This window comes from Lepidochelys kempii, chromosome 2 (genome assembly GCF_965140285.1).
Source record: "Lepidochelys kempii isolate rLepKem1 chromosome 2, rLepKem1.hap1, whole genome shotgun sequence".
Taxonomy (NCBI): Eukaryota; Metazoa; Chordata; order Testudines; family Cheloniidae; genus Lepidochelys; species Lepidochelys kempii.
The window spans coordinates 56,575,115-56,814,287 of record NC_136381.1 but is presented as its reverse complement, the minus strand read 5'-3'; the positions used below and the strand labels follow the sequence as shown (position 1 = coordinate 56,814,287).

The 239,173-nt window shown below is 41.6% G+C and overlaps 3 protein-coding genes and 1 long non-coding RNA gene across 31 annotated transcripts; 2 read left to right on the top strand and 2 right to left on the bottom strand.

The window, feature by feature from the left end:
• Positions 1-395: 395 nt before the first annotated feature.
• Positions 396-116,114, bottom strand: JPH1 (junctophilin 1). Of its 21 annotated transcripts, none has more exons than XM_073330778.2 (6): positions 115,590-116,114; positions 108,355-109,111; positions 100,858-100,898; positions 45,274-45,392; positions 2,264-2,359; positions 396-2,094 (listed from the first exon to the last, which is right to left on the bottom strand). In XM_073330778.2, the coding sequence occupies exons 1-5, from the start codon at positions 115,966-115,968 to the stop codon at positions 2,279-2,281; spliced, it is 1,377 nt and encodes a 458-aa protein (XP_073186879.1). In that variant the 5' UTR covers positions 115,969-116,114; the 3' UTR covers positions 396-2,094; positions 2,264-2,278. The 21 variants fall into 21 exon arrangements, with proteins under 21 accessions (XP_073186879.1, XP_073186874.1, XP_073186876.1 ...); XM_073330773.1 differs by lacking the exon at positions 100,858-100,898 and adding an exon at positions 15,515-16,170 and having other exon boundaries at positions 115,590-116,108; XM_073330775.2 differs by lacking the exons at positions 100,858-100,898; positions 115,590-116,114 and adding exons at positions 15,515-16,170; positions 115,174-115,555.
• A 48-nt stretch (positions 116,115-116,162) lies between these two features.
• Positions 116,163-170,712, top strand: GDAP1 (ganglioside induced differentiation associated protein 1). Of its 7 annotated transcripts, none has more exons than XM_073330801.1 (6): positions 116,163-116,303; positions 153,069-153,261; positions 154,620-154,793; positions 161,097-161,191; positions 161,679-161,793; positions 165,457-170,712. In XM_073330801.1, exons 2-6 carry the CDS (start codon positions 153,156-153,158, stop codon positions 165,837-165,839), a joined length of 873 nt encoding a protein of 290 aa, XP_073186902.1. In that variant the 5' UTR covers positions 116,163-116,303; positions 153,069-153,155; the 3' UTR covers positions 165,840-170,712. The 7 variants fall into 7 exon arrangements, with proteins under 7 accessions (XP_073186902.1, XP_073186904.1, XP_073186900.1 ...); XM_073330803.1 differs by having other exon boundaries at positions 116,163-116,340; positions 153,069-153,116; XM_073330799.1 differs by having other exon boundaries at positions 116,163-116,340.
• LOC140906603 (uncharacterized) lies at positions 134,335-139,811 on the bottom strand. The gene is made up of 2 exons (XR_012157164.1): positions 138,450-139,811; positions 134,335-137,661 (listed from the first exon to the last, which is right to left on the bottom strand). It is a non-coding gene; the product is annotated as an uncharacterized LOC140906603 (long non-coding RNA).
• Positions 170,713-197,277: 26,565 nt separating the features above from the next.
• On the top strand, positions 197,278-204,691 carry LOC140906599 (uncharacterized). Of its 2 annotated transcripts, XM_073330804.1 has the most exons (4): positions 197,278-197,957; positions 199,535-200,996; positions 202,854-203,476; positions 204,058-204,691. In XM_073330804.1, exons 3-4 carry the CDS (start codon positions 202,900-202,902, stop codon positions 204,255-204,257), a joined length of 777 nt encoding a protein of 258 aa, XP_073186905.1. In that variant the 5' UTR covers positions 197,278-197,957; positions 199,535-200,996; positions 202,854-202,899; the 3' UTR covers positions 204,258-204,691. The 2 variants fall into 2 exon arrangements, with proteins under 2 accessions (XP_073186905.1, XP_073186906.1); XM_073330805.1 differs by lacking the exons at positions 197,278-197,957; positions 199,535-200,996 and having other exon boundaries at positions 201,471-203,476.
• Positions 204,692-239,173: the final 34,482 nt, after the last annotated feature.

The window sequence follows — 239,173 nt, the reverse complement described above, 5'->3', positions numbered from 1 at the left end:
GTGCACATTTTAGAAAAATACCAACAATTTTTGAGCTTTGTTTTAGAAAAGCTTATAAATCATACATATTTATAAATTGTAGTAACATGCTTAAATTTATAAACATTTTCAGAAGCTGATTGTTACCCCATTATTTGCAGAGCATAAAGTATTTTAAATAAACATTGAATAAGAATTAAATGTCAGTTACAAAATTAGTTCTCTTTGTAAGGAGACATGGGGTGGGCAGGAGCATTTATCCCTTACATCAAGGTTTATAGTAACTTTAAAATGTGTTCTCATTTAAAAATTACTTTCTTAAATTTAAAAGTAAAACATGATTTTACTTCTTTTTAAAAATAAATAAATATACCAGTTATTTTCATTTGCTCTCTTTCTGCTTTCTTCCACACTGGTCAAACCACAGGATTCTCAACATACTTTTGCATAAAACAGTGTTATTGTTCTGCACTGAGCTGTATCAGGCTACACAATATTCATTCCATACCTATGTTACTTTATGTGCTGCATCAAAAGATACCTAATGTAGCTTTTAAGAAACTTCTCCATTAAATCATGCAAACAATTACAAAGTTTACAAACATGTTCAAAAACTAAAAATTATGAAATCTTTTCTAATAGAGATAAAATAAACCATATTCCAAGCCCTTTTCTATTTTTGATTTGAAGGTAAATATTTTAATTTAAAATGATCACACCACATAAACTTCTGTAAGTAAAGAAGCATGCTTTTGAGTAATACAGGGTACAGTAATTACAGTGTAATGGCACATGAAAAAGCACTGATCACATCAGCATAACACAGGACTATAAAACAACTTAAGACAAATGTTCCAAATCAAAATTTCTGTGACTCTTTCTTGTTTTGTTTTGTTGAGGTAAAATTATCTACGGACTTTAAAGACATTAAAGCCATCAAATTGATTAAACAATTATTTCAATGGATCTAAACGCTCTACCTGAATGTATTCAACACAAAGCTAGTATTTTAAAATTAATAATATTTTTGTATGTAGTAACTAGCTTAGTTTCATTGGCATTAATGTCCACTTGGACAAGACTTGACTTTAACTGCTGGCAAAAATCCCAATATTAAAATATAATCATTCAAATAACCAATTACCACAAAACTGGTGCCGGAGAAAAACCACACAAAACTTCAATCCTATTTCTCAAAATATTCTGCCTCCTTTTTCTAACGTACTGGTACTCCCTGAAGACTCTCATGGTATTATAAATTGGCTTGCTATTGACACAAGCATTTGAGCATTTTTTGGAAGCTATAAAGGACAGCTTAAAACTTCGCCATTACTGTATATTACCTGCTAAACCTTAATAATTTAGGAAAACAAGTTTCAAGAATTGTACCTTCAGATAAAAAAATATATATACTGTATGTATAACAGAGTTTAGCTTCTCTGCTGCTAGATGCAACTAGTACATTTCTCCAGGTTGCTCTACATACTATATTATGGCTATACATCAGGTTTAAACAACAGCGAAAACAGAATCATGCACTAGCAAATGAAATTCAATCTCCCCGACCATTGCAGGAGATGTTAAAAGCAGCAGGTAATGGAATAAGACTGGTGAGTGATGCTGCTAACTATTTCTTCTAATGAGATAGGAGTGAACGCTGGAATCACTTCCACAGCAACTGAATCCTCTGACCACATTCCTCTGGCAGTCGTTTTCCGATCTCCCTACTAAAAACATCAGACGGTAAAATAATAAGGCAGCTGTTAGCTTTCATCAACAAAAAGTGCAGCTCCGTACATTTCCAGTTTAGTCACACACTGCTGGAACAGATGGAGTAGCCAATGCACTTCACTGGTTGGGCTGCTTCAGCAGATTTTTGTTGTTGTTTTCCAACATGGCTGCTTGCTTCAGCTTCCAGAGGACCCCAAAGCCACAAATCATCAGTAGAGAAACTGATCAGGCCCCTGGCTGAATTTTCCAAGTGTCATCTCTCTTGCGTCCCATCCTAATTCCAAGCCTCCTTCCCTGTGTCTGAGTACGACTGGTGCCATTTAAAAGGCTGATGAGACAACTGCAGAGAATTGTGGGCTAACACCACTAGTTGTCATGACTTCACTGAAGGGTCAAAACAATTATATCATTAAGTAACTATGTTGAATCACATTCAGGCATAGCTAAAATTAAAGTAGGGAACATTAAAAGTTTGTAAATCTTTATAATTTGAACTGGGGAATCAAACTGATTTGGATATGGTGTTCTTCTATAGAAACAAGACCTTTCTTACCTTCTCTAATTCCAGTCAAGTTAGAAAATGGACAAAAAGAATGGCTAAACCAATATTCAACAGCATTACCAGGGCAATCATGACTGAGTTAGGACCCTGAAAATACAATAAAATGGGTTTCGATTACATTTTTTTAAAATGGAAAAAATCATGCAAGCCTGAACATAATGCATGTTTCTAAATGAAGTCACAACAGGGAAATATATATCATGACCTTGTCTTGACCTTTTAAAACCTGCCTCTGAAAGATTAATCACCCCTAAAGGTACAGACTCTACTCCTGATAAACAAAACATTTAACCTCATTATTTCTGGCATTCAGCTGTGCTAAATATCATGTGTGTGAGAAATGCAATGGATGCTGTAAATGCAGGTGAAATTAAATGTGGTATCATATTGGTTTAATCAAGTTGGGATTAAGTTGTTTTTCTGGGAACTGTGATTGTCCAAAGAAAACAAAATAGTGCAAGACAAAATCGATGCCAGTTTTTTAAAACAAAACTTGAACTTCAGTAGTAGTAAAAAAAAGATGATAGTACAGCACCTCTTCCCTACTTCAGGCCTCTTCATAGACTCCAACCTCTTTTAAAGTAGAAAATATAACTGTGTTATGTAAAATAATACACCCTGGCCCTGGCAGTACTCTCACTGGAATTTCCTCTTTCCCTTCCCTCCGCAGGTAGTTTGGCTAATAAAAAAGAGATGATAGAGATCCCCCAGAAATCTTTTATAAATATTTAAACTGTAATTTTAACAGTTGCAGAATTACAGGCCTGTTCCTGCTCCTGTAGACACTGATGGCAAAATTCCCTTACTTTATAAATGGAAAGAGTCAATTTCATAAAGAAATGTAAAAGTCAAAACAACCCCTGCCTCCCAAGCGAAATCTAAATTTTGTTAAACAGCTGACTCTTAATCTTTGTATAATTTCTTCATTTTTACATGAAATAGATGACCAAAGATTCTGATTAGCCTTCTGATGTATACTGCTGCTTTTTAACAGTGCCCAGAAAGATATCATTTGTACAGATTCTCACTTATGAATAGTTTGGAATATATATTTAACAGATGAGATGCCTCTGTTCTTGGGTTCGCCTTTTAAAATTTTTGACATATTTACTCAGACTTACATGTGATTAACTTTTAAAAAAATGCATACTCCACTGCTAGTAAAAAAACAAAGAAAACCACACCCCTTATAAAATTCATTCCTATGGAAAACACAAATGATCCATGCGAAAAGGCAAGATCTGAGCAGGGCAAGATTGTTGGACCTGTTGATGGGACTATCACTTTTAAGATCACAAGAGGGATAACCAGATTTAATTAAATATTAAACAAGAATTTATTGACTTACTGCAAACGTCATCTATTGTAAAATTCCGCTAGATTTAATGGCTATGATTGACATCAGCCATACAATCCCTGGAATGATACAGGTTGAGAACTGTTTGCTAGAATACCATAATGGCAAAGCCTGTCTTAAATGAACAGTATTTGTGCTAATATCACATCAAATAGTATTAAAAATGGTTTAGAGATGATTACAGGCAAACACTTACTACCAGGCCTCGAGCTTACTACTGTGAGTAGTTTCATTCAAGACAATGAAAACAGTGTGTACAGTGATGAGCAGTAGGCCTGGTAATGAGTGTTTTCAAGGACTGGGCTCATAGTACTCTCACAATAGAATCCACTACAGATGGTAGCTGCAGGGGACTTTAGTCTTGGAGAAATGGAGTTAACAATTAACAGACACCAGGCTTGCCAACTGCCGTGAATTTATTGTGAGAGACATGATTTCTAAGTAAAATTAAGCCTCACTCATGACAGAACTCTCAAAGCTCAGGATTTTTTTTTTTCAGTCCCAGGTGGCAGCACTCCGGCTGTCAACCCTGGGTGGCTGCTTCCCTGCCAGCTTGGGAAGAGGGAGAGGTGACCCCACTGCAGGCCTCCTAGGCCTGGGGAGGGTGAAGAACCCGAAGAAGAGCACAGGTGAGGCTGGGAGAGCTGAATTATGGCATGGGGGCTGCAGAGCAGGGCTGATGGGGTAGGTGGGCTGTATTGATGATGGGTTTGGAGCAGATGGTGTGAGTGCTAGGAGGGTGAACTGAGACCGCTGGGGGTCGATGGGGTAGGGGGGCTGAACTAAGGGGGGTTGAGTGGGGAGAAAACTGAGGGCAGTGGGGTCGATGAGGGAGGGAGGGTTGGGTGGGGAGAGAACTGATGGAGGCCTGGAGGACAGGATTAATTACTGGCAGGAGAGGGGCAGATGTGGGGGTGAGAGCTCCTGCAGCAGGGGCCAAAATCACCTTATCCAATACATGTGGGAGAGTGGGCAACACTAATTGTCACATGCACACACCCTGGGGATGGGAAATTCAAAAATCAAGGGACTGACCTAAAAAAACGCAATACAATCTTTTTGTGTCTCATGATTTTTGATCTCTTGAAGTTGTCAATATGGAGACACTCCCATATCGATAGTGCCACTGCTTGCTGAGATGCAAAGAGGCTGTCAAACGAATGGAGAGGCCCTTGGAGAGGGGAGGAGGCGCATCACCTGTACTGGGCCTATCTGCACAATGGCACTGACAGATGTGAGATACCTGGTGTGATGGCCCAGCTTGTATAGTTAGCTTTTGAAAAGTGAGCTCACGGCCAGGAACAAGTGAAGGACTTTCTGCACAAATCACAGCTAACAAACAAATAAGACCAGGAGAAAAGAGACAAAACTAGCGTAAGATTGAAACTTTAAAGTTAATATCCGGAGGCAAGATTTTCAGAAGCGGCTAATGATTTTGAGTGCCTCAGTTTTGACACTTCTTAATGACCTAAGTTTGAGGGAGTGGTTACCTAGAACTTTCTGAAAATTAGACCCGTTAAGGCAGTGGTGGGCAATCTGTGGTCCTCAGGCCGCATGCAGCCCATCAGGGTAATCTGCCTGCAGGCCGTGAGACAGTTTGTTTACATTCACTGTCTGCAGGCACAGCTGCCTGCAGCTCCCATGGGCCAGGAATGGTGAACCGGGAGCTGCAGGCGCCCATGCCTGCAGATGGTCAATGTAAACAAACTGTCTCACGGCCTGCAGGCAGATTCCCTGATGGGCCACAGGTTACCCACCACTGCTTTAACATGTCTCAAATTGGTGCACACTAAGTATGTCTACACTGCAATTTAAGGCGACATTGCAGCTTATATAAGCATTCCCATGCTAGGTTTAACCACTACAGTACAGATATGGTGGCATGGGCTTCAGCCTGGGCTAGGAGCCCCTGTATAAGTCCCCTGGGGACCCTAGATACATACTTGTGTTTCTGTTCTGTGCTGGGGTACGTGCTGCTGTGTCTTCACTACTATCAAAAGCTAGTGTGGGTCTGGCTGCCTGTGTTACACATTCAACTGCAGTGCAGATGTACCCTAAATGAGCTAGAGTCTTCCTGCTTAAGCAGAATTACTGCCTTTTTATGATCCCATTAACTAGCAGTATTTCCGTTAAGTAGTACCAACGGGGCTAAATCTGGTCTCTGGGAGATGCCCCCATTTATGTAGTTTTGCCAGTTAAATGCAACCTGCATAAGTACAGTGCTCTGCATGACAACAAATTGTTAGAACAGTGGTTCTCAACCCAAGGTACGTGTATCTGTGGGGGTACTCAGAGGTCTTCCAGGTGGTAATCAACTCATCTAGGTATTTGCCTAGTTTTACAACAGGCTACATATAAAACATTAGCGAAGTCAGTACAAACTAAAATTTCATACAGACAAATGATTTGTTTATTCTGCTCTATTTACTGTACACTGAAATGTAAGTACAATATTGATATTCCAATCTATTTATTTTGTAATTATATGGTAAAAATGAGAAAGTAAGCACCTATTCAGTAATAGTGTGCTGTGACACTTCTGTATTTTTATGTCTGATTTTGTAAACAAACAGCTTTTAACTGAGGTGAAACTTGGGCTACGCAAGATAATCAGACTCCTAAATGGGGTACAGTATGGAAAGATGGAGAATCACTGAGCTAGAGGGCCACACCCTAGAGCCTTTGCTGAATTTTCACAAGTGTCTGGTGGAGTATGTCTTCATGGCAGTTAACCCCTACCTCGGTGTTGCCCCTAACCCCCACTTCTAGCCCCCGTCCACATACACAAATCTTTGACCCATCTGAGGCTGTATGATAAAGCCTGACGCTCAGGTCGGTAACCTGGCTGCTTTGCAGTGAGGATGCAGGCTAAACCACTGAATTGCTGATAGTCTCCAGTGCCTTCCTACAATTCAAGTCCCCACAAGGAGTACCAACAGGGCTAAATTACTAAATCATTATCTCACCATTTGCTGGCAAAGAATCAGAGTGGCCCAGCTTACTGCAGCATAAGGAACCATAGGAGATACCCCCAGAAGTCCTAGTGCCATGCATGGGTGAGTGCAGCAGCTGGTAACTCAGGTAGGACTTTGCAGTGTGGCTCCTCACACCCAGACTAGATTTACGTGGGTGCCAATCATCCAAGTTAACTCTGAAGTGAAGATATATCCTTCTGTAGCAGAGTGTGTGTTAAAAATGACTAAGGGTTTGCGATATTGTCTACTGAAAATTCCCCACAGGAAACAATGGGTCCCATGGATGTTTTTGAATCAGATTCACTTTCATTTCACTTCACAGAGATGGGGACTCATCCCTCCTGCCACAAACTGGCCTTTAGATTATCATAGGAGAGGCTGCTATTATAACTACTCTGGATGCTTACATCTGCATGGTTCAGTGCACCACAGCCCTACGGGGATCCCTTTCTACGGCAAACTTGTTTGAAACAAATACGACTTGCAAACTCAAAAAGGCCAAGGTTCATACACTTATGAGACCCTTCCTACTAATGCACTTTTCTGTTTGCAGAAGGACAGAGAACCATACGATACACTTCACTGTTAGGATACATTCCTCCAGCAAGGAAGGATGGTTATGGTTAAGGCACTGACTTGGACTCAGGAGAGGTGGGTTCACTTCCTGGCTTTACTGCAGACTTCCTGTGTGACCTTGGCCACATCACTCAGTCTCTCTGTGTTTCAGTTCCCCATCTGTAAAATGTGAACAATACCTCTATTCCCTTTGTCTATTTGGGCTGTAAGCTCTTTGGGTTTCAGACTAGCTCTTACTACATGTTCATTGGGTCTCTAGCATGCTGGAGCTTGTAGATGCTTCAGTAATATGGGCCTGGATTTTCAAAGGATTGAAATTCAGTTGGAGCTGGGTGCCAACTCCTTTGAAAATTCTAGCCATAAATAATAATATTGGTTTATGTGGACTAGTGAAAGCCTGGCCTTGTTAAATCAATGAGAGCTTTGTCACTAATTTCAGTGGAGCCAGGATTTCCTTCATTACCTATCATACATCCTGAACTGCATTCTACATGGTATGAGAGCTCCAAGACCGACAGTTTTTGGTTGAATAGCAAGTTGGGGCTGTAGTTCAAACAGCAACAGAATAAGATATCAGGTTCCAGAACCCTGCCTGGAGATGGAGGGCTATTCTATTGATGCATCTATCACCCAGATGAAGTGGGTATCATTAGCTCCTACTAAGGAGAATAAAAGGTAGAGAACCTCTAAAGTAAGAGAGGGGTAGGATATGAGACAAGGCATCCTTCCTAGAAAGAAGCAGCTGATGAGGAAGCGGAGGTTAAGGATTAGGTTTACTAATACTGAGTAAAGAATGAAGAGATGGTGATGTTGGGGCACCAACCCATGCTGAGTTGACACAAACAGGGACTCACCCCATTCACAGCAGTGAATTTATTTTGTTTTCTCTTTTGATAACAAGAATTGTGAAAGTGGAGTTTTTTGATGTTCCAAAAATGTTCAGTCTTAGAGTTTTGTTGTATGCAAAGCATGACCCCAGTTTTTAGACACATGCTATGAGTGTTAAATGCTTTAAGGTAAAGCACCAAAGATAAGTCCTTAATACCCTGCAGGAGCTTAAAATAGCAAAAGGCAAAATTAGTCTGTGCTGTGCAGGATTGACTAGAACAGGTGCAATAAAGAAGCTGCAACAGCAAAGTTTTAGTCCTGCATCAAACTGTCCTTTCATCTTTTCAGTAGCAGGAAAGAGAACATCTTTTCCCTTAGGTAAGAGAACCCTATGTAATTAATTTTGAGGTAGAAGATGGCACGACTGTTCAGGGAAATAACTAAGAGATATAAAGACTAGTCCTGCAATCCATTTGCATTAGGAATGGCCATTGACTTTGCTGGGAATTCTAGGCATAGAAGTTTACAGGATCAGTGCCAGAGCTCTGTATTTTCAACAGGGACATTAGATTGTATGATTGATGGATGTCAAGTGCACATTAAGAGGAGACTATACCCCATATCACTTGATATTCTGCACATTGTGATGCCCTTAGATTTAGGTAAAACGGAACTAAGTATTGTGGTTTAATACCAGTTACTCTCAAAATAGTCTTTTACGGTATAATAGAGCCATGCCCCTTCTTCCAATACTACCTTATTTAAGCCAATATGCAAACAATTTGGCAGAAGAACATGAGTGCATAGGATAAAACACCATCTGCTCATCTTTTTGATCACAATTCAAATCTCATCTGATTTATCTCCAGTGATTTTTCAGGTTTAGTTCAGTGGATGGGTAACTGTGACTTGCTGACAAATCTCTGTTCAGGAAAGACTCAGAGCAGAGGGAATCAGGGAAAATCACATCTGAGGTTGAAATGGGGATGGTGAAAACTTTGGAGAAAAATGCACAAGCAGCATTAAAAACAATTCTGTACCAACACACACCCTTGTTCTGGTAGACTGTTGGAGTACCTCTTGTTGCTTTACTCCTGTTAAAGTTTTAAAAAATGCAAATCGGTAGAGAATTTACCCTGTCTCTGACACACATCACCACATATCTTGGAAAAGTTTCAGAGTAGCAGCCGTGTTAGTCTGTATTCGCAAAAAGAAAAGGAGTACTTGTGGCACCTTAGAGACTAACCAATTTATTTGAGCATGAGCTTTCGTGAGCTACAGCTCACTTCATCGGATGCATACCGTGGAAACTGCAGCAGACATTGTATACACACAGAGATCATGAAACAATACCTCCTCCCACCCCACTGTCCTGCTGGTAATAGCTTATCAAACTTTTCCACGGTATGCATCCGATGAAGTGAGCTGTAGCTCACGAAAGCTCATGATCAAATAAATTGGTTAGTCTCTAAGGTGCCACAAGTCCTCCTTTTCTTTTTGCGGATATCTTGGAAAAGTCAGCTACACATACACACACACTTGTAGAAAATATAGTTTTAAAGACATACAGCAAAATGCCTTCACATGGGGAATAAACTCCCACACCCTAATTTCCTTTCTCTCATACACTCACCACACTGAGGTTATCAAGACTAATGCAATTAAGCTACCCCAGTAGAGGCAGAGGGACAGATCCCAGGCTATCACATCAATAAATAAATGTCTGCTGTGTGATATTCTCTTATTACCCTCTCCACCTTTTGGGCATGGCTACACTGCATGCTTTTTTCAGTAGTGTGTCGTGTAGGTACATATGGAGCCCCCACAACACAGGTATTAATAGCAATAGACTGTGAGGCATAGCTTAGGTTAGTAAAAACATGCCTGAAGGGTGTGGGTATGTATGTGCGTACTTTTCCAAGTCATGCCTCTCTCTCGACACTGCTAAAAACAGCAGTGTAGGGTCCCTGCTGCTGGAGCCTTTCCTCACCTTTTGCTGACATGTGTACTTAGAACCGGCAGTGTGTATGCTTTTCACTGCAGCATGTAGCTACACGTACACTGCATGCCACTGCCAGTTGCGTGTAGTGAAGACATAGCCTTCCTGATCATTGGCTAGTGGTGTGTTTGTGTCTGTGCCCTGGCCTGATTGTCAGAGAAGGTGGAGGGATACATTTCTGATCTAGAGAGACTCCAGCTAGTCAGTAAAGTTAGGAGCTCCCTCAGGTCCCAATAATGATTTGGTTTGGAAGGAATGGTGGAAAAGATGAGAAAAAATTGGCCTGATAGATGCTGCCTAAGCAGGTGCAACTTCACTTGCTTATATCAGGGCTGAACAGAAAACTCAAATTTCAGGCTGAGATTCTGTCCCTTCATCTTTGGACCCTCTTTCCCCTTCCCAGGCCTGACAACTTCATGGTAGTGTACGTCTGACCCATCCACATATGTCAGGCTCCCAGGGTCAAAGGCCAATATCAGCTGCAAAATAGATTAAAAGGCCAGAAGGAAACATTGTGATACTGTAGTCTGACCTCCTACATAACACATGCCACAGGACTTCTCTGAATTAATTCCTGTTTGAACTAGATCATATCCTTCAGAAAAATATCTAATCTTGATTAAAAATTTCCAGTGATGGAGAATCCATTACATCCCACAGTAATTTTGTTCCAATAGTTAATTGCCATCACTGTTAATTTTTTTTGCCTTACTTCTAGTCTGAATTTGTCTAGTTTCAAATTTCAGCCATTGGATCATGTTATACTTTTGTCTGCTAAACTGAAGAACCCTGTATTTCTGTCCCCTGTGTAGGTACTTAATCAAATCACCCCTTAGCCTTCTCTCTGTTAAGCTAAGTAGATTTAGCTCCTTGAGTCTCTCTCTATAATGCATGTTTTCTCATGGCTCTTCTCTGAGCCCTCTCCAAGTTTTTAACATCCTTCTTAGAGCGTGGACACCAGAACTAGACATAGCATTCCAGTGGCGGTTGCATCAGTGCCCTATTTATATATTCAAGGATTGCATTTGCCTCTTGGTCACAGCATTGCTCTTGGAGCGCATGTTCAGCTGATTATCCACTATGATGGACAAATCTCTTTCAGAGTTGCCGCTTCCCAGGACAGAGTCCCTCATCTGGTAAGTATGGATGGACTACCTTTTCCCCCAGATGTAGGGCTTGACGTTTGGCTGCATTGACACACGCATTGTTTGCTTCAGTCTAGCTTACCCAGCAACCCAGATTAATTTCTCAATGACGTGTCCTCTTCATTATCTACCAATCCACCAAACTTTATGATTTTATGTTTTCTGTCACGTCACTGATGACAACAGTAAATAAGTATAGGGCCAAGAATCAATTCTTGTGGGACCCTAGTAGAAACACACCCACTTGATGATTCCTTGTTCATCATTACATTTTTGAGACCAATAAATTAACCAGGTTTTAATCCATTTAACGTGTGCCATGTTTATTTTCTATCATTCTACTTTTAGTCAAAATGTTATGCAATACCAAGTCAAATGCCTTACAGAACTCTAAGTATATTAATTGCATCATCACTATTACCTTTATCAATCACATCTGTAATCCCCTCAAAAAAAATATCTAGTTAGTTTGACAGGATCTGTTTTCCATCCACCTATGTTGATTGGCATTTATTATATTACCCTCTTTTAATTCTTTATTAATCGAGTACTATATCAGCCAGACCATTATTTTGCCTCAGATTGATATTAAGATGATGGGCATATAATTATCCAGGTCATTCTGTTCACCCTTTCAAAATACTGGCACAACATTCGCTTTCTTCTAGGCCTCTGGAACTTCCCCAGTGTTCCAAGCCTTACTGAAAATCAATATTAATAGATCAGAGAGCTCTTTGGCCAGCTCTTTTAAAACTTGGATGCCAGTTATCTGTGTCTGCCGATTTTAAAAAGTATACTTTACTAGCTGCTGTTTAAAATCCTCCTGACATTCCGTTGGAATGGAAATTATTTTATCATGATATAATATGAATATATGTGTAGGGCTGTCAAGCAATAAAAAAAAATAATTGTGGTTAATCGTGCGATTAAAAAAGTTTATCGCCATTAATCACGCAATTAATCGCGCTGTTAAACAATAATAGAATACCACTTATTTAAATATTTCTGGATGTTTTCTACATTTTCAAATATATTGATTTCAATTACAACACAGGATACAAAGTGTACAGTGCTCATTTTATATTTATTTTTGATTACAAATATTTGCATGATAAACAAAATAAATAGTATTTTTCAACTCATCTAATACAAGTACTGTAGTGCAATCTCTTTATCATGAAAGTTGAACTTACAAGTGTAGAATTATGTACAAAAAACCCCTGCATTCAAAAATAAAACAATGTAACACTTTAGAGCCTAAGTCCAGTCAGTCCTACTTCTTCTTCAGCCAATTGCTCAGACAAACAAGTTTATTTACATTTGCAGAAGATGATGATGCTTGCTTCTTGTTTACAATGTCACCTGACAGTGAGAACAGGCGTTTGCATGGCACTATTGTAGCCGGCGTCGCAAGATATTTACATACCAGATGTGCTAAAGATTCATATGTCCCTTGATTCTTCAACCACCATTCCAAAGAACATGGCGTCCATGCCGATGATGGGTTCTGCTCGATAATGATCCAAAGCAGTGCAGACTGACGCATGTTCATTTTCATCATCTGAGTCAGATGTAACTAGCAGGTTTACTTGTGGCACCTTAGAGACTAACCAATTTATTTGAGCATGAGCTTTCGTGAGCTACAGCTCACTTCATCGGTGAAGCTCATGCTCAAATAAATTGGTTAGTCTCTAAGGTGCCACAAGTACTCCTTTTCTTTTTGCGAATACAGATTAACACGGCTGTTACTCTGAAACCTAGCAGAAGGTTGATTTCCATTTTTGGTGGTTCAGGTTCTGTAGTTTCCGCATCAGAGTATTGCTCTTTTAAGACTCCAGAAAGCATGCTCCACACCTCATCCCTCTCAGATTTTGGGAGGATCTTCAGATTCTTAAATCTTGGTTCGAGTGCTGTTGCTATCTTTAGAAATTTCACACTGGTATCTTCTTTGCATTTTGTCAGATTTGCAGTGAAAGTGTCTTAAAACGAACATGTGCTGGGTCATCATCCGAGACTGCTATAACATGAAATATATGGCAGAATACGGGTAAAACAGAGCAGGAGACATACAATTCTCCCCCAAGGAGTTCAATCACAAATTTAATTAACACACTGTTTTAACGAGCGTCATCAGCATGGAAGCATGTCCTCTGGAACGATGGCTGAATCATGAAGAGGCATTTGAATCTTTCGTTCATTTGGCATGTAAATGATGCCGGCTACAACAATGGCATGCGAACATCAGGTGACACTGTAATTAAGAAGTGCGTAGCATTATCTCTGTAAATGTAAACAAACTTGTTTCTCTTAGCGATTGGCTGAACAAGAAGGACTGAGTGGACTTGTAGGCTCTAAAGTTTTACATTGTTTTGTTTTTGAGTGCAGTTATGTAAAAAAACCCTACATTTGTAAGTTGCACTTTCATGATAAAGAGATTGCACTATGGTACTTGCATGAGGTGAATTGAAAAATACTATTTCTTTTATCATTTTTACAGAGCAAATATTTGCAATGTAAGATAATATAAAGTGAGCACTGTACACTTTGTATTCTGTGTCGTAACTGAAAGATATATTTTAAAATGTAGAAAAACATCCAAAAATATTTAATATTTTTAGTTAATTGCATGAGTTAACTGTGATTAATCGACAGCCCTAATCATCTGGCTTTTTTCAAATACAAAACAAATGTTTATTGAATGCTTTTTCTTTTTTGGCATTATTATTGACAGTTGTACCTTTCAACTGTCTAGTAATGGAATATCTAGGCACAATGGTCTAAAACCACAATTTCAGTCTTCACTTTCAATTTTATGAAATTAATCCAACTAGAATTTCTGTTAAAAAATAAAGAAGAAAATTAAATTTTCCATAGCAGTGTAAGAACTGAGCATTATAAAACTTTAAAGTACTTGTTTTGGGAGTTTATTTAGATCGTTTAGTGGACTTTAAGATCCCTCACTGACTTTGGATCAGGTTTTTAATATATTTATATATGAAATTTTAGAATTTTCTGTATTTACCGAGCTGAAAAACCTGAGGGACAGCTGGGGAACCATTGAAAGACTTGCCAGAAACAGACATGAGCGGAGTAGCTTCGTCAGTGCCCTAAACGCCAGAGGTGTAATAGGAACATGATGATGATAACTAAAAGTATATCTGCACAGCAACTAGTCACCTGTGGCTGGCCTGTGCTAGCCGACTAACTCATGGGGCTTGGGTTGCGGGACTGTTTCATTGCTGTGTAGATCTCTGGGCTCGGGCTAGAGCCCAGGCTCTGGAACTCCATGGAGTGGAAGGGTCCCAGATTCCAGGCTCCAGACTGAGCTCAGAAGTCTACACAACAAAGAAACAGCCCCGCAACGTTAGCCCCATAAGCCCGAGTCGGCTGGCATGGACCAGCTGCAGGTTTTTCTTTGCAGTGTAGACGTACCCTAAGAGGCTGAAATATCACCTCTGTAGCTGATATTTAATGAGAATCTGTAATCAGGACTTTATTAGAGTCTTATTGCATCACTGGGTATTTAAGGCCTGTTTGATACACTGACATTTTAGCCCCAAACATTCATATCAATCTAAAGGGTAACCCTTAGCTCTAGGGAGTTACATGGGTGATGAAGATGATCTGTTATGCTGATTCTGAAGCAGAAATGATAAACACACACGTGCCTGATGTGATACTATATATAATTTTTTTTAATGGTTGCGCAGTAATTAATTGTTAACTATTCAGCAGCAGCCATCTGAATTTGGAAATTACCTTTCTCAGGGCAAGCAAATAATCATCCCTGTGCTGATAATGTTTATATGCAGGTTTACAGCAAAGCTACATGGAAGTTATAAACTTTTCAATGACAGTCTTCAGTAAATCCCACTGGCACTTTAACAATTAATGGGGAAAAAATGTTTGTTACACTCATAAAATTGGATTTTTGGAAGATCCTGCATAATTTTTTGGGTAAACATTTAGAAATTGTTAGATTCTGGGATCAATCTAGCAGTGTAACCAAAATATCCAATAAGGGAAACATATTGGTTTGAGGTGAACACACGAAAAAACACCAAAACATTTGTGTGTGTAAGGATCTTGCTGTTACATAAATACACAAGAATTTATTCTATGAACTGCCACTATCGGTATTCTGGCTACTATCTGTCCCTTCCATATTTTTAAGAAAGGCAACAGTGAGGTAAAGAACTTCAGTTCCTTACTCCAGTTTTACTCATTGGGTGTTATCCAGCAGTCCATACAGAGATGAAACTGCTATGGAAGTCAGTGAGTTTTGCCTGGACTTAGACTGCAAAGCTGAAATGCAGCAGGCAGAGCAGCACTGAAGGGGAAGGGGCTGCCAGTAGTACTTACCGAATGGATTTCCACTTCTGCTGAAGAATGGGACTCATTATTAGCGGGATTCTTTGGTGCAGCAAGTTCAGGTTTCTTTACTTTTGTATCAGATTTGCTTTCTTTGGCATCTGGATTAGTCACAGATCTGGCAGGACTTGGCTTCTGTGGAGTTGGTATCCGTGTGAGTGCTGAAGGTGATGGGTTGACATCTTCATCCTCCTCCCTGAGCTCATGTGGAAGCAGCGTTGGATTCATTTTTACGTAGTAGCCATGGTAATGACCATGCAGCTCCCCATTCTCTGTGCTGATGGGATTGTGGTGGGCTGAAAACTTTGGCTGATGTTTCACCGCTATCTCCTCCTTTGCGGGTACTTTTGAATACAGAGGCTTGTTGACCACAGCTGTTACAGTCTCACTAGCTAAACTCTTTTTTTCTTGAGTGAGTCTTGCCTTTGAGCTGGAGTTTTGCCTTTTCAGTTGTTTGGTAGGGGAGGGCTCAGATGGAAGAGGAGAACTGTGCTTTGGGCTTGCTTCAGGTGTCCCAGGGGGTGTAGTGCCTTTTCGATAAAAATGAGGAGACTCTTTGGGGGAAGGTGTTTTTTCTTGAACCTTTTCTTCAGGGTTTTCTTTTACCTCCACGTTTTCTTGAAATCTTTGTTTGATATAATCAGGGCCTGAAAAATAGTATAACAAAATCTTATCTCATTAAAACAAGAATAGGGCCTGGTGGCAAATCTGCCACGCTGTGGGTATGGAGCTGGGCTGAAGCTGAAATAAAGAGGGAAAATAAAAACTCATTCAGTTTTGGACTTCATATTATAATGCATTTGCTAATTAAAGTTGCGGCACCTTTTCCTCTGTGCTTGGCAATAATTTGGGCTTTTCACTATTGGTTTGATCACGTTGCCTTCAACCTTGCAAAGGGACATAGAAAATACAGTAGATTGTCTCCAAATGAGACCATTGAAATCAATGGGAATTAAGTGCCTAAATACCTTTCTGAATCTCACCCCCAAGTGGCTAACTTTTTATTTGTCTCATGCATACACCTACCATTTTCTCCTCTAATAGCTGATTTTTGTCTGTCTACCATACATGGTCCTCATCACAATGATACCTGATTGTTATTTTGGTTGTTACATACTTAGGAGGCAATCTCTCTCCTTATGCCTTAATAGCCTGTAGAAGACTGAGCTTGAATCTTTTATAAGTTTTCTGGTTTGAATTTATGAGTGGGTATTTGTGTGAGGGATTGCACTGTCTCTGTCTTTGGGTATGTCTTCATGGCAGAGTAGACCTTGGCTCTTATTCAGAAATTTCACCTAGCTCCCCTTGCATTCCCTCCCTCCCCTTATCTGAGTTTAGTGGTGCTTTCTAATCCTTTACAATAATAACATCTTGTAAAGAATATTGTAACTTGTTGCTGCTGGAATCTGAGAATTAGTTTGCCACTAAAAGGCTGTGTCCCTGTGCAACAGAAACTCAGTGAAGGAAGGACTTCCTAACACACAAATACAAATTGATGGTCTCTCTTCCTCTTAAAGTTTTAATACTGATCTGTAGTAAGGTCTTATTAGTTTGTCATTATTTGTACAAAATATATTTCATTACATTTACAATATCGTCTTCAAGGGTTCAAAAATCATGACAATGTTTTAATAGTAATGAGATTTTTTAAAAAAAGCTAATTGTTTTCTTTGCCCTCTTGTTAGCCCTTAGGACATACTCTAGTCACATTTCCAAGCTTTTCTCCACAACCACGAAGTCTAGAAATATACTTTAAAAAACAAACAAAACAACAAAAAAAGAGCAGAGATTGTCACATAATTGCTTGATTCCAGAAGCTGACTTTAAGGAAACACCAACTATCACAAAAATCACAAGAGTTGGCAGTATTTCATTTAGCAATATTCTATGATGTATTATTCACAGCTAGTTAAAGCTGAAATGTAATTGAAAAACTAATAAAGTACACTCTGTAATGCTGGAGCTTGGTTTCTTTTTATTGCCTTTGTTCACTAAGAGCAACATTCTGCTTCGTCTTTTACACAGCTTTGAAGTAAAAGGGGAGAGTGTAAGGGGCTTAAAAAGGAGGGACTGGCAAAATTGTAGTCTCTGAACTCCAGGGAGCACAGGGACTTCTCCATCCCTATTCCCTTGGGATACAGAGAACCTTAAGGAGGCAGAGAGAAGATGGGGCCAAGGCCACGGCCCTGCTCCTGCCTCCTCATCAGCCTGGAAGAGGGGCTAAAGCTGGAGCAGGAGGGCAGGGTGCACCCCATACAGATATGTAGCCTGTCTTTGTGCATTAGGGTGGATAGGGATGAATTTAGTCTCCCTGAAGCATGATTCCTCCTGCTGTTTCCTAGGAGCAGCATGTCTCCTCAGTTCAGGGCTTTTATGCTTCACAGACAGGATCTGAACCCTTATCACTAAATATCCAAAATTCACCATCTGGCAGTGACTCTCCCAATCTCATTAGTGTAATTTAATAAGCATGTGTTGTATTTTTTTATATTTATTTCTATATCTTCAGAGGTATAATGAAAAATTAATCCTATTTTTTTTTGCCAGCTATAAAGGCAATTCCTCTCTTCAAAAAAGGTAATTAGTACAAATGACTCATTTTGGATGATAGAAAAATCCTGGCCTAATCAAGTCTCTGCCTGTCTCTCTCACTTGGAAAAAAGGAGTGTTTATTATGATACAGTGTTTTCACTGTGAACCAGTTCATCTTCTGGTCCAGCTGTGCATGCTAACACATAAACCAAGTAACAGTTTGATGGTTTAATAATTAAAATGGCATGACAATATATTATTTTTAAATTACTTATTCCGCTAGTGTAATAGTACACTTTCAGTTGCTCTTAAAATTGAATACACTACATCCTGATCTCTTGGGATTTTTACTTCTATTCCTGTGTGACCTTGGGTAAGTCACAACTTTTCTTTGCCTCAGTTTGTTCGCCTGTCAAAAGAGATAATTTAGTGGGCGCAACTGACTCACCTGCTTGAAAACATCTCTCTTGTTCTGGAGCTATTCCCTGTTTTAAAATGGGAAATCCTGTTAGCACCAGTAAAATCTTTCCAACTGGGCACCCTTAAATACGTCTATGAATGTGCTCCCTCTTAGGAGTTACTGCCTGAAGCTTAACTCATTAGGGCTAGGGATCATGGGTTCTCAATCTGGTGAATATGAACAGGTTTCCAGAAAAGAGGGTTTTTCTATATGATTAAATGGAGAGGTGGGTATCCCAGCATGCAAAATGTTGAGAGCCCCAGGCCAAACAGTGACAGTTGAGCTGGGTCATGCAGCATTTGGAGTCCAGATGACTAAGTCAGATGCCTATTAGGTCTGTAGGTAACAACATGCTGTATAAGAAGCTCTACCAACTTTTTGAAGGGTGAAATGTGCATCCTCCCCTATTAGACCAACTCCACTTGCTGGTGTTGAAGGAAGTGGGTCTGGGGCTCTGCTCTCAGCCCACCCCTTTTAGCTCCCCTCTGGAAGCTAGCCATACCGACAGGGCTAACGAACCCTCTACTCCTAACGTGGCTGGCTCCCTGCACAAGATAGGCTCCTTGTGTCCTTCTTCTCTACTTGCATTCCTACGCAGGCCCAGCCACAATCCTTAATATTTTGTAAGTGGTTTGGGTGGGAGGTCTACAAAACTACGAAATAGTATTATCATTACATACTGTATGCAGAAATGCTGGTTTGAGAGTCATCTGGCATTACCTAAGTGACTAATTGGATAATAATAATAATTGGAATAATGGTGATTAAAATATAAAGATCCATGTACAGTTTACTCTAGAGACTAGTTTTGAACTGTGTTTGCTCTTCGGTAGAGAAGGGAATCTAAAGCATGGCAAACAAAACACACCTGTATGTACAGTAAACATTGTTCAGTCTTTCCTTCTGTAAAGACTTATATTAAATTTAAAAAATATTTAAAGGTCTTGTTAAAAGAGAAGCACTTTACAAATAATTTTCTAGAAAAAAGGCACCACTTTAAAACCTGGAGAAACCTAGCGTGGAAAAATTAAAATGGTGCAATTTTATGTAAGCAGGGTTTTGTAGACAAAGAAAAGATGGCAACTCTCTATACAGAATCTAATGTCATTCAAAGTATAGTACACGATGACAGTACATAATTCGATTTCAGAGTATTTCAGTGGTAATTATCAAGCATACACGTATTCCTTTCTTTTAAACTGGAGTGCATAATTATGTAACATCCCCTAACCTATTTTATTTCCATATAACTGATTTACTACTAATAATGATAGTTGCTTTTGGACTCAGTAGATTTAATTCCTAGGTAATGAATGACATTTCTGTTCATTTTAATGATAGTAAGTGTAGTTATATTGTGTTAAGGCTAAATTCTTCCCTGAGATTTCTACGCAATGCTCCCAGAATTTGGTTCCAATCCTCACCCCAAACTGCCAGAGGTGTAATGATGACATTATCAGATCCACTGCTCACTGAAGTCAGTGCAGTGCCTAAGTGAAGGATTTATTGCTAATATTTGTATTACATCCATGTTTTAAGTGCACAACCAAGATTGGTGCCCCACTGTGCTAAGCAGTGGACGTATCCATAGTAAGAGAGAGACTGAAGAGCTTACAATCCTATTAGATAAGACAGAAAAAGGGCAGCAAAAGGAAATATCAAATCCCCATTTTACAAATGAGGAACTGAGGCACAAAGAGATTGTGGCCCCAGTTTAGCAAAGCACTTAAGCACATGCTGAACTGAATAGTCCCACGGAACTCAATAGTTAGTTGTCAGTTGAACTGTGCATGTGCTTAAGAGCTTTGTTGTATCATGGGATAAGTGATAGCCCAAGGTCACAAAGAGTGTCTTGGGCAGAACAGGAATTGAACTCGCATCTCCTGAATCCCAGTCCAATGTCTGAATAATTGCAAGCCCATTCTCCAACTTGGCCCTCAGAAACAACACATAGATACATTGATACGTCATACCACTGTGGATTAGTTGAGAATTACATTTAGTAATTAAAAAGTAATTACTATATTCATTCTGATCTGGAAGACAGAAATACAAAATAATGATTAGGTAAATACACAGGTCTTTACTGTGTTGTAACCTGGAACAAAGCAAGAGCACACTGGTTGTAGCGAAAGCTGAAGCTCTAGTTGTTTAAACAACTGAATGATCTTTTTTGAACAGTGTATTACAACTATTGATTGATGTTCACAGTTTTGAGGAATAAATTAGTGAAAATCCTGTGACTTTGTTATCCTGTGTGGGGATCAATGTTTTTCTGTAACACTACAGCTGCCAACAATATCTGTGCTGTCAGTGAGAATTATTTTTTACGCTACTGAATATTTATGACTTAAGTCTGACTTAAACCTGAGCTCAAAATTGTATTATTAGAAGGTCCCTATCCTGCAGGTCCCGAACATGGAGAATGCTCACAGACTTCAGCAAGACTTTCTCACGTTAGAGACTTGCAGGGTAGGACCTTTATAGGTAAGCAGTTCTCAGAAGTCAAGATGACAACTGTGGGGGAAGGAAATAAAAATAATCCTTCATCAGTCTCTTAAACTAAGTATTTCAGTGAGTCAGCACTAGGGTGAAAATAACTGTATTCAGTAAACTTTAGAAAGACAGGATTTTTTATTATTACTTCATTGTGGATGTGAGTATGTGGCGGGAGGAAGAGCTATAATTAATGTTTTATTTTAATATTTCTAAAGGTTAAATTACACGAAAAAAGAGCTTTTTCACTGCTAGGCAGCACATGTCAATGGATGGCTGTTTAGAGGTACATGTAAAATGAGTTGCTGGGGTCAGTGGACAGTTTTGTCCACATTACCACCTCCTATGGTTGTGGATTTATTTATGTTTGGTGAGATTTGCTAGCAGTATCTGTACAGGGACCAAGGACTGAATGGAACTGGAGACTAATGACTCAATCCCTCAAGGTGCTGATCTCCTTCAAGTAGTATACACCTTGCAGGATCCAGCACTCAAGTATTCTTCTCACTCCTAAAGATGGTTTCCCATTCCTGGGCATATCTGAGGGGTTTTGGTGGGGAACACTGTTGATCTAGCACCTTTCGGTGAACTCAATTGTACCAAAAAATTATTGGCAAAGTAACACAACATACTCAGTAGCATGTTCCATCTTGTTCATATAATATAAACAAACAGACTAAGTTTGCACAAGCTCTGAGCAAGTTTTGAGTAACACAGTCAAATCAGGGGTTACAGAAACAGTACTTCACTTGTACAGCATCTTTCATAATAACTGAACCTGAGAACACGGTTCATACAATTGTGTAGTTTAAAAATGAATAATAGCAGAAGGAGGGAGAAATGCATGGTCTAGGCAAAGGCTTAGAATACAATTTCAGCTGGGATTTGAAAGGAAAGGGATAGTTGATGACAGCATTCAGTGCTGTTTACAAGGAACTTGAGGTCAGAAGCTGATTTGCATTTTCAGCCTCTGACTGGTTAGTCAGTATACCCAGGATTTTTAAGTGCCAGTCAGCAGTGTGCTCAGGAAGTCATTAAACTTTACTTCTCTGGATTGGATTTTAAAATTGTCCTGGCCTGCCTGGCAAGAATATATTTTCCCTACTTGCTAGCTCTAGCATTGAGATGTCTCAGGGTCAATAGATTTGCCCAGATAGGCAAATTACAAGACAAAAAGCCACGTTATGCTACAAAGTTTGGTCAAGGCAAGTTACCTTGGTGTACAGCCAATGACCTTTGTATATTGCTTGAGTCCATGCATACCTAGGTGCGTGCTTTGGCGCTGCATTACTCATCACAAGTGCTTGTATCCATGTAAAATGTGGTGCACCCCGGGTAAGTATCCGAGCTCGTCCTGTGCTGCCATCTGACACAATGCCTTGTGGGACATTTTTGCCGTGCTTTGTGAAATACCAGTGATTCACCCAAAGATTTCTGGGAGCTGGGGTCAAATTCCTACCATGCCACTTTCTCCATTCCATAATGTTTTCCACAGCTCACAACTTTCATGCTGGTTGCAAAACTCCCACAGTCCTCCATGCCGCTTTTCAGTCTCTTTGGCAGAAGCATGGACTCTGAACAGCTCAGCACAATTCTCATGAACATTGCTAATACAGCATGCACAAGTCTCCGGTATTAGAAGAACCTGAGCAAATACTATTATAACTGGGATTGTAAAGAGGAAGACGTGGAGATGTTCAAGTGCAGAAACTGGAGGCTGACAGACTCAATGGGAAAAAATGCCAGGCTGTTGCTGGTGTTCAAGGAGCAGCTCCACACAGTGGATTTCTGCTTCTGGTCTCAAGAAATGAGCACCGATTGGTAGAATTGCAGCATAAGGTACATTTGGGATGATGAGTAGTGGCTGCAGAACTTTTGGTTGTAAAATAGCACATTTCTGGATCTGTGTGCTAAGCTCACCCAGACCTCCAGTAGGAACACCAAAATGACAGCTGCATTGTCAGTGAGAAGCAAGTGGCAATCATGCGAAGCTTGCAACGCTGGACTGGGCAATTAGCTTAGAGTTGGAAAATCCACAATGAGGGCTGTTGTCATTCTTGTGCGTAAGGCCATTAAGCATCTCCTGCTACACAGGACTGTGACCCTGGGTAATGCGAAGGACATATGGATGGATTGACAACACTGTGGTTCCTGAATTGCGGTGGGTTGGTAGATGCACCCATATCACTATTCTGGCACCAGTCTACTTTGCCACTGAATACATCAACTTCAATACCCAAGTGCTAGTGGATCACTGTGGGTGCTTCATTAATATCAATGTGGGCTGGTCAGGGGAAGGTGCATGATGCTTTCTTCTTTAAGAACACAGGACTTTTCAAAAAGCTGAAAGCAGGGACACTGATGATACTGAAATAGCAATAGCTATTCTGAGGGGCCCAGACTACCTCTTGCTCCCATGGCTCATGAAGGTTTACAGTGGTCACTTGCCCAGCACCAAAGAAAGTTTCAACTACTGGCTCAGCAGGTACAGAATGACAGTTGAATGTACTTTTGATACATTGAAGAGATACCAGTGCTGTTTACTTAGTACTTAATAAGGCAAACATGCCCCTTGTTATAGCTGCACATTGTGTACTGCAGAATATCTGTGAGGTGAAGGGGGAAAAGCTACTGCCACAGTGAAGGGGTGAGGTGGTCAGGCTGTTTGCTGAATTTCAACAGCCAAAACCCAAGGCTATTAGAAGACAACTGTGGAGCTGTGTGGGTGAGGGAGGCCTTAAAAGAACCTTTAACAGTCAGTCACGGTAATGTTGTTTGATGCTTTTATGAAATAGGGTCTCTCTTGTGTATGAGGCGGAGTCAAAGAAGGGGACAGACCGCAACAAGGCAGAGATGGCTGTCAACAGGACAGCCTAGGGAGGACCAACCACGGAGTTCTCCAATGATTGGAAAGGCTGCTGAATCCTGGATCTCTGGGGATGTAGGTCAGTAATGCTTTGCAGCATCTGAGTTTATTGCCTGAGCAAACCCATTATACCCCCGTGCACTTCCTGATGTGCCTCTGGGTCCTTTTCTCTCTCCTGCAGCAACCACTCTCTCCATTCTTGGTCCTTGTCCATGGTCATGGCCATATGTCCCCTCCAAGACCCGAGTTCATGACCTGAGGCTGTACAGGATTGGAGGATCTCGGAGAACATATCCTCTCTAGTCCTCTTCTTTCTTCTCCTGATCAGGGTCAGACATTCAAACAACATACAGAGGGCACCTCTCAAGGCCACCATGCCAGAAGTTGTTCATTGAAATAGACAGCCACACCACTAGATTTACAGTCACGAGGGAAAGCGAAAGAGAAGTCTCAAACTCCCTTCAATTACTCCCATACCCACCTTTAATGAGAAATGCTAACTGTCACTTTAACTTTGGAGCACCTTGTTACAGCACTGCTCTGCAGCTCAAACGCTAGTGAGCACGTCCTAGCTTAGTGGGGAGGGTGGGAAGGTGTTCTGTTCCTGAAGCTTTAAATACTGGAGGCCCTGCCCCGGGTTTAGGGAAAGGACAATGAATACTGGCAATATTTTCACAAGCAGTAGTGATTTTGGCTGATATCTCACTCCCAAGAGAGACAAAGGAATAGAAAACGCAGCTCTTACTGGCGTCCTGAAGCTGCCCAGGCTCATATGCTACTAGCTTGTTTATTACAATGGTGCCTGCTGAACTCATGGCAGAATAGTCCCGTAGGAAAGTCCCCAGTTGTGGTGGAAGAAACAAGGCTGTCGTCCCTAGAATCTTCAGGAGAGGACTGCAGAGTATCTCCATGAAAATTTTGTCAAGATCTCTCAAGAGGATAAAAGGAACATTTCTATCCATATAAGCAAAGTACTCTGCAAGGCCCCCTCTGCTTAGCCCAACAAGCCAAAGAATTGAAAAGCAGATGCTGAGTCTACCTCTATTTGTCTACCTGAGGAAAGGACACTGATCTGATATGGATTGTGTAATTGGACTTCCATACTAATCTTTTTGAATTTATTCCCTAACATTCTATTTTTTAATATTATACAGGTAAAGTAAGCAATCAAAAGTCAATGACTGTTTGCTAAACTTGCAGATGGGATGGGCACCATTTTTAAATGGGGAAGAATAGTGGAGAGGGAGGAGAAAAAGGGAGGGAAGGAGACGAGATTTTGGACAATGTAAAGCAAAAAACTGATAAGGAATAATACATATGCACACTTACCCAAGCTCCCTTCTCCTTCATCAGTGGGGTCATTTGTGCTTGCCTGTTGGGACTGGCTTGACTCCAGTGGAGTTACAAACAGCTCCTGGCTCACAGTAGGATTTGAGTTTCCTGCCGTGTTGCCCTCCTCCTTGCCTTTCCCAGGAAGGGTCTCTGCCTTGGGCTCCTGCGAAGTGTCCACGTTGAATGCAGGGTGCTGGTGTGGTCACTGCCAAGTATGGCAAGCAGTTTGTTGTAAAAACATGTCTGTGGGGCAGCACCAGATTTCTTGTTGCCCTCCCTCATCTTTTGGTATCCCTGGTGAAGTTCCTTTGTTTTCACACAGCACGGCTGCTCATGCCTATCGTGCCCCCATTGAAGCGTCCCCTCTGCAATCTGCAGGTCCATGTTGATATTTCTGTGGCTGCCGCATAGCTGTGCTTGCCCAGCCTCTTCTCCCCACAGTCCAAGTAGATCAAAGACTTCTTGCCTGCTCCAGGCAGAAGCACATCTAATAGCGCTCAGTGTGCATGGAGTTGGCATGGTTTTAGGTACATAACAAAGGTGAGCAGGTAGGTGTGCTTACCCAGGTGGGCAATCAGGAAAAGGCATTTCAAAACCATGTGTGTGATTTTAAAACAGGGGAGGGGAGGGGTTGGAGTGGCTGTTTTTTGTGACCGCTGGGCAGCGGAGTTCAAAATTGTGACTGGAGCGGCCACTGTTGCAAGGACAGGGGTAATGTGGGATGGCTGCCGCAGGACTGTTTGGATCAGTGCAAGTAATCAGTGTGTACACTCGCACTGTGTAGACCTAAGTAGGTAAGTCATGGCTTTGTGTTACTTGGGGAGGTGCTCTTATTGCATCAGTAATGTGGTGCTTACATTGGAGGGATACAAATTTTGGTGTAAACAAATGCACAACTAGGTTGACGCAAGTCTATGTAGATCAATCTAAATTTGTATTGCACACCAGGCCAAAGAAAAGACAGGATATGGCAAATTTTGTATAATATAAAAATGCCCAGATAATATCTAAATTTCAGAAATTATCTGGGATCCTTCCCAACCTTCTCAGATTCTCCACCAACCACCCCTGCGCCCCCACAGAACACAACTTCTCCAGCCTGAAACTACTTTCCCCCTTGATTTGGGATTCAAAGTCTCTGGGTAATTGTGCTGCTTCTTTTATCATTACTCTTCCTCCCCCTTCCACATCGGAGGCAACAGTGATGCCAGTGCCTGCCAATAGCTCTGCTCTTGCCTTTGAACATTCTTTAGGGTATCCTCCAGATCTGATTTTTGTATGTGGAATTGTTGTGACTGGACAGGGCAGCCCCTTGGCATGCAACTTCAGAGGTGAGCCAAAATATCTTTTGAGGTCAGTAATGACATAACATGATGTTGTGCCACGGCAGATTGTGCTATAATCCAACAATGCCATGTCATCATGCTGTGATGTAAATGTCATGATGCACAAATATGTCTGAGGACAAACTTTAAAAGGTGGCATCCCAAAATCCCCATTTGGCTCTAAAGTAGTCTCAAATTCACCTCTCCCTCTCTCATAAAGTAAGAGAGGCTACTTTAATTTTTAACTGCTGCAGGCCTTCAGTTTACTGTGTACCCCATGTGTAGAAACCCATGTATTCATTAGGCTTACAAAATATTGTACATCAAGTTTGCCTTCTGAAATGCTTGCTTTATTTCTTTTCAGAGACCAATATCATAGTGCACCACAAACAACTTCCAAGTAATTTTGCTACAATGCCTCATTCTTTCAAAACCTCTACTGGTGCTTAACTCTCCTGTTACACCCATGAACAAGATAGGGCCTCTTCCAAGCCTACAATCAAACACACACTTTGACCTGCTTCTAGCCAAACTCCAAAAGTGCTTAGTCACTTAAGTTACAGGCCATGTACAGGCCTGGCCAAGGTCAGTTCCCAAGTCTGTCATTTATTCTGCTCTGCTGTTGACATGCTGGGGATAAACTATTGACATGGCTTGGAGATTGGTTGCTGTACTTCTAAACCTCCTGCCTTTTAGAGATAAATGCATTATAAAACTGAAGTGACTTTGTTAGCATAACATAACGTGATCCTTAACTCACAAACCATAAGAACGTATTACAAAGGCTAAAACTCCACCCAAACATTACCCGACTTGCTAGAGAAAGTATAAGAGTGTCAGAAATGTAGGCGAACTTGCAAAATGGTCCAGGTTGTGTACAACATCATGAACTTGCAACTCAAACAGCATGGTAAACAAGTTTATCTAACAGGGAAAACTTTGAAAGGTAACATGTCTCAATCGTTCAATGCAATATCAAATCCTCCCATCAATTCCTGCAAAGCTACGTTAAGCACTATCATTCACTTAATTGAGTACAGTATTTAGGCAGGATTTTTGCATGTAATATCCATAGCTGTTTTCAAATTAGTAAAAAAAAAGACACCAATTTCTCATTATTCAAAATAAACCTTAAAAGCAACATTTTCAAAAAATTTCCAAATACAAATTTACAAGATGGACAATATGTATAAAGGGACTTGATCGGATAGTGTAAATAGTAGAATAGTGAATCTCTCAAATGGCTATCAGTAAACACTTAAGTGACAATAGTGTTTGTGCCCCTTCTGTGTTCTTTTTGGGTACGTCTACACTGTAATTAGACACCTGCAGCTGGACCGTGCCAGCTGACTCAGGCTCACAGGGCTTAGGCTAAGGAGCTGCTTAACTGCAGTGTAGACATTCAGGCTCGGGATGGAACCTGACCTTGGGGACCCTCCTGTTTTTGGGTTCCTAGAGCCCGGGCTCCAGTCTACACTGCAATTAAACAGCCCCTTAGCCCAAGTCAGCGGGCATGGGCCAGCCACAGGTTTATAACTGGCATGCAGCCATACCCTCTCTGAATATCCTAGCAAACGTCTAGAGGAGAGGAGGAGGAATGTTTGTGTAAACAGCACATTTTGAACTCATGTGAGTATCTGCACTGTAAATTAGGGCCTAATCCTTCAATGGTAGGCCCCTACACATCTAATGAGCCCCATCTGGAAATACTGTACCTGGATTTGGATCTGATATGAAGGATAGCACTGCGAATAGTACATTTCTCTACAACACCACGCTGGGACATGAGTTCATTGTCTCAGAGGAAAGAATGGAACTTATTGAATCACCAACACTGCTTCCTGAAGGCACTTTGTTTTCCTAAGTATCCCTTTACTAACCAGGACTGATTGTACTTAGTTTATATTTGACAAGATCATATTCCAATGAGATATGGCTGCCAGGGCAGGACAGGCTTAATTTTTCCTGGCTGAATAACTTACATATGCTGTAATCTACATGAGTGCCACTGACTTTTAAAGGCTCACTTAGCCACTGAGCTGCTCCCCCGTAGGCAGACACCTTGATATGGTACAACTGCCAAGATAAATAAAGTTTTAGGCTTTGCAAATATAAGAGCAATCCTTTTCAAAATATTTAATTTCATTGGGCTTCTTGGAAGTACAGTGCAGTTATTAGAACCTCTGGTCATTTATTCATTTTACAATTGCTCTGAAGAGTAACCCTTGATCATATTTTGTAAAATCTGAATAAATACATCAAAAAGTTTTAACCAATATTAACTAAAGCAGCCAAATGGTATTCTGTTCTAAAAATGGTTTTGTATCAAACAGAAAATCTAATGCATGCTCTCCATGATGTGCTGATTCTGCAGGGCTGACATTAGTGAAAATAATTAAATATGTATTTGTCACTAAAATAAGCAGATATGACTGAATATATGCAGATATGTGGCATAAACAGATGTTTTTACAGTCAGTTGTCACAGTAGAATGACACACTGATTTTTGTAACATTTCTTTGAATATCTTCCAGCTTGTCCACATCTTTCTAGTATTGAAGTGCCCCCAAATAACCTTAGTATTCCAGGTGCAGTGTCACCAGTCACGTGGAGAAGGGACTAATACCTTCCTTCTCCATGACATGCTGCCTTTGCGTATACAGCTTAAAATAGCATTAGCTATTTTGCTGCCATATCACATTTCAAGTGCATGGGTCTGATTCTGCTCCCAGGAGAGTTTGGCAACTGACTTCAGTGGGCGTACCATCACGTCTTATATCTAATATGCTGACTCCTATCACTCCTATGTTTCTTTGATATTATTACTGGTGGTCAAGTTTCTTCCTTTCATTTTAAACATTTAGGTTGATGATTTCAGCCCTGTGTGTCAGCTTGGCTTTGTCTCAGATACAGATTATTTAGAGTCAAATTGTGAATCCCTTACTTGCACTGGTGAGCAGTTACTCATATGAGAGTGGCAACACTGATTTCTGTCCCCCAGTAATTATTTCCAGTCCATATTTGTAACTTCAACTAACTACTTTGTTTTTCTCTGTCATCACTTGCTCTTGCATCACCTCATTTCACCATCACCGGCTGATTTAAATATACTGTGTGCCTCTTCTACATTTAATTAATGGACATGGATCTACCACTACTTCCTACGTCATCTCATTAGATGCCTCCTCCCTGAGCTCTCTGAGGACAAAAAAAAGGGTGATGGTAAAATGAGACACAGTTTTCTGTCCATGTGCCAATGCTCATGTCTACACCAATTTGAATGCTATTTTTAAAAAAGAGGTTTACAAAATTAGTAGGCAAGGAAATGCAGTAACTGTAATGTTTTGTTTTAGCAAAGCATGGTGTGGAAGTAGATGTTTTTCTCCCACAATGGTTTTAATGGTTTTACAGTAGTCTCTCGTGAAGTTATATTTGAAAATTTCAATAGAATTGGTCTGGTATGTTTTGTTCTTAAAAAAGCCAAGCTGTTTATTGCTCATGGTTCTGTTAACCTAGAGAAGTTCCCCCCTCCCTCCCTTAACATGTGCATAACTCCATCAAAGATCTAGTTGAACTTGGGCACTCCAGACTGCTGTGAGGGGATTCACACACTGATCTTTAAGCCTCTGGAGTGTGAACAAAATCCAGGCACTGCCCTGGCTTCAGGTAGGCACACTCGAAGTGCAAATTCTTTGTCTAGCACCCTCCCCCGCGAGCTGAGACCCCCATGCTCTTGACTTAATCTCATGAGAAACACATGCAACTCAATACAAAAATAATAACCCTTACACACATTTCCCTGCCTTAGTTTCCTCATCACTCTAGAACATTCTCTGCTGTGTCCAGGATCCTTCTGTTGAAGCTCATGTCTTGACTTCTGAACCATGGAGCCTCTTTCCTTAGGTCAGCTTGTGTTCTCTGAGCTTGGTTGGTTCTGCAGCGAAATCTAGTCCTCCTGCTTTGAAAGCATGCCTATCTCTTCACATCTCCTGCCCAACTTCCCATGTCTCTCTCCAAGGCCTTCCCCTTAAGAGTCCTTTTAAAAACTCTTGCTTTGTTACATCTGTCCCTTTGTCCAGTTGGAGGATTTTCCACTTGTTCCATTTCTTCCTCCCTGCAGACAAGTTGGAGGAAGTAGCTTTTTCCAGCCTCATCAGCCAACCTGTCATTCAGGTGTTTCATAGGAACAACTTCATAATATGGACCAGAATTCATAATTTGCATAGACAGATCCCCCAAACTGTCACAAACTCTACCAGAGATTTTTGTGTGTTCCCCCCATTCCATTGTGATGTTGAGCTAATGGATTTGCATAGCTGTCCTGGCTCCACTGCCTGTTGGGCCAGAAGTCACCACAAAGGAGGGAGAAGAATTTGCCTCACTGCATCTGAATGCATGTAGAAAATTTATAATTATAAGCCAAGTAGCAAGTTTCCCCCCGCACATATTTGGACTTGGGGGTAGGGGGAGGGGAGAGGGGTTGTTTAGTTAACATGCACTGAACGAAACCTGGACTTCTGGATTGCTACTGGGGATTAATATTTACTACTCAAAGCAGAGATTATTGAGTAAATTAAATGGAGTAGTTCTCTACAAAATAAGAGCAGCTGTTCAGCCCTCACAATCTCTACCAGGCCATGTAGGCTCCATAGCAGTCTGACCAAGTTAGAGGAAATATGAACATGAACCAGAAGCGCCAAAGAAAATAAAAATCTCCAGCACAATGAGATTTAGAGCTGTATGCTGGGAGTTGAGATCTGTAAATACACAAACCAAGCCTTGGGCATCTCAGGTCCATCCATCCACCTAACACAGCCAACAGCAATTATTGCAACCTTAGTAATACTCCAGGTATATAGACTGACCAATCTTAGGCCAAAACTACAATCAACTGTGCGTAAGAAACGTTAAACAAGAACAAAATATGCAGTGTCGGGGTGGGAGAGAAATGATATCTTTCACTGCTGTGGGATGCTCTCGTCTCTCAGCCCAGCTCTCACTGCATCGTTGTGCTTCTAGTGCTGATGGCTGGGTGGAATCGCTCATGGGGAAAGCCTGATAAGTTCTGGCTCTTAAAATTCTAACCTGGGGAAGCATTCAAGTTGAGTAGCATCAAAACAATCCCTCCCCACCCCCACTGAGGTTTAGTGTTCCCAGAAGATAAGGGATACTCCCCTCATGGACTATAGGAAGGTTGGAGATAGGATGTTTAACAAGATTGTAATAGTAGCCTTTTTTCCCCCTAGGCATCAAAACAGCTTCCTTAAAGACAGATGGCAACCCACTCCCCGAAAGGGAAACCTCTGATAATCTGAAGCAACACCAGATCCAGGACACTGATCTAAATCATAGGTTGTAGCTCAGAGCACTCCTTATGCCTTTAGAACTTCAGTGAGCAATATCAGCTTGAAATTCAAAACAAAGAAGATAAAGTGTTGTTCCCTCAAGATTCTGCTGTGTCACCATGGAGGCACACAATATAGTTCAGATATGAGTGGTTTTATGGGCAAAATAGTCACTGTTTTAGACTCATTATGCCAGATGCTGATCTCAGTTACATCAGTTTTCTATAAGTGTAACTTCAATAACAACTCCCTGACTTCAATAACAACTCCTGGTTCTCACTAGTGTAAGATCAGAATCACACAATCATCTCCGACTACAGTATAACAGAATTCATGCCCCCTTTCCATTAAAAGATGCATTGTTTCTCCCCAAATCATGTGATTATGTGAGACTCTCAGTTTTCATTTTCCAAAAAGTAAATTTCTAACCCTCACAGAACCACCACCCCCTAGATCCCTAGCCGTACCCCTTTGCTGTCTGCAGTGCTAGAAATCAGATTATGCAGGGTCCTAGCATGAGTAGGCTAAGATGCAGGGCTCCCTGTACCTTCTTGTTCACCACACCACATTATTTATCTTTGCAATCACACTTGTGGTGCTGTATTTCCAATATGCAAATACTACGGTAACTAATTACAGAAAAGGTAAATGTCAGGACTTTAATGGTATTTCAGTATTCACGTTTCAGACTGACATCTCACTTTTACAATATGCTAGTTTGTTTTATTGCTTTACTCCCTTTTCATTCTCCCTCTAAACTACAGTATAACAGCTAGAATGTTTTGACACCTGCTGGTGTCTGTGTAAAATGAGTGCAATATTTAAATGTGAAAATAGGTACATCTAATGTTCAGTTGGAATGTAAGAGGCATCATGCTAGGGGGCAAGTTAAAATTGTTTCATTTCATAATTGTAAATTGCACCCCACATTGTCCCGGTATGTACTGAGTAGGAGGCAAGAGTTTGAGGACTAAAAATTTAAGAGCCTGATTCAAAGACTCACAGAGATTTCAATGGGCTTAGGCCTCAGGAGAATCAGATAGGATCTGGCTAAACGAGAAAAGACACAATGATCAGTTGTTTAAGGAGAAACATTTCAGACGGGAGACTTTAGCCTTCACTCTGTTTCTCTTTCTTAAAGAAAATTGTTGATATCCCAAGTGCAGTCATGCATATCTTGCTGACAGACTGCTTGCTTATCACACATACAGTTCTAGCCAAGAAGAGGGTAAAATTACATTTTCCCACAATATCTTCTTTTCCCCAAGACAATTCAATGCAATGAAAGGCTGTGTCTTAACTAGAGTCATGGAGATTGAAACTATCTCATGCTTCATTATCTTTCAGTAATACCTAATAGGACTCTATGGAGATGCTGGAAACCGAATAGGCTTGGGCAACTGAGAAATTGCTATAATGGAGACAACAATGTTGAGTTTGTTTTCTTTTAAACAGGCATAAACCCAGTATTATTTTGAATAATGGCTCTTGGAGAGGGATATATAAATATTATTATGGGCATGCCTTGTTTATTACTGTTAATGACACATGATAATAAGAAATGGTGCTCTATCAGTCATAGCTATGATATACTGGAAATATTTAAATGTAACACTGCCGCGTACTGTGAGGTTCAGAACTGGATGATACCAGACAGAAGTGATCTATTTGAGCAACATTCAGAACTTTCAGCCTGAAACTGGATATGTTAAAATTCATGCACCTTTGAGGAGATTCACGGGTGCACAATTCAACATAATACCCTCTGCAGATCCTATGCTGTATTGCGGCTGATGTGGGATACTTAAAATTTGGTCAAAATCTTTGAATATTACAGTCCCTTAAAACAAAGCTTTTTAAGAAAAGGAACAGAAATTAAAATATACATCTCACATGTCTGGAAATGTTTATAATGGATTAGGAAACTTAAAATCAAGATTCATAAAACCTGCTCTTTCTATCTCTAACTACACAGGTTGTAAATGTTCCCACACAAGAGACTGACTCAGCAAAAACTTTCTAAAAAACTATTATGTGACCTACCTGCCTATGAACTTTCCTCTTCTGTTCTCTTGCTGGCTGTAATCCTGCCTGCAGAATTGAGCATGAATGACATAGCCTTGCATCACGAATGTCACAAGGACTAGGGGAGGAATCCTTCCACCAAGATCATAGATGGGCAGTAAACTGCTCTACTGTTGCACTTCATCCAAATGACTGAAGTAGCCACCATATTCTGGCAAACACACCTTTGTAGGAGGTTTGACAGAAGGATACATATAGTTGAGATCCCCTGAAGAACTGAGTGCTAAGATGTACAAGGGGCATGCACCCCCTGCAGACTCAATCATAGAATATCAGGGTTGGAAGGGACCTCAGGAGGTCATCTAGTCCAACCCCCTGCTCAAAGCAGGACCGATCCCTGACTAAATCATCCCAGCCAGGGCTTTGTCAAGCCTGACCTTAAAAACTTCTAGGGAAGGAGATTCCATCACCTCCTTAGGTAACGCATTCCAGTGTTTCACCACCCTCCTAGTGAAAAAGTTTTTCCTAATACCCAACCTAAATCTCCCCCACTGCAACTTGAGACCATTACTCCTTGTTCTGTCATCTGCTACCACTGAGAACAGTCTAGAGCCATCCTCTTTGGAACCCCCTTTCAGGTAGTTGAAAGCAGCTATCAAATCCTCCCTCATTCTTCTCCTCTGAAGACTAAACATCCCCAGTTCCCTCAGCCTCTCCTCATAACTCATGTGTTCCAGTCCCCTACTCATTTTTGTTGCCCTCCGCTGGACTCTTTCCAATTTTTCCACATCCTTCTTGTAGTGTGGGGCCCAAAACTGGACACAGTACTCCAGATGAGGCCTCACCAATGTCGAATAGAGGGGGACGATCACGTCCCTTGATCTGCTCGCTATGCCCCTACTTATACATCCCAAAATGCCATTGGCCTTCTTGGCAACAAGGGCACACTGTTGACTCATATCCAACTTCTTGTCCACTGTAACCCCTAGGTCCTTTTCTGCAGAACTGCTGCCGAGCCATTCGGTCCCTAGTCTGTAGCTGTGCATTGGATTCTTCCGTCCTAAGTGCAGGACTCTGCACTTGTCCTTGTTGAACCTCATCAGATTTCTTTTGGCCCAATCCTCCAATTTGTCTAGGTCCCTCTGTATCCTATCCCTACCCTCCAGCATATCTACCACTCCTCCCAGTTTAGTGTCACACTGTCCTTCCTTCTCTTATACAGTAAGGTGAAAGAGTTCTTTTGCAGAGGGTCTCTACACCTGTGGAGTAGGGGGTCAAGATTTGCCCCACACAACTGGAACAAAACAGTTGTAAAATGGAAATTCTTCTTGATGAGAAATGGATCCTTTTACACCCCCTTTACACCAAAATCAAGCCATGTTAAATAACATTACTTTTGATCTCCAGGTATGCAATGAAAAAGAACAGAATGGGGAGTAATGGTCTCAAGTTGCAGTGGGGGAGGTTTAGGTTGGATATTAGGAAAAACTTTTTCACTAGGAGGGTGGTGAAACACTGGAATGCGTTATTTAGGGAGGTGGTGGAATCTCCTTCCTTAGAAGCTTTTAAGGTCAGGCTTGACAAAGCCCTGGCTGAGATAATTTAGTGGGAGATTGGTCTTGCTTTGAGCAGGGGGTTGGACTAGATGACCTCCTGAGGTCCCTTTCAAACCTGATATTCTATGATTCTATGATCTCAGGCTGATAGAATCCTTGTCCAGGGGACCAGGATTCACACTGACACACGTTAGCATTTACTGTTTGGCTATGAGGGCCCCTTCTGTCTCCCAATCTTGGGAGCTTCTAGCACTGCTCTTTCTGTAGGCTTCCATACTCCCTATTATCCTCCTCTAACCTATTTAATTTTGACAAAGTCCCTGTTTCCAAGTTCTTACCTTACTCACTCATGGAGAGGTATTAACTGGGCCTATTCAAAAATATTACTGTTATGATTATTGGATGTGACCAAACAGCTTGAGCAAATGAAAGCCTACTAAAAATTTAAAGCACGTATATATATTCAAAGAAATGCAGTCCTTTCAAGAGATTTGGTTCTCTGACTTTATTCTGAACCCATGATGTGTGATTGTGTTCAAAATTTAGATTACTTTTTCTCTGTCCATACGCCTTTCTACACTTTTTTGCTTTACATATACCAGTATATAATCCAAAATTAACAATTATAAAAGAAACTTAGAAAATCAAATTTAAATCATTATTTGACCTTTCATTGATTTTGAAGTCCGAAAGCTAATAAATAGTTACATAACAGTTAAATTAATGTCACTTTGTACTTTAAAGAGACAAAACTGCTTACCTAAATTGTTCATGTGAAAGACTGTACTGTGTTTAAATCAGTGATTCTCCTAGATCAGTGGTCAGCAACCCACTGACCGCGATCGACTGCTTGATCCTGGGGACTCTCCCAGTTGATTGCAATCTCCGGTGGTGTAGCGGGGTTGCTGCTAAGGCCAGCTCCCTGCCTGCTGCAGCCCCACGCCACTTCTAGAAGCGGCCAGCACATCCCTGTGGCCGTGGGGTGAGGAGGGGTCTCTGCATGCTGCTCCTGCCTGCAAGCACTGCCCCTGGAGCTCCCATTGGCTAGGAATGGGGAACTGTGGCCAATGGGAGCTTTGGGGCCGTGCCTGCAGAGAGGGGCAAGCGTGCAGATCCATGTGCCCCACGCCCCCTCTCAGGGGCTGCAGAGGCATGTTGGCCCTTTCTGGGAGTGGTGCGGGGCCGGGGTAGGCAGGGATGTTGTGGTACAGGAGAGAGTGCGGGGTGCTGGCTCTGGGAGGGGGGGGTCAGGGCTGGGGTAGGCAGTTGGGGTGCGGGGTATGGGGTGCTGGCTCCAGGAGGGGGCTCAGGGCTAGGGGTTGGGGTGCGGCCTCCCGCTGGGTGGCACTTACCACGGGCAGCTCCCAGGCGGCGCTGCAGCCTTCTCCTGCACCCGAACACCCTCCCAGAGCTTGCACCCCTGACCCCCTCCTGCACCAAGCCCCTACCCCAGCCCTGACCCTCCTCTCGAGCCAGCACCCCAAACCCTCTGCCCCAGCCCTGACCCTCCCCCCAAGCCAGCACCCCAATCCCCCTGCCCCAGCCCTGACCCTCCTCCCAGAGACAGCACCCCATACCCCCTCCTGCACCCCAAGCCCCTGCCAAAGCCCTGACCCCCACCTCAGAGTCAGCACCCTGTACCTGCTCCTGCACCACAAACCCCTGCCCCAGCTCTGACCCCCCTCCCAGAGCCAGCATCCTGCCCCTCCCTGCACCCCAATCCCCTGCCCCAGGCTCAGCCCAGAGCCTCCTCCCACACTGCAAACCCCTTGGCCCCATCCCAGAGCCGCACCCCTTCCCGAACCCCAACCCCATCACAGCCCAGTGAAAGTGAGTGAGGGTGGGAAAGAGTAAGGGACGGAGAGAGGGGGGATGGAATGAGCGGGGCAAGGCTTTGGGGAAAGGGTGGGGTAGATCCTGGGTTGCCCTTAAATTCAAAAAGTGATCTTAGACATAAAAAGGTTGGAGACCACTGTCCTAGATACACGCCTTTACTGCAACATTTGAAATCATTGGGAGCACTTCCAGGATGTGACCATATACCGATCTTGGGAAAATACACACACAAGTAGGGTAGAAATAGGGATAGTGCATCCTGTATTTATATTATATATAAACGTAAACTAGAAAGGTTTTGTCAAAACAAAACTGCTCATTATAATCATGAGGATGTACTGTAGTTTGAGATGTAATAATGAATTTCTTTGCTTTGGCTCAGGCTGCAAAAAAAAAAAAAAAAAGTTACGTTCCAAGACTATAAGAATAAAGCATGCTGAGACAAAAAAATAAACTCATTTTAAAATAAAATTTCAGAAGATCATGAAATGTGTGGTTTCCCATGTATTGTCTCAGCACATATATCCCAGAAATTGTTCTGAGCTTATGGTCTGGAAATGAGTGTAGTTGCAGGTACTGGAAGGCACACACAACTATGGAGCCAGGATGCTAAGCTGCCTTATTTCCAGTGGTTGGTGACTTTTGGTAAGGAAAGAGGGAATACGTTGATGGTAAGAAAAGGTCACAGGGTGAGGGCGCTGGGAGATTGTGGGAAGGCACTGGAGAACTCGTGGCTTTCAACTGCAGGGTTACAACACACTAAATGATACCTTGAATGGGAAGCTCACTTGAGGTCTGCCTTACTCCCTGAACCATGTTAGCTAACTCATGTGATTTCAACCATATCCCATAAATGAGAGAGGAGGGTTTTTTGTCTTGATAGCAGGACAAGTTAGTAGGAAAATTGAGCTATAATTTGTGTTAACCTGCGAGTGAAGACAAGCCCTAGAACAGAGGTCCCCAAACTGTGGGGCATGGAGGAACATTCGGGGGGGGCGCGGCTGAGGCTTGGCCTCGTGCCTGCCGTGGCCCCAGCCTCAGCCTCTTTACCCCTGTCTGTGTCACAGCCTTCCGGAGCCGAGGCTCTGCTCCCGGCTCTGCCAGGAGGGAAGCAAGGGGGAGGGGAAGGGCGGACAGGAGTAAGGTGGGGCATGAGGTTAAAATTTTTGGGACTTCTGCCCTAGAAAGATAATCGAAGAGCTGTAACTCTTGACTAAGGGGGAATATGATAGAGGTCTATAAAATCATTAATAGTAAGGAGAAAGTGAATAGGGAAGTATTATTTACCACTTCACATAACACAAGAATTAGGGGGTCACCCGATGAAATTAACAGGCAGCAGGTTTAAAACAAACAAAAGGAAGTACTTCACACAACACACAGTCAACCTACGGAACCTGTGTCAGGGGGACGTTGTGAAGGCCAAATGTATGACTGGATTCACAAAGAATAAGTTCATGGAGGATAGGTACATCAATGACTTTTAGCCTAGATGGGCAGGGACATGACCCCATGCTCCAAGTGTCCCTAAACCTCCAACTGAAGTCTTTAAACCATGATTTGAGGACTTCAATAGCTCAGACATAGGTGAGAGGTTTTTTTTGCAGGAGTGGGTGGATGAGATTCTGTGGCCTGCGTTGTGCAGGAGGTCAGACTAGATGATCATAATGGTCCCTTCTGACCTTAGTATCTATGAATCTATGAACTGCCAGAAACTGGGATTGAAAGACAGGGGGCGGATCACATGAAATTGCTTTGTTCTGTACATTCCCTCTGAATCATCTGGCACTGGCTGCTGTCAGAGACAGGATACTGGGCTAGATGGACCACTGATCTGACTGAGTATGGCTGTAATGTTCTTATTGGACAGGTAAGAGACCAGATAATATTCTGAAAATACATATTAACACTAAATAAAAATCTGTTACCCACCTTTTCGTATCTGTTGTTCTTCACGATGTGCTGCTCATGTTCATTCCATTCTAGGTGTGCATGTGCCCACGTGCGTGGTTGTCGGAGATTTTTGCCTTAGCGGTATCCATAGGATCGGCTGTGATGCCCCCTTGAGTGCCGCGCTCATGCTAGGGACATAAATAATGTGTAAAAACAATAACCGTGTATCTGATTAAAATTCTATCGGTTACACGGTTAAACGTTTAACCCGGGAAGTAGGAATGTGGGGCAGCGGAGGTGTTGCAGCACTTCAACGTTTTACACGGAGCTCCGCTGCTGGCCCCACACCCGGGATCTTGGCTGCCGACCCGCGCCCAAGGTCCTGGCTGCCAGGACCTCTGGTGCACCAGGATGCATGGCACAGGCAGCAGCAGACAACCAGGTGCACGGGGTTGGCAGCCAGGATCCCGGCAGAATTTAATCGTTAACAGAAAAGCTTAATGCTTATCGGTTATCCGGTTAAACTTTTACATCCCAGGCTCACGTGTCAGTATATCTGGCGCTGCTGGCCCTACGACCTCTCAGTTCCTTCTTGCCGGTAACTCCAATAGAGGGCAAGGGAGCGGGTAATGGAATGGACATGAGCAACACATCTTAAAGAACAGTTACGAAAAGGTAGGTAAGTGGTTTTTCTTCTTTGAGTGCTTGCTCATGTCGATTCCGTTCTAGGTGACTCACAAGCAGTGTCCATGGAGGTGAGCTCAGAGTTCATCATCAGGCAGCTTGCAGCACTGCTCTGTCAAAGCCAGTGTTGTCTTGAGTTTGCTGGGTAAGTGCATAATGAGACATGAACGTGTGGACAGACGACCAGCTAGTGGTCCTACAGATCTCTTGGATTGGCAACTGGCCCAGCAAGGCCGCTGACAACACTTGTGCCCTAGTCGAGTGTGCCGTCATGATTGCTGGCGGAGGAACTTTTGCCAGCTCACAGCAGATGCAGGCCGTGATCCAGGACGAAATCCTTTGAGCAGACATTGGGCGACTTTTCATTTTGTCTGCCACAAACAACTGCTTTGACTTACGGAACGGCTTCGTTCTATCTTTGTAGAAGGCCTACTTCTGACGTTCAGGGAGTGCAGCCTGCGTTCCTCATCTGACATATGAGGCTTTGGAAAGCGGATGAGTAAGTATATGTCCTGTCCTGTGTCGTATGAAACAGGGAAACTATTTTAGGCAGAAACACCGGGTGCGGTCGCACCTGGATCTTATCCTTGTAGAAGACCATATAGGGTGATTCTGAACCACCCTGATCTCAGACACCCTGTGGGCCAACGTTATTGCAACCAGGAATAAAACCTTCCAGGAGAGAGGAGAAAGCCAAAAGCTCAAAGGGAGGCCCCAGGAGCCTCAACAGCACAAGATTCAGGTCCCAGGGAAGGACGGGATCCCGGACGCGTGGGTACAGATGTTCCAGACCTTTCAAAAACTGGCCCATAATGTCATGAGCAAAGATCGACCTGACTTGGAACAGAAAGTGGAAAGCTGAGATAGTGTCTAGGTGGACCTTGATCAATGTCAGGGACAAACCTTGGAGTTTGAGATGCTGCAGATAGTCTAGGATCTCCTGCAGCGAGGCCCGGACATGCCGTTCCGAGGCCCAGCCATGAATCTTTTCCACTTGGCGAGGCAAGTCGTGCTGGTGGAGGGGTGTTCCACTACCCAACAAGACCTGCTGAACCCAGGCCGAGTATTCCCATTCGTCCGCATTCAGCCATGCAGTAGCCATGCGGTCATGTGCAGTGCCGCCAAGTTTGGGTGCAGCCACGTGGCCCAACAACTGCAGCAGATGAGAGCGGTGGTGAGCGGGTGGTTCTTCACATGGGAGATCAGGTCCGACATGACTTGAAAACGCGCTACTGGAAGGAACTGCCCCAATGAGCTGTATTCGTTGCATTGGCCTTCAGGTGGATTTTTTCTTGTTTATTAACAGGCCAAGGTTGCAGCAGGTGGAATGCACCAGATCGAGGCTCCTCTGCACTTGTTCCTGAGATCTGCCCTTGATAAGCCAGTTGTTGAGATATGGGAAGACCTGGACCCCTTGCCATCTCAGGTAAGCAGCCACTAGCGCCATACATTTTGTGAACACCCTTTGGGCCAATGAGAGGCCAAAGGGCCGTGCCATGAATTGAAAATGGCATCTGTCCACTATGAAACAGAGGAAACGTCTGTGACCTTGGAATATGGAAATAAGTGTCCTTCAAGTTGAGGGCGGTGTACTAGTCTCTCCGATCCAGGGAAGGCATGATGGAGGCCAGGGAGACCACGTGAAACTTCAATTTCCTGAGAGACTTGTTGAGGTGATGCAGGTACAGAATGGGTCTGAGGCCCCCTTTTGCTTTTGGGATTAGGAAGTACTGGGAATAGAACCCCTTTCCTTTCATGTCCCGAGGGACCTCCTCCTCCACCCCCCCCCAAAACGCAGGAAGTTTCTGACCTCTTGAACGAGGAATTCCTTGTGAGAAGGGTCCCTGAAGAGGGATGGGGGTGGGAGGGAGGTGCAGCCAAGAATTTCAGGGTATAGCCCCGAGATGCTATGTCCAGCACTCAGCGGTCTGAGGTGACCTGCAACCTGGCCAAATGGTAGGGACAAAGATGTTTGAAGAAAGAACAAGGTGGATCTGGGGAGCTGACTGGGGCGTTGCTCTCGAGCACACCTTTAAAATGAGCACTTCTGGCCCCCAGGATACTTTGCCGGGCTGGGCTGTGCGGGTGAGTGGGAGGAGAAAGGGTGGCAACAACTCAAGTTCATGTCTCTATCCTTTCTCTTTGCAGACCCCTGATAAGACTGCCAAGGCCTTGGTGGTGGGGGCGCTGGAACTGTTTCCTTGCAGACTGTGGCATATGCATACCCAGCGAGTGAAGGGTGGCCCAAATGTCCTTTAACACAGTGGTCTCCAAACTTTTTGGCTTGCGCACCCCCAGGGCAAAGACCGGAAGACCTGCCGCAGATGCGCTGCTGACAGAAAAAGACCGGAAGACCTGCCGCAGACGTGCCGCCAACGGAACAGGACCGGAAGACCTGCCGCAGACGCGCCACCAGAGGGGAACACCAGCTGTGGACGTGCAAAGCTGCTACCAAAGAAAAAAGCAGTGGAGTGCCGTCCAGTGGTGCTCCTGCTGCTGTGCACCCCCTGGGATCATCTTGCGCACCCCAGTTTGGAGACCACTGCTTTAACACATGCAGCCTCGCATCTGTTTACTCCGCAGAGACCTTTCCCATCGAATGGGAGATCCTGGATTGAGGTCTGCATTTCTTGGGACAGGCCAGTGGTCTGAAGCCAGGAGTCCCATAAGTTAAAACTGTACCTGCCCAAGAGGCCTGGTGGTTCACTACCTGGAATTGCAGGCTGGCTGTTGAATAAATTTTCCTCTTGAAAAGGTCCAGTCTTTTGACCTCTTTATTTCTGGGAACTGAACTGGTGTGTCCCTGCTTGTCCTTTTTGTTGGCAGCAGAGATGACCAGTAAGCCCGGAGGTGGGTGCGTATATAGGTACTCAAATCCTTGGGCCAGGATTAAGTACTTCTTTTTGGCCCTTTTGGAGGTGGGAGGGATGGACGATGGGGTTTGCCAGAGGGCAATTTTCAGGACTCTGTCATGCACTGGTAGTGTCACACCGGCAGGGGTAGAGACCGAGAGCACACTGAACAAGGTGTCTGCTTGCTCAGCCATCTCCTCCACCTCTAGGCCCAAGTTCTTGGCCACCTGTCGAAGCAGGGCCTGGTGTTCCTTAAAATCGTCCAGCAGGCTGGCCCTTGAGGATCCCCTGTCCACCTTGTCCGGGGACAAAGACGATGATTGTACAGCTGGGGAGGCCACGGGACATTATCCCCCGTGGGGTTTTGGGGTGGGTACTGTCTCCGCTACCCCAACCTCCGAGTGCATTTCATGCACTGATACTGGTGCTGTCAACTGTTGCTCTGAGGTGGTGGCAGATAAGCACTGCGAAGCGGGCATCGGCATCACCGGCATGCCCCATGCACTCCAATACGGCCACTGGCCGTGCTGCCAAGGTGGAGTGGCCTCTGGTGCCCAGTTGTGCCAGTGGAGTCTCGCCAGTGCCGGGGGAACTGGTATCGCAGTGCTCCCATGGGGCAGGCTACAGAGATCTGCACCAGGAGGACACTGGCGGCAGGGCAAACGGTGCCTGTAGTATGGTGACTGGCGCCTCCCCCTAGGTGATCCGTGTCAAGATGGCGGGGACCGTGAACGCACTGCCGGTGACCAAGGGTGAGCCCCAGAGGATCTGGGCTGCGACACTGGAGATCTGCGGCTCAGAGATGGAGAGTGCTATCTTGGCTCAGGGGGATCAGCGGCCCTCCATTGTCCTCTGGGGCGTCTTGGAGGCTGGCTTGCCCTCGTAGGGAGCCTTTGCTGCGTCCTGTGGCACACGCGGTGCCGACAGCATGGGCAGAGGCCTCTGCTCTCTTGGCGCCAGGGGGAGCTTGGGAAGGTGTCGATGTTGCCACAAATTTGGGTCCCCTACTACTCCTGGGAGTCGGTGGTGGATCCTTTAAGGAGCTAAGGGCCCTGACTGGGGAGGCACGTCCACATGGCTCCAGAGTGGCCAGGCTGCCTGAACTGGGTCTTTTGCCCCATGCTGCATGGCCTTTTTTGCCTGGCGCTGGGGAGCCGTGCTTCTTAGTTTTCTTTTTGGGCACCGGCAACGGGGAGTGGTGCTGGGGGTGTGCTGTGCACCGAGGGTGTGCTGTGCACTGAGGCTGAGGTACCAGGGATCGAGTCTGGCTGGGATGGCTCAGAAGCCAGTCGGAGGGCAGCCTCTATGAAGAGAGCCCACAAACAAATAGCATGCTCTTTCTGAGTCCTGAGTCGAAAGGTTTTACAAACACAACACTTGTGATTCACATGTGATTCCCTCAAGCACTTGAGGCAGCTGCCGTGGGGAGCACTCACAGGCATAGGCCTGTTACAGTCTGTGCAGGGCTTAAACCCCAGAGACCGGGGCATGCCCAGTCTGGGGTGAAGTCCCCAATGGGACTCTGACTTCTAACTACACTTAACAACTACTTACCACTAACTACTATGAACAACTATTTACACGGCCCTAAGGCTCGGTGTCAGAAGAGATGAAACTGCTAGCCCTTGCTATACAAGCAAAGGTGTTCCAATTAACCACCACGGCGGTAAGAAGGAACTGAGAGGGCGTGGCGCCTGATACTTCGACGCATGAGCGCAGCACTCAAGGGGGGGGTGCCACAGCTGACCCTACGGATACCGCTACGGCAAAAATCTCCAATGACTGTGCACATGGAATTGACATGAACGAGCACTCGAAGAAGAACTGAAGTTCTTTTTGGTCTACATGTTTTTGAATTGTTTTTATTTTCATCAATTACTTTTTAAATAACCGTTGAAGGACACCTAATATATGGTAAACATTCCAGTGCTTCTTGCTATCCCCTCTCCACCAAATGGCCAATGAATATGTGCTGTGAACGGGCAGATCTACAGGTGGGAAATTGAGGTGGAGCAATTTCTGTGATACTTTGAGTACAGGGACTAACACATTTGTGTAAGGGTCAGGCACAATCTAGCCCTCTGTTTTTACTTAGTTCTTAGTTCAGGCAAAGCTGTCATTGACGTCCCAAGATTCAGTAATGATTTCAGGATTTGGCCTGTAATGAACATGGCATAGAAATAACTCTGAAAATTCAGTTGTATTATGTTCTCTAAAGACAGAGTAAGACTTACTCTAACTTCAAACTTAAGGGAGATGCTCAGACACAGCATACTCCTATAAAATCTTGACACTGACACTTCAATAATGAAAGGTTTTATAGGAAGCACTATTTGTTACCAAATGATAATACAGTAAAAACAAAACCCTCTTGAACAATAAGTGCTCTTCATTGCCTACACACAACTATGGTTTCTGAGTAAGTGATTAAATTAAAAATGGGATGAACTTTTTAATTTAACAAAGAACTCTTTTCTTTAAAAAAATATAACAAGGAAAATATCCCCCAAACAAAATAAAACAAAACAAAACCAATCAAAATTTTACCTGGTTGGTAGAAACTTGGTGAAAGTTCTCTGGCAACTGCTCTTGCAATATCACTTTCCTGGCGAGCAGCCTGAGCAGCCTGATCCGCAGCATCAGCTTTAGCTCTTGCATGTGCAGTTCTATACAGAGCAGAAAAGGGTTTATATGCACAGATGCCGTTTCATTAGTTACATTAATACACCCGAGAGCAAAGTATTATTGTCTTTGGAAAAGAAATGTTGAAGCATAGCCAGAAAATTATGCCTGTTGATTGTGAATAACTGCAAAACAGCAAACCTTCATACAAGTTACCATGACCCATGAAGTCTACACAAAATAATATTGGGACAATTATTGGTCTGCTATAATCAGTCTAGTTTGGAAGTGAATGGAAAATATCTTTGTTTGATGCTTTGGGGGATTTTTCTTCAGTCTGCTGAGCTGAAATTTGTATAAAGGTGGTTTTAATGAAGTACAGTCAGTAGGAAATATGGCCCAGCCTTAAAAGGTGGCATCATGCGAAGACAAAGCTGATCAGTTGCAGGGTTTTCTTGCCAGTGAACTCAAACAAGCAAATTTGTATTCATTTATTAAGAAAGATGGCAATACAAGCAAATACAATATAATGATTGCATACATTTACTTTTGATGAAAATATCATGCAAATTTATAAATAGATGCCAGTTTAAGCCTTGGTGTTGCAAAGTTTAGAGATCTAAAATAAACTGTTCCTAATAGATGCTAAAGGGCTTTTTACAGTACATCCACATTCTTCACTTTGAAAAAATAAAAAAATGTAACTGGCTTTGACAGAGGACATAACTGATCATACAGGTACAAAAGTACCATAATGGAAAAGAGATCGAGAAAAAATCATTAATGCAGTCAGAGAATCCTGATAAAACTTCCCCCAACATTTCAGCCACCACAAACAGCTTTACAAACCAAAATTATTAGAACTAGAAAAATATCCACCTCCAAGTACATGGGATGTCATCCAGATTATACCAACTATAATTGTACAGAATGTAATTTTCTTTTATATAACTCCTTTTACATTTAAGATATCTTGAAGTGCTTTGCAAAATAATGAATTATATTCAGCTAGTGTAATCACTATGTAGGCTGGGGTGGCCACATGCAGCTCTTCAGAAGTTAAAATGCAGCGACTCCGGGGCTCGAGCTATAGGCACCAACTTTTCAATGTGCTGGGGGGTGCTCCCTTCTCAACCCCTAGCTCTGCCACAGGCCCTGCCCCAACTCCACCCCTTCTCACGCCCTCCCCTGAGCCTGCCACGCCCTTGCTTCTCCCTCCCCGCCCCCCCAGACTCCTGCATGCCACAAAACAGCTGATTGGGAGGTGCGGGGAGGGAGGGGGAGGCGCTGGGAGCAGGGTAGGGGAGCTAATGGGGGGCTGTTGACGAGTTACTGTGGCTCTTTGGCAATGTACTTTGGTAAATTCTGGCACCTTCTCAGGCTCAGGTTGGTCACCCCTGATGTAGGCAAATGAAGACAACATCCTGAACTCAACCTCCCCCCTCCCGCAGGTAACAGAAGAGTTTAGTAGTGCCCATGATAAAAAAAAATGTTGCTTATTTACTACAAAAATGTAATTATAGTATAAATATATAAACAAGCTAGATAAATGAGTAACCATGGTATTTTTGTGTCTAATATGGCAATATGTATGAATAAAAATACCTTCTGAAAAGAATTAAAGACACTACCACTGTTGGTATGGAAGTTCATAGAAACTAGTGGCATCGATTTTAAGACCACGGTGACCATTATGATCATCTACTTTGACCTTCTGTGTAACGCCATTCATAGACATTCACTTGGCAATTCCTGTATCAAGCCTGTTATTTCTGGATCAGCTAGAGTGTACTCTTTAGAAAGGCACCCACATTTGATTTAAACACTTGAAGTGATGGAATATCTAACACATCCCTAGGTAAATTGTTCTAATTGTTAATTATCCTCACTGTTAAAAATGTGTGGCTTATATATAGTCTGGTTTCCAGATGCTGGATCTTGCTCATGCCTTTGCCTATTAGTACAGGGCTCTTTTGTCTATCAGAAAGCTGTTCTTTTAAACATCTGAGGCCAAAATGTTTCCTAAAACACAATAATTAAAGACGATCAATTAAGCTATTCCAGTGGCAGTCGAACTACAGTCCTCTTGTACAATAAATATAGATCTATAGAAATGAGCATATATTATATACTCTGTGACTGTTCCTAGACCTGAGGCCCCCTAAATATCTACAGTTTGCATATTGGGGAAGTCAAGGAAATCACAGAAATGTAGGGCTGGAAGGAACTTCAAAGGCCATCTAGTCTAGCCCCCTGCACTGAGGCAGGACCTGAGAATCCCTGACAGGTGTTTGTCTAACCTGTTCTTAAAACCCCACAATGATAGAGATTCTACAACCTCCCTTGGAAGCCTATTCCAGTGTTTAACTATCCTTATAGTTAGAAAGGTTTTCCTAATATATAAAGTAAATCTCTGTTGCTGCAGTTGACATGGAGAACGACTGATCATCATTCTCTTTATAATATCAATAGTTCAGTTTTACTGTATTTGCTTTTATTACAAATTATATTTGGATTTAAATCAAAGGGTTTCAGTTTGAAAGAAGCCTTGGCTTTCTAAACTGTGGGTGCAACTAATGCCATTAGATGTATTCTTGCTTTTTTGATTCACTAGGGTAGTTAAATATCTAAATGACATCAGTTACACCCACAGAACTGTGGGCACAAAATCAGAGGCTTTTCAAAATCAGTTCCATTGATACAATCCTACAGATGTCCATCTGCTTATACCTGAAAAGTGACTTAAACGAGGTGTACTGTGGGCTGAAAAGCTTAAGCAAAATTAATTGGCATTCTGCACTAATCCTAAATGTGCTTTACATGTAGTGCCATATGTCTTCCATGCATCAGCTATTAGGGATCCAAAGCATACTGTATAACATTTATCTCAATTTAAATTCCATTTAAAACTCTCCATTATTTTATTTCTCCACAATATCCTCCTGTATGTTTACAATACCTGCCAGTTGAGGGTCATCTATAAATGTGATCAATGTACAATTTACTGTACTTCTCCAGCACATTATTAAAGATACTGATCTCAAAACAAACCTTTCTAGTAATCAGCTTTCTCCCCAGTATAAGACAAACCATTAATTATTCTGTTTTCCATCTATCAGAAATTTTTGAATAAACACTATAATATTCTTAGTAACCAGATAGCACAAGGGTGGGCAACATTTTTGGCTTAAGAGCCACATTGGGGTTCCGAACCTGTATGGAGGGCTGCTGCCCGGCAGGAGCTCACAGCCCCGCAGCCCAGAGTGCTGGTGACATGGCGAGCTGAGGCTGCGGGGGAGGGGGGCAGGGGCTAGCCTCCCCAGCCAGGAGCTCAAGGGCCAGGCAGGATGGTCCCGTGCGCCGGATGTGGCCCAGGGACTGTAGTTTGCCACCTCTGATCTCGTATGTCTGACTTAATCAGTTCTTAATGAACCTGTGCTCTTTATCAATCATGTGGCTCCTCCTAATTGCTTTCAAGCTGTTTCTTGATTCTCCTAAATAATGAGTAACATCACTTTCTTGAAGGTTATTATTCTCTTTCTAATTACAATCTTTGGAAAAACAAATGCCAAGCTTAGAGCTCAGAGTTCTGTGTCGTCAATAACAGTAGGTCCTGCTCTCACTAATTTCCTCTTTTCATGGAAGAACCTTTTTAACATTTGCTTTTTTCCTTTTACCCATTTAGTGCCGAATGCTGCAAAGCTCTGTGTAAACAAAACTCCCGTAGAAAGCAACAGTACATCCACAAATTGCAAGGTGTGAGGGTCATGATGAATGATGAAATGAAATGTTAAGGGAATCAATCACTTACATTTTATTTTACATATTTTTTTCTGACGTTACAACACACTTATAGAATCATAGAATATCAGGGTTGGAAGGGACCCCAGAAGGTCATCTAGTCCAACCCCCTGCTCCAAGCAGGACCAATTCCCAGTTAAATCATCCCAGCCAGGGCTTTGTCAAGCCTGACCTTAAAAACCTTTAAGGAAGGAGATTCTACCACCTCCCTAGGTAACGCATTCCAGTGTTTCACCACCCTCATAGTGAAAAAGTTTTTCCTAATATCCAATCTAAACCTCCCCCACTGCAACTTGAGACCATTACTCCTCGTTCTGTCATCTGCTACTATTGAGAACAGTCTAGAGCCATCCTCTTTGGAACCCTCTTTCAGGTAGTTGAAAGCAGCTATCAAATCCCCCCTCATTCTTCTCTTCTGCAGGCTAAACAATCCCAGCTCCCTCAGCCTCTCCTCATAACTCATGTGTTCCAGTCCCCTAATCATTTTTGTTGCCCTTCGCTGGACTCTCTCCAATTTATCCACATCCTTCTTGAAGTGTGGGGCCCAAAACTGGACACAGTACTCCAGATGAGGCCTCACCAATGTCGAATAGAGGGGAACGATCACGTCCCTTGATCTGCTCGCTATGCCCCTACTTATACATCCCAAAATGCCATTGGCCTTCTTGGCAACAAGGGCACACTGCTGACTCATATCCAGCTTCTCGTCCACTGTCACCCCTAGGTCCTTTTCCGCAGAACTGCTGCCTAGCCATTCGGTCCCTAGTCTGTAGCTGTGCATTGGGTTCTTCCGTCCTAAGTGCAGGACCCTGCACTTATCCTTATTGAACCTCATCAGATTTCTTTTGGCCCAATCCTCCAATTTGTCTAGGTCTTTCTGTATCCTATCCCTCCCCTCCAGCGTATCTACCACTCCTCCCAGTTTAGTATCATCCACAAATTTGCTGAGAGTGCAATCCACACCATCCTCCAGATCATTTATGAAGATATTGAACAAAACTGGCCCCAGGACCGACCCTTGGGGTACTCCACTTGATACCGGCTGCCAACTAGACATGGAGCCATTGATCACTACCCGTTGAGCCCGACAATCTAGCCAGCTTTCTACCCACCTTGTAGTGCATTCATCCAGCCCATACTTCCTTAACTTGCTGACAAGAATACTGTGGGAGACCGTGTCAAAAGCTTTGCTAAAGTCAAGAAACAATACATCCACTGCTTTCCCTTCATCCACAGAACCAGTAATCTCATCATAAAAGGCGATTAGATTAGTCAGGCATGACCTTCCCTTGGTGAATCCATGCTGGCTGTTCCTGATCACTTTCCTCTCATGCAAGTGCTTCAGGATTGATTCTTTGAGGACCTGCTCCATGATTTTTCCAGGGACTGAAGTGAGGCTGACTGGCCTGTAGTTCCCAGGATCCTCCTTCTTCCCTTTTTTAAAGATTGGCGCTACATTAGCCTTTTTCCAGTCATCCGGGACTTCCCCGGTTCGCCACGAGTTTTCAAAGATAATGGCCAATGGCTCTGCAATCACAGCCGCCAATTCCTTCCGCACTCTTGGATGCAACTCGTCCGGCCCCATGGACTTGTGCACGTCCAGCTTTTCTAAATAGTCCCTAACCACCTCTATCTCCACAGAGGGCTGGCCATCTCTTCCCCATTTTGTGATGCCCAGCGCAGCAGTCTGGGAGCTGACCTTGTTAGAGAAAACAGAGGCAAAAAAAGCATTGAGTACATTAGCTTTTTCCACATCCTCTGTCACTAGGTTGCCTCCCTCATTCAGTAAGGGGCCCACACATTCCTTGGCTTTCTTCTTGTTGCCAACATACCTGAAGAAACCCTTCTTGTTACTCTTGACATCTCTGGCTAGCTGCAGCTCCAGGTGCGATTTGGCCCTCCTGATAACATTCCTACATGCCCGAGCAATATTTTTATACTCTTCCCTGGTCATATGTCCAACCTTCCACTTCTTGTAAGCTTCTTGTAAACTTAAGCTATTCTACACAGGTTGTCATACTAACCTCATTACCACAGTATCTGAGTACCTTCCAATAGAGCATTAAGTGACGTGATTAACATCTATCATGCATGATTTGTTCTCTCCCCAATGGGAAAAAAGTGCAGGCAGAGCAGTGTTTTGTTATGGTAGGATTTTTTTTTTAAAAAAAAAAAATGCATATTCTGCTATATGGAGTTACCAAAGGGTTGATGGCTCCATGCCCAGGTAGACCGAATAACTTTAATCCAGACAGGAAGTGACAAAGGTGTGTATAACTGATGACCGAACACTGTCTGCCAAGATGAGAGAGACTCTCCTAAGCAACTGGAAATGAAAGAAAGTATCACTCATGGAGTCTGATATGTAAGAGCTTTGCATCAGTGAGGAAGTTCAATATTTTTTCAAAATGTTATCAAAATGATCATTGAAATGTATCATTTGAGAACTTGTTTTTGTATTTCAAAAAACAATTGTAAAACAAAAAAATGGCAATTCCAGGGGGGGAAGGGGAAGGGGGAATACTCCCTTCCCCCAGCTTTTAGTTAGAAAACCTTCAACTAGATCTGCCCATGGATGGATTCATTCAGACAAATCACTTAAGAAAAGTACCTAAGAAGGGTCCATACCTCCCATCTCCTCTATGGTGGAATCTGGTCCACTAGAATAATCCATTTAACTTTTAGGGCATAAAAGTCTGCAGTGTTACACATGCCTGTGAAGTGAACTATTCTCATATGATGTTACAGTCAAATAGACAGTGTACATGTTGTATATTTGTGCTCCCTTCACCTGAGGCTGATTATTAGAACTAATTAAATTTTACACTAATAACTTGACCAGTTAGAGCACATTTCAGATGCCAAGGATTTAGGCCAATTGTGTGAAAAATAAATCTGCATTATTTGTGTAATGTGCAAATATACAAGGGTGGATTGATTTAATCACCAATTTTGATAATGATTTAAAGAAGAAAACGTCTTCTTTAAAAATTGTAACTGTTTATTAAAAAAACCAAAAACCTGTATTTAATTTAAATCAAAATAATCGGATTTTAAAAAAACTAATTTTTTTTAAATTGATTTTTATCCACCTGAAATATATCAGAAATATTTTGCTATTTTTATTAGTTTTGCAGTATGAGATGTCTAAATGCAGTATTCAAAAATACTGTTAAGAGTATGTCGTGGATTTTTAACAGGAGACTTTGATACTCATCATGGTCTCATTTGATTACACTTCTGATATAATTGAATAGTCTGAATTCCATAGATGTACATGATGTAAGCAAAAATATCAATATACAAAGGCTTACTTTAAAGAAAAAACTACAGTTGGATTACATGGAGGCATCATGCTCATTTGCCACCTTTCGCTTCACATAGCTATAGAACGTAAATATATTCCAGCACTGGTTGTTGCTCAGAATAAAAATAGCATGCAGTGAAATCCTAATAGCAAATGTTGATAGATAGGACACACTGCAAAACAACACAGCACATGAGCTGAGATAGTTGTGGGGTGGACGTTAAGGAATAGAGTGTACAATAGAGGCAGACCGATTGTGAGACCCAAAACAACCCATTGGGAGACATAATTAGAGAATTTATAGGACTAATATGGATGTTCAGAGCCCTGGAAAGGAAAGAGTAGCTAACATTTGTTTAAATAATGGACACATTGACATTATGAATTCATATTATTCAAAAGGCTAAAATCTATAGAGATCTTAGTACCGCTGAAGTCTTTTCAAAAGTTCTTCAGTATCTCTCTGTTTAAAATCTTAAGGACTTCAATAGATTTTTTTTTTAAAGAAATCATCTTTTTGCAGTTCATGTCCCTTATTGAGTTGTCTTAAATTCCACACTAATTTGATTGTGAATTACTCTTAATTTACCCTTTCCTTTTCTGCACTCATTCATGTTCCTTAGTCAGGTACAAAATGCCTAGAAAGAGGTTAATAAAACACCACCCCCCATTTGTTTTTCTGTACTTTACAGTTACCATATCAGTTTTTTTTAGTTCAAATGTATCTTACTCAATACATCTAGTGAGAGCAATGCTTGAAATGTGCAAGTCAATTTGGTAAGTTAGATACTAGTAGTATTTGAACAGCTGAGGTTTGAGTCTCTCAAAGGTAGCAAAGGGTCTAAGCTCTCCCATGGGGGTAGGTCCTCAGGTGCAGGGGTGACAGAATGCACATGGCATATACCCAGGCACAGATGAATCAAGCTGCTCACATTATGATATGTTAAAGATCATGAGACTGAACACTGGAAACAAGCAAAAATAATAGGCTTTGATGGCGCTTTCATTTGCAAATATCTAATTTACCTGATAGAATACAGGAAACTGGCATTTGGGTATAATGCCAGAGTGTTTCAGACACAAAGCAGGTGAAGTTAACTACACCAAAAACTAGCTAACATGAAACAAATGCAAAAATTGGATTTGTGACGAAATTCAGTTGGCTGTTCTAAATTGAACCTACATTGTTGTATGCAGTGTTGTTGTAGCCCTGATGGTCACAGGATATGAGAGAAACAAGGCGGCTGAAGTAATATCTTTTATTGGACCATCTTATGTTAGTGAGAGAGGCACAGAGGTTTTCCTCAGATCAGTTGTGAAGGTGTGAAGTTTGAAAGCTTGTTTTGTTTAAGCCAGCTTTAAGGGGGCTTTGTTTTGCTAGTGATGCAAACCCGCCCCAATGGGAAAATGGTGCTGTCCCTGTCTATGCTGTAATACAATCACTGCTAAATTAGTAGGAGTTTCATTTATTGCAGATTGCACTGTATTTTATTATTTTTGCAATGTATTTGGCATTGGTGCTAGTGAAGACATCAGCGTTGGATCTTTCCTTGGCACCATCTTCTCCACTAGTCTTAGGCATCACCTGTCTGCTTGATAGGGCGCTGGCTTGTCCACTAGCAGGATTCTGAAACTCGTGTCCTTGGGGTCTGACACAACCTCTGACAATTTCAGCCTTGTGACGTGAATGCTTCTAGCAGAGAACAACAAGTTGCTTGGAATATGTGATTTCCCCAGAAGTAATACCTACTGTGTGCCGCCTTTAGGGGGGATTAGTCCATTGCTGGATAATCAGGGCTTGAAGCTCCCAGGTTTCAAGTCTGCCATACTAAAGAGCCCTGTAAGGGGAGGTCTGACCAGAAGAGTTCAGTCCAGAGATGACAGATTAGTTAACAGTGGTTGAATGTAGGAGATCAAAAGTAGTTCTAGAGACTTTGGAAGGTTTTGAAGTTCAGCCTGAAACTAAGAGCTAAGAACTAGTGTGTTGGATGCTTGTCAGGTTCTGTCTGACTGCCACAGACTGTAAAAGGGAACTGAGGAAGAGTTGCCCTGCCCTTTATGTCCTCATGTGAGAGTAGGACGCAGCACAGGGCATACTGATATTAAAAAATAACACCACCTCAGGTGTGCCTCATGTGCACACCTTCAGTGGGATCCACAATGCTGCATATGCAATGAAGAACTGGCACCTATTTGGCATTCACTGGTGGTGCAAAAAGAGTATAATTTATTGTAGTTTGGCATTTTGCAAGGACCAAATTCAGCTCCTCCTGCAAGGAAATAAAGCACCGGAGGAAAGGCGATCTGTGCTTGTGTACACCAGGGCTGAATTTAGCCCTGTTGGAGCCAACACAGGGTAATTAAATTAGGTAGGGCCATCTTTATCTAATATCCTCCTGATAATTTCTTTTCCTCTTCTGCCACATCACATGTGAATTATACATCACTTTATGCATCTATCAAGAACTCGCAGTTAGCCACTTCAATAAGTGGTCTGATTTTCAGAAGTGCTGAGCATCCACAGCTTTCTTTCTTCACACAGGTTTTGTTCAATATCTTCATAAATGATCTGGAGGATGGGATGCACTCTCAGCAAATTTGCGGATGATACTAAACTGGGAGGAGTGGTAGATACGCTGGAGGGGAGGGATAGGATACAGAAGGACCTAGACAAATTGGAGGATTGGGCCAAAAGAAATCTGATGAGGTTCAATAAGGATAAGTGCAGGGTCCTGCACTTAGGACGGAAGAACCCAATGCACCGCTACAGACTAGGGACCGAATGGCTAGGCAGCAGTTCTGCGGAAAAGGACCTAGGGGTGACAGTGGACGAGAAGCTGGATATGAGTCAGCAGTGTGCCCTTGTTGCCAAGAAGGCCAATGGCATTTTGGGATGTATAAGTAGGGGCATAGCGAGCAGATCGAGGGACGTGATCGTTCTCCTCTATTCGACATTGGTGAGGCCTCATCTGGAGTACTGTGTCCAGTTTTGGGCCCCACACTACAAGAAGGATGTGGATAAATTGGAGAGAGTCCAGCGAAGGGCAACAAAAATGATTGGGGGTCTAGAACACATGAGTTATGAGGAGAGGCTGAGGGAGCTGGGATTGTTTAGCCTGCAGAAGAGAAGAATGAGGGGGGATTTGATAGCTGCTTTCAACTACCTGAAAGGGGGTTCCAAAGAGGATGGCTCTAGACTGTTCTCAATGGTAGCAGATGACAGAACGAGGAGTAATGGTCTCAAGTTGCAGTGGGGGAGGTTTAGATTGGATATTCGGAAAAACTTTTTCACTAAGAGGGTGGTGAAACACTGGAATGCGTTACCTAGGGAGGTGGTAGAATCTCCTTCCTTAGAGGTTTTTAAGGTTTGGCTTGACAAAGCCCTGGCTGGGATGATTTAACTGGGAATTGGTCCTGCTTCGAGCAGGGGGTTGGACTAGATGACCTTCAGGGGTCCCTTCCAACCCTGATATTCTATGATTCTATGATTCTTTTGAGTAAGTATGAAAATCAGACTGCTTATTTGGGTGTCTCAATATGGAATATTATTGGGTGCCTTAATATGGAATATGGTGCTCAATTTTAAGCACCCAGGTTTGAATAATCTGGCCCTTTTAATGCTAACACAGTACATGTTGCCCTACTTCGCTCCTTACACTGGCATGCCGGTCATTCTCAGTTTAAGAATTTATCCTGAAGACTTCTGTTGAAGTTACACCCACTTTCTCCTGATGGTCTTTGGATGAAATTGACCCAATAACTCTACAAAGGACACTTGTCTGTATCACTTGGTAATGTTCAGAGCTAATGCTATCTCTTTACTCTCTACAGCTATTTCTGGTCATTTCAGCTCTAATGAATGATTCTAGTTATATATTAAGTGACTGGGTTTGTAATTTATTGTAATAAGCCGCAATAGGACTATTCCACTCTCTCCACATCCTTTACTCCAATGATGCATATTAATTTATGTACTACTCACCAAAATATGTTGTTTTGATCAATCCCCCCGCTTGCTTGCTTGCTCTCTGTTGTTACAATACCTTTTGGAAGAAAGGCATTATGTTTCCTAGCTGTAATTTTGGTTTCTGTACTTTCCAGGATGAAAGGTTACAGGTCAGACAAGCAGTGCTACTAATCACAGCAGAAAATATCCATGAAAGGCCTACCACTTTTTCTCTCTGATTCCTTATATGACATTTCCATAGTATGTGTGCAAGTGGAACAAAGCACATGTTGTTTAAGCAAGTTTCCAGAACAATGGTATTGCCTCTTAACAGTGGTAGGCTTATGTCAGAGAACAGAAGTTTTAAGGGGCAAGGAGCCAAACAGGTTAATAGGAAATATTATATGCTTTCAGCAATTAAGATACAAAAGCAGCTAGTCTACAACATGAAAAGGCATAGAAAATAAGGCAAGTATAACCAAACTGGGAATGTCTATGAAGTGGTGTAGCCAAAATAAAGAAAATTAAAATTACGAGTGGGGAAAAATAACTCTTTTCTTACAGTTTCAGCCACAGGTGCTGGAACTAGGTGTGGGCGGGTGTGTGTGTGTGATGCTGCATCACCTGGCTTGAAGTGGTTCCCATTATATATAGGGTTTGCAGTTTGGTTCAATTACTCTCAGCACCCCCATTATTCAGATTGTTCCAGAACCCCTGATTTCACCAGGCAGGAAAGAAGGAATGTAACTAGAAGTTGTCTAAGTCTTTTCACTTATGAATTGCAAAGTAGAGGAAGGTATAATGTGGTCTTACACAGGAGATAGTTCCTAGAACTAATTTCTAGCAAAATGCAAAGTGACAACTAGGTTCTTCCATCAGTGAATGTTGTAGACATTTTCGATCAAAATTTCTAGGTAGAAGATCACCTTTTTTGTGTATTTCTAAAAAGGTGGAGAGTATTTCCACCTCAGAAGAGAACTCAAAGAGGATAGCATTCTTATGAGGGAATTTGAGCATTCTTCTATGAATAACAAGGTGTAAAAAGGGTGAACTCTTAACAGGTTAAGATGCTTTGTCTCAAAGTGTTGACTCATCTAGGAAGTCACCCAGGTGTAGTACTTACTGAGACTCTTCACAGATACACTGTCAAAACTTTGAAGACCCTAAAGACCACTGCACATCTAAATGAGGGGATTTTGTGTTGACCATGGAGCACAGTCTTGAACTACAAATACCTCTGATGGCAGTGTAGAGGTAAGAATACAAATCTATTGAGGAAGGTCCTTAATTGATGGAAATTGTGAACCATCAAATTCTGAATGGGAACCATCTCTAGGACACAACCTCATTTAACCATTTTAGGTCTGTTCCCCATCCTGGCCATATTGAGTGAGCAAAGAAAGATTTCTCACTGGCTCTGCTACTGCTCCTTGCCCTACTGACTCCAGTGAAAGCACCTTTCCTCCATCCTCATTTGTCCAGCCCACCCTATGCCTTTTGTAGAAATGATGAGGTCCATGGCTTCACTCCAGGAAGTTGATATCCAATTTGCCCTGCCTGACAATGTTCAGTGTATGCTCCTCTCTGTTTAAAGTGTCTGGCTTTGGCAGTGATTCCAGCCTAGGGCTGTCGTAATGTTCAGGGAGTGCAAAGTCTGTGCATATGACTGTTCCTGATGGTGGGCCAGAGATGTACACAGGTCCAGTTGGAAGCCAGAGGAGCAGGAGAACTTGTTTTCATCAAGATAAGCTTACCACTACTAGATTAAAACTATATTTGAAACTGCACATTTAAATTTGGGAGAGCAGCCATTCTACTAGCAGGCACCAATGGTTTGTTTGTCTGTTTCTTTCTATATGATTGGCCAACAAAGTAGTAGTAAAGCTTCATGGCAGCAGGTTAATATATATTGGATGACAAACAAAACTGCATTTCAAAGTTACAGTATTTTCTTATGTAAGCAATAAAGAACACCCACAGACATGAAAGACGTTAAATTGCTCTGAATGTATTTCTTTTAATATCAAACTTGTCTGCTTTAACACTCCTGAGGAATTGAGCCAGATCTGAAAACTGTCAGGAAAAATTATATCAGCCAAGTCACAAAATCTATTTGTCTCCCCTTTACCCCTTTACTCATTTAAAAAAACCTGAAATATTACTTGATAGTGTCCTCCCGTTTGTGTGTGTGCGCGTGTGTGTGTAATGGCCAAGACAAACTTTTGCATGAGCAGCTTGAGAGAGGTAACGTTTATATTCTGATCCTATGTGGGGAAATCATCTTTTTACAGTTTTTAGTTACATCAATCTTGTAAGGGATAAATTTGTACCTGGTCCCCAGAGGCAACAGAAATGGGCATTGTTAAAAAAATAAATTAGAAAGTCTTTACACAACATAAGAACCCTCCAGATACAAATACTATGTCACATGTGGGCAGCTTAACTGTTTAACTTATTTTCTTCTCTGGCTGCCATTCTGCTTGAGTGATTTCCTCCCCTCCACCCAGGTCTTCAAGTTCCCAACTATATCCATACACCAACGGAGTACATTTTATCCCTTCCAAAGGGCTGAACAGTAAAAAAATATCCCAGACCTGGAGTTGAAGGCAAGTAAGTCAGCAAGGCCCAGTTAAGGAACATATGTGCCTTTCTAAGGCTGGATATTCCTACAATTCCAGAGTAGTACATTCAGTGTCCTTTACCTTTTCTAGAACATGAAGGATTCATAGGACTTCCTGCTCCAGTATTTCATCTTGTTGCTGGACCAGGTATTCAGCTCTTCATCGAGTATGTGGGGAAGAAGACCAGGAGTTAACTATCCTGATGTTAGCATTTTTCAGATAAGGGAAGAGAGGTAATGATGAGGCTGAGTCAAAACACTGTTTTCAAGCTCTGTGGAAAGACTTCTGCACTGATTTTTTCTTTGACACTGTTGTCTATTGGCATTAAACAACTTGAGACTTTTGACAATATTTCCTTACTGAGCAAGAGTAACTAGTTGCCTATCCGGCTCTTGTGCAGGCATAGCAAATACTGGAAATCACCCAAAGAGCAGGAAAACAGGAGTAAAGGGGACAGACTGACCTTCACCATTCCAAACCGTGGTAGCTATAGAGCAGCAAAACATAGCCCAGATTCCAAGACTGCAAACACAGGGTTTCAGTCTGTGGATCTGGAAGTTGAAATTCTTTGAAGATTCACACTTCAAAAACACATGGATAGGGTCAGATCCTGACCTGCCACTTGCAGGCATGTAGGACACAATAGGTATCTGCTGTACAGGTGAACAAGTCACAGAAAGGCTCCATGGGAAGGTTGTGTGCCTTATGAGCTTTGGTGCATGTTTCTGCAGGGGTTCATTATTCTCCACCATACAGGTTGTTTATGATGGGCATTGAGCAGAGATGTGGCAGAGTTCACAGACACTCTGACAGTTCTTTGTCAGCTCTTTTGGCTGTGGAGCTATGCCACACACTTTGTCAGGAAATTCCTTCATGTGCTCTGCAGCCAATAGCTAGCCCCAAAAGATTTAAGCATTTTAGTAATTCAAGGTGACTTATTCTAACCTCACAGCACACAGAGATCCCCTTCTTACTTGAAAGAACACCAGTAATAATTCTAAAATTGGCTCTATCTGAAATACATTTGTATTTGTGCTAAAAGATGAATGTCTTAATATATCATCTGAAATATTGTTACTTGAGAGATTACCTTTGACGGTATTTAGCAAAATGTCGTATCACAAATATGGGTCAAGAACACGTAATGGGAAGAGTGCCTATGGCAGCATAATATTAGAGACATCACAATGTTGTATGTATACAGGGTTGAAAAAGTTTAGTATGCTACTAGACAGTAGTCAAGATCTCCCTCAATATTTTCACAGCAGATAATTTTGAATGCTTCCAAATGTTGAATCACAGAATATCAGGGTTGGAAGGGACCTCAGGAGGTCATCAGGTCCAACCCCCTGCTTAAAGCAGGACCAATCCCCAACTACATCATCCCAGTCAGGGCTTGTCAAGTCTGAGCTTAAAAACCTCTAAGGAAGGAGATTCCACCACCTCCCTAGGTAACACATTCCAGTGCTTCACCACCCTCCTAGTGAAAAAGTTTTTTCCACTATCCAACCTAAACCTCCCCCACTGCAACTTGAGACCATTACTCCTTGTTCTATCATCTGGTACCACTAAGCCCTGGTTTACATTACAGGGTTAGGTCAAATTTAGCCTAAATTTAACCTAAATTTAGTTAGGTCGATTTTAAAATGAATGCATCTACACAACCAACCCTGTTCCGTCGACCTAAAGGGCTCTTAAAATCGACTTCTATACTCCTCCCCAGTGAGTGGAGTAGCGCTAAAATCGACCTTGCTGGGTCAAATTTGGGGTAGTGCAGATGCAATTTGACGGTATTGGCCTCCGGGAGCTATCCTGGAGTGCTGCACCGTGACTCCTCTGGACAGCACTTAACTCCGATGCACTAGCCAGGTACACAGGAAAAGCCCTGGGAAATTTTGAATTTCATTTCCTGTTTGAATGAGCTCAGCAGCACAGGTGACCATGCAGTCCCTCCAGAATTGCAAACGAGCTCCAGCATGGAGTGAAAGGGAGATACTGGATCTAATTGCTGTATGGGGAGAAGAATCTGTGCAGGCTGAACTCCGATCAAAAAGAAGAAATGCTAATATATATGCTGTGACGGGGCAAGGCCAGATGGCTATAGAAAAGTAGTGGGAAATAGATATATTAGCTCCAGGCTAAACAAATCCCTAGTACCAGGATAAGTGAAATGGCAGCTGCTCCAGGTCAATTAAGACACCTGAGGCTAATTAAGAACTTTCCAGAAGGCAGGGAGAAGGCTAGGTTGATTGGGACACCTGAAGCCAATCAGGGGCTGGCTGAAACTAGTTAAAAGCCTCCCAGTTAGTCAGGTGGGTGTGCATGTCAGGAGCTGTGGGAGGAAGCTGCGCTGTGGGAGAGGCTGAGTAGTACACACCATATCAGGCACAAGGAAGGAGGCCCTGAGGTAAGGGTGAAGTGGAGCTTGAGGAAGTGAGGACTGCTGTGGGGGAAGTAGCCCAGGAAATTGTACATGTGATGTTTTTAAAAGGTCAGCTACCATAGCTGATACTATTAGGGTCCCTGGGCTGGAGCCCGGAGTAGAGGGTGGGCCCGGACTCCCCTGCCCCCCACCTTTGCCCCCTGATTAACCACTGAGACTGGGAGACAACAGAGACTATGCAAGGAAGGATAACTTTTCCTCACCTCCCTCGCTGGCTTATAATGAAAATGGCTCAGTAGACTGTGACCCTTGTCTCCAGAGAGAGGAGGAGGTGCAGGGCCTTCTACGTGCAGGGTCACAGTGAGCCCCGGAGGCTAGCGAAATCCGCCAGGAAACGCGGGACCCACGGAGGCAAGGACAGAGCTTTATCACAATGCCAAAATTGCACAGGGCATGGTGGAGAAAGGCTGCAACAGGGACACACAGCAGTGCTGCGTGACAGTTAAGGAGCTCAGGCAAGCCTACCAAAAGGCAAAGGAGGCAAATGGTTGCTCAAGGGTCAGAGCCGCATACATGCTGCTTCTATGATCAGATGCATGGCATTCTAGGGGTGGGCCCTTCCACTACCCCACCACTGTCCTTGGACACCTGCAAGGGGGGAGTCTCACGCAACCGGGAGGAGGATTTTGTGGATGAGGAAGAGGAGAAGGAGCAGGAGGAGAATGTGCAGCAGGCAAGCGGTGAATCCGTTCTCCTTGGCAGCCAGGACCTTTTCATCACCCTGTAGACAATACCCTCCCAAGGCAGGATCCCCGACCCTGAAGGCAGAGAAGGCAGCTCTGATGAGTGCACATTTGTAACTACAGTACAGGGTTTAAAAGCAATAGCGTTTAATGTTTGATTTGCCCTGAAGACTTGGGATGCATTCGCGGACAGTACAACTACTGGAAAAATCTGTCAACATGTCTGGGGATGGAGCAGGAATCCTCCAGGGACATCTCCATGAAGCTCTCCTGGAGGTACTCTGAAAGCCTTTGCAGAAGGTTTCTGGGGAGGGCTGCCTTATTTCGTCCTCCCCAGAAACACTTTACCACGCCAAGCCAGTAGCAAGTAGTCTGGAATCATTGCAGTACAAAGCATGGCAGCGAATGGTCCTGGGTTTTGGTCACATTCAAGCAACATTTGGTCTTTATCTTTCTGTGTTAGCCTCAGGAGAGTGATATCATTCAAGGTCACCTGGTTGAAATAGGGGAATTTTTGTAAGGGAACAGTAAAAGGACCCCATTCATGTTGGGTTGTTTGCGCTTGGCTAAAAGGGATCATTCCAGAGAATAGCTACGCGGCGGGGGGAGGGGTGAAGGGATCATCCCAGAGAAGAGCCAGGCGGTGAGGTGAGAAGAGATGTGTGCTGCACATCCACCCGAAAACCGCAGCCCCCCCTTTTAAATGTGAAACCCAACTGGCATTGCTTGCTATGGGAAAGGATGGCGCTGCAGTTTGAAACCATTCCCACATGTTATGAAGACGGAAGAAGCCAACCTCGCGTACCAAAAGGCTTACCATGGCTGCCTGGAAACTGAATTCTGTTGCCCAGCCTTGCGTGATGTCACATACCGGCAGGCGCTCAATATAAAAGGCAAAATGCAACCTTGTACCTAAAGTACGTGTGCTGTCTGCTGTGAATTGCTTGATTCACTGTGAAAGAGTCTCCCTTTTGTTCTCAGAAATGTATCAACTTAAATTTCACTCTCCCTTTTTATCTCCCCCCAGGTGCAAATGTTTCTATGCTCCCCCTATCATCTCCATCCCTGAGGTTATTGCAGATTGGAAGGTGAAAAAAAAAAACGCACTCGCGACGACATGTTTTCCGAGTTCATGCAGTCCTCCCGCACTGATAGGGAACAGCTTAATGCATGGAGGCATTCAGTGGCAGAGGCCAGGAAAGCATTAAGTGAGCACGAAGAGCAGAGGCAGGAGGCAATGCTGAGCCTAATGGGGGAGCAAACAGACATGATGAAGCGTCTGTTGAAGCTGTAGGAAAGCCAACAAGAGCACAGACCTCCGCTGCATCCATTGTATAACCGCCTGCCTTCCTCCTCAAGTTCTATATCCTCCTCACTCAGATGCCCAAGAACGCGGAGGCGGGAGGCTCCGGGCACCCAGCCACTCCATTCCAAAGGATGGCCCAAGCAACAGAAGGCTGTCATTCAAACAGTTTTGATTTGTAGTGTGGCAACAATAAGCAATGTGGCCTTGTTCTTCACTCCTCCCGCACCCCACCCCACCCAGGCTACCTTGTCCGTTATTTCATTTTTTTAATTAATAAAGAAAGAATGCATGTTTTCAAAACAATAGTTACTTTATTTCAAAGGGGGGAGGGTGGTTGGCTTACAGGGAATTAAAATCAACAAAGGGGGAGGGTTTGCATCAAGGAGAAACACACACAGCTGTCAGACCGTAGCCTGGCCAGTCATGAAACTGGTTTTCAAAGCTTCTCTGATGTGCAGCACACCTAGCTGTGCTCTTCTAATCACCCTGGTGTCTGGCTGCTCAAAATCAGCCACCAGGCGATTGCCTCAACCTCCCACCCCGCCATAAATGTCTCCCCCTTACTCTCACAGATATTATGGAGCACACAGCAAGCAGCAATAACAATGGGTATGTTGGTTGCGCTGAGGTCTAACCTAGTCAGCAAACAGCGGATGTGAGCTTTTAAATGTCCAAAGGCACATTCTACCACCATTCTGCACTTGCTCAGCCTATAGTTGAACTGCTCCTTACTATTGTCCAGGCTGCCTGTGTACGGCTTCATGAGCCATGGGAGCAAGGGGGTAGCCTGGGTCCCCAAGGATAACTATTGGCATTTCAACATCCCCAACGGTAATTTTCTGGTCTGGGAAGTAAGCCCCTTCTTGCAACTGCTCGAACAGCCCTGAGTTCCTAAAGATGCGAACGTCATGCACCTTTCCCGGCCATCCCACGTTGATGTTGGTGAAACGTCTCTTGTGATCCACCAGTGCTTGCAGCACCATTGAGAAGTACCCCTTGTGGTTTATATACTCGTTGTCAAAGTGGTCCAGTGCCAAGATAGGGATATGTGTTCCATCTATCGCCCCACCACACTTAGGGAACCCCATTGCAGCAAAGCCACCCAGTAGGACCTGCACATTTCCCAGAGTCACTACCCTTGATAGCAGAACGTCAGTCACTACTCTTGATAGCCAAGTAGCATTGGCTACTTGGATCACAGGAGTCCCCACAGTAGACTTGCCCACTCCAAATTGATTTCCGACTGACCGGTAGCAGTCAGGTGTTACAAGCTTCTACAAGGCTATCGCCACTTGCTTCTCAACAGCCAGGGCAGCTCTCATCTTGGTATTCCTGTGCTTCAGGGCAGGGGAAAGCAACTCACAAAGTTCAAGGAAAGTGGCCTTATGCATGCAAAAGTTTTGCAGCCACTGTGAATCATCCCATATCTGCAACACTAAGCGGTCCCACCAGTCTGTGCTTGTTTGCCGGGCCCAGAATTGGCATTCCACTATATCAACCAGTCCCACTGCCACCATGATGTCCCAATTGCCACAGCCCGTGCTTTCAGGAACGTCTGTGTCCATGTCCTCATCACATTCGTCTTTGTGCTGACGTCTCTTAGCCCAGTCCTGCACATACTTCAGGATAATGTGTGAGGTGTTCACAATGCTCACAACAGCAGCGATGAGATGAGTGGGCTCCATGCTTGCCATCATATGGTGTCTGCACAGGTAACCCAGAAAAAAAGGCGCGAAACAATTGTCTGCTATTGCTTTCGTGGAGGGAGGGAGGGGAGACTGATGACATGTACCCAAAACCACCCTCGACAATGTTTTTGACCCATCAGGCATTGGGAGCTTAACCCAGAATTCCAATGGACAGTGGAGACTGCGGGAACTGTGGGATAGCTACCCACAGTGCACCGCTCTGAAAGTCTATGCTAGCCACGGTATTGAGGACACACTCCACCGACTTAATGCGCTTAGTGGGGACATACGCAATCGACTGTATAAAATAGATTTCTAAAAATCGACTTTTAAAAAATCGACCTGATTTCGTAGTGTAGATATACATGAGGCCTCACCGATGCTGAAGAGAGGGGAATGATCACGTCCCTTGATCTGCTGGCAATGCTCCTACTTATACAGCCCAAAATGCCATTAGCCTTCTTGGCAACAAGGGCACACTGTTGACTCATATCCAACTTCTCATCCACCGTAACCCCTAGGTCTTTTTCTGCAGAACTGCTGCCTAGCCACTTGGTCCCTCATCTGTAGCAGTGCATGGGATTCTTCCTTCCTAAGTGCAGGACTCTGCACTTGTCCTTGTTGAACCTCATCAGACTTCTTTTGGCCCAATCCTCCAATTTGTCTAGGTCCCTCTGTATCCTATCCCTACCCTCCAGTGAATCTACCACTCCTCCCACTTTAGTGTCATCTGCAAACTTGCTGAGGGTGCAATCCACGCCATCCTCCAGATCATTAATGAAGATATTGAACAAAACCGACCCCAGGACCGACCCTTGGGGCACTCCGCTTGATACCGGCTGCCAACTAGACATGGAGCCACTGATCACCACCCGTTGAGCCCAACGACCTAGCCAGCTTTCTATCCACCTTATAGTCCATTCATCCAGCCCATACTACTTTAACTTGCTGGCAAAAATACTGTGGGAGACCATATCAAAAGCTTTGCTAAAGTCAAGGAACAACACATCCACTGCTTTCCCCTCATCCAGAGAGCAAGTTATCTCATCATAGAAGGCAATTAGGTTAGTCAGGCATGCCTTCCTCTTGGTGAATCCATGCTGACTGTTCCGGATTACTTTCCTCTCCTTGAAGTGCTTCAAAATGGATTCCTTGAGGACCTGCTCCATGATTTTTCCAGGGACTGAGGTGAGGCTGACTGGCCTGTAGTTCCCCGGATCCTCCTCCTTCCCTTTTTTTTTAAAAGATGGGCACAACACATTAGCCTTTTTCCAGTCATCCAGGACCTCACCCGATCGCCATGAGTTTTCAAAGATAATGGCCAATGGCTCTGCAATCACATCTGCAATCACAACTCCTTTAGCACCCTCAGATGCAGCGCATCCGGCCCCATAGGCTTGTGCTCATCCAGCTTTTCTAAATAGTCATGAATCACTTATTTTTCCACAGAGGGCTGGTCACTTCCTCCCCATGCTGTGCTGCCCAGTGCAGTAGTCTGGGAGCTGATCTTGTTCGTGAATTACAGATCTAAATGCTGTAGGAGGCCTTGAGGAACACTGGAGCTTTGTAATACTCTCCAGTGGACTTGCAGTCTATAAAGCAGATAATGGACTACATGCTGACAAAAGTTATTCTGTGGTAGATATGATCTTGCTCTAATATTGTTCCTGATGTGTAAATGAAGAGTATCCAGATTCTTCAGAAAAAATGGGAAAAGAAACTCTTCAAAGAAAATTTTCAAAAACCTTCCCCCATATACATTGATGCTTGCATAAAATAGGAAATAGATAAAGCCATTAATCTGTCATCTAGCAATACAGCTTTAAACAGTTTTTATTGCATCCTTGTGCACTATGGGTGTTAGCATTCTGTGGTATGTGTAACGCAGGTCAATAAAATGAAGAGTCTGTTATACACATGCTTTATGGCTGTAATCACATAGGTTGTGTTGCAATATTGTGACCTTATGGTATGCGCTGGTGGCCTTTGTAAGGCCTTGTGTATCACAAACTCCACATAAAGTTTCACCTTCTGTAGAAATCTCTACAACATACCTAGAAGAAGTACGTCCCATGATAAACTACATAGTCCCCATTTTGGGATGCTTCTAGTATAATGTGATATAACAACAATGGTAAAGTAGGGCTTGGTCCACACTTAAAATGTAGGTTGACATAGCTACGGTGCGCAGAAGTCTCAAAGAGCCACACCCCTGATGCTATGCTGACCTATACCTCACTGTAGACACAGCTAGGTCAACAGAAGAATGCTTCTGTTGAACTACCTACTGTTGTGTTCCTACATCATCATCATGATGTTCCCATTATGCCTCTGGCGTTTAGGGCAACGACGCAGCTCCTCCACTCCTGTCTGTTCTGGCAAATCTTTCAATGGTTCACCGAACCACTGAAAGACTCTACAACAAGAGAGGTTTCAGAGTAACAGCCGTGTTAGTCTGTCTTTGCAAAAAGAAAAGGAGTACTTTGGCACCTTAGAGACTAACCAATTTATTTGAGGATGAGCTTTCGTGAGCTACAGCTCACTTCATCGGATGCATACCGTGGAAACTGCAGTAGACATTATATACACACAGAGACCAGGAAACAATACCCCCTCCCACTGTCCTGCTGGTAATAGCTTATCTAAAGTGATCATTAAGTTGGGCCATTTCCAGCACAAATCCAGGTTTTCTCATGCCCCCCCCCCCCCCCTTGCTGGTAATAGCCCATCCAAAGTGACCACTCTCTTCACAATGTGTATGATAATCAAGGTGGGCCATTTCCTGCACAAATCCAGGTTCTCTCACCCCCTCACCCCCCTCCAAAAACCACACACACAAACTCAATCTCCTGCTGGTAATAGCTTATCCAAAGTGACCACTCTCCCTACAATGTGCATGATAATCAAGGTGGGCCATTTCCAGCATAGATCCAGGTTTTCTCACCTCCCTACCCCCATACACACACAAACTCACTCTCCTGCTGGTAACAGCTCATCCAAAGTGACCACTCTCCCAAGAGAAAAACCCTTCCTTTGCTGTAGGTTGTGTCTACACTATGGGGTTATACTGAGATAGATACGGCGCTGTAGTTATGTTGTAGACATGGCCTAAGAGTAATTTACAGCACAGGGAAACAGAAATGCTGACTGAGGATAGTGGTCTATAGTTTAAACAGGAATTTCAGAACTTTTCAACCCTAAACCCTATAAGTATTATTGAAGTTTGAGAATTTTTAAAAAAAATAATTATATCATATTCTTAACTGTGCTGTCCTAACAGAATATGGTTGCATTAAAAGGGAATGAAACTGTTGAAGTGGGGTGTTACTATTACTAATATAAAAATCCTGTTTTCACTGTATTAGCTAACAAACAACAAATCACTTAATTGATAAATTAATCAAGGGATTGCTAACTTTTTCACGTATATATTACTGGTTCTTATCTTACATTCTTCTAAAAGACAACAGATGATCAAATCAATCTCCTGTACCCAAACAAGAATAAACTATCTCAAAAAATTTCCACTTAACAGTTAAAGGATTTAAAATTAAATTTATTTTAATGAGTGCACAAATACCGATTTATATACAACAGAATTAGGACCATCTTGTATACATTCACTTCATCTCGGTGTTATAAGTCCCATTCAATAACTAAGTAGTAAAACAATATTAACCCATTTTAGAAAAATATAATAAATATCATGCTTTGCTTGCAGCTATTCAGATGATGTGGAAAACCAGGTTATGGCTGATGAGATGGAAAGAGTGATCACCATAGCAACAATCTACCACTTAACAATGAAGGGGGAAGGGCAGATCATCCTTTCCTAATTGCCCATGTAAACAACTTAGTTCAAAATCCTCAAGTGTTAACTTCTTTATTTAATACTCTTTCACCTGAGGAAGACATTTAATGAAAAATGCACATGGTACTCCTAATACTAAGAGGACATATGTTGATCTTATCCACAATGGAACCCATTTCATGGCAACAGATCCAGTACTTAGAGAAAAATTATAATTTTCATTAAACACACACACTTGTATTTTTGAATAGTTGAACTTTCCCCCCAGGAATGCTAGTCTGACTTAGGGCTCCTCCACACTTAAAACGCTGCAGCGGTGCAGTTGCAGCAGTGTAGTGAACACTCTACATACGCCAACGGCTGGGGTTCTCCCATCGCTATAGGTAATCCACCGCCTCGAGAGGTGGTGGCTAGGTGGATGGGAGAATTATCCCGTGCTGTCTACACTGAGGATAAGTCAGTTTAACTGCATCGCTCAGGGGTGTGCTTTTTTCACACCCCAGTGGGACATAGTTATATCGACCTAATTTCCTAGGCTTTGTCTGTACTGGCACTTCGTCAGCAAAACTTCTGTCGTTCAGGGGTGTTAAAAAAACACCCCTCTGAATGACAAAAGTTTTAGCAACGAAGAGTGCCGGTGTGAACAGCGCTTTGTCGGCAGGAGCACTCTTCTGCCGACAAAGCCGCTGTCGCTCGTGAGGGGTGGAAGTTTTTTCTCGTCAGGAAAACTCTCTCCTGCCAACAAACAGCAGCTACATTGCATGTCTTTTAGCAGCATGGCAGTGTAGCCATAGCCCTAGCGTAGGCCAGGCCTGAGAGAGAGAAAAAATTGCTCTGGTCAGGTAGAAAAAGCCCTGTAGGTTTAATTAACAATGTACAACTTATTCATTTTCAAGTTTCTAATACAGTGGCTCTCAAACTTTTGTACTGCTAACCCCTTTCACACAGCAAGTATCTGAGTGAGACCCCCCCCTTATAAATATATAAAAAAGCGTTTTTAATTTAACGCCATTATAAATGCTGGAGGTGAAGTGGGGTTTGGGGTGGAGGCTAACAGCTTGCAACCCCCCACATAATAATCTTGTGAACCCCCAGAAGGGTCACGATCCCGTTTGAGAACAGCTGGTCTAATATATGTGTTTATTGCTATTGAAAACTGTATGGTTAAGAAGTTCCAGCTTATATCACACAGCTTTTGTTGTACACAAAGTTATTTTAAAATCTTTAAAACAAAAGGAATATAGATTCCTTTTTTTTCTAGTGACAGATATGTATACGCCCTCACAACAGTAATTGTCTGACATTACCCTGATTACTTTTAGAAGTTCTGATTAGGAAACTGATTTTCTCTAAACTCTTGCAAGTTAGTTTGTATCTTAAACATTTACTGTTTTTATACTAGTTTCCCTCCCCTCACCCGTAACATCTTGGAAACCTTAAACCTAAATTGTTTTAAATCTAATTGGTCTTTCTTTGTTCTGTAAGTGTTATTCAGGTGCATCAGCATGCTGACGCCATCATATTCATGCATTGCTCAGAAGCCTATTGTGCTCAACTCCAATCACTCTCTAAATGCCTAATCCAAGGTACTTTGAAGTCAATGGGAAAACTCACCCTGCCTTCAGTGGGAGATATAGGTGCTCAGCACTTCTGAAAAATCAGACCACATATTTAAAGGCCTAACTTTTGGCACTCATGTTTGAAAATTTTGGCCTAAATAACTTGGCAAATATCAAAACGCGAAGTGGCAGAGATGGGGATGGACCCAGATATTCCAACTTAGTTTTGTGCCTTAACAACAAGATCACTTTTCCTCAGTTCCTATCCTGTAGTCACATACTTCCTACCATTCAAATATCAGAGCTCAATTCTGCCCTCTGCAATTTTCAATGAAGAAAATCATGCTACTATGGTCAGAATTGGGACCTACGATTCCTGAGCAATTTCCATTCTTTCATCTCATACATGTCCTGACACACTGTTTATCCCAAGGTATTTCCCATATAGTGCCCTTCTGCAATTCTCTGCCACTGCATCAAAACGCCTTATCCAAATTTTCCTTTGCAGCAACATCCACCCATCAGCTAGCAATTTCTCTTTGCCATCTCCAATGAACTAAATGTCCAGATCAAATCGCCTCCACCAGCAACAAAACCTAACACTTGAATCAATCCCCATCACAGAACAACCTCCACTCCAGCCCAATTTATTTTCTTATTCCAAACAAACACCAGGAGAACAGATTCCTCTCCTTAGACCTTCATGGGTAGAGGGGAAGCCATTACTCGTTCTCCTGTGGGGAAGGGAGGAGAGAAGGGAAAGAAGGAGTGGGGCTTCTTACTGCAGTACATTCTTCATAGAGAACAGTTCTCCCCACAAATATTTCAGGTAACTGCCCATATTGCCTGACAACCCTCCCTTATAACCCACTGATGGGAAAAAACCTGTAGGGCGGGCCTTATGGTGCTAACCACTTCAAGGCGGCACTGGCCAGTAATTTACATATGCAGGATGATGGTCTATACTATAAATACCAGCAATAATTTTTCTTGCCACACTTTCCTCACCCGAAACAACAAGAAAGAAAAAAAAATTTCAAATGAATAAAAAGGAGGAAAATCAAAGTATATTCTGATTTACACTGTTACATTTGGAATAATTCCATTGTCCTTTGTAAGGTACCTCCAGATTTATATCTGTGAAAAAAGAACAGAATTTGGCTTTTGTTTTGCATATGAAATATGTAAATGGAATAACTTATGATATTTAAATGTTAAGCCTAAACTCTCAGACAATGTCCCTTTGTATTTACTATGGCAGACTAACAATGTGCAGCGTATAGAACAGGATATTCCAGTTTAACAGAGTTCAGTTTTTGAGTTTAGTTACCTGTGCTAAAGCAAACTGGCAGGTGTGTGCCTAAAATAGGCAGGATCTGTACACTATATATCAGGCAAAGTCAGAAAATTGTGTTCCAGATGTTTAAAAGTGCATATGCCCACTGTACAAGATTGGATCTTGCACAGAATCTTGAATAGATTAAATAAATAAAATGACAAAATGGATATTTCTCTGTTGGATCTCATTCAATAATTTAAGTACTGTGCAGGGAGAGAACAGAATTGATATAGCAGTTTTGGAAAACCAAAAGTAGAAAATCCTAACATACTCAATCTATTTTCATAGATGATAGAAGGAAAATCATTAAAATCTGATAATTTTAAGAACATGAAAGCAAACATGAGCATGACAAACACAGTACTTTTTACTGCCGGAGATGCAGTATTCACAACTGAGAAAAAATGCCTTTAACATAAGCCATGACAGAGAAGATATATGTGTGCTTTGTTGGTATACAGATGATGAATAAACTGCCCAATACATAATATACTTTAAGATATTAGTATACAGTATGGTACAAAAGATAAATTATAGATGATAATGTCTCTATTCATTAATCAAGCAGGGCTTGAAGTCAGAGGTGGCAAGGAACATTTACAATTCACAAGTATTGTATGTAGTCTAATGAGCCAGTGAAAATATAGTTTTGATTGTGGCAAAATTATGTGCTTCAATCTTGGCAGAAAAATATCTTGATTAGTAGGTGCCCATTTTTTTTTTTTTTTTTTTTTTGCTGGGCTGGGATCATACTTCTGCTTGTAACTGCCCAGTTCTAACCCTATCTATTCTTAGCAGAGGAAATGAAGGGTTTTTAAAAAAATTAAAAATAAGTTCAAAACGTATTTTTTAATAGTCAAAGGAAATGTTCAGCCCAAATTCTTCCTTTTATATATTAGAAAATGATTATTACAAAGAAAGCACGGTAGAAAGAATAGTTTAGAAAAAAATCAGGTCAGACACATCCACTTAAAACAAAAATTGGTGGTCAAGTATTTTTTCTAAGTACATTTTAGTATAAAACTATAGTGATTATGTCCTTAAAATACATTGGTGTCCAAAGATAGGAGCTCTATATCTATCTTGACTGCTTCCTAATTGGAAATCTGCTAAAAAAGTATTCCAAGCTAAAACCTGACACACATGATGAAAATCTTGTAATTTAGTTACTCAGGGAAACATGAGATTTCTGTGAGATAGAAAATGATAAGAACTAAATAATTAGTTCACTGTGAAGATGAAAGAGATTATTATGCAAGATTGACTCACTAAGAATATACATACAAAAGTTTGAGAACCAATGCACTGATGTTTCAGGATAGTTTCAGTATAATAAATTGAACTTTCATAAAAACCAATCTCACTGCCAAACTGCAGTCATTAATCCCTTGCTTTATGAAACTTCTGTCAATAGTAAAAATCTGATGAACAGAATCACTCACCTTTAAAGTTCAAATACTAAATGTTTAAATTAGATTGCTAATTTCTAACAGTACCTAGCTTTTCCACTTATTGATATTTTATATAGAGTTAGAACCAGCCTTGATAAAATGAAAAGGAGGACTTGTGGCACCTTAGAGACTAACAAATTTATCTGAGCTCAAATAAATTTGTTAGTCTCTAAGGTACCACAAGTCCTCCTTTTCTTTTGTGGATACAGACTAACACGGCTGCTACTCTGAAACCTTGATAAAATGTTAATATAATTCAACAATTACAATAAAAGGATATTTTAAAATGTAAATCTATTCTTTAATCTGCAACCATCTTGATACACAACAGTGGACTGGACATTAAAAAAAGATACTCAAGACACTAGTGCAAATTGTTTGTGATTTTAGGTTTGATATACAATGTACTACGATTACAGAACAGATTGCATGCTCACATGATTTTTCCATTTAAAGAGAGCTATATTCAAACAGACAAGATACTGAAACATGTAAATATCCTTTAAAAAAAAAAGAAAAGAAAAGAAAAGAAGGATTTTGTCATTCCTAATTGTAGAAAGGAAGCGTTAGTCTAGTTTAAAACAAATCTGTAATATGGATGCATGCTGACTATACGTTAACTGATATTTGAGGTTAATTTTTTCAAAGAAATTCTCATATAAGACTACATATTTGGAAACAATGATATAAGAATTCCATTATATATGGGCTTTTCTTTTTAAAACTGCTTCAGTATAATCAATTCAATTTTTATCTCAGAGAATCTCCCCTGACCCTTTCAGTCTGGAAGAGGTGATTTAGGGGAGACTATTTGTAAGATTTATCTAATTAATGGGCATTAATTAAACTGATAGCTGAAAGACCTCTAAAATTAAGACTGTACAGTAAGGCTCCGATCTTGCAATTGTTGCCACATGGGCAGACCCCTGCAGCAGTGCAGAGTTCCTTTGGTTCGGTATGGACATAAAAGAGTCCACCTACATGGATCTGCAAGCAGGCTCAGGGCCTAACATTAAACAATTGACCCCTCTCTCCTGTTCTTCTCTATGTTTTCTACTAACCTCCTCTCCTTTTGAGATGCCACAGATTTTCTCTCATCACCACTTCATCCACCAATATCTTTATTTCACCTGTTATCCACTATCATAATTTCCATTTGTCAATCTTTTATCTTTTTTCTGTGCATTTTTCCATATCCTTTGCAAGATGTGGTGGATTATTCATCGTTGAAGTCTTTAAATAAAAAATGGATGTCTTTCTAAAAGATAAAGTCTAGCTCAACCAGTGGTTATGGACTCAATGCAGGAAATATTGGGTGAGTATCTATGGTTTGTGTTATGCAGGAGCTCAGACAGATGATCATAACAGTCCCTCTGGCCTTAAAATCTATAAATCTGTTAAACAAAGGTCTCTGTTGCCTTTCTTTAATGGTCTTCCACATGCAAATTAAACATTATCTGACATCCTTCGGAGGGGATAAACTTGGTGTCCTGGCTGATATTCCCACCTTAAAAATATTTCTAATATTCAGGGCTATTTGAAGTATTGCAGAATAGATAACATCTCTGCCTACATGCCTTCACAGCCACTGGACTACCATTCATTATGGTAAAGGTGCTTTAGTATATCCCTTTATTATGAAAGGAGTTAGATTAAAAAAAACAAACACAAAACCCTCTCCCATGGGTGAGAGATATTGCGCACTTTGCAATAATTTGCACAACCATGACTCTGTATTGTGAGCCCTCTATAGAATCTGTACAGTGAGCTGACTCCAGTGAGCTCCCCACTCAGTGATATCGAATTCTGTTACCAGCCGGATTCAGAGGTCAGAAAGTTACTCTTTTCATGTATATTCTCAACACTAGGCTACTGAATGACAAAGTCCCTGAAGTACAGACACCTTTGTTTCCAGGTCAGTAAACTGAGGAAAATAAATTTTTCAGCTGAAACTGCAGCGGTTTTATTCTGAGTCTTGCAATGGGTCTGATGAAAGATGTATGACACCATGAAAGCTAGCAGCTTTAGGAAAAGGCAAACAATGCCCTATCAGTGAGTCTGGGCTTCGGATCACACAAACTGGCTCTGCATCAGATTTTGGCTCCTTTTTGTTCCCTTTGCACTCCTCAGGTGGTGCACAGGGAGGAAAATCTCCCCCCTCCTGCAAAATTCCCTGCTAGGGCTTGTACTGGTAATAACCCTCCCCAATACAGAAACACAGGCGCCTGATCATTAGGTGATAGTACACTTTCTTATGGACCTAGGGAAGGGATAATAGAGGCGAAGAATGTCATTCTGGACTAAAACTTTGAAATGAATTTGTCCTCTTTTCTCAGGTCTAGAATGATTTTAAGTTATTGTGTGTAAAGACCTTTCCCTCAGGAATGTGGATTATGGAATTTCAGGCCTCTCTTTGTCTGCTTCATCCTACCTGTCATAAATATAAAGGGAAGGGTAAACCCCTTTGAAATCCCTCCTGGCCAGGGGAAAGCTCCTCTCACCTGTAAAGGGTTAAGAAGCTAAAGGTAACCTCGCTGGCACCTGACCAAAATGACCAATGAGGAGACAAGATACTTTCAAAAGCTGGGAGGAGGGAGAGAAACAAAGGGTCTGTGTGTCTGTCTATATGCTGGTCTTTACCGGGGATAGACCAGGAATGGAGTCTTAGAACTTTTAGTAAGTAATCTAGCTAGGTATGTGTTAGATTATGATTTCTTTAAATGGCTGAGAAAAGAATTGTGCTGAATAGAATAACTATTTCTGTCTGTTTATCTTTTTTGTAACTTAAGGTTTTGCCTAGAGGGGTTCTCTATGTTTTTGAATCTAATTACCCTGTAAGATATCTACCATCCTGATTTTACAGGGGGGATTTCTTTATTTCTATTACTCCTATTTTTATTAAAAGTCTTCTTGGAAGAAAACTGAATGCTTTTTCATTGTTCTCAGATCCAAGGGTTTGGGTCTGTGGTCACCTATGCAAATTGGTGAGGCTTTTTATCCAACATTTCCCAGGAAGTGGGGTGCAAGGTTTTGGGAAGTATTTTGGGGGGAAAGACGTGTCCAAACAGCTCTTACCCAGTAACCAGTATTAGTTTGGTGGTGGTAGCGGCCAATCCAAGGACAACGGGTGGAATATTTTGTACCTTGGGGAAGTTTTGACCTAAGCTGGTAAAGATAAGCTTAGGAGGTTTTTCATGCAGGTCCCCACATCTGTACCCTAGAGTTCAGAGTGGGGGAGGAACCTTGACACTACCCATTTTAGACATTATACATTAAACTACTTTTACAAGATCTGGGGTTCTTACATAGTGACCTGGATCATCCTGGTAGGACTCCAAGCTCCTAATCATCTGCTGACAGAGAATTTAGCTTTTCACTTGGATGTTGACCACTGTTGTTAGACCACTGGGTCTTTGCATAATAGTTTAGTCCTCTGGCAACTATTTCAAATCCTTTGGACAAGGGTGAGTGAATGGGTGAATGAATGGGTACATGGATATGGGAGCAGGAGGAGGCGGAGGAAGATATTGATGGGTTACAGAAGAGAAAAGTGGGGGTAGTGAAAGGGCAAGAGGAATTTTTTGTGAGGGGGAAGGAAGTACATAAAATAGGGGAAGAGGTAAAGAGCACAGTGGACCTGATTTTTCATTATTTTGCATAGCAATTTACACCTGATGAAAGTCAATGCAAAGCAGGTATAACTCACTACCAAGCCAGAACTCTCTACTCATCCACATAATTTTTCACCTACTTTGCACAGATGTAAATGATAAAACAAGGTGCAAGGCAGTGGAGAATCAGACCCAGTAAAGGGAAAGAAAGATGTGAGAAGCTAGAATGTGAAAAGAAAAAACAACAAATGAAAAGATACACCATTATTAAATACAGGAAAGAAATGAGAAGAAAAGTGGAATGAAGCAAGAGAGAAAAAGATCAATCAAAAAGACACAAAGTGAAAGATGAACAAGTGAGATGGGGATGGGATTTCTATTCACTGCCCTAAACTTTAGTTTCTTCTAATGCATATTTAACTTCAAAGACTAATGAACACTTTGGATAAAGGCATATTTTCTTAAAGATTCATCACCTCTGTTCCTTCAATTGGATGTTATAGCTCAAAATAAACAGGCTGTGAGCTCTCGCAAGAGGTCCCCCTGCATAACCCAGGATTACTAGAGACTTGCCACTCCTGATATTTTTAAGGTACAAAAAACTTAAGTAGAAAACCTTTCAGGCCTCCTTTAAGCAGCATAAACAAAACACACACACACGCACACACACACGTCACCTTTGAATTTCAGGAGACATGGCCTTAGGTTGTGTGGCACCACAGGTGTTTTATAACCTGACTAGGATGTTTAGTCCTCAGTTTAGTAGCTGTTGGGTAACATTTCCAAACTGGGTTAAAATTCCTACCCCTGTACACTTAGCTCAACACATAATTGGGATCTAAAAGTGTAATTTAAATATGAAACCCAATATGAAAATAACATTAAGGGTATTTTAATGCGTATATTATTTTTTAAAAATCAACCCATTAAGGGCCTGATTATGTTCCTATAGAAATCAATGGCAATTTTGCCACTGATGTCAATGGACATAAAAATCACACCCTGATGTGAGGTCAGGCTATCAGACCAACTAGGACTTGTTTTTGGAGTATTCATAAAACATATCCATGATAATTTTTCAGCACAGTGTATTAGCCAGGTGACACCCATCGGCACTGAAATACACACTATTAATTCATATTAATCACACTTAATATCCTCCCACCCTTTTTTCTTTAAAACATTTAAAAAAAGAAATACATTTCTTCAGTGAGCTCTGAAATGTCCAGCGATCTTTGGCAGAACACCTGTGCATTTGTTGGAAAAGAAACATTCAAATTAGATTTGTATTTCTGGACACTAGATCTGTCTTTCAATCTAGTTTTCCCTGGGGAATTCAGACCCTGAAGTTTTCTGGGAGCTACAGATCATTCATAACTTCTGGGATTAAGTTAAAAAAATGCAGATGAATAAATTTTGAGCACAGTCAGCAACACAACAGATGATAAACATACATCTGTGTGCAACGCAGAGAGCTGATGATAGCACAGAAAAGATGGGCTACAGTTTCAGCTGTTAGCGGGCTATATTCCTGTCAAATGCTGATAAGTTCAACTCCGGCATTGCCTTATTTAGTCAGACTTCTCTGCTGACACACTTAAACACAGTAACAAATGCATATGCTGTTTCCAGTCTGGACAGGCTCTTGCTCCTCCTTTTAGTAATACTATGACAAATATTAAGATGCTTAAAACTTTTTATTTAGGTTTATGGAAAGATCTTTATTAGCTTGTTTTTTTAAATATACTACCAGTTATTTATCTGTCCCACTAACAACTGTCTAAAGTGTGCACCTATGTTAAGAAAGAAAACTAATCATAAAAACATTACAGCTATTTCTATAAAGGGGATTTTTACCCTATACTTCAAATAAGTCTTTTAGTCTGGAAGACAATGAGAAGACATTCAAATAAACATGTATGTAGTGCCTCTGAATTATATGTTTTGTTTTTTAAACATTGGACAAAGGTTAGGAATTTAGTTCTCTAAATAGATATAATGTATCATTTTCAACTGTTTACATTCCCTCAGAATATTCCTAAACCAGTCAGAATAGTTCTTTTCTTTGACGTTATATGACAAAAGAGAATAATTTTGAAATATGATGTTTTCCATCTAAAGAACCACTTCGCCAATTCTCACTTTGCTAATCTGATAACTCACACAATGTACTCACCCCACTTCTTAGAGACGATTTCATAGCAGACTGCTGTACTAAGGTTCCTCTGTAAAGCTCCATTATTTTTATCAACTACGCTCCAGTGCATTTACCAACATATTATGAAGTATAAATACTTAAAACAAAACTGTACTTGTCAAGGTAAATTAGCAAAGTACATTCTGTGACGCAGTATCCCTAAAGTTTTGTCGTCATGTTTCTCTTACTTGCTAATTGGTAAAATACAGTAATCCACATTGGATCTGCCAGTCATTAGCAAGAATTGGTGAGATTCTGCTGTATTATATTTCACATCTATCGCCAAATGCAGAACTTTTGAGAAAAGATCCATTGAGAATCACATATTTAGGCACCTTTGGAACTATTATGATATATTCTGTTATTTGTTTAATATGTCACATTACAAATTGGCACATCGTGAATGAGGATTAATCTATTGAATACTAGCTGTTTTTTAAACATGAAGGACTTGCCCATTTTAAATAGGGCCCCTAAGAACCAGACACATTATGGCTGCATAATTGTTAAGCTGTGAGTTAGGCTTTGTCTACACTGGCAACTGAACAAAAAAAACTTTTGTCTTTTAGAGGTGTTAAAAAAAACAAACCCTGAAAGACAAAAGTTTTGCCATGACAAGTGCCAGTGTGAACAGCAGGTTGTCAGTAGCAGCACCCTCCTGCTGACAACGCAAACGCTGTTCTTTGGAGGTGGAAGTTTTTGTCTGCGGGAGAGCTGACAAACAGTAGCTACACTGCATAACTTTTAGTGGCATGGCTGTGGCGACACAGGCATGTTACTAAAAGCTGTGTAGTGTAGACAAAGCCTTAGTGTTGTTAAGAGAGAGCCACTAAGAGTTCACTGTCACATATTTTTCCCTTTCAGCTCACTCTAACACCTTCCAATGTAAAACAAGCTTGACTCTCAATGGGCTTTTGTGTCCAAGTAAAATCAACTATAGCTCATTGACTCTTTATCAGTTGGCCCATAGATGCAGCATTTAAGCAAGTCAATAGCAGAGTATTTGACTGGCTTGATCTGGTGTGACTATATGAATTTAGGGTCTTAACAATAGCAATGTCTGACCCAGTGTTTGCGTTCCCTGCACAGTTCTGAAACATGGACCTGGACAGGGTAGATTAAGTGACTTGCCCAAGGTCACACAGGATGTCTGTGGCAGAGCTGGAAATTAAACCCAGATTTGAGTAATTGCCCAACCTTTTAGTCCATCCTTCATAACCATAAATCCACGCTTAACTCAAATTTCACTTTAGGTTTCAAGTTAACTGGCAAAACTAAGTTAATAATCATGTTTAATAGATGTCTTTTCAGATTTTCTTGTATTTTCTGGGCCTCAGATTCAAAAGCTGCTTGTTAGTGCCAAAAATTAAACTGCAGCAGTCTATATAACCAGTTATTTCTACTGTAAAGGTATATTACCTATTAATTGTCTAGTCTCAATTACACCTAAATGAAGATTCTCTAGTGAAGAGATCCAATCTACTTGTCAAAGTATGAAACAGTGTTCTTAATTATGCTCATCAAATAAAGCAAAGAGAATCAGATTTCCAGAAATATAACTCTAAGAGACCAAACTGAATTTTCTTTATGGTATACATTCTGTCACCCTTACCGATGCTGAGTAATAAAGTAGAACCTCAGACTTACATACACGAGAGTTACGAACTGACCCGTCAACCACACACCACATTTGGAGCTGGAAGCACGCAATCAGGCAGCGGCAGCAGAGAGACACACAAAAAAAGGGATGGGGCCAAATACGATACAGTGCTGTGTTAAACTACTGAAAACATAAAAGGAAAGTTTAAAAAAAGATTTGAGAAGGTAAGAAAACTGTTTCTGTGCTTGTTTCATTTAAATGAAGATGGCTAAAAGCATCATTTTATTACTGCATAGTAAAGTTTCAAAGCTGAATCAATGTTCAGTTGTAAACTTTTACAAGAACAACCATAATGTTTTGTTCAGAGTTACGAACAACCTCCATTCCCAAAGCATTCATAACTCTGAGGTTCTATTGTACCTTACTCTGTAATGATTCCATGGGACTACTTGCCGAGTAAGATAACACTCGGCTTCAGTAAGGGTGGCAAAATATGAACCGGTATGTTTGGGTTTTAAGAGAAGTTTCTTTTTATGGAAGGGGAATGACAAAAACTGGCAAGAGAATTTCCTTGATGGAAGTCAGAACGTCATGCTATTTTAAACATCATTATGGCCTTCCGAAAAAAGAAAGTGAGGAATGCAATTTCCCTCCCCTCCTCATTTGACATAGGAAAATAAATACCACAAGAAAAACCATGTTCAGAGACAGATGCATCAGAAACTATGGAGTCCATAGACTGAGATGGGGAATAAAAAGAATTAAATTAAGATGCTGTAATATGCATATTACTGTATCTTGGGGGCTATTAAACCAGAGGATAAACCTGTATGCTGCTCCCTTTGAGTACTAAGAGAACTCAGCTCAAGACCTTTCTGTAAGTACTTTAGGCTGTTTTGAATAGCAAGGGAAGCGAGAGGAGTCTGGCCCTCCTTCCAACAACAAGAAGTGGCTCAAGATTTGCAATAAATATTGGCAAAAAGGCTCTCTGGGTTTTAGTAAAATGCATACATTTGTCTGGCTTTCTTAATCTCCTTTTAATTTTCACTCACAAGTCAGGTCTAGAATTTAAGAGGTTCATCGGAAAGGATGATAAGTTGACACTTAATGCAGCAAGCTGAGAATCTGAGGAAGTTTTCCTCCCATGAGCAGCTGAACTGTCTCTACTTAGTTAATCGTTATGGTCCATCTGAGACCTACAGATGTCTTGTTTTAGCCTTTTTTAAATCCCCGCCTCCCACCCCCAAAGTATGTAAATTATTGAAATACTTTTCCTTGGATGAAATCCTGACACCACTGAAGTCAATGGGAGTTTTGCCACTGACATGTGTGGGACCAGAATTTCAATTGCACGAGTGTTGGACTTTACAGTGAATAGATTCAAACTAGACAGGTTTGGTCAGCCTCTCATCCGGCATGGATAAATGGAGAATAGTTCACTATGTGGATGGGGTGCTCCTTTTGGTGAAGACCTTAAAAACAGAAGTTTTGTCTGCTGTATATGGATACTAATATCCCAGGCATTTCTAAGAGTAGCCAATTTTCTTAGTGTTCTTGGCCAAATTTCCCCCTCATCTACTGTTGGGCAGCATTCATTGGTTGGCTGTTGATCTCCACCCCAGATATAGCTGAATAACAATGGATATGACTGCTGTACAGAGTTTGTGAAGTTTTTTGGGATCCTTCAGAATGAAAGGCACAGTATACAGGAGTAAAACAATTAGCTGATATCATTACAGCCCACCTAGCATGTTGTGCTGAAAGCAATAGTAAAGACAACTGCAGCAGTTTCACGTAGTCAGTCATCTCAAATGTGACGTGCTGTTAAAGGAGGGCACATTTCAATTTAGCTAATCAAACAGGACATGGACTTGAATTAGAAGACGAGGACACTTCAAGCACATGGGTTTTTTCACATACATTTTCAGAACAAAGAGCTCTTTGTAGGAAGCGTGTTTCTTTTTTTATTCTACATAACTGATTCAATCAGAAAGTAAAACACCCACTCTTTAGAACATTAATACACTTCCTTTTCTCCTGTAAGGACAAAGGCCTACTTCCACTAAAAGAAGTCTCATGTTTTCACATGTAGACATTCCTGCTAGCTACTGCAATCTTCCAGGTCCTCTGCTATAAAGTGAAAACCCAGTACCAGTTTTTAAAATACTCTGCTTGAAGTTGTTACTTTAGCCATGTGGTCCAATATAGCCTCTTGCCCCCTATATATTTATTAAAATAGCAAGAATTCATGATCACATCCCTCTGTATAAGGATATAATTGAAAGGTCCCATCTATAACTACAATAGAGCCCAAAAGTAGAGAGAGGGATGGCCACCTTGCATAGGCCTGCTCACATTCTCTCATGCAGTTGGCAGCCATTCTGCAAATGTGTATCGGGGGGATTTGTGGAAGTGGTAGGGCACAGTTTTCTTTTAAACCCTTGCCCATTGCTCACAAGATGTGGATAGGTTTCAGAGTAGCAGCCGTGTTAGTCTGTATCTGCAAAAACAAAAAGGAGAACTTGTGGTACCTTAGAGACTAACAAATTTATTTGAGCATAAGCTTTCGTGAGCTACAGCTCACTTCATCGGATGCATGCAGTGGAAAATACAGTAGGGGGATTTTATATACACAGAGAACATGAAACAATGGATTTTGTTCAGGGATTCCATGATAGGGCTCTGAAGAACTACTGAGAAGATCGTGCAGCTGTATCAAAATGGTTGCTTAAGTAAGGATTGCGAGATTGGGTTCTATGTGAATTTAACAAGACAAGTGAGCCTGTTCCCTAAGGACATAGTGTCACTTCCAACTGTAGTTGCATCCATTCCTGCTCTTTACTTTTCCATTGTGTAGCTCGAATGCTTAGACTGCATAGACTGTCAGTCCTTCATCAGTTGAGACTGAGCCGATCGCAACACCTCTTCCAATCTTCTCTCGCTCTGGCCATCCTTCGCCATGCTTGTCCGTATCTTCTTGTTAGGAAATCATCCCACCTCCTTGGAGGCCGACCACATGGCTGTTTTTGTTCTCGCGGATACCACTCGGATATAGCTGCAGTCCATCTGTTGTCACTGAGTTGGGCCACATGTCCCGCCGACTGCATTTTGCTGAGCCTGCTTTTAACAACAACGTCTCACACTCCAGACTGCTGCCTAATTATTTCATTGGGGATGTGATCGCGGAGTGAAATGCCCAAAAATGTTTGTTCCATTGCCCTCTATGTGACAGACAGTTGATGTTCTTCAATCTTTGTCAGCGAGCATGTTTCGCTGCCATATAACATTGCTGGAAGCACGGTCGAGTTAAAAACATTCGCATGAGTTATTTTGCTGATCTTTTTTTGGAGAATGTCCTTGATGTCACTGAATGCGCACCATCCAGCTTTTTTTCTGCATGACAGTTTGCCTTTCTGATCGTGGCGCATGTTGACTTCCTGGCACAAATAAACCTATTTATCAACCTCTTGGATCTGCTCTCCTCCAAGAGTTATTTGTGTTCTTGGCAGAACATCTGATCTCATGTATTTCGTTTTCAACCGGTTCATTTTTAATCCGACTTGACTACTTTTCATGTTCAGTCCTTTAAGCATTCTCTCAAGCTGTGCTGTATTTTCAGCTACCAGCACTATATCATCTGCGACCCTGAGATGGTTTAGCCGCTTGCTGTTGATATTAATCCCGCCTTTCAAGTCTGCTAGTCGAAAAACCAATTCAAAACAGGCTGTGAATAATTTTGGTGAAACTGTGTCTCCTTGTTTCACACCTTTCTTGATGGGGATTCGGAGGGGAGTATCGAACAGCGATATGTCCATGCTGCAGCCAGAGTTTACTTCCTTTAGTAATGTGATACATTTCACGCTGATGTCCTGTTCTGAAAGAGCTTCAAGAGCAGCGTTAGTCTCTATGCTGTCGAACGCCTTCTCGTAGTCCATGAAGGCAATGCACAAAGGGAGCTTGTATTCCCTTAAACCAACTACTAGAGCGTTCAGAGTGAAGATGTGGTCTATTGTGCTGTAATTCCTTCGAAAGCCGGCCTGCTCTCTAGGTTGCTGTTCATCCAGGTTTGGCGACTGTCTATTTGTTATTATTTTAGTGAACAACTTATAGATATGTGAAAGCAGGTATATCGAGCGATAGTTCTTTAGATTTTCTTGATCACCTTTCTTATGCAGCAAGATGGTATTGGACTCTTTCCAACTGGACGGTATCTTCTGGATTTCCAGGTAGCGGCTGAAACTTTGGGCGAGAGCTCTCCAAAGTTCCTGACCGCCTGCCTTAAGCACTTCTGCTGTCAGACCATCCTTGCCTAGAGCCTTCCCCTCTTTCATTTGATGGACTGCATGACGGACTTCGCTGATGAGAAGCGGGAGTATGTGTTCATCAGTTTGTTGAAGTGATGGCATTGGGATGACTATATGGGACGCAAACAGCTGGGTATAGAAATCCCTGCAGATTGCCTCCATCTCTGTTTGGTTACTGATTCTCCTTCCTTGTTCTTCAAAGCTGATAATGATGACCTGTAAAACACCAGTTCCCGTTTGCATTTTTTGAGACTTTTACGATCTGCAGCAGCCCAAAAATGAGAAAAAGGAAGTAACAGCCTCAGGACAATACCTTTACAACCAAAAGGAAAGACTACCTACGGACAGCTGGCCAAAGGGCATGGAAAAAACCCTGAAAGATATCAGGCACCTCTTGTTGAAATACAGTGGAATAACCTATTAACTTGTTTGGTGGAAGTTGTTGCCTGTTCCCTGGAATCAAGCCAAGAAATAAGCACAAACAAAGATTGAACTAAAGTATTCCTGATGATTGATGTATTGCTTGCTTCCCTTCTTTGTGTTATTATACTCTCACACACATTCCATTCATACAGGTGATAAGATTGAAAGCAACACCCGCGTCTACAGCCTAAGTGACTGAGACTGGCCAGGTTCCAGCTTCCCAGAGATCGAACCTCTAGGCAATGAGAGTCCCCGAAGTCCCTTTGGGTCTGCAGGAGGGCTCTACTACTCTGGTCCAGTCCTGAGTTCTTGCTGTTGCAGGTTACATCTCTCACTGGCCGCTACTGCCGTGGGTTTATATATAGTCCCATATACACCTTGATTATCCTTACATGGTAATATTTCAGTTCAAGCCTTGTGTTTGGTTTGTTACACTCATACTATCTCACTCATTCCTTACATATTGATTACATATTCATAAGCATGCATACAATTGGTAATATAGCTTTAAGCAAGCCTCTCACATCAGCGAGGACTTCTGCTAATGTTTGTGGTTCAGACAGGAACAAGGTATCTGGCATAACAGGAAACCCACATAGATAGAGAGAGACTGCTTGAAAGGCAGATGTCAGGGGGCCATAGGCTGCCCCTCCTCCCCATGGAGCAGGATGTGCTCCTGCCTGGCAGAGGGCAAGCCATGGACAGGGCTGTGTCCCGCTACAGCGCTCATATATAATGGCTAGAATCCAAGAAAAGAATAGCAGCCCTTCTTCTTCTCTTTTCTCTCTCTCTTTCTTCAGTGCAAAAAAAGATGCTTTTGAGTTACAGCATCAACTTAACGCTAGTACTATTTACATAGTGCATCATGTTTTAGAAGAGCTTAGAGTCTAAGAGCTCAAACCTGCAAACATGTAGATGAGTACTCATGCCAATTTACATATATAGCACACAAAATTTAATCTAACTTAATAACTCATTGTTTAATACATAAAAATATATTTGCCACTTGAAAAAAACAAAGTAAAAAAAACCCACCCCCATGTTGTGAAAAGATCTGTACTATGCAGAAAAGCCAAGATTTTCAAAAGTGACTAGTGACTGAGTATGCGCTAAAGAGCCCTGATTTTTCAGAGAGCAGTGAGTACTCAACCTCTGAAAAATCAGCCCCCTTTACAGTGTCTCAAGTTGGGAAACGCTGGTCACTTTGGGAAACCCTGGACACAGAGTTTATGACTAGTATGACTGACTATGACTGAAAATGACTAGTATAAATTAGCAAAGGATCCCTATTAGCTTAAGTTTCTGGAAATAGTTCCTTAAAACCAATCATCTATTTAAATGAGCAACTGGAGGGGAAAGGAGTCTTAGTTCCAGAAACGGGTCATTGTGACCCAAATGCCCCTGGTATATGGAAAGCTTCTTTGAAAAACGAAACCCCCATTTTATTTCAGATTTGCATTCTACTCAACAGTGGTTCTAATAGGAATGATTGGAGTCTGTTTTGTAAATATATATTTTAAATCCTTAGCAGAGCTGGGTCTGAAATAAGACTTTCATGCTTTGATATCCCTAGGTCATTCTTCTCAACCACAATGTCACTAATTGTATGAACCACAGAACCACAAATCACATTAGAGAAAAATTTTAGTTGCAAATTGGGTCTTTTTTCTACCATTAATTCTAGAAAATTTAGAAATATATCCAGCAGAGTTAGACACTACCAAGTCTTTGAGGTTTATAGTCATAGAGATAAAATAAAAGTACTCATATAGTGAAGTTATATTTGGTGATACATAAGCCAGGGTGGATTGATTTTAATCATGTTTTAAATCAGCAAGCAGAAAACCTTGATTTAAATCACAGATTTTAATTGTTTTGAATTTGTACCTTTTAGTTTTCTTAAAGAAAGGTTAATTCTCATCGGTAATTATTATAGCACAATGATTTGCAACTAAATATAGCTTTTGCACTAAATTTGGTGATTTTTACTAGCCAGAATACTGTAACTATACACATTTATTTAAGCAATTATGTAGCTTAACATACATGTATTCAGAATCTTAGTTTCTACATTTCTTATAAAGTTGGAAAATGTTGAATGATCCATTTCTTATATATTAGATTATTAATTTTTTACTTGTTATTTGGGCGAATATTATTTCTATTTGGATGAAAATTCAAAATACACAATTTTAATTTTATTAAACACTACCAATTTCAACGTGCTGGATACATAAAGGTTGATCAAAACATGCTTTACATTTAAAATGAATATGTTAAACAAAGGAAGTATGATTTATTAACAAAGGAAGCTGTGACTGAGAGACCTGAGCACTGTAGTAACCCCTAGCAGTCTATCACAGAAGTGCAGCTATCTCTGCCTCAGTTTCCATTAGTTGGTTCAGTGATGTCACCTATATGTTTGCCTGTCTTTGTCTGTAACTCCAGCCTTCTGGTTGGATTACTTGTCTCTCCTCTTTTGGGACTGAAAGGAGTCAGGCTCCACCCAAAGTTCTATGGGCCACTTCAGTGGATCTTTGTCACAAGCTCTCTCTTAATCCATTTTCCGGCACAGCCCCCTTTATTTCTGCTCTGAAGAAAGAAGGGAAGAAATCTATAAAGTAAGTTAAGCAGGAACACAAAGACACAGTCCCATATTCTGTTATTGCTGCCACCCCTGGTCAGGGTTCTTGGCAGTCTCTACCGCATCTGTGCACAGATGGTAAGGGGACTCAGGCCCAGGGACCCTGGTTGGTGTTTAACTCTCTTACTGCTCCCCTGGGCTGATTCCCACCTCAGGGCCTTGCAGGAACTTCCTACCTGGCAATCTTCTCTGATCCCTTCTGGCAGAACTGGTATCTCTGGGCAGCTTCCTCCAGTCTGACCTCATAGAGTCCCTTCACTGCGGCTCTGACTCCAGCAGCTGCCCATTTGGCTGGGCTGCAGCCTTTTATCCCGGCTGTTAGCCTTCCCATAGACTACTACTGGGGAGATAACTGCTCCCTTTTTTAAACCCTTTGGTGTCTGTTGCCTTGTAGGATCTACACAACCGATCACAGAAGTATTCACTGTAGTTAGTGAACTGAACTAATTGTTTCTGGTCACCATATCCTTCAAGATTATATAACTAGTAGATTACACCCTGTCACACCTAGCTTTTATTCACAGATTGGAAAAGCAAAACAAGCTTTCCTGCTTTTTCTACTCTCAATTGGTTTCTTAACTTTGAACAAACAAGTCATTGAACTGAACTAGCTTAAGAAACAACTGGAAAAAAAGAGAGCAAATGAAGAAAATATTCTCTTCTCTACATCAGCAGAAAAAGCTGGTTTAGCATTTCAGCAAACTGTGGTAGCAGGTGCATAGCCAGACTTTCTTTAAAATTTTGGCAATAAATGTACCACTTAACGTTATTCTTTGTATTTAATTTAAATTATTTTCTTAGAAAAGTAAGTTCAGGCTTTAAACAAATTGTCATATTCAAATGTAATTTTAAATAGGTCTAGTTTTTGAAAATAAACAAAAATACAACCCTAGCATAGGTTTAACCATTTTAAGTGTACTATAGGCTGGACTCTCTTTGCCCATTTTGGAATAGTGAAACAATAGGCATATCAAAAGATCCTTTTCTGGGCAAAATAATTCTAGCCTGATCACAAACAAATCTGACATCTGTGACTGTAGAGATGACTTCAGTGGATTGGAGAACAGTTGAAGACAGAATATACCTAGAACTAGTAGACAAGTTTGGAATTCAGGAATGCCTTCCCGAAAAGCAGTTGCTGTATCCCCAGAGCTGGACTGAGGGTTTGGGAGTATATATCTAGTAAGAAAATATCTTGCTCAGGAGTTAAAGTAAGGAAGAAAACCAGCTCCCTTTCCTCTGCTAAACACACAAGGGCGCTGCTCCTCATCTCTCTGGCTTGGTAAGCAGTGCTCCCATTCCCCTTTAGCTGGCATGGTGAGAACTTTACCCTACCCTCTTTTCAAACTACTTTAAGTAATGGTCTTGCTATGGCCATGTGATGATTAGAAGAAGATTTGTCTCTGAAGATTTAGAAGAGATGGGGAGATTTCCTGGAAGATGAAATTCCGGTATTGTCCCAGTAAAAGAATAAAAAGGACTCTGACTAAAATGGATCTCAGAAGTTACCTTTCAGATATATCCATGGTTACGATCTTGTACTGCCAGATGGTACATTTTGCACCTCTGAATTGTACGGTGAATTTTGGCCTGACGCTGCTCCCAATGAAATCAGTGGAAGTTTTACTATTGACCTTCAACAGCAGCAAAAGGTTAGATCAATGCCCAGCACTTTTTAAAATCCCATCTGTATTGTATTATGAACTGCTGAGGCAGGATGCATATGCTATATACAGGACCAAGTGTGCACACTGCTCACAGGAAAGGTCCAAGGCAAATCCTCTAAAAAAAGTCATCTAATTTATTATGCCATCATCAGGCGGCTATATTTCACAGCTGTTACACAGCCACAAAATAACTATCATGTTAAATTCAAGATCACTTTACAGCATTTTAATGAACATGAGACTGCAGAATGCAAATGAACTAACATCAAATACCATGTCTCAAAACCATAATTCAACAGTAAATGGTTCATAAGCGGCTTAATATCAAAGTTGAAAAGCCATTACAATTTTGCTTCTGCCATCTCTATGTTTCCTTAAATAGAATCTTGCAAAACAATGTGGAGGAGTTTATGCATTAACTAAAACTGTTTTTCATATTCAAGTTTTTTGGAACTTTAGGAAAGACCCAGTAAATTTTTACAGAGCTGTCATTCTGAATAACCAAACCACATATTCCATTGTCAGGATACTGTACTCAATGCTGGAAGCACAATGCTGTCAATTTTTCTAATCTGTCTGCTACCAAAGGTTGTTCCCAGGAGTGCCACTCAGCAGTTGTTCATTTGAAATGCTGTATATTATTACAGAGAACATTGGTGCATATCAGAGATTCAGGTTTCTACCAAAGGTTGCTGAGCAATTTTTCTTAATAAATTATCTTAATCTTCTTCTATTTTTTATTAAATTATAAACATCTATATAATTATTAAAGATAGAATCTCACTTCCAAGACACAGAAGTAATTCTAACGACAGCTCTGATATACTCCTCATATCCAAATATTCTGCTGCAAGACTCCTTGCTGAAACTGATGATGAAAACAACATTAGAAAAAAAGAAGCCCAACTACAGGGGAGTGATATATACCTATGAATATGTACTTAAATAACAGATAGCCAATATGATTTTTTCTAATAGTGCAATTGTAACTGGAGGATATAAACAGGAAGAATTAATTTATATTTGTACACTTCACTTTTCAGTAACTCACCAAGTATCTGGAAACTTAACACATATATAGAGTAATTAAATTTACATGAATCTAGCCATCAATAAATAAATGAATGTGCTTCTTTATCCCAAAGCAACCTCCCACTACTTGAACAGATTAGTACAACTTAAAATATTACCGAACATTATAGGAGCGCAAAAAAGCCACCATGGCATTCTTCAATCAATATTTCTAAATATATGATTTGGTGAGTGTCAGACATTATTTTCTAGTCCAATGCTTCCAGAAATAATTTGCTTTTGATTCATAAAATAATAGTTAGAAAGGCATTAGATGTATGGATAAAATGTGTACTTTAGTCTAGATTTTGCGTACATCTGGAATTAATCCCAATAGTGAAACTGCCCCACAGAAGTAAGGATATGATTTCAGATACATGTTTAGCACAAAGCCCCTCATTTTGTTTAGGCAAAGGATTTTAACTGACATGTGCTATAACATTAACTTGGACTCATCGCACATTATCTTACATTTTACTCACCTTACTATTCCTTGTTTTACAGCTTGCAATTACAAAACATTCAACACCACCTTTGAGCTCTTTTGAAGATGTTTCTGAAACTGACACAATGAACTATTATTAACAGGACTTGAAAATTCCACTTGTGCTGCTAGGTAAGTAGGAATATTTCCTGGGCATATGCCTTTACCTTCCGTAGAAACTAGCTTTCATTAAGTTAATCAAAAATTAAGTTTCTAGCCATTATAGTTGTGGAAACAGCTTTCCAAATGTGATCCAAGGATGAATGAATGCAATGATGTTTACCCAAATCTGAAGACTGACAAGAATCAGATGAGGCAGTCTATTTTCATTGCTATTTTTCAGATCTGTTTGAGTAGCAGTGGAAAATGACCAAACAAACAAACAAAAACAAAACAAAAAAAACCCCACACCACACACAACTGTTTAATTTCATTCAGATGGGGTCTGGAAAATTCTGAGCAACAACAGATGCATGTCCTAAAGCTATTTACTGGGAAGAGGAACTCCAAAAATGAAGGCTGGAGAAGAGTAGAGCAGCAGAAATGTGCCTTCCTCATCTCTCTGCAGCAGCCAGTAAACTGGGGGTAGGTGGGTACAGTGGAGGAGACACATCATCATAACAAGAAAACTAGGGAAAGTTAAAGTGGCAACCTGGAGGCTCTGGAATGGGAAGAGAGAAGAGAGAAAATAATCCCGCCCTTTCTGAGCGCTGGAAGGGAGAAGTGTGGGATGGCTTCAAATTCATCAGATGCATACTAGCCAGAAACTAATATAAAAAAATATGGCTCCCTGAGCAGTGTCCAGGGTAGCACACTGATAGGAAACTTAGTGCCTTCTCTTTCATAGCAGCTAGAGGAGAGCAGGGATTGGCTTCTTACTTAGCCTTTGTTCCTGCACTTTGGACCTCCTGCACCCCATCTTTCATAACCATTGTAGCTGTAGGTTTAGTCACCTGGCTATTGGGTATCTGGTAAAATTCCAAGTCCTCTGAGGGCAGTGAACGTTTAACAACCTGCATGGAATTTGGAAGAAAGAGCCCAGATGGCAAGAGGGAAGAGCTTGGAGGAGGCACAAGGAAATCAGTCTGTTTGAACATGGCTTCAATGTTAGCTGCAACATCTCTGTAAATGGTTCTCTTGATAAAGAGCCAGTTTCATTTTAGAAATATGGAGTCCTCTCTTGTTATTACCAAGCATGCAGTACATGAAGCAACAGGAGAAACTGATTAGATAAACTGGGGTGGGGGAAGAGAGAGAAAAATACCCTAGACTACAGAGAATTCTGGGAGGGGGAGCAGGGGAAGGGAGTTTGAGAAGAAAAGACAGAAAACATACAATAGTAGAACACCACAATATGGGGGAGAACAAAGAGAAACAGAGCGGAAACAGACACGGACGTCAACTCAGAAAAAGATAGGAATAAAATAGGAAAAGTGAGTAAACACAAGAAAGGAAAAAAATCTAACAAAAATAAAAGTAGTAACTAAGTAGGGTTGCTCAAATAGTATTCAGAAAATATATTATTCAGTTAATTTTACAGCATTTGTGGAATAAATAATTCAATTAATACTTTTTGTGGTATATGCACAGCTCAAAACTATTCCGCAAATATATTAGTTTAATACAGAAGGAATTAATCAAATAAGTTAAATGAATTGGTATAGTAAGTTACATTTAAAAAAATTAAATAGAAAATTGAAAACATTGCACTTAAATACACTACAAATAAACAACACATGACTTTTATTCCTGTAAGGGAAGAAGCTTGGGGGAAGGGAAGGGTTGTACAGGCAGAGGTATTTTTCTTACTAACAGGCTTAGTTTTCAAACTAGTCAGTGCCATGTACATTTCTCAAGTTCTGATTACTAGTAAAATATTCATAGTTAGCAAACACTGAAGATGATGTTACTGTGATGCTGGCAGACCAGGTGCCAGCTCATGCTGAAGCCCCAGGCCAATTCACTTGTGTATTAGTATAGATCAAAGTGATTATTAAATGTATAAAAGAGTGTATTTGGTGTTTAAACTTCATGAAAACTAATAGATATTACTTACATTGTCTTCACTTATCAGTATCCTGTTTAAATGTAGTAGCAAACATTTACATTGTGTAAATAAATAACCAAATGAGAAAGAAGCTTTGTGAAATGCAAATGAAGAACTTTAACAGAAAAGTGCTAATTTCAAAGCAAGTGGTCACTTGATGATCGGAGGTCAAAGACTCCAAATACATTCCTCATTCTCAGTCATCAAAGGAAAAGCCCAAGCGGGTAGTGACCCTGTCAGAAGAAACTGAGAAGAAACTATAAGAATGGATTCAGGGAAAGATCCTTCATCTCTGGACTGTTTGGACTCTTAAAGGGAAGTGTACCAGATGCAAAGTGGAGAGCCCCAGAGACAATCTGCGTACCCTGAAAAGACTTTTGGGAAAGTGTCAGTTTAGTACATCACTGCCACCAATTTGAATTACAAACTCCGACTCACCTTTACATATATTTTACCTGCTTTAACCTCTCAATAAATCATTTCCTTTTTTTATCTAATGAACATTTAGTTAGTTTACTATAGAATTTGCTACCAGTGTTATCTTTGGTGTAAGATCTAGAGTGCCAATTGATCTGAGGCAAGTGACTGGTCTCTTGGGACAGGGAGCAACCTGATGTGATGTGATTTTTTTGGTTTAAATGACCTTTTATCACAAAGTCCACTTTGTTTGGGTGGAAAGATAGACTGGAGAGTCTATGGCAGTGGCGGGCAACCTGCGGCCCATCAGGCCCGTCATGGTAATCCACTGGCGGCAGGCCACGAGACAGTTTGTTTACATTGACCGTCCACAGGCACGGCTGCTCACAGCTCCCAGTGGTCGCAGTTCTCCGTTCCCAGCCAATGCGAGCTGTAGGAATGGGTGCAGGCCACAGGGATGTGCTGGTTGCTGCTTCCCGCAGCTCCCATTGGCTGGGAATGGCAAACTGCGGCCACTGGGCGCTGTGGGTGCGGCCGTGCCTGCGGACGGTCAATGTAAACAAACTGTCTTGTGGCCCACCAGCGGATTACCCTGACGGGCCACAGGTTGCCCACCACTGGTCCAAGGGGACTGTCTGTGACTCCATGGTAAGACTGATAAAATGATCCAGGAGTTCACATTTGTTATTGGCTTGGTGAAATCTAATTACAGAACACATGACCAGCGTGGGGTGTCTGCCCTGTTTTCTGACAGTCTGCCCTGAGGTAGGCACTCAGTTGTGAGCCACTCCAGACAGCATGACAGTTACCACAGAACATTTTGATAGGAAACAGTAGGTTAATTCATTAACCTTTTACTTTCACCTTGGTTCAAAGCTGTACCTCAGATTACAAGTGAAAATGCATCTGGTGATCTCTTCATTCTAAACAGACATTTCTCCATCACAAAAACTCTACTCCAAGTAGGAAGAATTGGCAGACACTGCCCAAAGCCTTAGCTTTTGGAATGATTGGGGTATTATACATCAGAAGTGAGATGTATTGGAATAGCTAAAGGGGAAGTGTGCATAACGTCTTCTCTCACAATCTGGCCCTAACAAGAGATGTTGGTCCTACACTTATATGATCTAAGACCCACAAAAAATGTTGTTTTTTTTTAAAACAATATACCTACTGGGCTGCCTTTTTAAAGGTTCTTTCAGCTCCTAAATTAATTAGTCTGCAAATCAACCATCAAAAATATCTATGTAATAATCTGTCCTGTACAGAGAAACATTCCAAAAGTCTTGCTTATTGGAAAGGTTTTCCTTATATGGGTCTTTCGAAAGGCCTGGTGCACAGAGCTTCTGTTTAACTAAAACATATATATAGTCAGCAGAATTTACATTTTATCTTAAGTCAGAAATTTCCTATACATCTACGTTCTCAAATCTCTCAATTTTTAAGAGAATTTTTAATCTCCCCAGTTTAAGAGAACAACTCTGTTGTACCAATTTCTGGATCTAATATGCTGAAATCAGTAGGAGCTACACAAGTAAACTTGACGGCACAATTATTTTTATTTCTGTATCATAATGTTTTTAGTTTGGGGCTGCTTGTGAAAGCGATCTAGCATTAATACCTACAGTCAAGAGTTAGTCCACAATAATATTCTGGAGGGCCCGTTGTCTATTTTCAGATCCCCTTCTCTAAATCTTAAGAATCTATAGCTGATGAGAAAGAAATCTGAGGAGGTTCAACAAGGACAAGTGCAGAGTCCTGAATTTAGGACAGAAGCATCCCATGCACGGCTACAGGCTGGGGACCGTCTGGCTAAGCAGCAGTTCTGCAGAAAAGGACCTTGGGATTACAGTGGACGAGAAGCTGGATGTGTGTCAACAGTGTGCCCTTGTCGCCAAGAAGGCTAATGGCATATTGGGCTGCATTAGTAGCACCATTGCCAGCAGATCAAGGGAAGTGATTATTCCCCTCTATTCAGCAGTTGTGATGCCAAAACTGGAGTATTGTGTCCAGTTTTGGGGCCCCCACTACAGTAAGGATGTGGACAAATTGAAGGGAGTGCAGCTGAGGGCAACGAAAATGATTAGGGGGCTGGGGCACATGACTTATGAGGAGAGGCTGAGGGACCTGGGATTATTTAGTCTGCAGAAGAGAAGAGTGAGGGGGGATTTGACAGCAGCCTTCAACTACCTGAAGGGGGGTTCCAAAGAGGATGGAGCTTGGCTGTTCTCAATGGTGGCAGATGACAGAACAAGGAGCAATGGTCTCACGCTGCAATGGGGGAGGTCTAGGTTGGATATTAGGAAAAACTGAAGCACTGGAATGCTTTACCTAGGGAAGTGGTGGAATCTCTATCCTTAGAGGTTTTTAAGGCCCGGTTTGACAAAGCCCTGGCTGGGATGATTTAGTTGGGGTTGGTCCTGCTTTGAGTAGGGGGTTGGACTAGATGACCTCCTGAGGTTTCTTCCAACCCTAATCTTCTATTATTCTATGATTTGATTGAAAAATTAAATACTTGGGATTTTTTTTATTTTACAGCTTAATTGAAAGCTAACATAGAAGTACTTTGGCCCTTTTCAGCTGTTAACTCATTCAGCTATTAACGCTTTTGGTCAAAAGTCAAATCAGTGAAGTAGCCAGTGACAGTTTTGTAATTTCTACACTTGAAACAGATATATTATATATACACACACCAACACACACTACAGGGACTGTTACAAATCAGACTTTTCAACGTCCAAACTTGCATTCCTTTTTCCAGTGAAATAATTGTATAATGAGTAAAATCCTGGCCTCACTGACTTCAACAGAGCCAGGCTTTCACACACAGAATGTAGAGTTAGTTTAAGACTATCCACATGACGCATTATACAGCAGCTTGATTTTATCCATAGAACTTGACTTAAATTTTACCATGGCAAAATTTTATTTTTGATCATGAATCGGACTGAACAGTAAAATGAATATAACTGATTTTGTTCTAAACCCAAATTATCTTTGTACTAATGCAAGCAGACTCATATAAATACCTTTGGTATTAGTTGGATCCTATTTCTAAACACAATGTTCATATTTCATCTATAATAAGTAAAGCATCTCAAAGATTTGCAAGGCACTAGTTTTGCAAGTGTCCAGTTTAGTGCCTCGAGTAAAGTGAGATTGGTAGAGTCAGCTTAATCCACAGTGGAAAGTTTGTGCGCTGCACATATTTCAACACAGTTTGGCATGATTGGCAGTTGCTGTTCAGTGGGGACACAAACTATACATATGCAATACACACTAAATTCTCTCTCCCCCTTGAAATCAGTTTTTTCCAGGTCAAAACTGAGGACATGAGTGAGAGGGGGTAAGGGACACTGCACTGTAATTATCTACAGGAGGCTTCAGTTTTAATTCCTGTTTGTTCTGTTCACAGCATCCTAATATATGTTCACAGCATCCAGTTTAAATTGTGTTGAAACACTTAAATTGAGGCAAAATATTGTCCTGAGTTTTTAAAGTGCTTTACTGCAGAGATTTGGACTCTGTGGCAGTTGTACAGCTGCTATAGCGAATAAAAAGGTTAATGAGCAACATCTATTTATATTCTGTTTTATCCACCTCAAAGATCAGTGAATGTTACATAATTATACATATTAAAGCTTGTTAGACTCAGCATTTTGAGTGTGGTGTAAGTCTGATTTAGGTGGTAGTATGGATTTGGTAAAAAATATTTTGTGGGGTATGAGGACAGGAAAGGATAAGCAGGGAAGCCCTCCATTTCCTTTGATTTCTTCTCCCCATCCCTTCTCTTCCATTCCATCTCTCCTCTCTCCTACTAATCCTCTCTCTCATTCATTGCCATTCCCACTTTCTCCCCCTATGCGTTTTCAAAGTTTACTCTCTCTCTTGCAATGTCAACCCAATGCTAAAAGTAGCATTTCTTGTGATTAACTTGGAGAGAGAGGGGAAAGCACAATTTCATAATTTGAGCAAATGACTGAGCTCCAGGAACTCATGCCACAGCTCCTGATACAAACTCTCTTTCTGGCCTCAGGGTAGTCACTAGGGGTATGTCTACAGTGGAATAAAACACCCCCGGCTGGCCGATGTCAGCTGACTAAGGCTTTCAGGGCTATAAAATTGCGGTGTAGATGTTGGTGCTTAAGCTTGAGCCCAGGCTCTTCAACCCCACGATGGGGGAGGGTCCCAGAGCCTGGGCTCCAGCTAGAGCCTGATTGTCTACACTGCAATTTTATAGCCCTGCAGCCAGTGTGGATAAAAATCAATGATTTTTTTTAAATTAAAAAATCATCTTTATTTAAATTGGATTTTTTTGATAAAATGCTTTTTGAGGAAAAAACTTATCTAAAGATGTATCTTAATTAAAACTATTATAGCTCAAAGATATCTCATCATGCAATAGGGATTATAAATTCTAATTCTGTAGTATGAGACAATATATTCATGTAATGTTTAAGAAAATTTTTGTAAATTTCCAATAGTTCATGGATTAGGGACCCAATTTTATGGGGTTCCACAGACTTCTGTATAGAATATTTAGGCTAACCTTTCTATCTACCCAATGGGACTCAGTGCTCACTCTAGAAGATACCATCAGAGATGCTTAGTTTTGCAGTTCTCAAACTGTGGATTTGTGTCTCCAGAGGTAACATGCTTGTTAAGAGCAAAAACGTTTTTAAATAAGTAAATAATATAGAGAGGTGAGAAATAACAGACCTCAACTCTATTGCCCCTCTGCAAATTTGTGTACACAGTCAATTCCTTACCGCTCTCTAAAAGTGCAAAGTTTCAAAAAGTTCAGTGAATAGAAGATTATTGGGGGCAGAATAGATCTGGACAAGGAGAAGAAGTCTGGAGATAAATGTAAGAAGCGAGGGACATATGCTTGTTTTGTTAAAATACTATGTTTGCTGTTGAAGAAAAAAATCCAGAATACTTAATGTTGCTGTTTTAGTTAAATAAAACAATTTAAATGTCTGTCTGGTGATGTCCTCCTCCTAATACAGCACGGCAAGAAAATCCTCCAAATATTAATGATTAACCTGTTGAATTGGAGATAGTTCACCTTCCAATGACTTCATAAATATCTGCTTCAATTACCTTTGGGAAATGAAATAACCAAACAATCATTGTTTTCTGATATAGCTGTAAAACTAATCTGAAACATTTTCAAAATAAACCACTGTTTAAAAATTTATAGTGTATACCTTCTAAAAATAAAACCTACATCTATCTTTGAGCTGTGAAGAATACGTGTTAAGATTATTATAACTGCCAACAAGAATGCACTTTTATGTAGAAATCCATGATTAAATCAAGTCTCCTTGACTAGTAATTTAAATCAAATCCACCCTGCCTGCAGCCAGAGCCCAAGTCAGCTGACACGGGCTGGTGGCAGAAGTTGTATTGCAGGGTAGAAATTAATCTCCCTGCCTTGATCCCCCTATTTGTAAAATACCTACCTACAACACAGATGTGAGGAGTAATGAATGCAAAGATTCTGAAGATGAAAAGAGTGATGTAAGTGATAAGTATCATTATGCTTGTTTCTAACATTGTATAGTCACACCTAGAGCTAGAAAACTACTAGAAGTGTTTATCTTAGTAAGAAAATCTGAAGAACTCAGTAATATAGAGTATCAGAAAGTATAGGGCACGTGCTTATTATTATTCTTAAGAATAAACTGTATCCTTTTAGAATTATATCTCATCCATATAGTAGTTACAAAAACACACACCAAGGAAAGAAGGGAATTCCAAACCAAAGACAAGTATCTTGGCTCCCAGTGCATACATTTACTGGAGGGTGAGAGTGGGGGGGAAGAGAGAAGGATATATTCCAGAGACCCTTTATACCCCTCTCTATCACGGACAGGGAAAGCTTCCCATTCACCACTGGTGGGAATGCAAGTGGTTTTTTCAAGACTAGTTGTATTTATTTTGAATCTGCTGGGATCCTATATTTACCCATAACATGCACCCTATGGATGTTAATAAGGTTGTATAAAGAAGAATATAGTCGAAACTCTTATCCAACTCCCCTTCTCTACTCATCTACTTCTTGAAAAAAAACACATAGTACTGCAATTATGTCAAGAAAATCAAATTTTATGACCAAAATGGTTGTCAGAATGTTATGATACGCATGCAGAGAACTTTTCATAATAATAAATGGTTACTATGGACAATATTTAGCACACAGTAAGGACAAAAAGCTGACAAAGCTTAGTTTGGTGATCCTATAACAAAGCTCTGATTTCTTGAATATGTGAAATGAGTAAGCATTGATTGGTTTATACTTATATTACTTGAAAACAGTCATATATAGAGTGGCAAACTGCATGGATCGCATCCTCTATGTAAGACCTAGAGATAGGTTGTCTTAATTGTGAGCTGTTTCCTGGACACATTGCTGTCCTGATTATTCATGTTACCAATTCTGGTTTAATTAATTAAGGCTATGACAGAACCTGTGACTTCCACCTATTTCTAAATGGGGGGAGGAGAAGAGTCAGCATGGGGCCAAGTGTAGAGTTCAGGAAAGATGCTTAGAGGACACAAGAGATCTCTAAAACCATGTAATTTAGACAGTCACAACATGCTTTTGAAACAAACAGTAGCTGGTGTTTTTTTTTTTTTTTTAATATTTCAGGCCCAGATGTTTAGCGTGAGTAAGCTAATGCAAGGTACTGGGCTCAATACAGAGGTAGCTGAGTGAAATGTAATGACCTGTGATTAATGCCTTTCATTTTCAGTTTTTACAGAAAAATTCCTGGGTTTTTACAATATTTATTATTCAGGTTTTACCAATTTTCATTTGACTTTTGGACCCCTAAAGTACATGAAAATACTGATTATGTTAAGAAAATCCAATGCATTACATTAGGTAGATGTATTTGTTCATAATAAATTAGTCTAATTGCAAATACGAGGCTGTCTGTTAAAGTAAGGTAATGTAGTAGAAGATAATAATATGTATGTAATGTGGGTAATATACAGCTGATGAAATAAACCACAGCATTAAACTACTTTTACTTCCAGTATTCTTACTTTTCTTTAGTTGATGCTTTAAACCCTGATATTTACCCAGAATCCTGAGAAGTTCATTTTTTACACTGATTTTCATCCTTAAAAAAATTATAACAAACATTGAAATTCCCATGAAATTTTAAATAAAATCAAAACCAAAAGCAAATCATACTTTGTCTGTGATATAGAGGAAATCAGGTTAGATGATCTAAAGGTCCCTTCTTATACCAGCTAAGTATCTGGCCCCTAGAGTTGTGTGAATTTTCTTAACTTTACAAACTTGTGAAGTATGACTGAATCTGTTCCTAATTTTGCAAAAACTTAATAAACCTAAATTATTCACTTCAGCAAAGGATAACACTTAAGTGTTTTTAGGACTGGGGCCTTTATCACCTCAAAGTACTGTAACAAATTTGTGATTAAAAATATAGTTTTACTGAAATATAGTGCTCAATGACTTAATGCAATTTCTGTTTCAAAATTATGACCATTGACATTTTAACTGTGACAAACTCAGAGTAATGAAGATAAGCACATGTGTAAATGTTAACAAGATCAAAGACTAAATTATTAACATTCATCTCCATACTATTTCACTTCTAAGATGACAGCCCACACTGCAGACTTAGACCTGATCCTGCAGAGTCTCACAAACATGCTTAACTGTAATAGTGAAACTGCCTATGTGCCCACAGTAAATATTTCAGATGAGGTGTACACTCCTGAAAACAGGAGTTTAAAATCTGGACAAAATCTTAGCTAATGGCAAAAAACTGAACTACTATATGTTCAAATTGTTTTAAGCGACTCCATCACAATAAAAAGTTTTTGTAAAGAAAAATAAACTAATCTTATTTATTTCCTCCATCTCCTTCTTTTCTAACACCATCAAGATGTGAGGGGGCAGTATTCTTATCTCATATAACCCTAGTTAGCCAGAATAAAACCTTTACACTAGAAATACTTGGACGTTACAACACTAGAAATGTATAACTTCCTTTAAAAAAAAAAGTTTAAAATACTTACAATGAAAAAATGAAGTCTTTGGAGTCTCCTGGTGCAACCTTCTGATTGACTACTGCTTCAACAGGTGTTGAAGCATCCTTAGGATATCAGAGTAGGCAATCAGCATTCACCAGGATTGGACCCATACTTTGTATGTCCTTAGAATACACACACAGGAGAAATTCCCCCGATCAATATTCTTGAGGACTGGCAAGTAGCCATTTTTCCTTCCAAATACAGGAAGCTGGAGAAGTAGGCTAGATTTATCCCCAGTATAACATTTTTGTAGGCAATAAATGAATGGATTTGTCTCAATGACTTTAAAATAGTTTTAAGATTTTCTCCACAGAGACTATTAAAGTGATAAAATGGGGGAAGCACCCCTATATTTCTGAAATTTTAATACATGCGCTCCAGTGTTTTCTCTTTGTTTAATATGTTCTGAGAGATTTTTGCTTTTACTGTAATATGCCACGATCCCCAAGTTATACCGGTGTTTGTTAAAACAATTTTATTATTAATTATTATTAATTGATAATGAATATTCACTTTTTAGATGTGTATCTTGTCTTTCTGTGACTTTTGTTGTAGCAGGGATTGGTTTACAATTCTTAACTGTTGAGCAGCTTTGTATGTATATGATGATTTTGTAATGCTGTCCATTTATTTTTTGATTAATTGCTATGACAGTAATTATGTCAAAAAGACACCAATAAAAATAAATAGGAAAGCACATTCTGAGTCAGGATAGAATTTAGGTTGATGGAGGTCATGCTTAACTAACTTGCTCGATTACTTTATAGATCCTACATTCATGATAAAAGAAAAGCAGAACACATAAAACAGATTTTCAGAAAGCTTTTGACATCTTCCATATAGCAAGAGATTAATGGCAACAAAGAGTCTGAGAACAGGAAGCAAAACAGTGCACTAGATAAAAGGAAACAAAAAGATAGCTACAAATGGAAGTTTTACAAGTTGAAAAAGGGTCATGAATCCAGGCTCAGTCTTAAAATTTCAGTAACAGTTATTAAACAACTAAATTATTTGGCCAATATACTGAAAATAAAAATTTCCAAATCTGTAGAGAATACTGAAATTAGAATCGGAGTAAAAAATAATTTGCAATACAACTAGAATAAAAGGGAAAGGCATCATCTGAGTCATTAAGTACACTGAAAATGGTGAAAACGGTAAAGTAATTAGTTTGGGAACAACGAATGAAGAAGCTAGGGAATCTGTGCTAAATAGAACAGCCATTCTGCACATTCATTCATAGAGTCGTAGATTATAAAGCCAGAAGGGACCATTGTGATGATCCGGCTTGACCTCCTGTATAACACAGGCCATAGAACTTCTCGGAACTAATTTCTTTTGGAACTAGAGCATATCTTTTTGAAAAACATCTGGAGATGAATGGATCAGGAAATGAATTTCAGAGTTACTAAAGAAAAATTGCTGAAACTCTCAGCCAGGAATACAGCTGCAATAAAAGAAGGCAAGCAGAAACTTATTGTATTACCTGAAGAATGATCAATAAGAAAAAGAATGGTTCCTGTTTTATTGGATAAACCCTTGTTAGACCCCCAAATAGAACTGTGTGTATATAATTGTTTACGGTTTCATACAAATTGTTCTTTTGAGAGGGTGCATCACAGATTCTTTTAATGCCAGAAGGTACCATTATTATAATTTAGTCTGGTATCGTTCATAATACAAGCCACAGAATTTCACCTACTAATTCCTGCATAAAACTCCAATCTTGTTAAGTCAGAGCATCTCTCTTATCACAGTCTCAAGAAAATCAGTTATGGAAAGGCTTAATGAGTTTGAATGATTTCCATTTGAAAAGACAAGAGAAACTATTCACACTATTGAACAGCATCAAAAATTAGGATACAGCCCAAGAGCTAGGATTAAAAAGGGAATTATTCTTATGCTACCAGTATTTAAAGCTGAGGATACTAACAAACACAGAACAAGTTTCCAAAATGACTAAAGGTAATTTAAGCAAAAGTTATAGAATAGAATTTGGTTGACTTATGGAGGAGACTGAGGCAAGGTGATGGTGAATAAAAAGGAAAGTTGAATGGAGATCAACCCAAAATGGGTGGTCTTGCTAAGCCAGACTGCCTCTCTTTTTTGTTAAAGGATTATATTTTTCTGACATGGAACATTCCCTGATATTCCCGTAAACATTAATTTATAAAACTATATGCCCGTACATATCATGGATTCCTCTACCCTACCTCTCAAAATGTTTATCAACCACATCCTCAAGCCTTTTAATCCTTTATAATCATCTCTCCATCCTATCTCCACTGTCCTAAACAATTAGGACAGCAGAGGGTCAATATAATGTGTGCCTTCCCTATATGAATGTCCTTCAAGACAAGTCTCTACTGGTCTTTAATCCTACCTTAGAACTTCGTTGTTGTTTAGTTACGATTGACACTCAAGTATGTTCTGATGCTCTGCTATGTGTTTGCTCTTGTATGCACTTGATTGCTTCAGGATGACAAAAGCTGATTACAAAAAGCAGAGGTGGAGAATACATTTCAAGGGCTACCAAGGAGTACTTGTATATCAATCTAGGTACATATCCAGCTCTCATTACCAATTTATTTTTCTTAATTTCATCCTGTAACTTCAATTACACATGGTACCAGCCTCAATAATCTTTCTCAAATCACATTTAGGGTTTGTCTACACTTACAGTGCTGCAATGGTGAAACTGCGGTGCTTAGTGAAAACGCTACCTATGCCGACAGGAGAGCTTCTCCCATCGGCCTAGGTACTCCACCTTCCTGAGAGGTGGTAGCTATGATGATGGGAGCAGCTCTCCCATCAACATAGTGCTGCCTACACCAGGAGTTTGGTGAGTATAACTGTGTCGCCCTGGGTGCAGATTTTCCCCTACCCCTGAATGACATACTTATACTGACATAAGTTTGTAGTGTAGACCAGGGCTCGGCTATTGCTCAGCAAAACTATAGATAATTTTATTCTTTAAATTCCTTGTAACAACCAATTCTTCTACCCTTTTATCTACCCTTTATTTATTGCGCTCCTTTACATTCCACCTTATTTGTCTACATTTTTAGGAAGAAGGTGTTCAGAAATGAATACACTATTACAAATAGTTTCCGTAGTCATACTTGGGGGGACCCTTACCTCCACCTCCTTAAAATGGTGTTTCTGCATATCCAGCCTTTACTAATTTACATCTTTTGAAGACCTTATGTACATCTGTAGTGGGGCAGCTGCCCCACTCTTGCATGGAAGGGGTTAAAGCAAGCCAGAGAGGCTGCGCAGAGCCCAGACAATCCTGGGAGGGCTTATTGGGAGCCAATCAAGTGGAGGCTTGAAAGTAGCCTCTCAGGGCCGTGCTGGGCAATATAAGAAGGCTGCAGGGCAGAGAGGAGTGGAGTCTCTCCCTGGAAGGCAAAGGGAGAAGAACTGGCTGGGAGAGGGAGGGGGGAAAAAAGCACCTAAGACAGGGCTGGGCAGGGTCAGCAGAGGCTGGGAGAGCTCTAGGCTGATGATTGCCAGACTGGGGCCCTGACACAAAGGGGCAGAGAAGGTGCTGGGGCTAGGGTGAAGTGGCCACGGGAAACAGGCAGTAGAGGAGAGTTGGAAGAGGGCAGTAAGTGGCTGCAGGTAGAGGGTCCTTTCTTTCCCCCCCACTTGCTAGTGATGAGAGTGACTAAGCCCAGACTGCAGTTTGCCCTTGGAGGAAGGCGCAAGACTGAGGACTGCAGTGAGCCACTGAGGCAAGTGATAGAACCAGAAACTGCTGGTCCCCTGGAAAGGGGGTGGGGGAGAGCCAGTGGAGCAGGCACAGCTGGAGGACAGTGTCCAGAAGCGGATGCTGCTGTCCGGGAGAGACATGGGTCCAACTGTAAGGACGGTGGAGACCGACAAAGTAATGGAGAGCGAGACACCACTAACGAAGGTGCACTGCTGAAAGAGTTAATTCCCAAACCAACCAGCAGGAGGCACCGCTGTGGTGAGTCTGCACCCTGTTACAACATCATTTACAAACTCTTAAAGATTCTTTAAAATATTACTCTAATGATTTTTATTAGGAAGCAGTACACTGGTTAAAAAATAAATCTTTATTTTTCTTTAGATCCATTTTTTTTAACTTCATAATATACTATGATCTGCTTTATTATCAAAATGTGTACAGTATGATGCATTTCTTTACTCAACCTACTTTTAAATCTTCTGATAAAACTTAAATTCTCATTCTGGATTTTTTATGTTGTTGTTTTAAAATTAGTTATTGCTTCAACTCTTTGCTAAATGGTTATGCTGCCAAAGGCCTCCCTGACTTCTTTGCAAAATCCAATTACCAACACTCATTGAGGGCAAACTGTGTTACCAAGCAGATTTACGTCTAATTGGATAGTGCTCCTCAGGGTTCGTTAGTAGCCTAATAACTTCTTTATGTGTTTGCCACTTAACTGCTTTTCAGTACAAATCATCCAAAAATTCAACTTCTTCCATGTATTTGGGGCTCGCTCTTTGAATTATTTATTAGTATTACTTATGTGCAGCGAATATACCTTTTTAATTCTATGCACTAGTGGCTGTACAGTTCAAGCAAAAGTTGGTGTCAGCAGTGGAAGGTCATCTTTAACAAGTGTAATATGGCATATTCTCTTTCTAACACTCCAGTCAATATTTCCTCACAGCATCTTTTTTTTAAAAGCTGTTTTTATGGTGACAGTAAATTGCAAGTAGAGTCTGATTGAGAAAAGTAATTTGAAATGTGGAAAGTTGCTAGAAAGCTTTATTTTATTTATTTACATTTATAAACAATAAAAAGAGTGCCTATGCATTTGCTTTAAGCGCCCTTGACAAAACACTTAAAAATCATAAACTGCCTATATTACCATATAATTTAAACTGCAGCAATTCCATCTCGGATAGTCCCCAACCAACAAAACAAGAAAATTAGAAGTTGAAACAGCCTTCCTTCTTTCTCTGTTAACCACCCTCATAATTCTCTCTCATTTTCAAACACTTGGGGAAAAAAGTTTGCAACATGCCCTGAATGTCATCAGGTTCTGGTTATTTCAGATCCAATGGGGGAAGCAAGTTCCAAAACTGAGTCCCCTCAGAGAACACCCTGCCAAGTGGGTCCCTATCCCCATCTAGAGTAAGGGGATTCCAGCTGAAATGAGTGAAAAGAGGCTCTCTCTCAAATAAGTAGGTAGGTCATGATTCACAAAGAAATTTAGGTATGGTGACACTCAACATCACCATGTATAACTTTTAGGTACTTAAAAAATCACTTTGATTCCCCAAACTTGAGTTGGGCACCTAGATCCCTATACAGAGAGATAGGTGCCTCCAAAACAGGATTCATGAAAGCCAGCATTCTAGACGGTGCCTCATGTAAACTAGCCAATGGGAGGTGCCAAGCTCAGAGGTATGCTAAGACCTGCCCCTCTCTTTTGGATAGGTGCCTAAGCCTGGGCTGCAGGGAGGCTCCTCCCTCTGCATGGGATTCTCAGCTGCAAACCCTCTCCTGGCATTAGGGAGACTTGAACTGTGTGGGAGGGGTGTTGCTAATAGATAGATGTTTTGAGCACAACTGTGCAAATGTGTCTTCTGCATTCCAGATGAGTTCTCTAACGACTGGCCTGAAAGTTATGAAGGAGCTCCTCCTCCTCACCCTGGAATTTTGTGTAAGCTTCCCCAGAAAGGCTCAATCTGGTAGGTGAGCTCTGAGCATGCTTACCAGATCGGGTCCTGCAGGGGAGTTTGGCAATGGAAAGCCTGTCCTCCCCAGGTTCATGCATTCTCCGGGGCTCAGGCCTCCAGATGCCTGGCATGGGACTGCAGCATGCATGCTCAGAGGCAGACACATAGGCACTCAGGGAGCTTTTATTGCAAAAATTTAGAAGCCAATCTATTTTAGGCGCCTGCAGGGTTCAGGGGCAACTGAGCAGGGGTTCTGTGAATCCCAGTGGGGCATGATTCTGGGATTAACGCACCTAAAGTGCTAGTTAGGCACTTAAGTTCTTTTGTGAATCGAGTCTTTAGGGTGTTACAAGTCAAAACGAACACCTTACATTTTATTTGGAAACCTACAGTAAAGAAGAACAAATCACTAAGCAAAAGTGTAACATGCTTATGGCAAGATATTCCACTTTATAAGCAAGCCACCACATTCTTCACCAGTTTAATTTTCAAGATGGCGTATAAAGGTGAAACCCCATGTGTACAATGGAATGATCTAATTTAGTAGTAGTTCTATATTTTAGGTGCAAGTGTGCAAGACTGACAGTATATTTCTGAAGTATGCAAGTAATACTTCTCTCAAGTTATGGGGGCAACTTCTACTCTCAGGTTCACGTATACAACTTCATTAAAGTCAGTTAAAATGCACATATGAAACAGAGCTGAATATTGCCCATTGAAGACAACAATTTGTACTCAAACTTTTAAGAGTCTCTGTCAATATAACTTACTGTAGACAATACATTTTTTGTTGCTACACCAAGTGGCAAAAGTATGCATTTTGCAATTACATACCTTGAAGATGCGATTTCCACTTTGGTTCTTGCCATAGCAGCTGCCCTTTGTGCACCCTCTAGGGCTCTGTCCACTTTTTCTTTAGTTTTGGTGTTTCTTATTGGTATAAGTTGCTTCCTTATTCCACGGACCAAAACATTGTTTTTATATTTTCCCTCTTCCTTTGTGCCATCTGGAAATACGGTGCATCCATATCCATGCCTTTTATTATTTAGCCATTCTCCTTCATATTTCATACCATTTGAACGCTCACTAATACCAAAACCATTGCGCTTGTCATTCTTCCACTCTCCCATGTATGTTTCTGTTGTGGTGGCATCAACATGGTCTTCCATAGGGCAATAATCACAGTCACCATCTCCAAAACTAATCGTAGAATTGGCATCACTAGAACTAATTCTGCTCATAGCAGCATCACTCCTGACAGAGCTACGTTTGCTAGATATTGATGATTTAGATTCAGATTTTCTAAGTTTTATACTACCAAGAAGGGATCCTCTTCTGAACAAGCCGCCTCTTTTCTTACTACTCATGGCTTCCGGGTCACTGTGAAAATTCAAAACAAACCCACCTCTTGTTCCAGCTGGGCTGTCTGAAGTAATGTCATGCAGAACAGTGCCATTGCTCTGCTCACTACGAAGTGAGGCTAGAGATGTTCGGAGGGGTGACCGGATCACAGTTGCCATGCCATAAGGTACACTTTGACGTACGCCATATCCGTGCCGCATCCCTCCTGTCCACTGTCCCTGGTATGTACCTTTTAAAAGAATAACCAATGGAAACAACATTTAAGAAGCAATTCAGTTACAGAGGAACTGATGCCATCACTATAATAGTATACCTACTGTCAACTATTTTATCAACCATATTTTTGGCAAAATTTCATCAGAAAAGGCAACACATTTTACATGATAAAAAGAAAACTAGAATAGAAAAATATTTTTCTAACTTTTTAAAAATTATTCTGCCGTTTAATAAAAACTTAACATTTCAAATGAACCCAGTACTCAGACAGCTAAAAATCCATTTGTGTCCAGTCTGGTTTTAATCTGGGTCTCTCAACAAAAAGGCACTCCTAATGGTTTATTGCACAATGATTCCTTGCACACTAGTTTCAAAATATATTTTAACAAAGAAAAAAAAAACATCTAATTTTTCTGAGATGCCAGGAATGAAATGGTAGTATATTACCTTTGCCTCTTCTTACTCCTTGTGAAATTTTGGCATTTACATTTTTTGCTGCCAACAGATATTTCGCTATCATGAATAATGAATAGCTGTGTTCTCTATAAAATCAATAACTTCCCTGTAGGTTGTATTTCATTTCAGACTTTCATTCTATTTGTAGCAACAGAAATACAGTCTTATGAGACAAAGAACCCAGGAAAATAGTATACATCTTATCCTGCAGTCTGATCATAAGCAAAAGTCCCACTGAAATCAGTGGGAGATCTGCTTAAGAAACAAATGAGTTCAGGTCCAAAGACAACATGTTCAAGGCCTTGATCAGCCATAATGAAATTTAGAACAATGATGACTGAGACATGGAAAATAGTTTTGCTTGTAAATTTTGTTTTTATATTTAATTAAATAACTAAATCAGAACTAAGGCAGAAACTTCAAGTTTCTCTCACTATTCACTTAAATATGATAAGAATTTGAAGTAAGCTTTCATTTGTGCTCATTTGTATGTAGTTAGGACAAGCCAATGGCAGAATAACAGAGAATTAAGGGATACCATTTTAGCTGTACCTAAATATGTTATGTCACAGTCTTAACACTGAATTTTTTTTTAAAATGGAAACAGAAGAGGGAGGGAGGGAGTTGCATAACATTTGAAAAGAGGCAATCACAGATATCTGTTTCAGAGTAGCAGCCGTGTTAGTCTGTATCTGTAAAAAGAAAAGGAGTACTTGTGGCACCTGAGGGACTAACAAATTTATTTGAGCATAAGCTTTTGCAAAAGCTTATGCTCAAATAAATTTGTTAGTCTCTAAGGTGCCACAAGTACTCCTTTTCTTTTTACAGATATCTGTGTGATTGAAGTTGTATTTTCTGGGTTTAAAAAAGTGAATTCAGGTTACGCCCTGGTACATGGTTGTCTCCTTAAGAACATAGGAACTACCATACTGGATCAGTGGTTCACCTAGTTCAATATCCTGCATCTGATGATACCCAATACCAGATGTGTTAGAGGAAAGTGCGAGAAACCCTACAATAGGCAGATTTGTCCCCTGAGAAGTTCTTGTCCTAATCCTTAAAAGTTAGAAATTGATTTAATCTCCCTCTCTCCTCCCCACAACCCACTGCCCAAAACACTAACACACATAACTCTGAATATTCTTAGAAAAGTACTAATAAGCAATTTTTAAAATATCCTTGTTTGGTTTTACTCTGTTAGCTGCATAACACATTAAATTGCTCTTTAGAGAAATATATTTGACATTTTGAAGTCAGTGATTTTCTGTAAATGTTTGCATTTGTCAAAAGCTTCAAATTTTATCATCATTTAAAGCTTAATTTGAGTAATTTGTTTGAAATTAAATCTCAGTTTTATGTACATAGCCCAGCTTGGTTATGCATCTGTGTGACAATTAATCAATATACAATATTATCACCATTTACCACTTATCATATCTGTCTGAACATACTAATTTAAAAGCATCAGTTTATAAGCTTTGTCACAAAGATTTTTTTTAACCAATTTATACTTCATATAATGTTAAATAAGCTCAACAATGTAACTATTTAGTGTTAAAATATTCTAGCAAGTGGAAGGTTTTCCTTTCTAACAGATGGCGGCTGACATCAACAGTAAGCAACTTTCTTAGATTCTCTCTCCCTCTCTGTATCCTAGATACCTGCTGAAGCACTGGTGTTTAAGGCTGCTGAATCTAGAAATGTGGTTATTTAGAAATACTCAACAGATGGAGCAGAGCAAATAAAAAACGTAAGCATAATACATGGATGTGGTCTGTAAATAGTTTTAAAAGTACAGTCTTTTTCTTGACATTGGTTACTTTAATAAATATTTTCCTGGAAATAAATGTATAAATATTCTAGCATAGCTGAAGCTATATTTTGCCCCCACTTCCATCCATGTGATTACAAAAGGTATACTGAGGTGAGAATCCGGCTACACATGTTTTGCTGCTACATATATCAACTGTCTAATTTGTTATGCCAGTAATAACTGTTCTGTTACTTGACTCTCATTTAGACTAAGCCCTATTACACCATGTTGGCATCCCACCCCATGGCCTCTTTACATTGCCAGAACAGTATAGATCTGGATTAGGTCCACTCTATTTAAATAAAAAAAGTTATCATAAATATCAAAGCTAGGATGGTCTTCAATTTTTCTTGATCATCAATTTTTTATTTTGAAAAGTGAACACATAGATCAAAAATATATAAGCCAATTATGATGTATGTTTTTCACTGTTTTCTAGGAGAAAATGGAAATGGTTATGATTTTCCCTGGAGAGCATTAAAACCAGGACAATTAATTTACACTTATGTGCTTATCAGACTCTTCTTTCTACTGGGACAATGAAATCAAGGCCAGCTCCTTTTTAAAAAAAAAGAAAAGAAAAATTAGCTAACGAGGAAGTGGAATATTCTATAAATCAAACATATGGGGGGTGGGGGAGAGGGAAACAAACAAATACCATGCCATGGATATTTCATCTGATGTGTGTGAAGTTCTGCAGTGCAACAATTCTCAAGAACTCACACATTTGGTTGTAATTAGGCATTAATCAAAAAGGTATCCCTCTCTTTATTACTACTAGGCGGTATCATGGTGAAAAGTGTCCACTCTTGCATTAAGTTTTCCAGTTACATTCAAAATATTTTCCCTTTAAAAAGTATGCTGAAAGCATACATATACATAAATGTGGAAACAATAGTTTTACATAAATTATAGTTGCATCTATTATTTCCAAAGTGAACATTTAAGAAGTTGTTATAGGGATATGATTATCCAAAATAATACTGTAATATAATGAAAGGCTTACATATTCAATAGACAACATGATCTACAAAAAAATCTAATGGAAAGCTTGTGGTTCCTGTGCAACGCATACTCATTCATGCAAGAAACAACATGCTTTTTTTCACGTTCATTTTAACTATAACTGATAGTTCTAATTAGTGCCATTGATAGTGGCTTTAAGGCTACCACTGTCATTACCAAGTGATTTAAAAACTCCATGTGCTCCTCAAAGAAACGAGCTACAACAGGGCCACACAGCGAAATAGTTGAATTCAGTACAGTTAAATTCGCTAATCGTTTTGGATGGCCCAAAATTGCGTTTGTCAGCAAATAACTATTGATCTAAAAAGTTTACCTAGCTCTAATTAAGACCTAAATTTATAACCTTTTCCATGTAGATTTAGTTGAACGTCAGTTTCAAAAGCACATACACACAATGGACTGTATTACTCTGGTGTTGCAGATGAAAATCAAAGGAAATTTTGTATGCAGACAGAAAGCAGAAGTTTGCTTGTTGCCAGTGTTTGTTATTTCTACACTTATATGTACATCCCTCCCACACTAACACACTTTAGAGAAAACTATTGTGGAAACTTTGTTTAGATTCTTTTTTTAAATCATTAAAATCTAAGTCTCAGTACATAAATAAAGTTATTTCATTATGCTAGTGTTCTCCAGGACAAAAAACAATGGCCTGTAATTACAAGCTACTTTAAAAATGAAACAAGCACGAAAAACTAGCCAACACGCAACGCACTAGCCGACTCAGCATAAAACAAGCCCAATTTCTGCTTATTTTGAGCACCTTTGGTATATGCTCAATTTGTTTGCAGTAACAATTCAGATATTTTTCTACAGGTAAAAATACTGCAGTTTCCCATTTGCTGCTGTATTGTTTGCAGTGCCTCAAAACTAAGGACCTGACTCTGTAGACACCTAAACCTACGTGTAACTTAATTCACATGAGTAGTTCCATTAAAATCAATGGGAATGCACATGCTCAAATATACTGACATGCTCTTAAGTGTTTGCAGAATTGGGGCCTTAGTAATAGATTTAGATTTACGAGAACAAAAATTCTTAAGATAGGATAGTGTGAATTTTTTATAAAGCTACTGACTTCCAAACTATCTATGAAGACATTGACCTCTGAATTACATTCTGCTTCATTGAGAAGAGGAAAAAAACCTAAAAACCACGGATTCCCACAATTACACTGTTCTTTTTTAGGGTATGTTAATTAAGAAACCTATTTCTAACAATAATGAACATGCTAATTTACTTTAAAAATATGGTAAACTAATTATACTTGTCGTCTGCCCTTCTTAAGCTTCTAATCCACCAGAAAAAAAAATCCAACAGTGTAGTGAAAGTAAACTAAAACTCTGACCATGTTTTAGAATGAAATAAATAAAAAACCTGCATGTATCCTCTAGGCAGAGACCAAGCATAAAAACTTTCAGCCCCAAGAGATCACTATGAGCATGTGAAAACACTTTAAAAAAAATCCCAATACAAAATTAACTATAAAATTAATGTATTTTAACTTTATTATACAATTAATTGTATGGTCTCTCTAAATTTTGGAATAAAAAGCTTCCTTTGGAAGCATGCGGCTCTACTTCCCCTTAGCACATGGGCATCCATTCTTTGCTGCATCTCTTCCGGGTCTGACCACAAGTCGCTAATCAAACTTCATGTAGAAACTGATACACAGCATTACTTAAGAGGCCTGAACCAAAGATTTGTTTTTAAGTCACAAGGAAGGCAGATTTTATATATTATCGTTTTGCTAAATTACACTTCTTGTACAGCACTCACACACTTTCACACAAATTTAAACTTGCAAAATGTACATGACAAATGTTAAACTAAGTAACATTTCTAAAAGATTTCAGCTCTAAAAAATTAGGCCAGATTCTCCCCTTACATTGGGATAGATCAAGTAATTCCATTAGTCACTGCTCTCACTTACACTGATTTTACACTGCTGTAACGCCAAAAGCTACAGCCATGTAAAATCAGCGTGAGAGCAGAAACAGGCCCATCTGTCTTTTGCGTGGCACTTGAAACGACACATGTACATTATGATTAAATGAAACTGTGCAACTGCGTAAGCTTTACTCATGCGTCATCTTGCTGAACCTCAACTTGACACCCCTTGATACATTAAATATGATGTCAGAAGTCACTAAGACATACTCATCCCAAAATATGGGAGAGTTTTAGGAGGGTTGGTTTTTTAGGGGGGAGGGGCAGGGGGTTGTAAGGGAGAGAAACAGCAGCTGGCCTGCTTATTTCAAAACATGATTTATTTGTATTTAGAATCACATGTGGGGTTTTTTTAAGTTACAATATTTCTATATTAATTAAATAACCTCATTTAATAAAAATGTGGGTGGGGCTAAGATTCATTAATTCTAATAATGTGTAATCTATTTGGCCACTGTTTAGCTTTCTCCTGAATTTATCAATATTGTTTCCCTGCACAAACTCTCAAAAGCAAGTGATTGGATTTGTTGGACCGTTTTCTTTATGACAGAATATGTAAGTGTTGCTAAATCAACTAACACCACCTGTGAAACCTCCAGCAGTTGTACAAAGAACAGGCAAAAACCAATGTTTGCAAGCAATCGCAATTTCTTTCTAAAGTTTAGGAATCTGCACACATTTCTACCCGCTGGGGAAGGAAAAACGATAGCCCTGGGAATGTGGGCTTTTAAAAGGGAAACCATGAAACAGCTCATAAGTTTCATCTCCTCAGCATATATTACTCAAATGCAGCGTTTCTAACAGGATAATTAATATTAACCTTAGGTCACCTTGCAACAGTGTAACCGACACTTTGTTTTCATTGCCCTGAGTGTAAAGCAACGGTAGCTTCCTCTGTGAACCTTCCTCCATTCCGCTCCGCGTCACATTAGTACTAGCGGTCCAGCTCCAGGATCGAGGCCTCACCGAACTCTCGGTCAGTTGGCGCGAAACTTTGTCAAGAGTTGAGTCGAGACTCCTCCTCCTTCCCCTGACCCCTGGCGGCGGGGGGCCTGGGCGGGGGCTGAGCAGCTCCTGCGAGAGCCAAGGCGCCCGGGGCTGCGCGCGTGGGGCGCGCCAGGTGGCAGCGGCACACGTGTGTGTGTGTGTGTGTGTGTGTGCGCGCGCGCGCGCGGCCCGCCAGGCGTGTTGCACCCAGCCCCGCGCGCTCCCCTCCCTCCCTCCCTCCCTCCGGCGGGGCGCTCACCTCCATCCCCGTAGGTCTCCACGCCGTAGCCGTCCTGCAGCCCGTTGCTCCAGGTGCCCTCGTAGCGGGCCGGGGTGCTGAGGCTCTGCCGCACCCCGTAGCGCCCCTTGAAGCCGTGCGACCACTCGCCCCGGTACATCCACCTGCCCTTGGTCTCCACGCCCAGCCCGTGGCGCTTGCCCTGCGCCCAGTAGCCCTGGTAGGTGTTGCCGCTGGGCCAGGTGTAGCCGCCCACCACCTCGAAGCCGTGGGACCAGGAGCCCGCGTACTCGCCCTGCCCCTTGGGCCCGGTGCAGATGCCGTGCCCGTGGGCTTTGCCCTCCTCCCAGCCGCCGCAGTAGGTGCCGCCATCGTCGAAGTCGAACCTGCCGCCCGTCATTCAGGGGAGCGCGGGGCGAGCTCGGCTCCTTCGGTCCGCTGCTGCTGCCGCCGCCGGGCTCCGGGCGCTGCGCTGCGCTCCCCGCGGCCCCTCCGCTTCCAGCGCCCCGCGCGGCAGGACTGCCAGGGCTCCTCCGCCGGCGCCCCGGAGCTCGGCGCCAGCGCCGCCCCCCGCCCCTCCCCCGCAGCCCGCCCCTCCCCCGGCTCGCACACCCGGAGGCGGCGGCGGCGGCGGCCGGAGCCCGGCACCCCCACCAGAGGGGTCGGCGCGCCCGCTCCTGCCCGCCGCGGGTGCCGGGGTGAGCCGAGCGTGTGGGCGCCGGAGGCGCGTGTAGGGTGAGCTCTGCTTCGGTGCCAGCGTTCCCGTGTGCAGGTGCGCTGGGGGCAGCGCTCGCGGTGCGGGACGGGTGCTGGTGGGTGAGTGTCTGTGCGCGAGCATCGGGCTATGCAGGGGTGTGTGCTGGCTGCAAGCATGTACCGGATGTGGGAGAATACAGCTCTGGCTCTGCGAAGATTTGTAGGTACCTGTTAATCTAGCTTGGTAGTTACTTTTATAGTGTCTGTAGCTGTCTGCGGAAAGGACACAATGTTGGAAAGTGTGTGTGTGTGGGGGGGGGGGGAGGAGGCGGGTGCATATGTGACCGTAAATATTTATACATGTGTGTTTTTATAGATAATGTACTAAGAGGATTCTGGGGGCAGCCTCTCTGCCTTGAAGGTGGTAGCAATGCCTCCCGTTAGAGGATGGTTTAACTTTACCAACATGCTCAAACATATTCCAAGTTTATAATTCTTCTTTGCACTTCTCAGAGCTTTAGGTTTGGTCCCAGGAGCTAATGTTTTCTGAGTAAAGCTGAGCTGAGTTGTGGTACTTTATCTCATCTTAAACAGCATGGAAGACCCACCCTCACTGCAGTGCTAAGAAATACTGTGCCAAACTGACAATAGTTTCAGGAAGTGAGGTCTAGGAGTATGGGGCACAGGATACTGTAGTTGTATTTTTGATTTTTCAAAGACATAATGATGTCACCTTTTAAAAAGTCTCACATTATGCCTTTAATTTGATGGCCTTTGGATGACTGGTTAGCTTCAAGTACTGCCAAGCACTCTTCACCAGACATTTGGTAATCAGATAAAAATATAAGGGAAGTGACAGGAGGTGGCACAAAAGCACTGGACAAGATTTAGTGGAGAAGGAACTGGAAATTGTGGTTGGTCATATCTCAGAACTGTGGGGATTGATGTTTCCTGAAACCTTAGTTTCACATTCTTTTAAAGTTACAGACAGGTTGAAAGAACATTTTAAAGCAAACTTTTCACTGCAAAGGGTGTTTGAGGAAGTTATGAGATGTATATGTATACTCCCACGTCCCAGTTTCATCTCCTGTGATATGTGACCTCCTATTCTGATAGAGCAGAATTAAAGAAAAAAAAAGAGTGGTTTGATTGGGGGGCTTGGATCAGTGTTCACGTCACAGTCCCCTCCCATCAGTACCCGGCCCATGCTGGGGAAGCTAATGATCCAACCAGCAGACCAAATTTGGTGATGAGTCCTGGTCACATGCCACCTGAGGCATGTTGCACATACTCTAAGAAGAGTGTTTTGGTTAAGCAATGTCTAAAATAAATTATTAATAGAAACTACAGATTATTATAAGCAAAAACCTTAATGCCAGGTGAAAAAATTGAAAAAAAAAATCAGGAACTGAAAGAGTAACAGCCAGGACACACCCATTAAGCTAAATTAAGCCCAAGAGTAAGCCAGTGTAGCTCCATTTTCTTAAATCTACACTAACTGAAAATATTGCACCTATATAATGTTGCTGAGTTAACACTACTGTTCAGGCTTTCTTTCACAAATTTAAAACCTTATGGTTGTATTGAGTTGCATGACTGTAATGAATTTCACAAGTAATTATGAATTAATATAATTGTTTCTAACTATATTAAATATTTTTGTCTAAGTTATCAGAGGTCTGTTTCTTACTGAGGACTAGATACCTGTGACATTTCAAGCTGTGAAATTCAGCTATGGTTTTAATTGTGAACAACAAAAAGTGGTGGGTTTTTTTTTGTCATTCATGTACTGGGGACTATAATTATTACATAGTACCATAAGAGTACACTTGGCTCTTGAGTCACAGAAGAAAAGGTCCCTTTTGCAAGGAGATTACAGACTACTATAGAGTGATAATATAGTAAGTAAAGACCTTAAACTATGGAATCTGGAGAACAGTGGTGACCAATTTACAAGCGACAATAGTCTGATTGAAATGCTAGTAAATAAATACAACTATGATATAGTTGGCATCACAGAGACTTGGTGGGGTAATACGCATTACTGGAATATTGGTATAGAAGGGTACAGCTTCCTCAGGAAGGACAGGCAGGGGAAAAAGAGGAGGTGTTGCCTTATATATTAAAAATGTATACTCCTGGACTGAGATTGACATGGAAATAGGAGACAGACTTGTTGAAAGTCTCTGGATAAGGATAAAAGAGGTAAAAAACAAAGGTGATGTCATGACAGGGGCCTACTACAGACCACCTAACCAGGAAGAAGAGGTGGATGAGGCTTTTTTAAAACAACTAACAAAATCATCCAAAGCACAGGACTTGGTGGTGATGGGGGACTTCAACTACTCAGATATCTGTTTGGAAAATAACACAGCAGGGCACAGATTATCCAAGAAGTTCTTGGAATGTAGTGGAAATATTTTTTTATTTCAGAAGGCAGAGAAAGCTACTAGGGGAGAGGCTGTTCTAGATTTGATTTTGACAAATAAGGAGGAACTGGTTGAGAATTTGAAAGTGGAAGGCAGCTTGGGTGAAAGTGATCATGAAATGGTAGAGTTCATGATTCTAAAGAATGGTAGGAAGGAGAACAGCAAAATAAAGAGAATAGATTTCAAGAAGGCAGACTTTAGCAAACTCAGAAAGTTGGTAGGTCAGATCCCATGGGAAGCAAGTCGAAGGGGAAAACAGTTGGCAGTTTTTCAGAGAGACATTATTAAGGGCACAAGAGCAAACTATCCCACTGCGTAGGAAAGATAGGAAGTATGGCAAGAGACCACACTGGTTTAACCAGGAGATTTTCAATGATCTAAAAATCAAGAGTGCTACAAAAAGTGGAAACTGGGTCAAATGACAAAGTATGAATATAAACAAACACAATTATATGGGGACAAAATTAGAAAGGTTGAGGCACAAAACGAGATGAAACCAGCTAGAGACATAAAGGGTAACAAGAAAACATTCGACATATACATTAGAAGCAAGAGGAAGACCAAGGACAAGGTAGGCCCATTACTCAATGAAAGGGAAAAAACAATAACAGAAAATGTGGAAATGGCAGAGGTGCTTAATGATTTATTTGTTTCAGTTTTCACCAAGAAGATTGGGGGTGATTAGACATCTAACATAGTGAATGCTGGTGAAAATAAGGTAGGATCAGAGGCTAAAATAGGGACAGAACAAGGTAAAAATTACTTAGACAAGTCTTCAGGTCACCAGGGCCTGATGAAATTCATCCTAAAATACTCAAGGAGCTGACTGAGGAGATGTCTGAGCCATTATCTTTAAAAAGTCATGGAAGATGGGAGAGATTCCAGAAGACTGGAAAAGGGCAAGTATAGTGCCCATCTACAAAAAGAAAATAAAGACAACATGGAGAATTACAGACCAGTCAGCTTAACTTCTGTACTCGGAAAGATAATGGAGCAAATAATTAAGCAATCAATTTGCAAACAGCTAGAAGATAATAAGGTGATAAATAACAGTCAGCATGGATTTGTCAAGAACAAATTGTGTCAAACCAATCTGGTAGCTTTCTTTGACAGGTTAACAAGCCTTGTGGATAGTGGGGAAGTGGTAGATGTGGTATATCTTGACTTTAGTAAAGCTTTTGGTACTGTCTTGCATGACCTTCTCATAAACAAACTAGGGAAATGCAATCTAGATGGAGCTACTATATGGTGGGTGCATAACTAGTTGGAAAACTGTGCCCAGAGAGTAGTTATCCGTGGTTCACAGTCATGCTGGAAGGGCATAATGAGTGAGGTCCCACAGGGGTCAGTTCTGGGTCCAGTTGTGTTCAATATCTTCATTAATGATTTAAATAATGGCATAGAGTGTACACTTATAATGTTTGCAGATGATACCAAGCTGGGAGGGGTTGCAAGTGCTTTGAAGGATAGAATTATAGTTCAAAATGATCTGGGCAAACTGGAGAAATGGTCTGAAATAAACCAGATGAAATTCAATAAGGACAAATGCAAAGTACTCCATTTAGGAAGGAACAATCAGTTGCACACAGACAACATGGGAAATGACTGCCTATGAAGGAGTACTGCGGAAAGGGATCTGGGGGTGTCATAAATATAAAGGGAAGGGTAAACACCTTTGAAATCCCTCCTGGCTTGAGGAAAAACCCTTTCACCTGTAAAGGGTTAAGAAGCTAGGATAACCTCACTGGCACCTGACCAGAATGACCAATGAGGAGACAAGATACTTTCAAAGCTGGAGGGTGGGGGAGAAACAAAGGGTCTGTGTCTCTCTGTGTGATGCTTTGGCCGGGGACAGAACAGGAATGGAGTCTTAGAACTTAGTTAGTAATCTAGCTAGATATGCGTTAGACTCTGTTTTCTTTAAATGGCTGAGAAAATAAGCTGTGCTGAATGGAATGGATATTCCTGTTTTTGTGTCTTTTTGTAACTTAAAGTTTTGCCTAGAGGGATTCTCTATGTTTTGAATCTAATCACCCTGTAAGGTATTTACCATCCTGATTTTACAGAGGTGATTCTTTTTACTTTTTCTTCTATTAAAATTCTTCTTTTAAGAAACTGAATGTTTTTTCATTGTTCTTAAGATCCAAAGGTTTGGGTCTCTGGTCACCTATGCAAATTAGTGAGGATTTTTATCAAACCTTCCCCAGAAAAAAAAAGGGGGGGGGAGATTTGGGAGGATTCTGGGGAGAAAGATGTTTCCAAACTAACTCTTTCTCAGTAACCGGTGTTAGACATTTGGTGGTGGCAGCGAAAGTCCAAGGGCAAAAGGTAAAATAGTTTGTACCTTGGGGAAGTTTTAACCTAAGCTGATAAAAGTAAGCTTTGGAGGTTTTCGTGCAGGTCCCCACATCTGTACCCTAGCGTTCAGAACGGGGAAGGAACCTTGACAGGGGATCATAGTGGACCACAAGCTAAATATGAGTCAACCATGTAACACTGGTGGGGGAAAAAAGTGAACATCATTCTGGGACATATTAACAGGAATGTTGTAAGCAAGGCACAAGAAGTAATTCTTCCGCTCTACTCCATGGTAATTCAGCCTCAACTGGATTATTGTGTCCAGTTCTGGGCGCCAGATTTCAGGAAAGATGTGGACAAATTGGAGAAAGTCCAGAGAAGAGCAACAAAAATGATTAAAGGTCTAGAAAACATGGCCTATGAGGGAAAATTGAAAAAATTGGGTTTGTTTAATCTGGAAAAGAGAAGACTGAGAGGGGACACAATAACAGTTTTCAAGTTCATAAAAAGTTGTTACAAGGAAGAGGGAGAAAAATTGTTCTTCTTAACCGCTGAGGATAGGACAAGAAGCAATGGGCTTAAATTGCAGCAAGGGAGGTTTAGGTTGCACATTAGGAAAAATTTCCTGTCAGGGTGGTTAAGCACTGGAATAAATTGCCTAGGGAGGTTGTGGAATCTCCATCATTAGAGATTTTTAAGAGCAGGAGTGGTCTAGATCAGGAGTGGTCAAACCCTTCAGGGCTTTGGATCTGGCCTGCGGGATTGTCACCCCTGTGGTGTCCCGGGGTTAAGGCGGGGGGGGGGGGGAAGGCAGAGGGCTCTGTGCGTTGCCCTCACCTGCAGGCACTGCCCCCTGCAGTTCCCATTGGCCAGGAACAGGGAACCACGGCAGGGACGTGGTGCTGGGAGTGGCACGGGGCTAGGGCAGGCAGGGAGCCTGCCTTAGCCCTGTTGCGCACCACAGCCACCCTGGAGCTGTTCCAGGTAAGTGGCGCCAGGCCAGAGCCTGCACCCCAAACCCCTCCTGAACCCAGCACCCCAACCCCCTGCCTTGATCCCCCTGCTGCACCCTGCACTCTTCCTGCTTCCCAACCCCTTGCCCTGAGCCCCCTCCCACACGTTGCACCCCGCCCTGCACCCCACTCCCTATCCTGAGCCCCCCCGCACTTTGCACCCCCTCTTGCACCCCAACCCCCTGCCCTGAGCACCCTCATATGCCCTGCACCCCTACCCCTTGCCCTGAGCCCCTTCCTGCACACTGCACTCCCTCCCATACCCCTGCCCCAGCCCTACATTCACGGCTCTGCTTGTAATTTCCCCACCCAGATGTGGCCCTTGGCCCAAAAAGTTTGCCCACCCTTTGTCTAGATAATACTTAGTCCTGCCATGAGTGCCCTTCCAGTCCTATGATTCTGTGATTTGGAGCACATCAGCAATACCAGGAGAGAGGAGCTGGAGTGTCATTGAGAATCAAAGTCGGGAAAGTAACTAAATTACTTCTCTGTTGGATTGTATTTACTGAGGGACAACCTATCCTAAATTCTCAATTACTGAGGGAAAATCTACACTCATTGCTATATTTGCTTTCCATAAGCCACTGTTAGCATAACTTTTTATGAGTGATGTACTCAAATATTTGGATACTAATATTTGTAACTATCATTACATTTATTAGTATAAATATGGGATATTGCAAATAATATACTATATGTATTTTTTGACTTTTAAAAGAAAACTTTGAGATAATTTAAGCATTATACCCAGATATATAGATACTCTTTCCTTAATCTATGTATTAAATAATATTAACATTAGCTTTAATAAAAAAAATTTAAATATGTCAGTCCCTTCTTTGTCCTGAATGATCTTAATAGTGTAGTAACACAGACTTTTCTAACTTTCCATGTAAATAAAAAGCATTGGATTCTTGTGTCTGGGCTACATTAAAAGAAATTAGGTTTCCCTGCAGTGACATCATGCAATAATCTTTTCATTTTGATTAAGGCATATTATTGTTTGTGGTCCTAGGTTAGATTAAACTGATTTTTAAAGACACATTAGATTTTGTTTAGTTTTTCCTTCTTCATGCTGCCACTGCAGGGCAGATTTAAGGTTGTTTGTAAGTGCCTTTTGAGGCCAGGCAAGGTACTAACAAACTTCAACAGGATTTTATTTTTTAAAGTGGAAACCCCTTTTCCAAGCTGCTGTTGCATCCTCAGTAGCACTCCCTCAGCCTCTTCAACTCCTCCCCCCTCCTTCCTGTTTCCTGTCCTTTCAGACTCCCAACAGCCAGTGCTCCCAATTCTAATAATTACAGGCAACATCTAAACACCACATTCCCTCCTCTCTTAAGAAACTCTCCCAATTACAATAAACATTGTTCTAACCACAGGAACAAATAGGAAACAAGGCACTGCACTGTTGACAGAAATATTACACTAAAAACACTATAGATAATACATAACATAGTCTTTAGTCCAGACAGGTGGTCGTCTGGGTCTGACAGGCCGTCTCTCAAGCCCCGGTTCCAGTGCAATGTCTTGTTGTGTTGATACTACGGTGAAATCATCCAATGCAGACTGGGTGTTGGCATAATCTCCTCTTGGTGCATAGGCAGGTGCAGGATAAGAAGCATTCCATACCCGCCCATCAGAAAGTAGCTGTAAGGTCCCTTCTTCTCTATGATTTTAAGAGGAGCTGTGAATTTATGGTCCCCTTTGTGTAAAATTCCAGGTTTTCGTATTCTTACGAAGGAAACACACTGAAACTTTGGTTCCTTAGCACCCCGCCACCTGTCTGTGAAAGCCTTATACTTTGCTTGGTTCTGTTCAACTGTTTTTCTCACATCATCCTCGGTTGGGGCCTCAGGTCGTGCCTTTAAAAATCCAGTAATGTTCAGTTTAGTATTCATCTGTTTCCCATGCAGTAACTCTGCGGGTGATCGTTGCATTGTGGCATGTGATGTAGCCCGGCATGCTTGCACGAAATCAGTAGTGAAGGTTATCCACAATCGCCCATCCAGTTTAGCTGTTTGCAAACTCTTTCAAACTTCCGTTAAATCATTCGATTTCCCCATTGGCTTGAGGGTAGTATAGGGATAACCTTCTGTGTAAAATGTTCCTCTCTGCTAGAAAAGTTTCAAACTCCAGGGAAGTAGATTGACTACCATTATCTGAAACCAGTTCTTTGGGGTTACCTTCCCTCCTAAAAACTGAAGAGAGGAACTTGATTACTGTAGCAGAAGAGATTTGCAATGTAAACGCTACCTCAGGCCATTTACTGAAATAGTCTATTAAGGTGATGGCATAACGGCAGTCAATTGGAGCAGTATCAAAGGGTCCTACAACGTCAATCGCCACTTTTTCCCATGCAGATTCAGAAAGAGGAACAGGCTGTAATGGAGGGGTACATGTCACTGCTGTCTTATCATGCATTTGGGAAATGACACAGGATTTTATGAGTGCTTCAGTTTGAGAGTCCACTGCTGGCCACCAATACAGATCCTGTAGTCGTCGTTTGGTTCTGACAATTCCTTGATGAGTATCGTGTGCCAGGTATATGAGTTTTGACTGTAATTCTTCTGGCACAAGTAGCCGGTGTGTACCTCGTAGCACACAGCCATCCAGCAAAGAAAGTTCATCCCGAACTCTAAAATAAAGCAGCAAAACTGGGTCAAGGTTTTTAGGGTTACTGGGCCATCTCTTTATCAGAAATTCCCATAGTTTTTGTTGAATTGGACACGCTGAACAAGCAGCTTGAAATTGTCTCTTGTAACTGCAGTGAGAGTGCTTGTAATAAGCACAACTACTACATCCTCATCCTTCGGTGGACCATCTGGTGAAGGCAAAGGCTGGTGAGAAAGGCAATCAGCTACCACATTTTGGTTTCCAGGCTTATATTCCAGTTCATAATTGAAAGAGAGTAGTCGTGCAGACCATCTAGCAATACGATATCCTGCTCTTCCCAGTTCTTTCATGGTGAGCAATGTCATCAAAGGGCTGTGGTCTGTGCGCAACTTGAACGTGCGGCCCCACAGGTAAGTTCTCCATTTTTCAGTAGCCCAGACACAAGCAAGTGCTTCTTTTTTGACTGTAGAATATTTTCTCTCAGCATTACTTAGTGTCCTTGAAGCAAATGCAATAGTCCTCTCTGTGTTGTCCTCATGAAGTTGTGTGAGGACAGCCCCAAGTCCATAATCAGAAGCATCAGTAGTTACAATTGTGGGCAATGCAGGACTGAATAGTGCAAGTACTGGACTATGTACAATCAAGTCTTTCACCGTTTCGAAACTAGCTTGTGCATCCGTTGTCCACACTAAGATTGAACTTCGCTGTAGTAATTCTTGTAACAGTTCAATGACAGATACATAATTGGGAATGAATTTTGCATACCAGGAGGTAAGACCCGAGAAGGAACGTAACGTTTGCAAATCTGTTGGAGGAGGAGCATTTGCAATTGCCAGGATATGAGCCGGATCAGGTTTTAGTCCAGCCTGTGAAATTGTATGCCCCAGAAAGGAGAGTTCAGTTTGTCTAAATTTGCAGTTGGACCTATTGAGCTTGAGGCCTGCTTTGCTGATGCAGTTTAGTACAGACTGCAGGTTATTGTCATGCTCCTCCGAAGTATTTCCAAACACGATAATATTATCCAAATAGCACTGAACTCCATGTTGATTCTTCAAAATCAATGACGTCATTGTTTGGAAGGCACTTGGGTCTGATGCGAGACTGTATGGAACACGTTTAAAATGGAATAGTCCCTCATGTGTAATAAAAATGCTGTGAGGTCTCTGCTATCTTCATGCAATATAATCTGGTGGTATGCGCTCTGCAGCTCAAGAGTAGAAAATATCTTTTCTCCATGGAGTTCTGCAAATACTACTTCTGTGTGAGGAAGAGGATGGCTGTCAATCACAATAGCTTTATTTGGCTCCCTTAAGTCTACACAAGATGAATGCCTCTACCCTTCTTCTGCGTCACTACTATAGATGAAACCCATTCTGAGGAGTTAACCTCTTCAATAATGTCTTCTTGAACAAGTTTTCTAAGTTCCTCTGAAACAGCTTCCCTGACTGAAAATGGTAAGCACTGTAATTTTTGTCGTACAGGCATCACATTATTCCGCATTTTAACTTTATGCGGAAACCCATAAGTACAGCCGAGTTTCTGCTCAACCTGGTGTTGGGTCTCAGCTGAAACTGGTGTGTGTACCGCAAGAGTGCTTTGCTGAGGAAGATCAATTCATCCATTAACTACCCTGAGATTTAAAGCAGCCAGTAAATCTCTGCCAAGGATAGGAGTGCACCTTTGTGGACAATGTAGAACTCTGCAGTTACACAACAATCACCAAAAGTAACTATTGCTGGCAGGCAGCCACGTACTGGAATGTGTTTTTTTCAAATAGCACACCAAGTGAAGCTTGGGTTCAGTAAGAGGCACATCTTCAAAGTAATGCAAATAGATGGAATCAGGTAGTATAGATACTGCTGAGCCAGTGTCCAACATTAGCTGAATAGAGAGCCTGACGGTATGGTGGAAACATTTACCGTGCACTTTATCTGTTCTGGAATATGTGCAGTAGTGATTTTGTCCACGCTCAGCACAGTAACATCTGGTATTGTAACTGCATGCACCTGTTGACTGAACTGGATGCTGCGACATACTTCAGCAAAATGCCCAATCTTTTTACAGTGATTGCACTGAGCTACTTTTGCCGGACATCCTGTGTAGCTTGGGAGGTTTTGTGGGGATCCACAGTGAAAGCATGCTTTTACTGTATTTTGAATTTGCTGATTTGGTGGTTTTTCATTAGTTTTCCTCTTGTAATTGTTTGTCTGCAGCGATAGTGAATTTTTCTGCAAAGAAGTCACAGCTTGGACTGTGCCTTCTGTATCCATGCTCGTTATTTTGGCTTCAGCTGTAGCTGATGCAATCTGGGTAGCAATGGTTATTGCTTTTTCTAGTGTAAGTTGTGGTTCTAGAAGTAAACGTTGTCTTACAAGAAGCATGGTTGTTTTCTCAATGAACTGGTCTCTAATCATCTCATCTGCCATATTCCCAAAGGCACAAGTTACAATCAGACTCCTCAGGGAAGCAATATACTGCATTATAGTCTCCCCTGGTTTCTGCTCACGCTGGTGAAATCTGTAGCGATTAGCTACTACATTCACTTTTGGTACAAAAAAGTTCTTTAATGCACTGAGTGCAGTCTCATATTTATTGTCTGCAAGGGGAAAAGTGTAAAATATACGCTGCCCTTCTGCTCTAAGGCAGTGGATTAGCAGAGCACGCTTTCTTACTTCAGAAATCTCTGTAGCACTGATTGCAAGCAGATAAGTCTCAAACATATGGATCCAGGCAGTAAAAGCAATTGGAGACTCACCTGGACTTTGTAGAAAGGGTGCAGGTGGGTTCAGAGGCAGAAGATACATCCTCGTCCCCAAAATGTTGTTGTAGCCAGGCAAGGTACTAACAAACTTCAACAGGACTTTATTTTTAAAGTGGAAACCTCTTTTCCAAGTTGGTGTTGCACCCTCAGTAGCTCTCCCTCAGCATCTTCAACTCCTCCCCCTCCTTCCTGTTTCCTGTCCTTTCAGACTCCCAACAGCCAGTGTTCCCAATTCTAATAATTACAAGCGACATCTTAACACCACACCTTTCCATACCTTAACGTGGATTTCTGGTAAATTTAACCTTAACTCTGAATTTCTTTGGCTTATAATGCTTGGTATTGGGATAATTGTAACATCTCTGCACTGTATTTTACTCTAACTTATTAATATATGCACTCAACCTTAACACTGTTAATTAAAAATTCCTAGATTAAAAACTATTTCATGCATGAACAGTAAACAAGAAACCAAAAGAGAATGTTACCATATGATATTTCTAAAGATTTGAAAATATGAGGTATCACTTAAATATTTTTTTAAAATTTCTTTTATGGCCATATTTACCAGTATGCACTGGCTGCTTTCAAGCCACGCTGGAGCAATGCAAAGCAGCCGTTGCATTCTAGCCAATCAACTGTATTTACAGCTGTCTTGCATCATCAAATTAGCTGTTTTCAACCATGAAGTATGTCCTGTATCTGTATTTTTGTCTTCATATAAAACACAATCCTTTGCTTGTGAATGTGTCTACTTATGGAAACTGAGTGATTGGAAATTAGCTAACCCTTTGTGACCTGGGACAGATTTCCAATTAGGCACAGTAGGTAATTCCTTGGGATGCCAGCGTTCTAGGGGCGCCTAAAATCTCACAGTTTACCGCTCCTGGGTTTTGGCAGGGGGCGTGGCTGGCTGAGGGGAGACTGCCCCATGCAGCTCTGCTGGAACCTGCCAGCAGGGAACAGTGTTGTCATACTGCTTGCTCGCTTAGCCAGGCAGACACAGTCACTTCCTAGAGGGGCTGGTAAGTGCAGGTGGGGTGCAGGGTGCAGGAGAGTGGGTCTCTGGGTGGGCTTGGGGAGGGGTTCTGGGCAGAGAGGGGGTAGGCGGCACTGGGCAGTGAGGGAGGTCTGTGTGTGTTGGGGCGCTAGGCAGTGAGGGGTCTGTGTGGGGCACTTGGCAGTTGTGGTGGTAGGGCTGGACGCCTAAAAGTTTAGTGGCGGGGTACCCCAGCCACCGTGGCAGTTCGGAGCTCTGAGCTCCTGTGGGCAGTGAGGGTACTCTGCAGCTCCCGGCTGCCGCTGGGCAGCGAGAGCCCCCAGAGCTCCAAGCCACCACGGGCAGTGGGGCACCCCACAGCTACTGGCCACTGCTGGGAGGTGAAGGGCTCCACAGTTCTGTGCTGCCACGGATGGCGGGAGGGGGCCCTGCAGCTCCTGGGGGGCCCCTGCAGCTCCGAGCCACAGGTGGCAGGGGACCTTACCTGCTACATATGTGATTGTTTTAATTACATGTATTTTTGTTGTTGTGTTAAATTTTTAAATTATTGTTCATATTTTCCATAAAAAATGAAAAGAAAATATAAAGGTCAGCTGTAGGCGGGGGGCAGGGCAGTGCTGAAGGTGCTGTGCCTAGGAGCGTGCAAGGTGTAAATCCAGCCCTGTTTATCACTGATTTTAGAAAAAGAGCACAAACAGATTATCCACAACAAGAGAGTGAGTGAGTGAAGTACAGGCGAATTAGGGTTATCACAATATCACTACAAAGTGCTAATATTGGTAGAATTTTAATGGTAGGTATAACAGGAATTTAGAAAAAAAGATCTCCACATATATGTAGTTACCTCTTTCCTGGAGTTTGGTACTACTAATAAAGAAATGATCAATCAGATAGTAATAGTCAGCTCAGGAGCTGCTGGGGTTCCTATCTCAGGACAGCTCAGCCCCTATTATAGATTCTCTTACCAGAAAGCCATTGCTATCTTTTCAGACAGTCTAAATAGAAGCAGGTAGATGAAATCCCTTTGTGGCACTCTCTTAACTGCATTTTGTTATCTGATCCATCTTGACTGTTTGCTATATTTGACTTTGCAATTGCGCACTGCTGTTTTGCTTTCTATGCTTATTTAGAAACAGAAATTGTTGGTAATTCCTTTTTTAAAATGAAATATGTGCTCCAAAGATGTACTAGATTGTTAGCCCTAGAAACTGAAGCCTTTAAATTAAACAGAAAATTTCTAGCAAGCACTGCCATATTACATGCTTCTCTACATTGCTTCACCAATAAAAACCAAAACTCTGTTTTGGATGAGAGGGTAGTTCTGTATCTATTTTGCCTCTGTCCTTGGCTGTTCTCTTAAGATTAGCAGTTACTGTCTGTGTTGATAGTTTGTGTGATGAGGACATGTATTCACTAGGCAGTGGCTTGGAACCACCAACCCCTTTTACAAATATATAAACTGTCATTCACAGATAATACAATTAAACAATTTTGTAGAGCTGTGCAACAGTTTTGTATGTATCCTTTGAAATTTCAGGTTAAGTCTTAGATTCTGCCCTTTTCAAGAAAAAAAGCACTGAAGCCGAATGTTGGTAGAACTCTCTGTGCTTTAAGAGCAATGGAATTTAGATTGTATGACTTAACAGAGAGACTTTGAATCTGTGTTTCATGCTCTAACTGTGAACAGGCTGTGCTTCTAGCATATGCTATTTGCATTTTTGTCTGTACAATGTGCCTTGTTCAGGCTGTCCAATCCACAACATGATTCCTAATAATTTATTTATCAAATCATTAGGGCTGTCAATTAATTGCCGTTAACTCAAGCGATTAACTCAAAACAAATTAACTTGATAAATTAATTGCAATTAATGGCAGTTTTAATTGCACTGTTAAATAATAGAATACCAATTTAAATTTATTATAATATTTTTTGTTGTTTTTCTACATTTTCAAATATATTGATTTCAGTTACCACACAGAATACAAAGTGTACAGGGCTCACTTTATTATTTTTTATTACAAATATTTGCACTGTAAAAAAGATACACAAAAGAAATAGTATTTTCCAGTTCACCTCATGCAAGTACTGTAGTACAATCTCTTTATTGTGAAAGTAACTTACAAATGTAGATTTGTTTGTTATGTGACTGTACTGAAAAACAAAACAATGTAAAACTTTACAGCCTACAAGTCCACTCAGTCCTGCTTCTTGTTCAGCCAATTCATAGATATTAAGGTCAGAAGGGACCATTATGGTCATCTCAGACAAAGAAGTTGGTTTATATTTATGGGAGATAATGCTGCCCACTACTTATTTATAATGTCACCTGAAAGGGAGAGCAGGTGTTCACATGGCACTGTTGTAGCCGGCATTGCAAGGAATTTTCGTGCCAGATATGCTAAACATTCACATGCCTCTTCATGCTTCAACTACCATTCCAGAGGACATGCTTCCATGATGATGACAGGTTCTGCCCAATAACTATCCAAAGCAGTGCAGTCTGATGCATGTTCATTTTCATCATCTGAGTCAGATGCCACTAACAGAAGGTTGATTTTCTTTTTTGGTGGTTCGGGTTTTGTGGTTTCCGAATTGGAGTGTTGCTCTTTTAAGACTTCTGATAGCATGTTCAATATCTCATCACTCTCAGATTTTGGAAGGCATTTCAGATTCTGAGCAGGAGACATACAATTTGGCCCCAGGGTGTTCAGTCACAAACTTAATTAATGCATTATATTTTTAATGAGCGTAATCAGCATTGAAGCAGATCTCTGGAATGGTGACTGAAGCATTAAGGGGCATACAAATGTTTAGCATATATAGCATGTAAATACCTTGCAATGCTGGCTACAGAAGTGCCAAGTGAACTCCTGTTCTCACTTCCAAGTGACATTGTAAATAACTAGTGGGCAGCATTATCTCCCGTAAATGCAAACTAACTTGTTTGTCTTAGCAATTGGCTGAACAAGAAGTAGGACTGAGTGGACTTGTAGGCTCTAAAGTTTTACTTGTTTTGTTTTTGTGTGCAGTTATGTAAACTATAATTCTACATTTGTAAATTGCACTTTCACGATAAAGAGATTGCACTACAGTACTTGTACGAGGTGAATTGTATTATTACGAGGTGAATTGTATTGTATTGTACTATTTCTTTTGTTTTTTACAGTGCAAATATTTGTAATAAAAATAATAATATAAAGTGAGCACTTTACACTTTGTATTCTGTGTGGTAATTGAAATCAATATATTTGAAAATGTAGAAAATCATCCAAAAATACTTATAATAAATTTAAATGGGTTTTCTAATATTAACAGTGCGATCTAAACTGCCATTAATCATGATTTTTTAAATCCCGTGATTAATCATGATTCATTTTTTTAAAATCGTTTGACAGCCCTACAAATCATCCTGTAGTGAGTGTGGTTGGCATTATGGACCTAGTCCTGCCATGAGTGAAATATTGAATTAGGCCAAGTCTTATTAACCTCAGCTGGTAATGAGGATTTCTGCATCTTGCAGGATTGGGCCCCTTGTGAGAAATACAGTCTTTTTCTGAAATATCATAGTCCAACTATCTTATTCAATACATAACCAAGAAATATAATACATGCTGCATCCATAATAAATGTTCTTGTCCTACTGATGATTGTTACAATCACAAAATATGTATAAACTGCATCACTTGTTGCATAAAGAGGCTTCATTCTGTTATGTTTTGAAATATCTAACAATGTGAGTAATATGTAATTTATATGAGTAACTTGCTTTAAATTAGACATGTGGCCACACATCCTCCCCTTGTGCCCCCTTATGGTAGGGCACAGTGCAGCACAGACCTGCCTGTTTCACTCCTGGTCTTCCACTGCTCAGCCTCCAGCATTTTCCACAGTGAGGTAACTTTGCCCTTCCAGGGCATGAAAAGTCCAGAATAAACACACAGAAATGTAATCCTTCTTTCAGGAAGGCCCCAATAAGCAGCAGTCATCCCCACTTCTTAGTCCCAGCCTGTCTTCTCTCCTAGAATGAAAACTCAAAGTCTGCTCTTCTTCCCTGGCAACTGAGATAGGCACTTGTTTTTTAAGCTCCTCTCTTGAAGCCTGACAACCACATCAGGACTCACAGGTGAGAGTGGTTGGGCCCCCAGTAGGTATGATAATAAACATATCTTTAGAAGTTGCTGTAAAAGAGAGAAATCTGTTACATATAGAATAAGGATCAGTTTTATCTAGTCTTTGGTTTATGAACTTCAAATTTTCCACTGTCATTAAGCCACATGATGTCTCTGTATACTAGCTTTGATGTTGGGAGCCCTCATTTAGATGAAAGATGTGTAAAGCCTCATATAAGGACGCTCAACTGTCAGTTATTTCACTGAAAGTCAGCAGTAAATTTTGATTGGCAGTTTGGTTCCATAGTCACTTGTTTTATATGATAGCATTAGAAATATTTTGCTAAATCTGCCCAATTTTGACCAAGCAATATGATTTTTATTTGGCAGGCGATGCTCCATCCAAACCAGAAAGACTGGCAGATCTGAGAGGCTGACATTTTCCACAGAATGTCAGAAGGGTACCAACAGTTAAATATAGAGGCTAAAGTAGTGATTTTGGATGCTTCAATTTTTGGCTGTTTAACTTGAAAGACTTGAATAGGGCCTGATTTTCAAAGTGTGGGAGTTCAACACTTCTTGAAGATCGGGTACCTATAAAGTGTCTCTGGTTGGGCACCTAAAATACTAGCCACTTTAGAAAATGTTGACAGTCCCTAATAATATACCCTATTCCAAATTCTCTTAATCTGCAGTATGAGGATACAATTAGACCTTACATAAATTTGCCTTTCCAAATTCCTGCTTAAAATGATATTTTGATAGGCCTAAAACAAACAATCATTCCTGAATATAATGTTCCATGTGGCTGTAGCTGTATGTTTAGTGTTAAAACATATTACAAATGTAAAAGCAGTAACATTAATGTGTGAAAAACTTACTTGTGACATTTCATCTAAAACTTTTTGGGATTATGAAATAAGAGATGATTTTTTTACTGGTTTTTGCTGCCTCCCAAATTATATAGTTGAGGTTGATTTATATATCCTTCTGTTAGGAGTAATGTAGTTAGTGCTTATGAATGAGTGAAACTGAAGAGAATTAGGATTTATATTTTGTCATTAGGTGTTGGTGGTATAAATAAATTGGGGTATAACTTCACTGGGCCTTTAAAGATGGAGGTGTGCCTTCATACTGGTTTCAGAAGTTACCCTTTCATTCCTATTTGATGAAGGCAGCTGTGTTTTCATGATTGCTTTTATTTTAGAGACGTTAGCACATATAAAAGCTGTGATTGCTTGAAAGCTCTGGAGGATGAAATCCTCAATTTAAGCACAGAAAAGATTCAGAGCTAGCAGTTATAGTGTGAATTTTCTCAAATCTTTCTACAGATGTGACTTGGCCTCTAAGGGAGAGAGGGCATTTTAGATTCATCATCTGGCCTCTGAATTCTGTTATATAAGGGTGCCAGTTATAGTTGTGGGGGGTTTATTTCAATGTTTTTCATTTGTCTGTCTTGCCATATTACCTTAATATTTGAGTTCCTTAGAAATTAACATAAATTCCAACACTCTACCCCTGGACCCAGAATTCTTCTTTGTCTTGATCCCACTGAATTATTAAGCTTCCATTTATAAATAGCTTATAAAGGGGTTAATAAATAAATTATAAATTTTAATAAATGGTTAGTCAACTGTTAGACTCCAATAGGTCCATAGGTAGCTTATAACCATCTGTGACATCCTGTCCTGGTTTGCTTATAACCATCTATAACGCTTACTAATCATGTCTCTCTCATGCTTATAATAGCTATTAATCATTTATAAACCTTTTATAAACTGTTTATAAATGGAACTTAATAATAAAGTGTGACTGCCTTCTCTCATCTCTTCCCATGAGGAGCGGATTTTTAAAAAAATCCTTATTATACTAGCAAAATTATTGCAGAGAGATGGATCTTGCGTTATGTCTATTGGCAACTAGACAGAGACTCACTTCACAGAGGAGAGCAGGCTTTGAGAGCCGTCGGGTGATGGTGGTAGCAACAAATTGTTGCCAATCTGTCTTAGATTTGAACTCATAAAACAGAGGAGCAAAGCAGCCTGTTACCAATCTGTTGAACAATTTAGTTGTGGTTTTCTAGAAAGATTAGGTCAATAGTGTTTGATGTAACCCAGGTGGATCCAAAAACATTCTAAAACACTGTCCAATCAGATTAGTTTAGTGTCTATTACTGAGGGAAATACTTTATAGAAAGATATTTAAAAATAAGTTTAGACTTGCAAGTAACTTTCTCACCAGTAAATTTTTTTATTTTTTAATTTTTATTTCATCCTATTGTGCTTAGAGTGAGTGGTGAAAGATGAGTGGTCAGCCAGAGGGAGAAGAGCGTCATACAGCCCCCAGAATAGCAACAGCAGTAAATATGGTCATGCTGTTCCTCCACTCAGATAGACCCAGATCACATTTACAGCACCCATTGGGTCCATTGGCTACCAGACATTCAGGAGCTTTGATGAAACGTTTACAAATGTAACTGCAGTTAAGAAGACCTTATTCCAGCATCAAACAAGCTGACATCAACCAAAAGGAGGAGACATGATAATGGGCCACAGTGTGCAGGCATCATACAGTCTATGGGGAGAAAAAAATTAAATCACCAGCTGGTTCAATGCTTCAGGATATTAATTGTGTTCTTGTTCCACTCACATCTACATAGGAACTTGCTGTTATTTGTAGCTGACTCATGGCCACTGAAGCACACAGGTTTTGCATAATGGGAAAGGTGGACTGCAAAATGATTCTCCCTGTGACTGTCTTATGTTTTATATAATGCCTATCACAGTGGTATCAAAGTGCCTCACATAATGAAGGAGCAGAAAAGCCCAGACTGAAAAGGTGTTTTTTTTTCCACTGTTCTCTCATATATTTAAAAATATCTCATGACAGAAGACATAATATTCTGCATTATCAGTGGCACACACGCTGTCTGAGAAGGGGTGCTCATGCTAGTCCAACTGTCTGGGAAAACCCTGTTTACTTCTCAGATTTAGAAAAAAGGGGATCTTTTTCAAGGATCCAAAAGTGACGTCTTACTTCTGTATACAAAACTCTGCTCATCATTTTCATGTGATTCCCCCAAACTGACTCTGCTGTTAACTAATTTCCATGCTTTGCTTACCTGAGACTATAATGTGTAAGTCAAATTCTGCCCTCATTTACACACTATCTAGCTCCTCTGAACTGTAGACTATTGCACGTAGTAAATCTGGGCATTTTTTGCCCTGTAGCTCTATGCCTGTCTTCATAATTTGAAAAGCTGGTTTCAGTTCTTTTGCAGCGTCTCTGCTTTGTTGGTTTCTTCTTCCCACCCACTATGTCACTTGGAGTGTTACTGGAGTAGGTTTGTTATTTCAGACACATACCAACGCCTGCTGCACTCATTTCTCCCCTACAGTCTTGCACAGGGCACAGAGTCAACTTCATACTTTCATTTGTATCAGTTACACACATAGGATCTAAATTCATCCCTTCCTCTATATAGCCTAATATTTTCTGTCAGATGATAACTCAATATATACTAAATAGTAATTCTGTTTGCTTTTTCACTATAATTTTCAATTTGTTTTGGTGGAATCAATATATTTCTCTCCTTATGGAAACCTTGCTGAGACACACATGATAAAGGAACTGTGTTTTCAGAGTAGCAGTCCAATGACGCTATTTAGTTAAGAAAAAATCATGCCATCATGTTGCAGTTCGTGCCAAAAGAACATAGACAACTATTCAGTGCCCAGTATCCACTGCTGCCCAAAACCTTATCTTGTCCTATTTATACTTTCACAACTGAGAACTTGTTTAAGAGCTGGGTGAATATTGTATTTGCATTTTTAAAACAAACAAATTTGCTCCAGCGTTGACTATGTTCCTATTGTGTTTATTCGCAGAAAACACATTTTAAATTCAGATGTGAATTGACTTCTGCTGGAAGTACGTGTGTGCACTCATCCAATCAGGACTAAGCAACACAGCTCAAATTTCAAATGTTGACTCCTAAATGCTTGCAGAGAACTACTTATGATCAATAAATATACTCAAAAAAGATTAATATACAATAGAATCATTTTGAATAAGGGACCACACTGAGGATATGTCTACACTACGAAATTAGGTCGATTTTATAGAAGATGATTTTTAGAAGTCGATTTTATACAGTTGATTGTGTATGTCCCCACTAAGTGCATTAAGTCGGCGGAGTGCGTCCTCAGTACCATGGCTAGGATCGACTTACGAAGCGGTGCACTGTGGGTAGCTATCCAACAGTTCTCACAGTCTCCGCTGCCCATTGGTATTCTGGGTTAAGCTCCCAGTGCCTGATGGGGCAAAAGCATTGTCGAGGGTGGTTTTGGATACATGTCGTCAGTCGCCACTCCCTCCCTCTGTGAAATCAAAGGCAGACAATCTTTTCGCGCCTTTTTTCTTGGGTTACTCATGCAGACGCCGTAACACAGCAAGCACGGAGCCCGCTCAGCTCACCGCTGCTGTTGTGAGCATTGTAAACACCTCGCACATTGTCCTGGAGTATGTGCAGAACCGGGCTAAGAGACACCAGCACAAGGACGATTGTGATGAGGACATGGATACAGACGTTCCTGAAAGCACGGGCTGTGGCAATTGGAACATCATGGCGGCACTGGGGCTGGTTGATACAGTGGAACACCAATTCTGGGCCCGGCAAACAAGCACAGACTGGTGAGACCGCATAGTGTTGCAGGTATAGGATGATTCACAGTGGCTGCGAAACTTTCACATGTGTAAGGCCACTTTCCTTGAACTTTGTGAGTTGCTTTCCCCTGCCCTGAAGCGCAGGAATACCAAGATGAGAAGTGAGTGGCAATAGCCCTGTGGAAGCTTGCAACGCCTGATTGCTACCGGTCAGTCGGGAATCAATTTGGAGTGGGCAAGTCTACTGTGGGGACTGCTATGATCCAAGTAGCCAATGCAATCACTGACGTTCTGTTATCAAGGGGAGTGACTTCATGCCAGAGCGTTCACTTTCTGCTTTCCTGTACTCTGACATTGTTTGCCTCCACGCATTCTGCTGAGGTCTTTCAGTGCGGGAGGACTGTATGAGCTCTGAGAACATTTCGTCGTGAGTGCGGTTTTTTTCGCCTTCTTATCTGCGCTAGCCTCTGGGACGGAGATGATAGGGGGAGCGGTGGAACATTTGCAGCTGCGGGAGGGAAAAAGAAGGAGAGTAGTATTTAAAAAGACACATTTTAGAGAACAATGGGTAGAATCTTTCATGGTGAACCAAGCTGTTAACATTACATAGCACATGTACTTTCGGTACAAGATCGCATTTTGCCTCTTATATTGAGGGCCTGCTGGTTTGGTGTGAGAGATCACACATGCAGGGCTGGGCAACAGAATTCAGCTTGCAGGCAGCCATGGTAAGCCACAGTCTTTCGGCTTCTTCAACCGTCGTAACATGTGGGAATGGTTTCAAACAGCAGCACCCTCCTTTCCCATACCAAGCACCCGTTGGGTTGGCCATTTAAAAGGAGGGGCTGCAGTTTTTGGGTTAATGTGCAGCACAAACCCAACTAACACCCCCCCCACCCGCAATTCTCTGGGATGATCACTTTCCTGAGGATGAAACAGAGAGATAAAGAACAGATATTGCTTGAATGCCAGCAAACACCAGGACCATACACTGCCATGCTTTGTTATGCAATGATTCCAGACTATGTGCTACTGGCCTGGCGTGGTGAAGTGTCCTACCTTAGAGGACGGAATAAGGCTGCCCTCCCCAGAAACCTTTTGCAAAGGCTTTGGGAGTACTTCCAGGAGAACTTCATGGAGATGTCCCTGGAGGAGTTCTGCTCCATCCCCAAACACATTAACAGACTTTTCTGGTAGCTGTACTGGCCGCGAATGCATCCCAAGTCTTCAGTGCAAATTAATCATTAAACATGCTTGCTTTTAAACCATGTATTATATTTACAAAGGTACACTCACCAGAGGTGCCTTCTCCAGCTTCATGGTCCAGGAGCCCACCTTGGGAGGGTTGTGAGGGTATCGGCTCCAGGGTGATAAACAGTTCCTGGCTGTCGGGGAGAACGGTTTCTCTGCTTGCCTGCTGTTTGCTATCCTCTTCCTCATCCCCCAAATCCTCACCTCTGTTGCATGAGACTCCCCCCTTGCAGGTGTTCATGGACAGGGGTGGGGTAGTGGTAAGGGCCCCCCCTTAGAATTGCATGCAGCTCATGATAGAAGCGGCATGTCTGGGGCTCTGATCAGGAGTGGCCGTTTGCCTCTTTGGTTTTTTGGTAGGCTTGCCTGAGCTCCTTAATTTTCACGTGGCACTGCTGTAGGTCCCTGTTGTAGCCTCTGTCCATCGTGCCCTTGGAGATTTTTGCAAATATTTTGGCATTTCATCTTTTGGAACAGAGTTCTGATAGCATGGATTCGTCTCCCCATACAGCGATCAGATCCAGTACCTCCCTTTCAGTCCATGCTGGAGCTCTTTTGCGATGGATTCGTCTCCCCATACAGCGATCAGATCCAGTACCTCCTGTTCAGTCCATGCTGGAGCTCTTTTGCGATTCTGGAACTGCATAGTCACCTGTGCTGATGAGCTCACCACGCTGGCCAAACAGGAAATGAAATTCAAAAGTTCCTGGTGCTTTTCCTGTGTACCTTGCTAGTGCATCTGAATTGAAGGCGCTGTCCAGAGCGGTCACAATGGAGCATTCTGGGATAGCTTCCTGAGGCGAATAATGTCGAATTGCATCTACACTACCCCAAAATTCAACCCTGCGATGTTGATTTCAGCACTAATCCCTTCGTCGGGGAGGAGTACAGAAATCGATTTTAAGAGCCCTTTAAGTCGACAAAAATGGCTTTGTCGTGTGGGCAGGTGTAGGGTTAAATCGATCTAACGCTGCTAAATTCGACCTAAACTCGTAGTGTAGACCAGGGCTGAGTGAGTGGGGTACACCGTCTCTCCCAAGGGTGAGCACTGCTACTTTTCCACATCTTCATGAGGCACCAATCCTTTTGCATCTCTCCTTGCTCCTCTGGTTGTTCCTCAAATGCTTGGTTTGTGTTTGTACCTAGCCCTTGTGTGGTGGGAGGCAGAAACCTCCTGGTAACTTTTCTTCTGCACCTTGCCCCCTCCAGTCGCACAAAAAGAAGGGATATTATGGTCCTATATGTGATAAGAGAACCAGAAAGGAGAAGAGGGAGGGGGAAGGCACAGCAAAGGGAGAGGGACAAAGCTAAGGGATGGAACAAACAATGGAGGCATAAGAGAGGACAGAGGTGGAGAACATGATTGAGATGAGAAGAAAGCATGGGGAGTGTGTGGAAAAGATGAGATGAGGAGGTTAGTGGGAACAAAAAGCGAGGTAGTGTGGCGTGGTGGAGAGTCTGCATTAGACCACGATTCAAGAGACCTGGATTTTAATCCCAGTTCTGCCACTTGTGTGCGGCATAACTTTGGGCAAACTTTTGTTTGTCTCATCTATTTCGATTGTAAATGAGCTCTCATTATGTGTTTGTACCGTGCATAACACAATGGGGCCTGTAGTGCTATTTTAATGTTCATAATAATAAGAGACCAGATTAAAAAACAGGAAGAACACAAGACAGGGAGTAGGGACAGAAGAAATTAAGAGTTGGGAAAAATTCATCCTGTCATAAGGATAGAAAAGCCTGTCTAATGAGGAGTTGATTTGACATCATGTAATTCAGGAATAATAGGGAAGGATAAACTCTTCAGAACTATTTTTGTTTCTAGCTAGTCGTGACATCTGAGTTTCTTAGTTTTATTTGACATTGATCTACTACATTTTTAAATGCTATTTTTAACAAGTGCCAGATTCACTTTTTAGTGAAATCAATGGGTTTTTTCCCACTGACTTCAACTGGAATTAAGACAGGCCTTAAGGATCTCATCTAAATCGGAGTCCTCCCACTGACTTCAGTGGGCTTTGGGTCAAACACTAAAGGAGTTTCTCTATTAGTACTCAGTAGCAAGCTCTTATTCCAACTGCAAGCCAAGAAGGAAACATGGTCCCTTGCACACTTACTGTTATTTTTACTATGGCAGTGCCCTAGTGGGGCCAGGCAGTGTGCAAATGTAATAAGACATTCCTTATCCCAAAGAGCTTACACATGAAGTATAAGATGAGAGGCAACAGGTAGATACAACAAAAAAAAAAAAGTGGGGAGCACAGAGTAACTAAGATGATTGTATAATAAGTATAATAAGCGATAGTCAAATTCACTTGAAATTCACCTGAAAACACTTAAGCACACATTTAGTTTTCCTCATGTGAGTTGTCCCATTGAAATTAATGTGAGTAAATTTAAATAGGGGCATCAGTGTTTGCAAAACTGAGCCTTAGGTCTCAGTACATTTTTTTTCCTTCTTGTTCTTCACTAAAAGAAGGATCAAGCCCCCTAGCTAGTGTATTACATATGCACACTGAAGCAATGTGATAGGTGCATTTTTAAAAACAAACAAACGAAAATCGTTATGTTCTGAAGTGAGACATGGATTAAGATTCCAACTAGTTAGCTTTGGGTTTGATCGCATGTGTTGGTTGCAACAGTCTGGAGGCATAGTTGGGATAAAAGATTATTTGCGGAGATAAGAGTGGTAGATCACATAAAGTCTGAATAATAATGCCTGAATTTTAAGATTTGTAGTAGAGCCCTTGGACCTCAGTCAGCTGATCTATTTTACATGTGATTTGAAATCTGAAATTTGATTGATAACATTAGGACAGTTGAATGTTTCATTTTTAATAAGCATCAGAAAAGTAGGGAAGTTTGGGGCTCCTAGTAATTTTTTAAATAAAATGTTGTTTAGATTTTTATTAGTAGTATCTTCATAGTCGCAGAGGAGAAATTCAATTTTTAAAGAATTGTTGAAAATATTGACATTAGAAATTCCTTTGTGTAGGAAAGGGGAGGGATTGTGCATTTGGAGAATGTAGGACAGAGTTCTGAACAGTAACTGTCTGAGGGGAATTGAATATGATACTGTAAGTAACTCAGTAAGTAAGAGAGATAGTTCAGTTTAGTGAAACACATGCATGTATGTATTGGGTTGGGTGCAAAATAGTAATTCAGTACTCTACACTTTTATACAAGATTTCTTCCAAGTATTTTCCAAAGGCGATACAAGGGTCATGTAGTTTAGCCTGCCTACACTGTTTTACACATGGGTAAACTGAAGCACAGATAGGCTGAATTGTAGTTATACTTTGATGTGTGACTGTTAAAATGTTATATGCAGTGTTGTTATACCCATATTGGTAATGTAAGGGTCCATGTTTCTTGTCTCTCACTAGTTTTCAGTATGAATTCGTTAAGTTTACAGTCAAAGGATATCTATTCTGTCAACACTGCAATCTCTCCCTGGGATCTGAAAGTCATGCTGTGTTCTCTCTGGCTCATGCGTCATCACCAGTAATACAGACTCTGCAACTGGAACTTAGTCAATAGGTGTTGATGATGAGTGATCCAGAATAGAATCCAGCTTGTTTTCCTATAGCTGTATTAGCTACTGCATCATTAGTAATTCAGATTCTGCAACTGGAACTGAATCAACAATTCAGCTAATGATGTATGAGTCAGAATAGAATCCAGCTAATTTTCCTGTACCTGTATTGGCTCGGCAGTTCTGTCTGGTGTGAAAAAGTAGCTAAAGCTTATTTTTATCTGTAAAATAATCATATCTGACTCTGAATACACATGGGAACTGATCTGCTGAGTAAGAAATTGCTATTTTTACATAGAGTGATCACTCTTCTGACTATACGTATTCTGGCCAAATCACAAAGCAAGTGGCAGAATTGGAGGGGGGGGATATTGATTTCCAGCCTCTGATCTTAATTTCTACAGAATATTACTCCCTTGTTAATTTAGTTTTGACTTTACTTACACTGCTTATACTGTGTATGTATTGTGACAGGGTCAGGCCAGATGGCTACAGGAGACTGATAGAAGGCAGATATATTAGCCCCAGGTTAAGTAGGTCCCTTTTCTCTGGGTAAGGTAACAGGGAAGGTTCCAGAACAATCAGGAACTTTCTGGAAACAATTAAGGCAGACATGCTGATTAGAACACCTGCAGCCAATCAAGAAGCTGCTAGACTCAATTAAGGCAGGCTAATCAGGGCACCTGGGTTTAAAAAGGAGCTCACTTCAGTTTGTGGTGCATGTGAGGAGCTGGGAGCAAGAGGCGTGAGGAGCCGAGAGTGAGAAGGCGTACTACTGGAAGACTGGGAAGTACATGCGTTATCAGACATCAGGAGGAAGGTCCTGTGGTGAGAATAAAGAAGGTGTTGGGAGGAGTCCATGGGGAAGTAGCCCAGGGAGTTGTAGCTGTCACGCAGCTGTTACAGGAGCCACTGTAGACAGCTGCAATCCACAGGGCCCTGGGCTGGAACCCGGAGTAGAGGGCGGTCCCGGGTTCCTCCCATCCCTCCATCCCCTCAACTCCCTACTTGATACCGGAGGAGTTGACCTGGACGGTAGGTTCCACCAGAGAGGAACGTCTCTGGCCTGTTCCCCGATCCACTAGGTGGATCAGCAGAGACTGCAAGGATTGTTCTTCTTTCTTTTCCCCATGCTGGCCAGTGATGAGGCTAACTGAGTGAACGGCAGGTTTGAGCCATGAAAGTGGCCAAACTGAGGGCTGCCGTGAACCTCTGAGCGAGCAAATCTGCCAATAAGCGCAGGACCCACCAGGGCAGAGGAGGAACTTTGTCACAGTATATGTATAAAAATTAATATTATTTTCACTACAGATTTTATGTAAAAACTACTAATAAAGAATTTTGTTTAGACATTAATTTTTATAATTCTCACAAACAATTCAATTGTGGAGCCAGTAGGGCACCTTCATGATGTAAAAGTTTATGCAGTAAAACCAATATATTTTGTTTTCAGAATGAAAAACAAGATATTTCTGTACAACACAGGAAGATCAAAACACACCACATCAAGGTTCTTTAAGTGAGGCCATATAGAAAGAAAAGGCAAAAATGCTAGAGAAATAAGAAAAATAATTAGTTAAGAGGCAAGATTTAATGATAAAGTGGCCACCTATATCTTATCTGAAAAGTGGCTGGGTGGCAACTCAGTTTGCTGTTGTTTGTTTCGTGATCTGGATATGTGCCCAGCTCCTCCTTTATGTACTTAGGTACATATCCAGTGTATACAAAAGTATCTGCAATGAATTATGAATAATAATTTTCTGATCAACCATGTGAGCTTTCTGAAAATGTCTCTTGGCAAATAAACTTGGATTAAAGGGGCTGTAGCAGGATGCCTGTCTTAGAGAAGAGGGCTTTCCAAGATGTTCTGAATGTCTTTCTGCTTTTGGTTCTCTTGATGGAACATGCTTGTGCATTTGAAGAATTTTTAAGAAAAGCTGGAGAGGAAAAAGCACATATGAATAATACCTTATTCTTTTTGCACTTTTCTGAAGAAATAAATAAGTCCAGCATTTTGTCACATTTTTAGATAAAAGGGGACCTCTTGTGGTTATTCAGAGAAACATCTTTATACAAAGCTCATGGAAAATAATTTCAGTACAACCACAGCTCACCTAACCTGGGTATGTTCCCAGGGTTCTGAGCTCAGTATTCCTGTGCAATAGTTTTGAGTTGGAAAACTGTCCTGGTTATTGATATGCAAATCAGCAGGCCAACCACCCCACCAAGTTTTAGAATCCCTATCTCTTGTGTTCCCCCATAAAAAAAACTTTTGAACTTGAGTACTGTTTATGCAGGCCAAGTGTGGAAATACAGATATGTTGGTCCTAAGTTGCTGTCAGAAAAAAAAAATTGTGGGTGTTCACCAGCCAATCAGCTGTTTGGTGGCCTCGCTGATCAGCTATTCTGCAGGCCCCACCGATCAGCTCCTCCCTCAACCCCCCAGTGCCTCCTGCCCACGGCTGATCAGCTGTTCGGCAGTGGGCAGGAGGCACTGGGGGTGGGGAGGAACAGGGGTGGGAAGAGGCAGAGTGAGAGTGGGGCACGCTTGGAGGAGGGGGAGGAGCAGGGGTTGGAAAAAGTGGGGTGGGGAGCCTTAGGGAGGGGGCGTAGTGGGTGCGGGAAGAGGCGGAGAGAGGGTGGGGCCTTGGGGTAAGGAATGGAGTCTGGGCGGGGCCTCAGGGTGGAGCGGGGATGGAGCACGCCCTGGGGAAAGTTGGCACCTGTGGCTGGTGTCTTAAATCTAGAAAAAAATTGAAAGGTTTGGATGTGCTTGTGGATACATTGAGATAGTTAAGAAAGCCAGAAGTGGTGGGGATTAATTTCCTCACTTTGCCTCCTGTCTTTTATTGTACTTGGGTGTGGGCGTGTGACTATAGGATGAAACAGGAATTTCCTAGAATACATTTCTGCTGCCCAAACATATAAAAATGGCAAACAGATTGGATTTTTCAGATAATAATATAATAGTTTCTGTAAGAAGATCTAAAATCACTTCATAAACATAAGTGAATTAAGTTTAGGTAGGAAAGTATTATCATCACCCTTTTACAGATGGGGAAATGGAGGCACAGACAAATTAAGTATGTTACTCAAGGACACACAAGAAGTTTATGGCAAAGTTAGGAATAGAACCAAGATTACTAGACTCCGAGGTTTGTGTGTTAGCCCTAAGATCATGCAAGATCATCATACATGTCATGCATATCTTTAATTCTCTTAACACAGGAATATCTATTACTCATCGACTTTAAGGCCAGAAGAGACTATCATGATCATTTAGTCTGACCTCCTACACATTGCAGATCACAGAACATCACCCACCCACTCCCATAACCTCTTTTTGTGTTACTGAAATACTAAAATCTTGATTTAAAGACACCAAGTTACAGAGAATCCCCAATTTACTCTAGTTCAAACCAGCAAGTGACCAGGCCTCATGATGCAGAGGAAGGTGAAACCCCTCCAGATCCTCCCAATCTGACTTGGAAAGAATTTTTTCCCGATCCCAAATATGGCACTCTGAGCACATGGGCCACCAGCCAGACACCAGGAAAAGAATTCTCTGTAGTAACTCAGAGCCCTCTTTCTCTAGTGTCCCATCTCCGGCCATTGGACATATTTACTAATGGCAGTCGTGGCCATATGCCACTGCAGCAATCCCATCCACTCCATAAACTGATCAAGCTCAGTCTTAAAACAAGTTAAGTTTTTTGCCTCCACTACTTCCCTTGGAAGGCTGTTCATGACTTCACTTCTCTGAAGTCTAGACCTTACTTTAATTTCAAGCGTAAACTTACTGATGGCTAGTTTATATCCATTTTTTCTTGTGCCAGCATTTTTCCCTTAATTTAAACAACTTCTCTCCCTCTCTGGTGTTTATCCCTCTAATACAGTGGTTCCCAAACTTGCCCTGCCGCTTGTGCAGGGAAAGCCCCACGCGGACCAGTTTGTTTACCTGCCACATCCACAGGTTTGGCCAGTCGCGGCTCCCAGTGGCCGCGGTTCACTGCTCCAGGTCAATGGAAGCTGCTGGAAGTGGCGCGGGCCGAGGGACGTACTGGCCACTGCTTCCAGCAGCTCCCATTGGCCTGGAGCAGTGAATCGCGGCTACTGGGAGCCGCGATCGGCTGAACCTGCGGATGCGGCAGGTAAACAAACCGGCCTGGCCCAGCAGAGGCTTTTCCCGCATAAGTGGCGGAACAAATTTGGGAACCACTGCTCTAATATATTTATAGAGAGCAAACACCTCTTCCGTCAGCTGTCGTTTTGTTAGGTTAAACAAGCCAAGCTCCTTAAGTCTCTTCTCGTAAGGGAGTCTCCGTTGCTCTGGTCATCCTAGTAGCCCTTCTCTGCACCTGTGCCAGTTTGAATTCATCTTTTTTGAACATGGGAGACCAGGATTGCACAGAGTATTCCAGGTGAGGTCTTACCAGTGCCTTGGACAATGGTCATAACACTTCCCTATCTCTACTGGAAATCCCTCATTTGATTCATCCTAGGATTGCATTAGTCTTTTTCACAGCTGCATCAACTAATACACCCAAGTTGATGTGGATTAACCAATTGTGATCAACCAATATACCCAGATCTTTCTCCTCCTCTGTCACTGCCAACTGATATGTCCCCATCTTGTAGCAAAGGTTCTTGTTGTTAGTCCTTAAGCATATGACCTTGCATTTCACACTGTTAAATTTAGTCCCATTGCTATTACTTGTTTTCAAGGTCCTCCAAATATTCTTTTATGATACTCTGGTCCTCCTCTACACTGACAACACCTCCCACATTTGTGTCATCTGCAAATTTTACTCCACTTTATGTACCAAGGTCATTAATGAAAATGTTAAATGCAATTGGATCCAAGACCAGTTCTTGAGGAATTCCACTAGTAACCTCCCTCCAGCTTGACAGTTCACTTTCAACATGATATGTTGTAGTCTATCCTTTAACCAGTTCCTTACTCACCTTTCAATTCTCATATTAATGCCCACCTTCTCCAATTTAACTAATAATTTCCCATGAGGACTTGTATCAAATGCTTTACTGAAATCCAGGTAGATTAGATCTACTGCATTTCCTTTGTCTGGAAAATTGGTTATCTTCTCAAAGAAAGAGACCATGTTGGTCTGGCATGATCTACCTTTTGTAAAACCATTTTATGTGTTATCGCAATTACGTTTTACCTCTGTCTTTAACAACTCTCTCTTTTAAAATTTATTCTAAGACCTTGCATACAGTTGAGGTCAAAGTAACAGGCCTGTAGTTTCACAGAATTTTTTCCCCTTTCTTAAACATAGGTATTGAATTTGCAGTTCTCCAGTCATAGCGTACCACCCCTGATTTTATGGATTCAATAAAAATCCTTGCTATTGGGCTTGCAATTTTATATGCCAGTTCCTTTAATATTTTTGGATGGAGACTATCCAGGCCTTCTGATTTGGTCCCATTAAACTGTTTAAGATTGGCTTCCACCTCTGATGTGGTAATTTCTACTTCCATATCCTTGTTTCCATTATCCACCCTGCCACTACCCCCAAGCTCCTCATTACCATTATTAAAAACCAAGGCAAAGTATTCATTTAGGCATTGGGCCATAACTAGATTATCTTTAATCTCCACTCCATCCTCAGTGTTTAGCAGTCCCACTTCTTTCCTGGTTTTCTTTTTATTTATATGGCTAAAGAACCTTTTACTGTTGGTTTTAATTTCTTTTGCAAGGTCCAGCTTTGCTTGGCTTTTGGCAGTTCTCACTTTTACCCTACACTTTCTGACCTCCAAGAGGTAGCTTTCCTTGCCGATTCATCCCTTGGTCCATTCCTTGTAGGCTCTCTCCTATCTCTTAATAACCTGTTTGAGATACTTATTCATCCAATTTGGTCTGACACTCTTCCCTACAATTTTTCCCCTTGCTTGAGATGCATGCTTCAGATAGTTTCTGCAACTTTGACTTAAAGTAATTCCAAGCCTTCTCCACATTCAGATACTTAGGGAAGTGGAGTGGACAGTGGAACTCAAGGAAGTCCCTTCATTTTTTTTTTCAGGTTTGCCCTTTTGAAATCACAAACCGTAGCTGCAGACCTATTTTAGTTTATCCTGCCATTTACCTGAAACTGAATTAACTCATGATCATTCAAACCATTACTACAGTGGAAGACATGTTAGACATATCCAGATAAAAAACCTTTGCTTTTCTAAACATGTTTCTTATAATTTCATCGGCATTTCTTTGTTTGAAATGCTATTCATGTAAGGAAACAATTTTTGTGCTTTACTAGAATTAATATTATTCATTAATTTCTAAACATTAATGTATTCAAATTAGTAAATGCTTGTTGTTTGGATGGTACATCCTTTAGTTATATTATTCCTCCAGAGCTGCACTCAGGGATGTGAGAAAAATACATCAAGGGAGGAAGGAAGAATTTTCTGTTTCCCAAGGTAACAGCTCACCCGAAATACAACAAAAATTCATTTTTATTAGTTAATAATAAATAATCTGCGCTTAATTACACAGTGTTTGCTTCAAGTCAATGAGAGTACTCGTGATTAAAGTTAATCATAGGCATACGTATTTACAGATTCAAGCACTAGACATTTGCACAGCCAGACATTGTAACAAAACACTGAATAAAATATATAAGCCACAGTGTTTAGGCAGGGCCTGATCTCCATTCTTTGCACACTCAAAATTATCATTAGAGTGAATGGTTGTTTAATGGGAGTTTGAGGTATACAAACAATAGAGAACAGGGCCATCTGTTTGGGATGATCTTCAATAGATCAAAAAATCTCTGATATTTTGTATTTGAATAAACAAATGATCCCTCATTTCCCCATAAATTCCAGAATTAACTGGACAACAGACCGAGTACTGCAGACAATGAATTTCTCAGTGAGCTGATATGCTTCTTATTTTTCATGTTAAAGGGAAAATTTATAACAGTGAAGGCATCAGAAACAAGGCTACTTAAACACTGCTATAAATACTAAGTCAAAGAACTACTGGGCTATGAAGATTTGTTATCATGTACAAATAATTACTTTCACTTCTCTCAGACAACATACTATGGAAAATTTAATATTGGATTCCCCATATTTTAATGTACAAAATCTGAAGGAATGTTCATAATTCTTAGGCATTACTATACATTTATATGACTTGTCTGAGTAGTAGTTCTGGGGGCTGATCCAACTCTCAGTGAAGTCAACAGAAAGACACCATTGTAGTTTAGAAAGAGAAATGTTCTTAAGTGCCCCAGTGTGTCTTCTTATTCTCTTAGCTCCTCACAAACTGCAGAGCAGACATTCAAATATTCTCATCTAGGAAAGCTTTCCTGAGCCATGCCAATTACACTCTCCTGTTCTGCAGAGTTCAAGTCTGAGATGATGCCCTCCTAACAGGAGGACTAATTTCTTTTCTGCAGTGGCTTTTCCAGGCTTTTAAAGCAAGGTCACAGATGGTAGCATTGATTATAATTGTCTTGTACTAGCTCTAATTAGAATTCAAATCCATGAGCAATATAACATAAGCCTGATTTTCTAAGATAGTATCCTAAACTATGAAGGTTTATATCCTTTCTATATTTTGTACTATCTGATGTAACTATGAGGACATTTAGCTATATAGATAGATATTTATATAACCCCAATTAACTCTTGATCTCAATTATGTCTTGTAGCAATGAATGCCGCAGTTTAATTTGGATTGTATAAAGAAGAATTTCCTTTTATCAGTTTAAAATGTATTGTCTTTCAGTTTCATCAAATGTCCCTTTGTACTTGTGTTATGAGAGTGTATATAGGAACACCCATTCTAACTTCTCTATACCCTTCATTATTTTGTATGCCTCTGTCATGTCCACACTTCCCAATGTGAGCTTTGGGAGGCATTGTGCCTGGAGTTTGCAGAAGAATCATAACTTCCCCTTGATCACTTTGTTGCAGGGCACAAAATGTACCCCCAGAACTGTATTGAGCAGTACCCAAAGGGGAGGGGCTGTGTAGGGTCACTCCCCTGAAATACTGCTTACCTCCTCTGAGGAAGTTTGTGCTGTTTGTGATGCTGGCCTTGCCATAGTCCTTAGGTTCAGGGGAATCTAAAGACTGTAATTGTGCCTCACTCTTGTGAGTATTACAGGGGTGGGAGCTGACTCTTTGTTCCCCCTTTCCCTCCTTATTTAAATGCCTTGGTCACAATTACATTACAGAGGTAAGTGGCTATGAATAGTGGGTGAAATCCTGGCTCTGTTGACACCAATGGCTCAACTTCCATTGACTTCAGTAGAATGAGGATTTTACCCACTATGTTTAAAATGAAATGAAACACACTTAGTATCAACAGGGCCTAGAACTCACAACATCCTAGATTCTGGTTTGGCTTGCCCTGCCCTAGCTGTGGGGAGTATTTAGTGTGAAACAGGGTCGTCCTAGAAAAGGCTTTCCTATCCGATTTCCTACTAGCTGCAAGATCTAAGCTATGTACCATCTTTACTCATCCACAAAAAATGCTTTCTGCATTTTCCTGGCCTAGGGGACATAATTTCTGATACATGGTGGTGACACTGTCAGAAATTGCTTCCCCTCACTTTTCCTCATATCCTGGAATGGAGGGAGAAATTTCTGATATGTATGGCTGAATCCTACCATCATATGTTTTTATTCCTCGTAGATAACAAAAAGGAGGCAAAATCTTTTTATTTCCTCTGTATGTCACCCTTAAAAATTCAAGAGCATTGACTCCCTGGCTGAAGGAAAGCAAATATGAAGATGTAATAATAACAATACAAGAAACACGGGTGGGTAAGGTAATGTAACACAGTCTGATTAATGTTCTTGCTGGATGATGACGTCCATCATGGTTTTGCTCTGCAGCAAAACGTATTTTCCTTGAGCGTCATTGTGTAATCATGTGATTGTTAAAACATCCATTTATTCATCAAGCATAAATGAACTTTCTTGAAGTGTGGACTTTTTCCATGTATATATATTTATGCCTGTATAAGGAACATTCTGTTTAATTTAGCTCAACATGCTGGACATGGGATACACATTGAAGGGCTGGGTCCTCAATGTTTTGGGCTAACCTTAGCAAATTGGCCATTCTTGGCTGAGGGCTATAAACACATGTAAAGATGGGACACAGACACACACAGCCATGGTTGTTGGTTATGGAGGGACTTTATGTTCTTTATGCCAGATTCTGCCCTGCAGTTTGTACCTTACCAGAATTACAGTTTCTTACCCATGTATTATTTTAAACACCCAAATCATGTCTGCCAATATTGGGGGGGGGGGCAGTCAGTGCATCAGCTCTCTAGGCGGCAGCTGCTTTGGGTTTTCCACGCAGAGGTTACCTAGGCATTGGGCTAGATTGGGGCTTTCACGCCAGAGCCCTGTGTAGGGGGTGGCAGATGCACTGTCCATGGGTGCAGCACAAGCCCCCACAATCTGATCCCACTTTTTTTTTTTTTTGCCCCCCTCCACCCCTTCTCTTCCTAGTCCTGCATCTCTGCCCCTCCCCCGCCCGCCCCTGCGTTTCCTCCCCGGTGCGGCCAGGGCGCAGGTACCGATGCCGTGCGAGGGCAGCGGCTGTCACGGAGCATGCTCCGAGCGCCGGCGCACGCTCCGTAGCAGCCGGGGAGCCCGGTCCGCTGGGGAGCCGGTTCTGAGTCCGCTCAGCCCCTGGGAGCGATGGCGCGGCAGGAGGATGGCGCGGCAGCGGGCAGCGCGCTGCTGGCTGACTGCAAGGCAGAGGCTAAGTTAATACTGTACCACTGGACCCACTCGTTCTGCTCCCAAAAGGTGAGTGCCTGGTTGCTTTCGGGGGTGCCAGCAGGGATCAGCACCTGGACAGATCCCTCGCGTCTTTGCTGGTCCCAATCTGGATGGTTAGGCGTGGGCAGAGGGAAGTAGCGCTGTTGCCTAGATCTGGAGAGGGAGGAGGAAGGGATGGTGAGGGGCAAGGCCACAAAGCTTTCTTTTTAGGCCCTGAAAGGCTTGCAAGGCCTCCAGGGGACTGTGATCATTTCGAAATGCAGAATCCCCAAATCCAGCACTGGAGGCAGCGAGGAGGAGGCCTAGGAGGAAGGATGACTAGGGGCTTTAAAACAGAAATATAACACTCCTTGAGTTGTTAAAATGTAACAGATAATTTTGAATGGCACTTCCATAGTCTGTAAATATAACAAGACGACATGAGCATATACATCTATTTTGTGTTCTAATTCAGCAGACGTTTTGATACTTTTTAGCAAAGGGCTGTTTCTCACCTTTATTGCAAATGGTTCAGTTGCCAAAGCAAACAATTATGGTATAATAAAATATGGATTATTCTTGTAATGGAGAAGCTTTCACACCAAGTACATACACAAGAGAAGCACCAAAAAGAGGACAGGTATTTAGAAATTTGGCCACCCTTTTTACATTTATTCAAAGGGGGAGAGATCTCCAGCCAGCAGATCTTTTGCCAGGTTTTTTGAATATTAACCTGATCCTTAATAAGTCATGTCCAATGTAGTATGTTAATATTTTATTGTAACTTTGTCTTAATAAAAAATTCCAAAAAAGTATGCCTCAGTTCCAGTTATGTATACAGAACATATTCGAGAGTATATGGGAAAGGAATTTAGACATCACCAAAACTATAGCACCAGGTTTTAAGATATTTAAAAAAAAAATTTGTGTTGTTAATTCACTTACATTTTATCAACTGTTTCTAGGAATACCTGTCATTCAGGTAATAGCCACCAACTATTTTATGCTAATGATAAATGTGTTGAAAGAAGAGTTTTAGGCAATTACAATTATTCTTTGTTGTTTGTTTATTTATTTATTTATTTGTATTACAGTAGCACTTAAGGATCCCAACTGAGATTAGGACTCAGTTGCATTAGGAACTGTACATAGTCCATACCTACAGAGAATACAATTTAAATAGACAAAGGATGTGAAAGAAGACAGAGAGGTGAAGAGATTTGCTAAGGTCACACAGCAGATCAGTGGCACAGCTGGGAATAGACCCCAGTACTCCTGACTCCCACTGAAACACATTGCCCCTCTAATTGAACAGTGTATCAGTTTATCCCTGGCAAATAGCTTAATCAAGTAATACTTGCAATATTTTTCAGGTGCGCTTAGTGATTGCTGAAAAAGCACTGAAGTGTGAAGAACATGATGTAAGTTTACCCCTGAGTGAACACAATGAACCTTGGTTTATGCGTTTAAACTCATCTGGAGAAGTGCCTGTCCTTATCCATGGGGAAAACATTATTTGTGAGGCCACACAGATTACTGATTATCTTGAAGAGACATTCGTGGATGGTAATGAAATTTTTTTTTAGATTATGTGATTTTTAATGCAATACTTATGTGTCGCTGTATAGAGTTTTGTTCATTTCCATAAAAAGTTTCGCATTCTCCAAGCAAACGGATTGCATTGAAAATACTTTAACATCTATTTGGCAAGATAATGGATATCTGATCACTTATCCTGCTAGCCCATACAGGTCAGAAATATGATAATACTTTGCTGTACTAATTGTGTAGCAAGGACTAATATAAAATAATAGTCTCACAGAGGGATGCAAAACATTTTCAATTTTTGGAAAAAACCTCTCACACAAAAATGGTGTAGTTTCCTGGATAATTCCAGAATAATCTTTTTTTTAATTATACCCTGTAAAGGAGAGAGAATAGTGAGTGTGTGTGCGTGCATGTGTGCACACGAATAAATGGAATAAGGAGATAGAAGTGGGAAGAGTAAATCTATGGTAATAAGAAAGGAATAGTGGCATACCTTGACATTTCACAACACTTGTCATTACTAGGAAATAGGCAGGATCAATTTTTAAAGAAAACTTTTTTTTTTTTTGGCTTATACACAGAAACTGTATTTCTTGGAGTGAGGAGAAGACGCAACCTTTTGTATTGGTGCTCTCTAGTTAGGGTTCTGATACGCTATGTCCCTAACTGGCAAATGTAATTTCAAGGATAAAATTCTGCAGTGGACTTTAGAGATTCCCATAGCAGTAAGAACATGTCACTATTAGCAGTTCAACACCTGCTGAATTAATTGCTAGCTGCTTGCCTTTTGGTCAGATAATAATTGGAGGAAATAGAGAGCTGGGTAAAGCTGAGGGTGGCTACAGTCTATGAATACAGTTATAAATGAACTGTTAATGCTGCTGTAAAACTCTTTAAAAACATATTTAAAATAATTAAAGTATCATTTTATAATAGAGTTCTTGAATCACTGCAATATTTTCTTTTTAATGGGCCATAAGAGCTGTCTATTGTACTTCACTATGTAGTGACATTGCTTGAAATGTAAAAAATTGATTCTGCTGAAACTGCTTGACTATAATATGCTATGGAGCAGATTCTCTGCTCTGCTAAGGTCTCTTTAATCACGTGGTTAAGTACATTGCTGAAGAAGGATGGGATTACATGCTGAAAACTAAGCACACGGTTAAGTGTTTTGTTGAACTGGGCTCATGGTTGGGGAGGAGGGGGCGGGAATCATCCAGTAGTGAGGATTTCACTTGATAACCATGTCATCTGTGCTACACAGGGACAACTGAAGTACCATTAAGAACACTACTTTTATCATAATATCATTATATATATTATATAGCTCTTCTGATTTATTTTTAAAAATCTTCTAAATAAATGTATTTCAGAGAGGACACCAAGATTAATGCCAGAAGAAGGAAGCATGTATTACCCAAGGGTGCAACACTATAGAGAGCTCTTGGACTCCTTGCCTATGGATGCCTACACTCATGGCTGCATTTTACACCCAGAATTAACAGTGGATTCCATGATTCCAGCTTATGCGACAACTAGAATTCGCAGTATGTAGCCTGAACATAAACCCCAAAATATTGCCATTTAACAGATCTTTCTTACTTGGTTCTAAATATATTTTATATTTAAAGATCCCTGAGACCTGAATAAGAATGTAGTTTTAAAATTTGCTTAACACATAAACAACTCATACTCAGACATTGTTGATGGCAAATACGTTTGATAAACTGATGTCCTACAGTTAGGCACTTAAATAACTGGGAGCAACTGGGTGCTCAGCAGTTTTGAAAATCAGCTCACTTAATAAAGTAACATGATATGGATTTATTGGCCTAGTTTTAGGCACTCATTTTTTTAAAATATTGGCCTTTTTAAATGAACAGTAAAATTTTCAAAAATATGTAAGTTGCTTATGAGGGCCTAGGCTTCTAAGTAATGTAGGCACGTCTGAAAATTTTATCCAGTAACTCAAAACCAGGGATTTAGGAAACTTCAGTTCAATTCTCCCAATGTTGAGCATTCAGTCATAATGACAGGAAATACTGCTATCTAAAATAGTTTTGTGGGCTGAAAGACGAGTACATTCATCAAGGTCTTTGTTTTAGAATGAACATGTCCTTTTCCATATTAGGCTGCTAACAACCCTTCCTCGCCCCCACACCCACAAAGTGCACTTTCTTTCTAGTCTGAATTTGTTCAGCTTCAACTGCCAACCAGATAAAATATCTGAGCCATAGCTAGTATCTCTTGTGATCACAGCCCCATTGGACATCAGTAGAGCTATGAGCATACTACTGAGGGAAGAATCTAGCCCTATATGTGTCATTTTAACTTTAAAATCTTGATAATTTTAAAAGATATTTTGCTTAAAATTTTGAAAGATTTGAAAATGTGGAAAAATACTCCTTTTGGGAATATCTGTGGAGTTAATTCTGCTAACAACAGGAAAGGATAGCAATTCGATTTGTGCTTAAAATGCACAGACAGTAATAGCATTTGCAAAATTTTAATTTTTTTATCTCGCTGTTTTAGGTTATAAAACAATGTACATATTTTCCTGTAGGCTGCACGAATAGTGCCTGCACCAAACCATTGCAGTGAAGAAAATATATTCTTTGTAAATGTAGAAATGTACAATGGCAGCAGAACTTCTATTAAAATAATGAACCCGACTGTCCTCTTTCTGAAACTAGTGTAATGAAGAGTAGCCTTACAAAGAGTGGAGTTTCACTGATCTAAAACTTGCATGAGAGGAGAATTTGGCCCCATTTTTTGTAGGAGAAATACCTTTATATTCACACCTGGGGGCAAAAAAGGATAAGCAGCATGGGTTCATCTGACAAATTAAATTAATTTTTAAAGATCAATTTGTCCCAAAATCCTGAATCTGCACAATCCCACATTTTGGGAATCTTCAAAGCAGGATATGGGATGAAATCCTGGCCCCATTGAAGTCAATGGCAAAACTCTTATTGTCTTCAGTGGGGCCTGGATTTCACCTATTGATTTTTCCATTTAGACCAATTTCTGACTCCTAACATGTAGATTGTAAGGGTAGAGGGAACCATAGTAGTCATTTAGTCTGACTTCTGCATAACACAGGCCATAGGACTTCATTGACTTAAATTCTGCTTCGAGTCCAATACTGTGGTTGGACTAGAGCATATCTACCAGAAAAACATATAATGTTGATTTAAAAAATTCCAGTGATTGGAGAATCTACCACAGTCCTTGATTATTCCAGTGGTTAATTACACTCTCTGTTAAAAATTGCACCTTATTTCTGGTTTGAATATGTCAAGCTTCAAGTTCCAGCCTCTGAATTTTGTTATAACTTTGCCTGCTAGATTAAAGAGCCTTTTGTTATCAAATTTGTGTTTCCCATGTAGGGTGCTTGTAGACTGTGATGAAATCACCCCATTTTCTTCTTTGATAAGCCAAATAGATTGAGCTCATTGTGTCCTTCACAACAAAGCATGTTTTCTAATCCTTTAATCATTCCTGTGGCTCTTTTCTGAACCCTCTTCAATTTTTCAACATCCATCTTGAAATATGGACACCAGAACTGGACACAGTATTCCAATGGCAATCTCACAAGTGCCAAATACAGATGTAATATAGGTTAGTCTGTATTCGCAAAAAGAAAAGGAGTACTTGTGGCACCTTAGAGACTAACCAATTTATTTGAGCATAAGCTTCCGTGAGCTACAGCTCACTTCATCAGATGCATACTGTGGAAACTGCAGAAGACATTATATACACAGAGACCATGAAACAATACCTCCTCCCACTCCACTCTCCTGGTAATAGCTTATCTAAAGTGATCACTCTCCTTACAATGTGTATGATAATCAAGTTGGGCCATTTCTAGCACAAATCCAGGTTTTCTCACCCCCCCCTTTTTTTTTCCAAAAACCACACACACAAACTCACTCTCCTGCTGTAATAGCTTATCCAAAGTGACCACTCTCCCTACAATGTGCATGAAAATCAAGGTGGGCCATTTCCAGCACAAATCCAGGTTTTCTCACCCCCCCCCCCAAAAAAAAATAACCCACACACACAAAGTCACTCTCCTGCTGGTAATAGCTCATCCAAACTGACCACTCTCCTTACAATGTGTATGATAATCAAGGTGGGCCATTTCCAGCATAAATCCTAGTTTAACCAGAATGTCTGAAGGGGGGGGGGTAGGAAAAAACAAGGGGGAATAGGCTACCTTGCATAATGATTTAACCACTCCCAGTCTCTATTTAAGCCTAAATTAATAGTATCCAATTTGCAAATGAATTCCAATTCAGCAGTTTCTCGCTGGAGTCTGGATTTGAAGTTTTTTTGTTGTAAGATAGCGACCTTCATGTCTGTAATTGCGTGACCAGAGAGATTGAAGTGTTTTCCGACGGGTTTATGAATGTTATAATTCTTGACATCTGATTTGTGTCCATTTATTCTTTTACGTAGAGACTGTCCAGTTTGACCAATGTACATGGCAGAGGGGCATTGCTGGCACATGATGGCATATATCACATTGGTGGATGTGCAGGTGAACGAGCCTCTGATAGTGTGGCTGATGTTATTAGGCCCTGTGATGGTGTCCCCTGAATAGATATGTGGGCTCAGTTGGCAACGGGCTTTGTTGCAAGGATAGGTTCCTGGGTTAGTGGTTCTGTTGTGTGGTATGTGGTTGTTGGTGAGTATTCAAGTTGCAGTGGGGGAGGTTTAGATTGGATATTAGGAAAAACTTTTTCACTAAGAGGGTGGTGAAACACTGGAATGCGTTACCTAGGGAGGTGGTAGAATCTCCTTCCTTAGAGGTTTTTAAGGTCAGGCTTGACAAAGCCCTGGCTGGGATGATTTAACTGGGAATTGGTCCTGCTTTGAGCAGGGGGTTGGACTAGATGACCTTCTGGGGTCCCTTCCAACCCTGATATTCTATGATTCTATGATTTGCTTCAGGTTGGGGGGCTGTCTGTAGGCAAGGACTGGCCTGTCTCCTAAGATTTGTGAGAGTGTTGGGTCATCCTTCAGGATAGGTTGTAGATCCTTAATAATGCGTTGGAGGGGTTTTAGTTGGGGGCTGAAGGTGACGGCTAGTGGCGTTCTGTTATTTTCTTTGTTAGGCCTGTCCTGTAGTAGGTGACTTCTGGGAACTCTTCTGGCTCTATCAATCTGTTTCTTCATTTCCGCAGGTGGGTATTGTAGTTGTAAGAATGCTTGATAGAGATCTTGTAGGTGTTTGTCTCTGTCTGAGGGGTTGGAGCAAATGCGGTTGTATCGCAGAGCTTGGCTGTAGACGATGGAACATGTGGTGTGGTCAGGGTGAAAGCTGGAGGCATATAGGTAGGAATAGTGGTCAGTAGGTTTCCGGTATAGGGTGGTGTTTATGTGACCATTGTTTATTAGCACTGTAGTGTCCAGGAAGTGGATCTCTTGTGTGGACTGGACCAGGCTGAGGTTGATGGTGGGAAAACCTGGATTTGTGCTGGAAATGACACAACTTGATTATCATACACATTGTAAAGAGAGTGGTCACTTTGGATGGGCTATTACCAGCAGGAGAGTGAGTTTGTGGACGGGGGTGGGGGTGGGCGGAGGGTGAGAAAACCTGGATTTGTGCTGGAAATGGCCCAACTTGATTATCATACACATTGTAAGGAGAGTGATCACTTTAGATAAGCTATTACCAGCAGGAGAGTGGGGTGGGAGGAGGTATTGTTTCATGGTCTCTGTGTATAAGATGTAATATAGACTTTCTACTCAAGAGTTCCCCATTTATACATTCAAGGATTGCATTAGCTCTTATAGCTACAGCATTGCACTGTGAGCTCATGGTCAGTTGATTATCCACCATAACCACCGACTCTTTTTCAGCGTCAGTGCTTCCCAGGATAGAATCCCTCATCCAGTAAGTAGGGCCTCCAGTCTTTGTTTCTAGATGTTGGACTTTACATTTGGCCATATTGAAATGCATATTGTTTGCTTCATTGCTTGCCCCCAGTTTAGCAAATGACTCAGATCACTGTATATCACTTCTTCGTTATTTACAATTCTTCCAATCTTTGTGTCATGTGCAAACTTTATCAGTAATGCTTCTGTTTTCTTCCCGGTCATTGATACAAATATAAATTGCATAGGGCCAAGAAGCAGATCTTGGGACCTCACTAGTAACACAGACACGTAATGATAATTCCTCCTCTAAATTAAATTTGGAGACCTACAATTAGCCAGTTTTTAAGACATTTAATGTGTGCCATGTTCTCATTCAGAAACCACTTCTCATTTCTTCAGGCTGGTTAAAATGACATGTTTCTTTGCAATTTTGCACACCACTTACTTAATTTTTGTGGACTAAAACATGAATGTAGTGGGTGATTTTATATAATTCCTGTTTCTGTTTTATCAGGCCAAGTAGGTAACTTGTTGAAATAAGACTTTCACGGCTATTCAAAGTTGAAACAAAGAACATATAAAATAATGGGCCTTATTCTTCTCTTACAGCAATTTTACTTCAATTTAACTCCACAGATTTAGGCTTCATCTACTCTACAAAGTTTTGATGGCATAGCTGTTGGCTAGCAGTGTGAGAGAATCACACCTCCTAGTTGATACAGCTGTGCAGCAAAATTCCTGGTATAGATGCAGCTAAGCTGACTATGTTAGCATATCTAATGTTGTTCAGAGAGGTGGCTTAGCTGTGTTGGCAGAACTCCTTCTGCTGGGTTATACTACATCTCCACTAGGGGACTCTGTTGGCACAGCTCTACCAGCAAAACATTTGGATTGTAGACAAGGCCTCTAAAAGAGTTACACCTAATTTCCACTAGTGAATTTGAGAGGAGGCTCAGGCCCTATAAGTATTCTTCTGTGTTCAGTTTTTTATTACTGGAGATATGTGTTTAATAAAAACTTGCTTACTCTGAGCCTAACTTTTGACATCATGGGTTTGTGAGCTGGTGGAGTCTCTTCCAAGGTCCAAACAAACTACACACTTGTTTAAAAATGAAAAAGTTATCCCCTCTGTAATACAAATAAATAATGATAATGTCACTATAGGGTCTTCACTCACACTTCTTCTTCGCATTACACAAGCAGAACCTTTTGCTAGCCTATAGCAAATATACACCCTGCCCAACATTTTCAAAAGGGGCTGCTGATTTTAGGTGTCTCAAATTTTGACCAACTCGGAACACTTTGGGCCAGATTTTCAAAAGGTGCAGATAGACAAAGAACTTTAGATGCATAAATACCTGTAAAAATTTGGCCCTTTGTGCCTTGATTTTTTTAAGAACTGCTCAGTACTCAGAACACCAATCAAACTTAAAGGGAGCTGTGGGTGCTCCAGTCCCAGGTGTCCAAACTTGGGCACCCAGAAACTGCTCACACAAAATTAGAGACCACCTTTGAAAACTTGGTGGCAAATATTTTTCAGGAACAAAGTATAAGCATTTGCTGCGAAGATACAGCTGTTTACTACATTTGTTGCCATGTGCCATTTTCCTTCCCTCTTTGGTAATGAGTAACAAAGAAGTTGGGTTTACTGAAAGAACAAATGAATAGCTTCCCCAGTCCTTCATTCTTTCTCCCTGGAAGCAAGTGCCTGGTTTATAGAATTAATCACAAAATAGGGAGTAGAAAATGTTTTGGGGCCGCTTGTTAATTCATCATACCACTACTCCAAACTGTGATATCTCTGAGCCACTTGACATGGAAACTTCATTCAGAAACCACTTCTCATTTAAAATGACATATGTTTTGTAGCATTTTTTAACTCTACTTACTCATTAATTTTTGTGGATGAAAACATGAATATAGTGGGTGATTTTATATAATTCCTGTTTGTGTTTTATTAGGCCAGATAGGTAACACAGAATCGGAACTAAAGAAGCTTGCTAAAGAAAATCCAGACCTCCAAGATGCTTATATAGCAAAACAGAAGCGCCTTAAGGTGAGTAAATTAATGGTATCCCACCGCTAAACTAATTGGTTGGTAATATTGGACTTCTCCTGGAATGATTCACCTGTCATTATCAGTGTGCTCATTCAGGGAGACAGCCCTGCAAAACGTTTAGCACTTCGTCTCCCATCCAGCAGAACACTTCAATACATGCTTAATTTAAAGAACCTTAATATGCCACTGACTTCAAAGTTAAGCCTGTACGTGAGTGCTTTGCTGGACTGAAGTGAGAGCACTCACCCCATTGCAAGATTAAGCACTCAGAGTATCTCCATGCTGGAAATAATTTTTTTCTGTTCTTAGAGTCGTTACTAATATGTGTATTGCCAATAGCTTCCACTTGGCTTTTAACTGTGATGGGAAAATGTGCACATTTTATGAATATGTACTATAATCCCAAAATGAATCTTCTTCCGAAAACGCTAACTATAATATATATGTATGATTGTTTAAAACTATAACTTATGTATATTTGCAGTCTAAGCTGCTGGACCATGATAATATAAAGTACCTGAAGAAAATACTTGATGAATTGGAAAAAGTTTTGGATCAGGTGGAGACTGAGTTACAAAGGAGAAATGAAGAAACACCAGGTAAGGGATTATTCCTATTTAATTCTATTGACAGTTATGTTTAACACAATTGATTCATCCAGATAGCAGCATTTGTTCTGTATGATACTTCTTGATGTATCCGTTTTAATTTATAGCCATCTAACTGCACTGAGCCTGTCAAATATGGCTTTCAATACTAATTTAGTCTAATGCAAGCTACTGTCATTAGGAGCATATATGAGCACTTCTAAGTGTGCTTTTGAGACCTTGATCACACATTTTCAGCATGATTAGCCACAACATTCCATACTGCTTTTAAAAAAACATTTCATAAATTGCTTGAGGTCCCAATTCAACATAACAAGTTCGTGCCTAACTTTAAACACGTCAGTAGGCCTCATGTGCTTCAAGTTAGGCATATGCTTAAATACCATGCTGAATTTAAACCGTTGTGATGGAGATAGGTACATAACTGACAGTCCTGGAGATTAAAGGCCTCTAGTCACAGAACAAAAACACTGCAGAACAGCGGCAGTGCAAGTTCCCTCACGCTTTTGTGCCACTATGTCCTAACCTTAGCCGATCCTTTTTAAAGAAAGCTCATTCTTTGTGGTAATCCAGATTCTGATCCAGCTCCCACAGAAATCAATGGGAGCCTCTCCTCTCACTTTACTGGGAGCTGGATCAAGCTCTCAATCCTTCACCCTTCTACTGAGACTACCAATAAGGATGCTAGTTGGTATTAACCGTGTTATGTAAGTGAACTCCTACTCACTGAGAACAGAACTCAGACAACTAGCTCACTTCACATAGATAGCAAATCAGAAGTCAGATGGTAACAGCTTTTAGTCTCTATCAATACAGGCCGGATTAAAACCAATGAATGGTACAATAGTGAATAAATCTTTTGGCCAAATTCTGTACTGCCACAATGCCAGTGGAGTTACACGAGCAAAGAATTTCATTCCATTACCAAACCCTTGAGGATTCATCTATACCCTCTGGAATTTCATCCAGATGCTCTAGAGTTTCTTGCATTTGTAAACCATAATCAAGCCTAGAACTTTCTGGACTCCTTGTTGAAGAGTTACCCAAATTGATTAAAAAACTGAATTCAGAAATCTTAATATCATTCTAGTGCTGAGAATGAGCTGTTTAACCAAATACAAACATTTTTATGACGGTTTCTCGTGGTTTTTCTTTCTTGAGATTCACTTCCAATTTCCTCTGTCTCCAAACTCCCCCCACCCCCCACATCATGAAGAGCAGCTCTAGTGATCAGATGATAACATTCCAGTGAACAAATGAGATGTACCAACACTACTTCGTGAGGTACTTTGTTTTCTCATAGAGATCTTTCATCCAAACAGTGACCTGGCATGACATCACTTAGCTTGAGATTTGACAAGAGTATAGCAGGGGAAGGGAGGTGGCATTTGGCTGCATGTCAGACTTCTGACAAATCAGATGCTTCTCTGAACTTCATCTAAGCTATCTAAACCTCTTGAGTCTGCAAATAGACCAGAAAAATCTCATGATTACAGGCTTTCTTGTGAGATGTCTGGTTCTTGCTTTGGTTAGGCCATAGATACCATAAAAACATGTTTTCTCAATTCTCACAGTTCTTTCATTTTCATGCTCTTTCTCACACCCTGGCTCCAGCTGGGTTTGGAAGGGGTCATTCGGAAATTGAGTTAGAAGGCTGGTTCTAAGTATTTCCCAGTCCAAACCTCAAGCAGGTAAAACCACAGCACACATGGGAAAGTGTGTTCTCATGAGACTTCCAGTGCAGTTTTATGAGTCGTCTTTACTGAAGTAATTAGTTCATTTCCATTTCACAATGTATGTTACTTTCAGCAAGATAAGAATAAGCTTAAATGGGTGGGTGCTCATCTGAACCAAACCTCCAGACAGTTCGGATTTCACTTCTCACTGTTGGTCAGAATTCTAAACAAAAATAAAGATTAATGTGCAGAATTGTAAAGCCCATTTTTAATATACAGTAAAAGCTTTGTTATCTGGCGTGTTGGGGGAATGAGGGTTCTGGCTAGTCAAATATTCCGGTCAACTAAGAGTTATACTTACCAATGCGAGTTGTGGAGCCAGCACTCGGGTAGGGGCAGTGCACAGAGCTGTCTGACTGCACCTCTGCCTAGGAGTAACAGGGACATGTCGCCGCTTGTGGGGAGCTGCCTGAGGTGAGCACCACCTGGATCTGGACACCTGGCTGCAACCCTATCAGAATTGATGGTTTTTAGAGCTTTCCAGTTGGGAAAGTGCCAGATAACACAGCTTTGACTGTATTGTTTTTCGTTTTTCTTCCTGTTCTAATCCCTTTCATATTTTTGATCTCCTTTTCTACCTGTTTATTCTATCTCTCTGACTTTCCAGCTACAGATTCGTAGATTTTAAGGCCAGAAGGGACCATTAGATCAGCTAGTCAGAATTCCTGTGTAACACAAGCTATAGAATTTCATGCAGTTACCCTGTATGGAGCCCAATGAACTTGTGTTTAAATAAAGCATATCTTCCAGACAGGCATCCAGTTTTGATCGGAAGACTTCAAGAGACAGAGAATCACCACTTCCTTTGGTAGTTCCAATAGTTAATCATCCTCACTGCTTTAAAAAAAAAAAAGAGTGCCTTATTTCTATTTTGAATTTGTCTGTCTTTAACTTCTAGTCACTGGTTCTTGTTATTCCTTTTACTACTAGATTAAAGAGCCCTGTAGAACTGGGTATTTTCTCCCTCTGAATGTACTTGTATACCACAATGAAGTCACCTCTCAATCTGTCTCTGACCTTCTATTCCTTCCTTTTACTACTCCAATCTCTCCCTCCCTCCTAGTCTTCTTCCTCACACAAGTCTCCTGCTCACACAGTTAGCTGCTTAGATCTTCCCTTTTATTCTCCTTTTGTAAGGATTAACTTCCACATTTCTCTTCAGCTGCACAGAACTGATCCCTCCCAGCACAGGTCTCTCTCCCCAGCCTTCTAGATATAACCACAGATCTCCCTGGCTCAGAGAGCATATACTTATTTTGATTTAAAAAATACGGCAGAGAGCACTGTATTTCACTTGAGCATTTCCACTTGAGATCTAAGCAGAATGTAACTTGCTGACTGGGTCCTAGGAGGGCAATTAGGGGACTTGTAGTTAAATTGGCAATCCTGAAAAAATTACTGTCAGATCTTAAAAGTTCTGGGTAGGCCATGGGTCAATGCAGAGCTCCTTTAATGGCCAGATCAACAGGTTAATTTTCTTTTGCTTGGAAAATTTTCATCAGATGTAAGCAGCTCCTATTTGAGTTTTTTTAAATAGTGTCATCCTGTTTGTGTCATTCTATCACGCCTTTGCCAGCGGGACCTGCAGCCCTTGTAGTTCCCTTGTTTCCCTTCACCTCTATTGAGTTAATTTAGTCCTGAGAAAATTTAATTGGGAGCAAAAAAATGAGTCTCAAAGTACCAAACTGAAGTGTGGATCTTACTGGGCAACTGGGAGGTAGACTTTGCAGCATTGTATAGACTATGGAAGGGGTTGGAGAAGGAAGTTAGCTATTAAATCAGATTTTTAAAAGTACTATTGTTGTTTATGAATCTGTTTATGTACTAGCAGTAAACATACATGTAATAGACCAGGCAACCTTCCACATACCTTGTACTTCGTTAGCTCCTAATTCTTTGTGTGTTTATCTCTGATTAGAAGATGGACAGCAGCCTTGGCTGTGTGGCGAATTCTTTAGTTTGGCAGATGTATCGCTTGCTGTTACATTACATCGCCTGAAGTTTCTGGGGTTTGCAAGAAGAAACTGGGGAAATGGAAAACGACCCAACTTGGAAGCCTATTATGAACGTGTCTTGAAGAGAAAAACATTTAACAAAGTTTTAGGACATGTCAACAACATATTAATCTCAGCAGTTCTGCCAACTGCGTTCCGGGTGGCCAAGAAAAGGGCACCAAGAGTTCTTGGTACGACCATGTTGGTTGGCTTGCTAGCGGGAATGGGTTATTTTGCTTTCACGTGTCTTCGGAAGAGATTTGTCAACATGATGTTGTCAATTAGAACAAGACAACCTTATTTTTAAACTCTAATTTGCCTGGTTGTGGGTGGGGAACACCTCTAACCCCCAGGAAAATCTCCAAGATAAACATATATGAAAGATTCATGGAGCAGAACATTGTCACAGAATAATAGTCTCCTACAATGACATACATGTATTGGAAAAGCTGAAATACTTGTAGATAATAAATGTTGTGGGGACAATAAAGAAAATAAAATATGTTCTTTTCAGATGAGGAGCTGTAGATCCTGTGGCAATGTTTTCTTAGAAGAATCCTTGTTTCTGTCTCTTTTACCAAATGACTGATGTAATTTTAGAACTTCTATTGAATTGGTATTCATGCAGCAATGCGACAGGTGCTCATTGTGGGTGAAATTCTTCAGTGTGCAGAAGACCAGCACCAGGGCTCCGCTTGAGCCCTGAAAACAGGATTTAAGTGGGACTTAAGTGGCCCATAGTCCTTGTGCCTGTCCTTTGCATGGGAGAGAATTTCACCAAGATCAACTGCCATTGATTTGCAATGGGGCCATTATGACTGTCTTAGGAAATAGCCCTATAGGGCCAGGTTCTCATATGGAGGTTCAAATAGTAGCATGAGTTTCATTTATTTGGGAAGATACCTGAAGTGGGTGTGTGAAAATCAGCTAATTTGGGAAGACATAAGAGGAGATTTTTTTAAAGACATAACTAGCAGGTAGGCTCTCAACTCCCATTGAGATTCAGGCACCTAACTTCCACTTGTCTCTTTGAAAATCCCCTGCATGGGCTGTGTGCACTCAAATAACCAATTTGCCTACATACCTTGGATATTTTTGCCTACAAATTAGGTGGGTGTAATTGTATGTAAGTAATTACATGTGTGAAAATATTGCCCATAAGTGCCACAACCTATCGGAAAATATCTTATTCACTAAAAATAGCTTTTTATATGAGTAAGATTTTCTGAGGATAGCTTCATTTTTGTTTGTTTTTTATTAGTGGAAAAGAGTCAGACATCTGTCAAGTTTTTTAGCTAACAAAAAGATTCAAAGTGGGTAATTTTCCAGCCTGGTCTACTTATTTACTGAGAGGTTACAACTTGGTGAAAATTGTTTGTACAACCTGGGAATAGCAAATTTGTATTGCAGTTTCTTCATAAAGCTACAGTTTGGATTTGAAGAAACAATTTAAATAACACAGATGCTTTAATGCAATCCACCAGTCAATGGCTACTGATGGATGCATTGTTCAACCTGACCCAACTCCCTGTCATCCCTGTGGCAGTTGTGCACCTATCTGAGGCCAGATTTTGTTTGTGTGTCAGTCAGTATTCTATCTGCTACCCAAGATCCATAAACCTGGAAACCCTGGATGCCCCATCATCTCAGGCATGAGTACTCTTACAGCAGGATTATTTGGCTATTTGGACCCTCTTCTCAGACCCTATGCTACCAGCTCTCCTAGCAGTCTTCGAGACACCACCAACTTCTTGAGGAAACTACAGTGCATTGATGATCTTCCTGAAAACACCATCTTGGCCACCATGGATGTAGAAGCTCTTTACACCAATATTCCACATGAGGATGGACTATAAGCTGTCAAGAACAGTATCCCTGATGAGGCCACAGTATGCCTGGTGGCTGAGCTTTGTGACTTTGTTCTCACCCACAACCATTTCAGATTTGGGGACATCTTATACCGTCAAGTCAGTGGCACTGCTCTGGGTACCTGCATGGCCTCACAGTATGCCACCATTTTTATGGCTGACTTAGAACAATGCTTCCTCAGCCCTTGTCCTGTAGTGCCCCTCCTCAACTTGCACTACATTGATGACATCTTCACCATATGGACCCACGGGAAGGAGGCCCTTGAAGAATTCCACCTGGATTTCAACAACTTCCACCCCACCATCAACCTCAGCCTGGACCAGTCCACACAAGAGACCCAATTCCTGGACACTACAGTGCAAATAAGTGATGGTCACATAAACACCACCCTATATCGGAAACCTACTGACCACTATACTTATCTACATGCCTCCAGCTTCCATCCAGGACACATCACACGATCCATTGTTTACAGCCAAGCCCTAAGACACAACCGCATTTGCTCCAATCCCTCAGACAGAGACAAACACCTACAAGATCTCTATCAGGCATTCTTAAAACTACAGTACCCACCTGGGGAAGTGAGGAAAGAGATTGACAGAGCGAGACAGGTACCCAGAAATCACCTACTACAGGACAGGCCCAACAAAGAAAATAACAGAACACTACTGGCCATCACGTACAGCCCCCAGCTAAAACCTCTCCAGCACATTATCAACGATCTACAACCTACCCTGGAAAACGATCCCTCACTCTCACAGATCTTGGGAGGCAGGCCAGACCTCACTTACAGAAAGCCCCCCAACTTGAAGCAAATACTCACCAGCAACTACACACCACACCACAGAAACACTAACCCAGGAACCAATCCCTGTAGCAAACCTCATTGCCTACTCTGTCCCCATATCTACTCTAGCGACACCATCAGAGGACCCAACCACATCACCACACCATCAGAGACTCATTCACCTGCACATCTACTAATGTTATATATGACATCATGTGCCAGCAATGCCCCTCTGCCATGTACATTGGCCAAACCGGACAGTCCCTACGCAAAAGAATAGATGGACACAAATCGGACATCAGGAATGGTAACATACAAAAGCCAGTAGGAGAACACTTCAATCTTCCTGGATATTCTCTAACAGATTTAAAAGTAGCTATACTTGAACAAAAAAAACTTCAGAAACAGATTTCAAAGAGAAACAGCAGAACTAAAATTCATTTGCAAATTTAACACCATTAATTTGGGCCTGAATAGGGACTGGGAGTGGCTGGCTCATTAAAAAAGCAGCTTTGCCTCTCCTAGAATTGACACCTCCTCATCTATTATTAGGAGTGGACTACATCCACCCTGATCGAATTGGCCCTGTCAGCATTCGTTCTCCACTTGTGAGGTAACTCCCTTCTCTTCATGTGTCAATATAATAATGCCTGCATCTGTAATTTTCACTCCATGCATCTGATGAGTGGGTTCTAGCCCATGGAAGCTTATGCCCAAGTAAATCTGTTAGTCTTTAGTGTGCCACCAGACTCATTGTTGTTTTAGTAGACAAAACGTTACTGTAATATCTAGTAATGGGCCTGAATCAAACTCCTATATCCCAATGCCCACAAACTTTAGTTGTTTGCTGTGGTCTATCTCTAGTAATGTCTGGTTGAATTCTAATCGTCATTTGAAATGAGCAGATATGGATTTTAGCTGGATAGTTTTGGTGTCAAGCAGATGTTGAAAGGGATAATTTGTTCATTGAACATTGCTGGTTATAATTTAACAGAGTGTTAAGTGTTTAACAGAAGATGGCCCAAATCTTACTGCTTCTTTTCATTAGTAAGAAACATTCATACATAGGAAACAACACTTGTTTGTTTGTCTGTTGATGGTAAAAGACAGTTTCATATAATTCCATTTAATGACCCAATTGTTTTGGACATCTTGATAAATTGAATGTGCTCTGTTTACAAAAACTTAGTATTGCTAGAGTAAATTTAATCCAGTAACACTGTTAACGTTTTGTGAGCTTTAAATGACTCTTGCTTTGTTGTTTGTATATTGCAGCATATCTCTATTTACTTTGTATCTGGCAAATTCCACAAAACAATATGCATCACTGGGTGCTTCAGTAGCATGCCATATTTCTGAGGAGTTTGAAAGTATAACATTAAAATATCTGTTCAAATCATTCTAAAATTAACATAATTTAAATATAGCCTATGCAGAATGAATTTCACCTTCTTTCCCTGCATAAAGTTGTCTTCCTAGAGAAATGTTTTCTGTTAGCACAAGTGTCCAGCCCACACTACCAATTTGTATGTATATTTATGATGAAGACTAATGATTGGTCAGGCTGTATAGTTTCACTCCCTGTTATCTATCCTTGATCTTTAGTGCCCTTGAGATTACACACATTCATTGCCTGCCAACAGCAGCATGTACTGCTGGGAAGACCTGAAATGACCACCAGATGTCAGTACTCTGCTAGGGCTGCACTTTGAGAATCCAGTTGAATTGTCATTGAAACTCTCACAAATTAAACGTTTCTGCTCTCAATCTGAGACAAAGGGAGTATCCTCCTCAGGGTAGCTAGTGTGGTTAAAAATGGTGTGACACAATTTATTTGCCATGTGATTTCAAACTGTTCTCAAACCTGGAATATTTATTGAATGACATAGTTTCTATAGTAAATATGTAGTGGCCTATGTGATTTGAGATTGTCTACCAGAGGGCAGAGTTAAAACAACACTTCACATTAACATGAACACTGAGTAGCAGAGAAATATATCTACCTGAATGAACAGTTTATGGATAACACTATTCAGGAAAGTTCAGGTTGCTAGGTAGAGCATAAGTCTGTCACTAAAACTGTAATACTAAGTAGCTTTTGTTAGCCTTATGATTAACTGCTTGATAGGCTACTCATTCTCACTGCGCTAAAGTGCTCTTCATCATGGCTGAAATCCACTCCTGTACAGAGGGCCAATAAAAGACCTATCACATAACTTAAGACCTCAACATAGGGCTGATGTGGGATTTAAGTGTGCATTGACCTTGTGAGGACCCTGTGCACAGGGGTGAATTTCACCTTGTGTTTGTAAAGTTGCTTGTCTTTTAGCCCAATTTCTTTCCAGCAGTGATTAGTACTGCTTCCTGTGACCATTTTGTAGTTTGGATGCTCTCCTCCTTTGATTTTCATATACCGTTTTCTCTCCATATGTCACACAGCTGATGTACAGCAGTATGCTAGTATTTTTTTTGTATCATATGCTTGTATGTGGGCTCAGAAAAATAAATATGGGACGTGAAATGATGTTCTAGAGTAATGCATTTCCTTTGGTTTAACAAAACTGAGCATGTTTGAGAAGCACAAGGTTTTCCTGTAAAGTTAAATTATTTAGGCTGAGGCTGTTCAAGGAATTAAGCCACATAAATTTACAATTTACTTGTCATTCAAGAGTCAGTTGTACACTGAGTTTGTGCACATATGTGGAAATAACATAGTTACAATTACATTGCTCCCTGATTGGCTGAGCCTATCTGATATACTGAGGAGGGTCAGCAGAAGCCATTTTAATATGTTTCTTCAGAAGGAGAGGCTGTATTTTGTGTGCTGTCTGAGAGAATGAGAAAATTACTAACTTCCCTTTTAGGGTCTGGTCTGATAATCTTTGCTTACATCATAATTTGCATTACAATAGTGTTTACAGGGCCCCAACTAAAACCACAGCCCCTTTGCACTAGACATTGTATAAACACATGGTGAGACAAGAGTTCCTGTCCTGGAGAGCTTATACACTAAATAGACAAGAAGGGAAACAGGCACTGAAAGGTGACATGACTTGCCCAAGGTCACACAGCAAGTCAGTACAGAACCATATCTCCTGCCTCTCACACCATGTCTCTCTAACATGAGTAATTTGTGATCACATGAATAGATCCTATGGACATCAGTGGAAATATTTGGGACTAGGGATTGTTCATGTAAATAAAGGTTACAGATTTTCATCCTTATTTTTTAAGGGTCTTGAGTCTTAGTTTTACACTAGCAGCCGCTCACTAGAGCTGATGGCACACGTCTCTGCCCCAGGGCACTGACAGAGGCAACAGCAGACCAGAGCTGTGTGATGTTCCCAACTGCAGTGGTGGTGGGTGCTTACTGTCCTAATGTCCTAGATTAGATTATGGGTACAGTGCTCACCCTACCTCTGACAGGCTCCACAAGGGCAAATGCGGCAACTCAAGTTCAGTTGGGACTAATTAACTCACTGAGTAACTGGGAGGCAGTTGTTTAAGCAGGGAAGCACCTGGGCATGAGGAACAGCCCCCAGACAGACAGAGCTCCCAAAGGGAAGGGTCTCAGGGGGACCTGGTGAGGGGGCTCACCAGAAAGGGAACTCAAGGAAGAATGCTCCTGGGTCTGAAAGGGGTGATGCTGCACAGGACTGCCAAAGAGCATTTCAGGGTGAGGGTCACTGCCACAAAGACTTTTAAGGGGTAGCAGGCTGCCATCTGCCAAAGTTGCTAAAGACAATAGCAGGTCCCCAATCCTTCGTACATGGAGCCAACATAGAGTACAATGTTGGCACTTAACAAAGACAACATAAGGTAGGTGTGATGGTGTCATGTGAAGGTGTGTGAGGGAAAGGCTTGGTGAAAATGGAATCCCAGAATGCCATATTTGAAGAGTGGCTTCAGTATGAAGCTGCACTTAAGGTCACCTGGTACCTGAATTAGTATTTTTAAACACATTCAGGAGTATCTATTACAATCTGCAGTATGTCTCTGTTAAGGCTGGGGTTTGTTTATTCATTTATGTATTTATTGCTTCCCGCAATAATAATTTGAGAAGTGGGGCAGGCAAATTGAATATTATTTTAATTTGGGACTCACAACTGAATGGGGGCAAACTGTGGCAAGCTTTACCAGAAGTGACTGCATGGAATATGTTAACTGCCCATTCTAAAGAATGAACCCATTGTAGTTTCAGTGCAGTATATGATTGTTATGAGTTTACAGAATGGGTCAGGTTCAATAATACTTTGTTTATTTGTTCATATAGTGGGAAGGGAATGGGATCCTGACTGGGGATGGTGTCTGTTATGACAGGCAGCACCAGACGCAACAATTACACTCAGTCTTTCATGTTCTTTTTCATAGCATCTGAGCAAATTTTTAGTCTTGAAAGAAATGTATATGGTGGTGATAGTTTTTGCTTATGCAAGATTTTGGGTAGAGGGAGCTATGTGAATGACAGAAGAGTGTGCTCCTTGCCTTAGGCTCTGATTAGAGGCAGTGATTCTCGCTGGGCATTGGTGCTGGGCGGAGATTCCTGAAAGAAAGAATACTGTGTATACTGTTTGACCATCTCATTTCAGTACTCTCTGTGTGTGTGTGTTTGTATAAAAGCAAATTATACTTAAAATATAGCCAAACTTCACATCACTAATTTTCTTCTCCACTGGTAAACTGACCTGCGAAGCATGATATCTGCTACTGCTTGGCAGAGAGGTGCCGCTGGTTTCAGAAATGGGGAAACAGGTCAATGCGTGAACTGAGCGTGAATTGTGACAACGGTCTGAAAGTATGGATTGTTTGTTCTTAGTATGTACCATAAAATATATAAGATGTAGGTGAGTATTGTGGGAGCAGTCTTATCTACTAAGTTCCTGTTTTTTCTCCCTTAACATTGCATCAGTGTTAATTTTTACATTTAGGCATTGATCCTGCAAACGCTTAAAATATCCATGAATAACTTTATATCCAGACATCTGTATTTTATATATTAACACACAACTTATGCTTACAAAGATAGTAGCATAACTCAGTATTTACAAAATACAGTTCTGTGAAAATGTGGTTTTTGTCAATTTTGACCAAATGAAAAAAGGCCTTCCCAATGGCTCCAACTTGCAGAATCCTATACATTTTATAAGTCCCTCCCTACAAGGAACATATCTGTTGGTGGTATTTACTGAATTCACACTAACTGGGCATGAGCTGTAACAATATCTTAAAAGTATGGACTTGGAAAATAAAGTAGCATGTTTGGTGCTTTATTATTATTTATTCTCATTAGGGCTGTGCTTAGAATCCCTATCTGAAATGGAAGCCCCATTATATTAGCTGCTGTACAAAACCAAAATAAGCATGAATCCTTGCCCCTCAAGTGTTGACGATTTAAAAGACTGATTGAGCAAGGCACTTAAGCACATGCTCATGTGTTTAAAGTTAAGCATGTGCTTAAATACTTTGCTGAATCGGGGCCCAAACATACAAGGCAGATATAGGAAGGAATATTATCCCCCTTTTTACAGAAGGGGAAACTAAGGCACAGAGTTTTATTTAAATGGACTTGGCTAAGCTCTCTCAGGAAGGCTGGTGGAACTGAAGCCAGATCTTCAGGGTCCTAGTCCTGCATCTTAATCACAAGACCATCCTTTGTCACTGAGCACCCTTCTTCTCTCTAAAGGGAACTCCAAAATTGGAGACACAAGTAGGTAAAAAAGTGTCAATAAAATTGACACAGGTTGCAAATTAGCGTGTGACCCAGGGACCTCTTGGTGCCAACTGGCAGAGGGCACGGCATACACAGGGTTTTACAGGGATCCCCTGGTCTCATATATATACATAATACTTTATCAAAGGATGGCATGCGAGATTGCTACTAAGAGCCACTGGTGATCATAATAATTGAAAAACGTATGAATGGATAATATTTAAGGAGTTCTATATCTATTCTGAAAATAATGTTCTTGTGGTCTTGAGTTAAGGCAGGTCATCAGGAGGTGACGTATCTCCTGCCTGAAAGGAATAGTTTCTAAGGTAATACACACAGCTACATGTCTGGCCACTTCTGTCTTGTATGCCTATTTGCATACTGGGTCAGGTGTTAATTAAGAGATTGCAAAGTCTCCTAAAGAGGAAATCTGCAGGAAAAAACAAATAGCAGGGCAGTGTCCTAGTTATGAATAAAGACTAAGGATTTGTCAAAAATCATGTTGTCAAGGTTCCTTCCCCACTCTGGACGCTAGGGTACAGATGTGGGGATCTGCATGAAAAACCTCCTTAGCTTATCTTTACCAGCTTAGGTCAAAACTTCCCCAAGGTACAAAATATTCCACCCTTTGTCCTTGGATTGGCCGCTACCACCACCAAACAAATACTGGTTACTGGGGAAGAGCTGTTTGGAAACGTCTTTCCCCCCAAAATACTTCCCAAAACCTTGCACCCCACTTCCTGGACAAGGTTTGGTAAAAAGCCTCACCAATTTGCCTAGGTGACTACAGACCCAGACCCTTGGATCTTAAGAACAATGAACAATCCTCCCAACACTTGTACCCCCCCCTTTCCTGGGAAATGTTGGATAAAAAGCCTCACCAATTTGCATAGGTGACCACAGACCCAAACCCTTGGATCTGAGAACAATGAAAAAAAATTCAGTTTTCTTACAAGAAGACTTTTAATAGAAATAGAAGTAAAGAAATCCCCTCTGTAAAATCAGGATAGTAGATACCTTACAGGGTAATTAGATTCAAAACATAGAGAACCCCTCTAGGCAAAACCTTAAGTTACAAAAAAGATACACAGACAGAAATAGTTATTCTATTCAGCACAATTCTTTTCTCAGCCATTTAAAGAAATTATAAACTAACGCATACCTAGCTAGATTACTTACTAAAAGTTCTAAGACTCCATTCCTGGTCTATCCCCGGCAAAGACAGCATATAGACAGACGGAAACCCTTTGTTTCTCTCCCTCCTCCCAGCTTTTGAAAGTATCTTGTCTCCTCATTGGTCATTTTGGTCAGGTGCCAGTGAGGTTACCTTTAGCTTCTTAACCCTTTACAGGTGAGAGGAGCTTTCCCCTAGCCAGGAGGGATTTCAAAGGGGTTTACCCTTCCCCTTATATTTATGACACGCCCCCCAAATCTCAGCTAGGGTGAAACACTGGCTGGGATTTCTTCCTGGAGCTCTAGGAAAAACAGAGTTAATAAGAGACATGCATCTCTAAATATACTACCAAGTACATAAAGACTAACAATGTTTTCTACATCTCAAGGACGATTTTAACCAGTTGATTCTGGGAAACTTTCATGGGAGAGTGCATTAGCCACTTTGTTAGAAGCTCCTGAGATGTGTTGGATGTCGAAATTAAAATCTTGGAGAGCTAAACTCCACTGAAGAAGTTTTTTGTTAGTTTCTTTGACAGTGTGAAGCCACTTCAGTGCAGCATGGTTGGTTTGCAGGTGGAAACGCCGTCCCCAAACATATGGGCGTAGCTTTTCCAGAGCATAGAAAATGGCGTAACATTCTTTTTCAGTGACTGACCAGTTGCTTTACCTCTCAGACAGTTTTTTGGTGAGAAACACTACAGGGTGGAATTCTTGATCAGGTCCTTTCTGCATTAAAACTGCTCCCACACCACGATTGGACGCATCTGTGGTTACTAGGAACGGTTTGTCAAAGTCTGGGGCCCTTAGTACAGGGTCAGACATGAATGTTGCTTTAAGCTTGTTAAAGGCCTTCTGACACTTTTCAGTCCACTGAACAGCATTTGGCTGTTTCTGTTTGATTAGGTCTGTCAGTGGGGCGGCGATTTGGCTGTATTGCAGTACAAATCGTCTGTAATAACCGGCCAAGCCTAAGAAGGATTGAACCTGTTTCTTTGACTTTGGGACAGGCCACTTTTGGATAGCATCCACTTTGGCCTGTAGGGGGCTGATAGTTCCTTGACCCACCTGGTGTCCAAGGTAAGTCACTCTGTTTAGGCCTATTTGACACTTCTTAGCCTTAACAGTTAGTCCTGCCTCCCTTATGCGCTCAAGGACTTTTTGTAGATGTTCCAGGTGGTCTGCTCAGGAATCCGAAAATATGGCCACATCGTCAAGGTAGGCGACTGCATATTCTCCTGATCCCGCTAGGAGACCATCTACAAGTCTTTGGAAAGTGGCGGGTGTATTTCGCAGCCCGAAAGGGAGTACATTAAATTCATACAGCCCGAGATGTGTGGTGAAGGCTGACCTTTCCTTGGCAGATTCATCTAGCGGTACCTGCCAGTACCCCAAGGTAGAGATGAACTGGGCCCGTCCCAGTTTCTCTAATAGTTCATCTGTGTGTGGCATTGGATAGTTGTCTGGGCGAGTTACAGCATTTAGCTTACGGTTGTCCACGCAAAAACGTATTTCCCCATCTGGTTTGGAAACTAGAACCACTGGAGATGCCCCTGCACTTCCAGAGGGGCGGATTACGCCCATCTGTAACATATCCTGGATCTCCCGTTCTATAGCCGTTTTAGCTTGAGGAGACACCCGGTAAGGTTGGACCCTAATTGGGTGAGCATTACTTGTGTCAATGGAGTGGTATGCCCGTTCAGTCAGTCCTGGGGTGGCTGAGAACGTTGGCGCTTAGCTAGTGCACAGTTCCTTGATCTGCTGTCGCTGCATACGCCCAAGGGTCATGGAGAGGTTCACCTCTTCCACACCACCAGCACGTTTCCCTTCATAGTAGACACCTTCAGGCCACTCAGCGTCGTCTCCTCCCTGGGCTGTAAACTGACAAACCTTTAATTCTCTGGAATAAAAGGGCTTTAGAGAATTAATATGGTACACCTTAGGCTTTCGGTTGGAGGTGGGGAATGCTATGAGATAATTAACAGCTCCCAGGCGCTCCTGGACTGTGAATGGCCCTTCCCACGATGCTTCCATTTTATGGGCCTGGAGCGCCTTTAAGACCATGACCTGGTCCCCTACTTTGAAGGAACGCTCTCTGACATGTTTATCATACCAGGCTTTTTGCTCTTTTTGAGCATCCTGTAAGTTTTCTTTAGCAAGGGCTAAAGAGGTTCGGAGGGTGTTTTGTAGGTTGGTTACAAAGTCCAGAATGTTAGTTCCTGGAGACGGTGTAAATCCGTCCCATTGCTGCTTCACCAACTGCAATGGCCCCTTAACCTCATGGCCATATACAAGTTTAAATGGGGAAAACCCTAAACTGGGGTGTGGTACAGCTCTGTAGGCAAAGAGCAACTGCTGCAACACTAGGTCCCAATCATTGGAGTGCTCATTTACGAATTTACGTATCATGGCCCCCAAAGTTCCATTAAACTTCTCTACCATGCCATTTGTTTGACGGTGGTAAGGAGTGGCAACCAAGTGATTTACCCCATGAGCTTCCCAAAGGTTTTCCATAGTTCCTGCCAGGAAATTAGTCCCTGCATCCGTGAGGATGTCGGAGGGCCAACCTACCCTGGCAAAAATGTCTGCTATTGCCTGGCACACACTTTTAGCCCTGGTGTTGCTTAGAGCTACTGCTTCCGGCCATCGGGTGGCAAAATCCATGGAAGTCAGTATGTACTGCTTTCCTCTGGGTGTCTTTTTCGGAAAAGGACCCAGAATATCCACAGCTACTCGCTGAAATGGAACTTCAATGATGGGGAGTGGCTGGAGAGGGGCTTTGACCTGGTCTTGAGGTTTTCCCACTCTTTGGCACACCTCACAAGACCGGACATAGGTAGAAACATCCTTGCCCATTCCCTCCCAGTGGAATGACCCCCACAAACGGTCTTTGGTCCTGTTCACCCCAGCATGGCCACTAGGGTGATTATGGGCTAAGCTCAAGAGCTTGGCCCGATATTTAGTTGGAACTACCAACTGTCTCTGAGGATGCCAGTCTTCTTGGTGTCCACCAGAAAGAGTTTCCTTGTATAAAAGTCCTCTTTCTACAACAAACCTGGATCGATTAGAAGAGCTGAGAGGCGGTGGGTTGCTCTGTGCCACCGTCCAAGCTCTCTGGAGGCTTTCATCTGCTTCCTGTTCGGTCTGGAACTGTTCCCTTGATGTTGGAGACATCAGTTCCTCATGGGATTGTGGACCTAGGCTTGGTCCCTCTGGAAGTGATGTAGGGGATGAGGCTATTTCCATTGACTGTGAACCGCTCTCCGCTGGTGCACTATGTTGGGATTCAGGCTCCGGCTGAGCCTCTTGTGTAGGTTTATGGGCTGCTACCAGTTCAGGTTCGGTGGGGCCCTCTGGTGTTGAGGTTGCAAGTACTGGATTCAGTGCTGACAATGGGTCTGGTGTTGGTTGTTCGGCTGGTTCCGGTTCTGGGACTGGTTCCGTCTGGGTCTCTGGGACTGGATCCACTACTGCTGTTGCAGACATTGGCTTGGGGTCCGGGTCCATCACCTCTGACCGGGTCCTGATAGAAGTTTCCGGAACAGAGCTAGGCCTCACGGCTTGTTTAGCCTGGCTGCGGGTGACCGTTCCCACCCTCTTGGCCTGCTTCACATGATTGGCCAAGTCTTCCCCCAACAGCATGGGGATGGAATAATCATCATAGACTGCAAAATTCCACGTTCCTGACCAGCCCTTGTACTGGACAGGCAACTTGGCTGTAGGCAAATTGAAAGAGTTGGACTTGAAGGGTTGAATCGTCACTTGGATCTCTGGGTTCATTAAATCGGGGTCCACTAAGGAAGCATGGATAGCTGACACTTGTGCTCCGGTGTCCCTCCACGCGGTGACCTTCTTCCCGCCCACACTCACAGTTTCCCTGCTCTCCAAGGGTATCTGGGAGGTATCTGGGCCTGCGGACCTCTGGTGTGATTCCGGTGCAATGAACTGTAATCTGTTGGGGTTCTTGGGGCAGTTGGCCTTTACATGCCCCAGCTCGTTACATTTAAAACATCGTCCAGCTGACGGGTCACTGGGGCGAGGTGGGTTGCTGGAGAAGGGGGTGGTGGGACGATAAGGTGTCTGGAGGGTTCTTCGGTAGGTAGGTGGGGCCTTGGGTGGCCCCCGGTAATAGGGTGTGGTCTGGGGTTGTCCCTTCTGCTCTCCGCTCCAAATGTGACCAGTTTTCTTCTTCTCTGCCACCTCCACCCATCTGGCTCCAATCTCTCATGCCTCGATTACAGTTTTGGGCTTCCTATCTAGGATGTATCTTTCTATTTCCTCAGGAACCCCCTCTAAGAATTGTTCCATTTGCATTAGGAAGGGCAAATTTACTGGAGATTCAACACTTGCTCCTGATATCCAGGCATCCCAATGTTTCACAATGTGGTAGGCATGTCGGGTAAATGACACATCTGGTTTCCACCTTAGGGCTCTGAACCTCCAACGAGACTGCTCGGGTGTTATCCCCATTCTGACTCTCGCCTTGGATTTAAACAGTTCATACTTGTTCATGTGTTCTTGAGGCATTTCAGCTGCCACCTCAGCTAAGGGTCCACTGAGCTGCGGCCTCAGCTCTACCATGTATTGGTCAGTAGAGATGTTGTGCCCAAGGCAGGCCCTTTCGAAGTTTTCGAGGAAGGCCTCAGTATCATCGCCTGCCTTGTAGGTGGGGAACTTTCTGGGATGGGAAGTGGTACTTGGAGAAGGATTGCTAGGGTTTGTTGGGATATTCTGCTGAGTCTTTATCTTCTCTATCTCCTCCACATACTTCCTCTCTTTTTCCTTCTCCTCCAGTTCTTTGTCCCCTGCTTCCATAGCTCTCCTGTGAGCAGCCGCTTGGTGTTGTTCTGCCTCTTTCGCTGCCTCTCTCTCTTGTTCCTTCTCCTCCTCCTTCAGCTGCATGAGTTCTATCTGTCTTTCACGTTCCCTTTGTCTTTCCTCAGCCTGAAATCTGGCTAGTTCCAGCTTTTGTCGAGCCGTGGATTTTGTCATTCTAACCTCTCTGTTTTTAACTAACTTTACACCCAAGGTTTAGAAATAAACAAACAAAACTTGGCTGTAAAATTTTGCTGTGCTGGATTAGAATACCTATTCTCTGATAGTGATTGTCAGCCTACAGAAAAAGACAATTCCCTTGTCTCTGCTCTGGGCCCAAATCAAAGCAAAAAACCTCCAACTACTTGGAAACCTGCTTCCCAGCAGCCCAAAGGAAAAAAAAAATCCTTTTTAAACTTGTGCTCCTTGTAAAAAATCAAAATCCTAAAAAAAACCCCTGCCACTTTTGTCTCCAGGCAAATGGGTAGAACACCGCCCCCCTGCTATTTACTTTTAGGGGAAAAAAAACTCTGGGTTGGAAGACTGTGAATTTCCCTGCAGGAGTTAAGTACCCTGCCTCCAGACAAAGAAAACCTGCAGTTCACAAAGATAATCCCCTTTTGTCTCTGGTTGGCCACAAAGCAGAGAAAAAACAAACTGCTTTCAGTTTCAGCTGCTTTCTGGACTTCCTTTCCCAAGGGAAAAAAAATTCCTTTTTAAGATCTGTATTTCTAGTTCAAAAAATCTCAACTGGATCTCAAAATGATTTCAGGTTAATCCCACCACTATGCCACCATGTCAAGGTTCCTTCCCCACTCTGAACGCTAGGGTACAGATGTGGGGATCTGCATGAAAAACCTTCTAAGCTTATCTTTACCAGCTTAGGTCAAAAGTTTCCCAAAGTACAAAATATTCCACCCTTTGTCCTTGGATTGGCCGCTACCACCACCAAACAAATACTGGTTACTGGGGAAGAGCTGTTTGGAAACGTCTTTCCCCCCAAAATACTTCCCAAAACCTTGCACCCCACTTCCTGGACAAGGTTTGGTAAAAAGCCTCACCAATTTACCTAGGTGACTACAGACCCAGACCCTTGGATCTTAAGAACAATGAACAATCCTCCCAACACTTGTACCCCCTCCTTTCCTGGGAAATGTTGGATAAAAAGCCTCACCAATTTGCATAGGTGACCACAGACCCAAACCCTTGGATCTGAGAACAATGAAAAAAAATTCAGTTTTCTTACAAGAAGACTTTTAATAGAAATAGAAGTAAAGAAATCCCCTCTGTAAAATCAGGATAGTAGATACCTTACAGGGTAATTAGATTCAAAACATAGAGAACCCCTCTAGGCAAAACCTTAAGTTACAAAAAAGATACACAGACAGAAATAGTTATTCTATTCAGCACAATTCTTTTCTCAGCCATTTAAAGAAATCATAATCTAACGCATACCTAGCTAGATTACTTACTAAAAGTTCTAAGACTCCATTCCTGGTCTTTCTCTTTATATTTATGACATGTGTCAAACCAACCTGATAGCTTTCTTTGACAGGGTAACAATCCTTGTGGATGGGGGGAAGTGGTAGACGTGGTATATCTTGACCTTAGTAAAGTTTTTGATTCTGTCTCATAAACAAACTAGATGGAGCTACTATAAGGTGCGTGCAAAACTGGTTGGAAAGCCGTTCCCAGAGAGTAGTTATCAGTGATTCACAGTCACACTGGAAGGGCATAATGAATGGGGTCCCACAGACATCAGTTCTGGGTCCAGTTCTGTCCAATATCTTCATCAATGATTTAGATAATGGCATACAGAGTACACTTATAAAGTTTGAGGACGATACCAAGCTGGGAGGGGTTGCAAGTGCTTTGGAGGATAGGATTAAAATTCAAAATGATCTGGACAAACTGGAGAAATGGTCTGAAGTAAATAGGATGAAATTCAATAAGGACAAATGCAAAGTACTCCATTTAGGAAGGAACAATCAGTTTCACACATACAAAATGGGAAATGACTGCCTAGGAAGGAGTACTGTTGAAAGGGATCTGGGGGTCATAATTGACCACAAGCTAAGTGTAAGTCAACAGTGTAATGCTGTTGCAAAAAAATCCGAACAGCATTCTGGGATGTATTAGCAGGAGTATTGTAAATAAGACACAAGAAGTAATTCTTCTGCTCTACTCCACTCTGATTAGGCCTCAACTGGAGTATTGTGTCTAGTTCTGGGCACCATCCGGGAAGGATGTGGACAAATTGGAGAGAGTACAGAGAAGAACAACAAAAATGATTAAAGGTCTAGAAAACATGACTTATGAGGGAAGATTGAAAAAATTGGGTTTGTTTAGTCTGGGAAAGAGAAGACTGAGAGGGACATAACAGTTTTCAAGTACATAACATGTTACAAGGAGGAGGGAGAAAAATTGTTTTTCTTAACCTCTGAGGATAGGACAAGAAGCAATGGGTTTAAATTGCAAGAAGGAAGGTTTTGGTTGGACATTAGAAAAAACTTCCTAAATGTAGGGTGGTTAAGCACTGGAATAAATTGCCTAGGGAGGTTGTGGAATCTCCATCACTGGAGATTTTTAAGAGCAGGTTAGACAAACACCTGTCAGGAATGGTCTAAATAATTAGTCCTGCCACAAGTGCAGGGGACTGGACTAGATGACCTCTTGAGGTCCCTTCCAGTTCTATGATTCTATGATTTTACGATTATTCTGGTATTGTTGAAGTACAAAGGGACACACTGAATCCTTTACATAAGAGGCAAACTAATGGCATGCTTGGAAAGGAGGATCACAGCTAGCCTGGCTGTAAAGCACTGCTAGGATTTTGGATGAGCAGTACCCTACAAGACATGGGAGTATCTTGTTAATTCAGTCTAGGCTCTAGAATGTGTTATGATTTTATATGTAATCATTTGTTCCCAGTACTTCTACTTGGTAATATTTGAATCTCTGTGCTTTGTTAAATAAACTTATACTTGATTTCACTATAAATATATCTAAGTGTTGTGTGATAAGCAGAGTGGTGATCCAAAGTGAAACTAGCAAGCTGGGGTTTAGTGCTTCTTTGGAAGCAACGAATCTACGAAAACTGCAAGTGTCCTGTGAACCAGGGGCTGGACGCTCCAGGGAGATGCTCATAGGACTTGAGAGATGGGGTGTGCCTGTTGCTAACCAGTAGAGAAACAGTGGGAGGAAAGTGCCTGCGGCTGATGGAGCTGACCCACGGCAGACAGACAAGATTTCTTCATGCTAAGGGCAGGTGGTAACAAGGTGCCTCATGACCCTGGATTCCCCTGGGCAGAGGCAAGTAAAAAATGGCAGAAACCACAACACTGACACAGGGCAATATTAGAGGAATCAAACTTTGAGTTTACCCAGTGGGCCAGATTGAGAGCTGCTGTGAGCCATTGCTACAATGACTTCAGTGGAGTTACATCCATTTACACCAGGCTTGCATAAGATTTCTGAAGTCGTCAAATCACATTTCATGACTTTACATTAAAAAGCTTCATTTTAACCAGCCTATTTGTTTTAAATATATTAAAAGTCACATAATACTTCCTTTAAAACAGGAGAGCACAGCACAAAAGTGCATTAAGTTTGTTTAAGCTTTTAATATGGGCATTATGTACAGAACCCAATTTTTAGAATATGGAGTTATTTTTGGAATAAAGAATCCTTTTAAAACAAGTTTGAGCATGTAGGGTTAGGATTGTTTCCAGAACAGCAGCATAAATTTTATATTCTGTGTGATTAAGACAGTACCAAAGGCTTCAGTTTACTTTAGTTTTCCTTAGTTACCTAATCATTATAATATGGGAGATTTCAGCAATCAGACAAGATCCTAGACATCACAAATTTATAACGTGAGTGATTTTTTTTCTTTGATTATCTTCAAGATGATGTTCCTAGGGACAATACAAACCATATAATGGATAAGGGGTCAGTCCATTCATATCTGGTACCAGAAGTTCCCAGAAACCCTTTGTACCAATGGGAGGGAATGGAAACCTTCCCAAAATGGCTAGCAGAATAACTGCAGTAACAAGTAGCTCAGACTGCAATCTTGCTGCGGCAGCAACTAATATAGGCAGCAGTCCAACAACAGTGAGAAGAACACACTGCAACCCACCAGACTTAGCTGCAATTTGGGATGAGCTGCAAATCCAGCTCACCATGAAGAGCAGCAAGCCTCGCAGTAACAGCTCCAGGAGCAGCTGATTCCGAAGCTCCCTAATCTGGTTGAACAGGTCAGGTAGTCTGTTAGTCCCAGTCCTATTCAAATTGGGATCACAGGATGTCCCAGTGGATTTGCTAGTCATTGGTGAGGGTAAATGCTACAGCTCAGTGGTAGGAATCACGTGACTTTTTGTTCCCCTTTTCTAATGGGGGATGCACAACTGTCATACCAGGCCCTAGATGAGCAAACGGCTACAGATTAGTTGGGGGTTGGGTCAGGGTTCAGAGGAAAAATACTAACAGCAGTTTTGACAGTGAGTCCCTTTCTCCAGCAATATGGACATTGCTTGACACTGGATGGAGTAGGCAGCTCCTTGGCTGAACAACAGGAGAATGAATAGATGTAGTAGTACTGACATTAAGTCTGCTTGGGAGGATGAAGTCTTGGGTGTGCTGGCACCAGCTGTTCACACTGGCTGAGGCTGTGCTTCAGAGAGAGGAACAGAGGGAGGCCGAGCTCTTGGAGAGATCAGCATAGACTCAGGAGTACCCTAAAAGTTAGGGGAAGGTACTGTGAGGGAGCCAGAAAAGACGCACTCAGTGAGAGGAGTCACTGGCTACTCTTACTGTGCATTTTTTTCACATAGGAAATCTTGCTCTTGTGTTGATTGTGAGTATGGTGGTTGATGTGGTCTGGTTGAGTCTCAGGTTTCAGGATGTCCAGAGGATGTAGTGTGCAGCTAGAAGGTGGGTGCCTACAGGTTTATGTAGGCAGTGTGCCAACTCATGATTTTATTTCCTGTCTCATGGCAGTTGGTGTTTTTCCTAAAACCCCAGATGATGGAGGCATGGGATTAGGGGAGAATCTTGGCTTTCCAGAAAAAGAAAGAAAAGGCACACATTTAGCCTTCAAGGTTGTGGAGAAAAGCTTCAAAATGTGAGCCCTAAAGGGTGACAAACTAGAAGGCTAATAACCCTTCCCCCAATTTTGTGATTTTGTTAAAAACTCATTACTTTAAAGCTAATATCATGATTTTGAATGGTTTCAGTTGGCAATACTGTATAGGAGAGCTTAGTCAGAGCTGAGGTATTGCAGACAGGAGAACACTTTTAGGTCACCTACATCCATGGGGACTTATACATAAATCCTGTAGCTGTAACCTCTCTCTAAGTGAAGGGGTGGGGTGGCTGGTGGACTGACATGAGGTAGGAGTGTCCCTTTCATTACTAGGCTGTTTGTCTTGAGGAGAGACTAGAAGCACGTTCGGGACTTCAGAGGTTCATGGCCCTTATCCCAGAAACCCTGAGACGGAGAAGAGATTGGCTCCTCCAGCTCCAACAGAAGATGTAAATTACACAGGGGAAACAAAAGGGCAGCATGCTCTGGAGGAGGATGTGCAACAGGGCAGCAGAGCTCTTCTGTTTTTCCACCCATTCACCCCATTAGCAGGTGTTTAGAATCTTGCATGAAGCTACTGAAGTTCTGTTGCCTCGTGGTGACACCGTTCAGCTACACTGGGTTGTGCAAGAGAGAAGGAAGTAGTTAGTTTATGCAGTCATTTCAGTCCTGGCCTTGCTGGCCCATAGATTCTCCCCTCAGGTACAGGGGTCTTTCCAGCTGTCCTTCAGGAAACTGGGGGGTATCCTCCAAAGCTTCTTCCTCCTTGGCAAAGCTTCTCCCTCCTTGGCCAACTCGTCTTGTTGGGTTTTGCTTGGTCCTCAGGCTAGCTGTGACTATCAACCAGCTTCCCCTTCAGCTGCTCCATGCCTCCAATTAGTCCCCAGGCTCAGCAGGCAGCCTTTTCCCACTAGTGTCTTAGTTCATCCTCTTCTTATGCTTTATGCGGAAGCTGACTCTGACTCTGTAACCACTACCTACTATATTCCTTGTGCATTCATGCCACTAGACTCTCACTCTGCTCAACAGCCTTAAAAGCATAACAGAGCTTTCTTAATGTTACCCCACTTTCCCCATACTTGCACTAAACCCTTCATAGTATCATCTTTAAGTGTCTACATCAGGGGTAGGCAAACTTTTTGGCCTGAGGGCCACACTGGAGAATAGAAATTGTATGGCAGGCCACGAATGCTCACAAAATTGTGGTTGCGGTGTGGGAGGGGGTGAGGGCTCTGGTTGGGATTTGGGGTGCAGGCTCTGGCTTAGGGTTGGGGATGAGAAATTTTGGGTGTAGGAGGGTGCTGTGGGCTGGGACCGCGGGGATTGGAGAGCGGGAGAGGCATCAGGGCTGGGGCAGGGGGTTAGGGTGTGAGGAGAGGCTCAGGGGTGCAGGCTTTGAGTGACGTTTACCTCAAGCATTTCCTGGAAGCAGTGGCATGTCCCTTCTCCAGCTCCTACATGGAGGTACAGCCAAGTGGCTTTACGCTCTGCTCCATCTGCAGGCACCACCCCTGCAGCTCCCATTGGAGCCCAGGAGGGGGCCATTTGAGCACGTAGGAGCTGGAGGGAGGCCATGCGGCAGCTTCCGGAAGCCGCATGATGCAGCCCCCGGCCCCGCACCTCGGCTGGAGCCCCGGAGCAGGGCCAAGCCATGTGGTGTGGTCCCCCTGACCGACCCAGCGCCCCGGCTGGAGCGCCGGAGTGGGACTGAGCCACGTGGTGCACCGTCCCGTCCCCCCCCAGCACTCTGGCTGGAGCAGGACTGAGCTGCATGGTGCCCTCCCCCAACCCAGCGACCCGGCTGGAGTGCCAGAGTGGGGCCGAGCCGGGTTGTGCAGTCTCCCCCAATCCAGCGCCCCGGCTGGAGAGCCGGAGCGGGGCAAACTCTAGCCCCGCTCCCTCTAGGGAGCTCGGAGGCCGGCTTAAAATGGTGTGTAGGCTGGATCTGGCCTATGCGCCATAGTTTGCCTGCCCCTTGTCTACATTCTTCATAAAGAGCCTTTCTTTCTGGGGAACACTCCCTGCATTCCCATATCAGGTGATCAACTGTTTCCTTAACCTTACGCATGTTACAAAGCCCATCTTTGTGTCTATTCAATAAACGTAAATTATTATTCAAACCACAGTGACCAGTTAACAGTCTAAATATGAGGACATCACTGATCCTTTCATAACTTTGCACTAGCACGTTATCATCTACGCTGGGGCATACTTCATAGACTCTTTCTCTTTTTACTTGGTCCACAATTCTCACCATTCCTCTTTAAACTAAACTTTTCATTTCCTGCTTACTTTAAGGAATCTTTACATCAATGTTGCCGTTTTTTAAACATTTTTTTGCTTCTTTATGTGCCATTTCACTGCCAGGTATCCTTGCATGTGCTGGAATCCATACTAGTGCTGTGACCATACCTGACTATACTAACTCAGGTGTCTAAAACAATATTTCATGTATTAGGTCACTCTTGCTTCTTGAGGTATCCCTTTGAATTGTCAGTATAGCTGATAATTAATCTGAAAAGAGAACAGCTGTGGTAGGCCAGATGTCCATATCCAGTTTGTTGCTAGCATTATTCCCACCAAATCAGCTCTCATTGGGTATGTCTACACAGCAACTAGACACCCGCAATTGGCCTGTGCCAGCAGACTTGGGCTTGTGGGGCTGTTTCACTGCTGTGTAGACATACTCATAATGGCTATAAAATTATATGTTCTTTTAGATTTCTCAGCTCCAGTTTTAGACATGCAAAAGACTGCTTCCACTCTACCTATTTTTTCATCTTTTGATCCATTGGCATGCATTTGGCAATGGTGACTCCATTTATCATAAACTCAAACGTTATCTGTCTCTCTCTTCTCATTTATTTTATTATATGATTCTAAATCCACAGCCAGAGAGATGGTTTTCCAGGTATAATGTACCTTTCCATGACTATAGATTTTAATCTCTTCTAGTCTTTTCTTTTTTACTTAACTCTTTTCTCACATTTTAACCCTGTGAGCATGAGCGAGTTTATTGTGTCGGGCTACATTTCATCCACTTAGTTCCCAACATTCTTGATATATTTGTCCAGTATTCTTATTTGTCTGTCTCCCCTACTTTAGCCCAAAATGTCAGATCTAACACTTTCATCTATATTTTGAGGGAAGAGGCAGAATGTATGCATTCCTCTTCTTCCACCTCATTCCCCGCTGGTTGGGTGAGAGGGGTGCCTTGCCCTGCCCCTCTGTAAGTATCCTGGCCCCAGGCCCTTAAAGAAACAGTAACAGATTTCTCCTGAACACTAATTTCTAGGACTGCTTCCTCTCCACTAATACCTCTTATTTCCTAGGCTTTTGCATACATCAAAACCTCCACAAATCTGGAAGGGTTATGCCAACTGAGTGGGTGGGCTGATGGCTAGGCACCACGACCCTTACGGGGGCAAATTACTTTATCACACTGACAATCATTTTTCTGTTGAATACCCATTCTGTTCTGTTTAATGATACACTCTTAGTAGATTGTACTCCAGTTGTTATTTTGTGATATTTTAAATAATTCCCCAAAGTAATGATCATTTATTCCCCAGTTCTTTTCTCCATTAATGAACCCTGACTCTCATAAAGCAATCATTTGTCAGGTATTGAGCATTAACAAATGCTGTATTTTTGCTTATATGTGGAATTAATCCCACAAAATGACTTTACCTCAGAATTTATTTTGTTCTGCCATGTCATGGTCCTTCAACTTTTGCTTTACTGTACTCAGGGCTGGTTCTAGGGGTGAGCAAGCAGGGCAGTTGTCCATGGCACCAATTTCCAGAGATAGTGAAGTGCTCTGCTTTTCCCCCCTCTCTTTGCTACGCTGCTCAGGGAGCTGAGGCACCAAAAACATTTTCTGGCCTGGCCTGCAAAACATCTTGGGCTTCTTCTGACTGTACTGCAATGGTTTTTGTTTGGATTGTTACTTATTACTTTATTGCCTCTTCATGGCTCAGCAAGGTACATGCTCTGCACGGTTGTGTGCTGTATAGTAATCTCAAACACAACTGTTTATCAGTGCACTGGGTGACATTTTCAAGTCAATAAACAATGCCAGCAAACATTGTACTTGGATAGTACCTTATATCGAGCAGCTCAAAGCAGTTTATAAACAATAGTGAATTGTATTCTCACAACACTACAATAATGTAGAGAGGCATTATTATCCCCATGTTACAGATAGAAAACTGAGCACAGAATGATTCAGTATCACAGGGGTCTTACCAGAGCCTGTAGGTACCTGGGATGGGCTGTGAGCTCTGCCAGATTTCCTGGAAGTTTAGGTATTGTAAAAACAAGTGTGAAAGCTTAGAAAGGTTTTATTGTTCTTTAAATGTTTTTATTAAACAATGTGAATGTTGGGTATTTATATCTTTATTGTCACAATTTGCATTTACAGTGTAATGTGTGAGGGTGATTGGAGTTGCATGCGCTGCATGTGACTGTAAGAGAATGGCTTAGTTTAGAAAAATTGTTTGCTGCACATAAGAAAGCAAGGAATTTATTATGCCATATCTAAAGCGAGGGTCTCGGTAATAATAGCTGCCTGGCATTAGCTTTAATTGATGTGACAGATGCTTTTGGTATTTCCTAGCTTTTTTCCATTAGGAGAATATATGCATATTTCTCATTTTATCCATTTCCACCAGTCTGAGCTCAAATTCCATCCCCTATAAATATAACTCAATGTGAGTTTCTTGCAGTAATCTGCAAATGAGAATACCAAGTCACTACTTTAAAAGAAAGGACTCCATTTAACAGCTCGATTGCTTCCCCCTCAAAACAATGGTATTTTCCAGATGTTCAGACAGAGTAATGTTTAGCAGAATACATTGATTTTCAGAGCTGCTGAGCACTTGCAGCTCCCACTGACTTCAGCAGGAATTGTGGGTATTCAGTGCCTCTGAAAATGAAGCCCACGGTAAATGTGCATAATTCAGCTCATGTCAAGGCAGTTTCTGGGGCCTGGCTCATAATTTACATCTGTCTAGCATTTACATTTTTATAATCTAATTGCCACAACAGCAAGTGACAGGTATTTGCTATCAGAGAGAGTGCGTGGTGACACAAAGATCGATCTAATGGACTGTGTAGTTGTGCAAATTCACTGGCAATTTCACTTCCGAAGAGTTTGTGGAAATGGTTTCTGATTTGGGTTAACACCCTTTGTATATTAATTTTAGATTTGTGTCAAAGAAACCAACAACTCAGGGCAAACACTCAGCTGACACCAATTGGCGCTGCCTTATGTCAGGTCTCAAAACCATGTATTAACTTAGATTTACCTGAAACTCAAGCTCACCTAAGGGTTTCTAATGGGGAGTCATTAGATTTGGATTCTATTCCCAGCTCTGTATTCCTTTAAGGAATTTCTTACCCATTTTCCTGTAGGAGGACACAATCTGGTCCAGAATTCACCTATCTTTGTGCCTGTTCTGATACACAGAACAAGAGCATTACTCCACTAACAATCCCACTGAAATCAGTGGGGACCACTCACATGCTAATCAACATGAATAAGGATTTCAGGATCTGGCCCTAACAGAATAGAGGTATAGTAAAGATTATAAGAAAAGGAGTACTTGTGGCATCTTAGAGACTAACAAATGTGTTTGAGCATAAGCTTTCGTGAGCTACAGCTCACTGCATCTGATGAAGTGAGCTGTAGCTCACGAAAGCTTATGCTCAAATACATTTGTTAGTCTCTAAGGTGCCACTAGTACTCCTTTTCTTTTTGCGGATACAGACTAACACGGCTGCTACTCTGAAACCTGTCAGTAAAGATTAATTAATTAGAACCTGACTGTACAACTCTTACCACCCTGAGGAACATTTACTTGCACAAGTAGTCCCACCAACTTCAGTGAGACTGGTGGTGCAAGTGCTCCACAAGAGAAGTAGTGGTTGTACAATCTGGCCTTTAATGTGTGTAGATTTCTTAGAGATCATCAGATGGAAGGCACTCTAGAAGTGCAGAGGTTATGTGTACAACAGAGCATTATGATTTTCACTTCGCTTGGTGCTTGCAAACAAATGCTTACTATAGGACAGGTCGGGAAAGGAACTAGCAAGTCATTGATGAATGTGAATTTCCTCTTTCATCAAGCTAGAGAAATGCCCAGTACATGCTTACTTGTTTTATTTGGGTGACTGACTGTCTTAGTATTCCTGTGCTACATGGGAAAAAGCTAAGATTTCAAATGAATGCAGATGGTGGAATTTTCCTTTCTAAACAAGCCACACCAAACATTTATGGGTTTTACATGCTTACGTTTTAACTTTTGCTGATGAAGTATATCCACTGTGCTGCACCAAGAGGAGCTTAGTAGAAGTAGATGGCTTAAAGTTAGTAGTGTTTGGGTACAGCATTTGCATAGTTTTCTCAAATGCCAGTGTCTCCACACTGTCTGCGCAAGTAGCTTTTAGAGACCACTTGATAGTATAGTGAGGCCCAGTGTTAGTTGTCCAAAAGGTATTACTTATGTTTGAACGTGAACCTCAATGGCTGTATTTTTTTATTTATTCGTTCTCAGTGAATTATTTTTACTTTCGTCTCCAGACTGATTGATGTGGCGTGTGCCTGGTGAGAATGGAGAGACTTGTAATTTCTGGGAAGTTGTGCTCTCTGGATCATTTTCTGAACAAGGGGACCAACAAAGGCAGGTAAATGAATAGCTGCTGCTTTATATTTCAGCACACACAAGGGGTGAGCAACTAGATGTTTAATACTTTGTGTACCTAAAAGGGAATGTCTGGGAGTAAGTATTATAAGGTGCTGGGATGATAAACAGTATGTGATTGGGAGCCAGACCCAACCATCCTATACACTAGGTAGCTCTACTCAGTTCTCTGCGCAGGCAAAATAAAGCAATCACATTGTGCAATGTATGCAAAAAACAATATAGCTGGGAAAGCTGTTACCATGGCAGCAAGAGATGAGAAATCATGGATGTTACTTAGTGCACAATTGCAGGCCTCAGATTCTAACTCTAATGCTCGCTGAGGGGCAGATTATGGAGCACTTACTCTTGCTGGTGAGCAGTACAACCCAAGTTGTCCCACTGAGATCCAGGAACTACTTTGTCTGAGTGGTGAGCATGCGAGCGAGAGCTTTGGAGCTATTCGGGGATAGACCACGACCTATCCTGGTGAGAGTGAGCCAGGGGGCCGTTACAACAGCAGTTCCTGTGAACAGGGCCTATCAGTCCTTACTCTCTGGGAGGCAGGGCCATGGCCCACACTGCTATCCACGCAAGGCCAGCAGTGAGGCTCATGCATCAGCCAGAGCAAGCTGTATTTTCTTCAGCATGGTGGGGTGCTCAATAGGCAGCCTTGGGCACAATGAGTAGTAGGTCTGCACGCTGCTCTCTACCTCAGAGTCTGTGCAAATGGCACAACTGAGCCTTCTGTGGTGTGAGTTGTATGTTTGAGTCTATTTTCCTACTCTCCACAGATAATTATTCTGCATTTGGAGGCTGCAGTTGGCATATACACTAGGCATATAAAAGAAGTATTTGTGTATACTGTAGATGCCAATCTGAAGGTTGAAATGAGGGAGTGGATATTTTATAATAATTAATACACTCAGCACTTACTTTATGTTTCCACCTGTAGAGCTCAAAACACTTTACAAAGGTTTACAGAAGTGGAAACTTTTTACATACAGAGAAACTGAGGCCAAGTACTTGCCCAAAGTTATAAAGCAAGTTAATTTCACATCTGGGAACAGACCTCAAGTCTTCCAGTCAAGCTCCTTCTATTTGAAAACTAGTCTCTGTGATACATATTTTTGTTAACTATAGGTAATAAGAGAGAGGAATCAGTTGTAAAATTTGGTTCTGGATCTGCACCTTTTCAAAAGTTGGGGATTGGGGTTGAGTAGTGTTCGTGCTGGCCCATTTCTATCAGCAATATACGTATAAACTATCAGGAAACAGAGTACTCTTACAACCTCTTCTCCACTGCCAATAACATTGCTAGGCCAGACTCCTTGCTGCATTGAGTTTTGGAGAGCAGCAGACGAGGGAGGGCCCATCACGGAGTTGGTTGTAGCTCCCTAATTTTTTGTCCTGCCTAAGAGCTGCCCTCACCTGCATCAGCAGGCAATTGCCTAGAGGGACTCCCTGCCACCTGAGGACAGCTAGAGTGCAGCATACTCTGGCCAGACTGCCTCCTTTTGTCTTCTATGAGGGATTGCAGATTCTTCTGCCTTGTGTTGCCAAATAATGCTATAAGGGTAGAATGGGGACAGAACCTGTCCTAGGGTCTCCTATATCATTTAAATGTATGTAGATTTCCTGTTGATCTGTGATTTTCCACCCATTGTGTGAAGGGCTCTATGTTAAATGAAAGTCTTTTTTGACAACATCTCTGAATAAGAATAATGCTTTATATATAATGGTTTGAACTGAATTCCTTCTGAACATTTTCTCTCTTTACTCTAAAGGGAGTAAATCTGTTTTCCAGTGACTAGCAGCCTGATCTTTCTCCATGGCAAAACTCCCACTGACATCAGTTGAGCTGGATCTACCATGATGAAGTAACATACCCTTCTGGAATCTGGGCATTTGGTTTTGGACTCCTCTCCTTAGAGCAAGCTGGATCCAACAGTCCTTTGCATGCAGAATATCCATTAACTTTGGGCTAGCTTCACAAAGAAACTTAGGTGTTGCAATGCTCAGCCTAACTTACGGTGCCTAGAAAATCACTGGGATTCACAATGCCTGAGTTAGGCACCTAGGTTCCCTGTACTATGATTGGGGAGAGAGAAGCCAGCACACTAGGCAGCTCCTCACCTAAGCTAGCCAATGGGAGATGCCAAGGAGAGGGGCCTGTCCTAAACCCTGTCCCTCCCAGGAAGTTTGATTCCGCTCTCAGCTTGGGATTCTCAGCTGCAAACCTTCTCTTGGTGTTAAGTGCCTATGCCATTTTATCAGGAGGAGGAACAACTTCAACAGGAGAGATTGAGGGAACACCACATCAGAATATTCCATAGATCAGTCACTAGGGCACTCACCCGAGAGGTGGCTGGTCCCTTTTCAAATACTTTTAGGTATAGAGGGGACTTAAATTGGGGTGGGGGAGGGGGCTCTCCTAGGTGAGTATCCTAATCACTGGGCTAAAAGTTATGAGGGAGATTCCCCCAGCTGCCTTGAGTTTGCTCACCTATAGGGACCTGATCCAGCAGGCTCTGAGCACACTTACCTGCTTGGACCCAGAGAAGAGGTAGGTGGAGGTATGCATATTTTCTCTGGTTCATGCATTATACTGGACTATAGGTGTCCAGATGCCTGGCATAGGGCTGCAGCATGCCGAGGCAAAAACATAGGCACCTTGGGAACTATTACGTTCAGCACCAAATGAGTTTAAGCACCTATGGGGTTTGGTGGCAGCTGAACAGGTGGTTTTGTGAATCCCAGTGGGGCCTGATTCTGGGATTTAGGTGCCTAAAGTGGCAATTCGGCAACTAAGCCCTCTTGTGAATCTAGCCCCTGGTGGAGGTTCCATCCACAGACCTTTCGTTGGTGGCATTGCCATTAATGGTAATGGGTAGGCCCTACCAAATTCCTGGTCCATTTTGGTCAATGTCACATTTTCAGATGTTTACATTTGAAATTTCACAGTGTTGTAACCATGGTGGAGTCCTGACCCAAAAGGGGACCATGGGGAGTCATGAAGCTGTTTTAGAGGGGTTACAGGATTGCCACCCTCATAGCCACCTTCCTGCAGCTGGAGGTATGTCTGAACTCCCTCCAAGAGTGTCCATGCAGGGGAAGAGGAAGTCCCATCTCTCCCCAGCCTGGCTAGGACTAGCACCTCTGTCCTGCCCCTTCTCTGAGGCCCCACCCCTGCTTTCTCCATCCCCCATCCCCTCCATCGCTCGCTCTTCCCCACCCTCACTCACTTTCACCAGGCTGGGGCAGGGGGTTGGGGTGCAGGAGGGGGTGTGGGCTCTGAGCTGCGGGGTTGGGGCAGAGACATTTGGAGTGTGGGAGGGGGCTCCAGGATGAGCCTGGTGCAGGGGGTTGGGGTATGGAAGGGGTTCAGGGTGCGGGCTCTGGAAGGGAGTTTGGGTGCAGGAGGGGACTCAGGGCTGGGGTAGGGAGTTGGGGTGCAGGAAGAGGTGAGTGGTACAGGTTCCAGCCAGGTGGTGCTTACCTCATAGGTGGCTCCCAGAAGGAACTAGCATGTATGGCTCAGGGGTGGCCAGGTGGCTCTGTGTGATACCCCTGCCTGCAGGCACCACCCCCGCAGCTCCCATTGGCCATGGGTCCCAGCCAATGGAAGCTGCAGAGCTGGAGCTGGGGTGGGAGCAGTGCGCAGAGACCTGCTGCCCGCCCCTGCACCTAGCCAGACATGCTGGTCGCTTCCCGGGAGCCGTGCGGAGCCAGGGCAAATAGGGAGCCTGCCCTAGCCCCACTGCGCAGCCAACCGGACTTTTAGCAGCCTATTAAAATCTCCCGGATTGGTTTCAGTAACCACCAGGAGATCAGTTCCAATTCTGGGAGACTCCTGGCCAATTCGGGAGTGTTGGCAACCAAGTGAGACAGCTATGATGCCAACCTTAGCCATGAGGGTGCACCTAGTGGTGAGTGGACCCAGTTACAGATTTCAGGACTAATAAGAAATAAATATAAACTTTCCAAATTAACATGTGAGTCTTTTTTCAATGTTAATAAGATCATTATAATAAGTTGTTAGGGGAGTAAAATTGCTAAAATGGTGTATCCAGAGAAGAAATATAAGACAAAGTTTGACAAGGGGGCCTGAGTTGTAAATATTCCCACATGACATATTTGTTAAGAAGCCAAAAATGCATTGGAAGCTGTTAAAGGCTAGTAAACTAATTGCTTTAAAAACATCTGAGAGAGACAGATTAAACACTTATCTTGACAAAAGATAGATACTGGACTATAACAATATTACCCACATGGTAGGATTTCAATAAGCATCTGTTTGTGGAAGCCATTATTTATAAAGCATTGTTGCTAATTGAAAGGCTGTTATTAACAGAAGGACACAGCAGGTAAGAGCAAATGTAAGTATTTTCAGTGACAGGGCAATAAAGTCAAAATGCTTGCAAATAAAATTAAACTGTTGAAAGATCAGTTTAATGCAAATGAATTCTAGGTTAGCAATGATAAATAAACTGTGATTTTTATGACATTGTTTATTTGCCATCATTGAGAATTTATTTTGGAATGATAATATAAACATGGACAGTTCCAACAGTACTGGTATTGAAATCATAATTCCTGTTGATACAGAGCAAAATCCTGCCAGAAATTTAAATGAAGAGCGAGTCACAATGCATTTGGATTGCCATAAACCCTCTTGCAGAGTACATAAATTGTGTTCCAAAAGAACAACCCTGACCCCATGCTGCTTTAAAAAAACCCACAAAAAACTGAATCCATTTTGCTCATCCCAGCAGACTGGTAGTTTAAAAGGTAAGGAGCATTTCTCACTGTGAAGAAAACAGTGGTGAACATTTGCAAGGAGAAATGTGTATTCTGCAGTTGTCAATTCTGAGCCTACGCTGTCTTGCCAGAAAGCTGGAATTACTTTTGTGACGTTGGCTGTCTCATAACATAATGTCATACACCATGAAATAGTTTCCATCCAACTTTAATAGATAATATATTGTAATTAATTACCAGCCATTAGTTGGCTCTTTACCTCTCTGATGCTGTTTGCAAACATTAAGTGAAGAATCCTCACAACAGCAATGTGAATTAGGTAAGAAACATCACCCCAATTTTTAAGATGGAGAAGGTAAGATACAGAGGGTCACATGGTTAAATGGGTGCCATGTCTTCTGGTCAATTCAGGGGGAAGGGGCTAAATGACTTTCCCACTTCTGAGTTCCTCTTTTCCCAAGCTCAGTGCATCAACAAGGAAGGCACAGCTGACTTTAAATGACCTTTGCACCTCCCCTGAGGATGTTTGGGCATCAATTTTAGCTCCCTGTAAGTTAGAGCAGTCCCAGGCTCTCGACACACCCTCCCCACCTGCTGGGATGAGCAAACTGTTTATGTTTCTCCAGATCGAACACTATGGTGGCAGTACTAGGAGACTTGCTCACCCCATTCACCCTGATAAGCTCCCCACAAACGGAATAGCCCAGCAGGGAGTTGGGTTTCCATAATGAGCCCCCAGAGCAGTACAGGTTTCAGAGTAGCAGCCGTGTTCGTCTGTATCTGCAAAAAGAAAAGGAGTACTTGTGGCACCTTAGAGACTAACCAATTTATTTGAGCATAAGCTTTCATGAGCAGTACAGTGGCTCAGCAGCTTCCCCTGCCTGACTTCACACACATTCCTGCTCTCCTCTCATGGGTATAGAGGTGCCGACAGAGCTAAGGACATGAGCTGCCTGTCATGGAACGGAGCAGCGCTATCTTTTTGAGCCACTGAGAACCAAGCTGGGTAGGACAGAGCAGATGGAGGCAGTTACCAGACTGAGTGGAAGCAGAGAGGGGAGCAGGTGGAGGTAGGGCTAGGCTTCTGCGGCAGTAGCCAGTGTGACATTGTATGTACTATTTCTTTAAATCATGACATAGTAGGAAGCCAGATGGGAGGGACTGGAGAAGGTTTTAGTCAGAAACTTTCCAGGGAAGCAGACAAGTTTTATGGATAATACTGCTTCCTTTACGCTGATGAAATTCCTTGTTCAGTATTAGAAGATAGCAACTCAGAGGGAGGAGTTGGGAGATGTTAGTAGACACAGGAAAGTGGAAGAAGGGCTGGTGGGGGTGCAAGAACTAGAGAAGGGACAAGCAGAAGCAAAGTGAGTCATTTGTTTATTTTTAAAGTGAACTTAGTGCTTGAGAGAGATTCTGGCCTGACAGCCCTGGAGACTGAAGTTCTTGATTTGTCCACAGGAGAAAGAGAGAGTCTATGGCATGACTAGCAGTGATACAAACTTTCCTGTTTAGCGAGATGCCTCATCCTTTTCTGAAAGGTAAGAAGATACTTCATGCATTACGTCCATTCAGTCCTTGGACCCTTTACTGGCTCTGTAAACTGGAGCCAGCTGTACTAGAAGGTTCTGCAGTATGGCCATCTATCCATGGGGAAATGGTCTGAGAGTAATTCATCGCAAAGATCACCAAGCAGCTGTCAAATTGTATGGCTTTTGTCCACTACACCAAACTGTGCTGAATTTGAAACATGGAGAGGGAAGAGCTGGGTAAAGAAAGTGAGCTAGAAAGGGCCAAATCCTGAAGTTGGCGACTGAGAGAAGAAAGGCTCTTTATCTCCTACAAAGTGACTTACACAAAATCTTCTCAAAGTTTGTGGGTCTTCTCCACTGGACTCAAAGTGCCAAAACCTTCGCTATGTGTTTGGGCCTTGGGAACTCTGGTGGAGCTTTTTCTCTGGCATGCAGTGAGTATGAATAAACTCTGCCTCTGCTATGCTCCACAGCTGTGCTTGTTCTGCTCTGTCCTTTTTTGCGTGCTGAGGGAGAAAGCCAGATTTGTCAATCATGATGTACAAATGTGGGGGTCAATTTTGGAAAAAACTGCCCCTGTGAAGTGAATTGCAGCTGGAAATAAGCATTTGGCTCTCAGTGCTCATTGTCTCAATTGTATTTGACAATGGCAATTACACAAACTATCAAATGCAAAGAAAATAAACAAACAATTAGTCCTTCTGGGGTAGAGCTTTTATCTACAGTATTGCTTTTGCTTTGCTTTTATGAAACTTGACAGATAATAAAGTAGGAATGCATTGTTCAAAATACAGCTATAATAAGTCTTTACATTTTAGTAGACAGATCTAAGATGTATTGCTTCTGAGATGAACTATGGTTACAGCTGGTGCTTGACCCTGCATAAACACTAAACACTATCTGTGTTCAAATAGAGCACTGCAGGGCAAGTAAAGGTCAAAGCACTGGAAAAAAATTTAAAACACAATTATGGCAGTTTAAAAGGAAAAATATTTGGAGTTGTTGATAAAATAGGGACCACGCACTATTTTTTAAATTCCTTCATCTGATTATGTAACAAGGGATTCCAAAAGGAGGCAAGCACACTTGAAATAGAAATGTGGAGGAAGGTAGTAAAATTTTTTCCCCTTATTTCCTTTTTTCATTATACTCATCTAATATATTATGGGTATAGATTGGTCATTTGTTCAGTGAAGTGTGGCATTGGGAGCCAGTGCACAATTGTTGCATCACTAAAAGGCCAAAATGACCAATCAGAACATGAGTTTGGACACTGAGACCCTGTCTTTCATTGGCTGATAGAGTTTTAAGACCAGCAGGGGCTATCAGATCATGTAATCTGACTGCCTGTATAGCATAGGCCGTAGAATTTCACCTAGTTACCCTTGTATTGAGCCCAATAATTTATTTGACTAAAGTATATCTTCCAAAACGACAGACCTGTCTTGATCTGAAGCGTTCAAGAGGTGGAGAATCCACCATTTCCTTTAGTAGCTTGTTCCAATGATTAATCACCCTCTCTGTTAAAAAATCTGTACCATATTTCTAATTTGAATCAACATGTTTGTAACTGTGTTTTCGCTTAGGCTCCCGTGTCACGGAGTCACCGGGCGATGCTCTGGAACTATTCTCTACGAAGCCAGTCAGGAACTCTGGGGGAGCCTCCTCTTTGTGAGCAGACTGTCTCCAGGGCAAGAAGCTTACATAGCTTTGACCTTCCTGGGGCTGACCTCGGAGCATTCAGTATCCACTTTCACATCGTGCGCTTCTCACAGGGAGTCCGCACAGGCAGGGCTCCTGGGGAAGCCAGTGGGCCCTGCACCCCAGTTCTGCAGTCAGACGTGACTTTCAGCCAGCCAGTAAAACAGAAGGTTTAGTAGATGACAGGAACATGGTCTAAAACAGAGCTTTTAGGTATAGAGAACAGGACGCCACAGTCAGGTCTGTCTTGGGGGGCAGGAGCGCCCCATCTGGCCTCCCTCCATTTCCCCAGCCAGCTCCCAACTGAAACTCTCCAGCCCCTCCTCTCCTTTATCTCTTTCCTGGGCCAGGAGGCCACCTGATCTATTTGTTCTCCAACCCCTTCAGTTGGCACCTTTGCAGAGGAGGGGCCCAGGCCATCAGTTGCCAGGAGACAGGGTGTCGGCCATTCTTTGTGCATCACGCTGGCCCCCTAGGGCTCTGCCACAATCACACATCCTTATCCCACCACCTAGATGACTTAAGAATTACATAGGGGAAAATGAGGCACCCACACAGTATTCAGAGAAAACATTAAGAACATTCCCACTTCATCACATTTCCCCTCACTTTAAAGGTGTTAGATTAACATGCTTGTAAAGCCCTGCCAAGATGCAGGCTAACGCAACTGAACTAATATCATGGAAAAAACCACACATTTTTTGTCCCTCAAGACAGGCTCTCTATGTCCAGTTACACTATAATGGTCATTGTGATGTGTATGGAGCTGCTGTGTGATAACTTATGAATGCTGCATGTTGACCTGGTAACTGGGATGTTTGCACTATGAATATATTGGTACAGTTTAATAGTGGGCTGAAAGGAAAAACAAGCAGGAAGGAGAGAATAGGCCAAGATAAACCAACCCTTAGCATACACTTCAAGGTTCTGACTTGACCTCCTGCTCACATCCCTGGACTGGTTTGGTTCAAAAGGGCACAAGCGCAGGAGCTGACAAGAACAAATGGACTCTGACTAGGTTAAGAATGGTTTGTTTTCTCTCTCTTTAAAGAAGAGAGAGTTATTGAGGAGATGTTCAGGCAGGAACCAGGCTGTGACAAATGCACCTGTTGGGGCGTCTGAAGAAGCTAGGCCTGCACTGGTTATCACAAGGGGATGGTAAGCCTTAGGTAAGATAGATGTGTGTAGGTTACTTGTTTTAAAATCTGTTTTTCTCTTATGCTTTGATTCTACTGTGAGAATAAACAATGCTTTGGTTTTAAGAAGGCTGTCTGATCACTATATACACCCCTGCTCAGCCTCTGGAAGGGAAGAACTGCAGCTACTGACCCCAGTTGGATTTACTGGGTAAGCACAATTAATAGAGAGGGTACTGTAAACCAGGGTCTGCTCTGAGAGTGGGAGAATTGTGGAATTCCACCCCAGGATAGGGAGAGGTGTGAGGCCTGATGTCTGAGGGGGTGCACTCACACCAGGATAGGTATGGATAGCTCTGTAACAGTCACACTTAAGTGAGCTGTAGCTCACGAAAGCTTATGCTCAAATAAATTTGTTAGTCGCTAAGGTGCCACAAATACTTCTTTTCTTTTTACTTACTATTTGATTGAGAGAATCATCTTGACTGGAGAAAGCTGCTAGTGGGTTATTTAATCCACTCTCACAGGGTTATTAATTACAGACAAATGTCAAGTCTATCCTTAAATATCTCCCATGAAGTTGAATTCTAATGATCACTTGTTCCAATTCTTAATTTTTCTTATTAGGAACAACATTAGAATATATTCAGCCTAAGAATTCCTTTCTGCAACCTAAGTCCCTGACTCATGTCATCAATGACTAGTAAGAATAATAGATTGCTTTATGACAATCTCTTAATTATTTGTAAGACAATAATTGGGCTCTTGGTTACACCAGTGTACATTCACAAAATTCAGTGGAGTTAGTCCAGATTTACCATGGCAAAGGTGACAGCAGAATTTGGCCAGTCATCTCTCTTCACAATACCTTTCTCTAGAGTGAACATGCCTACTTATCTTAACCCTTCCTTGGTATTATATTCCCGCTTGGTATTATACCCTTTGGTATTAATTTCCAAGCCTTTTCTCATTTGTACTTGCATTATTATTTGTTTGGTTATCCATATGTGTGTAGCATAGGCAAATATTCTAGGTGTTGTCCACACACATATGAAGACACAGGGCCTGATTCTTGACGCCTTTTAATCAGTTTTAAGATTATGTAAATCTATGGACTTCAATGGATTTACATCAGTGAAAAACTTTGTATAACAGATTGGAGAATCAGGCCTAGTCCCTGAGCTCTCCATTTTGTCTGTGTCTGAACATAGTTGCGGCCTATTGAGTCCAATGCTGAGTAGAGTGGAATAGTTACTTGGTTTATCTTAAATGTGATATTTCTATCCTAATACAACTTGATATCATCTTCATTTTTTGTGATGACATTGACTCATATTCTACTTAACATCCAATTTATAATAGCGCTATCTAAACCATATTTCTCTATCTTTCCTTATCAGAATGTCACATGGAACCTATCAAATACCTTAGTTAAGGCAGATGTACTAGATCAAGTGTAATTTCCTTTATGTACTAAAAAGTACAATTAGTTTAGCATAATTTGTTTCTTTTGAGCATATGTTGCCTTCACCTTATTTTTCACTAGGAGCATATATACTGATTGTGGGTGGGAGTTTCAAAAGTAACTTTGGAAAACAAGTCCCATTGAAAGACACAAGGATTTGTGCTCACAGCTTATTCAGGCATTTTTGAAAATCTCACTTTATTAGTTGTTGTAGCAAATCTGATTATATGTTAAAGTCACATTTATGGGTGTGTCACTTCCTTAGCCTTGGTCTACACTAGGAGTTGAGGTTGAATTTAGCAGGGTTAAATTGATTTAACCCTGCACCTGTCCACAGGATGAAGTCCTTTTTTTCTACTTAAAGGGCTCTTAAAATCGATTTCCTTACTCCACCCCCGACAAGGGGATTAGTACTGAAATTGGCCTTGCCGGGTCGAATTTGGGGTACCGTGGATGCAATTAGATGGTATTGGACTCCGGGAGCTATCTCAGAGTGCTAATCCATTGTGACCGCTCTGGACAGCACTCTCAACTCAGATGCACTGGCCAGGTAGACAGGAAAAAGCCCGCAAACTTTTGAATTTCAATTTCCTGTTTGGCCAGCATGGCAAGCTGCAGGTGAGTGCAGAGCTCATCAGCAGAGGTGACCATGCAGAGCTCATCAGCAGAGGTGACCATGATGGAGTCCCAGAATCGCAAAAGAGCTCCAGCATGGACCGAACGGGAGGTACGGGATCTGATCGCTGTATGGGGAGAGGAATCCGTGCTATCAGAACTCCGTTCCAGTTTTCGAAATGCCAAAACATTTGTCAAAATCTCCCAGGGCATGAAGGACAGAGGCCATAACAGGGACCCAAAGCAGTGCCGCATGAAACTTAAGGAGCTGAGGCAAGCCTACCAGAAAACCAGAGAGGCAAACGGCCGCTCCAGGTCAGAGCCCCAAACATGCCACTTCTATGATGAGCTGCATGCCATTTTAGGGGGTTCAGCCATCACTACCCCAGCCATGTTGTTTGACTCCTTCAATGGAGATGGAGGCAACACGGAAGCAGGTTTTGGGGACGAGGAAGATGATGATGATGTTGTAGATAGCTTACAGCAAGCAAGCAGAGAAACTGGTTTTCCCGACAGCCAGGAACTGTTTCTCATCCTGGACCTGGAGCCAGTACCCCCCGAACCCACCCAAGGCTGCCTCCTGGACCCAGCAGGCGGAGAAGGGACCTCTGGTGAGTGTACCTTTTAAAATAGTATACATGGTTTAAAAGCAATCATGTTTAATAATTAATTTGCCCTGGCATTCCGGACTCTCCTGGATTTACTCCCAAAGCCTTTGCAAAAGGTTTTTGGGGAGGGAAGCCTTATTCCATCCACCATGGTAGGACACTTTACCACTCCAGGCTGGTAGCACGTACTTGGGAATCATTGTAGAACAAAGTATTGCAGTGTATGTTTGCTGGCATTCAAACAACATCTGTTCTTTATCTCTCTGTGTTATCCTCAGGAGAGTGAGATATTATTCGTGGTCACCTGGTTGAAATAGGGTGCTTTTCTGAAGGGGACATTCAGAGGTGCCCATTCCTGCAGGTCTGTTTGCCTGTGGCTGAACAGAAATGTTCCCCCTGTTAACCATGGGGAGGGGGGCAGGGGCTAGCTACGTGGTGGGGGGAGGCAAAATGCGACCTTGGAACGAAAGCAAATGTGTTATGTATGTAATGTTAACAGCAAGGTTTACCGTGAAAGAGTGTACCCATTGGTCTATAAAATGTGTCTTCTTAAATACCACTGTCCTTTTTTTTTTCTCCACCAGCTGCATGTGTTTCAAGGATCACAGGATCTTCTCCTTCCCAGAGGCTAGTGAAGATTAGAAGGCGAAAAAAACGCACTCGCGATGAAATGTTCTCTGAGCTCATGCTGTCCTCCCACACTGACAGAGCACAGATGAATGCGTGGAGGCAGACAATGTCAAAGTGCAGGAAAGCACAAAATGACCGGGGGGGGGGGGGCTGAAGAGAGTAAGTGGCAGGCTGAAGACAGGGCTGAAGCTCAAAGGTGGCGGCAGCGTGATGAGAGGAGGCAGGATTCAATGCTGAGGCTGCTGGAGGATCAAACTAATATGCTCCAGCATATGGTTGAGTTGCAGAAAAGGCAGCCGCTACAGCCCCTGTGTAACCAACTGCCCTCCTCCCCAAGTTCCATAGCCTCCTCACCCAGATGCCCAAGGACACGGTGGGGGGGCCTCCGGCCACCCAGCCACTCCACCCCAGAGGGTTGCCCAAGCAACAGAAGGCTGGCATTCAATAAGTTTCAAAGTTTTAAACTTTTAAAGTGCTGTGTGGCCTTGTCCTTCCTCCTCCACCATTGCTCCCGGTGCTTCTCTCCTCCACAACCCCTCCTGGGCTACCTTGGCAGTTATCCCCCTATTTGTGTGATGAATTAATAAAGAATGCATGAATGTGAAGCAACAATGACTTTATTGCCTCTGCAAGCAGTGATCGAAGGGAGGAGGGGGGAGGGTGATTAGCTTACAGGGAAGTAGAGTGAACCAAGGGGCGGGGGGTTTCATCAAGGAGAAACAAATAGAACTTTCACACTGTAGCCAGCCAGTCATGAAACTGGTTTTCAAAGCTTCTCTGTTGCGCACCGCGCCCTCCTGTGTTCTTCTAACCGCTCTGGTGTCTGGCTGCGCGTAACCAGTGGCCGGGCGATTTGCCTCAACCTCCCACCCCATCATAAACGTCTCCCCCTTACTCTCACAGATATTGTGGAGTGCACAGCAAGCAGTAATAACAGTTGGAATATTGGTTTCGCTGAGGTCTAACTGAGTCAGTAAACTGCGCCAGCGTGCCTTTAAACGTCCAAATGCACATTCTACCACCATTCTGCACTTGCTCAGCCTGTAGTTGAACAGCTCCTGACTATTGTCCAGGCTGCCTGTGTACGGCTTCATGAGCCATGGCATTAAGGGGTAGGCTGGGTCCCCAAGGATACATATAGGCATTTCAACATCCCCAACAGTTATTGTCTGGTCTAGGAATAAAGCCCCTTCCTGCAGCTTTTGAAACAGACCAGAGTTCCTGAAGATGCGAGTGTCACGTACCTTTCCCAGCCATCCCACGTTGATGTTGGTGAAACGTTCCTTGTGATCCACCAGTGCTTGCAGCACCATTGAAAAGTACCCCTTGTGGTTTTGTTCTCGCTGGCTTGGTGCTCCGGTGCCAAGATAGGGATATGGATTCCGTCTATGGCCCCACCACAGTTAGGGAATCCCATTGCAGCAAAGCCATCCACTATGACCTGCACATTTCCCAGGGTCACTACCCTTGATATCAGCAGATCTTTGATTGTGTTGGTTACTTGCATCACAGCAGCCCCCACAGTAGATTTGCCCACTCCAAGTTGATTCCCAACTGACTGGTAGCTGTCTGGTGTTGCAAGCTTCCACAGGGCTATTGCCACTTGCTTTTCAACTGTGAGGGCTGCTCTCATCTTGGTATTCATGCGCTTCAGGGCAAGGGAAAGCAAGTCATAAAGTTCCATGGAAGTGCCCTTATGCATGCGAAAGTTTCACAGCCACTGGGAATCATAGAACACTATGCGGTCCCACGAGTTTGTGTTTGTTTCCTGGGCCCAGAATCGGTGTTCCATCACATGAACCTGCCCCATTAGCACCATAGTGCCTGCATTGCCAGGGCCCGTGCTTTGAGAGAAGTCTGTGTCCATGTCCTCATCACTCTCGTCACCGCGCTGACGTTGCCTACTCGCCTGGTTTCGCTTTGTCAGGTTCTGGTGCTGCATATACTGCTGGATAATGCGCATGGTATTTAATGTGCTCCTAATTGCCAAAGTGATCTGAGCGGGCTCCATGCTTGCCGTGGTGTGGCGTCTGCACAGAAAAAAGGCGCGGAACGATTGTCTGCCGTTGCTCTGATGGAGGGAGGGGTGACTGACGACATGGCTTACAGGGTTGGCTTACATGGAATTAAAATCAACAAAGGGGGTGGCTTTACATCAAGGAGAAACAAAAACAACTGTCATACAGAATGGCCCCCTCAAGGATTGAACTCAAAACCCTGGGTTTAGCAGGCCAATGCTCAACCTGCTAAGCTATCCCTCCCTCTGGTATTTCAGACACGACTGAATCTCCATTAAAGTTTTCACCAAAACGATTGTCGACCGTTGATTTCACGGAGGGAGGAGGGAGCAAATGAATACAAAACAAATCTGGTCAATTTCTTGTTTTGATCCACTCAATCTATCTTTTTACGTCTTTGGCTGGCAGCAGACGGTGCAGTAGGACTGCTAGCCATCCACATCTCCTGGCTGCTCGGCAGAAGATGGTGCAATCGGACTGCTAGCCATACTCATCTCCTGCCTGCTCACCATAAGATGGTACAATAGGACTGCCTGCAGGACTAAAGAGAATGACCCGGTTGAGTCACTCCTAATTTAGTCCCTGCGCCCATGTCTTCCCAGGTGCTCCTGACCAACCTTACCGAGGCGGCCAGGAGCACCTTGGACACGATGTGAATGGTTTTCAGGCCTATTGCACCATCTGCTGCCACAAGGCAATGGGTTGCTGCTGCTGTGTAGCAATGCAGTACCGTATCTTCCAGCACCCAGGAGACATATGGTGACAGTGAGCTGCGTGGACTCCATGTTGCTGTGGTATGGCGTCTGCACACGTAACTCAGGAAAAAAGGTGCAAAACGATTGTCTGCCGTTGCTTTCACGGAGGGAGGGAGGGCCTGACAACATGTACCCAGAACCACCCGCGACAATGTTTTTTGCCCCATCAGGCATTGGGATCTCAACCCAGAATTCCAATGGGCAGCAGAGACTGCGGGAACTGTGGGATAGCTACCCACAGTGCAACACTCCGGAAGTCGACGCTAGCTTCGGTACTGTGGAAGCACTCTGCCGAGTTAATGCACTTAATGCACTTAGAGCATTTTCTGTGGGGACGCACACAATCGACGATATAAAAACGATTTCTAAAAAAACGACTTCTATAAATTCGACCTAATTTTGTAGTGTAGACATGCCCTTAGTCTGCTTTTTACTTTTCCTTAAGCATAGGGTCTGTACTTTGTTTGATCTTTTCTGCTGATCTGTGACCTTTCCTTAGTAGATCTTATTTAAAAAGAAAAAGAGAAAAAAAAGATGCTATAATTTTAGTTCCTTAGCATTCTAGGATGAATTCTTTCAGGACCTGTTGACTTAAATACTTTCAAGGTGTCTGAAAAAAATCAACAAGCAGTAAAGGGCCAAATGCAGCCCACAATATAATCTATGGCTGATTACCTCCATCTCTTCAACTGCAGATGAGGATATATATGATTTAACTGCAGATTTTTATGCTGGTGAATTCAAACAATAAATTTCAGTTCATTTATCAAGGAAGAGCCAAGTACAAATACATAAATTGAGTCTGCATTTTCATTTAAATATATAAATTCATATGCAGATTAGACCTGAGGCTATTTGGAAAAAATCATCTTGCCCTTAATGTTGTAAATTCCATTTCTGTATCTTTCAAAATGGGAAAAATACTGCCTCCCTGTCTCAGAAGTCTTAATTGATTAAGATTTGTAAAATGCTTTGAGATCCTCATATGATATGACCGGTGCTATAGAAGAGCACAGTCATATCTTTGCACTGTGTATAATCTTTGTCAGATAATAATTTGGGTTATGCTGTTTGAATCTGAGTTATTCTTGCTAAAATAAAGTTTGTTTAGTTTAGCACAACACATCATTCCAGAGCAGAGAGAAGGAACATATGATGTTCGAAAGAGAGTCAGATTATCCGATACTTATCAACAGCTACATTTTCTTGGAGAATGAGAGAGAGAGGGAGAGAGAGATGATAAATGAAAATTCTGGATTGCCTTCCAGAAAGGGATCAGCTCCTCCCATAGGGCCAAGTTCAGAAGGAATAACTGGTCAGCCAGCAGAAACAGCTGTGGTTAGCTTAACATGGTAAGGATTAAACAGAGTAATTGGAAGATGACTGTTATACAGGTAAACAATTTCAAACCAGAGTTCTAATCAAATTCATTTCAACTGAAGACAGGCAAACTTTCTAATTCCATAAAGTATAAGAAAAACAATGATAACAGAAAAAAGAAACAGGGTTTTTCTTGGTGACTTTCTAGTTCATCCTTGCTTTGAGGTTAAGCTATAAAATGTGTAAAAGTAACTGACTTAGTGGACAGAGCACTGGACCCGGGGTCTATGTTCAGCTCTAGTGACTGACTTTCGGCAGTCTCTTTGTACTCTTTTATCTCTTCGTACTTCTGTGTCTCCGCCCTCCCTTTGTATTTTCTACTATAGCTTACAAACTATATAGAGGGGCGCTCTAGAAATGTGCTTATGTAATACCTAACACAGTGGGGCCCGAGCCTCTGTGAGGATATCTAGGCATTGCTGTAACCCAAATAATAATAAAATGAAACTTTTTTTATTTTAATTTATTTCAGACAATGAAATTGTTGCTTTTCAATGTTACTTGGACAAAGAACACATTGGAATAATACTGCATGCACTACAGTGGTGACTTTTCCTCATTTCCTTATATTACTAAAGACCAGACTGGCCAGTGGCTAAAAGCTGCAATCTTGGAGTTCATGTGGAGCCATGATACCTCAGGGAGAATTTGTGAGGGAGTAGTTCAGGGTGTAGGGCAACTATGCACATTGTCCTAATAGGGCTGTGCCGAAATTCCACTATTCTGTGACATTAATATTTTCCTTTGAAATTTTATTGGGAAGAGCATAGGTGCAAGATGGTCTTTCCACCAGGATTCCAGAAACCCAACTCTAAGTAGAAATAACTCTGGGCATGACTATTTGAGTGACTGTCCTATAATTTAACACCAACGCCTCACATGCGTTGGGAAGTCTGCTAGGAAGCAAGGACTGCAATTGGGAGCAGGCAGACTTCAAGCCTTTTGGGAAGGTCTAGTGGGAAGGAAGACAGCAGATGGGAGCAGAAGAGCGTGTGTGGGACCTACTGTGGAACGCTGCCCAGAAGTTTCACAGTGTAAAGAACACTTCCGTGGAGAAAAGGTGACTTAAGACAGAGGCTAGCAAAGCTTGTGGGACAAAATGGCTGACTCATACACATTGCCTTGCTGCTCAGAAGTCATGATCCTGGAGAGGTCAATCATTCAAAATCACTCACTTTGTGGAAGGACCAGTGTCTATTTAGCAGGAGTTCATATACTCAATCCACTTTAGTTCTCCACATGCACTGCCTTGTCTTTCACTTGAAACATGTTCATAACGTAGAAAATGATTATTGTAATTCTAATTTTATAATAGGGCAATGGGGGTGGGGAGGGAAAACCCTTATCCTTTTTATTCTCCATTTTGTGTTGTATTTCTTGGCAGCCATGAAAGTTCAGTGTTCTGGTTTTTAATGTAGAAACACTGAACTAATTGTACACAAAACACATCACAAAGCCAGTAACCAAAAATTTCATATTTATACATGTTAGATTTTTAAAATCTAAGTTTTAAATCTTAATTTTAAAAAAAACTTACTAAGGCCAAGTCAAAAAGACTATTCTGCAGAATCCGAGGGTAGAAAGGGACAAATTTTCAAACAGACCTCAACATTTGTGCCTGCAATGTTTTGCATGAGCAACTATTTGCACGTGTAATAGCAACACTTGAACATGCAAAATTTGCAAGAGCAGGCCTTTTAGACAATTTGGTCTTGTGTGCCAAAAAACCGGCACACAAGTGCTCTCAAGTAAGACTGAGCAAATATACCTGGTAGTTTAATAAAAATAAAAATTTTATCAGCTCACTTCATCGGATGCATTCAGTAGAAAATACAGTGGGGAGATTTATATACATAGAGAACATGAAACAATGGATGTTACAATACACACTGTAACCAGAGTGATCACTTAAGGTGAGCTATTACCAGCAGGAGAGCGGGGCGGGGGGGAGGGGGGACATTTGTAGTGATAATCAAGGTGGGCCATTTCCAGCAGTTGACAAGAACGTCGGAGAAACAGTGGTGGTGGGGGGGGGGATAAACATGGGGAAATAGTTTTACTTTGTGTAATGACCCATCGACTCCCAGTCTCTATTCAAGCCTAAGTTAATTGTATCCAGTTTGCAAATTAATTCCAATTCAGCAGTCTCTCATTGGAGTCTGTTTTGAAGTTTTTCTCCTGCTGGTAATAGCTCACCTTAAGTGATCACTCTGGTTACAGTGTGTATGTGTAACACCCATTGTTTCATGTTCTCTATGTATATAAATCTCCCCACTGTATTTTCCACTGAATGCATCCGATGAAGTGAGCTGTAGCTCATGAAAGCTTATGCTCAAATAAATTTGTTAGTCTTTAAAGTGCCACAAGTATGTCTTTAAATAGTGTGTCCTGAAGTATGTTCGTTTTCTGCTCTCTCTTGGTTAGAAGGGTCTTTTGCATGGGCTCTCAAAACAACTCCAAATGTGCGGAGGCTGACCCATCCTCCCCACCACTTTCTTTCACTGCCCACCCCTCCCTCCTGCTAGCTGGCTGTTCACTTTCAGTTTCAATGTCCCCTCAGCTGTAGCAGTAACTGGTAAACATCGGGTTGCAGAACATGGGTAGGACAGTACCTGTGAGATTTTGGAAAGAAAGGTCATATGTACCTTGGCAGAATCTTTAAGTTAGACCTGAGGTGGAAAACCGTCCAAAAATTTTGTAGTTAATAAAAGAAAACACCATCGGATACTTAAAAATCATGGAATTAGGGTTCCACAGTCCCTTTTGGCTGGTATCACTTTCTACCATGAGCTTAATAGGGAGCAGTACAGAAAAAGTACAAAATGACTTTGGAAATGTTATATATATTTCACTACAAATGAAAATATAGTGTATTCTACGCATTTGTTAATAGTCGTATCTCCTCCAGGATGAAGCAGTACAGTTGGGCCAAGTATCAGAGAAGATAGTGCTCTAACATCTGTGGCCAATAATTTTGCAATGGACAAGGTCTTGACTGTGTCTGTAAAATGTGATCACAGAGCCATGGAGAAGATGAGTTTGGTTGATATAGTGGAGCTTCTAATGAGATTGAGTTCATTGACTCAATGAAATAATGGAGGGAGGGTGTAAACTTTGGACTTTATGTAGAGAATAAGCTGTGACAAGATGTAATGTCTGATCTATAATGGGAGGGTGGGCTACAGCAAAGCTTGGTCTCTATCCTGTGTATGGAGAGTAAGACACAAATATTACTATATTTGCCAATAAAAGGGCAGCTGTGTTCTGTACTCATAAACTGCAAAGGGAACTGCTGCTGGTATGGCATTCTTAACTTCAAGTGCGTAAATGGACGTTACCGATCACTCTTTTGTTATACCTTTGCATGCAAGAATGTTGGAAGACACTCCATGCTTTTAGAAGACTTGATTGTATACACTTTTAGCTACATTGGGCCAGGTTGCTGTACAATGCTGATAAGACCCAGCAGGGCAAAACCAATTCTGCTTCCCAAGCTGGCCTTGAACAACCCACCACACTTCATGAAACTGTGTGTTTCTGGCTGTGCTGGATATTGAAATTTTAGAAGCAAAGTGGGATGCTTGTTGGGATGCCTTCAGGTAACTAGCCTGAACCTTTGCCCATACTCTGAACAAATTCTCAACTTCTTTTAGGTTCACATGAGTCTTCCTCTATTTCTATCTGCCCTTTCTTACCCTAGTTCATCTCTCTGCTCCTACTTTATTTTTATAATATAGCATCAGAAGTGTGCTACGTGCTTTACAGACAAACAAAAATCACAGTCCATGCCCAGAGAGCTTACAATTGAAGCAGATTGCTGCTCTAACAAGTGAAGTCAAAGAGTGTGAGTGTATCCTAGATGCTTCTCCAGCCGATGTTCTGACCTTGACAGATTATGCTGTTCAATATGATTAGAGGGTGAGTCAAGGACATTTCTTCCTAATGTCTGTGCAGTTATCCAGTATTGTTTGTTTTACAGTTTCCATGTGTTCACCCTTCTCAGTTCCCTCCTTAATTTCTGTCACTTTTTAATCACTTAATGGAGGATTCTGGAGTACTGTTTGTCCCTCCATGTCCATTCCTTCAATAGCATTATCACTGCTAGCAATGACAGATTCCCATCAGTAACAGATCATCAGTAACAGAAATTATTTTCTTGGATGATGCATGTCTCTGGAATTAGAGACTCATTCTCTGTAGGCTATTCAGTAGAATGATGCTGTAAAGAGTGGTTTTTACAGGACCTGCAATCCGTTGTTTTAGGCTCAGCCATAAAGTTGTGATTGTGCATATATTTATGAAAGTACTTGCAGCCAAATACAACTGTAAATAATTCCTTTTCTACTTGTACATAACATTCCTTTGTTGGTGTGATGCTGATATAGTGGATAGCCTTTCTGAAGCACTACTGCATTAAATTGCATTTGGATACATGTGCTTGTAGAGTCAACTTTCTAGTAGAAATCAAAGAGTGAAGTATTGGACATTTTGTTCCTTTGTGATAAAGAAAAAGGGTTCCATCTTGTTCCTATTGACTGTTTGGAAAGTGATCCAACCCAGAGACCTAAAGGATGAAATTTATGGTTAAGCCCTCTTTATTCAGGGAAAGCAATATTGTATTACTTTATCTCAAATTAGTTAATTGCCTTGCTTTATTAATAGAATGCTGAACTGACTTCAGCAAGCTTGGTTCAGGTATGGAGATGTGGCTACTTGCACAGATAACCATGCTGATATAGTATTGAGGATCATAATTATGTGGCTCTTTTTTCACAATGATTTTTAGGAGAGTCTGATTTTCTCCCGTACACAATAAATTGATATCTAAAAACTTAATTCTGGAACACAGATCTGGCTCTTCTTAGCGCTCATACTGTACCTTTTCCACATAACCTCAGAAGACTGGCTCATCATACTTCTTCTAGAATAACCAAATACCAGTGTGTGTTGAGGAATTGTCACAACATCACTAAGTCCTTCATATGTCATACTGCTCTTGAGTTGTGCTGATATGATGACAAAAGGCAGGTGAAGAAATCTGCATGGACCAAAATCTCTGCTGAAAGTTATGACAACTGAGAACTTAGTCACCCAATACCTCACTGCGTTATGTCACAGTGCTGTATGCAGGCTGGTGAGTTTAAGTGTAATGCCTTTAAAGGGTGGCAAATTGTCAACTGAATGTTTTATGCTTCTCAAGGATCCATCAGGGTCTGAGTTCTGGTTTGGGTATATTATATGTTGACTTGTGTGTTTAGTAATGATTCTTTGATCTCATTCCTGTTTGTAGCAATCATGGAATATACGTAGTGCCCTTGGCAGAGCACTGTAGGAGCAATATAGGGTGACTGCTGGGTCAAGGTAAAAGGAACATTCCCTGGGAAATAGCAACTCCTTTGGAAAATGCTTGCCTATATTGGCTTATTTATTCTCAAATGGTTCTATGGATAGCACAATTCCATACATACAAAAGGTGCATCAGTGCTTGTTAGTGTACTGCAGTGGAACTCAGATTTTGAAGTTTCAAAAGGTGTGCTCTGAAATAACATTTACTTCGATTAAAACTTGACATTTGTGACCAACATGAGCAACTGGGCTATATGTGATCACCAAATGCCTGGCAAGTGTATGATTTGTTTGAGCATTGTTAGGCACTAACTGCATCTATACTCTGTGGGGTGAGAATCATGGTTCTGTCACTGTTTGGTCTGAGTTGGATACCATTGCATGATTCCTCTTCTATTTCTTAATATATATAGTGCAGTGATGTCCTTTGGCTTGGTCAGTTTCATATTTAGTGTCTTTCTCCGTTGAACCACTACATTTCTTTCAATGCCTGTTGGTGTGGGATGTTGATGCTACTGTTCCACTTTGCAGAGTTCAGCTGCCTCTCAGAGTCCTTTTTGGCTATTTGTGAGTAGAGCTGATGGGGAATTTTTCAATGAATTAAAACAAAGTTTTTGTGGAAATATATTTGTGGTAATGACATTTTTGCCAAGAAGGCTTCTCAGGTCCTGGAAGGAATTTCTGGTCAGAGGAAAGAGACTGACCCAGGTCCCTGAATAGCCAGTAGCTCAACAGGTAGGGCCCTCACCTGGGGTGAAAGAGACCCAGGTCAAATCCCTCCTCTGAATTTGGAAGAGCAGGGACTTGAACCTGGCTCTTCCTCATCCCAGGGGAGTATCCTAACTACTGAATTATTGGCTATTCTGGGATGGTTTGTTGGGAGAAATTTTGAAAGGTCTAGTTTTCTTTCTGATGTGGAACAACAAATGTCAGAGTCAACACTCTTTTAGGGAAATGGAGTTCTTGTTTTCCAGCCAGCCCCATTTCTGAGTTTGCATATCCTCGCTGTCTTTGAATGAACCTGAATTTGAGAAGCCTTTGCTTTTAGCTGGAATTTTGCTAGTCAGTCCATCAGAATTTGGCATGCTCTGTTGCTTTTTCTCTTCCTAAGCAAAGTGTTGCTTCTTTGGGGAGCACTTGTATTAAAGACTGTATGCATCATTTCATCACTGTCTGTGTAACCAGAATTTTTATAGTACGTATAACTCGGTTACAAACTGTTCAAATGCTTCCAACATTCTTTGTGTTTTTGTGAAACTTGTATCTAGAAAAACAGGCTTTGCTTTTGGGTGATGTGTTATATTGATCATCAACTTTTAGTATTTTAACAGAATATTTGCTGATAGTCCAGATTTTAAAAATGCCTATTATTGACAACCCCCAGCACTGCAGAGCCTGAGCACCTATGCCATTTTCACTGGGTCCACAGAAGTCGGAACAGGAGCTGCATTTTTTCCTTTTTCAGATATTCCATCTATTGTAGGACACGCTCTGAAATAGTGAAATGAACAAGTTCCCCTCCATTAATTTCAGTTGAAGCTGTGGGTTGGAGAGATAGTATGATGAATAGAAATGGAGGGAGAATGAGCATTGTATAGGGAGAGAGTGACTGACTGGGAGTTTTTTGGGATGAGAGGTGTGAGCATATTTGGAACTTAGGAAAAAGGAGAGTGAGTGGGTGATGGAGAAAGAGGGCATGCATTAGAGATCAAAGAAGAGGGACAGAGTGTATGATGGGTTGGAAAGGAGAGACTGAGTGTGTGAGAGAAGAGCATGAGACCCCAGGACCCCTTTCCACCCCACGGCACAGTTACATTCTTTGGTTGCCTCTCCACAAAGCCTCACTAATTCTGTTGGGCTGGCTGTGGGCCTAAGGATGCAGTTCAGTCTTTGCATAGTACTGATAATGGCAGATGGCTTTAGCTATCACTTAGCTGTTTCATTGTGAAAGGGATTGGCACTCTTTACATGACCAGTGTGTTCATGTGTTTTTTATGGTCTCTTATTTCTCTTTGTCCTCATTTAGCTTGCTCAGGAACTTCTTTACTTTAATTAAGAAGGTGAAATGTATAAATTAATAAAATCCAAACCAAACACTCCTTGTAAATCTTGCTGAGCATATTGTCCAAAACACACTCCAGCTGAAATTACTGGGAGCAATAGGTGCTTGGTACTTATGAAAATCAGACACTTCTGGAAATGTTGGTTTTAACTTTTATATGCCTCTTGAGAGAGACATTAAAGGCTTTTGGATAATTCCGAAACAAAAGTTAACATTAAGGGATGCTAGTGTTAGTAAGGCTGCAGGTTAGTAAGATCTGACTGTTACATTTCACTACCTGCCAGTGAGCTATCTCTGATCACTGCATTGCTGTGAATCTTCTTTAGCTTAAAAGCAGCAGAGTCCTGTTGATAAGGTGCCACAGGACTCTTTGCCGCTTTTACAGATCCAGACTAACACGGCTACCCCTCTGATACTTTAGCTTAAAATGAGCTAAGATGCATGTCTAATTAAATATTAAGAAGACCATGATTTATTTTTGTGCAATTCATTTATTTTGCTTTCTTCGATTTGTAGCTCCTTACTTGTAATGTAATTATTCCAGATACAGATGAAGGAAACTGCCACTGGCTCCAAGGAAAACAAGAGGTCAAGCAGAGCTGGCTATCCTGCAGTAAACTGCATTGGCTAGGATTTGATTTGGCACCTGGCAGATGAGTTTAGTTCAGTAAACCCATTATTAAGCTTTTATTAGCCAATAATGAATATATAGGTTTGGGGAGCCCCTGGGTTTTGAAGGTATTTTATATAGTCAGCAGTTGGTGATAAATGAGAAGTAAGCATTTTCCAGTTGTATTTATTTTAGTGTTTTCTGTGCAAAGCAACAATATCATTTTAAATGACTCTGTCTCTGCCCAGAAGCAAACACATGCAGCACTATGATCTCAGGAATGGTGTGGTTTAATGGTCAGAGCTGAGGATTAGATGCCTTAACTGCAGGCTATCTTCCTTTATACTTACTGTTCAGTTCTGCAGTCTGACAAATCATTTAACTACTTTGTGCCTTGATTTTTCTTCCATGAACTTGGTATAAAACATGAATCCCACTGGTATCTAGAAGATTTAAATGAAGTGTCAGCTTGAAATAGTTTATTACTTTCAGGTATTGCGTCTACTCTTGAGTCATCCTACCCATATTTTTGTTTCAGTAAAAGTTTCCTGCATTAAAAACCTCTTCGATTCTATATAGATTCTTATGTGGAGCTCATCACAGTAGTATCTGATAACCTTCCAGTAGGACATTAAGTAATATGACTGCACATCTGTCATGGGTTTGTTTTCTCATCCTCTCCCCAGGGGGACATACAGCCAGTGGAGTGAAATATGATTATGCTCTGGGTGTCCCTTTCAGTGGAAGGTGCTACAGAAGTGCACAGTTATATTAACTAAAACTCAAAACACTTTTACAAACTTGAATGGTTCTAGCCTCTTACCAATTAACTTTTTTAAATATGTACACCTGTTTCCATAGATGCTGGTGGGTAGTTCAGTGACATTTTCTGACCCACCAAAGGCACTTGGCAGCTAATGGAGGAGGAAGAGAAGGACACAAACATAGCAGACTCGACCTGGCTGATGATACTCATGACGCTTGGTATAACCATTGATGCCCCCTATGTAGACTGGTGCTTCCAGAGCAGGGCCACGAGTACATACCAGTGGGACCAAATTGTCATGCAGACCTGGGATGACCAGCAATGGGTCCAGAACTTTTGCATAAAGGAAAGCTACATTTCTGGAGTTTTGTAAGCAGCTTGCCCTGACCCTCCAGCTTAAAGACATGCATGAGGGTGGCCATGCTCTTCCAAAAGTGAGTTGCTATAACTTCTGGAAGCTGTCTACCCCAGACTGCTACAGATCCATTGACTAACAGTTTATTGTTGGAAAGTCACCTGTGCGTAAAGTGGTTTCTGAGGCAATCAGGCGTGTGGTTTACCCTAAGAGATGGGCAACAAAAATTATTAGAAGCATGGAGAGACTTCACTGTGATGAGATTGGAACTATTCAACTTACAGAGGAGAGAAGTAAGAAAGGGCATAATAGAAGTATATGAAATAGCAATTGCTGTAGAGATAGTAGATCAAACGTTTGCATTTACTTTTTTTCCTAATATACAACAAGGGGCCATCCAGTGAAATTGAAAGACAACCCATTTAAAACTGGTGAAATGAAAAAACTTTAAAAAAAAAAAGCATGAATAACCTCACAGTGGAACTCACTATAACAGAGTCATTAAGGCTAAGAGTTAAGTAGGATTCTAACAAACTATTGGACTCTTCTAGGGATTCAACCAACTGTCAACAGATCTCTCACAGTATGGTTATTTGTGTTATAATTTGAAATACATCCGAAGGTCACACCATCCCAAAACTACCATCCAAGATTTAGCAGAGGTCCATCGGAGTGGTGATATAATTTACCAGGCAGATGAGAGTTGGGGGTGGAGAGGAGAGGCATGCTACACTGTGATAAAAGGTTATTTAATGGTAGCGAAGATAATACAACTAGTTGTCAAATAAATAACATAATAAGGATTTTATTTAAACCAGAATAAATGGAACTGGATTCCACCTACCTACAATAACATTAAATAGATGAAGTATGTGTGTGTATGTATATATAAAATCAAATATAACTGTTCACACACACACATATATATATATATATATATATATATATATATATATATATTCCAAAAACATTCATATGCATATATGTATATGAGAGAGAGACCCCCGCACATACATACACTAACTTACTAAGTGTAACTAACTAAATATAATCCTCCAAATAAAGAAATATATCTATGTATGCAAAGGCTATTATCTTATTGGTTATTATTATTATTTTTTAAGTTCAAGGTTCCCCTCTTCTCACATATATTACTGGGTACTGTCTAATGCCCAAGTCAGTCTTTGAGTCTCAAGTTCATGGCTTTCTGAAGAGATGGACTCAACTCCAGTAATGCATGCTTGAGGGGGTGCATATTAGACCAGACCCACTGGATCTGAAGAACCTTTGATACTTCAGTTCTAGATCTTCAGAACCACGAACTCAGTGTTAGGGCATGACTGGAACCAATGCTCAGGAAAGGATGCTCAGGAACACACTATCAAAGATGGGTTGATTTGATCAGCTAGCTTTTACTACTGGAACTCTCTTCTGCATGTCTGTTTCTCTTGCTCAGCCTCAGTCTCTCCACTTACTCTTCATTTCTCTCAGTCCCAGTCTCTCTCCACTCCCTGCCCCTGGTGCCCTCACTCCTTCTTCCTCTCTCTCTCTCTTTCTCTTAGTCTGCCTGCCTCTTTCCCTCCATTATCTCCCCTCTTCTCCTCCAACTGTCACTTCTCCTCCCCGCCTGTCACTTTCTCAGAGGGAGAGGGTACTTCCTCTCCATAGAAAAATTACAGTGCATTCATCCAAAACCATATATCCCCATCCAGGGTTGAGTTCCTTTACCACTTTTACACAATTTATACTAGGCTACAAGGCCTCATGCATAAGCGAGCTATTAACAGATGGAATTAAAAAGAAGCTTCCCCTTTGGCAGGTTATTCCATTAATGTCCAACAATGGGTTTTTTGTATCTTCCTTTGAAGTATCTGGTCGTGGTCACTGCTGAGAAAAGATACTGGACTAGAATGGACCACTGCCCTGGTCTGGCAGTTATGTCCCCAAGTTGCTTGCCTGAGGCCTGTGGAGCAGCAGAAGTTGTCCAGAGGGAATGGGGAAAGGCTCTGTAACTCCCTGTCATGCTTTCCATGGGGTTCAGGTACCAGTAAAGGGAGTTTACCAAATATATCATATCTATTCTCCTGGAGTCACATTCTGATCCCCTTACTCATATTGAATAGCACTTTGTGTGCAAATAGCCTCATGGACTTCAGGAGGACTACTGGTGGAGTAAGATGCTGCTGTTAGAGAAGTGAACCTGAATCTGGTCCCTTAATTATGTGCTATTAATGGCTATTCCCTTAGTTTTAAGATGTGTTAGTTGCCACTATTCTGTAAAACAAAATCAACTGATCCAGTCGTTCCTCAGGGAAGTAGCCATCTCAGATATTGACATCTGCAGGTGAGTTTTCTTTATTCTGTAGAGCATGTCACTGTGGGATCTAGTTGCTGCACCTGGATAGATTACAGTAGAATCTCAGAGTTATGAACAACTTGGGAATGGAAGTTGTTTGTAACTCTGAAATGTTTGCAACTCTGAACAAAACGTTATGGTTGTTCTTTCAAAATTTTACAACTGAACATGGATGTAATACAGCTTTGAAACTTTACTATTCAGAAGAAAAATTCTGCTTTCCCTTTTCCCCCCATAGTTTACATTTAACACAGTAGTGTACTGCATTTGCTTTTTATTTTGGCTGGGGTCTCTGTTGCTGCCTGATTGTGTACTTCCAGTTCCAAATGAGGTGTGTGGTGGACTGGTCAGTTCGTAATTCTGAGGTTCTATGCTCTACTGAGGTATAACACAAATTAGATGTACTATTTGCAATAAAAACACACACAAATATGATTTAAAATTAATTAATTTCCAAACAAAATAAGTGATCTTTACTCTGTGAATTGAAGGCTTTTAGGTTTCCCCTGGACTTTCCAGCAGAATGAATTCAGTGGAAAAAGTCCAGGGTTTTTTTGATCGTTTTTTTTTTTTTTTTTGGCTAACAATTCCCAGTACACGGTATAAATGTATCAGAGGGGTAGCCGTGTTAGTCTGGATCTGTAAAAGCAGCAAAGAGTCTGTTATAGACTAACAGACGTACTGGAGCATAAGCTTTCTTGGGTGAATACCCACTTCATCAGATGCAGTATAAATGTATAAATGTAGTTGCTTTGAACTCCTTGCTTCTTTAGCTGTCAGTGCATTTTAGAACTGCATTCCTCTTATAGAAAGTTCTTTATTTACAGGTGTTGCTTTTGGGCACTTAATGTAATCTTTGGTCTATGAAATGAGATTCCCTGGATATACCATATAATATGGAATCAAAAAACGACATTAAACAATATTATTGCACAGTCTAACATTCAAAGAATTAAGGTTGCCTGTGCAACCTTAATTTGGCCCCTTTGTGCATATGTATTATTATAGTGATCATATAATTAAAGACTTTGTTTCCCCACATAGCCCATATTAATAATCTGCACCTTGACTGAACTGATCCTAAGCCAAATGTCTTTAATTTGTCTTCTGCCCAGCAATGGGAAAGTGAAGTATCAGCTCTGTCTTGGCTTGGTCAAAAGAAGATGCAGCATAGAGTTGTACTTTTTTGTTTGTTTCTTGAGCCTTATGTTATTCCAAAGTTAATATTATCAGCTCCACAGCAGTAAAGTGGTGAAACTATATGATGCAACAGGAAATGTCAAATTTTGCAGGTTAATATTGACATGGCCTTTTGACATCAGATATCACATTACACCGAACCTAGAGACACTTCTCTTCCTGGGTAGGGCTGTATTTCTGGGAAGTCTATCTTAGAGCTCTCCCTAATGGCTAAATGCACTAATGCAACCAGTCTTGAAAGTGCGATGGGGTAGCCACAAGAAATGAGTAATTTTAGGGTATCCAGTAGTAAAAGCAGATAATTCTCAAAATTTCCCACACATCATCGACTTGCATGTCCATTAAGCAAATTATTTGTAGGGGTTTTTTTTGTAAAAATGTAATCTTGTTTGTCATACCATCACTGTCCTTTTCAGATAAAATGAGCTAACATATGCTCTTGAAATATAATATTGATAAGTGAAATTTTAATAAAATTAACACCTTGGAATGTGATAATAGTATGGAAATGTATTAACTTTTTAAAATTATCTCTACAATTAAGTCAAGAAACTGTTCTATAAAGAAAATAGAGGAATTCCCCATGTCTTCTTTTTTACTTCAAATGGAAAAAAACAACTTAAAAACAAAAATTTTGAATCTAAAGTTGCTAAGTTAGAAATAAGTTTGTGTGTGTGTTTGTTGTCCTGTGACAAGAGTAAACTTTGGTGACAATGTGAGTATTTTAGCATACTACTGAATGCATAATTGCAAAAAAGTACCAGATAGCCCTCCAACCCCCGCATTTAGGGCCACCCATTTCCCTGAACAATTGTAATGCTGTTCTTTCAGATTGTGGGGATGACTCAGGTGACTATACACTCCATATACCTCATATAGGTCTAAGATGATACTGAAAGTGAACAATAAAAGGTAATAATTATATATCTCACAAACCTGTGATGATTACAACTGACTGCAGCTTTATTTGCAATAGTTCCTTTTTTCACAAAGGAAATGCATTAAATCTTCCCCAAGGTTATTTCCATTGTTAGGGTCAGAACAGAGAAGAGCTCCCTTTTGCTTAGCCATGTGTGACTTTACTTCCTACATTGTCATAAGAACGGCCATACTGGGTCAGACCAAAGGTCCATCTAGCCCACTATCCTGTCTTCTGACAGTGGCCAATGCCAGGTGCCCCAGAGAGAATGAACAGAACAGGTAACCATCAAGTGATCCATTTCCTGTTGCCCATTCCCAGCTTCTGGCAAACAGAGGCTAGGATCCAGGCTCATGGGTTCGGCAGTTTGCTGTTTCTTGCCCAGGTGTGATTCTTAGTATTACTGGGTAAAGAACCACTATATCTGTTCCATCAGCTGCGATTTCCCTGATTAGGGCAGTGAATTCCCACCTTCTACCTCAGGTAGCAGGGCTAATACCTGGAAATATAGAATGTCTGTAACGTACTGTTACCACTTCTTGACCTGACCTGCTAATCAAAGTTTGGGGCCATGGGGATGTTCCAGTTTGGAGTAAAATTTGACGATAGAGTCTGGCATTTCTTTGATGCAATCTTGTTTAGTTACAGGAAATGTGCGAAGCCCTGCTTCTCTGACACAGGAGGAAACAAGAATAAAGGAGCAGTTTCTTCACTTATAGTCCCAAGCTTTTTTCAGCCAGCACCCCCAGACCAGAGTCTCTCTTTAAGGTTCTCCCAGAGTCACCGTGCTTTCAGTCTGCTGCTTGGCTTTTTTGCTCTGCCTCAGTCTCTTTCCCTTTCTTTGCTGCACTCCAGCTTGTCTTTTTTTCACACCTGCAGACAGACACATACTTGGTCTGAACAATACCATGTGGAACCCTCTGCTCACATGGTGCTAGTTTCTGAGCTGACTCTACTAGGCCTTCTTTTAGACACACACCTTTTAACTGTCTCTTGAGCAAAGAGCACATTCACCAGTTGGTTTCAGCATGGTTTTAAGTCATCCCACCACAAGGTTAGCCCAACTCATAACAGTGTGTTCTAGAACATTTATTAACTAAGTGTACCTTATATCCAGGATTATGGGCCTGATTCAGTGGGTGTTTCAACCTGCACTGCCTCTCCTATTTGTATTCTCTAGCAGCTTCCAAGTTGGTAGCATTGTCAGTGCAAATGGGGTAATGTTTAATATCAATGTCCAGAAGCCATGGGGTTCAAATAAAGTTCACAGGACTTGGGGTCCCCATGGCCTTGTTGTGATTGTGAGAATTCAAACAGTTTTGCTTAGCACTATATTTCCGAGCAGCTTGGTTCTGCAGTCCATGGATCTGCAGTTAGCCATCACTGTGATTTCTGTGTCCCATCATCTCCACTCTACATGTGTTCCAAATTATTTAGCTTCGCTGACAGACTTAGACCTTGTCCTCCACAGAGCTCTGGGTGGCCTGCTTTTAGCCTCATGAAAGCCTACCAATTATCCAGTTTGACTAGTTAGAGTTGGAAGAGTGCTTACTTATTGACATTCAATAAGACTGACAGCCAGGTAAAAAGATGACAAACTGCAAACTTCACAATGCAGGGGACAGACTTCAATATTAATCCAAAATATTAATAAAAATATAAACTTTTTAAAAACTAGGTCATACAAATGTGTTTAAAAGCTTTGTATAGCTGCAAATATGTTACAGCCAGGATGCTTGAAAATATTACTATCAGTGTATATTGAGTTACATTATAAAATATTCAGGCTGATTAAAGAAATTGTCTCCCAGGGACTAACAGATATCCGTAAGATAAGCCCTCCTTAACCATAAAATCATACTTTTTAGCCCTAAAAGCGGTATACAAACTCAGAAAAGTTGCATTTTAAACTTTACCTTGCTTTTACTTTTACATTATTTTGTGCTATTTTAAAAACATATAGTGGGTATTGAAATCTGTGCTTTGTACAAAATACTTAATAAAAGTTTAATTGCTATAACAGACAAATGATAACGTAAGGAACTTGGGTCAGGGGGCCAACCCCTAAGAGTGCCTTAAGGTAGACCAGAACATCCCACTATGTATAAGATACCAGTCTGGTACAAATGTAATCCTTATCTCAAGAAAACAAACCATGTCAAACATTCGTGTTTTAGGAAAAGATCTGACTGTGAAAAGGAATTTTAGGGTTGATTTCTCAGAGCAAAAAATCTAGAGTTAAGGTGGGCTTTTTTCACCTCCCCAGAAAAACTTCAAAGTAAGCCCACACAAAGAAACATCTTGTTGAAGTGAATTACTCTAAACACTTTATTCAGAAAAGCCTCTGGGAAAAACTGGTGCCAATGGAAAGGTGTTAAACCTTTCATTTATTAGATGTTGTAATGGCAAACACCTCGGTGAAATGCATATTTGCAAATACGCTTGCTAAATACAAAGATCGTAATATAATTTCCTAATTTCATTTATATATAAATGTAAAATACTTTATTTACCCAGATGGAATCTGATGATCTTGCTAAACTAATTTCTAATGTAAGAAGCATTCAAATAGAGAATATTTTTATTAATGGGAAATTAATTTCTGTCAGTGCTAAAACAACTCCCTCGCCCAGGTCAGAAAGACAAGAATCATCCCTCTAAAAACTATTTAAAAACTCAACTGCTATAATAATTACTTAAACTAAAGACTTTCTAAGAGTTATTTAATTTAAAAAAGACTGTTTTGAGAACTAAAACCCTTCCTATAAAAGAATAGGAGTGTTTGGATTCTTGAAAAACAGAAGTTTATTTCAGGTGCATGCTAAGAAAATTCAAAGAATATCTCAGAAAATGAATAGAAAGGAAGTTTAAACTCTCATTTTAGAAGATTATTTAGAATTTTCCCAAAAAGAACAATGCAATTAGAAATGTTGCATATTCATTAAACAGAGGGCATATCTGGAAGCTGATGGTATCATCTAAGCCAACCCCTAATGACATGAAGCCAATGGAAAGATGGCAGCAAGGAGCCTTTATTTCTAAACAAGCCTGAGGTATGCTTTCCTAATTTCAGAGAGACATGTAGAAGAGCTGGTAACACAAATAACATGTTTATCATTTGTGTTCTGTCACTTGTATTTTGTTTAATGTTTTCTTTTCCTTCCTTTAATAATAATAATAATTAATAATTAATATAGCCTAGGTTAATAATTGATTATTTTGCTTCGTCTCAATCATGGTGTCCCCGGGGTATGTAAAAGAACCCCTGGGACTGAAGTAGTAGGAGTCACAACCATGAATTGGCAATAAGCGAAACAAATTAGTAAGAGCTGCACTCCCTTTCTCTAAATATTTTTAGTAACTTTTAAAATAAAATTATTTGGCATCCAACAATTTTGATTTTTACCCACTTTCTACCCCACAACACTCTCTGGTCAAATTTTTAGTATCTCTTGAGTCAGATCAATAGGATGGTAACTGTTCTACTGTACCCAGCACTCAGCTGGAGTACTGTGTCCAGTTGGGGCACCAGGGGTTGCCAACTTTGGTTGGATGAATTCCTGGAGATTTTATCACATGACATAATCTTTAATTAAAGATTAGTCTTTAATTTCTGGAGACTCCAGCACAATGCTAGAGGGTTGGCAACCCTAGGCACCACACATAGAGGTGAACAAATTAGAGCGTCAGAGGAGAGTAACAAAAATAAGAAGTTTGGAAATCATGATGTGTGAAGAAAGGTTGAAAGAACTGGGGATGTTTAGTCTAGAGAAGAGAAGTCTAGCAAGGTACATAAGTCTTTAAATGTGTACAAAGTTGTTATAAAAAAGGGCAGTCATCAATTGTTCTCTGTGTCCAGTGAGGGTAGGACAATAAATAATTGGCTAAGTTTTCAGTAAGGGAGATTCAAATTATATATTAGGAAAAAATTTCTAGCTATAAGGACAGTTAAACACTGGAACAGGTTACTGTGGGAAGCTGTGGAATCCATGAACGTTTTAAAGAACATGTTAGATAAACACTGGTCAGAGATAGTCTGTATATACTTAATCCTGCTTCAGTGTCGGGGGTATGGACTAGCTGACCTCTTGAGGCTCTCTCAGTACCACATTTCTAACTGATATTCCAAGGAAATCAGTCTTTCTGTGTTGGTTTTACTATTGTTTCTTAAGAATGTTAACACAAAAAATGTCCATCTGTTCAGAGTATAGCTTGCTACCTGTATTAATGAAAGTTGGATAACTGAAAAGGTCTTGCCAATCCAAATAATTTCTGCCAAAGCTAATTGTCATCTACGAATCTGAAGTAGCAATGTTTTTCAGTTCATATTCCCAGGAAACAATAGTAAAACCTGTTTTTAAAAAAAACATGATTTTCTTGGCATGTCAGTTAATAATTTATTAACCTTCTGTCAGCCTGCACCACCAGGTACTCCTGTCAACATTTTGGTATTGGTCTGACTTTTCAATTATTTGTGTGTTGTCTTTGTGGACAGTCAGCTTTCTGAGTGCTGACCAGATGTTTGGATCCCACCTACAAAGCTTAAGTAAAATAAGCAATGGTCTATTGGGAGATAATTGACTGCAGCATGAGTTATTATGCATCCCAAGCCAAACTCATTGTAACTTCATTGTAGTTGGAGTGAGCTATTCAGCAGATATTCCATGACCACCTGAGTACAATGGAATTACTATAGGCCATGTTATAACTCATGTTATTAATGACTTTATGTTTTGGAGATTCTTGAAATTCAATCATAAAATACTCATTTTAAACTCCCCTGTACCGTAACATCATGAAGGTGATGGAGCCAAATGAATGTAATGGATTTATCTGGCAAGCCAGTTGAGGAGTCTTCTGCACTAATGCTGTTGACTGTCCCTTAGCCATCCTCTCACATACGCAGGCAAAGCATGGGACCAGTTCCTTTCCATGGGAACTGCTGAGAGAAGTATAACAGCATCAAACCATTGCCATCCTCCCAGGATTCCAGGTCTGCCTACTCCTTCCACATCAGACACATTTGTGGCTTGTTGGTGGGGCTACAAAAGTCCCCTGCTTTAGCTCAGTCCTGCCTCCTGACACCCTGTTTTGCAGTCTTGCTTTACTTCCTGATTTGAGGTCAGGCTGCTAGTGCTGCACTCTTGACAACCCCAAAGGGAATCCTCAGAGCAGCACCTGGGGTCAGAAAAATGAAGTTCCAGCTGCTCTGCTAAGACTCTTCCTGTTTAGAAAGAAGTTTGCCCTCTCCTGAGAGAGTCCCAGGATTCTGCTGCTGAGATGGGAAGGGATGCAGATCTTCTGGGAGAGAGTGAAGAGCTGAATTTGAGGTGAGGCTGGCTGCTTTGGAAGAACTGCTCTAGGTATTGGAAATGGGGGACTGGGGTGGGCACTTTGCCCTTAAAACAACCGAACAGGTGAGCAAAGTCAAAGCTAGGGGTCTGACTTTATTGGGTGTGGGACACCTCATGATGTGGTGAGCACGGTCAACTCTCATTGAAGTTCCTGCATGTCCTGACTGATCACTTTCATTATTAACTCCTAGCACTTAGGAGTGCTAGACATGGTCCAGGACCCCACCGTGCAAACACAGAACTAAAAGATGGTCTCGGCCCCAGTGTGTGGCAATTAACCCAGTTTATTTTGTTTGTGGTTTAACAGGTTTCTTTTCATTCATAACAATGAATAGAATCTCTCCTCATGGTGCTCCTTCAATGAGTCACTTATTTTGGAACATGAAACATCAGTCTATGTAGACAAAGTAGAAGTTATTATATTCTAAGATCACGTACAGCATATTTATAATATTCCAAGTGTATTGGTTTCTAGACAGGCGCTAAGCAAACCAACAGGCAGAGAAATGTCTGTTAATATTGTTATTTCAGATTCTGTGTATCTGTAAAGTACAAACTGAGCTACTATATAGTAGAAGGGGAACTCTTTCAACAAATGCATAGAATATTCACTTTGTTTTAACACCATTATTTCTTTACTGTCAAATCTTCCAGGTTCAAAGTTGTTCTTTATAAGACATCTCCTTACCAAATGTAGCTGAACATAAATACAGAGAATAATGTTGGCTGAATAATGCCAGTGATCTTGGGTGTAGGAATGTGATGGTTTGTTTATCACACAAAATGATAAACTACAGCATAGTGCTCCTGAGCATAGTTATTCTTCTAAATTGTTGTTGCTTCCTATTAGCATAAGCTTTAGTGAAAATTAGCTCTTTGCTGTAAGAGAACATACTTTTACCAATCCAGGTCACACTGACTTAAGTATATCACCTGTGTGTATATATAATATATAGTTATGCTGTGAACCAAGAAGGTTTCCTGAGGATCAGGTAATTCAGATATGTAAATTCTAGTGCTTTTTAAATAAAATAACACTTCTCATGCATTTTAAATTGCAATGTATTTTGCAAAATACATATTTTATTGTGTGTTATTAACAGCCTTATTTAAGCTTCTACAGCAGTAACATACTTGGCACTGGAAAAGTGTATGGTTTGAGTCTTCAGTCTGAACATATTACCACAACTAGTAAAATATTGGCACAAACATGAAAACAGATGTATGTTATCGTATCTATTTCACATCACTATTTATAAATGGACATCTATAACTCTGTTTCGAGAACTCTGTTCTCAGTTACATCACTTTTCTTCACTATTAATACAGTATTTTAACCAAGAAAAGATCTCTCCACTGGTAATTAAGATTTATTTCAATTGGTTGCCTATTTGTGTCATTTTTAATATCATTTTACAAGTTGTGAACTTAGATATGTTGTAGCAGTCTCCAGAGTAGAGCCATAATGAGTTATATATCAAACAAGGTGACCTGACAGTTTATAAGACACCTACTATTGCACTGTGTGTGGATTGCTCTGCAGTGTGAATGTGTAAGACCTATTAACATTAATCTTTTCAGTAAGATTATTAACACAAACTGACATCCCAGCCTTTGGATGTCGGTAGCAATAAGAACTACAGACTAAGTTGTCCCCTTGCACACACAGGAATTCCCATTGAAGTCAGGTCTTATGGGACTGGTCTGAGAAAAGAATGCAAGATTTGGCCCAAAGTAAACCATTTCAGATGTATATCTTCATCCTAAATCTGCTATGGGAGATTGGATTTTTTTAAATGGGTCCAGTGAAGTTTGGGATTCCATATATTTTATCTTGGCAGCTTTCCATACATGTCTTCCCTGAAATTGCTGTCCATTAACTTCTCTCCACTACATTCTAAATATTGAATGTTGAAATCTAAATTCTGAATATTGTCCCCAAAGAACAAACCAACCAAACAAAAAACCTCTCTCCCATTGTGAGACTTGACACTATAAACCAGGCTGTTTAAAATCCAAGTTTTAGTATAGAGTAAAGTATAATGCCTAAGGTTAAGGACCACAGTGGTAATGCTGACATCTTCAGACATAGCAGAAAGTTGTAGCATAATAACTAAACAATCAGCTATTTTTGGCTAAGAATGAGAGAATAAGCTTTTCAGTAAATAAGGATACAAATGGATTAAACAGCTTCATTTCCTGCCCTAAACTTCTACTTTGGGGGTTTCTGTAACCTCAGTTTGCAAATATTTTGCAGAATTCAACATTTGCATTTAAGTTCCTCATAGAAAAGAACAAGGATAGGGACTCACAAGTGTAATTATTACAGTGGCAGTATAGTGCACACAAAACAACTATTGCATCTTGTATATTTTTTCTTGTAGCTGGCACTGACAGGGATTTTTTCAAAAAATCTAGATTTTGCATGCAGTTAAATGCCAGATAATCGTTAAACACATTGTTTCCTCCTTGATTGCCAAATAGCTCATTTCCTTCTAAACAGTTCCTTATGTTGCACACGCACAAGGATACATGGGAGAGAGGTCAGGCTGGAAGCAAGAATGAGCTTTCCTAACAATTGACTTAGTAGACCTAAAAAGAATAAGCTAATGCTTTTCACAGTGAGCCCAGTTGTGCCCACCGTAACTGAGTTAGCATGAGTTAGGGTGGAGGAACCATCCCAGAGTTTGGAGAGGAGAGAGAGTTGATTAACCATGTTAAGGGTAAGTCCTGTAGAAATGTCCTTCTTTCACTATGTCTCACCCCAACCAAATGTGATACTTTGCACCACAACTCCAAGATGTGTTATGAACTAAGGATACAATCTACAGGTACTTGTTTCTCGGAGTGAACGTAAGGACTCTTGGGGAGCAGGGATAGCTCAGTGGTTTGAGCATTGGCCTGCTAAATGGAGGGTTGTGACTTCAATCCTTGAGGGGGCCATTTAGGGATCTGGGGCAAAAATTGGGGATTGGTCTTGCTTTGAGCAGGGGGTTGGACTAGATGACCTCCTGAGGTCCTTTCTGATTCTGTGACTAGATACCAATTATGCTGTAGCTGAAATGCCAAGGAAATCATGTGTGGAATGCAACGCTGGAAAAATACATTAAGAAAACAACTCACATTGCAGAAAATAACAAAATGGAATAAGATTTGAAATGTAACTGTAGATTCTAAGCAATTGGGCAGTGAGGTGGTGAGCATTTTTACACAGTCTATTAAGCTGCAGGGGGTGTGCAGTAAAAATGATCCATCTTGCTCAGCTAATTAAATACCTTCAACCCAACTAGTCCTATCAGTCTAGATTGAAGTGTGACCAACAAATATTGAAGGAAGTATTCAACTTCAGAAAAATTGAGGGTTGTGATAGGATATCCCCTCTGGGCAATTCACTGGAACCCTTTGTATCAGTTACAGTATTCACAACACTGCGTGCAGCCAGCTGCCCACAGCATAGCCCCGTTTCATGGAATGTGTATAGCAGATGTTTGAATGATATTAACGAATGGAGGTCTAAAAGCTTTCTCCTGTTTAACAAGCTCTATTAAAAAGTTATTGAAATCATGATCAATAGCAATACATTTTAAATTCCTCTTAATCCTGCCTTTCATACTCTATATACAGTATATTTGTAGACCTACTTTTCATGCAAAATGAAGCCTACTGATATACTCTCTTGAATGAAATAATCTATTTCATCATAATCCCTTTAGACAATTACTGCACTCTTAATTTTTAGCCATGTCACATCTCTGTTCAGAAAATTAAATACAGCTACATATTATGATTTCAGAAATGTGAAAAACATAGGTTTGGGTAGAGAGATGAAAGACAACCTTTGAAAATTGTCCATTTACATACATATCAAGTTGAATCTCCAATTAATTTGTAGGTCACACATGAGTTTGCCACTCCTTCTTTGTCTTTCTCATGTAGGAGAAATACATGCTATAGTATTCAGAATGCTTCCTGTGTAACAGATAGGTTTATGGGTGCTTTAACAGATCTTGGAAATTCCTGAAAATAAGCCCAAAGCTCTTGAAGAGTGCTGGAATTAGTTCATCTGCAACTGGACCATAATACAGTCTGACTAATGCAAAAAAAAAAAAAAAGGGCAAAAAATCCCCAACACAAGCTGGAGTGGTGTGCCAATATTCCAAAACGAAGCAAGCTGTATGAAACGTCTATTGTATTTTTCTGAGTGGTGGTGTCACAGAGAGATCTCTTTTCAAACAAATGAGACTATGGAAACGAAGGGGATTCAGGTTTTTTCCATGAAAGCAAAATGTTTACAATCAAATAGTGAAATGTAGAGCCCATAATAATTTCAAAGTGTCTCCATTTTACCACAGGAAGCTCCCTCAAGAAATCCTTGATGAACGACTGAATGCTTACTGGAAAATATCTGATTCACCAAAGGCTGATATCACCTATGAATCATCTTGTGTGGCAGGCCAATTATTGGAAAAGGCAATCAGTGTGGTCAGAAAGATTGCTGGAGAAGGCAACCTTGGGAAAGCCCGTAGGAAAACAAATGGATCAGTGACCTATCAATGATCCTTCAGTATGTTCTCCTCCTCAGTCTGTCTCTTTCCTCTTTCATACTATTATTGGTTCATTGCCAGTGGATATGTGTTTGGCCCATACATCATGTTACTCAGGTCAGTGTGGCTAGCTGGGAATTGCCCCAGCGCAGGGTCAATCCACATGTAGTATTGAGTTCTGGCCTCACCCTCCTTACAGACCTGCTGGTGTATGGAAAGGTGGCAGGGGAGGGCATTAGTTGAGTTTTATGACTTTGGCAATACTCAGTTGCTGATTGGTTTCTTGGTGCCAAAAGCAGCTGGGACACAATTTGGAGCAGCCTCGAGTCTTTTCTAATCTATACTGGGTGCTAAATCAGCCTTCCTCCAGTACCAGAATTGCAGTGCTACAACAGTGATGCATCCGATGAAGTGAGCTGTAGCTCACGAAAGCTCATGCTCAAATAAATTTGTTAGTCTCTAAGGTGCCACAAGCACTCCTTTTCTTTTTGCGAATACAGACTAACATGGCTGCTACTCTGAAACAATGATATAGGATACCTCTGCCCATGTCTTGGGCCATATGACAAGAAAAGCTTTGCTGGAACTGAGAATTGGGTCCAAGATTAGAGGTATAGTTAGGTGTTGAGTGATACAGGGCCATTTGGAGGAAGGATGAGAATCTTGTATGTGATATCTGGTGCAGTGGGGATCCAGTGGAGCATTAGCAGGGGATTTTGTGTATGGTTTAAAAAACGACTTAACAGCATATTGGACCGACTGCAGGGGGCGAGGTAGTTATACTGAACAGTGAAGAGGTTTCAGTAGCTGAGGTGGAAAATAATATTGGCATGTACAAGCAACTTATCAGTTGGAATGGAAAGGATGGGGTGGATTTTTGAGAGGAAGTGTGACAGGCTTTGGCCCGAGCCTGCATTTGGGGAAAAGAGTGAAGGCAGGGTAGAAATGTTAACTACAGTCATGGAGAATGGTTGTAGTGGAAAGGGTTTAAGAAGAAAAATATGAGTTTGGTTTGGCCATGTTGAGTCTGAGATGATGATGAGCCATATAAGTTGAGGCACTGGGGGGGCAGGGGAGAGCATGAGATATATGAGATTAAAATGTAAGTGTAGAACATGTTTAGAGAAGAGTATTTGAAATGTCCTACTAGGTCTTGTGCATCTCTAACTCTAGGAGTTGGATTGGGTGGTGATGTAAATTAGATATATTTTCTCAAGATGTCTGAAAGGATTTATTTTAACTCTACTTGCAAGGTACTGCATTATTCTGTATTATATGCTTGCCTTCTGCATTTGCTAGCACATTTTAAAAAGGAACCAGGCTACTGCCAAATCTTGTGTTTTCTTCCTTTACAATTGTCATAAATATAAAGGGAAGGGTAAACCCCTTTAAAATCCCTCCTGGCCAGAGGAAAAATCCTCTCACCTGTAAAGGATTAAGAAGCTAAAGGTAACCTCACTGGCACCTGACCAAAATGACCAATGAGGAGACAAGATACTTTCAAAAGCTGGGAGGAGGGAGAAAAACAAAGGGTCTCTGTTGGTCTGTGTGATGCTTTTGCTGGAGACAGAACAGGAATGGAGTCTTAGAATTTAGTAAGTAATCTAGCTAGGTATGGGTTAGATTATGATTTCTTTAAATGGCTGAGAAAATAGCTGTGCTGAATAGAATGAATATTCCTGTCTGTGTGTCTTTTTTGTAACTTCAGGTTTTGCCTAGAGGGATTCTCTATGTTTTGAATCTAATTACCCTGTAAGGTATTTACCATCCTGATTTTACTGAGATGATTCTTTTTTACTTCTATTAAAAGTCTTCTTGTAAGGAAACTGAATGCTTTTGCATTGTTTTAAGATCCAAGGGTTTGGGTCTGTGGTCACCTATGCAAATTGGTGAGGATTTTTACCAAACCTTCCACAGGAAGTGGGGTGCAAGGGTTGGGAGGATTTTTTGGGGAAAGACGTTTCCAAACTACGTTTTCTCAGGAACCCAGAAAAAGTTTGGTGGTGGCAGTGGAAGTCCAAGGGTAAAATAGTTTGTACCTTGGGGAAGTTTTAACCTAAGCTGGTAAAAGTAAGCTTAGGGGGTTTTCATGCAGGTCCCCACATCTGTACCATAGAGTTCAGAGTGGGGAAGGAACCTTGACAACAATATTTCTAGAATCTGTGCTTTCGAAATTTCCTAGTGCAGCTACTAAACTCCTGGTCAATGTCCACCTGAGGCATCTCTCACCTCAAGTACTGTAACATTCTCTTCTGTGGCCTTTAAATTTCTCCTCTTACTTCTATGCATTTGTCCAAAAATGGATGCCAAAAGCATATTCCACTCCAATCGTTCTGAAAAAATCACCCCTTTATTTGGAGCCCTTTCCTAGCTCCCCTTGACGTTCTTATCAATGTTAAACGATTCATCCTCACCTTCAGTGCTCCACAACAGTACCAACCCTGCCTTCATCTCTTCCCACATCCATTCTCCTAAATGACCCCTTTATTTTCTATCTTCCTTCTTCTGCCACACTGCTCTGTACTTTCGGAATGCCTGTGTGTCCTAGAATACCAAAAGACCCCTCTGTTTGCATTCATATGAAAGTGCACTTCTACAAAGCCTACCAATGACAATACATCTGAAGAAGACATATATAACACAACATTTTAAAAAACTCATGGCTATGCTTTGTTGAGGTTATCCCACCATCTGGTCATTCAATGTGTTATGTGTCTGAATTGTTCTGTCTCCTAATGGAGATTGTGAAACTATCTTCCCTGGAATTTTGTACAAAAAGATAAATCACTAGCAGTGACTGGCAATTTCCTTGATTGCAACCATGAGCATTAGCAAACTATAGCAGGTGTATTTCGAAAGAGGACATGAAAGTAATGTTGTAGTGGTGTTGTTTGTGACAGTCTTGTGTCTGGGGATGGGAGCCAAATCCATTCTTCTCAACATGCTAACCAGTCAAAGTGTTCCACGATATGGGAAAAAATAACCCAAATATGAGACACCCTCCTTCAATACGCATAAAATGGTACTACATTTTACACAGACTACTGAGAGAAAAAAGGATTAAGTAACTGGATTAATAAAATAATTTAAGAAACAGCTACCATGGCTCCGAGAGTGGGCTCTTTGGTCCCATTTTGTCTCCTTTTCTTTATAAATCTTTCTAAAATTCCTGCTTGCTTTAATTCATTCTTTTCATTTATTTTTTTCCTCCTGCATTTCTTATTTCTGTTCCTCTTTTCTCCATGCAATTTTCTCATGTCTCCCTTCCCCATATTTGCGCCTTCTCTTCAAGCTGGTAGGGAACTCTTCTTCATTGCATCATTCCATTTCCCACTGCAGTATTGCTGCCTTGTGTTCTGTCATCCTGTCATAAATATAAAGAAAAGGGTACCCACCTTTCTGTATACAGTGCTATAAAATCCCTCCTGGCCAGAGGCAACATCCTGTTACCTGTAAAGGGTTAAGAGGCTCAGCTAACCTGGCTGGCACCTGACCCAAAGGACCAATAAGGGAACAAAATACTTTAAAATCTTGCGGGGGGGGGAGGCTTTAGTTGTGCTCTTTGTTTACGTGTTTGTTCTCTCTTGGGACTGAGAGAGGCCAGACAGAAATCCGTCTTCTCCAACCCATCCTAATCCAAGTCTCCAATATTGCAACCAGTATCGGTAAGCCAGGCAAGGCGGATTAGTTTATCTTTTGTTTTATGTGAATTTTCCCTGTGTTAAGAGGGAGGTTTATTCCTGTTTTCTGTAACTTTAAGGTTTTGTCCAGAGGGGGATCCTCTGTGTTTTGAATCTGAATACCCTGTAAAGTATTTTCCACCCTGATTTTATAGAGGTGATTCTTTTACCTTTTCTGCAATTAAAATTCTTTTAAGAACCTGATTGATTTTTCATTGTTCTTAAGATCCAAGGGTTTGGGTCTGTGTTCACCTGTACAAATTGGTGAGGATTCTTATCGATTTGCCTACAGCCAGGAAAGGGGGTATAGGGTTTGGGGGGATATTTTGGGGGAAGACGTCTCCAAGTGGTCTCTTTCCCTGTTCTTTGTTTAAAACGCTTGGTGGTGGCATCATACTGTTCAAGGCCAAGGCAAAGTTTGTACCTTGGGGAAGTTTTTAACCTAAGCTGATAAGAATAAGCTTAGGGGGTCTTTCATGCGGGTCCCCACATCTGTATCCTAGAGTTCAGAGTGGGGAAGGAACCCTGACATGGTGGCAGAGCGGTGGGATCATTTTGAACCAGAGATCATTTTGAACCAAAAGCACAGACCTGACGAGGGTTTTTTTTTTAGGCTGAGAGCAGCTAGAGAGTTTTCTGTCTATTTGCCTGGAGACAGAGGTGTTAGTTTTTTTAGGGATTTTTCTTTTTTGAGCTGGCATTTTCTCTACCTAAAGGCAGGGTAGTTAACCTCCTGCAGGGAAATTCACAAGTTTTTTTCCCCCCTAACTCTCGGGTATAGCTAGAGTTAAGCAGAAGAAAGCAGGAAAATGGCTACCAGTGAAACAGCTAATAAAATAGAGCTGGCCAGATTCGAAGCTGAAGAGAAACAAAAAGAGCATGATAGACGGATGGCCTTAAGGCTCTTGGAGGTGGAGGCAGAAAAAGCCAGGGTGGAGGCAGAGGAAGCTGCCCACAAGAGAGCTATGGAGGAGAAAGAAAAAGAGAGGAAGCATGCACTAGAGATGGAGAAGGCAAGGGCTCAGCAGAATATACCAACCAACCCGAGCAATCCTTCTCCAGGTACCGTTTCCCAGCCCAGAAAGTTCACCACCTACAAGGCAGGCAATGATACCGAAGCCTTATTAGAAAACTTTGAAAGGGCCTGCCTTGGGTACAGCATCTCTACAGACCAGTACATGGTAGAGCTGAGGCCACAGCTCAGTGGACCCTTAGGAGAGGTGGCCGCTGAAATGCCTAAGGAACACAAGAACAGTTATGAACTTTTTAAAACCCAGGCGAGAGTCAGCATGGGACTAACACCCAAGCATTCCCATCAGCTGTTCAGAGTCCTAAGGTGGAAACCAGATGTATCGTTTACTCGACATGCCTACCACATTGTGAAAAATTGGGATGCTTGGATATCAGGAGCAAGTGTTAAATCTCCAGAAGAGTTGCCCTTCCTAATGCAAGCGGAACAGTTCTTAGAGGGTGTTCCTGAGGAAATAGAAAGGTACATCCTAGATGGGAAGCCCAAAACTGTAATCGAGGTGGGGGAGATTGGAGCCAAATGGGTGGAGGTGGCAGAAAAGAAAAAAAACTAGTAGCAATTGGGGCGAATATCAGAAGGGGCAACTTGAAACAAGACCCTATCACTGAGGGCAACCCAAGGCCCCACCTACATCCCCAGGAAAACCCAGACACCTTATTGTCCCACCACACCCTTCTCCAGCAACCCGCCTCACCCATTGACCAGTCAACTGGGCAATGTTTTAAATGTAATGAGCTGGGGCATGTGAAGGCCAACTACCCCAAGAATCCCAACAGATTACAGTTCGTTGCACCAGGGTCACACCAAAGGTCCTCAGGCCCACATGCCTCCCAGATACCCTCAGAGCAAAGGGAAACTGTGAGTGTGGGCAGGAAGAAGGTTACAGCGTGGAGGGACACTGGAGTGCAGGTGTCAGCTATCCATCAATCCTTAGTGGATCCCAACTTAATCAGCCCAGAGGCCCAAGTGACAACCCTTCAAGTCCAACTCTTTCGATTTGCCTACAGCCAAGTTGTCTGTCCAGTACAAGGGCTGGTCAGGAATGTGGACTTTTGCAGTCTATGATGATTATCCCATTCCCATGCTGCTGGGGGAAGACTTGGCCAACCAGGTAAAGCTGGCCAAGTGGGTGGGAATGGTCACCCGCAGCCAGACTAAGCAAGCTCCCACACCTATTCCTGTTCCTGAGCCTTCCACCAGGGCCCCATTTGTGTTACCAGAGACCCAGATGGAGGTGGTGGAACTGGATCCCCTGCCAACGACTGCAACGGCCATACTGGATCCAGTCCCAGAGACCCAGCCAAAGCCAGTCCCTGAACCGAAACTGGCAAAGCGACCAGCACCAGAACCATTGCCAGCACTGAGTTCAGCGCTTGCAACCCCGACCACGGGTCCAACACCAGAGGGCACCACCGAGCCTGCACTGGCAGCAGCAGCAGATGACCCTACACAAGAGACTCAGCCAGAGCCTGAAATACCCCATAGTGCACCAGCGGAGAGCAGTTCACCATCAACGGAAACAGCACCATCACCTGCATCACTTCCAGAGGGACCAAGCCTAGTTCCACAATCCAGTGGGGAACTGATGTCTCCAGCGTCAAGGGAACAGTTCCAGGCCGAACAGGAAGCAGATGAAAGCCTCCAGAAAGCTTGGATGGAGCCACAGAGCAACCCACCACCTCTCAACTCTTCTAATTGATACTGGTTTGTTGTAGAAAGAAGACTTTTGTACAAGGAAATTCTTTCTGGTGGGCACCAGGAAAACTGGCATCCTCAGAGACAGTTGGTAGTTCCAACTAAGTACCAGGGAAAGCTCTTGAGCTTAGCCCATGATCATCCTAGTGGTCATGCTGGGGTGAACAGGACCAAAGACTGTGTGGGGAGGTCATTCCACCGGGAAGGAATGGGCAAGGATGTTTCTGCCTATGTCCGATTTTGTGAGGTATGCCAAAGAGTGGGAAAACCCAAGACCAGGTCAAAGCCCCTCTCCAGCCACTCCCCATCATTGAGGTTCCATTTCAGCAAGTAGCTGTGGATATTCTAGGTCCTTTTCCGAAAAAGACACCCAAAGGAAAGCAGTACATATTGACTTTCATGGATTTTGCCACCCGATGGCCAGAAGCAGTAGCTCTAAGCAACACCAGGGCTAAAAGTGTGTGCCAGGCAATAGCAGACATTTTTGCCAGGGTAGGTTGGCCCTCCAACATCCTTACAGATGCAGGAACTAATTTCCTGGCAGGAACTATGGAAAGCCTTTGGGAAGCTCATGGGCTAAATCACTTGGTTGCCACCCCTTATCACCATCAAACAAATGGCATGGTGGAGAAGTTTAATGGAACTTTGAGGGCCATGATACATAAATTCGTAAATGAGCACTCCAATGATTGGGACCTAGTGTTGCAGCAGTTGCTTTTTGCCTACAGAGCTGTACCACATCCCAGTTTAGGGTTTTCACCATTTGAATTTGTATATGGCCGCAAGGTTAAGGGGCCATTACAGTTGGTGAAGCAGCAATGGGAGGGGTTTACACCTTCTCCAGGAACTAACATTCTGTACTTTGTAACCAACCTACAAAAAACCCTCTGAACCTCTTTAGCCCTTGCTAAAGAAAACCTAAAAGATGCTCAAAAAGAGCAAAAAGCCTGGTATGATAAACATGCCAGAGAGCGTTCCTTCAAAGTAAGGGACCAGGTCA

Coding starts and splice junctions, on each gene's coding strand:
- LOC140906599 (XM_073330804.1), top strand. CDS start 202,900: ATGCAGAGCTCATCAGCAGAGGTGACCATGATGGAGTCCCAGAATCGC. Junction 203,477..204,057: donor AGGCGGAGAAGGGACCTCTG/GTGAGTGTACCT, acceptor TTTCTCCACCAG/CTGCATGTGTTTCAAGGATC.
- JPH1 (XM_073330773.1), bottom strand. CDS start 115,968: ATGACGGGCGGCAGGTTCGACTTCGACGATGGCGGCACCTACTGCGGC. Junction 109,112..115,589: donor GGAGACCTACGGGGATGGAG/GTGAGCGCCCCG, acceptor TTCTTTTAAAAG/GTACATACCAGGGACAGTGG. Junction 2,360..15,514: donor CAGAAGTGGAAATCCATTCG/GTAAGTACTACT, acceptor TTGTATTTTCAG/GGTCCTAACTCAGTCATGAT.
- GDAP1 (XM_073330796.1), top strand. CDS start 151,633: ATGGCGCGGCAGGAGGATGGCGCGGCAGCGGGCAGCGCGCTGCTGGCT. Junction 154,794..161,096: donor TGCGACAACTAGAATTCGCA/GTATGTAGCCTG, acceptor GTGTTTTATTAG/GCCAGATAGGTAACACAGAA. Junction 161,794..165,456: donor GAGAAATGAAGAAACACCAG/GTAAGGGATTAT, acceptor ATCTCTGATTAG/AAGATGGACAGCAGCCTTGG.